The 259,412-nt window shown below is 57.2% G+C and overlaps 1 protein-coding gene and 1 long non-coding RNA gene across 2 annotated transcripts; one reads left to right on the top strand and one right to left on the bottom strand.

The window, feature by feature from the left end:
- Window positions 1-18,948: 18,948 nt before the first annotated feature.
- LOC117093413 (histone-lysine N-methyltransferase PRDM16-like) lies at window positions 18,949-192,616 on the top strand. Its single transcript, XM_033228631.1, has 3 exons — window positions 18,949-19,350; window positions 134,179-134,528; window positions 192,362-192,616. The coding sequence occupies exons 1-3, from the start codon at window positions 19,314-19,316 to the stop codon at window positions 192,500-192,502; spliced, it is 528 nt and encodes a 175-aa protein (XP_033084522.1). The 5' UTR covers window positions 18,949-19,313; the 3' UTR covers window positions 192,503-192,616.
- Window positions 110,921-112,189, bottom strand: LOC117093414. The gene is made up of 3 exons (XR_004441136.1): window positions 112,047-112,189; window positions 111,361-111,478; window positions 110,921-111,059 (listed from the first exon to the last, which is right to left on the bottom strand). It is a non-coding gene; the product is annotated as an uncharacterized LOC117093414 (long non-coding RNA).
- Window positions 192,617-259,412: the final 66,796 nt, after the last annotated feature.

Below are 259,412 nucleotides of genomic sequence, written 5' to 3'. Positions count from 1 at the left end.
ACCCACTCACCTATGATCCATCCACTCATCCATCCATCCACCCACCCATCAACTTGACACCCACCCACCCACCATCCATCCATCCATCCATTTACCCACCCACCCATCTATTCACCCAACACCCACCAACCCACACACCTACACATCCACCCACCCATCCATCCATCACCCATCTACCCACCCACCCACCTACACATTCACCCACTCATCCACCCATCCATCCATCCATCCATCCACCCACCCATCCAACCATTCATCCATCCACCCACTCACCCACCCATCCATCCACCATCCATCCATCCACTCATCCACCTATCCACACATACACCCATCATCCATCCATCCACCCACCCATCCACCCAACACCCACCCACTCATCCATCCATCCACCCACCCATCCACCCATTCATCCATCCATCCACCAACTCACCAATCCATCCATCCATCCTTCATCCACTCACCACCTATCCACCCACTCATCCACACACCCACCATCCACCCAACACCCACCCACTCATCCATCCATCCACTCGCCCATCCATTCATCCATCCATCCACCCACCCACCCATCCATCCACTCATCCATCTATTCACACACAACCCACCATCTATCCATTCTCCATCCACTCACCCACCCATCCATCCACCTAACACCACCCACCCATCCATCCATCCATCCATTTACCCACCCACCCATCTATTCACCCAACACCCACCAACCCACACACCTACACATCCACCCACCCATCCACCATTCACCCATCTACCCACCCACCCACCTACACATTCACCCACTCATCCACCCATCCATCCATCCATCCATCCACCCACCCATCCAACCATTCATCCATCCATCCACCAACTCACCCATCCATCCATCCTCCATCCACTCACTCACCTATCCACCCACTCATCCACACACCCACCCATCCACCCAACACCCACCCACTCATCCATCCATCCACCCACCCATCCACCCATTCATCCATCCATCCATCCAACTCACCAATCCATCCATCCATCCTTCATCCACTCACCCACCTATCCACCCACTCATCCACACACCCACCCATCCACCAACACCCACCCACTCATCCATCCATCCACTCGCCCATCCATTCATCCATCCATCCACCCACCCACCCATCCATCCACTCATCCATCTATTCACACACAAACCCACCATCTATCCATTCTCCATCCACTCACCCACCTATCCATCCACCTAACACCACCCACCCATCCATCCATCCATCCACTCATCCACCTATCCACACATACACCCATCATCCATCCATCCTCCATCCACTCACCCACCCACCCACCCATCCACACAACATCCACCCACCCATCCATCCATCCACCCACTCACCCACCCATCCATCCACCCATCCATCCATCCCTCCACCCACACACCCATCATCCATCCATCCATCCATCCATCCATCCATCCACCCATCCATCCATCATCCATCCACCCACCCATCCATCCATCCATCCATCCATCCACTCATCCATCCATCCATCCATCCACCCACCCATCCAACCATTCATCCATCCATCCACCCACTCACCTATGATCCATCCACTCATCCATCCATCCACTCATCCACCTATCCACACATACACCCATCATCCATCCATTCATTCATCCATGAATCCAGACTCCATTCTTCATCCATCAACCTCTATCCGTCCATCCATTATTCACTCATCTTCCATCCATCTGTCCAACAACCATTTGTTGGTCATCTCATGTGTGCCATGCTCTCCTCTATACACTGGGGAACAAAGAAAAACAAAACAGGCAAGAAGCCCCCCTGTCGTGACACCCTCAGAGTTGTGTTGGCGGGGGAGGTTTTGGGACAATTCAGGAAGCCTTTGAGGTGACAAGTGCGGGAAAAGGTGGTGGCAGTGGACACAGAAGGCAGCAACTGCCCTGGACGGAGGAGCTGCCGCTCCTGTGGGCGTTAAGGCCTGTGTTCTGGGCCCCTCCAGGCCACCCCTTGCAAGGAGGCAGAGGGGCATGGGGTGTGGGAGCAGAGCCAGCTCAGCCCAGGGTGTGTGGGAAGAGGAGTCTGTGCTGGCTGCCCTGACCTGAAAGGAATCAGGAAGCATTCAGGCCCTTGTGGATTCTGGGGACTGTGGAGCCGCCACACCCCTGCCCTGGAAAAGATTGGGAATCTGTGCGTCCAGGCCAGGAAAGACACCAAAGGTGCACCCCAGGCTGAGTCTGCAGGAGAGTGGTCAGAGTGCCCCGATCCTCGCCACAGATGGGGAAGGGCGTAGGAAACTGATTTAGCCCCTCAGGCCACCAGAACCCCCACCCCACCTCGAGGGAGGCTTAACTTCAGGACACCAAGAACTGCCTCAGTTTACTTCTCCGTGTGGGTCTCTTCCGAACACACAGCCCCACACGGGGCATCTGCTGGTGCTGGTGTCCCTTCTCTGTGCTGGGGGCAGGGGTGCCTGGGCTGTGATCCCCTCCTGTGGGAATCCAGCTGTGCCTGGGCCCATAACTGCTGTCCACATGGGTACTGTGGACACAGAGAGCAAGAGGCAAACCCCACTGGACTGGAGGGACAAGGGCTTTGGGAGAAGGTGGCTGAATTTGTCCATTCTCGCACTACTGTAAAGAAATACCTGAGACTGGGCAAAGTATAAAGCAAAAAGGTTTAATTGGCTCACAGTTCTGTCGGCTGTACAGGAAGCATGATGCTGGCATCTGCTCAGCTTCTAGGGAGGCCTCAGAACACTTACAATCATGGCAGAAGGCTAAGGGGGAGCATGAGGCATCTCACATGGTGGGATCAGGAGCAAGAGAGAGAGCAAGGAGGTGCCACATGCTTTTAGGCAACCAGATCTTAGGAGAACTCACTACGGTGATGACAACATCAAGAGGGGATGGTGTTAAACCACGGGAAACTGCTCCCATGATTCAATCACCTCCCACCATGAGAAACCATCCCTGCGATCCAATCACCTCCCATCAGGCCCCACCTCCAGCATCGGAGATTACATTTCAATAAGAGATTTGGGTAGGACACAGATCCAAAGCATGTCAATGGCCTTTCAGCTCTAGGAAACTGCCCCCTGCAGTACCTGAGGGGCCTCACTCTCCTTGTCCATGCACAGAGGGGCCCCCCTGGGCAGCAAGAGGGCTAGCCCTCTCTGGGTGGGTTGGTGCAGAGCCCACCCCAGCCTCAGACTCCCAGTGGCTAAGCAATGCCCCTGAAGCCTGGGCAGTTTCCGCACACAAGAGACCCTCATCCAGTGCCCTCCAGCCCAGTTTATGAAATCCGTCTTTATGGCATAGGGTGTGCGAGTGGCCCCATGGCTCTGTACATACAATTCCTGCACCGCAAATCTCAGATGGCTAGATCTCCCTAACAAGGGGCCTCTCATTTCTTTTCTTTTCTTTCTTTTTTTTTTTTTTTTTTGAGATAGAGTCTCGCTCTGTCGCCCAGGCTGGAGTGCAGTGGCCGGATCTCAGCTCACTGCAGGCTCCGCCTCCTGGGTTTACGCCATTCTCCTGCCTCAGCCTCCTGAGTAGCTGGGACTACAGGCGCCCGCCACCACGCCCGGTTAGTCTTTTTGTGTTTTTTTAGTAGAGACGGGGTTTCACCGTGTTAGCCAGGATATTCTCAATCTCCTGACCTCGTGATCCGCCCGTCTCAGCCTCCCAAAGTGCTGGGATTACAGGCTTGAGCCACTGCGCCCGGCCCATCCTCTCATTTCTAAACACTGCCACCATTTGTTTTGAGAAAGGGCCTTGTTTTGAGGATATTTCCAAGGATCCATTCTTTCTTGAGATCTGGGGTCCGGAGTGTAGCCATCCTCCCCTTGAAGCTGCCTGGAGGCTGAGGGTCAGGATCTAGTGGGGCTGGGGGCTAGGTTACTGCCCCTCCATGAGTCTCCGCAGGCTCTGCAGAAGCCATATCCCTGGCTCTCTGGGGGGACACACCCAATTTTAGGGGTGTGAGGCCAGTCACTGTCCTCAAGTACTCAGCAAAGAGCCCCCAATCCCTCTGGTGGAGTTCTCACCCCATCCCCTGCTTCCTCATCCAATCAGGGACAAGGTGGGGACAGTGACCTAGGAATTGCTGCAGCCCTGGAAATCCCTTGGGGCTTAAGCCTCAAATGAAAAGTGAGTAAAATCTCAACAAAAAGGCAGCATTGTCCATTACTGACTCGCTGGGGTCTTCTGAGAAGGGTCTTCTGAGAAGGCGCCCAGTGCACTCCTGCTGGGGAACAGGGAAAAAATCAAATCAGACCCCACATAGCCCCCGAGAGCCCCAAAGCAGGAGGGGACAGAGAGGGCAGGTCAAAGGGGATGCCTTGAACCCCCAAAGAGGCCCGTAGCCCCTGGGCAGATGAGTCAAGGGCAGCACAGAAGCAAGGCTCAGAGGGAGGGCACTGCTGGAGACAGCGTGGCAGAGGCAGAAGCAGCTGGGACTGTCCATGGAGGAACACACAAGGAAGACGTGGGCCAGCCATGTGAGGCAGGGTGACTCCGTCTTAAAAAGGAGGGAAATTCTGACATGTGTGACAACACGGCTGAACCTTGAGGACATGAGACAAGTGAGATCAGCCAGTCACAAAAGGACAAATCCTGTGGGACTGCACTTCTATGAGGTCCCTGGAGTGGCCACGTCCATAGAAGCAAAAAGAGGGGTGCCAGGGACTTGGGAGGGGCTACGGGAAACGACTGGAAATGAGGGTGATGATGGCTGCACAACTGTGTGAATGTGCCCAATGCCACTTAACTCTACACTTAAAAATGGTTACGACGTGAAATTGTATGTGGCTTGTATTTGACTTCATTTACAAAGACCTAACCTGGCAGCGGCTGGGCTCTGCACTCTGCATGGAGCATGGTCCTCAGCCCTACATGGAGTCAATGACCCTCTCCCTCAAACTGGTCACATCTACAGAAGGGAAGACTGAGGCCAAAACAGCTGTGACCAGCTCCAGCCCAGAGCGAGGGCATGATGGATCCAGAGTCACTCCAGAGCCTGCATACTTACCCGCCTGCTCATATCTCGGGGCTGGGAGCCTGGGGCCAGACGCCCGTGCCTCTCCCGTCCAAACATGTGACGTGCTCAGAGCACATCTCCAGCTGTCCACACCCCAGGAGAAGAGAGACAAACTCAGAAATCATATTGATATTTAGAAAATGCAGTTTATTTAATGTGATGCAGGAAGCATTCCCAACAGTGGGAATACGGGAGACTCCCAGGAGGTAGCAGTGGCTGAGCTGGTTATTGAAGGACAGATAGGATTTTCTTCTCATTTTTATTTTTATTTTTTGAGACAGGCTCTTACTCTGTCACTCAGATTGGGGTGCAGTGGTGAGATCTTGGCTCACTGCAACCTCCACCTCCTGCACTCAAGCCTCAGCCTCCTGAGGAGCTGGGACCACAGGAACATGCCACCACCACTCTGGGCTAATTTTTTGATGTTCTTGTTTTTAAACATTGTAACACTTCTACCACTAACATATAGTCAGTGGAGAAAAATTAAATGCAGAGAAACATAACAGAGAAAAAAGTTTTTATATTATCAGATCTCATCACCCGGGGAAAACCTCTGTTAATATTTCAGCTGACATTCTTAAAGGTCGCCCCCATGTCTCAGAGGCAAGTCAGCAAGGCGATAAGCACGCCCTCTTGTCCCTATGTTCACTGCCGATGCAATGCCCCATTGTAGGAAACTAACAAATTTCATTTATCTGCTGTTTCTGTGGCCAGAAGCAGGTCATAGGGGAGGCTCTAGAAAGATCACTGATCAGGACCCAAAGAACCCTGTGGGGTCAGAGCCCCTGTGTGTGGACACTGTGTATGGTATCAGGCCTGGACCTAAGAATGGGCATAGTCTTTCTAAAATAGCCACAAAAGCCTCTGGGTTAAGATGGCATGTTAAATACACACACATTCAATAGTGTCCCCTCTGTAAGCCCCACTTCAACCACAATAAAGAGATTTTAACAGACATCTGGGTCTCCCTTCTGAAAGCTGAATTGCTGATGGACCTGTGGCAACTGGGTCAGAGACGAGAGAAACTCCTGAATAGAGAGCAGGAAGGTGAGATTTTACCAGATTTATAACCAAGGGGAACCCCAACACTCAGGACTGAGTATAAGAGTACCTCTAGGGGCCGGGTACGGTGGCTCATGCCTGTAATCCCAGCACTTTGGGAGACCGAGGTGGGCGGATCACCTGAGGTCAGGAGTTCAAGACTAGCCTGACCAACATGGGGAAACCCCATCTCTATTAAAAACACAAAAAATTAGCCGGGCATGGTGGTGGGCACCTGTAATCCCAGCTACTCTAGAGGCTGAGGCAGGAGAATTGTTTGAACTCAGGAGGCAGAGGCTGCAGTGAGCCAAGATTGCACCATTGTAGTCAAGCCTGGGCAACAAGAGTGAAACTCTGTCAAGAAAAAGAAAGAAAGAGAGAGAGAGAGAGAGAGAGGAAGGAAGGAAGGAAGGAAGGAAGGAAGGAAGGAAGGAAGGAAGGAAGGAAGGGTACCTCTAAGACTTTGGGTGCAAGAGTGGCTATGATCAGGAAGGCTAGAGTGAAGGGGAACTGTGATCAAGTTAGATTCCAGTCCCCTCCTTATCCTCCCTGAGCAACCACCCCTCCCTGACACCAGCAAAAGTCCAGAGGTTTATTTCCCAGAATTCAGGCAGCTGACTGCAAAGACTCCTGCCTTTAACTCCAAGGTGACTCCAAGAAGACTGGCAGCCAGACCCCTCCCTTGCTCCCTTAGTAACTTCTCTGGGAATCAGGTCAGTTCCTAAAGATACTGACATCCAAGGACCAAGGATCACCCCCATCCATGAGTCTCAAGGGCAATGAACCCTCCTTACTGTCAGAACTTCCAGTCAGCTCCTCATCATGGGCAGAAAGCCAGTAATCAGCAGATGCCTCAGGAAAGACAAATTGAAGCAGATAGAACAAAGCCATTTGGAGGACACACAGATCATATGTGCAGAAGAAAGCTCATATAAATATCAAGTTCCAAAAATGAAGAAGAAACAAAACAGAGTGGAAATAACTAACAAAGTATTTCAAGAAAATTTCCCAGAGCTAATGGACACAAGTTTTCAGTATGAAAGAACTCACAGTGGATGAAAACAGACACATTCTAGGGCACATCATTGTGGAATATTGGACCACTTGAGACATAGAAGATTCTACAAAATTCCAAAAAGGAAAAATCACATTGCACACAAAATCTGAGGAGACAGAATCTTCCTAGACTTCTCAATAGCTGCCTTGTAGCAAGAAGACAACGGGGCAACATTATCTAAAATTCTGAACAAAAAACTCATCTCCAATCTAGAATTCCATACCCAGCTCAACTACCACTCTGGTACTGTGGAGGTCCTAAAATATTTATCTCCTACGCATCTTTTATCAGATGTTACTAGAAGATATGGTTCATGAAAATGAGAAAGTAATCCAACAAAATATGTAGGCTGTAAAGGTAGCAGGAGATGTAAGGGAATTTCCTTAGAGAATGGCCATGGACAGGACGTAGAAGGCAGTCAATCTATATTGGCATGGGTGGCTATGGAGCCAGATGTGAGGACGGCCATCACCACTATTCTGTGGTCATCATGCTCTCATTCTCATCTAGGTGAGATGGGCTCAGATTCTTACCACCCCCAGCATGTCTTGACCCCAGACAGATGAAATCCCTATTTCCTCCCCATATTAATTTCTGGTGGCTGCTCTAACAAATTACCACTAACAAATTACCACAAACTTAGCGGCTTCAAATAGCACAAACTTGCTAGATTTTGGTTTTGTGGGTCAGAAGTCAGAAATGGATCTCAGCGTCCTAAAGTCAAGGCATGGGCAGCGCTGCCTTCCTTGCTGGAGGCTCTAGAACCCATTTCCTTCCCTTTTCCAGCTTCTAGAGTCTGTTGGTATTCACATCCATTGGCTCATGGGCCCTTCCTCTGTCTTCGGAGCCAGGACAGCCAGGGGAATCTTCCTCATATTCTCACATGTCTCCTCTTCATCCTAATCCTGACTCTCCTGCCTCCCTCTTCCACTTTTAAGGATCCTTGTGATGACATTAAGGCCACCCAGATAATCCAGAATTATCTCCCTACTTTAAAATCTGCTGAGAGAGCAACTTTAATTCCATCTTCAGCCTCAATTTATCCTCTCACTGCCACTCTACAGAGCTTTCCCCTCCTTCCCTCCCCATCCTGCTATACCAGCCACACTGGTCACTGGAGCCTCAGGGCCTTTGCACTGGCTGTTCCCTCTGCCCCAGTGCTGTTCTCCCAGACTCTTGGGTGACTCCCTCATTCCTCCCTCATGTCTCTGCCCAAATGTCACTACTTCAGTGAGGCCTTTCTTGAACAACTGATTGAAGACTGTGCTTTCACCTCCTTTCTCCTTCAGGTCCATTGCACTAGAATCATCTAGCCTGGCACGCCAGACCCATATGTATTTGGCTTATTGCTGCCTTCCCCATCAAAACCTGACCTTGATGGAGCAGCATCTGTCTCCATCACTGCTGTAGCCTCAGGGTCTATGGCTGTCCCTGGCACATAGTAAGCACGCAGTGAATGTGTGTTGCTTGAACAAATGAAAACCTCACACTGCAGCCTCCTGGACACCTGTCCCTCTTAGTCAGCCCAACTTCCCACTGCAACCCACTGGCTTCCAGCTAATGGTCTCCTGTCAATGCCTGGAGGGCTGAAGCTGGACTCTGGTGTGGCCCATCTGTTCCCAGTGCCTTCATTGGCCCAGGGTACTACTGCCTCTACTTCTACAGCCAGGCAACCACCAATCTGTCTTCAGTCTGTAGGACTGGCCCATCCTGAACATCTCATATAAATGGAATCACACAATGTGTGACCTTTCATGACTGACTTCTTTCATGGAGCATCATGGTTTCCAGGTTCATTCACGTTGTAGCAAGTGTCAGCTCTTCATTTTTTTTCATGGCGACATAGTATTCCATTGCATGGATATGCCACATCTTATTTATCCACACGTGCCGATTTTAATGCTCCTCACTCATTTCAACTCGGTGAAGCGTCTGCAGATGTGTTACTCTGCAGCAAGATTCATTCTAGGCTCTAGGAGACCTGGGAGGACCATCAACTTCTGCTGTGTCCTGCAAACGTTCTTAGGGAAGGTTTAACAGTCTTTTCATCTCAGACTTACGGTTCAACAGCAAAGGCTTTAAAAGCAGTCTATGGAGTTAAAACCATTTTCACCATTTGGCTCTGTGGACTGGCCCAGGGAGAAACCTTTCTGATGTTCTGGGCCAAGCTGAGAAAAGACAAGCAGCAAGGATGACCGAATGGGTTTTTCCTATTTAGCAAAAAGCACACCCACCAAAGAAAAATCAGTAAACACGGCTTTGATTGGGAAGGCAGCCTTCAATGAATGACATCATTCCAAGAACATAAATCTTAGTTTGTATGATTTATTTATGTTAAAAAATCCACATATGATGCTGGGTTTTCAATGGCTTTGTTTAAGTGATAGTTTTTCCTTTTTAGTGAAAGTTGGAGCGATGATAAACAGCTCCAGCTGTAAAAATGAAAGGCGGAGGTGAAGCTGAGGTGATTATTACAGAAAAATGCTGAGTGGGGAGGGGTATTTGGCCCGTCCATCCTCTAAAATGAAAATTACCCTCTGCCACAATGTGCCATGAACAATTACCTGCCGTTTATTAATTAACCTCTTTTAAAAGCACCACATTTCTACAAGAAACTGCTATTTCTCTAACGTGAAAACTGGCTTATTCGTGTTTATTAGAACAACTATGTCCCATGTGGTCCAGGCTTAGCGCACACTTAACTGACACGCATTTTTTTTTTTTTTTTTTTTTGGAGACGGAGTCTCGCTCTGTCGCCCAGGCTGGAGTGCAGTGGCCGGATCTCAGCTCACTGCAAGCTCCGCCTCCCGGGTTCACGCCATTCTCCTGCCTCAGCCTCCCGAGTAGCTGGGACTACAGGCGCCCGCCACCTCGCCCGGCTAGTTTTTTTGTATTTTTTAGTAGAGACGGGGTTTCACTGTGTTAGTCAGGATGGTCTCGATCTCCTGACCTCATGATCCGCCCGTCTCGGCCTCCCAAAGTGCTGGGATTACAGGCTTGAGCCACCGCGCCCGGCCACATGCATTTTTTTTAATGGCACATTCGGTGATTGGAAATACCTTCCTAGAAGAAGCCCAGACACTCAGCACAACTTGCTTGGCGTGTTAGTCCCAAACTGAGCCCCTAAAGCCCCTGGCTGGAGCATGGGGCCCCTCCCTGACAGCAGCAGCCACAGTACAGCCCTGGATAGCTGCTCTAAGAGTGGGTGCTGGGAAGGAAGGGGGCTCAGGACTTACCAGTGAGAGGCGGACTCAGGAAATACAGACTCCAGTGCCTGAGTCTTCCTGGACCCTGGCAAATAAGTGTATTGGTCATTGTCAGAAGGACACGGGTGACCAATAGGCCAGAGCGCCCTCTGGGTGGCATCACTGTAGTGGGGCTCTTGTGGTGCTCACACTCCCAGCACCATAAGAGCCCCAGGAAAGGGTCCCAGGCAGAGATCTCTTCTCAGAGGCACCTCTGCCACCCTGCACCTCCCGGAGAGCTCTATCCCTGCAGTGTAAGTCACCTGGGGCTTTGTGGTCAGGGAGCTCTTCCTCTGAGTACTGCTTCTGCCTCTAAGCACAGGTCCTTGCCTAGGTTGCTCAAGTCTCTGAGCATCAGTCTTCCCATCTGTAAGGTGGGCACAATCACAGCACCCACCTCACAGAACTGGGAAAGCCACACAGCCCACAGTTGCAATCCAGGGGTGGGAAGTGAGCAGCACAATGCCTAGCACCCTGCCTGGCGCAGCACTCAGGCCAGGGAGCCTGTGGGTGGACCAGCTTCTCTCCTAGAACTCTCGCTCTGCCATGGTCCCCATCCCTGCTCCCCATCCTGCTGGGGGCCCCAGAACAAGCCAGCTTCCTTTTCCAAACACAGTGCAAGGGGCCTGGGCAGCTGCTCACTGCTGTGTCCTTGTCATATGGTGCTGGCATTGGCTAACTGAACACAGGACAGCCCTCTGAGACCTGACGGATTATGGAGGTTATAGAGGGGTGTCTCGGCCTCAGGCACTCAGCACAGTCCCTGCCCCAGGCTGCTGCCTCCACACCATGACGTCCTGCAAGGTCGCCCTCACCTCCCTGGGTCTTCCCCTGTGAAACCACCTGTGGAAAACCCAGGGAAACCTACTCGTTCAGCTCTCTCCAATCACTCAGTTGTGACTCATCCATTCTTTCACTGAGGATAGAGCACAGCCGAGCCTTGGGTCAGGTGCTGGAGCTTTGGGTAAAATGCCTTGGAAGTTCCAGGTCTGAAGGAGGAGACACCCTAACTCATATCATAGACTCGAAGCTCCAGGAGCACTAAGCCTTGCAGCGCCTCCTGCGTGAGGGAAAGAAGGAATGAGTGAATGGAAGGGAAGTGTGGGCTTCAGTTGCCAGGAGACCAGCTGGCCCTGAGATACCTCCACCCGATTGGCAGCACCAGGGCAGGACAAGGTCAGGAGGGCGGGGCTTGACTGAGAGCTCAGGGGCCCCTGAGCCAGTTAAGGCCTTTGTGGATGAGTGGAGCAGGTGGCTCCTGAGGCACCTGTCCTCACTCCTGGCCCCAACTTGCCCTCTCTGTGTCCAGCCAGGGGGTGGTTACCTTTTAGGGCTCCAGTTCAGAGCCTCTGGGAGTAGCCCTGGGTTGTGGGAGAGGAAGTGCAAGAGGGCAGGTGGGAGGAAGAAAGGCTCCCTGACTCTCCAACAACCTGCAGGGCTCCAGGAACTGCAAATCACGCACCCGGGTGCAGCCGCCCCACAACGGGGCCAGGCTCTGCCGCCACCTGTTGTACTTTGGGAAATTGGACTCCCAGGAAGCTGGAGGGGCTGCCCGAAGGTCCCAGGAGACAGGAGGCAGAAGTGAGCTTGAGTTTCTCTTGTCTCCCGGCTTCCCCAGCTGTCTATGGGCCCTGGGGTCCCAGCAATGAAGGGTGGAGAGGGGAGGGAGGCTGATGGTGTGGTAGGGGTGGATCACTCTGTCTCACCTCAGTAGAAGCCCTCCCCTCTTCCCTTCTGCAGCCTATGGGAGCTGCCCTGGGTGTTCCCCTTGTAATTCCACTGAAGTCATGGGGGAGGGGCTGCTGAAGGCTGGACCTGCCCTCTTCACCCAGGTGAAGGCTGCAGGGGGCATATTATGCACACAGGGGTGTCCCTGCCACTCAGGGCCCCTGCCTTGATGAGGAGGCCCAGGGACACAAAGTGTGGGGGTGAGGGCGCCCCACAGCCCAGTACCGGGTGAGGAGATCAGAGTTCCTGAGGTACCTGTGCCCGGCTACTCTCTCTAGCCCCGGGGGCATGGACGCCGGCGGCGTTCTGGCAGCGGGGGCAGGCAGCCCTTTCCCAGGAGGACGCCCAAGTGATTCCATCACCTTCGGGTCACTCTACAGAATTGGTCATTTTTTCCCTGCCTGGGGCGATCCTGGTGTCTGCTCTATTCTTGCTGGCTCTTTGAGCTGTGTCTCGACCGCCACTACCACTATAGTTACTGGTTTAGTAGAAAGCAAAGCTTGCAGGGGTAGACCCTTGGGTGTCCCCCCGGCCACCGCACTCTGCTCCCGTCCTTCCCCGTAGGTCCTGCCCCAGGAGGTGGGAGGCCCAGAGGCCAGAAGGTATGCTCAGACCACGGCCCCCTGCTTCCCGACCCCACCTCCTCCTTCTACACCCAGAAAGGTAGTTTGTGTCAGATCCAGAAGCCTCAGCTCCCCAGGCCATGCTGCGGGGCCCCGACCAGATGTGTGGGAACGAGGCTGCGGCAGGTACTAAAAGACCTACGTCCTTGGAAGTGGGTAAGGGCATGGCGTATTCCCTCCCGCGCAGTTCGTTGTATCTAGGGGGGCCTGGGTCTCCAGCCCTCCCCCACCCGCTTCCCCCGCAGGCCCTGTCCCCCACCCCCAGCAGCCAAAGCGCCCCTGGCAGCCCCTGCCTTCTCCCCAAATCCCCTCCGCCCTCCGCAGGATTTGGGGTGCTGGATGGTGCCATCTCAGGTTCGAGTCTGCGTGAAACCTCCGGGCTTCTGGAGACCCAAAGGGACCTGAGAGGAAAGCCCATGGCGGGCCAGATTCTGCGGTGGGGGTGGGAGGACAGCGACCCTGGGGACGGAGGAGCCGGCCCTCGCCCCTCCTCCACCCAGCGGTCCAAGAGAGTTCCGGAAAGGCCGGGGGAAGGGGAGCGAGGGGAGGAGACAGGGACGGGCAGGGCCGGCTCCAGAGCCTCCTTGGGGCGATCCCTGTCTCACAAGCCTTTGACCCCCACCCAGCAAACGAGGCCCACGGGGTGGGCGACCATGGGCCTCCACCTGGCGGCTTCCACCCAGCCTTCTCTCCAGCCAGCCCTGCAATAAACTCCTGGAGGAGCACAGGCGCGCCTGATCCCATTTCACAGACGCGGAAACTGAGGCGTAGAGAAGAAACCCACCGCAGCTCCGTCTCCACGGTTTCACCTGTGGAGTATTAATCTCTCAGGATCAAAGGCAAAATCTGGTTTTCAAGCTAAGAGGGCCGGCAGTGTGGGGCAGGGCGCTCTGCGGAGAGACGGCAGGAGGGGGCCTTGCAAGCCGAATATGGATTCCGGCGCTAGTCGATGCGGGGAATCGGCTTGGTGACCCGGCCGCCGGCCCGTGTCCCGGGCTCTGGGCTTTTGAGGACGCGGAAGACGGACTCCCACCTGGCGACTCCCGGAATGCGGCCATCAGGCCCGGAAGGCTACGAGACTCGCCATTTTCGTTGCTGCCAGGGCCCCGCCCGCGCGCGGCCGAACTGGGATCTGAAGGCAGAGGCAGCGTCTACGCGAGCAGCGTTCTGGAGCGGTCCCTCGGCCACCTTCCCGCGCGCAGTTCCGCGCGAGCCGCAGGACGCGGGCGCTGTGGGTAACGAAGTTGCTGCCGGTGTGCGCAGAGCGGCGGCCCCGGGGTTGCGGCGGCAGGAAGGGACCGCCACTCCACGGCTGCGGGTACGCGTGAACACACGGCTGAAGGTCACACGCAGCGCATCCAGGCAACGACATTCGTTGGCGGATTTTTAAAGGTTCCGAGATCAAGAGGGAAAGCGTGGGAAACCGATTCCGTTTATTGCCCCCAGCGGCGGGGGAGCTCCCGGTTGCAGACACCCAGCGGCTGGACCACTGCAGCCTCTCGGCTAGTATGGGCCGCACACGAGTAGGAGTCGTTGGGGGCTTCCTGCACCTTCTCAGTGAGCCCGGTTGGGCCTGGATTAGGCTCCCTCCTGGGCCCAACGGGAGGAGATCAAGGGAGTTCAGGTTCACAGTCTCAATCTCTTAAAACAAAACAAAACAAAAAACTCCGAATTGGGCCGTTGAAGTGCCCATGGGGCATCCAGATACTCCCGACATCTGTGCAGGAGAGCGGGGCACCCTGGTGGGGATGCCAGGACACAAAGCCAGGCAGAGGGGTTCCACCGGGATGGCCACAGCATCGTGCCTGCCGATGGCAAGCCCGTCCCCGGAAGCTGCCCGTCTGCAAGGGACAAGGATCCTTTTTCAATCAAAATAAGTCAGTTTCCACACATCTGGGGTTTGTTCGAAATCAGCGACACGGCTCACATTCCTGGGAAGTCCACTCCTCCCAGCTACCCACTCTGGGACCTGGAATCGGGTATCGGCTTTGGGAGGTCCCTACTTTTGAGCAGTGCAGGGAACGGAACCTTGCCACCACTGGGCCAGAACTGGGACATGTGTCCCGTCCTCTCCAAGTATTCTGTGGCACAGGAAGGCTTCCCAGGCCTTGGGTGAGAAGAAGGTTCAAAGGGACCCAGAAATGTTGACCCCAGGGTCTGGGGGGGATTCCTATGGCCCCAGTGTGCGGCTGAGGCATAATGCTGGAGGGAGCACCCACTTCGGGTCATTTCAGAGGCCTGAATAGGGAAGAAATGGCCTTTTCGATGACTTGTGTCTCCCACCCACCCCCACCATTCTAGACCAAATGCAGGCTCCTTCCAGTATTCAGTCCCCATCGAGTCCCTGCGAGGTATGGGGTCCAGGCAGCCCTCCTCCATGTTCCCCTCTGTCTAGTGGGAGCCAAGTCAGCCATCCCCAAGGGCCCCTGTGGTCTCCTGCCTCCTGCTGCTCAAGTCTGGGAGACATTCCCACCAAGTGTGGGGCAGGAGAACATGCCCAGAGAGTAAGAGCCTCATCCTGGCCTGACTCAGTGGGCCAGATATTGGGGGTGGAGTGAGTGCTGGCGGTCTGGATCCCACCTGGGGCATTTCCAATCTCCCAGGAAAGCCCGTTGGTAAACCAGAGGCTATGTGCTTCCTTGCTACCTGGAGGAACAAGGTGGGGGTGTGGAGTGAGTAAAACCTTGACTTGGAATTCAATAGAGCCTGAGGCCAAGTATCTGAAAACCCATGGCCAAGTTCAAACCCCACAGAGGAGCAGGAGGGAAAGGGGTGAGAACCTGGTGAGGTCAGTCCATCTTGCAAGGTGCCATGCCCACCTCCTGTCCTGCACACACAGCCCAAAGCAGGGCTCTCTGGGGCCTGAGGGGCTGGAGGTGGGGGCAGCTGGGGCAGCTATGATCCTGCCAGTTGGCATGGGGCACAAGACCTGGCCAAGCAAAGGGGCCCTCTAGCCCTAGAATGCATTTATAGATTCAGGGAGTGCAGGGTGGGCCGACATGGTAGTTCTGCTACTCAATGGGCTTCTGGGGAACCCCTGGGGCTTGGGGCTCTTCTACTTGCTGTCTAATAAGATGCTTCCTCCAGCGCAGCAGGACCAGCATTTCTGGCTCTCAAGCTTGGCCTTTTCTCTAAGGAATTAACCTGGTCATGGGTCTCCAGCCGCTAGAAACACTGGGAGCCTGCAGGGCTCATAGGGAAATCGAGTTTCCATGGACTCCCTCTCTGCCCAGACCCCAGCAGAAGTAGGTGGTTAGCTAACCTCCAAGACCCCAGCTATAAAATCGGTTGTGGAACTCGACAGCAGTGTGCAGTTGTCCAGTGTAGGAGCCTCTTTGTGGTCACCCCACACTCACTGTCCTTGGACAACTCAAGGAGGTCAGTGGGAATGAGTTCACAGCACTCACACTGCCAGCACAGGGGCCCCAGGGCCTGGCGTCAGCCCCAAGGCTCTGCAGAGCTAGACTTGGTTTGAAAATTGCCCTTAAAACTTTTAATACCAACCTTTTCCCCACTGGGCCTCCACTTGCCCTACCTTTTCCCCAAGCCCCCCAAAGCCCTTGCCAGGCAGGAACACAGAACTGGGACCCAGGGAGGACCTGCATGTCATCTTCCCTGCTTCACTCTTTTTCCTCACGGGACTCCTCAATCCTGACCTGCACTCCGCTTCTAAGTCTGGCCACGCGGGGGCAGGGCCTGGCCAGGCCAGGATGCAACCTCAGCCAGGGCCATGGCCTTGGGGACAGCCTGCCTGGGCTCCTCGAGCAGGCTGGGGAGACACTGACCCACTGGAGCCAGGGCTGCATCAGTGCCTTGCGGGTAGGCAGCCCAGCTGTCTCCCTGGCCAGGCTTGACCGGCAGCTACCCCTCCCCAGGCAGATCCGTGACCTCATCCCTACCCAACAGCCTGGAGGAGGGCAGGGGCCAGATGGCACAGACCAGCTTGCTCCCATACCTCCTGCCCTTCTTTCCTAGGTGCTGGCAACAGTGCCAGGGATGGCTGTCCTGTCCTAGCCTGGTCAGGGTTCTGAGAATCACCTCCTGAGCTGGAGGAGGAGGCATGGAAAGGACCCGAGAGAGCTGGGGCACCCCTAGAACAAGGCCAGGACTACACAACCTTGGCATCTGTTGGCTACCTCCAGGCCACAGGCAAAGGAGGCCTTTGCTGAGCTGCAGGGTAAGGGTGGGGAAGGGACCCTCTCTGTAGGTGGGAGTGCTTTGCAGGCACTATGGTAACTTCCCCAGGCCTCCTCCCAAACCTGCGGAGGCTTCAGGCAGGAGCAAGGGGAAACTGGGTGCAGAGATAAGGTAGTGACTTTGAGTCCTTTCTAGCCAGCAGCTCCAGCCAGGTTGGGCCCACCATCGGGAGCCTGCCCTTGGTAGGATTTAGGCAGGACAGCGCCTGTGTTCTTGGGCTCCAGCACCTCCCGCCCACTCGGGTGAGCAGGTTCAGAACCGGCCTTGGCCGTCCAGAGCTGCAGCAGTGCCCTAGTCTGCTATGCTGATCAAGACTTCCAGAGCTGGGCCTGTAAACTGAGCTGTTCTGCACCCCAGCCCTGTTGAAAGATGGTCAGGGTGTGGGGAGGGTGGGTAAAGGGGTCGATAGACCCTCAGAAGGATGGCAGGGAATGGGGCTGTGCCATTGCTCATGGCCCTTCCCTGGGCAACGCTCACCTGGTGCCAGAAACAGCAGAGGTAGCGGCTAGTGAGCGCTTCTTCCATCCTGGGTTCAGGCGGCGAGCTGGCTACAAGACTGGGCACCCTGGAGTCATGGGAGCCCTATCTGGGTTCGAATCTGAGCAGGGAAGTGGTGCCGACTGCGGAGGATCCAAGGCAGAAGGCCCAGCGCTCCGCCGCCGCCGGCTCCTGCCCAGCCCCGCTCCGCTGGGCTTTTCCTCTGGGGTAGCGCCGGCCGCACGCCCTTCCCCATCCGGGGCGCCTCTGCTAGGACACCGGGGTCTCGGGTTTCTCAGGGCTGCTGCGTTTCACCTCCTTTAACGCGGAGGCGCGGAGTTCCACGTGTGGGTCTCAGTGGAGCCGCCACAGGTCTCATTACACAACAAAGGGCAGGGAGGGCACGGCCAGGAGCCTCGCGGGGCGGCGGAGAGACCCCACATCGCGGGCGCGACCCCTGCCTTGGGCTCAGGCTGACTCTGCGGCAGCTCCAAGTCCCGTTGCCGGGCAGGACCTCGGTGCTCCAGAAGGGTGCGGGAGAGCAACCCGGCCAGGGCAGCGCCTCGGTTTCCTTCCAATTCATTCTCGATTCCCAGATATTCAGATGAGAAATCCGCACTCGGACCGTCAGGTTCCTGGGCCGGGGCCACCCTGCCTGCGCTTAGCCCGGCCCCTCCGCCGCAGCGCCTCGGCGTTTGGGGGCTGCAGGGGAAGAGGAAGCGTCTGGTCGGCTCTTGTCCGCGCTGCTCCACCTGCGCCGCCGGCCCTTCCGCCCCCTACGCACCTGGGCCCAGAGAGGCCAGAGGAGAGTGTCCCCAGAGGCCCAGGTCCCCGAAGGTGGCCCAGCTCAGGCGCTCGCGCAGCCGGGTACTCACCTGGGGGGCGCGGCGGCAGGAGCGCGCGGGCGGAGAGGTGCGGGCGCCCTGGGACAACTGGCTGAGGACGCCTGGTGTTTGGACGGCCGCCCCCGCGCTGTCCCCCCTTGCGAGGCGTGTTGGCCTCCGCGGCCTCGCGAGGGACCGAGGGCGGCGGGTCCGAGCGCCGCCCGCGGGCCTGGGCAGTGGCGGAGCGCAGAGCTGGCGGCGCCTCCGCTGTTGTTTTTGAGCCGCGAAGCCCGAAGCAGCAGCCGTTGGGTGGGGGCGAAGGAGAGGAGGCGGGGGCCGGGAGGCCCGAGGGGGGCGGCGGGGCCCGGAGGGGCTTCGGAGGAGCCGGGTTCTGGCGCGCGAGCCCCGACGCCCCCTCCAGCGCCCCGCGGGGCGGGGACGGGGCCCGAGGGGAGAGTGCAGGAGAAAAGCGGGCCGGGGCGACTGGGAACGCAAAGCTTTTTAATTAGTAATAAAACGCAGTAAAATGGAGCAAAACCAGCCCGGACCCGCGTCCGAACTATCGGCGCGTGTGCCTCGAGATCCAAGGAAGTCGTGTGGAAACCCGCAGCCGCCGCCCCACATTCGGCCCCGGCTGGGGCGGGAGCAGCAGCGCGACGCGCCGCGAGGCAGGGGCAGGGTGGGGGGATAGTCACCTCGCCTCCGGGGCCACCTGGGTCCTTTTAAAGTGTCCGGGGTGCGGGCCCCGGGCGGGAGCGCCGAGCACGGAATGTTTTCTTAAAGGGCCAGTTCCGAGCTGCGCTGCAAAGGAGGGGAGAGGGGGGAGAGAGAAGTGAGACGAAGACCGAGAAGGCCGAGGAGAGCCCCCCAATCCCGCGCCGAGGCGGCGGCGGCGGCGGCGGCGGCGCGACGATGAGGATGATGAATACATTGCAAAGTTTTTTTGGCCCCGGCGAGGGGCGTCAGATTGAGTGCTCTGTGCGCATGTGCGAAGGTGTCCAAACTGACAATGCTGGGGAGATGAAGATAGTGTGTGGCTGCTTCTGGACTCAAGGAGGAGGAGAGAGATTCCGCGAGCCGACACCATGCGATCCAAGGCGAGGGCGAGGAAGCTAGCCAAAAGTAAGTCTCCCGCGCTCGGCCGCGCCGCGCCGCCGGGGCCCGGGCCGCCGGGCCGGGGCGCCCGGGCCAGGGGTGCGCGTCGGGGCGCGGCCGGCGCGCCTGCGGCTCCGGGCCCCCGGCTCGGCCGCGCGGCCCGGGGGGCTGCTCCGCCTCTCGCGCTCCGGGGCGACCGGGCTCGGCGCGGAGGCTCGGGGCGCCCGGGCCGCGCGCTCCCCGAAGGCGCCGGCCCCCTCCCCGCCGAACCCCCTCCCCCCCACCAGTGTCAGGCGCTCGGGCCCGGGAACCCGAGGCGCGCGGTGGGGGCCGGGGAGGGGGGCGGAGGGGGAGGGCCGGGGGTGGAGGGGAGAGAAAAGTGAAAGTTAGCGAAAAGTTGACGAAAGGGGAGAGCAACTTTTTCCTCCCCGCTCGCTCTCTCCCTCTCTCTCTCCGAGTGGCTCTCAGTCCTGGTCAAATCATATTCCGGGCTTTTGAAATAGTGGGCGCTAGAGCACCGCCTTTGGCGTCCGCCAGCCGGGCGCAGAGGAGGGAGACCCCGAGCCGGGGAGGGGCGGAGGAGGGGGCGCGGGCCGGCGCCCACCCGGCTCCGCGGGCGCAGGGGCAGGGGTAGCAACGGCGGGACAGCCGCAGCCACTTGGGGAGCAAAATGGAGACTTTTGCCCGGGCTGGAACTGTGGTCGTGAAGTTTATCCCCCGGCGGTGCCCCGCGTGGTGGAGGGCGCTCCTCTGGGACGCCGGCAGCCTGCGCGGGCCGCCCGGGAGACCGTGCCTCCGACAGGAGGGTCCCCACCAGGCGACCTCCCGACCCACCGCTGCCGCCCTCGGGCCCGCGCGGACCCCTCTGTACCCGCTTGCCTGGCACAGCCGGGCCTGGCGGGGACAGAGCTGCCCCGGCCAGACTGCCTGGTCCTCGGTCTTACTTTCTCTTTCGCTCCGTCTCGGCCGAGCCCCAGGCTCCGCGCGCCCCGCCTGCAGCCAGCCGGTCCTTGCCGCGGGCCGGTTGCTCCAGCCACCCGCGCCCTCGCCCGCCACTGCGCCTCTGAGCAGCCCGCGCGCACCCCGCAGCCCCGGCCGCCGGCGCCATCCGCGGTGAGGCCGGCGGGCAGGTGAGGACGGGCGGCGCCGCGGCCCGACCAGCGCGGCTCCCGCAGCCCCGCCGAAGCCCCGGCTGTAGCGAAGCGGCCAGTGCCGCTCGGAGCGGAATCCGCGCCGCCTGCTCCCGCCGCCCCCTCCTCTGCAGGCCGCCCGCCCGCCCACCCGCGGAAGAGGCGCCCGGGCCGCTCCCCTCGAGGTCCCCGCCCGACCCACGCCGTTCCGTTCGCGCCTCTGGGGCCGGGTCCCGCCAGGCCGGCCTCGCAGCTCCCGGGGCCGAGTCCCCAAGCGTGAGCCGGGTGGGCGCGGGACTCGCGGCGCTTTTCCGAACTCCGCTCCCTCGGCTCGGGACCCGCCTGGCTCGTCCCAACAGCGGCCCGGCGGCCGTAGGCCCCGCGCTCTGTGCGCCAGGGAAAAGCAGCTCCCGAGTTAAGCCGGACGCCCCTGCGCCCCGCCGTCGGCCGTTCCCGGCCCCTGGGTGAGGCGCCCCCTTCCCGCCGCGCTCTGCTGCCGGGTGCCCTTGGCCTCGGCCTCTCGTGACCTCTGACCCCTCTTGGTGCGAACAAGGCCGGGCGTTTCGCCGCCGACGCGAAGGGGCTGTCTGTGCGCGGCGTTGCGGGCCCTCCGCGCGTGGGGCGTACGTATGCGTGTTCGGGTTCGGTTCTGTGTGTGCACCGCGGGCCTGCTCAGAGTCGGGACCACCGGGCTGCGTGTGGGCCACCAGGTCAGGCCCTAGCCCAGGATGGGCCCGAAGCTGGAGCGAGAAAGGGGAAAGCGGCCGCGCTGATGCCGGGGCCTTCGCTGCAAGCGAGAGGCGGACTCGGCGCACCCGCGCGGCCTCGGAAACTTCCAAGAGGCCCCGGCTCTCCGCTGGCTCCACCTCTGCCAGGTGGAGAAGATGGCCCGGGGCCGGGTCCGCTCAGGACCAGAACTGGTGCCTGGCAGCCGTCTGGTGGCCCGGGCCGGAGGCCCGGAGAGCCGGGCCCAGCGGGAGCGCCGAGTGCTGGCTTCCTTTTCCCGAGAGTCTTTAGTGAGGAAAAACCCCGTGAGAGGTATTGCCAGGCCTCAGCCCTCTGTTCACACTTGGCCGAGTGCTGGGAACCCCTCCTTCCGGGCTCCACAGCTGGGACCGCTTGTCCCCAGGCCCCCCAAGGTGGCTGAGGCAGGTTCGGGATCACACTGCCTGCCCTGAGCAAGGCAGGATCCGCTGAAGAATTTCATTTCATCAGACGATATTTTAAGCAGATGTGGACTTCCCCAGGGACCACAGTCCATTACCCGAATCAGAGGCGGTAGGGCCAGCACTGCAGCCTGCAGGTCCTCCCCTCCCCACAATGCTGACCAGGTCAGGGGACTGTGGGGTGGGGCAGGGGCAAGGTCATGGTTACCAGGCTGGTATTCAGGCTGGGCACAGAACTGGTATCCAGGCCAGTGAAGGCGACCCCATGACCCAGCGTTTCGGGGGCCACCGCTGAGTGTGCATCTGGAGGTGTAATCTCGTTTGTGTTTCCCTGGAGACGCCATTCCAAGCCTCCGTTCAGGTGGGTTGCTCCTCCCAGCTGGGTCTTGTGAAGGGCTGAATGGTGGCGGCTCTGGGGGTGACCTGGGCTCCCAGCTGAGTTTTCCAAGGACAGAGGTGGCCACTGGGGCACCCAAGCCGGGGCTGTGGCTGAGCTGACGGGAAACCTACAGCCTCCTCTACCTGAGCCTGGGGGCCAGGAGCAGAGTGAGGACAGTTCAGGGACAGGGTCCCCTACTGAAGCCAGGGCAGTAGGGCCGGTGGGGAAGGGGCCGCTGCGGCCCCACATCTACAAATTCAACACTTAACAAAAGCTCATTGTTTCCAGGGCTGTTGTGAGCCAGGTGGGCAGGTGGGGGTTTAGCACCACCAAGGTGCCCTCTGGACCACCATCCCCCTCACAGCACAGCTGGGGACCTCTGTGCAGGAGAAGGATGTGCCAGTTGGTGCCCCCATCAGAGCCGCTCCTTGAGGCCTGATCCCCACCTAGGTGGCAGACCCCATGTCCTAGACGCCACATACTCCAGGGCTGGGGGAGTGTCCTCTCCACAAGTGCCATCTAGTCCCTGGGGTATGGGAGCTGCGGCCCCCGCTAGATGGGGACTATGTGTGTCCTGCTTGTTTTTGAGGGTGATGTGTGTGGAAGGTGTGCTGGAGACAGGGTTGAGGTGAGCAGGGCTGGAGGCCCAACTCACAGCCTCCTTCCTTCTTCCTGCAGAAACAGGCCAGGCTGACTGGGCCCTCCCCTCTCCCACCCTCCCTGGGGAAGTTGGCCTCTTCCACCAGTCCTCTCCCCGGAGCCAGGACGGCAGCCTTCCGTCTGGAGGCCGGTTAGGGCAGCAGCGCCAGGACGTCCGGCGGGAGTCCAGCCTCTTGCCCCGCTTCGGACGAAAACATAGAGGCTGCGGTGGAGGGGTGGAGTGCAGGGCTGGCCGCCAGGGCCTGGTGCCCCACGGCTGTGGACTGTGTGTCGCCCACAGGCCCTCCCTGTGCCCCTGGCTTCGCAGGTGTGCCATGGCTCGGAAGCTGGCAGGAGGGGGCTTGCCAAGCTGACTTTGGAGCAACTGCTGGGTGGGCTCCTTGGGGACAGGCGCTGGCCATGCTTTAGGCTCGCCAACCACCAGCCACCCACTGGGGGCGTCCTGCTTGTCCTGTGAGCGGCTCTTCCAGAGCAGGTGCCGGCCAGACCTCCTGGCCCCTCCTGGCCCCAAGGCTTCCTCCGCTCCCAAGCCCTCCTCTGGGCAGTGTGCAGAGCAGGGGACCCAGCGTTTCTGCCGGGAGGCTGTGGGGGAAGGTGGCCCGGCAGCCAAGGGCTCCCCCCACCAGGCCCCCCTCAAGGGAGGCGAGGCTGGTGGCAGCTTGCTGGGACGCCGTGGGCCCGATTAGCCCCCTGTTTTATTCAATTAGGAGGCAATTAGGGATCCTTGGGGGCTGGGGCTGGTAATTAAGGTGATGTATAATTAGAGTTTCAACAAAAATTATCCAGGATTAAAAATCTTTTGAATAATTTCGTTTAAAATTTTCAAATAGCGTTAAATACAATTTATCAGGTTTTGAATCAAACCCGTGTAACAAGTCTTGGAAGCTGCAGCTCCCGTCGCCGGCGCGGGAGGACCAGGAGCAGCTCCGGCGACTCGCCCGTGCGGGAAAGAAACTTCGCGAGCGAAGCCAGCTGGCTGGGGCCTCGCCGCGGTGCAGCGGCGGCCGCGGGCTCAGAATCGGGCTGCCGAGGGCTGCAGACGGCGCGGGCCGGGTCGGGGAGCGGGGCCTGGGAGACCCCTGGCCGGCTGGTGGTCTAGGCAGACTTCCCGCTACCCGCGCACAAAGTCGCGGCCAACTACCGCGGAGCAGCGCCCGCGTCTACACAGCGCAGCCTGGCGCCCCGACCCAGGCCGGGCGGGAGCGGCTCTCTCCCCTTCTAGAGCCCCAGCTTGGACCCGAGGGCCCCTCCTCCTGGCCTCCCTTGCGGAGGAGGGCAGCCTCCGCGTCCCCAACCGCCGACCCTCGACCTCGTGCGGGACGCCATGGACGCCAGGCCCCCTTTTGCCTCGGTTCCCTGTGGCATCCCAGACCGGCGCCCCGAGAGACGCGGGAGCGCGCGCCGCCTGAGCTTAAGTGGGGGCTGTAGGGAGGGGGAAGTGCAGAGAAACCGAGGCAGAGGGTGGGGATCCGGCTTTCGAGGGTAGACCCGCCTGGCCAGTCTGATCCGCAGCCCGGGCCCCTGCTGGGCAACCGCGGGAGACTGGCAGGGCTTCCTAGTGTACTTGGGAGACAGGACAGCTCCTCCCTTCACTGACCCCAGGAAGACAGAGTGCAGAGGAGCAGGCACCACTTTTGGGAGTGAGAAATCCCAGGCGCAGAGAGGTGGAGTAACTCTTGGGAGGCCACACAGCAAATTGAGGGCTCCACTGAAATTCAGTGAAATGAAGACCTCCAGGGTTTCTTCTGTAGCATTCCCCTCCCCCACAGAGCACTGCAGGCTGCTGCTAATTCCACAGGGTGTGTGTGTGTGTGTGTGTGTGTGTGTGTGTGTGTGTCAGGGTTTAAGCATTTTCTCAAGGCCAATGCTCAACTTGTAGCAGGTCTGTTCTTAAAAAGCAGGCAGGACGTCACATGCGTCCAGCGTGTAAGTGACCTCACACCTGTAGGCTGGATTCCTGCTTCGCAGGGTCTGGACTCCCGCTGGGCTCCGTCCCCCACTGCTCCTGCCCCTGCTGTGGGTGTCCTGTCCCCAAAGGCAGGCACAGAGGAGCAGAAGCCTTGGTCAGGTGGCCTGGCCTGCACCCTCCACACCCCCTCGCTCACTGCCTTAGGAGAAATGCAGGAGGTTCAGGTTGGTCCGGAAGGTGTAGGACCTGCCCCTTGCCACCCCTCAGATCTGGAGGTGAATAACCACCCCCTACCCCCTACCCCCTCCCCACCCCCCATCTCAGCAATCAAGGGGAGGTGGAGCTGCTGCTGCCCTGTTGGTCTGAGCTACAGGGCAGAAGGAGATGGCAGCTGATGTCCCTGGTCCAACCTGGCATGGGCTGTGACTCCTCAAGTCTGGGTGTCTCCTAGGCTGCAGCAGGGCCACAGTGGCCATTCTGGGCCAGGAGTGCTCTCAAGCTTCGGTGGGCCCAGAGCAGGGGAGGGGTGGCCTCTTCCTGCTCTGACCACTTCACTCTTGGGCTTTTGCCATCAAATCCTCCACGGTCTGGAGGTGCCTGGGCTGGCCCGCCTGACGGGCCTAGCCTGAGAGGCAGGAACAATGCTCTGAGGCCTGAAGACAGGAGTGCCGGCCCCTCCAAGATCATATTTGTTTAATAGTTAACATTTTGGACAAAAAAGGAGGGAAGTCAGATTCTGGTGAAGGTTTTGCTTATTTTATATCCACTATAACTATTTCTGTCCATGAAAATTGGCTTAATTATATCAATGGAATGTTTCTTTTTCAATTCTGTATGCAATTAGTCCATCTTGCCGGCTGCAATTTATTTTAATAAAAAAATAAACCAGTGGTGTGTTCAGTTCCTCGTCCCCTGGGGACAAATGCGATTGGTGTGTTTAATTTCATTAACTACAATGCGGCCTACTGGAAAAATGTATAAAATCAGCTTTATACAGCTTAAACACTGGCATTTGAAACAAATCATTATTGCATTAGCTGTCACACTGGTAATTCTAGAATCTAAGGAAAAAAATATATTATGGCTGTTTTTATAACCCTTTGCAAATGCACTGTTAAAATAATTTATAATCATTTTAAAACATGGCTGGGTCCTAGTGACTATTTCATCTCCTCTGAATAAGGCTCTGTGCCATCCCATGCGCATTTTCCGTGCTCATGGCGGTGCTGTTTCCAAGCCTGCACACGCACCTCTCAGGGCGGAGGCCATGGAGCCTGTGTTGAAACGAACCCGGTGACAAGGAGTCACTTTTTCATTCTGGCCTGAACCCCACTCTTCAGGCAGCGTAGTGGGTGCGGTGACAGGCTCATCTGCGATCCACCTCGGGCCAGAGGGGACCCCAGAGGCCAGGGCTGCAGAACCCTCAGCAGCTGCTGCTCGCCATCCTCCTGGGGGAGGAGGAGTCACGCAACAGGCTTGACCGGGAGTGAACCAAGCCCCCCACGTGTGGGGTGCCCACTTCAAATGTATAGAACCAGGAGCAGCCTCTGCTCTGCCCACCTCGAGGCCCTGCTTGGCAAAGCGGCTTTCTGAGCCCGCTGTGAGGAAACCCACCAGATCGACGCTCCTCTCGGGATAACAGGCTTCCCAGCACACTGTGCCGCTCCAGCCCATGCTCCGTCAAGCGTGGGTGTGTGAAGGGGTGTGTCCAAGCACATGTGTGTGTGTGTGTCCAAGTGTGCGTGTATGTTGCGATCCGCGTCTTTGCTGCAGCCCTGGCCACATCTGCACTGACTCTGCTGGATGAAGGGAGGGTGCGGGATACGTGCTCCCTGTCCAACTGGGGTGGACCTGGGGCTCTCATGGGATCTGTTGGGGCCGGGGGGACGAGGGAAGGGTTTGCTTTTCCTGCTTCTGAGATGTGCTCTGAGGAGGCTGAGTTGTGCCACAGAAGCCCTTGCTAGTGGCCGCCGGCTGGTCTCCCGCGTGGAGTGGCTCAGGGAAGGTGTCTGGGTGTGCAGGAGCAGGGACACATGGGCTCAGCTTCTGTCTGCTCCCAGCATCTCTGGGCAGAAGCACTGGAGCCTGGGGCTTCTCCGAGGGTGTCTGTCTCCTTCCTCGCCCACAGGTAGTGCCAGGGGGGCATTAACAGGAAGGAAAGGGCTCAGGCGACTTAGCTGGAGGTCAGGGGCCAGGCTGCCTTCACTTGGGTGTGCGGAGGAGAGGTTTTCCAGGCTTTACGGGGGCTTCTTAGGTAATTCCCAGAAACCTGCTCGGCTTGCTTGGGCACATTAAGGACTATTCCCTGTCCCTCCTCCTTAGCCTTCCGAATTACGTTGATGGATTTACTTAGGTTTGGTTTTCTCCTCTGATACCAAATGTGTATTCTATAAGGGTGATGGTGGGTGTTTTGTGGGGGGACATAGGAAACTCCACAGAGCACACATCTCTGGGTGTGAAGCCCCTTCTTGCTTCTCAGAGGGGCTGGTCTGCATCTTGGCTGGCTCTCCCCAAACCTCTGGTTCTGGGGCCAGTTCCCGTTGAAGTGGCCCCCACAGGACAGGTCTCCAGGCCTGCAGTTTGCTTTTCGTGTGGTGTGCTGCAGAGTTGGTAAACCAGGAGCTTTGTCTCCTTTCCCACTTTAGAAGAACCACAAAGCGGAATGTGTAGGGCAAATATGAAGTCCGGCTCCATGGGCCTCCTGGAGGCTGCTGGCGAGGTCTCCCGTGGGCCCTGGCCTGTCCTATGACACAGGCTCAGGAGTATCCCACATCAGCCCCAGAAACCCAGGCTCTGTTCGCCCCAACTCTGCATCGTGTGCGTGCCCTGCTCTCCCAGGGTCCCCAGCCCCATGCTGGCCTGGGTTTGCCGCTGGCCTCCCTCCCTCATTGCTGCTGGACTCTCCCCTTTGTGAAACCAGATAAAGGTGAGGACACTTTGGACAATAAAAGTGAGCTTGAACTTGGTTGAAGAAGTGCGGCCGTGTCTGCACACGTGTGAACCGGTTCCTCCAGCAGGGGTGTCTGCACAGAAGGATCTGGAAGGTCCACCAGGGTATTTAGTGGGTGCTTTTTCCTGGACGTCGGGGTCCCAGAGCCAGGCTGGGGTGCTTCACAATGTCTCCTCCAATCAGCCAGGCGGCCAGCTGGGGAGTTTCGTTTTTGTCTCCTTGGTCTGTTTGGGAAGCCAACTGGTCAGTCCTCAGCCCCAGCCGCTGTGTGTGTTGTGAGGGGTGGGTGTGCAGGCTCCAGGTGCTCATAGGCCAGGCCCGGTGCGTGGACCACCAGTACTGCGGCATTGCTGTAGGCAGGGCCCGGACCACATCATAAAGCCAAACCACACGGAGGTCTACCCTAGGCTGCAGCAGAAGAACCACTTTGACTCCTGTCTTATAGCTCAGCCCTGAAATAAAACATGCAATGATTATTAGCTGCTCATTTCAAACTAGGAGGTGCAGGCGCCGGAATCTGTTCTGGCCCCTGCCACATGCAGTGGGTGCCTCCCCCGTCCCCGCCGCCTCCCCACAGTCGGCCTCTCTGGGTCTCCTCCATCCTTGCCTCTGTCCTGGGGTGGAAACAGCTGTTGGCACGTGCCACTTTTTTTCTTATCAGAGGCTTCCTAGTTCTTGCAGGGGGCTAGGGGCTTCTGTGAGTTCCATTCCCATCCGTCCGCTCATCGTTCCTGGTGCCAAGCATAGTGTGGTGGGATTCCTGTGTGCCGGGCTCTGAGACCTGCATGCCAGGGGGCAGAGGACCTCTCCAGCCGCAGGATGCATGCTCGGGGCCCACCTGGAGGGAGACAGGGTCCCCGAGCTCTGGGTGGTACAGGCTGCCTCCCGCTGTGGCAAGTCAGGGGCTCAGCAGCTCCACAGCAGGCTCTGTGTCCTCACTGGGGAGTGGTCCCTCGTCTGGGGGTCCGGACCATGGTGTTCTAAGATGGCAGGAAAGCCAGAATCTGACCAACAGCTCACCCCAATCCCCGCCGCTGGAGACACGAGGCTCAGGGCCTCCCCTCTGCAGTGGGGCGATGATGCCTGCTCCCAGTCCTGTTTCACATTTGAAAGGCCCAGAAGAGAAGGAGGGAGGCTGCCAGAGAGGAGGGTTATGTAATTTTCTTTGCTGCCGTGAGCCTCTGTCTCTCTCTCTTTAATTCGGTAGTTCAAATGAAATTCGTTTCTCTAGTACCTGTGGCAGGCAGGACGCCACCAAGGTTTTAGCGGAGGGAGGAAATGATGAGGTGCATGCGTGAGGAACGGGCTCTGATGTGACCGGGAGCTCTTGCCCGTGACATGGTTGAATCCTGTATCTGATCTAGACCTGGCGGCCGACAGTACAGCAGCTATGGATTTCCATAATAGACTCCGCCATGGCTCCTGTAGCTGGGTCTCCCAGGGAAAGGGGAACGCGTTGAAAAATGCCCAGACATTTCTCTCTGCCCAACGGGCTGTAACAGCCTCGTCAGAGAGGCTGGTCACATCAGTCCGTAAAACATGTAAACAAAGACCAAAAATGACTCTCACCGGAGGAACCCAAATGGTGACTGCAGGGTGGCCGCGGTGGTCCCCGGGCGAACAGGAAGTCGGCGTGACTGTCTCTGACGGCTCTGGGCATTAATCCTCATTTTACCCCCGCTGCCCACTGCCTCCCTGGTGGAGCCGCGTCCCGGAATCTCCGCAGCTGCCTGGGCCTGTTTGGCCTCAGACTATGCTCCCGAGTGAAGGCCGTGGCAGGGAGGAGAGGTCTTGGCTATGTCAGCATCTCTCGGCAGTGCTGGCCTGAGAGCCCCTTCCAGCCCCTTCCAGCCCCACATCAGAGGGTCTGCTGTCATCCCTGTCCCGCGTGCTGCCCTGCTGGCTCAGGGCCCCTTCGGGGTGCGGTTGCAGGGCTGTCAGGGGGATTGCCCCAAAGTCCCTGGGTCCCTTTCGGAGGGAAGCCTGTCACGCAGAGAGTATCCATTGACTTGGTGAAAATTCTGCTGCTTCAGGCCGCAGCAAGCCACATGGAGCGGCCTGGCCCACGGGACCTGCCGCAGGAGCTGGCTCCCTGGGAGATTTCTGGCCTTCCTTGCGGGTGACCCGCAGGCTCTTATTCCTGGAAAAGCCGATGTGTTTCTGAACTACTTGAAAACCAGAGGGCGTTTTCTTGGCCAGAGCTGACACTGCTTCAGGGAGAAATGGCCCCTCACATACCCCTTCATCTGGCTGGCATGTTGAGATTGTCTCCAGGGAGCGTGCGGACGTGTGTGTGCTCTGTGTCTGTCCACAACACGCACACATGCAGGCAAGCGTGCTTCTGAGGTCGGCCGGAGAGGGCCCGCCAATCTACTCTGTTTCTGTTGATCAGCGACATTGCACGGCTCCCTGCCCTCTTGCACCTTGAAAGAGCCACTTGCCTCGGCTGCACCTCGGTCCTTAGCCCTCCACGGCGCCAGAGTTGGTTGCCTCAGTAGCTCGTGCACACCCAGCCCAAAGCTGTTCTGCAGCTGGTCACTGTGGGAGAAGAGACCGGAAAAGTTCAAAGGTGGAGAGGCAGCAGCGATCTGGAGCACTTTTCCGCACGCTGTAACCCCTGAGAAGAAACAAAGAGGAAACGAGGCTGTTTAGATAATCCCGGGCCCTGGTGCTTGCATTTAGAAAAATTAGGCCCTCTTGAAAAATTACAGAATTATGCTGCCAGTGTCAGGTTCCCAGATAATGATGTGTCTGTGTGTGAAAATATTAAATTGCAATAACACGCCGTGCGAGTGCCTCTCTGAATGGGGTATTCAGTTCCCAGCCCAGGCTGAGCGTACAGCGAGTGACTGACAGAATACAAATGGTGCCACGGAGCACCGGGGATTTACGGCCGACCCGCGCTTTCTGATCGGTTGCTTTACCCCGGCCCATCCAGCCATCCTTTTCTTTAATGAAATAGCCCGACAATGTGGCTAATTATTTATTTATCACATGAGCAGGAGGAAAAGCTATCAGAGACAGATCAATTTTTCCCTGGAAGTGATTTGACATGACGTTAAAAATAAGATCTACTAAGATATGCTGAATGGTGTCCTCTGAAACCCCAAATTTTGTTTCATCAACTCGGCTGACAATCCGTTTTGCAAAAATGGGAGGCCCGGGCCCCTAAGCCTGCAGCCTGAGGAAAAGCAAACTTGAGCAAGGCCAGCTTGCTCTCCTCTCGGACCGGGCAACTGCTCCTGGATTTCTGTTCTGAGGAACATGTTGGGCGGCTTCTTCCGGGCCAGGGAAATCTGAGCAGCCGCAAGTGAATCTGGGACGATGGCAGATTGTTAATATCTCAGAGCCCCGGAGACTCGGCGTCTCTGACTGTGAGCCTGCATGAGCAGCGGAATCCCGGCCCGAGCACCCAGTGCTTCCTGGAGAGTGTGTGTGCCTGAGAGTGTGTGTGCGTGGAGGGGGTAGCCGGGGGGGTCTGCACATTCCGCCGAGTGTCCTCATGAACAAAAGGCCTAAAAAAAAAAGCAGAGTAAGGGAGCTCAGAGAATCGGGGGGCAGATAGCATGGTCACGAGGGGCTCTCTGGTTTCACGGCTGGGAATCGGAACCGCAGGGCAGAGGCCCCGGAGTCTTAACTTTCCCTCCGTCGGAGGTGTTAGTCTTACCTTCCCGAGGTTAGATAAAGCCGCTAAAAGCTGCTGTTTGTTATTGAATCTCATCTGCTAATTACGGCGGCGGAACTTGGGTTCGAGGCCCCTCACAGCTGCACCCCAAGTCCCCTGTGCTGGCACCTGATAAGGGGTCATTCTGTGCTCTTTCCAGAGGGTTTTAGGTTGCGTCCGCTCCTGACAGGTGACCCTTGTTCAAAGGGAACGAGGGGCTGGTGGCCACAGTGGGCGTGAGAGGCCCATTCCCACAGCCTGGCCCCGCCGGCCCCTGGAGAGACTCCTCCTTTTCCCACCAGACCGAGCGTGACCGTGTGAGGAGCAGGGCTGAGGTGGGGAGAGCGCCATCTTGCATTTTCTGACAGTCCCCAGCTCTCTCTGCTGGACCTCCTGGCCATACAGCTGCTTCCCACCCCCCGGGTGTCGGTCACTAGAGAGCAGGTAGAGCCTGGCCACAGGGCACATGGGAGACCCCCATGGAAGGCCCGTGTCGGGGGCCAGGGAGACCACCTCCCCGCCGCCCTGGCTAAACACCAGCTTTGCAAAAGCAAGACCCTGCCAGCCTTGCTCCCCTGACAGACCCAAAGCCAGAGGCCTTCAGCGCCAGCGACAGGATGGGCAGATGAAGCCACGGTGCGGCAAGGTAGCTGTGAAGCCCCCGTGAGCACTGCCCTAAGCCCTGCAACCCTGACATGTGGAGGCTTCTGAAATTCCCTTGATGCCTCAAAGTTGAGCGCCACCAGCCTCCAGCCTCAGAGACGGCGCCTGGCTTTCACTTCCCAAACTAACTGAGGCTCCACCACGTTCGATGACCTTGGACCCAACCACGGGAACTTGATGGGCAGGAGGCTGGCCCGGGGGCTCTGGTGTGACCAGGAAGGTGGGAGGCCTCCGCGGCCAGGCCCTCTGTGGTCAGGTCCTGTGCAGTCTGGCCCTGTGTGGTCTTCCTTGAGGGGAAGTTTTCTGTTCCTTGCGTTCTGCAGGAGCAGGCACGAGGCCCTGTGAGTCCAGGAGGGCACGTTGGGGCCTGCCTGGCCAGTGTCAGAGGGGTAATAGCCCACCTGCAGTTGGACCATTGTCCCCTGCTGTGGCCACAGGATGGGGACAGGAGAGTGGCCACTCGTAGGAAACCCAGGGTGAGGGACCTCGGCCTCCAGGGTCTGGGGACCATTCCCAAGGAAGCCCTGAGCTGGGCTGAGTGGGGTTCAGTTTTCAGAGACAGGGTTCCAGGGAAACCTCCCTCACCCCAGCCAGAGCTCTGAGGGTCACTCCTAGACTCCCTCGCTGGCGTCCATGCCTCGGCTGGGTCAGGACAGAGCCAGGGTCGGGGGCCCATGCCCAGCAACCCCCTCCCCCAGGACCTGGAGCTGAACCTGGGGAGCTGGAGGCACTCTCTTGCTGCAGCAAGGAGATGTAGGAGTGCGTTTCATCTCAGCTGCCCCAGGGTCAGGCTGGGGCACTGGCCTTTGCCCACTTTGTGCAGAGTCCAGCGAGGGGGCCTGGGGGAAGGGTGAGATTGGAGGGCAATGGAGCCGGTGCCTGGGCGCTGCGTGGGAGTGAGTGCTGTGGTCCCTGGGGCTGTGGCCGCTGCCTTCTCTTTCCCCCCATCTAGGGCAGGAGGCTTGGCCCCCCTCATGCTTCTGGACGGGGCAGATGAAGCACAGAGGAAGAGGTGGGGGCACTGGAGACCAAGCCCCCCTGCCGGGACAGTGCACCTGGAATGCTCGCCTGTGGCTGTGATTATTGCTATTATTGTCCTTAGGATCCAGGCAGTCAGGAGCTATTTTGGGGTTTCTGGAACTTTCACTGGCCAAAGACAGGCTTGTGTGTGTGAGAGCAGAGCTGGGCAGGCTCCTCTGGATGCGGTCTCCAGATTAAACATCTCGTCCAAGACCGTTGGATGAGCGGAGTGCCAATGGCTAGGAGACGCACGGGTCAGGTCTTCTGGCTACGCCCCACGGAGCAGCAACCTGGCGGCTGGGCCCCTGGAACAGCTCGTCCCTCCCCATCACAACCCTGTCCTGGAGTGGGTGGCACGCTCATTTTAAGGCAATGCGGCCGTCTGGGCTGGGCCTGGTGCTGGCAGGGCCTGCTGTGTGCCAGGCGGGCAGATCGTCCAGGGGCTGACCTGGAAGCTGTGCTGCATTTATGGCCCAGGGAGACACCGTTCTAGGATTGGGGGTTTCACTCATAGCCTGGCTTCTTCCTTGTTTCCTTGAAGAGGAGAACCAAGGAGTGTCACCAGCCTGCTGCTGAGGGGTACCCTGTGGGTCGGGACACACAGCGCCTGCTCAGGAGGGGAGGTGGGCATCAGCTCCGTGCTGGGTGCGGAGGGGCTTTTGAGCTGGATCCTGCTCTCGGGGGTTTCCTGTTAGTTTTGTTCCAGGGGGTTGGGGGGACTGTTTATCAGAGTGGCAGTTGCCACAGCTGAGAGGGGAAGAGCTGTTCCTCCCCACCCTGCCATTATTCACCTGACGTTCCGACTGCTGAGATTGTGTCTGTGATGTCATTGAGGGGACACCCTTTGGACAGGAGACAGGGGCTTCACGGTAATCAGCGCATCGTGCCCACACACGCATGCACATGCAAGCACACATACGTGGAGCACGTGGATGACACGTGGTTGACTCCATGAGCCGGACTGGTTTTACTGTGGAGACTTATGCAGAGATTAGATCGGGAGACCCTGTTCACGAGAGAAGAGAACAGGACCCTTGTTCGGAGAGATGTGCCTGGGTCTTGGCAGCCCCACAAACTTTTGTAGGGCGGGAGAGGAGAGATGGCTTGGGACGACCGAATCCCAGCGCCGCAGGCTCCCTGGAGGAGAAAGGGCCTTGGTGTCTGCTGGGCCAGAATGCAGGCCTTTCACTCCTCTCCTTGCCTGGGACTGAGGTCCTGGCGGGCCCTGAGGCATCTGGGGGCCTGTTCCCCTCGGGTGGGGCAGGTCAGGCTCGAGCCCCCTGGATCTGGTGTCAGGCAGACCCAGAGGCAGGGCACAGGGGCCGCCTCTGGCCCTTTCAAAGGGACATTCGATCTGAAGCGTGGGGCCCAGTAAGAAGATTCCAGGGAACACAGTGCTGACGGAGCCGAAAGCGCTCGGCGGCCATAGAGAGCCTCCCTACAGTCCTTGCTCTGGCACGAGGCCCTTTGTGGGATTATCTGCCCCCCTGGGAGGCATGGAATGCTGGGGGCGAGGGGCCACAGCAATATCGAGCTCGCATGGGCCCCTGATAAAGCGGCTGCTTGCTGCAATTGCTCTGTCGCCGAAATTCGAGGTGCGGCCCCAGAGTGGAGGCCGCTGTCCCCAGACATTTGAGCCAGGGAGGCACCGTCCATTCTGCACTTGCCCTTGAGAATTTGAGTTGAGGCCACATCTGCCAATGCTTATACCTAGGGCTCCCACCCGCTTCAAAAAACAAAGTGGGGCAGAAAAACATCCAGAGAGGCCCGGGCAGCGTCTTCCCTCCAGCCCCACTGTTCTCGGGTGTCACCCTTGGATCACAAATGCTGAGCCCTGCAGGCTGTCGGGGGGCAGGCCAGGGAAGGGATTCTTTAGGCCAGTAGCTCCCGGGTGCCCACCTGGGGCTGGAGTTGGGCCGCCTGTGGGTCCAGGGCAGCTGCCAGGGGGAGTGGAGCTCAGCTGCACACCATGCGGCAGGTGTTGCAGGCAGGTGGGTGCTTGGGGTTTGTTTCCAGCAGCTGGGATGGTTTCTGCCCAGCATCCAGCCCCTTTTCCTGCACCCCTTGGTCCCCAGTCGCACCCATCTGGGTCAGTGGGCAGGCTAGGCAGAGAGTGGGTACTTCCCACTGCCCCAGGCTGGTGCCCAGGACCTACCCTGACCTAGAACGTTTGTGCAGGTGGAGTCTGGACACCACCATGGGCAGGGGCAGCACAGCCGTGGGAAGACCTGCCTGGCCAAGGCCTGTGAAGCCTGGGTGTGTGCTGGGAGGGTCTCAGAGTCTCCTAGAGCCACGGCTATGGGGGCCTTCGCCTTGCTGGTCTAGGATCATCCCACAGCCAAGAACCAAGGTGTGGCTCGATATTCAGCAGGACCTGGGGACTATAGAGGCTCCGAGTTCCCTTACTGAACAAGCTGCAAACTGCTGGGACCTGACCCTGGGCAGCAGGGCCCCCCAGGGCTCCCCATTCTGGTGGCATCTGCCCTCTTGGTCTGGCTGGTAGTGGACGGGGCAGGCTTTGGCTCAGGCCGACTTGGATTGAATCCTGGCACCCAACTCTTCAAAAGTTGAGTGACCCCGGCTCCTCCCGGGCCTCTCTGAGTCCAGTGTGCTCATCTGCTGAGTGGGGTGATCCATCCTTGTGGGGCTGTGGTGTCATAAAGAACAGGTGGTCCCTTGAGGACCCCCAGCATCCTGCCCGTGTGTGTGTCCTCCTGGAGGCCACAGAAGGGCTGCACTCAGGGTGGCCATGCCAGGTCTCTTCCTGTGGCCTGGGTTGACCTTCTGGGACACAAGGCCAGCAGGCAGCAGGCGGCCCTCGGCCAGGACTGCCTCGCACCAAGCCTGCAGGGCTCCAGCTGGGCACAGCTGTGGGAGCCCCACCCAGGTCTTGTCTCCCCAGAGCTGCTTGGGGTCCAGCAGGGTGCACGGCCCTGAGAGTTGGTGCCCCTCTCATGTGGGTTCACATTGACAGAGGGGAGGGACAGGGTCTGCACCTGACCCCATGCCCTGGTCTGGGCCGTAGGCCGGGCACCTTCCTTTGGCCTAAGTCAGTCTCAGAATGCGTACACAGCTGCAGGCACACAGATCTCTATTGAAGGTCACCATGGCCTGGGGCGGCTGGATGCTGGTCTCCTGCAAGGCCCCAGTTTGTCTATACACTCCAGATCCCTCTTCTTAGGGTAGGACAGATGGGGAAACTGAGATTGCTTAGGGTGAACTCGTGAGTGCATGAGGCCTTAAAAACCATACGGCGCTTGCCTGGCTATGACAGCCAGGGTGGCTGGGCCTGGCTCTGCCCTGGGCACACCTGCTCCGACCCCCAGGCTCAGTCTCCCCTCGGCCTGCAGTTTCTGTTGCAGGTCAAGGTTCTCTGCCCCCGTCAAGTGATGCAGGGATGGGCTCTGAGTTTCTTGGTCAGGAAAGCTGCTGCGGGCTGCTGCCCACATGCCCACCCTCAGAGCCTGTGCTGGAAAACGCCTGAGGGGTGGGTGCAGTGTCCTCCCTCCACTCCCGGCCTCCTCCCGCCGGGCTGCCGTTTCATCGGGATGCCTCCTGGTCCTGTCTGGAAGCAGAAGGGCTGGGAAGGGAGGCCAGGGCTCCTCTCTCCCCGCTGCAGCGGCCAGACCCAGGCCCGGCCACTGACGTCCTCCCCACAGAGTTTTTGGGTGGAGATTTTCCCAAGTTACTCCGCTGCTTCCTTTCGGAGCTAACGAGTGGTTCTTGGCGTCGTCTGCCGGGCTTGCCGTCTTCATTTCTTTATTTTTTTTATGGAGCATGCCGTTAATTAGGCAAAAGATCTGCAGAAATGTGCTCGCGCCTGGAGATTTCAGTGAAAAATGAGAAGTCTCCTGAAATTTCCAGTAGTGAAGCAATTAAGCGATGGAATTCCGCAATCGAAGCATGGTGTCGCTCACCTCCAGTGAAAGTTAGAAAAAGAAAAAAAGGAAAGAGAAAGGCTGAAGTCCAAGTGACCAAATTTCTCAGGCCAACACCGACATGCTCGTAGTTCATGTGGAAACTCTGCAGGTGCTGCCGGAGACCGTCTGGGGAGCGCCTGTTCCTTTGGAGGTGAAGGGTTAACGCGAGGATTCTTTCAGAAGAGGAGGCCTCACCATGTGCTTGTCAGCGCCACCTGAGACCAGCCCCACCTGAGACCAGCCCCACCTGAGACCAGCCCCACCTGTGACCAGCCCCACCTGTGATCAACTCCACCTGTGACCAGCCCCACCTGAGACCAGCCCCACCTGAGACCAGCCCCACCTGAGACCAGCCCCACCTGAGACCAGCCCCACCTGAGACCAACTCCACCTGAGACCAGCCCCACCTGTGACCAGCCCCACCTGTGATCAACTCCACCTGTGACCAGCCCCACCTGAGACCAGCCCCACTGAGACCAGCCCCACTTGAGACCAGCCCCACCTGAGACCAACTCCACCTGAGACCAGCCCCACCTGTGACCAGCCCCACCTGTGATCAACTCCACTGTGACCAGCCCCACCTGAGACCAGCCCCACCTGAGACCAGCCCCACTTGAGACCAGCCCCACCTGAGACCAACTCCACCTGAGACCAGCCCCACCTGTGACCAGCCCCACCTGTGATCAACTCCACCTGTGACCAGCCCCACCTGAGACCAGCCCCACCTGAGACCAGCCCCACTTGAGACCAGCCCCACCTGAGACCAACTCCACCTGAGACCAGCCCCACCTGTGACCAGCCCCACCTGTGATCAACTCCACCTGTGACCAGCCCCACCTGAGACCAGCCCCACCTGAGACCAACTCCACCTGAGACCAGCCCCACCTGTGACCAACTCCACCTGTGACTAGCCCCACCTGTGACCAGCCCCACCTGAGACCAGCCCCACCTGAGACCAACTCCACCTGAGACCAGCCCCACCTGTGACCAACTCCACCTGTGACCAGCCCCACCTGAGACCAACTCCACCTGTGACTAGCCCCACCTGTGACCAGCCCCACCTGAGACCAGCCCCACCTGAGACCAACTCCACCTGAGACCAGCCCCACCTGTGACCAACTCCACCTGTGACCAGCCCCACCTGAGACCAGTCCCACCTGTGACCAGCCCCACCTGAGACCAGCCCCACCTGTGACCAACTCCACCTGTGACCAGCCCCACCTGAGACCAGCCCCACCTGAGACCAGCCCCACCTGTGACCAACTCCACCAGTGACCAGCCCCACCTGTGACCAACTCCACCTGTGACCAGCCCCACCTGTGACCAGCCCCACCTGAGACCAGCCCCACCTGTGACCAACTCCACCTGTGACCAGCCCCACCTGAGACCAGTCCCACCTGTGACCAGCCCCACCTGAGACCAGCCCCACCTGAGACCAGTCCCACCTATGACCAGCCCTACCTGAGACCAGCCCCACCTGAGACCAGCGCCACCTGTGACCAGCCCCACCTGTGTCCAGCGCCACCTGAGACCAGCCCCACCTGAGACCAGCCCCACCTGTGAGCCAGCCAGGGCCTCCCACCTTCACGTCCCTTCTACAGCAGCAAGAGACCTTGCGATCTCAGCACCCAGTGCACCCCAGAGCATGGGCCGAGGAATGTGAGAGCAGGTGGGCAGCAGTCCTGGACGGCCCCCTCTGGATCGGCTGGCAGATGGCTGCTCCTGCCTTGGGGCCAGGTTAGGTTAGGGGCCTTCCTTGCCTGTGGTGGGCTGCCCAGCCCCAAAAGAGGAAATTCACATTTTCTGGGTCTGTTGGGGGTAGTTTTTAGATCATAGGAGGAGATTGAAACCAACTTTGATTTCTTTATCTGCAGATGCATTCTTAGTCAAAAATGCCCAATGCACCCTGTTTCCTTGGACATGACCAAGGAATGCCGTGTCCAGATGATCAATCCAGGGATGGCCAGTGGCCCTTGTGATGGCTGGAATCACTCTTTTCAAAAATCCCATCTTGAGTGTCTCTGCCAGTACCACATCGTTTCCATTTTTACGCTTCTTTTTTTAACCACCTTGAGATGCCTTTGGACAATGAGTCTCTGGTTATTGACAAATCAGTTTTCCAGAGAGGCGCATTTCTGTTTGTGCTCTGGGGTCTGGCCTCCTGTTTGTGGTTGAGCAAAGATTTCACTGCATTTCTCAGTGAGCTGTTTCCCTCCGTCCCCTGAGACACCCCTGCTCTTTGGCCCTGGTGCTGCCCTTCTCGCCCTCCCTATTTCGCTGCTGTTTCTCTCACCTTCTAAAGTCAGCCAGCAGCCCGGTGGAGATTTATGAGGCCTAAACTTCCAACAGGATTGTCTATTTTCTACATTCTCCCTGTGCTGCTCTGTTGCCTGACCTCCGCCGCTGCTGCCAGTGCAGCTTGCACACACAGGAGTTTTGTTTGGCTGAGAAATCTCCTCGCCGAGGACGTGGGCAGGACTCTGGAGTTGCAGTTACATTCAATCAGGGAGCTGGGGGCCGAAGTCACTGGGCACAGTCTAGAAAGCAATAAAAAACAAAAACAAAAACAAAACCCTACCTTTCCCTTCTGTTGCATTCAACCAGAGAGCTGGGGGCTCAAGTCACTGAGAACAATCCAGAAACCGATAACCCCTTCCCCCCAGCAGGCTTTCCCACAGAGTGCTCTTATGTGTTTGAATAAACTTAAAGCTGGACCCTTGGCTGCGCTGGGTGGAGAGGAATGAGACACATTTCCAGAACTTTCTCCATGTTCTGGCCCCACCCCGACCCTTCCTCTGGATAAGGACGGACTAGGGGATGTTTTTGTCTGGAAGAGGCGGAGGACCTGCTCAGTGACACCTACACGCTGGTTCCCAGGTTCCCAAGCCCTGGGCCACTCACTAGGGCTGCGAGGCTGTGGCTGGACCTTCCCAACCCCTCCTATCTCCTGCCTTTCCCTGATTGGAATGAGACCAGTTTCTAGTTTAGACTCAGGCCCACCTCACAAGGACCCCTCCCCACACATGTGCTGGGAGATGCAGGGATTCTTTTATTATTATTATTTTATTTATTTTTTGGAGATGGGGTCTTGCTGTGTCACCCAGGCTGGAGTGCAATGGCGTGATCTCGGCTCACGGCAACCTCTGCCTCCTGGGTTCAAGCGATTCTCCTACCTCAGTCTCCTGAGAAGCTGGGACTACAGGCATGCACCACCACGCCCGGCTAATTTTTGTATTTTTAGTAGAGATGGGATTTCACCATGTTGGCCAGGCTGGTCTTGAACTCCTGACCTCAGGTGATCCACCCACCTTGGACTCCCAAAGTGCTGGGATTACAGGCGTGAGCCACCGTGTCAGTCCAAGATGCAGGGATTCTAAGAGCTGCCTGGTACCTGGTCCCTTGTCACCCCACCTATCCTCAGCAGTGAGGGTGTTTTGCAGGCCTGGGCCCCTCCCACTCGATGTTTGGATGGAGGTCGTGTCTGCACCAGCCCCGGCCCCTGCCTGGAGAAAGGGTGTGGATCCCGAAACTGCTTGCACCCAACTCCTGCACAATGGGGACAACTGGTAGCCCAGGCTGAACCTTGATTCTGAGGGGTGTGGGGACCCCTGGGACCCACCCCACACCGGGGCTGTGGCCACGTGCACCATAGGACCATAGCTGCTTCCACCTGGCTGCACCCTCTGTGGTCTGGGAACTCGGAGCTGAGGGAGGCAGTGAGAGCTGGTTCTCAGGAGGCGGAAGCGGGTGGAAATGTCTCAGAGCACAGTAGCCTGTCAGCCTTCCCATGTGGAGAAAATAAAACCCCCGCCAAGCATCTCCAGGCCAGAAAACCAATACTGTTAATTCTAGCCTTTCTACAACAGCGTTTCCTAATTTAAACAGAAATGCACCTACTGGCGAGGGGCTCCCCGCGTGGCTCGCTCTGGGACAGCGGTCACTGCCGAGGAAGTGCAGGGAGCCTCGGGTCTGGCGTTGTCGAATTCCCCTGGTCATTGTGTCTCCTCCAGGCTGAGCCTGATCCAGGATATTTGTCCCAAGGCCGGGTCTCCCACTCCCACCAGGGATGTTCCATTTGATTTCCTGAAAATAGGAACACCAAGCTGGTGACTTGCTCCAACTTCCTCCAGCTGACCGATGCCAGCTACAGGGAAAACTCCTTGGAACCACTGTGTCCCAGCGTCTAAAATCCACTCATTCATTCATTCATTCATTCCTGTCGCACTTCCATGGCTTTTTATGGGTGGCCCCTACTCTGCATCTCCCAAAGTTCTAAGGAGCTCTATTCCAACCTTGTACTTGCTCATAGCTTCACCTGACAAATAAGATATAACCTCCCCGCAAAGTAAACTGCCATTCAAAGGCAAACAAACCTCACAGCCAGGATGGCCCAGTGTGCTCATTCGTGACATGGGGACTGGAGAAGAGCATGCCAGCAAGCTCCCTGGCGCCCAGATGTGCCCTGAACGCTACCGGGGAGCTGGTCCCCCACAGATCATGCAGCGTCCAGACCTGGCCCGGGACTGCCCAGCAGACGGGGCTTGACACTGAGGGCTGTGACTGCCGCTTTCCTGAGGCGCTGCCGTCCACTTCCGAGGGAGTCCAGCTGGGAGACTCAGGCACCGGAGCTGGCCCAGTGAGAAGCAGCACATGCCGCCGAGGCTGGGTGGGGATTGGTGGCCGCCGTTGGGCAGGCCTGGTGGAGCTCCTCTGAGCCTGTGCACACCGGCCAGGCACCTGGCTCCCCTGAGGCCACCCACGAAACGTGGACATCCCTTAGGCAGCCAGTGGCTGTTTTCACCCAAATGGAGGCAAAGGCTGGGCTTCTTGTGCTCTCTCCAGGTGTGGGTCCCCACGAAGAGGCAGATTGCACACCCACGCCCAAGGGCTTCTCACCTGACTCTGTTCCTGGGCAGACTCGGACACACAGCCTGGATACTCCCCCGTCTGACACCAACAGGTCACGTCAGAACCCCAAAGCCTCTGACTTTGAACTTGGCTGCACCACTGCCTGAGCCCAGATTGAAAGGAGCCGGGTCTTTGCCTGGGCACCGGCCCCTGAAGGCCATACTGGACATCTACTTTAGGTTCCCAGAAGCAGCAGCTGACACTCCTGCAGGGCGGGAGACAGGACCCTCAGGCTCCGAGCCGAAAGCAGAATCTCCAGGACCTGCTTCAGAGGCGCACAGGCCTGGGTGTCCTTGCGTGTGATCTATGGGGAGCCACGAACGAGAAGCAGACAGCCCCCAGGGCTCCAGGGTCTGGCTCAGGAAAGTCACGTTTCTCCCCACCAGTCTGCCCAGAGACCTCACCTGCCGACTCTCCCTACAACCCCAAGCTCTGGCTCTGGACGGGGCTTATTCTCTAAATGCCAAGGCGCCATGAGGAGACACGAGGGGAAAGACAGGAATGACTGCTAACAGGGAGACCAAATCCAGTCCCAAGGAGCCACTGACCAATAGCAGCTTAAACCACACAGAGCATCAGACGTGACCTGGCCAAGCCAGACAGACTCTCTGAAACCCAGGGCGTCTGGATGGGGAAACTGAGGCCCAGGGAGAGGCTGGTTGGGAGTGGAGGTCACCTGGGACATTACCAGCACCGGACTTCACTCAGGTGGGTGCAGCCAGGCCCGCACGGAGATGACAGCTTCTCCTTCATCTTCCAAGGCCCATCTTCCTGGCAATGCTCAGCTTTTCAGCAGGACTCAGATCCAGGGGGAGTTCGTGAGAAGGGCCAGGGTTGGGTCAAATCCACTCCTCGTGCCAGCTCCTCTCCCCGCCTTCCCCCGTGCCATACTTCTCCGTGTACCCCTCATTCCTGTGGGAGAGTCTGAGAGAGGCTGGGGTCCCTGCTGCAGAGGGCACCTCTGCCAGGCAGGGCCGCAGCTGCCTGCGCTGAGCACCCACTCCACCAGCAGCTGTGCTGAGCTCCTTCCATGATCACCCCACAGCCCTGGGGGAGGGGATGGAGCTGTCCCTCCATAGACATAGGGGCCGCGAGCTCGGGGTGGAGCCGGCTGCCCCAAGTGGACTGAGGCTGATGGAGGGGCCCCACTCACCCTGACTCTGTGAACCCCAAGGCCCAGTGGGGACCCAGCCTGGAGAGAAAGGGCCTGTCCCTAGAGGGCCTCCCACTAATGGGGGCGATGGCTGGTTGGCAGGTGGTCAGATGCGAGATAACTCACATTGTAGAACCTGCCTGGAAAATCAGTGGGACCGCGAGAGATGCTGGCTTTGGGAGGGCCGCCTGAGCCCCAGGACGGCTTCCTGGGGAGGGGACGCAGGTCCCGATGTAAAGGATAAGATGGAGCCAGCCGTGGATAAGGGTGGACCACGCAGGACGCTCCCTGGACCCCCATGTCATGGCACTGCTGCATGGTGCTGGTGTCACCTGCTTGTAGGCACGGACGCCAGGCTCAGAGAGCACCGTGACTGTGCCCGGGGCCCCAGGTGGTGGGAGACGTGGTATGGCTCTGCAGCAGGGCCCGACCCCAGGGGCTCAGAGAGGCAGTCTTGCAGGGAGGTGCCAGGCACGAGGGCTGCTGTTCGTGAGCCCCGAGGCAGAGGCTACTGTGTGCTCCTGAGGGTGTTAGCCACCAGGGGCATAGGCACCCAGTCCTGCCCCACTGCTCATCCTTACACGTGCCCATACCCTGCAGGCACCGAGTGCCACCAGCACTTGGGTCCATGAATGGAGCAGGTCTCAGGATCAGGGCATCCTAAGACCTATCTGGGATAGGTCTGGACATGCTGGGAGCTATCTTTTTATTTCCTTGGCAAAATGTACTGTTTAGTTAGAAAACATCCAGCACTCACCATTTCTGATCAGCGAGTGGGAAATGTGTGGGAGGCACACACTACATCCCCCTCAGGCCGGCCGGGCATCCTCAGGGCTCTGTGCAGGGGTCTGCACAACCACGTGCTGGATGTATGCCTGGTGCAGGGAGCCTCCTCCCTCTGTCTGGGCACCCTTGGTCTGGGCTCTGACCCACGAGCTGGGGGCTGATGCACCTTGGGGTCTCCCGGCGGCTCCAGGGTGGCAACTTGGGCTGGGGTGGGGTCAGGGGCTGTCTCAGGGAGGACATGAAATCTTAAGGCAACATCTTAAACCCAGGGGCAGAGGGGAACATTTGCAGCTGCGGCCCCTTTCCACGACTTTGACATAGACAGAAGTGAGAGGCAGTCAGGGCCGCTACCTCGGACCCCTGGGGCCCCTCGGGCCAAGCGCTCCCTGCTGCAGGGACGGAGGCGGCGTCCCACCTCTGGAATCACTGTCTAACGCCTGTAAAGCCAGGAACATGGAGCCAACCCTGGCTGACTGCCCTCAGCAGTAACTTCCCTGAGCAGACCTCTTCTGACCTGGCTGAGAAGTGAGAAGTGGTGAGAAGAGGAATTCTCACCCCTTAATACTGTTTTCCTCACCCAGATCTCTTGAAGGGCCCAGGCTGGCCGATGTCAGGAGACCCCAGGCTACCCCTATTTCAGAGGCAAAGCCCAGGCTAGCCCAATGTCAGAGCAGAGCCTCAGACTAGCTCCATGCTGGAGGCTGAGCCTGGATACTGTCCAGCGTTGGGATGTTTGGAATCACCAGGACAGTCTGCCCTCCACATTTCTGTACAGCCAGGCTGCAACACAGTCAGACTGGGGTGCGGCTGGGGCTTGGTCAGAAACCATCTGCCCATGAAGAGTCCCCTTCCAGAATCAATTGATTGTTTCTCTAGACTTTGGGGGCCCTGGAATCAAGTGGGGAACGAGAGCCTGAATGCCACAGGTCATGTGCTCTCTGCCTCTGGGCGCCCTGGGACCCCCAGTGTCTCCACGGTGTGTCTGGTCCTGCAGGCTGAGGTCGCAGTGCCTGTGGGCGCCTTAGATTGTGGGGTTCACATGAGTTCTCGGAGGCTGCATGCTGTGATGGTGGTAAGGTAGAAAGGCGGGCCCTAGGAAAGAGATGAAAGCAGGGCAGGGAGGGAGAGTGGACAGCGTGAGGCTAGCCTGCCAGAACTCGGGGCAAACGCCCACTCCCACCTGGCTATGGCTGAGGAATGGCCAATTTGGCCCAGCCCCAAAGCGCAGGGAAGGAGGGGGAACGTGCGGGGGTCTGTGGGGCCAGGCCTGTGCACGCCAACCCACCCGAGCAGAGAGCAGGTGAGACAAGGAAGGAGTTCCTGGCAAATTTCCCTGAGCCCCGAGAATTTTTTAGAAGTTGCCACGAGTGTGTGGGCGTCTGCGATTCTGTGGTCAGGCTGTTGTGTTTCAGGAAGTGCCAGACAGAAGTGGTGACACCAGCCAGCAACTTGGTCTGGGGAAAGTGGTGGCTGCAGCCAGTGTGGTCTGTGGCTGCTGGTGACCCAGAAACGAACACCTGAGTGTGCAGGGCAAGAGGCGGGCCGGGGCACGCAGGGCAGAGCTGGGGAGGGAAAGGGGAACTCTCGCCGCCCAGGCCTGGATCCACAGAGGAGACAGGTGACTGGTGGCACGGGGGCGCACAGGCAGCAGGCACCCGCCATCCCCCCCTGCCTCCACAGCTCCCCGGTGGCTCCTAAGCACCCCTTGGGTGGCCACAGAATTGTCAGAGTGGAACGACTTAGAAGTAAATTTGAGTTGAGTACCAGCCACATTACCTTGCAGAGACATGGGCTCCCAAGGTCAATGCCGGCCCCCAGCCCCAGCCCGTCTCAGGCCTGTTCATGCCGGACTGGCAGCTGTTAGCTTGGCATCGTGATCCAGTCTGTCAGAGGGCAGTTTGGGCACAGGAGTGCAGACATGGCTGCCCTTCTCGGCCCCCGGCAGGTTCAGAGCCGGGTCTGGGACGCTATAAAGCATGGCCGTCACTTCCACCAAGCCCTGGTGAGCTGTGATGAGGAGGTGACTTTTATGCTGATGACCAGGAATATGTTTTGCTTATTGGTGTGAACAGACTCTTTTCACAGAACACGCAGGCATCCCCTGAGCACCGGCCCAGCAAGGAGTGTCAGTGGCTGCGCCGTTCCTGCTTAAATGAGCAAGTCCCCCCCGGGTGCTTCCCGGGCTCCCTGGACTCCCTGCAACCAGGGAGGCGGGGGCCTTGTCCCTGCTATGGTCGACGTGGGACTCCCGCTGGGAAGGAGGGGGTCTGCATGAGTGCCAGGTGGGTCTTCCTTCCTGGTCTTTTCTGATGTGGATGGAGCCACACAGCCTGGAACCCCTGGTGCTCGTGACTGAGACCTTCTCACAGCCGCATAGGGGAATTGCCCGTGCTGGGTGAGATGAAGCCAGCGAGAGGGGACGGCTCTGCTGCCCTGGCCTACTCCCCAGCTGGGGAGACTCTGAGCCAGGGTCCCATGGCTTGTCTTGATGGGGCACTGGCCCAGATGAGCGGCCGGGGTCTCCCAGGGCCCTGCCCACCTGCCTGTGATGAGAAGGCCCCTCTCCAGCTCAGTGCATGAAAAGCCAGGCTGGAGCCCCAACTTCCTGACCGCCAGCCCAAACCACGCTGGCACTTGGTGACCAGGCCTCATCCAGCAGCCCTGCAGCTGGGTTGAGGTGGCCCAGGGCTGTCCAGGGAGGCAACTGAGAAGAGGGCTGCAGAGGAAGGGGAGTAGCGAACTCAGTGTGTCTCCAGTGGTGCCAGGTGCCGCTGGGGTGCCAGATGTCCTGGGCTCAGACCTACCCTCACGGGTCATATAGACAGCGGTGTCCCCCTCCTGGGGTGGAGGGCACTCCTAAGGCAGAAAACACGTAGGACCTCAAGCACAGCCCTGTGCAGCTGTGTCCCAGGGGAGCCCAAGCACTGCGTGTGTGCCTTATGGGGGGCCGGGCTGGGTTGCTGGTCCTTTTAGTGCCCCCTGGACTCAGCTTCCACATCCACAGGATTGACAGGACGGTCCAGGGTCGGTGTGGGAGATGACTCTGTGGAGTCCGGGGTGACGTGTGGGGGTCCATCTTCCCCTTGGAATGCCCTGGGGGGCTGCTTGGGTGCCCCAGGGGAGCCTCATATCACAGCTCACTGTGTGGGTCCTCCTGCACAGTGGGTGGCCTCTGCCTGCAGTGTGGACTTGAGGTCCCCTCAGCATGTAACAGGGGTCTAGGGCCAGTGGAACGTCACACTCCCTGTCTCCCCTCCTCCAAACAGCTCAGTGGGCCCTGGCTGGGACACGCCACTTTCCCGCAAAGCCCTCGGGACCTGCCCCACAGCAGTCCTGGCTGCCTGTCATCCCCAGTGTCCTGGTGCCTGTCTATTTGGGGTGCAGGGTGTGCAACCCATGCTTAGAATATCTTGGACGCCAGGAAGGCCCCGGTGCTTTGAATCCCCACATGGGCAGGAACCTCTGCTTTCCTACTCCTCTTCTACCTTATCTGCCTTCTTTCCTGCCTCTCCCTGGGTTCTCAAACCTCCCTGCTCATGGCAGTTCCCCCCGAGGCAGCCTCCTCGCCGTCCTGTCCTCTCCAGCCCCAGAACCTCGCGGGCCGCTTCCTCAGGTCTCCTGCCCGCAGGACCCCCAGGAGTTTCTGTACACCATCCCTGGTCAAGTCGGAGCCGTAGGGGAAGGAATGAGGTCACGGGAAGAGAGGCGGCTGGGCCTGAGTGCAGAGGGTGAGGGCCTGTTTCGAATCCACACCTCGTGGCTGATGCTGGAAACCACTGGCAAAACCTGAGCTTCCCCTCTGCACCTGCGTCTTCCTCTTTTGCTGGCTGGGGCACCTTCCCTCCCTCAGTGCCTCACTGCCTGTGCATTGAAAGGTCATGAGGGAGGGATGCCAGGGACTCCCTCTCCTGTACCTGGACCAGCAAGGAAGACACAGCCCCGTCCTAGGGCTGCTGAGCCCTCCGAGGCTTCCAGAGCAGGGGCGGATGGTGAGTGGGCTGCCTCTCCCTGCGAGAGCCAGGCAGGGTGGGTGTGCTGTGGCCCTCATCTTCGTCAGTTTCCCCAGTGCCCATCTTTCCTTGTGCCAGCATGGGAGCCTGGGCGGCTTCTGCCCACCACCAGGTGAGACAGTGCCGTGGTTTCTAGCAAGAAGCCACCCATGGAGCCACGTGGGTTGATTTTGTGCCCATTTAAAACTACGCTGAGGCTGCTGTCTGCGCCCCTTCTCTCCCAGGCTTTCCAGTAGAGTCTCGAGGGAGCCACCTGCTGCAGCCATGGGTGCATGGGGTGCGTGTGCTCCCGGGGGACCCTTTGACTGGGGCTGGGGTCAGACAGCACATTACCCAGGTCAGAATTCTAGGGGTAGCGGTGCTGAGAAGCTGCCCTCGCAGCCAAGGTCACGGGCAGGGTTAAGGGTGGAGCTGAGGAGCCTCTCTCCGCACCCACAGCTGGATGAGGTTCAGCTGGGTCCAAAAAGCTTTGGTCTCTGATGGGGCATCTGTTGTCCACGTGACCTGCCTCAGACGAATTTCTCATTTTCTCTGAGTGTGGAAAGAACATGATGATGTCTGCCTGGCAGGGCTGCCGAGGGCCACGTCTCCAAAGGGCCTGGTGCCCAGTGAGCAGAGTGGTTGTGCGTAACAACAGCGGCCAGGCTGCCGCCCCTGTGCCCTGACTTGGCGTCTCCCCGCAGGTGAATGATGGTAGGTGCTGGTCAGGGTCCCCTCATTCCAGAGGCCAAAAACCAGCACCAGCTGATGTCACACAAGTGATGAACTTAAAAATGCATTCTTCTCCACTCGCACCTCTAAAAGCTCAGCCTCCAGTGACCCCTCCTGGCCCTGCCCTCCCATCTCCAGCCTGGAGATTCCTGCCCTACAGCCCCTCTGGGGGTCCTGGCCTCAGCAGCTGCTCTTCCTGTCATGGAGGGAGGCAGAGACAGCGGCAGTCACAGGGTCTCCCCGAGGCCTGGGAAGATTCCTCTGGGAAGCCAGGCATGAGGGGGCAGGAGGCAGCTCCTCCTGCTCAGCCTCTTGTAGAGAGACCCCAGGGTGGCCCAAGCCTGCAGGATGGGAGGCAGGCTCAGCAGATGCCCCTTGAGCTGCAGGAGGCACCAGGTGCAGGAAAGACCCAGGAGGCAGAATTCTCCCATGCCTGCTGTCCCCACCTGTCCCCTCTTCTCTGTCCTGTCCCTGTGACCTCAGGCACAGTCCCTGTCTGCAACAGGACAGGTGTCCAACCATGCTCCTCCAACAGGGCCGGAAACTGCCCCAGCCTCTCTTCCTCCTTGCCCGCCCTTGTGCGGGTCCTTCCCAGTCTGTAGAGGGCACTGAGGCCTCCTGTCTCCGTGCTGGGGGCTGGGCCTTCACTGAGCTGTGTGAAATCCTTTGCAGGTGAGCAGCTCCCAGCCGAGGGCCCCGTGAGTGCCCCAGGGTCATGGGGCTGGATTCGGTTCCCCACCCTGGGTCTGGAAAATCCTTCTCCTGGGCTGTACCCTGCCCCGGCCTCAGCCCAGCAGGTTTTCTCGGGGCCGGCTCCCTGCTGTCAGCTCCTGGAGCGTCAACTCTTGGGCGAGGTCACCCTCGCTGCCCACTGAGGGGCTGCGGAGCGGCAAGCTGGCAGGGGGCTCAATGGTCAGAAAGGCCAGCTGTGCCTGGCCCAGGGGCCCACTTTTCTCCCCCTCTAGCCGCTCTACCCAGGTGCCTCCCCCAGACTCCCATCCAGCTGGGGTGAGGGACGCCCCTGCAACCAGTGAGGTACCCCCATGGGCGAAGGTCCACCCCAGAGCCTGGCTTCCCCTGGCTTCAAGACCCCAGGCAGAGCCACAGAAGGGAGGCACCCCAGGGAACGTGGCCGCTGTGCTGGAACCCCGCTTTGTAAAATGCGTCAGTTTCTGCTTCTCGTGAGGTCTACAAGGGGGTGCTGTCAGTTTAAAGGAAGAAGGGGGTTTTCAGTCTCCTGGACAGGCCAGGGGGCTTCCCTCTGATGCCCCTTGCTGCTTCAGGCCTGCAGAGCTGGCTGCCTCCTTGGGCTTCTGGCTGCTGCCTACCCACTGTCCTTAGTCCTGCACGGTCCTGCAGGTGATCTGTGTCCCATCCATGATGCTGCCTCCACCTCCCCACCAAGGAGCCGGCAAATGCTGCTTCGCAGTGCCTGCTGAGTGGCTGAGCGGCCTCACTGAGGAGGGTGAGCGAAGGAACTGGTCCATCCCCGACTGAGTAGGAGGGTTGGGCCACCCACTCCGTCAAGTCCTGTCGAGGGGACCCAGAGTGGCAGGGGGCATGTGGGAGTGCTGAGAAGCAAGCTCCTCTGGGAATCCAGGCCACCTGCAATGAGGATTCTCAAATGGGCTTCCTCGGGGGCTCTGCACATGGCCCCTGGGGTGCTGGGCCCAGGTTGCGGGCACTTCGGTCAGCCCTTCAGCTGTGGACTGGGCATCTGACCAACCCAGTTCTAACCCTGGCTCCGCCGCCTCCCACTGAGGGACCCCGAATGACTCCCCAAACTGCTTAGAACTCACTGTAACATACAGATAGTGACACCCACCTGGCAGGGCTGCCAAGGGGCCGGGAGAAACACGCACCCACTGTGCGGCTTCAGTTACACCCGTAACCGGCCTCATGGAGGCCCCGGAGTTCCGGATGCTCGGCACGGGGTCCCCAGCACCATTGGTAAAGGACTAGCTGAGCATCAACCAAGGCCGGTGGGAGGCAAGGGTCCTGGCGCCCTGCAGGCAGCTCCTGGGGACTGGCTGGTGCTGGGCTGTGGATGTTTGGGGAGCTCAGAAACACTCCAGGCACATCACAGAGAGAAGTGCTCCCTGATCCCAGCCCCGCCAGCACACGCCGAGTGCAGTGGGTCACAGAGACAAGCATGAACTCATCAGGAACTTGGGGAGCAGGCTCACCCCTGCGGGCTGGGGCCACCCACCGGGCTTCCGTGGCAGGTGTGTCAGAAGACGTGCATCAGAGACCGTTTAAGAGAAAACGCTCCCAGCGTCCCTCTACATGGGCGGAAATGTAGGTGCTGGAGGGTGAACGGCCGTGGGAGTGGGTGAGATGGTGCCCCCTCCTTCTCCACCTCCTTCCAGTGCAGCTACAGAGGACCCGGAGGCTCTCATGGACAAAGATGGGCACAGGAATCGGGGATCAGGTGGCAAGCAAAGGCTGCCCCCAGGAGGCACCTATGAGATGGAGGCCACTGGGCTCGGCAACCCCAGGTAGGGGAGCCTTAGAGGGTGCCTGCTCCTCTTAGCCTTGTCCTCTGAGGGGCATGGAGCAGCCTGGCACTGCCCTGTGGGTCTCTGACAGGTGGCTGTCCCCTGGCATCCATGGGAAGGAAGGGCCCTGCCCTCCCCGGGGCCTCTGGTCTTCCTCCCTGGCTGGAGAGGTGGGGACTAGAGCAGGGCTTGCCCCCTGCCCGCTCTGTGACATAGCCCCTGCACCCACTCTCTGGGAGAGAGGCAGATGGATGCCTGTAGCAGCAACGCCACATCATGGACCCGTTCGGTCTTCATAAAATGCAGAGTGACTTTCGGCTGCTTTAGCTCCTGTCTTTAAGTCCTCTACTGGGTCCTGTCTTCCAGTGAGTCCCCAGGCTGAGCCACCTCCCCATCCCTGGCCGTGGATGGTGGCCTGGGACATGGATGAGTCTTTAGGACATGATGGCTGGGGTGTGGGGCAGCTGAGCTGTTCTCTGTGGCGCCGCTGTTGTACCTCCACCCCCTGCCCTCAGTGGACGGGGCCTCTGCGGGGGCTTCCTGAGGTGTTCCACAGGCCTGGAGAAGCGAGCTCCAGGCACAGCCCACAGTCTTCGCAAGCACCCCCAGTTCCCAAGGGACGTCTCTCGCCGCCTCCTGGAGTCCCCCATGTAACCCGTTTGTTTGCCCAGGGAGGAGCTTGCCCTGGGTGAGGTTCCCACGCGGAAGATAGATGTGCTTATACACGCCATATAGGGCTGGTGGATCCTGTGGGGTGGCACGCAGGACAGGAGGACCTGGGCTGACTCAGCACAGCCGGATCCAGCTGTGGGGCCGTGAGAGTGGAAGGTGAGAGATAAATGTGGCCCGGAAAGGGAGGTGCCACAAGTGCCCGCGACGGCTGTGCCGAAGCCCCTGGGGAGGAGCTTGTTGAAGCTGACGGGTGGCACTTGGTCATGTGGCTGCTGGCTGACATTCTGCCCGGGGAGCCTGAGGAAGGGGCATTGGAGGGGGCGGGTGTCCGGCTGAGGACAGGGGCTGCTCCCTCATGGGGGATGCCCTCGGCGGGAGTGGATGCTGCTGGGCCCCAGGTATGTCCCCATCTCGACCGGCTGGCACTGCAGGATGCGGCGGGAAGCCTCCTCGCCGTGCCCCTTCCGTCTGGGGAGCAGAGACTGTGCCACGATGAGCTAAGCTCTCCTCCTGCTCCTCCTCCCGCTGGCCCCAGTGGACGAGCAAACACTCTTCCCGAGAGATAGTGGCTCCCATCCAACGCACCTCGGCTAATCACCAGCCATCGTGGGAAAAGCCTGAGATGAGGCCGCGAGGCCGCGCATTGTCTAGGGGAGATTAAAGCCCCAGGGCCGTATTGTCTGGCCAGGGGATAAATCTTCGCGCTGTCACTCAGGCACTGAATTAAATTCCCCCTCGTTTTCTAAAGGGGCTTATCTGTCCTGAATGGGCGGCCGCACCACCAGCGTGAGCGGACATCCCAGCACCTTCGGGACAGGCTGGGGGAGCGGTGGCCGTTGGGGAAGGGGACACCGGACCTGGAGAGGCCACAGGATCCTGGCACAGGAGGGCAGGCTTGGCCTGAGCGCTGACTGCTCCCCCGACACTGTGCGTGGAGGAGCCGGAGCACCCGTGGGGGTCTCTGCTCTGGGCCTGGCAGAGCCAGAAGCCACCAAGCGAGGGAACGGAACTTGGCAAGGTCAGAGGGCCAGCCAGGGGTGGGGGAAAATGGCACATGTCCTCAAGGCAGCTTGAGACTGAGAAGGAATGCCGGTCCAGCTCAGCATGTGTGATCTGGAACTTTCTATGCATGGTGACATCTGTGTTAGAGCAAGACTGGGAAAACCACCCGTTCTTGTCCCCCCACCCTGAGACCCCCCGGTCCCAGCTGGACCTAGTGCTAGAGTCCTGGGCTGGGGCACAGTTTCTGCTGGCTGGAGGCCCTCCCAAAAGCACAGCCCCTCCAAGGAAGGAGAGTTTACACGGGGGGTTTTCAACATTCTCAGCAACAGGACTTCTTTCTAACCCCAACCTTGTATGGGGTCCTAATTTACAAAACCAATGAAGGCAGCGTTGGGGAGGACGTCCCAGCCACAGCAACGTCCGGGCTGAACAGCCTCGTTCGATGCTCCCAGGAGCTCCATTTCGCAGTGGAGAACCCAAAGCTCAGAGAGGGTGGGTAGCGAGTCCAGGCCACACAGGGAGCCAGGTAGAGGTGGCGCCACCATCCAGGCCTCCCCACCAGGGCTGGGAGGGCACTCAGGGTAAGGAGGACCTGCCAGCACCCGGCCACCTCCTAGCTGTCCCCTCTGGTTTCTCTGGGGCCTGTCGGCTCAGGTCAGCCTGCTACAGCAGTCTTCCAGGATGGAATCCTGGAATAAACACTGTCACGGGAAGCCACCTCTGGGGTCCTTGTGGGTTGGGGCCCACTGGTGGGATCTTAGCTAAAAGTTTCAGCTCCGAATCCTCAAAACCCCATCCCCAGCCCTGAGCAGCAGGTGGGACCCCCCGGCATCCCTGCCTAGACTGGACGGTTGGATCTGAAGTGTCCTGCATTTCCATCTCTCTCTGGGCATTTCCATCTCTGGGCATTTGGGGAAGTGCGCTCATGGGGTTTTCTGCACTGTGCACGGAGTTCGCCCCTGGGGACGGGCTTTAATATGCTTTTGTGGCCCTTTCTGGCTTTCCAGTTATCTCCAACTGCTCTGCTGAAGGACCCAAACCATTGCCTGAACAAGGAGACCTGTACCTGTTACCAGATTCTCAGTGAGCAAAGCAGCCTGCCCGCCGGGGCCCCTGCCGAAGGGACTCTGGATGGGCTGGGACCATCTGCTTCCTACCCCATGTGTGGCTCCTCCCCTTCCTCCTCCGGAGCAGATGCTCAGGTGGGAGGTAGACCCGCTGCTTTGGAGGTCAGAGGAGCCCAGCATCAGGGCCACCTAACATCCCAGGCGATGCGAGTCTGAATGTATTGTTTCCTTCAAATCTTCCTCTCCCTAAAGCTGGAAGGTGCGACCCTGTGTGCACAGAGGCGTTCACAGGAACTCAGGTTCCTCCCAGTCTGGGGTGCGAATAGGTTCAACAGGTCCTCCCCTAATACTACTGAACCTGGGGCCACCGCGGGAGCAATGTCAGGAGAGATGGAGATGGGCGACTCCGTCTCTGACCACCACGCCTGTCCTGGTCAGCTGGGGCGGCCATAACTGAGAACCGAGGACCACAGACTGGGCGGCTTAGACAGCAGGAGTTTGTTTTCTCAAAGCAAAGGGTCCCCGTGGTGCTGGCTGCTCCTGAGGCCCCTCCTGCGCCCTGTCTTCTGCCTGTGTCTCCTCATGGTCCTATTGGATTAGGGCCCGTCCTAATGACCTCCCTTTAGCTTAATCGTCTCTTTACAGACCCTCTCTCCAAATACATTCTGAGCTCCTGAGGTTAGGGCTTCGCCCTGTGAATTTGAGGGGACCCCATGCCCTTCCTTGCAATGCTGTGTTGACTAGCAGCGGCTCTTCGTTCCGGGTCTCTGAGTATCACTGTTAGTGATAACCTGCCATACCGCCAAAAACGCCAGCCCCCGAGGGGCGGTGCAGAAGAACCTGTGGGGGCTGCCCAGGCCACTGGACATTTCCTTGAGCAGGTGTGCAGGGCAGGAGGGGACGAGAGTTCTGTAATTGGCATGCATGCACCGTTCCGAGAAGCTACACGAGCTTAAAGACAGGCCTCAAACCTGAGAGGCGTCCCTGGAAATCAGGGCTGCTCTGAAGAGCACAATTTGTCCCGCTTTTGTGGGGTAGAGGCTTTTCAATAAGATTTCAAGAGAATAAAATCCACAGGCCCCAGGGAATTTGCATATGGCTACTTAACATCAATTCTGTATGTGTTTTAAAAAATAAAGAAATAAACACATCCACAAACTTCCCCATCCACAGGGCGGGACTACCCTGGGAGTTAACGGTTCAAACCTATACAATTTTTTAAAACCCAGCAGCTTTCCATAACAAAGGGCAAAATTCACAAACAAATTGCCTTCCTCCGCTGAAGTCACTGCTCCTTGGCCGGGTAAAGGCGTGTTGATAACACACAGCTCTTTGGGCCACCACTGAATGGCGGATTCCCACGGAGACAGGGTCCCCCGAGGTCTGATGAGAACAGCGTGGCTCAGGAGCCTGCATGCTTGCTCCCCGCTTCCAGCCTTTTCAGGACTCCAGCTCCCAGGCGGCCCTGTGGGGACCCGGGAGGCAGCCTCCCTGAGGGAAGTCCGGGCTGTGCAGAGGCAGCCCAAGACCGGCTGTCCTTGCTGGAAGGTGCTAGAAGGAGCTGGGAGGGGTGCAGCTGGAAGGTGCTGGAGGGATCTGGGAGGGGCTGGAAGGCAAGTACCTCCATGCACAGGGCCTTGCTGTTCTAGAAGCTTGAGTGAACAGGCAGAGGCTGCCCGAGGAAGGACAGCGCTGGAGAGGAGAGGGTGCTGAGTCAGCTGGCATCTCATGTGTGGGAGACCACAGCAGGTGTCTGTCCCGTTCACAAGGGTGGGCCCCCCAGCCAGCCCTCAAGAAGCCCTCAGTCCAGCCAGGGACAGGGGCTCAGAGATAAGTAAGGCCCCACCAAGTGAGACCAGTGGAGCTGTGGCCTCTAAGGTCTAGGGAGCTAGTGCTGCTGGCCCCGCCTACACATCCAGGAGCACATGCCAGCGGCCCTCTCCCCAGATCACTTCTTCCCCCTTCATTCAGAGCTGCAGCCTCCTCATTACCCTGGCTGGCCTCTCTGGGCCACAAACCCCTGGTGAAGTCTTCCTTGGAGCCCCCCGTTCCCCATGTCACCCGGCCCTCCCTGTGCATTCCTGGGCCATGGCCACCCTGCCCACAGACGTGGGCCCTGAAGGGCAGGGATGCTTCTCCTGCTCCTTCCGGCTCCTGGCAGCATCTGGTACCCAGTGGCCACTTCATGAACGCTCACTGAACACATGCATGAGAGGTGAACACCCACCTGGAGGTGGGGAGGCCTCCAAGGACAGGGCTCTTACAGGGTGTCCCTCAGTGCATGGGGAGGAGGCAGGACGGACTGTTCTGGAGCAGGTATCATGGGAGGATCTGCTGTCCCCTCTGGAAGGTGCTGGAAGGAGCTGTCAGGAGTGCCTGGGCAGGAGGAGAAGCAGGGCCATCTCCCAAAGTAGCGAGCCCTCTCCACAACGGCCACAGGCTCCTCACTAGGGAGCAGGAGCTTCCACTGCCCGCCTGGTGTCCTGCGGGCTTAGACCTGGAGATACCACTGTCCTGCCCGCCAGCCTCCCTGGGCCCAACCTTGAGGGCCCAGCCCGGCCTGGTCACAGCTCTGACACCCCACTTCCTGCAGGCACCTGGCCCAGAGTAGAGGCTCCGGTCTGCACTGCAGCACTCTCTCCCCTATGGGTCCAGAGACGGAAGGGTGCTGTGTGTGGACGCATGGTCTGGTCAGGGCCCTCTCCTGGCCAGGGGCCGGTCAGCAGGCTCTTCCGGAGCGCAGCTTTGCACCTGAGGCCTGGGCCCGCGAAAGGACCCCTTGGACGGTCACCGGTCTGGACCCCAAAGGGTTAAGGAGCAAGTGTGCGCTTTGTTCCCGGCATCCCCTCAGATGTGAGCCTAGCGCTGTCCCCAATCCCTTCCTCATGACTGTGATTAGTATTGCGGGATGAATAGGCCAGCGCAGATTCCTATGGTAACCTTCAAAATGCATTCCTGGGGCAGGCTCTGCCTCCCGCAGTAATTACATTCCTAACTCGGCCCACAAGCAGCATGCTAATTAGCGCTTCGCTGGCCTCGCCTCCCGCCCTGAGAACGGGGCTAGCAGAGGCCACCGCTGTGTGCAGCCCCTTCCCCCTGCGGCGCCCCAGACGGGACAGGAAACAGGCAAAAGGCCAGGGCAGCCAGGGCAGGCGGTCACAGAGTGTCTTCCAGGGAGGAGTAGCCCAGAGCCCCTCTGCCACAGCCATCCTCAGTGTGCCCCGGAGTCTACCTGTGCTCCTTAGTCAGGTGGGGGTGGGACGTGTCCTGAAAGCTCTGCCCTGTCCTCCAGCCCTAGCTTCCTGTCGAAGCATCCTGGGTGCAGGGCTCAGGACTGAGAAGGGGGCAGGCTAGGGCCCATCTCGCCCTCGGCCTCAAAGGATGCAAGCCCCGCTCCCCACCTAGTGCATGTGGATGGAGCCCTGGCAGGGTGTTGGGGTGCGGGGTGAAGCCCCTGAGGGGGCCTGTCTTCCAGGGGGAGCAGCCCCGGTCAGCACGTGGCCAGGTCCGCAGAGAACAACTGGCAGGCAGTTCTTTGGATGCGATGGGGGTATCCAACCTGGAAGCTGAAGGAGAGACACAGGCTGGGAGGGTGGGGAGCTGGCTAGGCAGAGGGGCCGGGGCGCTGGGCCTGAGGCTGTTGAGAGCCTGGTGCTTGGAGGAGGACGGGGTGGTGGCCCCACTGGGGCCTGAGGGGACTGAAGGGCCAGAAGCAGCTCAAGGGCCCATGGGCTGTTGCAAGATGGATAGCTTTGCCCGGCTTACACACAGCGAGTACCTGAGCAGAGGCAGGGAGGGGGATCCTGCCAGGGCCGGGGGAGTGGTCACAGGGCAAAGGCTGGGCAAAGTAGGGGCTGGAGAGTTGTGGTGTGGGTGCACTGGGCAATGGAGTTGGCAGCAACTGGCGATAGATTACAGGAGGGGTTTGGGAAAGGGAAGGCACCCCCAAGTTTCTGTCCAGAGCACTTGGGCCAGTGGTGGCATTTGGCCAGGCCAACATGGAGAGGAGCAGCTCCCGGTGGGCTGCCTGAGGGTCCATGTGGCATCAGTGAGGCAGTGCTGGCCATTGCGGGGCTGGCACTGGAAGGCAAGGGCAGAGAGCTGTGCCCAGAGGGCTGATAGGGCTGGCCCTGGTTACTGAATAGTGGGCATCTGTTCTCTAGTGGGCAGGTGTGGCTCCACAACAGTGCCTGGGGCCAACACAGCCCTGCCACCCAGATGACCAGAAGGAGGGGGGGCCAGGCTTTCTCTCCCCTGCCTCACCAGAGGCCAGGATGGCAGCGTGGCCAGGGGGCAGGCCCTAGGGCCAGGTGTCATGGGGTTAAGCCTGGCAGGGGCAGCTCACACCTCATCAGGGTGAGGCCAGTAGGTGCCCCAGGAATGTTGGTGTCTGCTGCTGTCCTGGCCTCAGGGAAGGAAGCTGAGGGCCCAGGAAGTAGGGCTGCCATTTCCCAGGGTCAAGTGTCTCCGAGAGCAAAGCTACTCACCTTGAACCTCACCCTGCCTGTGTCCCCACCCTGTTGGTCTTGGGGGACCAATCTGGTGGAATCTGGTGGATTCCAGATGGCTGTGGCTCCAGCTAGGCTTTCGGGCTTCGGCAAAGAGCTGGGAGCAGGTGGTTCCACAGTGCTGGCTGGGCCGGGGGAGCCACTGATTTTGTGCCCAGGTGGTGTAGAGTGTGAGGCTTAGGGAGGGATTACTGGGCTTGGGATTTGGAAGCCAGCAGTTCCTTGGTGTCAGTCTGCACAACTAATTCTAATGTAAATAGAGCAATCCTTTAAGTATATATCATTTAATGCCCGACAGGGAGCTTGCGGATCTCCTTACCGCCATCCTCATCTCAGAGTAGCTGCTGGTTAACTTCTCTGTCTCAGCCCATTTCTCTGTTTGTGGTAAACCCCCTGAAGGTGTCACAATCATCATGGAAGGCGTCCTGGATGGATTTCCATTCCCTTTTGTCCTCCCCACTGGACCAGTGCCTCGAAACCACCTTTCCTTGTGAGAGACACACACGATCCCTGGGAACTCTGCCAGCCAAACCCCAGCTGCCTCCTGGTGGTGCTGGCTCTGGCTCCAGGTCCCACTCTCTCCCTGCCCCAGACCTTGCTCAAGCAGCTACCAGCCAAGCTCTGACCCTCAGTGGCCATGCCATGTGTCTAGCCTGGGGCTGGGCTTTCCTAAGAGGTCCTAAGCTAAATGCTATGTGACCCCTGCCTGGGAGGGGGACTGGATTGTCAGGGAATAGCAAGGCAGCACTGGCACTGCCACAGTGGCTGGTGTCAGGGAGTTCAGCTCCACACCAGGCCATGCCAAACGGATTCCTTTCTCCAGACACACCTTGAGCTGGGAGCTCTTATTATCTCAGTCCCACAGCCTGGGAGATGCAGCTGCAGCACACAGAGTGTGAACCCTTCCATTCATAGGACTGGGACAGCGTGTCTAGCAAGGGGCCATGGGTCTTACCTTTGGTCCTGAGTGTTTTGCTTCCTTTAAAAATAAATCCTTCCCTATTCCCAATCCAAATTATCCTCTAATTCTTTTTTGAAGTTTTATTTTCCATCATGAAGTCCTTCAGCCCACCAATAGTGAATTTTTATGTATGGTATGAGGTAGGGATCTAACTTTTCTTTCATGCAGCTAGTGGGTAAGCAACATCCCAGCCTGGTCTATGTAGGGCAAGTATTCGCCTCTGGGATTTAAAATGTTACCAAGTAACCTAAAAAATCATCTCTGTGACAGTCAAAGTTCTGTCCCAGTGACGTTCTGTCTCTGGGTTTCTCATCTCTTTCTTCCCCATCATCAGTTGGTCTGTGCCCGGGCAATGCTACAATGCCTGACATAGCTATTGGAGTAATCGCCATACGCTAGGGATGGGCACCCTGCCAGGTGCTGACCTCTGCTTTTGGAGGAGTGAAGGAAACCAAGGCACAGAGAGATGGTGCCTCTTGGGCAGCTGCTCCAGGTCAAAGCACTGTTAAGAAGGCCGAGTGGCCCTGAGATGGGAGCTGGTGCCAGATATCTGTTCCCTTCCTATCCTGCCAGGAGGGGCAATTTGAGCAGGACCTTCAGAGGCAGTGCCCCCTTGGTGCTCAGGATGCCAACAGATTGTCCCAAAGGGTGCTGGCAAATTTTTAAAATAATGTGAAACAGCCTGGTCAACATGGTGAGAGCCTATCTCTACTAAAAAAAAAAAAAATACAAAACTTAGCTGGGCATAGTGGTGAACACCTATAATCCCAGCTACTGCAGGAGGCTGAGGTATGAAAATTGCTTGAACCTGGGAGGCGGAGGTTGCAGTGAGCCAAGACTGCACCACTGCACTCCGGCCTGGGTTATCGATAGAGCAAGGCTCCATCTCAAATTAATAATAATAATAATAATGTCAGCCGGGCAAGGTGGTTCATGCCTGTAATCCCAGCACTTTGGGAGGCCGAGGTGGGCAGATCACCGGAGGTCGGGAGTTCGAGACCAGCCTGACCAACATGGAGAAACTTCTGTCTCTACCAAAAATACAAAATTAGCCAGGCGTGGTGGCACATGCCTGTAATTCCAGCTGCTAGGGAGGCTGAGGCAGGAGAATCGCTTGAACCTGGGAGGCAGAGGTCATGGTTAGCCGAGATCACGCCATTGTACTCCAGCCTGGGCAACAAGAGCGAAACTCCGTCACAAAAAGATAAAAAATGTCAAACAAAATCACATATTTTGAAAAACAGGTGTGTCCCATGCAGCACCCTAAAAACGCTGGGGCATTTTACCTTCTTTCTGCGTCTCAGGTTTTCATCGTCTTGGGGCTAAGTGTGCTGATCTGGTCCACATTTTGCAGGTGGGTGGGCTGCCACCAGCTACTTCGAACGGACCGAACGCCGTGGATTCCAGCTTGTATTCGGTATTATTATCGTTATGATTAGTTCACCATTCACCAAGGGGCAGCACTGTCCTGGGGAGGCAGCTGCATCCCCATCTGCGGAGCCCCCAGGGTGCAGGCTGCGGCTCTCGCTCTCCCTCCTCCTGCAGATGTTCAGACTAGCTCCATAAACAGATGCTAAAGTGATTCCTCCCCACAGATCTCAGAAGTCAACTGCCTTTTAATAACTGTCTAATACTAAACGCTCCTGGGAGGCCCTAGTGAAGCATCGCAGACCATTAGACCAGGGCTTCCGCCGAGGACTAATTGAGCAGCGCTTAGGGCTTTTCATCTGGGTGAGAATCTGAACTCCTCCAGGAAAGCATCAAGTCCATCCCGGGGAGTGTGGCAGGGGAATTTCCATCCCATCTCTGTGCTTGAGCAAAGGACATGAAAGCAAACGAGTATGGGAGTTACTGCGGGGTCTCAAAGCCAAATTTCCCCCCAAATACCACCCGAGTGGCCCATGGAGAGATTGGATGAGTGGTCACTGTGTTTTTCAGGGAAGTGAAAACCCAGTGTTGGAGATGGGCTCAGTGGGCATTACTTCTTTCCAGCCACAGACACAGAGAGCAGCTCCTCCATGTCCTGGGTGTGGGGATACAGTGCCCGCGGCTCCTCCATGTCCTGGGTGCAGGGACACAGTGCCCGCGGCTCCTCCATGTCCTGGGTGCAGGGACACAGTGCCCGCGGCTCCTCCATGTCCTGGGTGCGGGGACACAGTGCCCGCGGCTCCTCCATGTCCTGGGTGCGGGGACACAGTGCCCGCGGCTCCTCCATGTCCTGGGTGCGGGGACACAGTGCCCGCGGCTCCTCCATGTCCTGGGTGCGGGGACACAGTGCCCGCGGCTCCTCCATGTCCTGGGTGTGGGGACACAGTGCCCGTGGCCCCCCCATGTCCTGGGTGTGGGGATACAGTGCCCGTGGCCCCCCCATGTCCTGGGTGTGGGGACACAGTGCCCATGGCCCCCCCATGTCCTGTGGAACATATTTTAGTGATTAAAGTTGGCCCTAATGTGGGTGTTTTCTCAAATATTCACGCAAATCATCCTCTAAAGAGAGAATGCATTTTTGTTAGGATGTCAAGGTCAGCTTGGTGTGAACTTCCCTTGTCCTCATGTGGCATCTCTAAGTTGTGGGCTTCCTGTGGTCCTGGAGAGAATGTTCCGGCTCAGCCTCTCTTTAACAGGAGCGAGGGAGGGATGGAGGCCGCGTGTGAGGGGCACATGCTTGGGGCCAGGATGAGGCGCCTCTCGTGTCGTGGGATGAGAAGAGCTGCCGAGTCCTTACCGCTCGAGGCCCCGGGTGGGGTGGGGGATGGGTCAGAATCAAAGGAGGCCAGAGATTGCCTGGCTCTGGGCAAGACAGCGAGGGAGCTAGTGCCAGCCTAGCTTGGTGGGCTGGTGTGGATGTGGCACAGATGTATGGAGGAATCCCTGGGCCCCAAGCCTGCCGAGTGTGAGATGGGGAGCCTGGAGGTGGGAGGCTCCACGCTGGCTCACTTGCAGGGGCTGAGGGATTCCCAGGGCAGGCCCCTAGGCCCCTGTCCACACCTGACTCTGGGCCCTGGTGGCCACTGCTGGGCCCCTGTGCCCACGTCACAGCCTGCCTGTGCCAAGGCCCCTGGGAGACGCAGAGAGAAGGGAAAGGGGCTTGCCCTCGGCCATCGCCTTAGTGGGGTGCGAGTAGCACCGGCCTCTGTGTGGTCCTGCGCTGGGTGGTGGGGGAGGCAGGATGGACAAGAGTCTCCCTTCTGAAGGCGGTGCTGGGGGGAAGTCCACACATGGAGGTAGGATTCTTGTCAAGGGGTGGAAAGCCAGGCCAGGCACCTGTGTGAACCCAGTCCCACGCGGACTCCCGTGGGGGGGAGGGGGAGGAGGACAGGCAAGGAGGCCTCGAAGAGGGAAGACCAGAGAAGGGGGGGAGGGGGAGAGTGGAGGGAAAGAGGTGGGATAAGGAAGAGAAGGAGGAGGAAGGGGAAGAGGGAGGAGGGCGCGGAGCAAGGTGGGGGGAGCCCAGCACACGGAAAGGAGGCGCGGGTCAGGGGCACACGCCCCCTGGGGCAGGGGCGCAGGCCGGCTTTCAGGTACCGGCCTTTTGTCTGCTGCCCTGAGCTCGCCTGTCAGCCCCGCTGTCAGAGGCCTAATCTTTTTTTCTTCGAGGCTGAAAAGGCCCAGCGCCACATCAGGCGACACACGGCTGCCTATTCTCCTTCCCCGCGGAACCCAATCACTGGACAGCGCCGCGATAATTCACTCCCCAGCCCGCCCTTTGAAAAGGTGGGCCGCCTCTGCGCTGCTCCCCAGCAAGATAAATCATGTACTCGAAATTAACTTCCATTGAGAGGGAGGGCAGGAAGAAAGGCTGATGGGCCGGCGTGGCGGCGAGGGAGGACCGGCCGTGACAAATGTCAGTGCGGATAATTGGGGGGCTGTGATTAAGATCTTGTCTAGGTGGGAAGTAAACAGAAAAGACTTTAATAAAACTCCTGCCCCATCCATGCTCACTAACTGAGAAGTTATCTGTCCCCCTTTATTTTTGGGGATGAAAATATTCAGAAGGGAATACCAGAAAGGTCTTAGCGAAGGAAAAGCTGGTTTCAGGGCATCACTTAAAAGGATTAAACAGACCTCGGAGGAGCCTCGGCGTTTCACTCCTGGTGACAAAAGGCAGAGGAAACAGAAGGGAGCACGGCTTTGTCCCCAGATTCCCACTCATACAAAATGTTGAAAACTCAGGACTGGGTGTCCATCGTGGGCCCCGGGCACTGGCCTCTCAGCCTCTCTTTTCGCTTCTCTCTAGTCATAAGCATTGTCTGGGTGCTGTAAACGTTTTTTTTTTTTTTTTTTCAAGTAAGAGGAGCCCCATGCTTGCACAGCCTGGGGTGCAGGAGGCAGTCTGCACGCAAACACTCAGGGCGAGCTCCCGGGCCAGCTTCACCATAGGGTCCCGCTCAGCGGCCTTCGCCTGGGAATTTATGTTTGCTGCCCTGACTCCAGCAACCTGCAGCTCCAACCCACACTGCTGGTGGAGGGAATGTCTGCAGAGCCTGTCCTCCATCGCTGGTGCCCTTGCCCAGCCACCTCCTGCAGACAGGGCCTTCCTGTGTGCGTGGACCACCCCCTGCAGCCGGGCAGCTGCTCCCCAGCGAGGGTTTCTGCCAGCTAAGGGGACAGTCACCCTTGCATTGGCAAATTCGTCTGAGGTCTGTACTCCCCTAATTGGAGTCGCTCAGGGAGGCCAAGGGTGGGCAGCCCCGAGGGCACGCCTGGGCTCCAGCCCCATCATCCTGCTGTGGAACAGGTCCCAGGCCATCCTTCTTGGGGGCAGAGCCTGTGGGGACTCGCTGAGGTCATGTGTGCAAAGGGCTCAGCTGGCAGTTACAAGGACTGGGGTGTGCTCTCTATGCCATGCAAGTCTTCCCGGACTGGTGCAGGGCCTGGCGTGGGGACCCACAGCCCCAGCAGGAAGCAGACTCAGGGAACAGCCAGCCTCTGTGATACTGGGGGGCCTCTTGTGGCGGGGGCTGTGGCCTGTGTGACTCCAGCGAGTCTGAGATATTACTGGGCCACAGAGACTCCAGAGAGGGGGATGGACACCTGTGTGTACACACTGCAACGTTTTCCCTCAAGCTCTGGTCAGCCCATCTGCGGTGGCCTTGCTATGGGCTGCTGGAGGGAGCATCAGGTGCAAGGGAGTGGGAGGGGAGGCAGGACAGGGGCCCGGAGGAGACGGGACAGCTAGGGGATTGCAAACCCGGAACACAGTGACTCCTTCACCCCAGGTTCCAGCCCAAGTGTGAGTCAGCTGGGCAGGGGAGGGCGTGGGGATGCCCAGGACTGGCACATATTAGGTGCTTAGCAAAGGTGCCTGGAGCGGAAGGCTCAGAGGAGGCAAGGAAGGAGGGAGGGGAGGGGACGAGACAGATGCATCATGACCAAGGCCAAGGCCTGAGCTGGCAGGGAGGGGCCTGTGTCCATGGCTGACCTCGGCGTCACTGACACTTTGCTCCGAATAATCCCTTGTCCTGCTGGTCGTCCCGGGCGCTGCAGGGTGTGGAGCAGTATTCCCATCCCCCACCCACCAGACGCGGGTGGCTCCCCTCAGAGCTGACCACCAAACGTGTCCCCAGACATGGCCACGTGCTGGGGGGCAGAACCCCTGGCCGGGGGCCCTGGGCCACAGGTAGAGGCTGCATCCTGGCGGGGAGGCCCAGACTCCCTCCAAGGTGCCCCTGCGTCTGCCTCCCTCAGGCCGGCTCTCGGCTCAGAAGCTCTGGAATCGAAGGAGTCAGATGCTTTTCCTTGAGAATATTTTCTGTTTCGTTTTGAGGAAGAATTTTTTTCTTCTTTTTCTCTCCCACTCGGGATGTGAAGGACAAACACTGGAGTGGTTCCTCTGTTTTCTTTGGTTTTGTTTTTAAACCCACTAGTCATGTGCGGAGGAGTTTCAGAGACAAAGTTGCCAAGTTTTGAAGCGCAGATTTGCATTTAGATGTTCATTTGTGACGGCGCAATGTTGCATTAAGACAGCAGCATGTACCCCTGCACACACGCGCACACGCACGTGCAAACACACGCACACACACGAACACACACACGAACACACACGCTCACACGCACACACACGTGCAAACACACGCACACACATGCACACACACGAACACACACGCACACACACGCTCACACATATATGCAAGCACACACACGTGCAGACACAAACACGCACACGCGTACACAGAAACACAGACGCTCACACGCACACGCACGTGCAGACACACGGACACACATGCACACACATGAACACACATGCTCACACATATGTGCAAGCACACACACGTGCAGACACAAACACACGCACACGCGTACACAGAAACACACGCTCACATGCACACACGTATGTACAAACACATGCACACGCACACACACGCGTACACAGAAACACAGACGCTCACACGCACACGCACGTGCAGACACACGCACACACATGCACACACACGAACACACATGCTCACACATATATGCAAGCACACACACGTGCAGACACAAACACACGCACACGCGTACACAGAAACACACGCTCACACGCACACACGTATGTACAAACATGCACACACACGCACGAATGCACATGCACACACATATGTGCAAGCACACACACGTGCACGGACACACAAACACACATGCACACATGAACCCGGGCACACACACACAGAGGCAAGTCACCCTCCTGCAGGCCCCTGACGGGGAGTTCCTGCACTTCACCAAACAGCTGCCACTCCCAGCCCTGCCCAGATCATCCCAGGCTGGCCCTGCAGGTGATTTCCAGAGTCCCGATGTCAGGGGGAGGGGAGGAAGAGGCCCTGGCTGGGATGTAGGATTCGCACTCAGCCCCCAGGGTGAGGGGAGGCGCCTCCCTGCACACCTGGCCAAGGCCTCCTGCTCCTCTGACCTCGGCCCTGGGCCCACCCCACCCCTGGCTGGTGACATCTGGGCGTAGCCTCTGGAGTCTGGCGCACAGGGTGACACATTCGGTTTTCCGCCACAGCGTGGGCCTGGCCAGCCTCTGAGCCTGAGTGCTGCAGCCTTCTGTGCCCTGCCCCATTCATCCCACATCATCACATTCCACGGTGAGTGGTTGAGGGGGCACTCGCTGTGGGATGGCACCCATCACCCTGTGGCCCCACCCCTCCTGGGTCCCCCACATGTTAGAGTTCACGAGACCCTCATGTGAAGGCTTCAGACCCCAGGCAGCCCCAGCTGTCCCACCAGTGGGGGCAGAGGGGCTGTGAGAATGTGGTGGCCCCATCAGCACCCGTCAGAAAGGGAGTGCAGGGGGCCTGGAAAGTGGCAGAGAGAGCAAATACACCAGCTCCTGAGCAAACCCAGCAGGACGGGAAGATGACAAATGATGAGATTGTGTCAGCTTGAAAGAGGCTGGACTAATGGCACGCGGACTTTGCACTCTGAGGATCAATATTCCATCAGGCAGGGGAGCGCCAGGCCTAGCAAGTGGCGTTTATGTGGACAAAGGCGAGATCCCGCGATAGTCTGTGCACACTGCCCCCGGCGCCGGCCTCCATCGTAAGCCTGAGTGAAGCCGAGAGGGGGCGGGGGCCACCGAGGGTCTTGGCATCCCCTGAGTGATGGGGGCAAAGGCCAGGCTGACCGAGGGTGCCGCTGGCCTGGGCGTCCAGCTCTTGGCCTGCAGTCCTGTCCACCGCATCTCCTATGGCAGCAGGTTGGCATCCTCAGGGTGCCCTCGGGCTGCTGGTGCCCAGTGCCAGGTGCTGTCTTCCCAAAAGCTGTTTTTGCTCTGCCTGGCTCTGCCCACTTCTTCTCTGGCCACCCCAGGGGCCCGTGCTGCAAAGTCTCGGGTGTCAGAAGGCCAGCACTGCAGCCTCCCACCCTGTGTCCAGCACCTGGGGGCTGCTATCTAGGCTATCCATGCCCCAGTCTCCCCGGAGGACTCCGAGGCAGCCCCTCCGGGCGTCTGCAGCGCCCCAGGGGATGGGGCTTGATGGCAGGTGCTAAATGCAGACAGATGTGACCAGAGCCCCTCATATGGCAGGTGTCAGGTTGAGTCCTTGGGGTTCAGGGAGGTCAAGGCCAGGCCTGGTGCAGGTGGTCATCTCAGGGGCAGCACTGGTGGCCGTTGAATTGTTCCTTACCAGGGAGAGCAGGTGACAGGGAGGGATGGTTCCAGACCCCACAGCACCCGTATCTCTGCAGCGTGTCCCTCTCGTGGGGGGAGAGCAGGCAGAGCTCCCTGGCTACCCTGTGCCGGCATCCTCACTCCTCGGTGCGAGTTTAATACCCACAGTGTGAGAACCGAGAGCCAGGGCCAACGATGGGGGTGACGCAGGTTCACGGGTGGCCTGAAGGAGACCTGGCGCCTACCTCTCTGGTCCCTTCCTGTGGGAATTTTGCCCTCAAGATGGCAGCCCAGCCTGAATGCCCGGACCCCATTCCCAAGCCACAGGTCCTGGTCTGGGCTCTGTCACTCGGGGACACGGTTGCTTGTCTTTCCCTGGCTGGGGCAGTGCTAAGTCTGCTCAGTCCTTCCTCTCTCCCTGCCCAGGACAGAGGCTGCCCAAGGGGCCCACAGCTCCGGCTCTGATGGCAGACACGGTGTGGCCTGTCACTGCGGGTCTACGCCCGAGCTCTGGCCAGACGATGGTTAGGCTGACCTCAGAGGTCAGAGGCCACTTCCCGCCACACCCTTGCTGTTGCAGCCCTGAAGTCCTTACCGCAGCAGGCCTAGCTGCTCCATGGCTCTGGCACCGCTGGTGCCTTGGTGGAGGGCTTGGAGCTCCGTGTGCCCCCACCTGCCTCCAGTCAGGCCCTCCACACATCCCCGTGACTGGGCACCCCCTGCAGCGCAGACTGGTCACCGTCCGAGCCCGACCACCCTCCCTCCACAGCACTCACACCTGGAGTGGATCAGGACTTCGGGTCCACATCCGTCCTGGAAGTATAGAAAGTGAGTTTGAATTCTGACCCTGAAAGTGAGGTGACAGGCGGGCACAGCTGCCCCCAGGACCCAGGGAAGGGCTAGAGTGAGGGGCTCCTATCGGGGGCTGCTTCCTCGGTGGGAGGAGACCCCTCCTGCGTGCTCTTCTGCTCCGGCTGTTTCAGCTCCCATCAGCCGGGGATCATTCATCCCCCCGTTTCTTGTCTCACACCGGCCTCTATGAGAGCCGCCCCAGGCTGACCCAGGCTTACAGGCATTTAAATACAAATATGGCAAGTGGGGACCGGGAGTGCTGGTCCCAGGGAGTGCTGGACTGGGAGTGCATGACCATCCCGGTGGTCATGGCCCTGGCCTTCCTTAGGAGTCGGAAACTGGATTAGACCGTGCAGGAACGGGGCCAATTGAAACCAGGGGTTGGGAGAGTTTCCGCAGAGGTGGCTAGGAGCTGGCGGGTGAGGACACGGAGGGAAGGCACACCCTTCCTGCCCCAGAGAGCCTGTGAGGTGCGTGTCTGGAGAGTGGTCTGGAGCCTGGGGGCCTCGCTATGCCACCTCACCTCTGGCTACCATGCAGGCCTTGCCTATGATGCCCCCACTCCCGGCTTCCTTCCACTTGATTTGCCAAGTTGTCCAGAACAGAAAAGGACTCTGCCTCCCCAGGTTCCATCTCCAGGGTGAGGAGCAGGGCCAGGCCCTACCTGTGGAGGGGGCCTGGCACCCTAGCCTAGTCCAGGCCCAGGTCCCGTCTGGCCTCCTACGGACCGCTGGCCTGAGCCACAGGCCCAGACCCGCCTTGTCCTTGTGCTCCAGCAATCAGGTGCTGGCTCTCCATGGGACCACAGACCCCAAGGCTCGCTGGTCTTAGGGAGGCCCCCGCACATTCATGTTTCCCCTTAGAATGCAGGACAAAGACTCCAGGTGGTGCCACAGATTCACTGGCTCCAAGAGGCAGGGCTTCCTGGTACCGGAAATCCATGAAAGTTCTGCGTGTGTGTGTGCATGCATGCTCATGCTGTGTGTGTGTGTTTGGAAAGACTGTGTGTGCATGCAAGCATGTACACACGCACACACACACTGTCAGAGCCTTTTCACCATCCCTGTGAAAACACATATCCCCAGAAGGCTGAGCCAGACCTGCTCAGAGTACAGAAAATGGAGCCATCCAGAAGGAAACAGCATGGAGCCCTGGTGGCCTGGACGGCAGTTCACACTCCTGCAGCCCCAGCCGTCCCCTCAGAAGCGTGATAGCCAAGGGGAGGGGCTCCTGGGTGTGCCTGGACATCCCCTACCCAGGGCCTGAGCTGGCAAGGGGGCAACTTTGGGAACTAGAAGTGGTTGGATTCAGGGTGGTATGGCTGGGGCCCTCCCCAGCTTGATGGCATTCGCCCCCAGCTCATGGCCCAGGTCTCCGTGGAGATGATCAAAGCACCACCAGGAGAGGGGGAGGCAAAGCCGGGAAAGAACCAGGGCATCTGTGTGGCTTTCACCACGTGCTTAGGTGCTCTGTGGCATGTGACCTGTCTCCAGACTGGCAGTCAGGGGTTGTCAGGGACCCCCAGAGTGAACTTGATCTCAGCCTGGGGGGACCATGTGGAGGGAGGGAGTCCAGGGAGACCCCAGCTGCTGGTGTGCTAGGGCATGCGTGTACACATTTGTGTGTAAGCGTGTGTGCACGTGCATGCTTCGTGTGTGCACTTGCAGGTGTATGGACACAGGGCCCGAGGCACCTCTGTGCCCAAGTGGGACTGAAGACTCCCATCAAAGAAAGACCTGGGAGAGCCCCTTGCCCGACCTTCTAAGTCACTTTGGCAAGAAGAGACCCTGGCTGAGGATTGCGAGCCTGGCCCACAGGGTTGCTTGATCCCAAAGCAGGCAGGGAGGGGCCTCCCTGCAGAGCTGAGGGTGGCCTGGGAGGTGGAAAACGATATGGCCGTCTCTGTATCCTGTGCCCTCCTTCAGGCCAAGGGCCTTTTTGGCGGGACTGGCTGCCCTAGTGACTTCCAGCTGCACAGCTATCAACCCAGGGCTGGATGGCCCCCGCCTGGCAGGGCCTGGCCATTTGCTCTCAGGAGCAGCCCGCTCCGGCGGCCGCAGTGGGGCTTCCTTTCCAGGCGCTGGTGGAGGGCCGGTGCCTCGGCTGGTGCCGTGGACATTCTTTGTGCGGCCAGGCGGGTGACCCACTGCAGGCTTGGCCCTCTGGGGTCTGGTTAATTACCTTTCTCCAGACACAGGTGTGGAAAGTCATTTCCTTGAGAGGATGTGGGGAGAAGGGCTACCCATCCAGCCCTGGCCTCCACGGTCGCCTGGGCCAGGTCAGGGGACAGAGTTTTCTAGTGTGGCCTTGGGTCACTCCAAAGCCTTGCCCCCAGGATGGGGACTCGGGTGCTGTCCCGTGCCTGGCATCCAGGGCAGGGGGTCGTGCTGTGTGTTTTCTCTCTGAATCAGGCTGCTGATGGTGACCTGGCTGGGGAGAGGGTTCTAGAAGCCTGGCCATGGTCCGGTGAGACAGATAGGAAACTGAGGGCCAAGGCTCGGGAACGTGGGAGAGTGGCTGGGGGTGCCATGTTTTGTACAAAGAGATTTTTATGACTGATCCTTTTTCTTCATGTAAGCTGTGGAGTTAAGTGTTTGGAATTGCTGCAGACGCTGAGAAAGGCCTGCCCCTGTCACGCCGGATTGTCCCTTGCTCAGCAGCTGACACGGCCCATCTGCAGTGCGCGGGGGAGAGGGAAGCCGGCAGAGGGGCAGCCCCTGGGATCCCTGCGGCCCCACAGCCCCTTCCCTGCCTGGAGGCTGTTTCTTGGAGGGGGAGAGAGGAAGGGGCACCCAGGCTGCAGCCCTGCCTGCCTGCCCTGGCTTGGGAGCCCTGCCTGGCGGCTGAGGCTGCAGGTCCCTCCCCCAGGGCTGAAGAAACCCAGTGAGAGGCTGGGGTGCTGGTGCCTCCTTACTCAGGGGCAGGTAGAAGTGGTCAGTCTGCCTGCCCCCAGCCCTTATCCCACAGGTGGCCCCTGAGCTTCCATGGGGGATGGCGGGGCCAGCCCTCGCTGCCGGCGGAGTTATCAGTTCGCAGCTTGAAATCCAAGTAATTAAGGCGATGGATTAAATCTGTGGGATGTCTCCACGCTGGCCCGTATCACATCGTTCCACAAAGATCGTGTGTCCGCCCTGCCCCCCTGTCTGGCAGCCTCCCCTCCCGGGGCACTGGAAGATTCCAGGGACGTGTCTGGTGCACTTCAGCCTGGTTAAGGTCGTCACCACAGAAGGGAGCTTTGGGGCTTGGCCCAAGGCCCGGTGACAAACAGGAGCCACAGAGTGGCTGGGAGGAGAGGAGGGGCTTTGCTCCTGAACTGGGGGGCCGTCATACACAAAAAGACCACTTCAAGTGTGCACCTGGTCATTTCTTTTTAGTGACCCCCAAAGTGTCTGCCACCATCCCCTCAAAGCTGGAGAAAGAGAAACCCAGGCAGCCAGAAAGGAACTCGGGAGACCCCCACTGCTCTGTCCCTGTCCCTGTCCCCGGCAGTCCCGGGAGCAGGAGGACGCCTGCCCTTGAGTCTCAGCACTGGAGCTTCTCACGCTGTTTGCGGTGAAAGGCAGGGTGGATAGTCGGTGAGGAGAGGGTCTGGAAGCGATGGGCCTCGTGGGAGTGACCCCAGCCAGGCGGAGTCTGGGGACCCGAATGGCAGGGCTGAGCCCCGGCCAAGAGTGCGAGGAGGCTGCTGGCCCCAGAAAGAGCTGTTAGAAGCCACTTCCCGCTTCTGCAGGGATTCGCAGAGACTTGCTTTTTCCGGGATCTGCCATTCTGGGGGTTCCTCACCCCCGGGAGCTGTGTTTGAATGTTTGAGGGACATTCAGATGTTTGGCTTTGGATTGGAAACGGGATATGATTGACTTGTGAGTGTGTTAGAATCTTGTGTTGGGACAAGATAAGCGTGTGGTTTCTCCTCCTTTCTTTCTGTGCAGGAAAATGCCTTAGTTAGTGCCCGGCTTGGAGGCAGCGGAGGCTGGGGCCAGAGGACAGCTTGCCTGTCACGGAGCCCGCAGGCCACAGGAACGGGCCTGGCCCCTGAGCTGCGTGAGATCAGCGGGCCTGGGCAGGACGGAGCCTGCCCCAGTAGCCCACCCTCCCAGCAGGGCCCAGGGCTGTGGAGCCTCCGGTCCTAGCATGTGCCCCTGAAAATGGCACTGGTTTGGGGACAGAACACAAGCAGGAGAATGACATTATTTGTTTTTAAAAACAGCTTTTCTTTTTTAAAAGCCTGTCCTGGAAGAGAGCAACCTGGAGCTGTTTTCAGGACCCGGCTCAGAAAAGATCAGCTCCTGATTAAAACAAAACGCAGTGAGAACAAGCCCCAGGTAGCTCAGAGGCCCCCAGCTGGAGCAAACTGTTTCTGTGGAGACTCCGCACATCGCTTGCCTCCTGCAAGGCCGCAAGTGTCTCCCGGCCTGGGCCCGGCCTGGAAGTGCAGGGCAAAGGGCGGCAGTGAAAAATGAATGGGCTTCCGAATGCCGAGAAACAGATGTGAGGCTGTGCCGAGGAAGGGAAGGACAGGGAGCCAGCTGATTAGGGGATCCGGGGCAGGGCCAAGTGCCGCCGGCAGCCTTGGGGGACAGCGGCCCTCCACCTCGCTGCCGGCTGCTGGCCCTCCTCGGCTGGGCCGGGTGGGCCTCCCTCCAGCCAGCACCCCCTCCCCAGGCGGCTGGGGACCCCGGAATGTGTGGCCCCGGGCGGGAAGTGGAGGAAGAAGGGCTGCAGCCCCGTCAGTACCCTGGGTGATGTAGTGAGTGAAACATCTTGAAAAATGAAAGCAAATCCCACTCTAATCTCCCCGAACAAAGGCCTTTCAGTTGGGCCAGAGTGGCAGGCGCGGGCGGTTGGTATCGCCAGATCTTTTCTATGAAATGCGCACCCGGCGGAGTATGGATCTGATTAGGGGAGCCGGCCTCACCGCGAGCCCCTTTCCTGCGCACGGTGTCTGTGGAGGTCAGGCGGACACGTCCAGCCATGGCCCGGACACAGGCAGCCGGGCCGTGCGGCACAGGACTGCCTGCTGGAATTCTGCCTGCACACCCTTCCCGGCCTCCCATGCAGTGCTGGGAAGAACCAAGCGCCCCTTCTAACAATTTCTAATCAAGCCCCGAGATGCTGGGCCCTTGACGCTCTCTGTAGATCCCGCCTCTGTCCGGTTGCTGCTCTGTCATGTCCCTCAAACATCCAAACACAGCTCCTGGGGGTGAGCAGCCCCCGGAATGGCAGATCCCAGAAAGAGCAAGTATCTGCGGATCCCATCAAAGGCTTTGAGTCCGTCACAAACCTGAAGCAACGTCTCTTCAAAACTCTGACCCTAGAAGCAAATGGACCCCTTGAAGCTGGTCGGTCTCCCCTGGGGCCCACCTGGTGGCTCCGAGTGGCCACGTGGAGGAGTTTAGGGTTAAGCAGAACAAACAAAACTCAAGTGCCTGCAAGGGGAAGAAAGGATCATTATACGAGTGAAAAAAATGAACCGTCTCGACTCAGCAAATACCACAGCCCTGCCCTCCTTCCAGACAACCCCCACCGCCCCCACAATAAAAACAGCCCAGGAAAGGAAATCAAATTTAGGTTTCACTAACTGGCCAGATGCTTAATTTAATAAGGGGTGGGAGATGCTGCTGTATTTTATTTTATTTTATTTCTACTTTGAACAGGTTGAATCTTCCTGTAGGGCTCTAGGGAGGCAGCGGTTGGGAATGAGAACCAGCCCCAGCTTTGCAAATTCAAACCAGGACTGGAGTGCGGGAAGGGCGAGAGGCGGAGCGCCTGCGCAGGAGCCCGAGGCCTGGGGGACAGTTCAGGGGGTCTTGGTGCTCAGGGCAGTGGTGTGCAAAGGGCCGAGGTGGGTGGGAAGAAACCCCCTTGATTTCACTGGGTCCTGAATGAGAAGTCAGTGTTCTTTGGTGTAAAGTGAGGAGCCCGAGGCTGGATGCCTGGTGGTTGTGCCGGCTGTGTGCCTGTACCTCATATACGGGATAGTAGGCCCAAGCCTTCGGCGCACCCCTCCTCTGCCATCATGGCAAAGCCAAACCCTTGCACAGGGGACAGGGGCTGCAGGATGCTTTGGTATCAGGTTCCCAGGAACGTGCCTGTCTCCATGGCAGAGAGGCCCTCAGGAAAACCGACAGGACCCTAACAGGTGACCGTCCTGGGCTGAGGGGTTCAAAGCAATGTATCTCCAGGCATCTGACAAATTCATCAACCCCCAAGTGTGGCACCCGTGCAGAGGGAGTTGTGGGCGGCTGAGATCAATGCCCAGGCACGGGTGGAGGGTGCCTGCCCGCAGCTGTATGGAGCCTGTGGCCTTCCGGAGGAGGGGGCGGCCGTTCGGTGACACAAACACCTGCCCCACCTGGTTTGCCCTTTCAGCACAGGTGGCCAGATCCCACTCCCAGTGAGGGGGCCAGGGTCTTCTCCAGTGCGGCAGGCGCTGCTGGGACTGGGAGGGGTGCAGCCCATCCCCTGCCTCCTTCCTTGGCATGCCGAAGGCCAAGCTGGGGCAAGGCTGGACTCAGGAGATGCGGCTATGAGGGCGGCAACGTCTTGTTCTTCTTATTTGCCTCTCGGTGGCCCGAGAAGCAGGGTGCTCACAGGGTGCCCCAGGGCTTTGCCCCAGTGACGAGACATTAAGTGGATGAGCTGTGGGGTCTGGGGCAAGGCAGTTGGCCTCTCCTCAACTGGGAACAAGACAGAGACTTGTGTCCTTGTCAAGGTTGAAAGAGGTCATGTCTCTGAGCACCTGGACTGGGGTGGCGCAGCTCAGCTGCAGTCAGCTGTCCTGGATCCCCCCCCATCCTGTATGGTGGGTGTCTGGGTCAGCCCCTCTCCCAGGCTCTGTGCGGAATGACTTCTGTCTCCAAGGCTGCCTTTGGGACCCCACGTTAGATGTGCCACCACCTGTGAGAACCGCCAAGAACTGCTGGGACCCGGGCACTTAGGGAAGGGCCAGCGGAGGTGGAGAGGGCCATGGAGCCGGCTGCAGTGGCTCCTGGAGTCCTGGGGGTCCTGTCCTCACACCCTGGCTCAGCCCAGCCTGGGCCCCGAGCTGGAGGCCGGCAGTGGGGACAAGACTCAGATGTTAGTTTTAAAATGAAAAGGGAAAGTCTAAGGAAAACAGGGAGAGAGAGGCCCAGACGGTCTCCTGTTTTGCAAAGAGCTCTTCTGAGCTCCGACTGGCTTCGCTGAGTGGCTCTTGGCCTGGCTGGGCTGATCTATGTCTTTCACCCAGGACCCTCTGCTCTCGTGACCTCTAAACGTGACCCACTGTCCAGTAACTGACCGTGGACAGGACAGAGGTGACAGCCCCAGCTTGGCCCTTTGGAAGGCAGCTAGGCTCACCACTATAGCACCAATGCTAGGATCAGCTTGGCCCTTTGGCCAACCCTCACCCTTCCATTTGGGAGACAGCCACCTGCCATGTCCCAGGCCTGGAGGGGAAGGAAGAATGAGAGCTGAGAGTCAGATGGATCTGGGCTTGCGTCCCTACTCAGCCTGGTGACAGCCCCTGGAAAACCCCCTCCACTTAAGGTGGGCCCTAGCAGGGTGGGGGTACCTCCGCGCCCTTAGTGGCTAATGTGAGGGGTCAGGGTGGGAACGTGCCAGCTCCAGGGCCCAGACCTTGATCCACAGCCTCCTCCCTGCTCCTACCTGGGCAGCCCTGTGGGAAGTAGGCTGGAGAAGGGGCTCCGGGTCTCGGGGGTACTGGAAGCGAGCAGCTGCAGTGTGGCCCCCGCGTGGTCCTGGGTACCAGCTCCCGCAATGCTCAGGTTCCTGTCAGCTCTGCAGTAGCCCCCGGGGGCTCTCTGGGCTCTTTGCATGTCTCTGGAAAAACCTGCTCAGCTGACCCAAACCAACCACAGTTCTGGTGAGTTTCTCTTTGCCTAAAGCTCTGGCATTTCTCTGCCTCTCTAAGGCACAGTCACCAGCCAAAGGCTGACAATGTGTGCACCCCGCAGCCGCACCTCCTTGAGAATGCTGGGCGTCCTCAGCCAGCACCCTTCCCGCATCCGTGAGTCACTCTGGCTGAGGCTGGCTTCTCAGCGAACAGCCCAGACCCTGAGCTCTGGGCTGGAGAAGCCTCAGAGCTGGCCAGAGGAGGCCGGCCCAGTGCCTGCCGATTGGATGGGCAAAGAGGACAGTCCTCCTGTCCTTTCCGGATGTGGGCCTCCATTCAGCCCAGATCTCCTCTGACCCCCCAGAGTAGCCACTGTCATTCCAGGGCACATGGGGAAACCGAGGCCCCCCACTCGGCGGCTGCCTGGCTGTTCAGAAGGGCAGAGTCGCCGGCTCAGTGGGACACACGCTCTGAAGCACAGGCCTCAGGAGGGGACTGGTGGAGCAATGAGTTAAGGGAGCGGCTATGCAGGTCCCTGGACCGGACTCCGCTTTTAATTTTTTAAAGAAAGAAAGGAAGACATCCTCCGGTGGCTCTCCCAGGAGCTCAGCCGTGTTTGCGTTGGTCACGGCAGGTTGGGCCATTTGTAACGAGTTTGGTCCGCTCGGGGGGCACTGACCCCGCTATGCCTGGCCCCTCGGAGCGGAGCGCGGCACAGGCGAGGCGCAGCCGAGGGTGCAGGTCCCTGCACTGGCCCGATTCATTAAGGACCAGCTCCTTTGTGGGCCCCAGCTCCAGGCCCATTGCTGTCACCGGGCTGTTACAGGCATAATGACAGGGGCATTAGAGGCCCGAGAGCAATTAACAGGCTGCTTAATTAGCAAGAGGAATTAGCGTTTGAGTGGCGGATCTTCCCGTAAAACCTTGTAGAGAGCCCGGGCAGTTATCTGATTATGCATTGATCGGGCTGGGCTCGTCCTTAGGTAATCCTCTCCCTCTTGCAATCTGTGAATATACAACTGTTTAAATATTCCAAACCGAACTGTCTCAATAAACGCGGGGAGAAAGGGGCCATTGTGGGCCCGGGCGCTGCTGGCCGCTCTTCCCGGCCCAGCTCCTCTGGGCTCGCAGAGGCACAGCCGGTCCCCGCACCCCTTGCTGCCGCCGCACGCGGCCAGCCTGGCTGTGCCTGGGAACAGTGTCGGCCAGTCTGGCTCCAGGCCAGCCCTGGCCACAGGTGCCAATGGCATCCTCCTCCCCAGGTCTCTCCCATGCCCCCGGGGACTCAGTCCACCGCTCAGGTGGACAGGGCAAGGCCGGAGAAGCTGGCTGCAGCTGCACAGGAAGGGGACAGGGCTGGCTACCTGCAGGCAGCACCCGGGGTCCAGACAGCCTTCAACGAGGGGCAGTCAGGTCAGATCAGGTGGACCCAGACCCTGCTGTGGTTCCTGGAGTCCCCAGATAAGCTTTGAAAACCCAGGAGCGTGTACCCAATCCCAAGCAGTGCCCTACCGTACTTGAGCTCTGTGGTGGGCAGAGGGCTGGGGACTGGACCAGGAGCCTCTAGCCTGGGGCTCTGTCAGGGGCCCTGCTCTGTAGGGCTGGTGCTTCTGGAGTGAGGGAGGAGTTGACAGGAACCAGTCCTGGAAGTGGGCTCCCCACTGGGCCTGGGACAGTGAGGTGCCCATCGCCAGTGATGGTCACAGCACCTCGAAAAGGCAGAGACAGGAAGGTTCCGGAAGGGCTTCTGATTCGGTGCACAAGCAGTGTAGGTGGGGCATGGTTGCTCTGGTGTCAGGCCCGGGCTCGCTGTCTGTTGCGGCAAACTTTAGGGGATCGGGAGCTTACTCTGGACTCAGCTTGGAGGCCCCTCGATTCTGGGAGCAGGGCAGGACCACCACTGGCCCTGGACACAGTTGTTGGGGTCCTGTCCTCACACTCTGGTTCAGCCCAGCCTGGGCCCCGAGCTGGAGGCTGGCAGTGGGGGCAAGACTTAGATGTTAGTTTTAAAATGAAAAGGGAAAGGCCAAGGAAAAAGAGAGACAGAGAGAGGCTCAGACGGTCTCTTGTTTTGCAAAACTCAAAATAGATTTCAGCACTGTGCTTTTTAAAGACAAATCTTTGCACTCTTCTGCGATCCTCGCTTGACCTCTCATGGTTTCTGGCAAGGAGAGCCTGCTATGATTTGGCATCGAGTTATTTAAAATGCATAACGGCGGTGCACAGGCTTTGCCAAAAGCTGATATATGTTGGTTTCTTGAACCTTGCTTTTCTTGTTTGCTACATCTGATATCATCTTACCCAGACGATGCCCTCGTGAGATAGATCCCCCACCCCTTCACTTTGTGGGTGCAGCCAGCGTATTTCATTTTATTGCTTGCACGATCTGTGTGTCTGGAGAGAAAGCAAACGAGTTACCAGCAAGCCACAGCCCAGCTTCCCTGGGCACTTGAGGAATCTTTATCGAGCTCAGATGATTAGACCTGGTTTCTGGTTTCGTTTTGGAAGACTGGCTGCTAAGCAGATCCATTCTGCCTGTAAACCGATACAGATGCTCAGGGCCACTGCACTCCCCAGTGCCCAGGACAGTAGGACGAGGGTCGAGAGGGACTGCCCTGGGCCACGTCCCCCGCGGCGGAAAGGCCCGGCCTGAATCTCTGAGCGAGAGGCCGGTTTGCCTAGGGTGAGTGTGAAGGCCTGAGGCCCACCCCATAAAGGCAGAGCATCCCCGTGGTGCGGGGGGACAGGGGGAGGTGGGCAGGCCACAAGCTCTGGGTTCGGGGAGGCTGCAGGCACTTGGCTGCCCGTCAAGAGGCCTGGCTTCCTGGAGCAGAAGGCTGGGTGCTGTGGCCATGGAGGAGGGGCTCCCGCCTCTGGTCAGCCTCCTGGCATCTGGGAACACGTCCTCCAGCTTTTTCCTTAGTGGCCAATTCCTGAGAAAAGGGCCAGCACGCTTCCATCCACTTCAGAGGGCGCCTGCATGAAAATGTCCTCACTCCCCCATCAGCCGCACTGTGGAGGGATCAACTCCGCCCCTCACTGGAGAGAGACAGTCCTTCTGAGTGTTTGGAAATTGAAGGCTAGGTCTGGGTCTGGTTCCATACCCATGCCCGGGGAAGACAGACCCGTGATCTCTCTTCTGAGAGGGAAACAAAGACCTCACGTTTGACGGGCCGGAGAGGCAGCCGTGGGAATCTGCTGCTCGCTTTCAACACTGGGTGTCTTGTCCTGGAAAGTCTAGGGGTCGTCAGATCAACTTGGATTTCCTATGTTATCCTACTTAAAGTGGAATTTATAGTATTCAGGGGTTGCTTCTGTCCTGCCTTTTTCTGATCACAACATTCCATGCACGGCTTTGGGACACGCAGGCCACAAGTAGCAGAGCATTGAACACCCTCCCTCCGCACACCTCTGCGCCCAGGACCCTGGGGTGGTTCCGTGGTGCCTACATTTTCTCCCACAACGGTGCCCTGTAGGCTCAGGGTACGAGGGCCAAGGACTCCCACTCGGGAACCCAGGGAGTGACTGGCCACGGTGACCGGCCGGTGAGCTGTGGAAGGAAGCGTCCAGCCCTCTGTGGACTGCCCTGTTCCTCCCACCATGCTATTGGAGACCATACCACCCAGGTCGGTGGCTGTTTTCCGGTGGTGGCAGCGCTCCACTGGCCCTGGTTCCCTTGCTGGAATCCTTGGGCACAGCCTGGAGAGTGGACAGCTGTTCACAGCCCAGTGAGTGCCCTGCTGGGAGCTGGATCTGTTCGGCCCTCACTGACACCAATCCTGGGGAGCCCGCCCTGGCCCCGGGTGGGGTGCACGGCCGCGGCCGGCAGCCTTGGTTTCTTCATCTGGGGAGTGGGAGCGCCTGTGCAGATGAGATGAGGAGGGGGGCCCAGGGGAGGCTGGGGATGTGGTCGCTGTTCCCCTAACAGGAAACCAGGAGGGAGCCTGGTGCACATGTGTGTGTGGGGGCGTGCGTGTGCACGTGTGTGCATTTCATGCCTGGTGTGTGTGCATGGGTGAGTGTGTATGTGTGTGCGTGTCCTGCCTGGTGTGCGTGTGTGGGTGTCCTGCCTAGTGTGTGTGTGTGGATGTGTGCACACGTGTGTGTGTGTCCTGCCTTTTGTGCCCACGTGGGTGTGTGTATCCTGCTTGGTGTGTGCATGTGCATGTGGGTGAGTGTGTGGGTGCATGTGCATGTGCGTGTGTGTCCTGCCTGGTGTGTGCGTGTGGGTGTGTGTCCTTCCTGGTGTGCGTGTGTGTGCGTGTGCATGTGTGTGTCCTGCCTGTGCATTTACAACACTAGCTGAACCGCAGGGGTGTTGTCCAGGGCTGCTGAGGGCACCTGGGAAAGGAGCCGGGGCAGACCCTCCCTGCTGGGTGCTTGAAGCTGAGGGCCAGGACGGGCCGGAGACCCAGGGCCCCTGAGGCAGGTTCTCCCAGGTCCTCCACAGTTGCGTGGGAGAGCCCAAGGGCCCTCAGTGCCACAGGTAGGGGCAAGGTCCTCCTCCAACACTGCCCAGACCCTGTACGGAGCAGAAATCCCTGGAAGACATAAGAGAATTGGGGTTTCAAAACCCCTTTTCCCAAGGAAATAATTTCTCTGCCCCAACAGGAGCTGCTGTCTGTCTGATTCTCTCCCCCTCTCAGTCTTTCTCTGTGTGATTCCCTCCCCGTCTCTCGATCTCTCTCTCTCCTACTTCCCACCTTTGCTTTCCCTCTTCCCTTGGTCCCGGGAGGGTCTCAGCCATTTGTATCCGCCAAGGGCATCCAAAAGGGTTGATGGGCCAAGGTGACCAGCTGGGCTGGGTGGGCAATGCAGGGGGGTTGCTCCGGGACAGGGGGCCCAAGCACCCCAGAGGGAGGCGGAGGCCCCCTGGGCAGCCTCCTGCTCCCCCAGCAGGTCCTGGGCTGCGTGCTTAGTTTCAGGTCGGGGGCTTGGGGACAGCTAGTGAGGAGGCCTTGGATCTTGGTGAGAAACCAGCCCTCTGTCCCTGTCCTGTGCAGGCCCAGCCAGTCCTGGAGGCCGAGTGTCAGAGGGGTTCCCGGGATCTCTGGGCAGGCGATGTGGACTGTGGGGTTCTGGGGAGAAGTTGGGGGCTCCAGGGCTGTGGTCTAAACCCACCACTGTGCCCCATATCCCAGTGTGTCCTTTGCAAACTACAAACGCAAACCAAACACAGCACCAGCCCTGGGGAGGCCAGGATAAGGAACAAACGCAGCTGAGAGGTGGGCCCTTCCTGCGCCTGTGGGGCTTTGGAAACACGCAGAGACCCGAGTTGGCCCCAGAGGCCGTCCCCAGGACCCGCCCAGCAGCCCAGCGCTGCTCCCTGTCTATGGGCTTTCTCACTGAAACATCAGTGCAGTTTTAATTCACGCTGCTGGGATTTCAGGGAAGGGCCGATGTGAGGCTTTGCGAGCCCCACGCACAGCTCTGCGCTTTCTGTAACTTGCCGCCTTCTCTTTGGGGATGTTTGTCTTCATTTTCTTAATTTCCAAGAGCCCATTACAGACGCATGTCACCTCCATTCCCTCAAATACTGTCGCCCTTTTCCCTGTGAGCCGCATGCCCTTTTCCTTGGTGGGGGGCGTTTTGTTGTTGTTGTTGTTGTTGTTGTTTTTATCTTTTCTGCTGCCGGCACATGGTTCCGGGTTTCACAGCGTCAGACCCGCCAGCCCTTGCTCTACACTCCGGTCTAGAACACTGCCGCTTCTTTCTGCAAGTTGTGCTGTATTCACGTTAGGTGTGTTCTGGCACCTTCTGAGTTTGTGGGGTGGAGGAGAACCTGACCCGCCCATGTGTATCCTGACGTGCAGACCGTTGGGGGGACGCTCAAACCGGGTCCTGCAGGGAGGCCCCTGCCCTCATCTTCTGGCCACGCCATGGTGTGTGGCTGACTCTGCCCTCGGCTTTCTCTGAGCCATGCCGCAGCCACAGTGTTTGGTTGTTTTCGTTGTTTTCGTCATCCTCGTGATCCATGTCAAATACTTAAACTCACAGAAAAGCAAGACTCCCTCTCTCTCTCAGACATTTCTCGTCATTGTCCAGTTTTGTGTATTTATTTTGCCTTTCAGAAAAACTTGGGAGCCATTTTCTTGAAGTTAGAAAGAGGTTTATTTTGTAAAGTTGTTATGTTTCTGTATTTGAGTTAGGGGGACTGGACGCTTTATAATCCTTAGCTCTTCCTATGAAGGAATGTGAGGTGGCTGTCCATTTCTCAAGGTTCCTAACAAAATGGCTTTCGCTCACATTTTGTAGTTCCGTTCACAGAGCTGCGACCTGTTTCTCGCTGGGTTTTACTTCAAAGGATTTTTTAGCCAGAAAGTTAAAAAAAATCAAATGGAAATAATTAAAACCCTTGTACTTCTTTAATTCCTCTACTGCAGAAAAAAAAAAAAAATGACAATAATGAGACAGTTCTAGCAACCGTGAGCAAAATTTCCATGCCATTAGAAAAGCGAAGGTTGGCCTCGCTCTGGTCTGTGCGCTGCATGGTGATAAGCTGGGGCACCCCCATTGGAGGCCGCAGGTGATGGTGCAGGCCGCTGGGTGCTGCTGTAGCTCCAGGTCCCGCAAACCTCACAGAGGAGGCCGTGGCCCCAGCTGCCTCCTGGTGATGCCGCCCTGGGGTCTCCCAGCAGCTTTCCTGGGACCCACCCTCCTCCCCTCCACCATGCCTTCCTCCTCCTCCCTCCTGGGCCTATGTCCTAGATAAGCCTGTTAAATGAGCCCCATAATACTTAAAATGCTAGTCTGTTTAATATGTAAACAATGACAATTTTTTTTCAAAGGGTTTAGGATTTAAATTAGTTTTTTTAAAAACCCAATTACTGCCATTTAATTCAGAGGACAGAGTTCTTTATGTGCTAATTATATAGCTGGGAAATGAGCGATCAGGGGCTCAATGGGGCATTAGGGGCACTTTTTAAAGGTTTAGAAGTATTTATCTGAGTTTGGGGTTTGCAGTCTGCATTCAGGGCCGTGCAGGCAAATTTGGAACCAGGATGAAGGGTTACACGGCAGCTCCGCGGAGAGGAAAACTCTGCCATTCCAGTGTATTATTATCTGGATGATGTTTACGAAGTGTCAGAACCTGGGTGTGGTCCCTGCCCAACTGATTCTGTGTCCGGTGGGCAGAGGAGCGGAGCCTGCTGGGTGGAGGGTAGATGAGATGGGGGACCTGGGCCTGGTCAGAGCACTACCTTGGGCCCTTGGGAGGCCTGAACCTTCCAGAACTTTCTAGAACCTTCTAGCGGGGCACACATGGCCAGCCAGGCAGATGGGCTGCAGGGAGTGGTCTTGCCATGGGCAGTTCCTCACCCTGAGTCCCTGGAATGCGGAGGGAGTTCTTCAACTGCTCCAAATGACTCTTCCCTCCGCACCCCATTGCCTTCCTTCCTCCCCACCGAGGGGTCTCTCTGGCAGATCTGGATGCCCATGAGGTCCAGAATGTTCTAGAGCCACCCTGTTCATGCTGTTGCCCGACAAGTCAACACCTCTGCCTCCTAAGAGAGAGTAGATGAGTCATTTAAAAGAGAAATTATGTTGGAAGTGAAGTGACCCTTATTTGGTTCAGCAGTTTTTGAACACATCTGATTAGGAATTCCCCGGGGACTGGGTGGGGCAGGGTTAGATAAAAAGCCCCCGTCAGCGTGGCTGGGCAGGGCCATGGAGCCGGTCCACTCGCCGGAACCCCAGCCTCCTGCAAACACAGATACTGTGACTCTGTCCCAGACTTACAGAAGATGGACCTGTAATTGACACTGTGCTGTATTTAACGGCCATGGAGGTAAATGTCTTCAGGAAACACTGCACCATGTTTCGAAGAAGTTCAAACAGCATCCCTGCAGCAGGTGTGCTCTCCGTGCCTCTGACTGGGTGGTGGTCACCGCCAGACGTCAGCGGTCTACACCAGCGCCGCACTCTCCAGGACAAGGCCCGAAGGACAGTGGCAACTGGCTTCTGGTGGTGGAGTACAGCTGGTCAGATGCCCAGGAGACTCAGGTTCCAGGGCAGGAGCTGTGGGAAGACCAGAGAGGTCTCTGTCCCTGTCCCTTCTGGAGGCTCCTACAGGAAAACCTAAGGGCTGCTTTTCCCACTGCAAACCACGTCAGACTCTCCCAGAGCAAGGGAGGCACCTCGGGGCTGTGGGCCTGGGGGAGGCTCCTGTAAGACTATTTTCAGAGGGGATCTTCTCAGCAGAGGACAGAGCGGTGGGGCTTAGGCCTTTCGAAGCCACAGCCCTGGAACCACCTGGAGAGGACACCCAGGCTCTTGTCTGTCCTGCACGATGGTGAGAAGAGGGCGAAGTCTGTCCAGAACTGCTCCCCAGTCGGCTGCCCCCGACGGAAACGACGGAAACGATACCCAGAGACCTTCCCTCCCCCTTACCAAGATCCACCTTGACAGGGGCCGTGCCATTGCATGAAGCCCCATCTGATTTCTACAGAAAGCCACGTGGAAGTTGTCCACTCCATTTTGCAGAGGTTAACGGCTCTCTGAAATGGTTCAGCTAGGGCTGGCAAGACTGGGCCAGAGCCAGCTCCCCCATCTCCCCTTCATGTGAGGGAGAAAGCCCAGTGAAGCGCCCAGTGCTGCCTGCTGGGCGCCAAGGCTGTGGAGGCAGCGGGCCTTTCGCTGGGGGAATTTGTGCACGATTATTTGACATAAGTCAGTCCCTCCCTTCCCCCAGGAGAAATGATCGGCCTCCAGGAAGTTGGACCTCGCCTTGTTCAAAACAAACACAGGGCCGTCTGAGAGCAGGCCCAAAGCACACACGTGTAAGAAGGAGGCTAGAGTTTTACTTTCCTCCCCCAAGACTGCAAAGCACTGGGGAAAAAAATGTTAGTTCAGGGAGCGCGTCCAGCTGGGTCACAAGTGGGAAACCTGGGTTCAGGACCGTCCAGCTGTGTCAGGAACGGGAGGCCTGCGCTCAAGACCGCCCCTGGGCTCCTGCTGGGACCTTGGAGATGGGCACCTCCCAGCGTCGTTGTCCGACGGGAACGGGGAGCCTCCACACAGAGGCTCCCACAGTGCGGGGGGAGTGTGGAGGAGGCCAGAGAGCCGTTCGGCTGAGGCTCGGAGCTTCCCTGAACATGGTGCCCAGCTTGATTCTTGAAGAGAGGACGTGGACAGCAGAGGAGATGCAGGCCTGGGGACGGACACTGGGGCAGCAGGCACAGCACGGGCATGGGCTGGGCGGGGGCCGATGCCCCCAAAGTCGGGAAGATGCCCCCAAAGTCAGGGCTGAGGGGCCACGCTCATGCCCATCACCCCCTCCTCCCCTCCCCTCCTGCACAGCCTCTGGCATCAGAACCCGCGCCCTTGCGCACTCCTGGGAAGCCCCGTCCTGCTTAGACCAACTCTGAAGGTGCGTGGAGCCTGCCTCCCCTGGAAGGGGGAATAGGAAAAAGAACCGTGAAAAGCTCCGGAGTCAACCGTGGCGGCTTGAAGGACCTTGACCTAATTGGTCCAGGAAAGTCAACATCGGCACCTAGAGTGTTCAAAAAAAGTGAAGATTAAACTTAAAGCGATTAGACAACTTATTTTTCTTTTTCAAGACATTAGCTGGTCAAAAATGACAAAAATGTCCTTAAGCCTAGATGAGGCAGAGGCGGCAAACAGGCGGCCTTTTGTTTGGCAGAGGAGCCTAACCACCCGAGCCCGCGTGGGACACCCAGGAACCCACCTCCCGAGAGCCCGGCGAGGGGATCGGGCCGGGTATTAGCCGGGGATTAGACGGCCGAGCTGCTGGCCTGGTAGGGGAGCTGCCGGCCACCCGCAGGCCAGGCCTGGGAGGCCCTCCTGGTCCGTGTGCTGCCGGCCCCGGGTCAGGGGCTGCTGGAAGGAAGGACACTTTCCTCGGGAGCTCGCTTTTTATTTTGGGGGGCTGTGTAGCACCCCAGGAAACAGCAAGGCAGCTCCAAGAGTCCAGCCTGGTCCGCACCGGCGAACCTGAGTCAGCCCGGTCGGCTCCAGGCTCCACCACCACCCCCTGGCTTTGGGATGGACTGGACATGGTGGCCCCATGGGCAGGGTGGGGGGCCTCAGGGAGGTCTGCAGTGGGGGCAGGGCGGGCCGCGTGAGGCCCTTCACCGTACCCAACTCTTCCTGCCTTGCAGACACCGACCACGGGCCCGACATTTTCTCAAGAAAAGAAAACACAAGAGCCCACATTTCTTATCTGAGTTAAACAATGAGCTCCGGGCGTCCTGGGAAGGGGTTTCGCAGTGAATTCAACATGCCAGGAGCTCTCAGCGGCTGCTGCCAAGGCCAGCCGTGGCTGCAGGCGAGCGCTGGTTCTGTGTCCTGGCCTGACCGAGCCCTCCCCCTCTGTGGCAAGCAGGTGACACACCAGCTGTGAGCCTGGGTAACCCGAGCCCACCTGATGCGGCAGCCCTGGCAATGACAATTGAAGGGTCTCCTCACCCAGCTTCCGGGCACTGGCATTGTGGGTCCCGCACACCCTGTTGGGGCTTAGGTGTAATTATAGGGTCGGGTTACCCGAGAAACAGGTATTCACATTGTTTAGGACTAACCTCCTTGGAGCTGGACCCCAGCCGTCCCCAGACCGTTGGCCCCTTCCCCAGGTCTCCCTGTGCCCTCCCCTGAGACTCCTCTTCGATGCTCCTTGTTGCCCCCAGAGCCTGGGGCTGCTGAGTAGGGCAGGGGCCTCTTGGTGGCCCGGGTGCCCAGCTGGGGAGAGCCTGGGCATCTCCCTTTGTTTTTCCAGCAGTTGAAAGCAGAGTCCAGGTGTGAGGAGATTGTTTGGCTGGCTTTGTCCAGGAGCCACAGGACACCAGGCCAGGGCGGGGCTGGGGGCAGAACACTCCTCCGGCAGCCTAGGAACCGCCCCTGGGAAGAAAGGGGGTCTTGGGCAGCCTCACTATGGGACCACCGGCTTTGGGCCTTCATTCCCGGGGCGATGCTGCCCTGCTGACGGGGTTGGGGGCCTGGGGCTGCAGCGCAGCTAAAGTGGAACCTGCCCAGCCCGCACTTCCCAGCTGGCCAGCGCTGCACGATGCTCCGGGGTCTCGGCAGGGCACGCCAGGCACTGAGTCCTCCGACCCGCTGTCTGGGGCAGCTCTGGTATCGTCCATTTTACAGACGAGGCAGTGGAGGCCCAGAAAGACGGACCGACAGTCCCCGCCTTAGAGTGGCTGAACTGGGGCTGGGACCTGGGCCTGACCCCTCCAGGCCTTCCCGTGTCACAGTGTCACTTTTCCTAAATTAGAGAGTGGCGAGAAGCCAGTTTCTAGTTTGGGGGTGGAATGATCCCCCAAGTCCCTGGGTCCACAGGGCTCTCGGCCAGCTCCAAGGACTCTGAGGGAGTGGGGCCTCCCTTGCTTTCTGGGGCCACAAAGGGCAGGACATTTCTCTTGCCCTCAGCTCTGGCTGCTGGGTGTGGACAGAGGAGTGGGCTTATCAGGCATCTCCTGGCCCCACCGCCCTCTGCTTCTCCCCTCCTGGTAAACACACACTTTGCTCTCTGATGGCTGCAGGCACCCCCCACTCCATACAAACCCCTCCTTCTGACAGCCGTAATCAATATTTCATCTCGTCCCATGCTGGGTGACTGGGTCACCTGGGGGTCCAGGATTCTGGGAACTGATGGATGCTGGGAACTGACCTAGTTTATGGCCCCCACTGGCCAAGATGCCCGCTGGAACTTGGAGTTACAAATAGTGGATGCTTCTCCTGCTGCCACTCCTTACCTGGGGAGGGGCTGGTGCAGGGAGAGGGCTTGGCCCTGGGGTTCTCACCCCCAGGGTCCCATCACCAGAGAGATGGGGTGGGTGGGAGGGCCTCGGAAGGGGTCATCCCATTTCACAGGTGAGGAAAGTAAGTCAGAGACACAGTGCAGGGGATGAGAGTCCAGGCCCAGCCTGGAGCCACTCCCACCAGAACAGGGTGACCCTGGCTACTCTGGCATCCCCTCCTCAGCCCAGGCTTCCAGAGACCAAGGGCAGGGCCATTCCTGCACCAGCAGCCTGGGCAACTGAGTTCTCCCCACGCTGACCTGGCTGCCACCAGCCCGGGTACAAGCATGTGAGGTGGGTCACACGGTACAGATTTAGACGCAAGCCTGTCACTCGGAGCAAGGAATGTGGCTTCTCCCTCCTTCCTGCAAAGCCTCATCATGTGTGTGTGAGAGGCTGGGGACAGTGGTGGCTGCCAGGGAACTCGACATCCTTTGCATGTTTCTTCCTATGGTTCCAGAATATTCCAGCAGCAGCACCCCTCCCTGGATACTCGGGGTCGGCTGCAGGGGAGGCACTGGGGGTCAGATTGGAAGTGGCAAGGTCCCGAAGGGCCATCCAGGAGGACCGCCTGGAGGAGGTGGCTTCATGTGGATGGAGGAGGGTGGTGGCTCCCAGAAGCAGCACTGGCAGGCTTCCTCCTCTGCGGGCAAACCCCGTCCCATGAAGGCGGGAGTCAGGTTGCCTACAAGCGTGTTGATGAAATATTCCTGATAGTGGAGGAGAATACCTGCTTTTTGCAGAGTGCCTTTCTAATCCTCCTGCACAGGAGGCAGTGCAAGCTGGAGGGGCCGCAGCACCTGCGGCTGGGACCTCGTTTGTCCAGAGGTCCCTGACCTCATAAGCCAGGCCCTGCCATCCTCCCTTGCCGACACTTGCCAGTTTCCAGGGCCAGGCACCCATTTGTGCCAAATGTCCCAGGATGCATTTGAGGCTGGTAATCCTTGGACTGTGGCTGGAGGGTCTTCCCCTGGCCCAAGGGGCTCAGAGGGACCTGTGTGCAGAGCTAGCCAGGCAGGGATGTCCTACTGGGAGGTGGAATCCTGTGTAAACTCCCCCAGTGAAGGGCTCCAGCCTGGAAAGCCCAACTTGTCATTCTTGGGACAAAAAAGCAGGGGGACCCCAGCCCTCTTCCAGAGAACTTCCTGCTTCCCTCACCTTTTCCCTCTGTCCCCTCCTGTATTCCTGGGGAGAGGCCGCATCCCTCCCAGCGGCAACCACCGGGTATGGCTTTGTGCAGAAAGGAAAGGATCTGCTTCAAGTTCAACAATGGTTGACACAAGCCTTTTTGCATCCACTGCTAAGAGGGCTGAAGGCAGCACCCACCCAGTAAATACAAAAGCTGAGGCTTGTGGGGCCCGCCAGCCGGGAGGCATCTGGGCTGTCCCCGAGCAACCCTGCACCCGCTATGGTGTAATGGCTGTGCCCCCACAGCCGGCACTGGGGTCTGCGTCCAGTCTCTGAGGTTTCACTTTCCTGTGCTGAGTGAAGTCTTCACGCCAGGGTGGCACCCTCACCTCCCACTGCCAGCGACACACCTGCCCTCACCTGGTACTTGGAAGTGTTTGGGAGAGGTGGGCAAAGTTTGACTGGAAGGCAACTGAGGGAGCCTGCCATCTTGTCAGAGCCCCTTCCTCTCTGAATATGGTGCCAGCACCTTGGGAGTGGGGCAAGACAGGGTTCCAGAAGGTTCCAGAAGGCTTTCTCGCTCAGACCAGTGGGTGCCAACACTCAGGTATTCCCGCCATGTTCAGGGTCACATTGATCATTGTGTGAGGAGGGGGCCGTGGAGGGAGCCAGGTACCCCTGCATGCTGGCACAGAGCCGGCTTTCCCTGGGCTTGGCGCAGCTGCCATCTTGCGATGTGCCGATGTGTTGCTGTTTTCTGGATACTTCAGTAAGAGGGAGGCAGGATGGGGCTGTTCCTTGCACTGGCCTCTCACCTCCCCCTTGGCCAGTTTTCCTGTGTGCTGTGGGCGTTCAACTTTGACCTTTGGGATAAGATAATGGGACTTCTGTTCTTGGGAGAGGCTTCAGTGGGGGCTCGGGGCCGGGTCTGCAGGGATCCATTTGGTCTCCATGACTTACCCTTGTTGATCAATCTAAACACAGACACATTTTGAGTTTGCAGGTTCTCGTTTCAGAGGGGACAGTAGCTGCATCGGGGAGAGGGGGACCCACTTTTTAGCTTCCCTTGGTGCGACCAGGCCTCCCCTATGTGGAACTGGGGGTGTTGGAACACGGCACGCAGAAATTCTTCCGCTGTCTCGCTGACACCGCGCCTTCCTTCCTTCTTCCTGGAGCCGAGCCGTGTGGATGGGACCCGTGGAAAGACAGGGCTGCGGCTGCCCTTTGGGACCCTGGGGTGCAGAGACTGAGGACTAATAGGGAATCACGTGCCCCTTGGCCCTGGATTGATAACAGGCGACTTGCTTTTGTGGGTCCCGCGGGAGAGCGAATGGGACAGAGCTGCTGGCAGGGGCGGGGTCCCTGGGGGGCTGCAGACCCAGGAGCTCAGCCCAGCAGTGCCTCGTCTGGGGGTGCTCGGGCACTGCCCACTCTCTGCCATCATGAATGCCATTGCAAATAATGCCAAGCATTGTTACAATATCTGTGGGTTGCCGTGGTTCCTGTTCTCCAGGCCCGGGCTGGGATTTTTTTTTCTCATCTCTGTGCAGAGAACTTTGTGAGAGCTGCGGCCTGCTGGCCAGGAGAATGTCACCTCGGAAGCCCGTGCACCTGACCCCTGCCCTGTTAGCAGGAAAGGGAGCTGCTCCCGTCAAAGGGAAGGAGCTCCGGGCTGAGAGTGGTTTGGTGGGGGCGGCGGTAGGTGAAAGACAGTCCTAAGACACCCCGCCGCCTCTTTTCCTCCTCCCTGGTTCAGAGCCGTCCCCTCGCTGGGCTCTGGCTGGGGGCCGTGCGCCGTGACCTTGAGCCCTGACAGCCCACTCTTAATTATGCCTGCCAGACAAGCATGGCAGCTTGGAGTTCCTGCAGTCAGCCCCTGCGATGCGTCTCCCTCGGAGAATGGACCGCGGGCTCTGGATTTTGACAAAGTCACGAGCGAGACTGGCATTTTAAAGCAGCATGTTAGAAAAGCGGCTTTGGGAGGCGATCATTTCTTTCACTTTCAATCCAGCATCGGCAGCACCCGAAGTGGTCCCCGCTTCCCAGGCGGATGCGGCCCCCGGATGGCCGTTGCCACGCATTTTTGTTTAGGAACCTGGTTTTTATTAAATGTAATTGCTTCCCTTTCTGGCCTTAAATCAAGGGTGGCCTCAGCCCAGGGACAGCATCAATTTGATTTAATTACTCTGCACTGTAGCCTTCTGAGCCGAGATGTGGCTACTGGGGTCTCACATAGGGCCCCCAACTCGGGATGAGCACAGAGGCCTTGATGGGGCTGTGAGGTATTTGCCTCCGAGAAGGGGCAGGTGAAGAGCCCAAGTTCTCTGACCCCCACCCCTCGCCTGTCTCTGCAGAGAACCGGCCCGACCATGGTTTCCACTCCCTCATTGATGTGTTTATTTTTCATTTGCCATTAAAACCACGTTGGCTCTCTAACTCAGGGGCAATTCATTAAGGGCTATTTATCTTTTGCAGCGATATTTTACCCGCAGAGCTGAGCTCAGGGCTGTAAAAACTGAGACAGCGTCGCCGCTCGGCAGCTCCTAGAAGGCGTATGGAGGTGCCTGGGCTGCCTGGCCTCCCAGGTGTGAGGGTGGGGCCACAGTCAGAGGGGATCTCTGCATCCCAGACCCCCACAGCCCATGAGGGGCCCCGCCTCCGTTTCCGCATCCTGCGTTCCACGGTACGATGGATCAGCTTCCCTCGGCAAAACCGTCATCCACATTGATCCCACAGAAGAAAAGCCAGAGCTGGTGCGGGTGTCCCTGGAGAAGCAGGCGGTCGGAGCAGGGGGCACGACACAGCTTTTACTCCCGATACGGATCCCTTTCCCCCAGCTTGGAAACCCAAAGCCAGAGGCAGCCCCCTGTCCCCAGGTTTTATCAACATCGCCAACGGCAACAGGGCACAGGCAAGGTCGGTCCTTGCTCCCTTGGCTCCCAGAACTCTGGGGGAAAACACTGGACATTACTAAGATGATTTGTTAAATAATAGAAAATGTTTTTCATTCCCCAATTTCCAGCTCTCAGTAAAACCATCCTCCGTCCGCCCGCTTCTCATCCCTGATATTTAGACTTATGGGCCAATTTGAGGGTATTTTCTCTTTCTGCCGTGATTAATGCTTCTATGAAGCAATGTCATCGCAAGTCACCTACCTGCCCTGTCAGCTCGGCATCAATCTCGCTGGGCTGGGCGGTAATTTATGACTGGTGCCTGCAATTTGCAAACCTAATGGGGAGGAGGGATGGGGGAGCCGGCTTGAGCGCTGTCTGCAGCCTCCTTGGTCTCCCCCCATTAGCAGAACAAATGGCGCAGAGATCAGACATCATCTCCAAGGCTCAATAAATATTTTATCAGCCATAATGGAAATTGTCAAATTGATCTAATTGTACAATACGTTATCAGTGAGATATCAAAGCCTGGCCTGGCCTCTGCCCGGACTCTCCAGGGCTGCCCCACCTGTGAGGATGGGAGTCAGAAAGCCCAGGGCGGACCCCGACATGCTGGTGTTAATCATACGTGGCCAAAGCGGCCGGTTAAGGAGATGATAAATTTTGTGGAAAGAAACGGCCTTCTTCTGTTGTGCTTTGCTAGTCTTGATATTTGAAGCAGAGAGGGAAACAGACATACACAGAGAAGGTGGGACAAATTCAGAACTTTCTGGAAGCACGGACACATTCTCACTGTCTGAGTTGGGGTGGGGGCAGCCTTCAGTCGGTCGGATGGACCCCAAGAGAAGACGCCACCTGACCCATTCTGCGCGGAAGCATGTGCCGCGCACAGGAGGAGATTTTACCTTTTCTGGCCCTCAGGCCTGCCTGGGACGAGGACACTCATGGTGCACGGCATTTCTGAAAACGTGGGGCCACACTGCATTCATCAGCCATGGAGTCACACTCTGGCCTGTGCCACGCACACCCATCCGCGCTGCAGGAGCTGGGAGCACTTCTGAAAACCAAGCTCGTGAGAAACGGAGCTGCTCCAGCCTCCACCTGCTCCCCCCAGTTCGGGACCATTTCCGGGGTCTGGTCCTCCAGGAAGAGGTTCGGGCTAGGGCTGGGGGCAGCTGTCAGTCAAGCGTCTTTCACAGCCAGCCAAGACCTTTTGATTTCTAGAACAAACAGCGATGTCTTAGACCTGGAGCAGATTTGCAAAATGGAGTGAAAACATCTGGCCATGCTAACAACCAGCAGCCTGGCTGAACACGGGGAGCCCTGTCCCGGGGGTGGGGCGGGGACTGGCCCTCCCCGGCTCCTGCCGGAGACCTGAGCTGGGCCCTCCTGCACGTGGCCCGACAGCGTGGTCCTCGGCTGCTCCGTCAAAGCCTTCGTTGACCTTTTGGCATTGCTCCTCGGTCTCAGGGCAGTCGCCGTCATAAGGGATGCGCAAAAGCACGGGGGATCTTCCCCACCTGCTGTGACATCCAAAGGCGCCGAGCAGCATCCGAGCCTTCAGGGAAGACAGCCTGCCACTGCCGTGTGTGTTCCCAGTGTACAGGCCCCGGGGTGCGCACAGGCGAGGGCGCATCTGGGATTCCCAAGCCTCGTGCTCCCCCGAGAGTGGGTAATAACCTGGATGTGGACCGTATATACTGGAAGCCCAGATGTTTATAGAATTCCCTACCTGCCAAGCTGTGAGGGGAGGTGTCTGGAAGGGGCGAAGGGGTCCAGGAGGGGAAATTGATGGATGGCCTTTGCCAGGGCCCTGGTGTTACAGGCTGCAGAGGGTAGCCCGGGCAAGGGACCTGCATGGCTGGCCGGACCCTAAGTTGCCACCACGTCACCTGCCCCCCCAAACCGGAGCCCTCAGATGGGATGCTGGTCTCTCAGCAGCAGCTTTTCCATGAGCGAATCCGACATGTTTGCTGGGATGCAGGATCCGGGCTGTGTTGCTGATGAGATCACACGGGGGCTGGAGAATTCGCACCCGCGGGCACCCGTGGAAGCCCGAGCTCTGTCTTTTCAGTTACCTGTCATTCAAAATGAAAGTAAGAAGGGAGACCGTGTGGCAACAGCGATGCTGGGCAGGGAGGAGTTGCTGGTTTGTAGCCCCTTGGGGGCCTAGTGTTCCGGGCTCTGATTTTTGCTGAGACACAGGGACCCCTGGGAGTGTGGAACCGTGCCGGACAGTGTGGACATGGGTCCGGGCTGAAGACTTTGTCGGGTGTCAGGACTCAGGACAGCTGGACCCTCAGGCAGCAGGGCTCCAAGCAGCAGCCCCTCGTCCCAGTCCCAGCAGGCCGCCTCCCCAACTTGAGCTGGATTCAGCTCCTCTCTCCACTTCTTTCTCTCTTTCTTCTTAGCAAAGCAAATGACGTTTGAAACTCTTTATTATTATTATTATTACTATTATTATTTGAGACGGAGTCTTGCTCTGTCACCCAGGCTGGAGTGCAGTGGCGCAATCTCTGCTCACTGCGGTCTCTGCCCCCTGGGTTCAAGGATTCTCCTGCCTCAGCCTCCTGAGTAGCTGGGATTACAGGTGTGCACCACCACGCCCGGCTAATTTTTGCATTTTTAGTAGAGACAGGGTTTCATCATGTTGGTCAGGCCAGTCTCGAACTCCTGACCTCAGGTGATTCTCCTGCCTCGGCCTCCCAAAGTGCTGGGATCACAGGCTTGAGTCACTGCACCCAGCCTATTCTTTTTTTCTGAATAGTGAGGCCCAGAGGGCAGGCATGTGTCACACACCTCTGGTCTGCAGCCCCTGGGGAGCTGAGGCCCTGTCTGTGGACGGAGGGGGAGGGACTGGTAAGCTTGTGGTTCCTGGGGCATCTCGTCCATGTGTGGGTCATAGGGAAGGCTGCACAGGGACATTCGAGGTTCGGGGGGAAAGAGGCTAAAGGATCCTCTTTGATGCCTGTGAAGACAGCTGCGTGGCCACTGGGCCTCTTGCCACCTACTTCATTTCTTTGATTTCTTCTCTGGCCCCTCCCGTGGCTCTACAGGCCTCTGCAGACCCCAGCCCGAGGCAGAGGGACTCATCTGCCACCTGGGCCCAGCACTATGGGAGGGAGAACTCATGATCAGCCCCGGCCACCACTGCCCTGAGGAAGGCTCTGAGCCTGTGGGCACCATTACTGCCCTGGATGGGGGCCCAGCCCCACAGGTACCCAGCCTAGGTCCATGGGTAACCTGAGTCCCTGGGAGGGAGACAGGTGCTGGCTGTCCCTCGGGTTGGATGCACACAGGCCTGTGTGGCTTTGGGAAAGGCTCCTCTCCATCCGGTCTGCCCTGTCTGCAGAGAGGGGCTGACAGTCCCTGACCCACAGATCCCACAGTTCCCTCCAAACGGTCAGGGTCATTCCCACTTAGCCAGGTCCCAGGCAGGGTGTGTCCAGGTTCCAGGGCTGACCCAGCCTCCACCTTCCCAGCTCCACTCTGAGGCGGACGACCTTGAGGTGGGTGGGGAAGGGAGTGGCTATGAGCTGTGTGAAGCCCTCGCTGTCTGTGCCTGGCAGTTGCAGACCCCACAGCGCCCTGCGAGATGGTGCTCTGTGTGCCCATGTTCAGGAGAGGAAACCAAGGCATGGAGGCTTTGCACCGTTGCTCAGGCTACAGATGGGCTGTGCACCCAGCCGCCCAGCTCAGGCCCTGCACGGGGTCACCCCAGTAAAGGGCTCTTCCTTTCCCCTAAATTTGGAGGCCTCGAGAATGTCCTGAGACCAGAAAGCAGAGATATGCACATGTCTCAATCGCCTTGGGTCAGGGGGCCCTCCTGCTCTTAGCCACCAGGTGAGGGGAGGGCTGGCAGTCAGGTAAACCCAGGCGTACTCACTCCCTCCTCCCACCTCCTAGTGAACCCCCAGGGCCTCAGGAACCCCTGTGTGGCTTCAGGTGAAGTCACCTGAGAGAGCAATGCCGGGAGCGGCCTTAGCCCCTCCTCCCGCTCATCTTGGAAGGTACACCCTAGATGTCCGTGCACTTGGATGTCTGTGCAGCCAACCCTAGTGGGTCCCACACAGGGGCTGACCTGGCGGGTGATCTTCCACGCCACCCAGCCAGGCTTCCCAGGAGCCGTGTGCCTGGTGTCAGCAGGAAACCACCCCCATCCCTCTTTGGGCTTGAGCTCCTGGTTGCTATCTAGGAATGTCCACATGCAGATGGAGAGGGTGCATGCGGCACAGTGTCAATTCCTCAAAGCACCTGTCAGCCCATAAACCATTGCCATGGTGGCTTTTCAGGGGCCTGGAGCTGGTGACCTGGGCCCTGAGCCCACTGGCCAGTGACCTCTGACGCTGCAGGGCCAGGTGGTGACACTGCAGGGCCAGGTGGTGACACTGTGCTTTTGGGTGTTCCCCGGCCCTGCCTCTGCAGCTCTGGACGGAGGAATGGGGCCTTGCACGGCAGCCTGGACTGGACAGTCCCCAGGGGAAGTTCCCAGGCCACCTCAGGGGGCTTCTCTCGAGAGTCCCCTGACCCAGCCACATCCAGGGCTCTGGTCCCTCTCCACGTGATGCGGCAGTGAAATTCCACAGCAGAACAGAGCCATGAGCCTCCCGCAGACGTGTGTCCTGCGTGGTCTGTACAGTCAGGAGGGGCTTCACCCGCCCACCCCACCCGCTCCCCGTCTCTCACCTCCACCCCTGCAGAAAGCACTCTGGCTGGGCTGTTGGCTATGCAGACGGTGAGGTCATTCCTGCCCACCGAGGCTCCCGATAACCTCATTAAGAAAGTGCAATTTATCTAGCTGGGGTCCATTTAATTATCTAATTTGTCTGAGTGAGGTCTGGCTCCCTATCACCCCTGCAGGTGGGCAGCCCAGTCAGCCGGGGATCAGGCTGCCATCCTGGAGGGGCCCCGGTGCCCCCCGGGGCCACAGAAATTCGCAAGGTGTGAGCGGCACCTCGGGACTCACACGCCTCACCACAGAGACTGGGCCTCCTGGGCCCTGTTAGGGACGCAATGAGGACCTGTTTTCTGCAGGACAGAGGGTTTGGCCGAGCAGGAAAACATTTAGACACACACCGCCCCCCACAACACACATGGGCATCAGGGCTCTGCTGCACTGCGGACTCTCCAGCCCCTGCACATGTGGGATATCCTGCTGCCTTCTGCACCGCCCACCCCAGCTCCTTACCCTCAGAGGGTGGAAACCGGGGTCCACTAACCAATGAACGTTCGCTGACTTCATCCGAGGGAGGGGGGCCTCTCTGCTAACAGCCACACTCTCACTCTCTTTGAAAAAGATAAACAACTGTGCATGGGGATAATCGTATAAATCGTTCACAAATCCAACCAGAAGTAATTCATAAAAATGATCGGCTTTAAAACCATCGTGCTGCCTTGCCGTCCTTTGTCAAAGGTTTGGGGTGTGTGTGTGCACGTGTGTGTGCTTGGTGTGGGGTGTGTGTGTGCTTGGTGTGGGGTGTGTGTGTGCACATGTGTGTGCTCGATATGGTAGATGTGTGTGTGCACGTGTGTGCTCGGTGTGGGGGATGTGTGTGGTGTGTGCACGCATGTGTGCTCAGTGGGGTGTGTGTGCACGTGTGTGCTTGGTGTGAGGTGTGTGTGCTCAGTGTGGGGTGTGTGTGCACAGGTGTGTATTCACTTCTAAGTTGGGGCGTGAGTAAGCATCATCAGTGCTGGATAATTCTGGACTTAGAAGGAAAAGAAAGCCTTGGGGTCTGGGGTGTGTGATGTGGGTGCACCCGGGCCTGTTTGCTGCCCTGTCTCTTTCATGGGCAAATCATCCTCAGGCAGAGCTCAGACATCCACAGGGAGACTGGGGCCTCCGACCAGGCACCCTGGGCCGTGTATCTGTGCAGTCCACCTATGCTGAGATGCCTGGCTGTGGGCTCCATTACCCTGAGGCTATTTCTGCTGTCTTCTCTTTGAGAAATGGGGTCTCCAGTTCCTGGAAACTGTCATCATTGCCCTGCATGGTCTTTGTGAAGAATAAGACCCCAAATCTTGACCTTGGGCTCTTTGGGGAGGCCCAGGCACATCTCGGTCCTACATCGCACAGAGCACCAGTCCCAAGCAAGGTTCTGGGCACCCAGGACTTGGCTCCTGTCCAACAGGCCTTCCATGCCCTGGGGGGCCTTAGTCAGGCCACCTCCCTCAGGGTTCTTTGGTCCTCATCCATTAGCCTGGGGCTTGGGCCAGGAGAGGAGGCAGCCAGAGGTGAATCTGAGGTTCCTCCAGGCCATGGGGCAGACTGAGAGGCTGATGCTGGACCCCCTTGACCCAGCAAGAGCAGGGTGGTTCAGATGCACTGGGCCAGGCTGCTTTGCCTGATTCTGCATTGACCTCAATCCCCATTCTCTGAACCCCGTCCTGCGGCCGACCCCATCCTGCAGCTCACCTTTTGAGGGCAACTTGGCAATACTGAGATGTGCTCAGATTCAAGTTCGGTCTTTGGCATCTTCTCTCGGGGGCTCTCTGTCCACCTCAGTTGCAGGTGGTGGGGCGCGGTTGGGCATCAGGACAGCTTTGTGGGAGGGGCCGGGCTGAGAGGTGGGAAGGAGTTGCCAGGGAAGTGAGGAAACTGGGTACAATCTCATGCCCTGGTGGCCCTGGTGGGAGCAGGCCTGGGCACCAGGACGGAGCAGCCACAGGTGGCCCCCCAGGAGTCTAGGGGTGTCTCTCACCAGGTGGCCCTGCGAACCCGGGAGCCAGGAGCTACAGGAGGGCTGGTGGCCAGAGGTGAGGAAGGAGCTGTCGGGCAGGGCGGGGCTGGGCTGGGCTGCACTGCGTGTCAGGCATTGGGCGTGTGCAGCCACTCCCCCCAGCAGGTGGAACCCTGCTTTACCTTCCCCACCCCTGAGGGGGCAGCTCCCCACGGTGGTGGCCCAGCCCAGGGGAGCAGTGTCGGAATTTTACAGTCCAGGAGATGTCACCTCCTTGCTGGGACCTCCTTGATGCTCACGGGGCTCAGATCCAATCTCAGGTGGGTGGTGACTTGTCCTGGCCGAGCCAGCCCAGTCCGTCTGGAAGTCCAGTTTGCATCAGAGTGGCGGTACAAAGCCGGAGGGTGGTGAATCTGGGCACTGCCTGGGACCATGGAGGGACAACATCTCTCTAAAATCCCCAAATCCATCCCCCCTTACTTAGCACATGTTGAAAGTCCTTCTAGAAAGCTAGGGTGTTTGTTAATACATTTTTGAGATTCAGTATGTTGTGGGGGTTTGTCGTTCCAAAAAAGGAGGATCCCAGTTGCGGAGGAAATGTTGGCGGAGGGGCAGTGGGGAAGGGCTGGAGCCCAGCTCTGCTGGCATCAGGGGGGTCATGGGAGCCCCCCCATCCCAGGGGCCCTCCGTCTTGGTCACCCTGGCTTCTGTCCCCTGCTCCGCCCGCCACTCCTCCGAGGTTCTCCGCCTCTGCAGATTCCTTATTGCAAGGGCACTGGGAAGCTGGGAGAGATGGAAACAGTAGGGGGTAGGGGTACAAGAGTCACAGCAAGCCTTGGGGTAGGGGAGCGTGATGCCTGGGCAAAGAGCCTGGATGAGATATTGTTAGCCTTGTGGTAGGGGCAGCCACTGGGGGACGGAGAACGTGGGTGAGGACAAAAGCCACAAACCCATAGCTCCTTCCTCCTGAAGAAGACGAAGCAGGCAGGTGTGGGGTGGCAGAATTGTTTCCAGTGGCTCCGAGATGCCCAAAACCAGGAGGGGGGAGGCCAGAGCCGGATGGGGAGAATAGAGACCCGGGTGGGGGCAGACAGCCTGGGGCCCCCACTGTGAGGTCTACCCGTACAGGTGTTGTGGGTGCCCTCAGGCCTGCCCTGCCGCTCCTGGCTAAGGACATGAGTCTACACAAGGGTGCATCGTGTGTATCCAGACTCCACCTGGGCCTCTGCAGGGAGGTGTGGGTGCTCCCAGCTGACGGAGGCCAGGAATCCACACTGTCTTCCTGGATTTACCACTCAATGAACCAGGCTGGCATTTGTGAAGCCTCAGGCAGCCCCTAGCCACAGGTAGGGAAAGCCCTCTATATGCAAGATGGTGCCGAATTTTATTTCATCAGGAAGGAGAACCAGCGAGTTCCCTTGTTAATTACTGTTTCCTCCATCCGCCTTCACTGCAGGGAGGGAGGCTCCTGGGCAGGCTGGGGACATAGCAATCCACCCGCCCTACTCATCCAAGCTCAAGGCCAGGGACATGGGTTTTCTGAGATGCGTGTACTCCCGCTGTCACTTTCGAAGCTGTGTAGTTCCTGTTGGGCCTGGACAGGGTTCAAGGAGGCAGGAGCCCCGGGGTTCTCCAGGCTCTGCTGCTGCCACTGATGGACAAAGAGGCCAGGACAAGTGGACACTGTGGCTGGGGCATGTCCATCTCCTGTCATGGTTCCTGCCCTGAGGAGAGGACACAGGTCACCCTGGACACCAGGATGGGGTGCGGACATCCCTCCCCGAATCTGCTGGAATCCACCAAAACACACGCGCCAGCTTCACAAGCCTTGCGCTCTGTGGGGGTGGCTTTGGGGGCCATGCAACCTTCCAGAGCTTGCTTCCTTGTCTGTAAATGGAAAGCTGTGGGTCTGACACTTGGCCCTTGGCTACCTAAAAATTGAGGTTCGGGGCCAGGAGTGGTGGGTCACGACTGTAATTCCAGCACTTCAGGAGGCTAAGTTGGGCAGGTCATTTGTGGTCAGGTGCTCAAGACCAGCCTGGCCAACATGGTGAAACCCCATCTGTAATTAAAAAAAACAATATATATAGCTGGGTGTGGTGGCCCAATGCCTGTAGTCCTAGCTAATCGGGGGGTAAGGTGGGAGGATCACTCGAACCTGGGAGGCGGAGGTTGCGTGAGCCAAGATTGCGCCGTAGCACTCCAGCCTGGGTAACAGAGGGAGACTCCATCTCAAAAATAAAGTAAAATAAAATAAAAAGATATAATAAAAATGGAGGTTTTCAGCCTCTATCCAAACACATACACAGTGCCGTCCACTGTGGACTCCCCTTTCCCTGGCATCTGTGGTGCCCACCTGCCCACCCTCCCAAGAATCTGGGCATTTCGACTCGAGCTTTAACACACGGGGAAACTCAGAGTTTTTCGAGTAGCCAGTTCGCCATGGTGGACGTTTGAGCTTCCTCCTTGCTTTTTGGTTTCCAAGGCCCATGGCAGAGCTGCGAGAGCTATGGAGCTTGGGAGGCTGGTTCTAGAGCTATGGAAACGGGTGGGGGTGGCTGGTCTTAGAGCTATGGAAATGGGGGCAATGGGTACTGGTCCTAGAGCTATGGAAGCGGGGGCGCTGGTCCTAGAGCTATGGAGGCCAGAGGGGCTGGTCCTAGAGCTATGGAAACGGGGATGGGGGGACTCATCTTAGAGCTATGGAAAGGGGGACAGCAGGGACTGGTCCTAGAGCTATGGAAGCAGGGGGCTGGTCCCACAGCTCCGGAAGCAGGTTGTGGGGGACTGGTCCTAGAGGTATAGAAGCTGGGGGTGGGGCGGCTCATTGCGGGCACCATGTCTGGCCTGCGCCCCCTGTCTCTGGAGCACCTTCCCGTCAACTGTGGCTTCGAAACCTCAGAAATGGGAACATGCCTTTGGGTCGAGACATCCCACTCTTGGAGAGAACAGGGGTCTGGTGGGTGGGAGTCTGCTCTGTCATCTGCGTGGTGCTTCCTGAAGCTGTGCTGGTTACCGCCTGGCCCCGTGGCACATTGCTCAGATTGGCCTCATCCTCACTGAGATTAGTACAGGATCCAAAACAGGACCAGACACAGTCTGAGCATGGATGCAGCTGGAGTCCCTGCTGCGGCTCTGAGGGCATCTTGCCATAGCTGCTGCTGTGATGGTGGAGGTGGGGAAGGCAGGGGTCTCTAAGAATTCCTGATTCAGAATCTGGGGCAATGCCAGGTTAGGCCCCATTAGGAACCTAGCAATGAAGACTCTTGAGCTTTGAGGCAGTTTTCCTTCATCCATCCATGTATTCCTCCTTTCATCCATCCATCCATCCATCCATCCATCTATCCATCCATCCATTTATCTATCCATCGATCCATCCATCCATCCATCCATCCATCCATCCATTTATCTATCCATCCATCCATCCATCCATCATCCATCCACCCACCCATCCATCCATCCATCCATTTATCTATCCATCCATCCATCCATCCACCCACCCATCCATACATCCATTTATCTGTCCATCCATCCATCCATCCATCCACCCACCCATCCATCCATCCATTTATCTATCCATTCATCCATTCACCCAGCCACCATCCATCCATCCATCTGTCCATGGAGATATACTGGGGGCCTCAACCTGCCAGGCAGTGGCTACGCTCTGGCTTCTGAATCCTCTGAGCAGACTCTCTAAATCAGATCCCATCTCCCAAAGAAGAAATGAAGGCTTGGAGGGGTTCTGACCTCTTTTCTAGAGATAGCACTGGTCCATGGTGCTGCCTGCTATGGCAGTGAGCACATTTCTCAGGGAGCTATGCTTCCCCCTGAGGTCTCTAAGCGCCAGGTCCAGTGGCCCTTGAGGACAAGGCTATGCTGCTGTCCATCTGGCTTCTGATGCGTGGTTGGGTCAGGCCCCCTGGGGAGGGCTGCAGGGACTCAGCCATAGCATGGGTCTTCGGCTTCGGAGATGCCCAAGGCCATAACCTGAGCCCCAGGAGGTCCCCGTCCTCGGGCAGGAGGGGCTTTGTCCAGAGGCTCTGGCCTGTCCTTGGTGCCTTCTTTCCTCCTGTGCCCTCTCTCCCCTTTGCCAAGCCCAGGCCAGAAGACAGGATCTGAGGACAGCTCCCAGGAGAGCAAACTAACAGGTCAATTTCTAAAGGGCCCCTAGTCAGGGAGGTGCCCAGGAATCACCAGACCAGAGGAGGGAACCAGTCGGCTCGAGGCCGGGGCCAGCCAGGCCAGAGCCAGCTCTAGCTCCAACGGTGCTCAGATCTCCTCCTCTTTTCTTCTGAGTGGGAACGGGGTCCACCCCCACCTGGCCTCCCTGTTTGGTGCAAGGTGATCCTCCCCTGCCACCTGAGGGGTCTGCAACCTTCCTCTCCCCTGCTGCTCCATGTCCTCAGGCAACAGCTCTGGAGAGGTGAGCTCTGGGCCAGGCAGGGTCTGGAAGGGGTGAGGAACGTGGGCCTGGGGAGCCACAGCAAGCCCCGGAGCCCTGGGCTAGGTGTGCACACGTGTGTGCTTGTGCGTGTCTATACGTGTGTCTGAAGCAGTGTTGAAGCCACGTGGTTTGCACTTTCCTGGCAAAGTGGCCCATGTGTGGCTAGACAGGACAGGCGGGCAGTTCCCTGGGGAGAGAAGCTCCTCACAGCGCAGTCCCCAGGCTGGACCAGAGTGGGGCTCTCCTGGAAACAACCCACCATTTGCTGCAGGAGAAACAAGGCAAGGAAAATTGCCGGGTGTCTTTTGGAGGCCGGTCCTCAATGCTGGCAACAGTTTCTCTCGCTATGAGTTGGTCCCGGAGAGCCCCGATTCACCCTTCCGGAAAAGGCAGTCCTGTTTGGATCAAAAAATAATTAGCTGGGCTTTAAGTGGGGGTTTCAAGTACACATTTAATTTACGCTGATTAACAGTCATATGCTAAGTAAACACCAGCTGAATATTAAACCCGCACCATTGAGAAGCGTGGAAAGCAAAGTAATATAGAAAGCGCAGTAAATACACAGTTTCTATAACCAGTAATTATATTAATAACATGCAGCACTTGTCTTACAAAATTCAAATTAATATGTGCATATCTGCGTAGAGATCCAACTTTTGACTTCACATGTTACCAGGGAGGCTTCCTTTGCGAGCTCCACGTTAAAGAAAGCCACAGCTTCTGAAGCAATTAGGCTGACGCACGGCAAATACAGTAGAATCAGCAGAGGGACGGCTCTCCCCTTCCTGTGCGCTCTTCCAATCTGGGGTCCTTTGTCTGTGAGTTTCTGATCTTAGAGCTGCCGGGTCCTACCGGGCCCTGCTGCTGTTTTCCGTGTGTGCCGCGGTGGCTGTCGCGGGGACCTGCCACGGCCGTGCCTGTGACAAGTCGTTAGGATCTGCCATGGTGATCCACCACCGTGTCCCTAAGTGGACGGACCGGCACTGTCACCACAGGCTGGCGCACTCTCCCTGGGTGGCGGGAGGCGGGGGGTGGGCCGGGGGACGGATGCTTTTGAGGGGGCACTCCCATCCCCACGGGGTGGGCGGTGACAGGAGGGGATGGAGCTGCCTGTCGCTGTGGCAGCCTTAGCCTTGCACATTCTCTGGGAATGACTTGAAACTTCACGGAGTAGGATGCCAGGTGGAGGCATTGTCAGAACGGGCAAGGGCTGCCCTGGGGCCGCAGCACGGAGCTGTGGGCAGCACACCCCTCCCGGCTCCAGGAATGGCCTTCCTGCCTCATCCCCTAGACCTCCTACCTCCATGGCCCTTCCCACTTTCCCTTGGCCGCCATGGCCCAAGCTGGATTCCCTGGTACTCTTGAGGCCCCGGCATGGGCACCATTCCAGCTTCACGCTGTCGGCCGGGCATCCTGCGCTGGCCGGGAGACCTTGGTGCTGGTCGCGGTGGAGGAAGGCATGGAACCTTGGCTGAGATGTATGCTGACCCCCAGGCCGTTCTCACCCCTCCACCAGGAGCCCCGGGTCAGGGGGCAGTGGGTAGCAAGTATAAAAACCGCTAGAAGAATCCCTTTGCTTCATAAGGAGGGGGATCATCAGTCTAAGCAAATGAAAAAGAAACTCAAATTCTGTCTTAAAAAACAAAGCAAGACACCAAAGCCAGCCTTTGGTTCATGTGGGTGAATGGAGGTTTTGTGTGAACCGACCCCCGCCATCCCTGGCAGAAACAAACTAAACGTTTCTTCCCAGACCCCGAAGGCCGCCTGTGGGCCCTGGGGCCTCACATCAAACTCCAGGGGCGGGCTCCATGCGGGTGCCAAGCTCTAGGGGCCGACCTGGCATCCCCCCGACCTCTCAGGGGCTCCGGAGTCTTCCTTAGGGACCCCAGATTGGAGGGAGGCTGCCATCCTGCTGACCTCTCCAGGAAGGGCCCCGGGAGAGGCGTCTCTCCGGAGGCGTCCGGAGCTGACTCCATCACCAGCCAAGGCAGGGGATGGGACCCGGGGCCCATGGCTCCTTTCTTGGAGGGTTTTGAAAGGAAATAAAACAGGGGAAAGAAAATCCAGGCTGCAGGGCTTGGCTGCGGCTGCCGCGTGGCTTCGCCCGATTAGCATGGTCTCCGCGAGGACTTTGGTTCGGGTCCGCGATGTTATTGCCCTGTTATCTGCGTGGTTGGTGGTATCGCTGTACACAGATTTGCACTGTGGCGCTCTCTGAGGGAGCAGAAAAGGGGCTCCTCCATTGTTCCCGATGCACTTGCTCCCGCGACCAGCACCTTCCATCTGTTTTCCTTTTTCCTTCCTCCTGATACAGCAGCATTGCAGCGTCTCACCCGGGGAGGAGGGAGGGCCGCAGGCTCCCGGCACAGCCGCCGGCCTCGCCTTCCCCGCTCCTGAAAAATGAGATCATTTCAAACAGTGCCATTTTCCACTTTGCAAAATGTGCTTGCGTTTGGGGGAGCAAATGTTTCACCTTTTATTTAAATAAAATCTAGGTGGTTGCAAGGCTTCGGGGATTCGGTGAGAGACCAGCCCGGCCTCAGCTCAGGGCCGCAGCTGATTTTGCTTTTCCTTTCCCTGACCCTCCGGAGCAGCAGGCACCCCTGCGTTACCCTTGTCTTCCTCTTCAGAGCTGCTTGGTGTAATGGATTTCTTTAAATTAATAATGCGTAGAAGGAGATTTACAACACATTGCTAAAATATTGTCTTTGCCTTTTATTCATGCATTTGTCACTGTGGTCTCTAATCGAGGTGCTCAGAGAAGGGATAAATAATGAAGAGAGAAAACAGCTCTGTCATAATCCAGGACCATTTGCAAATTCATCACCGATATTCTTGGGGAAGGAAAGACAGAGGAGATGACAAATATCCCACCGCGCTAATATATCTCGTTGATTTCCTCTCCCATTTATTTGGATAACCCACTTTGAGCCATGATAGAATGAGGGCCCCGGGCTGCCCCGAGCAACAGATGAGGCTGTCTGCAGGGCTCCCGGGCGGCAGGACGGTGTCCACGCGTTGGATTGTGGTCACTTTGAATTTTAATTGTGATCGGTTTGATTTTAGGTGACTTTGGGGGAAATGATTCTTGGAGGGAAATGGGCAGAGATGATTTCTGCAGCAAATCCTCTCTCTGTCTACAGAGTAAAAAGTAGCCATTGCTTCCAGTTTTACGGCTGGATTTAAGTCAATGCCTATCTTTAAGAAGAAGGATGGACCCAAAGCCATATCTATGCCTGCAAAAGAAGAATAAAATGGTTTTCTAGTTTGGAGGGATCTTGCTTGCTGTCACCCCTCCTCCTGGTAGAGGCAGGAGCTATGCATTTGGAGGTCTCCCTCTCTCTCGATGATTTTTAACTGACAGGAACTGGGAAGGAGGAGGAAAACAAATCTGCTTTGGGAATTTTTTCTCCAGACCAGAGAGGGTTAGACCCGTTCGGAGAAGCCTCCGTCCTTCCGCTCCAGGGCAGGGCTCACCACGCAGCCCCTGCCCAGCTCGAGCAGCGGCCTCAGCTCAAAGTCAGAGCCCCAGGGCCCATGTGGGCTTTTAGCTCCTTGGGGGAAGCAGAGGAAGTGGCTTCTGTCTGAGCCTCTGCAGCAACCGTGTGGCCTGAGAGAAGCAGGTGGGGGCGTCAGCTCCGGGGTGGCCTCCAGCTGCCTCAGTGGGGACACGGGGTCTCCCAGCACGTCAGGACAGAGGGTGCTGTAGGACTATGGAGTTTGCGTGTGGTGCAAGTCATATGCCAGTGAGTGTCTGTTTAGAGGCTGGGCTGGGGCTAAGCACAAGGGCCAAGAGGTGACCGCCGGCCAGAACCAGCCACGGCTGCCCAGTTGCCCAGATGGTGGGTCCCGGAGGAGGGAGTGTTAGCACCTGCCAGGCTCAGCCTGGGCGGCTCACAGGACGGGACCTGGAAGAGGAGGGCCACGCAGCAACCGGCAACCGCTGAGCCGGCGCAAGAGCTCAGGCCCTCAGGGAGCGTGGCCAGATCCGGCAGATGAAATCCAGGACACCCAGATCAATTTGAATTTCAGATACACAGCACACAAGTACGTCCCAAACACAGCCTGCATTTTGTTGTGTTTACTGCATTTATTCTATTGATCGATTGAATTTACAGCGTTTGATCTGGGGACCTGCCCCCAGGCTCCTAGCCCTTTTGCGACCCCATTTGAAAAAAAACAAAACAAAAAACCGCCTTTGTGGGGGGGCTGGGGGCTGATTGTCTCTTGAAAACAGACGTAGGCCAGATCCAGTTGTTTGATAGGATAAGGTCTTTATAGACAGAAAAGAGATGAGAAAGAAAAGAGACCGTAGGTTACAGAGAAGTCACGGATGGGGAATTACAAGGAAAGTGGACCTGTTGGGTCTGTTCATGGATGGGATGGTGGGGCCTGAACACACTTCTCCGGAAAGTTCCCAGATTCACACCTGCTGGACAGGGAGACGTCTCAGGATACCCATAGCAGCCTGTGTTTGGCCACTAGCGGAGATAGCCCCAGAGACAACACGCAGACGGGCAGAGCGTGTCGGTTGGCTGAGGCTGGGGATGTGTCCAGGGTCATCGAGGCCATCTGGCCTCCCCCAGCACCCCCGGGGTGAACGCCTCCGTCCCAGCACCAAGAATGCCATCTTCCTCCCACTTAAATCTCTCTTTTGACCTAGGACAGATATATTATGAAAATTACAAAATTACAAAGGATGAAAACAATGACTGCTCACTGCAGAACATACAGAAAGAGATTTTGAAATGGAAACCTTGCCTCTCCTCCTCTCGAGATAATATCTGGAATACTTTTTCAGTCTTGCACATGCATGGTATAGAGAGACACCCATAAATGATTTCTGGTGTGGAATGCCTGATACAAGGCTGTGCCCGTTCCGTATTGGCAAACACACCTGCTTGCCACCATCTCCGTAACGGGACAGTGATCCTCTCTCATTTGACCGAGTCACATTCTCCATCAACAGACCTCCGGGCATTCTAGAGGCACACTGCAAAGGGGGAAAGGGCCTGACCTCAAGGCAGTTACTTTCCCAAAGGGGAAGCTGGGCTCAGCTGAATTTTAAAACTTGTCTTCTGCTGAAAATGTACTGTGAGCATTTACCTTTAAGTTTTAATTTAAAATGTAAATGTAATTAAATTTAAAATAATTTTAAAACAAAATAATTTTAAAACAAAATCAAAATCTAATTAAAACATTCTTAAAACCTATCTTTCTCACCTATACCTGCGTCACTGATATTTCCATATTTTTGCTGAGTCATTTGAATCTTAAAATTCAATTTTGTTGGCATGGCAAGAAGGCACGATGACTTTACAATCTCATTGCCATGGGCTCGACCAGCTGTTATGGGGGGAAAAGAGGAGACTGAGCTGACGGGTTTGTTGTAGATTTTTCTTTTTGTTTTTTCTTTTCTTTTCTTTTCTTTTCTTTCTTTCTTTCTTTCTTTTTTTTTTTTTTTTTGAGACAGACTCTTGCTCTGTTGCCCAGGCTGGAGTACAGTGGCCCAATCTCGGCTCATTGCAACCTCCACCTCCTGGGTTCAAGCAATTCTCCTTGCCCTAGCCTCCCGAGTTGCTAAGACTACAGGTGCCTGCCAACACATCCAGCTAAGTTTTGTCATTTTTAACAGAGACAGGGTTTCCCCATGTTGGCCAGGCTGGTCTCGAACTCCTGGCCTCAGGTGATCCGCCTGCTTCGGCCTCCCAAATGCTGGGATTGCAGATGTGGCCACCGTGCCAGGCTGAGATTTTTCTTTAGGAAGTATGGAAAGTGACCCCCTGATTGGTATCCCGCCAGGGGTACCAGAGACCTTGGGCTGGGGGACCCCAAAGCAGACAGGGAGGCCGGAGGTACACGGGGTGGCATGAGAACTGAAGCTGGATGCCTGTCCTGGCACTTGAGCCATGTGCTACCGGTGCAGCACCAGGCCACGTGCAGAAGCACTGCTGCATTCACCAGCAAGGGCCACCATCACGACGCACCTCACAGGCCACAGGGCTTAAGCAACAGGAACTTACCTCCATTGTCTGGAGGCGGGAGGCCCAAAGACACCGTGTCGGCAGGCTGGCTCCTCCCGAGGCCTCTCTCCTTGGCTCATAGTTGGCATCTCCTTCTGGTGTCCTCACAGGACCTTCCTCTGTGTGTCTGTGTCCTCATCTCCTCTTTGTACAAGGACACCAGTCAGATTGGATCAGGGCCCACCCTAGTGACCTCACTTTTCCTTAATGACCCCTTTAAAGACCTCTTCTCCAAATATGGTCCCATTCTGATATCCTGGGGATTGAGACTTCAAGGTGTGAATCTGGGGGGACACAGTCAGCCCACAGGGGTGGGTGGTGGGCCGGTGTGTGGGAGGAAGAAGTCGAGTGGGAGTCCAGGTGGCCTGATCCGGACACTGTCCTGGGACCGGTTTTGTCAAGGTCTAACACTTGTCAAGAGCTCAGTAGGGGTTCCTGGTACCGCCCAGAGGGACCGCAAGAGGCACCTACCCCATCGAAGTGGGCTCGGGTGAAAGGAGTGTCTGGACTCAGAGTGCCAGAAAAAATACAGGACACCCAGTGAACTTTACATTTCATATCAACCACAAATACTTCTATAGTGTAAGCATATCACAGTATTTCACGGGACATACTTATACTAAAAAACCATCCACCACTTCTATAGTGTAAGCATACCACAGTGTTTCACGGGACATACTCATACTAAAAAACCATCCACCACTTCTATAGTGTAAGCATACCACAGTGTTTCACGGGACATACTCATACTAAAAAACCATCCACCACTTCTATAGTGTAAGCATACCACAGTGTTTCACGGGACATACTTATACTAAAAAAACCATCCACCATGTATCTGAAATGCAAGAGTAACTTGGTGTTCTGTGTGTTTATTTCCTAACCCAGCTGTGCTGGGCTGAGATTCACATACCCAGTGTCAGGCACGAGTTCACGGGAGGCACCAGCTGTGGGCAGCCGGACGTTTCTGAGCTCCTGCAGCCAAAGGCCTTGCCCTTGGCACACAGAGCTGGGTGGGCCCTGCGGGGACCAGCCCCTGGGGACCCCCGGCGAGGCTGCGGTTCCTTCCCTGGTGCCGTTTGCATGGGCTGGGCAGGCAGGACGTGTTGGAGGGAGGATGTGCCGTTGGCTGGCGCGGGAGCCTTTGCGCGGTCAGTATGGCCACCTCGGACCCCACACCTGGTGTGCTTGGCCCCTGGTGCACCGCAAGTCTCAGCCCCTGGCTGGGGGAGGTGGTGTTAGCCTGAGTTGCCACGTCATCCTCATTGATGAACTCACCAGGCATTCGTGGGTGCCACCGTGACATTGTGGAACACAGGAAGGACAAGGACCCACACGGAGTGTCCTCCCGCCTCTTTCAGGGTAAGGGCGACACAAGAGGACAGGACAGGAAATGGCCTGGGCTGCAGAGAATAAAACAGGCTCCTCTTTCCTGCCCACGAAGTGCAGCGGAGGCCTCTGGACATGGCCTGGGTGAGAAGTGCCATCTCACTCCCTGCCCTAGAGCCTCGCCCGGGGCTGACATCAAGACCCTAACGGTGACGGTGACCCTTGGCTCAAGACAGCTTTGCCTCAGGTGCTGTGCGGTGGGGACTGCAGGAATGGGCCTGTTTACTTCTCCCGGCTTCGTGGGCGGGGCATTGTTCCTACTTACACTTCCAGATCGGGTAGCTGGGCTCAGAGAGGTCAAGCACCTTGTCCAAGGCCACACAGCCAGCAAGAGGCTGAGCCTGGGTATGAGCCCTGAGCTGTTTTTTGGGCAGGATGCAGCCTGTGGCTTTCATTTCTTTATTTCCCGCTACTTCCTTGACAATACTGTCCGTCTATTCGGAAACCCTGAAAGGGGGAGAAAAGGCAGAGAGTGGTAACCCCCACCCCCACCAAGCCTGCAGGCAGGAACCGGGCGGGGACGTTTTGCTGCCCCCACTCCCTGCCCCAGCCCTTTCCTCTCCCAAGGAAGACAGGGCTCGGCCGAGGACAGCTGACAGGTGAGGGAGGCGAGCAGGAAGAAGCCAGCGCGGAAAGTTCCGGCAGAACAGGCAGTTTTCAAAGTTTCTCAAAAGAGGCGTAGGAGCGCTTCGGCTCTCACCAGCAAACACACACACACCACGCTCGAAAGTGCTCAGGGAAAAGTTTATTGGCAACTTGGCCCCAGAGCCGGGGAGGGTTCTTTGTTTGCTGGTCACAGCCACACCAAGTACAAACCGAGGTGGTTTCCCACATCTTGTCAAAGGACGGCATTTCCTCTCTCCTTTCTCCTCGAGCTGATTAGCGGGTCGGGCAATGGCGTGAGGAGATGCTGGGGGTAGGAAAATGGGGGTCATTTTGGAAAACCTCTTTGTGGATGGGTCGGGAATGGGGAGAAAATGAATAGTTATAAGCTCATTTCCATAGAAACTGTCTCATTATCATGCTGGCTGCCCGCTGGACCAGGCAGGGCTTTTTGCCAGCACCAGCTCCACAATTAAATGTCCCCTGCCCGCCCGGCGCGGAGAGGCCGGTCAGCAGAGAGGGCTCCAGCCCCAGCAGGCCCGGCCGCGGGAGCCTTGAGATTCTTTTTCTTGAAATATCAGAGGTTGCTGGAGGGATTTTTGCGGCACCTGAACATCCTAAGCAGGCCGGTGCCGGCGGTGTCCCAGCTCCTGGGAGCAGGATCGGGCGTGCCTGTCTCCACAAGGATTTGGACCACGTTCGGCAGAGCAGGTCTCCCAGGCTTCCCTAAAGATGTTTAACAAAAGCAATGGAGACGATTCGGTTTGGAATCGCTTCCTGGGCAGAGCTGCTTGTGTTCAGGCTGCGCTCAGGGCACTTGGTCGGACATCGTCAGGGCGGCTCGGCCCCTCCACACGGGACCTCCACACAGCCTCTCAGGGGCTGCCACCCCTTCCTGTCCCCCCAGACTCCAAGACCCCAAAACCACACACAGGCTAATTGTGGTAAAATATACAAATGTAATCTTTGTCATTTTAACCACCTGTGAGTGTGGTATTAGGTGGCATTCAATACGCCTGGGCTGCTGCAGAACCATCACCCCTCTCTGCCCAGGAACTTCTCATCACCCACCATGAAAACCCCATGCCCGGTAAACAGTGACTCTGCCTTCCTCCTCCCGCTGTCCCAGGACTTTCTCATCACCCGCCACAAAAACTCCGTGCCCGGTAAACAGTGACTCTGCCTCCCTCCTCCCGCAGCCCCGAAGCCTCGGTTCCACTTTCCTTCCCTGTAGATAGGCCGGCTCGTGTGTTGAAGATGGAAAAGCTCATCCCAGGGAAGCAAGCATACTCACAACTCCAGAGAGAGTTGCAGCAACCCCAGCAGAGCCCGCTCCTGCCCCTTCCCCCCGGCCGAGGTCGCAGGCCCACGAAGGTCGTCATTACGGATTTATTAACCGCCTTTCCCTGGCTTTGTGAGAGGCCTGGTCTGGAAAATGACCATGCTCCCAGGAAGTGAATAATTTAGGATTGACAGCGGCAAGCCCGCGCAAGGAAGGCTGTGCGGACGGCAGATGAGTGGTGTGGAAAACGCGGAGTCAGGCTCAGTCAGCAGCTGCACCCGCTCCTTCACCCTTCAGTCCTCCTGTGTGGCAGGGACCTGATAATCCCTGTGTGACCATCAAAGCCACACAGGCAGCCAGAGAGGTCAAGGGTCCAGAGTCAAAGCAGCACCGCTGCGGGAGTGGTGTCCGGGCCCCTGGGTCTAGAAGGCTTTGGGAGAGGGGATGCGTGCAGCCCCTGGCATGGCCTCCTTCTGGTGGGTCACTCAGCACCACCATCCGGTTCCAAGCTCAGATTCAAGTGGAGGACACAGATCTCCAAGGTGTGCATAGCCCATGGCCTGAGTGAGCACCTCTGACTGTCCAGCCTGGAGTAGGTGTTGAGTAAGGGCGGTCGAGCAGTGCCGGTCAGTAAAACTCACACGGCCTTAGCTTCCTGGGGGGTCCTAACCAGGTACCCCAGTCTGAGTAGCTGAAACAACAGATACTTCTCCTTCCACGGTCCTCAGGGCCAGAAGTCCGGGATCACGTTGTGGGCGGGGAGGTCCTTTGGAGGCTCTGCGGACCCTTGTCGCGGCCTCCCTCTGGCTCACTGGGGCTGCTGGCATCTTTGGCGTTCCCTAGTTTGTAGGAGCATCACCCAGCCTCTGCCTCTGTGTGTTCGTTGTATTCTACCCCGTGCGTGCTCACGTCCAGAGCTGTGTTTTATAAGGGCATGGTCATTTGGGTGGGGGAGCCACCCCCAACAAGGTGAGCTATCTTAACCCGTCGCATCTGCAATGACCCTTCTTCCAAATAATGGCCGCTAGGACTGCAGCCTACGAATATGGATAATCCCACTTCATCTCCCACCGCCCCCTCTTCCCAAGGGAGCCCTGAGGCCCAGGGGACGCAGCTGCCACCAAGGCCCTGCTGGGATGTTCCCGACTCTCGTCCAGCCAGCTGCCCCTTCCCTCTAAAGCAGGTTGTTCTGAGTCTGGGCCACTGGCCCGCCGCGCCCTGAAGCCTGTGTCATCCACCAGCTTCCAGAGGCCACTGCCTCGTGAATTACACACCATGCAAACGTCCGGCCAGCGGCTTAAGTATAAAGCGTGAGAAACAGAGGAGATCGTTCCGTGTTTGTGGTTTTGTAAGGTTTGAAAAGCGATTTAAAATAATTTTAGGTTGTCCTGGGGTTGGCGAACAGTGTAATAGGCAATTTGAGAAGGCAAAGTTTTTAAACTGAAAGGTTTTGCCTCCTTGTTTCTAATTTTTAGAAACATGATGGATGTCAGCCGTGAGGCTGGGCCGACAGCTTCTGGGAACGATTTCTCAGCCTGCTCGGACCCAGGCGGGGGACCCTGCGGGGAGGGCATCGAGGGCCATGGCCACATGCAGAGTGAGGGCGGCTTCCAGCCTTCAAATGGGAAACCTGCACCCGGCCTCGCTTGGCTAACCTCAATCCCATAAGCAATCCCAAGGCATTGCTGAGCGGACAGAAAACTCTCCCGGTGTGTAGCCCACTCGGTGTCTCTGGAAACCGTGGTTGGAGGCGTGAGGGATTGTTCACTAAACGCTGACGGCAGGCGAGGGGCTACGAGGCGGCGTGGTCGAGCGAGGTGACCTGCGAGGGAAATGAGGTCGCGGTCCTGCGTGATCACGGGGTCAGGCGTCCTGGCAGCAGTGCAGGGGAGGGACTGTGTTTGTTGGGGGAGGCTGTTGGGAAACGGGGGTCGCAGTGCTCCGCCCACCACCCAGCCTGCCTCCATCCTCTGCCCGCCCCGGCTCCTCGGGAGATGCAGGTGGGAGGGCCGTCGCCACCATGGGGAGCCAGATGGGCCCTGTGGCTGTTCCCCAGAGGTACAAGCCGTGACCTCCACCCTGCACTGGCCTCTTGCCACCCTGAGGATCAGCCAGGTTCCAATGGTAGGCTGGCGCCTCTCTGTGCCAAGTGATGCGGCGCTTGGGGAGATGGCTGGGCGTGGCCTGTCGGCTGGGCGTGGCCTGTCGGGGCAGTCACAGGAGCTCCAGGCCCCCCCTGCCTGGCCCTTCGTGCAGGGACTCAGCAGGCAGGCAGTCGTCCGGCATGAGTGCCCCCGGGCTCAGGAGGGGGACTCACGTGGGCTCAGGGACATGGACTCAGCTGGGCTCAGGGACAGTGACTCACCTGGGCTCAGAGACAGGGATGCACCTGGCCTCAGGGGCATGGACTCACCTGGGCTCAGGGACAGTGACTCACCTGGGCTCAGGGACAGTGACTCACCTGGGCTCAGGGACATGGACTCAGCTGGGCTCAGAGAGTGACTCACCTGGGCTCAGGAGCGGAGGCCTAGCTTTTCTCTCCCAGTGACCACACCATTCTGTTGTGGACACCCAGCAAGGTGCACAGTGAGGAAGTGCTTGGGAGGGGCTCCCTGCGGCGTGTCGGGGCCGAGATGGCAGGCGGGCCCCTCCTAGCCCCTGGTCTTTTCTGTTCCTGTGTCTGAGTGACACATGGGAACCTCACCTTGCTTTCCGTTTGGCTGAAATTCATTAACTGCCAGGAAATCATGGATTTCCAAGCCCCGCTTTTTCCATAGCCTTTTGCTTAGCAGAGAAAATCAAATGGATGCAAGCAAATAATGAGAAACAGCTCCCAATGAGCTTTGCTCAAATGCGGGGCTGTCTGGCAGTGGGTGTTCTGCGGAGGCGACTCCGATGCCCATGAGGGGTCCCTGCCAGGTGCCACAGGCCAGGTGTCTGACCGTGGAGAACGCTTAGAGGTTCTCCACGGTGCGTGCGGACAATTCTAGCAAGAAGAGCCAAATGCCGAGGTGCGTCTGGGCGAGGCTCACACGTGCTGCCGGGTGACAAACTGCTTTTGCTAAGCCCACTTGGTTTGGTGGCTCCCTTTCAATGAGGCCTTCTCAGGAACACAGCCCCAGGGAGCACATTTCACTGGCCTTGAAAGAGAAAGTGCTCACGAAGGGCACAGTCCCTCGCATCACCAGTAACCGTGGCCTCCTCTCATCTGCACACTGGCCCTGGCTCCCTGACCCACAAGGTTGAACCAAATGCCCACCTCCCATCACCCAGGGATGGCGGCTGGAAAGGGAACTGCAGTGCGGCCTGGGGCCTGGCACCTGGTGGGGAGAAGCGAGAGGACTGACCCGGGCGAGCTTCTTTGCCTCCATTAGTGGCCCCATGGTTCTCACCGGTAGACTGGAGTTGCCATGAAGCTCACTGTGTCAGGTGCTGGCTGTGCACCCCGGTTCAATTGCTGTGTCCTCAGACAGCGGCCTACGAAGCAGGTGCTGTTGTTCTCCTGCTGCATAGACGCTGCCACAAGGCCCAGAGACCTCAAGGCACTTGTGCGAATATGCACAGTGGACACCGTCCAGAAAGGTTGAACACACACCCTCCAACCCCCCTCCATCCCCAGAAGGACTCCCAGGGAGATGCAGGGAACAAACACAGGGACGATCCGGATTGCACTTGGCCGAGAAGGCTCAGCTGGTGCTGGTCTACACGGCTGCTACTACCACCAGGCAGACTGCACTTGGCAGGGAAGGCTCAGCTGGTGCTGGTCTATACTGCTGCTACTACCACCAGGGAGCCCGAGAAAGCGATTGTTTCAACAATATGATCAAGAGAAAAATAGAGGAGGAGGAGCCAGGGTGAAGGCCCCTGTCCCTCCCGGGCCTCCAGCCTATACACAAAGCCCAGCGGTTGCCCTTTACGTGAGAGGAATTTCTGAACACTACCCCGTTAAAAGCCAGTCCTGAAATCGTCTTTCGCAGAACTCAAAGCTGCTCCCAGTTTTCTGGGAATTCAGGCCTGCGTGGGAGAGCCTCAGGGTTAGGGAAAAGGGGCTGGTGGCTGGTGCTGGAGGAGGTCCCTGTGCCTGTCACCAGGGGGTCACATTCAGGCTCACGTGCGGCTGGGGTGAAGGGCCTCCCAGTCATGAATCCTGCCACGGGTGAAGAAGGTGCCAACCCGGAGCCTCCTCCCAGCACCTCTGTGGCATCGCCCCTGCTCCCATCGTCCTCCTGTCTCTACTCCCGCCATCCTCCCACCCCACCCCTGCCTCCCAGTGCCTCTGTGGCATTGTGCCTGCTCCCGCCATCCTCCCGCCTCCACTCCTGCCATCCTCCTGCCCCACCCCTGCCTCCCAGCACCTCTGTGGCATCTCCCCCGCTCCCTCCATCCTCCCACCCCATCCCTGCTTCCCAGCGCCTCTGTGGCATTGCCCCTGCTCCCGCGCAGCCATCCTCCCACCCCACCCCTGCCTGGTTTTCTGGAACCCCTGGAACCAGCATCACACAAGTGAGCAAGTGGCTCTTTCCAATCTTACAACACCCGCGGTGGAAGGAACAGGTGGAAAGATTGTTGAGACTTGTAAATTAGTTGCTAATGAGGAAAATTAGGAAATTTGCTGAGGCATAAAAAATGAGAAGTCCGGAGAAAGAAGACAAATGGACCTGCAGCTATTCCCGCCCCACCCCCACCCCTCGCCCTTTCACACCCTGGTTTAGACCAGACCGAAACACAGATCTGATGCCTGGGTTAACGCAAAGAAATTGCTTTAAAATGTAAAGGTGATTAATTGGATTAATGTGCAAAAAATGGTTAAAGTATGTCAGGGAATGAGGAGGGAGTGGGGGCCCGTGTTCCGGGGACCACCTGCCGCCTGCCGGCCCATGGAAAGTGTTCTGCCAACGGCATTTCCCAGAACACTCAGAAGGACCCTGCCAGGTGACCACTGTCATTCTGCTTCTGCAGAGGAGAAGCCCTGGCCTGCCGAGCCTACTCCTGGAGCCCGGTGGTGGCTGCCCACACCCCCTCCTGCCTGCGCGGACCCCTGTGGCCACGCCCAGGGCGCAGGGTCAGGACCAGTGCAGAGCAACACGGGACTGTAGCCTGTAGGCTGATGAGTCCAACAGAAGCACCCCACCCCTGTAAGGGGGACACCCGAGACCCTGTGGTGGCCGCTGCTGGGGTCTCCAGCCTCTCCTTGGAAGGCGTGTGACAAGTGTGGTGTGTGGCCCCGGACACTTTCTGAGCCTCAGCTGGCCCTGATGCTAAAGGGACCCATGGAGGTATTGTGTGGGATTCCTACTGTGTCTTTTCAATAAAACCCATGGTTTGGAACCTCGGGAAGACACACACTTCGTACAAATTTGATTCCTAAGGCCCTTCCATTCTGCACCCTAGGGTTAGAAAACACGCTGGGGCTGACCCGGAGCTCAGGGAAACACTCCCCACGGTTGCCACGGGAGCCCCGTCCCCAGCGGCTCTCCTCAGGGCCTGGGGTGGGGAGACACCACACAGGGGTGGGCGTGCAGGCCAAGGAGCTCCTTCCCGGTGTTTGAGTCCCAGTGCTGCCCCTCTCCGGTGCAGCCGCGGGAGTGCAGGCCAAGGAACTCCTTGGCCCGGGGCTTGAGTCCCACCCCTCTCCCGTGCACAGCCTGGGGCAGGTCCTGGCTTCTCTGTGCCTCAGTTTCCTGATCCATAAAATGGAGATAAGAACAGGCCAGGCCCCGGGGCGGTTGCTGAGGGGTAGATTATCCCTGACAGAGGAAAACAAGTGATTAAAGAAAAAAAAACAGAGCCTGTCCCCCACCCAGGCCACCAACACCTGCAAGGGCCTGCACACCATCAGGATCTTGAGGGGGCAGGCAGGGAAGGGCCGGGCGCCCCCGCAGCCCCTGGTTCCCCCGCGAGCCTCAGGCCCTCTTCTCTGGCTGCCATGTCCACGGGCCGCGCTCGGGTCAGTGGCAAGCTAACGCCTTTGTCAGGGTGATTAATAGCGGGGGACTGTCGTTAATTCACTGCCTAATGACTGCGGCCCGCGCGCTCCGAGTAATCGGGTGATGTATGTGGACCGCGCACACCTCGTGGCAGAGGTGAAAATCATTTCGACAAGTCAAATATTGTCACAGGGAACAAATGGCTCTCCCTGTTAATAAAAATTAATGAATTTTTTTCTTTCTTTCTTTCTTTCTTTCCTCACCGCTGGCCTGCTAAATGAATCTGAGGGCGGCTGAGTGTGGACGGGCTGGGAAGGGTTAAGTTCCTGATTCCATGGTTAAAACCATGAACGTCTTCATCAGGGCGAGTGTGGCCAGAAGGCCAGGGTGGTCTCACACCTGCAGCCTGGCCGCTTCCCCCAGGAGTGGCTGCAGGCCCTTCCGGGATGGGGGTGCAGAGGCCCCCCAGGCCTGAAGGGGTGAGGCTTCCAGAGAGGGGCTGCAGCTGCCCCGAGCTCTCTGGCCCCGAGGGTGATGGGGGCACCTTCAGGCTGTTCTCCCCACCCCTCCACTGCAGCCCCATCACCATGTGGGAGGGAATTAGGGAGCAGAGCTGAGTGGATTAGGACCAGGGGCTGGGCAATGTGTTTATCCAGGGAGGGTCCTCCTGGCCCCTACAGCTGGAGCCCAAGGTGGTACCAGTTTCCCTAGGAGCATCTGGGTGGCCCCCAGCCCCTACCCTGGCTGTGAGGGGCAGGGAGTCAGGCCTCAAAGGCCTCAGCCTCTGTGGATCCCCACCCCCACTCTGGTGGGAGGCCAGGCCAGGGCAGTGAGCCAGCCCGCCTCTGTGCCCAGAGGAGGCGGGGCTGGGGGAGCAGGGGAAGGGAGGGCCTGCACCCACCATTGGCAACAAAGCTGTCCTGGCCGCTCCTGTCACCAGGGCTGGAGGCACACGGACATGGACGCTGCCCTCCCCACCCCATGATGCAAACCCCCAGTTTTCATCCCAGCAGCTAGGTCTGTCAGGAGCCCATGGCCTGCTCTGTCTGCAGCGGCCATGGTGGAGGCAGGCCACCGGGAAAACGTGTGTTTCAGCTCCCAGAGCTCAGGTTGATGATGCCAGCCCAAGCGAGGCTGTGCTCCCCAGTCCACCTTGGCTAGAGAGCCCACACAGCCTCGCTGCAGCCCTTAAGAGAAGCCTGGGGCAGGAGCACCCCTGTCCCAGAGGGACCCCGCACCCTCAGTGCCCCAGGGAGACCTGCGCCGTCCAGACTGACAGGCAGCGCTCAGGGCCCTCTCTCCCTCTTGCAATTTTTATTTCGGGGCCACGTTTGCTTATTTGCGGCGTGACTTGCTCTGGCCTATGCACGGCAGCCACAGGCCCAGTTGGTAGGAACTAAAGAGATAAATAAGTCTATAAATAGTTTGGTGGCGGTCGGCTGTTACGGCGCTTGCTCAGCATTTAACCCCTTGTTCCTCCTCCCCGCTGTCTGGGCAGAGCCAGGGAAAGGGAAGCAGAGAACAGAAATCTCCAAGTGTGTTTTCTTTTCTGAACGAGCCCTGGCTGAGTGCACTTTGTCCTCAGGTGGCCTGGCCTGCAGAGCCTCCTGCAAGGACCCCGGCCTTGATTGCAACCCCCTCCAAACCCTCAGTGGCCCAGGTGACCTGGCAGCAGGCAGATGTGGCCATCTTGGGGTAGCTGCCCATCCCTTCCTCAGCCCTTGATATCCCACTTACAGCCTCCGAGTTTGCAGAAACACAGCTGTCTGTGTATGTTGGGGGACCCTTCCCCAAATCTGCTCTGGCCACGAGCTGAGCTGGCTCCTGTCCTGCCCTCCTCGGGCTGGCAAGCCCAGGCCCCTTCTGGGTTCTGGTTGGCTCCGTGGAACCTGAAGGGCCCCAGGACTCCAGAATGCCTAAGCACCTGGCTGACCCTCCAGCAGAAGCCTGAGGAAGCCTCCAGATGAGAGGTGACCCTCTTCTCTGTGGCCACCTAGGCCCTCCACCAGCCAGAACCTCTAGTAGTCCTGCTTGGATCAGGGGCCTCCTGAGCACAATGTCCTGGGGCAGCGACCCCAGCCCCAGGTGCACCCCCGGCCTCCGCCCCAACGGGGGAGCTGCGATCCAGTAGAATGGGGTCCCCGGTGCCGGAGGAGCATCCCTGGGCCCAGCGGGAGACTGTGAGGTGCTCAATGGCCCCACGATGTCCTTACGCTGCTATGGGCCTTGCCGGCTGCTGTGTCAGCTGCCTTAGGTGTGGGGGCCGCCTAGCAATCAGGGTGGAGAAGGAGTTGAGAACAGCATCACCCACTCACATGCAGGTGAGGGGCAGGGCATTACAGCTTTGAACGTCCCCCAGAGTCTTCCAGGTTAGATCTGTGTCTGTTTTACAGAGGAGGCGGCTGAGGTCCAGAAGGTGTAAGTGGCTTTACCCCAGTCCCAAGGTACACAGGCTGGAAGGAGACCTGCCCTTGCTTATAGGACCAAGAGTCAACTAGGGTGGTAGGGGAAGTCAACCTTACCTGCTTTCCAGAGACCCTGAGATCTGGGCAGTGGGGCTGCTGACGGGAACCTCGTTTCACTTGGGTGGGTTTTGTGGACGCTTAGGGTACACCGTCGATTCAGGTGTTCACTGGTGTGTGCTTCACTGTAGCTAAAATGTGGAGACACGCAAGTGTCCATCCACAAATGAAGAGATAAGCTGGAGGCGGCATGTACATGCCTGGACCATTCCTCAGCCCTCAAAACGAAGGAAATTGCGACACATGCCACCACCTGGAGGAAACTCGAGGACATTGTGCTAAGCTAAGTAAGCCAGTTGGAAAAGGCCAATATTGTAGGATCCCACTTACGGGAGGTCCCTAGAGTCATCGCATGCGTAGAGACGGAAAGTAGAATGGTGGGTGCCAGGGGCTGGGGGAGGGGATGGAGAGTGTCTGACGGGGTAGACTTTCTCTCTGGGGAGATGCAGGCGTTCTGGAGATAGGTGGTGGTGACTGAAGGCAGCACACAGCGTGAATGTGCTTAATGCCAGGGAGCTGTGCACTGAAAAACGACTAAAATGATACATTTTATGTTATACGTATTTGCCCACAGTCTTTTTAGAAGCACACTGTCAGGTTGCCAGATCTCAGGTCGTGGAGATAGTGCTTGGAGCCAACACCCCCTGGTATTTGAGGGGTCCAGTGCATGCACAGTGAAGGGTTAAGGAGAAGCACCCCACTCTGCTGCCGCCCAGATGCTGCTTAGCGCAGGGCCGGGGAGCCTCGGCTGTGATTCAGGAGGGAAACAGTGAGATTTGAGCAATCCGTGGGCTACCTTGCTGCCCCCGGGGCTCGGGGAAGAGGTATATTAACCAAGGAATAAAGGAGAGGAAGAAAAAAGGCCAAATCACATCTCTCTGAAACAAAGAGGCTTTTTACCAGGAACAAGGCTTGATAAAAATTACAGTGGCATCGCGAGTCATTCAGTGCCTGCCCGGGGCGATGGAGGCGGCGAGGAAATACAGGATGCGGGGTCTGAAATGGGAACGCTGCTGTCCCTGGAGCATTGCACGGATAAATAATCGTCTTAGAATAATGCTTCGGCTTTAAGTAGGGCCAGGTGGCCTGAGCTGTCCAACCGAGGCCTCTGTGGCCCTGCGTGAGGGCCAGATTCAGCTTGGCTGGTCTGGGGAGATTCCAGGGGCTGGGAGGGGCGTTCGTGGGCAGTGGCTTCATGGACCCCAGTGGGACTTTGTGGTGGTCTGTGCAGCGCACCCAGGCCCACCCGCCTGCCCCAGAGGCGTGGGCCGCACAGAGGTTGGGGCTGCTCGCCCTTCCCCTTGGCAGCGGATGTGCTCCTCTCTGAGCGGCCAGCCCTGGGGGCGTGAATGGCAGCCATGCATCCTCCAGGCTGTGATGGGGCCGAGGCTCCCTGCTCAGCAACATGGCTCATCTGGGTGGTTTATCCTCCTGGTGCAAGTCTTTGTTTCTTCCTCTGGGAGATGGGGGACCAGCAACCTGCTTCAGGGCACCAGGAGCAGGTTATGGCCAGAGGGGTTGGCAGGGAGCGTCGTGTGTTCTCGGCCAGGCCCATGCTGTGGTCGCTTTGGTCTTTGTGTGAGTGTCTTGGGTCTGCTTTAACAAAAGAGCACAAACTGGGTGGACTAAAACAATCGAAGGACGCTCTCCTACTCCGGAGGCCAGAGACACAAAGTCAGGCTGCGGACAGGGTCTTGCTGCCTCTGGAGGCTCTAGGGGAAGAGTCCCTGCTCACCTCTCCCAGCTTCTGGTGGCTCCAGGCATTCCTTGGCTCAGGGCAAATCCCTGCCTCTGTCATCATATGGGTGTCACCTGGGCATGTCTCTGTGTCCACCTCCTTGTCCTATAAGGACACCAGTCCCATTGCATTAGGACCCTCCCCAGTGACCTCACCTGAACTCGATTACCGCTATAAAGACCTTATTTCCAAACCAGGTCACATTCTGAGGCCCGGGGGTTAGGGCTTGAACGCACCTTTTGGGGTGACATCATTCAACTGGTTACAGTCTTGGGAGCCACCGGCCAGCCCGGGTGACAGTGGGGGCTGGTGGAGATTCCCCAAGTCAGAAGGGCTGGGTCTGCGCTTCCCCGCGCTGTGCCCTGGACAAGGCCTGGAGTGGGTTTCCATCCACTTCCTTCATCTCTAAAGTGGAGGCAGTGCTGTGGACCGTCCCTGCCTCCCTCCCTGTCTGCGACAAAGGCGAGTGTGTGTGAAGGTAGCCAGGCCAGGGGGTTGCATCTGGTCAGGACTGGGGAGACAAGGCAGGAAGCCCCACTTCTTTGCTGGGGAAGTTTCTGTACCTCAGTGGCTCCGAGAGGGCTGGGAGCCTGTCTCTGAGGTCAGGGCCCCGCCTTCCCAGGCTCTCCCGGGCCGTAATGACAATTCAGCTTCATCAGCCCTGCAGCTGGGGTTCAACGTTCCCCAGTCCCTGTGGGCCAGGTCCCGGGTGCAGGTTTGGGATAGAAACAGCGATTGATCATTATTAATATTTAGCACGTTTGCAGAAACAGCTTTCTCAGTGCTATTAATCTGCTGTGTTAATAGCGGCCCCTTGGTTCTGGGCGCAGATGCTCAGGAGGGGAATGCCAATGAGTCCCAGTGCTGCAGGGCAGCCGCGGCCCGGGGCAGGTCAGAAGGTGGGACCAGCGGCCAAGGCTCCTCCCAGCACCGTTTCCTGGAGTTACGACAGCTTTGTTTTTGTCTCGAAGCCAAGATCCAGGGTGAGGGGAGAAGCTTTTGCCTTTACCGCACAGTTTTAAAGACAGAAAAGAAGAACAAGATAGAACTCCATCAGTTCCCAAGTTTCTCTTTCTAGCAAACAGTTTTTGGGAAGGGGGCCTTCAGGATGACCCCTGCCCCTCCAGGCGCCCTCCTGAAGAGGGGCCTTCTGCTCCCCGGCATACACTCTACAAGGATATGTAGGTGTACAGAATCCTCTGTGAGGAAAGGGAACACCCTATTTTTTCTCTAGAAGTTGCCTCTGTGCGTGCCTGCTCTCCCTGATCAGCTCCCACAGCCGCAGCCTGCCTGATGTGCCTGCCTCTCCCTCTCCCTGTTTTGTTCAGGGGGCAGGATGGCCCTTCACAGCTCATGGGGACTTGTAGGCACCCAGATGGGGGCGTATTCTCCAGGTCTCTGACCCACTACACAACGCTCCTCCCAGCTTGGTTCTGAGAAGGAAAATTGAAGCCAGAAGATGGGGTCCCCACAAGGCTCAGGTGGAACCTGCAGTCACTGTGGGAGCCAGGCACATCCCCCACCGAGTCCCGGAACTCACACCTGCCCACCCCCGACATGGGTGCAGGGAGGGTGACAGCCAGTCAGCCCTGAAGAAGCAGCAGAGAAACCAGCCCTTTCTCAGAGGTGGGGCCTGGCTGAGAAAGCCCAGATGTTCCTCTCAGGTGAGTTGATCAGGGTCAAGGGCAGAGAGGAGCCAGAGTTGTTAATGGTGCTTCACTGCTAGGGAAGGAAAGTCAGAAATGGGAGTGAGTGTACTGCCTTCTACCTTTTCTGTTAAGAACTGCCCTCGAAGGTTGCTCTCACCTCTATCCATCCATCCACTCACTCCCTCACTCATCCATTCATCCATCCATCCATCCATCCAGCCACCCATTGATTCACCCACCCATCCATTCATCCATTCATTCATTAACCCATCCATGCACTCCTTCATCTATCCATCCATCCATCCATTCATCTATCCATCCATCTATTTATGCATCTATCCCCTCATCTATCCACCCAGCCATTCTTCATCCACCTATCTATACATTCATCCACCATCTGTCCATCCATCCATCCATCCATCCATCTGCCCATCCATCTGTCCATCCATCTATTCTTTCATCCATACCTCCTTCCATCCATCCCCTTATAAATCCATCCATCCATCCACGCATTGATTCACCCACCCATCCATTCATCCATTCATTCATTAACCCATCCATGCACTCATTCATCTATCCATTCTTCCTTCCTTCCTTCCATCCATCCATCCACCCATCCATTCATCTATCCATCCATCTGTGTACCCATCTATCCCCTCATCTATCCACCCAGCCATTCATCCACCTATCTATGCATTCATCCACCATCTGTCCATTCATCCATCTATCCATCCATCCATCCATCTGCCCATCTATCCATCCATCCATCCGTCCATCTATTCTTCCATCCATACCTCCTTCCATCCATCCCCTTATAAATCCATCCATCCATCCACCCATTGATTCACCCACCCATCCATTCATCCATTCATTCATTAACCCATCCATGCACTCATTCACCTATCCATTCTTCCTTCCCTCCATCCATGTATCCACTCATCTATCCACTCATGCATTCATCCATTCATTTACACACCCATTCATTCATCCATCCATCCATTAACCCATCCCAGTACTCATCCATCCATTTTTCCTTCTACCCACTCATCCATCCATCCATTAACTCATCCATCTACTCATGTATCTATCCACTTATCCATTCATCCACTTATCTATATATTCATCCACCATCTGTCCATTCATTCACCCATCCATCAACCCATCCATTTACTCATCCATTCATTCATCTATTCACCCGTCTTGTCAATCTTTCCATCCATTCATAAATTCATCCACCCACCCACTTACCCATTCAGCTATTTATCTCTCCATCCATCTGTCAAACATTTATTCACACACCCACCCATACCTCTTCTGCTGGACATGACGAAGTTCATTACTGACTGCCAGGAAACTGTTTCGGGTGTTTTGTCATTGTAGGGAGAACATGGGATTGTTAGAATGGTGTTTGAGAGCTTCGAAATCAAGACAGTTTGAACAACTCCCAGCTTGTTCCTGACTAGCTGTATGGCATTTAGGAAGTTGCTCACTCTCTGAGCTTCGCTTCTTTGATGTATAAACTGGGTGAGGTCACAACTCTGCCTTCCCTCCAGGACTGCTGCAAGAATGAACTGGACCACGGTGCCAGCTGCATGCTCCGCGGCCCAGTCAATATCAGCAGCCGGCCAGTCCCCAGGAGAGCGAGCCAATGTCAGTGCTCTATTGTCTGATTAGAGGCTGATTGCTCCAAAGTCTTTCCTGGCATCACTCTGGAATCGAACAGCTGTGTGGTCAACCAGGGACCATGTTTCCTCACAGTCTTGGTGTTGTGATATAGGCGTTCTCTGTCCTGAAGTTTTGCCTCCCTTTGTAATCGCATTTATATGTTGGCCTGAACTGATTAGTAAGTTTAGATACTGTTTTGGACAGGCCAGGTGAGACTGAATGCAACCTGAGGCATGCACACCTTGATGTGGCCTTTGGGGAGGAGCTGCCTCGTGCTGGGTCCTGCCTGTTTCAGAGCAGGGCAGCACAGCTCCTCAGAGCAGAAGACCCTTCCGGCAGACACCAGGCCACAGCGTCTGGCTGCCTCTGGCCAGAAGACTGCAGTTAAAAACAGACTTGCGAGGCTTGGCTAAGGCTGGGTTTTACAGGAGCTACAGCCTGGCGTTTGGTGGGCTGGGGAGTGGATCCTCCTCCTGCCAGCGATGTTAAGGGAGAAGATCGAGGAGCATGTGGCGATATGACAGCAAAGCTTTGGTCCCCTCACACCCAATATAAAATGCCGTGCACGAGAGAAAGCAGTTGTGGGGGCAGTTTTAGACTTGAAGCTGTTGGAGGCCAGATCTACATAGACAGGCGAGGGGTGTCTTGAACACAGCCCTTCTGAAATTCTTGGCTAATCTCCCCTCCCTCCCACAGGCCTCCGTCTGCCTCCCTCACGTCTGCACAGCCTCAGACCCAGAACCGAGCTCTGCGGAGAGGTGGTTCTTTAACAGCCACGTCTTCCTGGGAATGCTTTGGATGGGAAAAGTGCTTTGCAGCTCAGCTGCTGTTCTCCCGGAGGCCGGGGCTCCTGGAGGCTGCTGCTTGCTTTTCTCCGACTGGGTGGCAAATGTGTGTACTTAATTGAAAAACCTCAGGGTCAATAAGGGTTTCAGTTCAGATTTTCAGGGTGATCTCGACATTTTAGAAAGGCCTGGTTCCCTCTGTGTTAAACCCTGTTCCCCCAGGATGCACCCTCTTGTCACTCCGCACTTCCTCATCTGTCCCCAACCCCCTCTTCCCAAACTGGAGGGGCCTGCTCCTCGAGGGCCTCCCTCCCAGAGGCTTTGCTGCCGCACAGATTGCCTACACACGCCAGCCCCGCCCTGGTCAGTGGGCCTGGGTGGACCTGGGAATTACAGCTCTAGCAAGTCCCCAGGGGATGCAGAGGCTGTCGTCGGGGACTCCACTCAGACTCCTGAGCCACGGGGGCTGCAACCCACAGTGGGGTCCACTTGACCTCTAAAACCTTCTGGTCCCACCTCACTCCACACACCTTCCCCTGGGCTGGCCCTGGCCCTGGCCCTGTGGGTTTAGAGAAGGAGGTGACCCGACGCTGGGCCTTTCACGGCCTTGAGGCCTGATGTTACTGTCAGGGTCTTGGAGGAACTCAGACAAACCCCATCCAGGGCTCTTCCCAGTTTTGAAAGTTTCCATATGGCGCCCACCACACGCATTCTCTCTGCTCTGGACTTCTCTGACTGATGGTCGTGGGGGACGTGTAGCGGATCCCAATCAAAATAAGAGGGCTCTGCCCGTACTAGGGTGAGGCAGAGGGGCCACCTGGCAGGGCCAGGACTGGGGTCAGAGCCCTTGTGCCCCAGGGCATGACTGGGCTGGGTGCCAGGGGCAGGGAGCGTGGACTCAGAAATGGGTGTGCTCCAGCCCTCAGCCCCTCACTAGGGGATGACAGGCTCCTTCACCCCCTTGTGCCTCTGTTTCCCCAGCTGTACAGTGGGCAGCTCCCCTGAGGGAGGAGCAGACCCCCCTCCCGGAGCCACTCACTGCTTCGTCCACATGGCTGGGTGCAGGCAACAGAGAGACTGTGATGTCACGTCTGTCCCAACAGCTGGAAACAGGCTGAGACACCTGCTGTGGGGTGGCACATCCATCGGGTAGCATGAGGGAGAGCAAAGGGCCCCCGAGCGCCCACCCAGCTGCCAACCTGGACTCAGGGCAGGCCGGCACGGCACTGCGGAGCACATTGAAGAGGCTGCCTGCTCTCAAGGCCGGGCGCCTGTGTCCTGGCACCTCGCTGGCCTCCGCCTTGCCCCGCTCACCAGGCACTAGCCTCCTTGGAGAGTGTGGACGATTCCAAGGTGAACCGGCCCCGAGTGATCTCGTACAAGCTTTCCTGGTTACAGAGACGGCTCCCAAAGCCCAGAGATCTATGGCCTGAGCGGACCCGCAGGAATTCAGGACGGGTGGGGGGCCACCCCTGCTTTCCCGGGTCCCTGTTCCTATCACGGTGGACCCTCCCCAGGCTGCCACCTGGTTTCTTTGCTCGACAATGACAAAGAAATTAACGAATGACAAGGTTCTTGGTGATTTGCTGCCCAGAATCATTACCCTGGACTTTTCCTGTCCCTTCCCTGTCAGACTTTTGACCTTAGGTTTTCTGAAATATGACATTTCAGGGAGCTGCACAGCAAAGGGCTCCCTCGTGCTTCTCGGGTTGATTAGGAGCACTCACTGCCACCTCCACAGTTGTTTTTGTTGTTTCCATTTGTTTTTTCAGCTCCTCCCACCCCCCAGGCCCAGACGAGGTATCTCTGAGCTGGGCAGGAATCATTAAGTATGTTCTGCTGTAAACTCATAGGCCCAAAGTCATCACACATCCATGTGCACACAGGTGGTGTAAGGAACCGTGGATTTGTGGAGCGGGTGTTCCTTTCACTGAAATGTTCCTTGAAATCACGTGGCTGCGTATGCCGTTGTGAGAAACGCCGCGCAGAGCCCCAGCCTGCTTTTGGTGCAGTTCTCCCGGTGGGTCCTATTTTGGGCATCTCCAGGACCGCATCTTGGCCCCACAGAGAGGTGTGCAGCTGGGCGGGACCGCGTCCCCACAGGGCCCGTGGGCCGCAGAAGTGAAGACCCAGGCCAGCATCAGGAGGCCCCCAGGGAGCCCGCATGGGGCCTGGACGATGGTAGCCCGGGGCAGCCAAGCGCCATTCGCTGCCTCGCCCTTGAGGGAGGGAGGCAGGGGGGCCCGAACTTCAGCCCCTCACCCAGCAGACGGGAGACCCTTCCTCCTGAGGGGTCTCCAGACGGAAGAGAACAGGTTTCCCAACCCAGAGGTAGCATAGAGGCTGGGGTCAGCTGAGGTTGCCCTGGACACCTTTTCAGGTTCCTGACCAAGCCCTCTGCTTACACACGCAGTCTTACATATGCCCTCACACGCAGTCTTACACACGGTCTTACACATGCAGTCTTACACACGGTCTTACACATGCTTACACACGGTCTTACACACAGTCACATGCTTACACATGCAGTCTTACGGTCTTACACATGCTTACACACGATCTTACACATGCAGTCACATGCTTACACATGCAGTCTTACACACGGTCTTATGTAGTCTTATGGTCTTACACAAGCAGTCTTACACACGGTCTTACACATGCTTACACATGCTCTTACACACGCAATAACATGGTTACACATGCAGTCTTACACACACTCTTATGCACACAGTAACGTTTGCACACGCAGTCTTACAGTCTTACACATGCTTACACATGCAGTCTTATGGTCTTACACACACAGTCTTACACACTCTTACACATGCAGTAACATGTTTACACACAGTCTTACACACACTCGTACACACGCAGTAACGTTTATACTCGCAGTCTTACACACGGTCTTACACATGCAATCACATGCTTACACACAGTCTTACACACGGTCTTACACATACAGTCTTACACACGGTCTTACACACAGTCTTACACACGATCTTACACACACAATCTTACACATGCAGTCTTACACACGGTCTTACACACGCTGTCTTACACACGGTCTTACACATTCCGTCTTACGCAGTCTTACACACAGTCTTACACACGATCTTACACACACAATCTTGCACACGCAGTCTTACACACGCATTCTTACACACGGCCTTACACACACAGTCTTACACACGGTCTTACACAGGCAGTCTTACACACGGTCTTACACATTCAGTCTTACGCAGTCACACACAGTCTTACACACGATCTTACACACACAATCTTACACATGCAGTCTTACACACGCATTCTTACACACAGTCTTATGCACACAGTCTTACACACGGTCTTACACACGCAGTCTTACACATGGTCTTACACATTCAGTCTTACGCAGTCTTACACACGGTCTTACACACGCAGTCTTACACATGGTCTTACACAATCTTACACATGCAGTCTTACACATGCAGTCTTACACACGGTCTTACACACACAGTCTTAGACACGGTCTTACATACGCAGTCTTACACATGGTCTTACATATGCAGTCTTACACACACAGTCTTACACACGGTCTTACACACACAGTCTTACACACGGTCTTACACACGCAGTCTTACACATGGTCTTATACATGCAGTTTACACATGCAGTCTTACACATGGTCTTACACATGCTTACACACAGATGCGCACGGGATGCTCACCCTTACATGCACCCCGGGGGCCACCCTTCCCTGCCAGCTGCCACACGGTGCCTCTTTCCTGCCCAGTGGGGCCTGCAGGCCTCATGGCTTCTCCTTAAAACCACATGATGAAGGAGGAAGCACAGCCAGGCAGATATAGACTCCGAAAAACCCACGTGTACTCCCTCTGGCCAAGAATCTAGGCTGAAATCTGCCCATCCCTGCCACAGAGCCGCCCAGCACTCAGGCTTCAGGGAATGGATCGTCGTGTTGATAATCCCCCTGTGAGGGCACTGCTCGTGTGGCCCTGGCAGGGCCAGCCCCAGGTGGACGGCGATGAGGGACCCCCTGTTGGCTGTTGGGCTCCTGTCTTGGCCGGTTTAGCACAGTGGTGCTGATCTGTGGCCTCTTCTCTCTCTCTCTCTCCAGACCCCAAAACCCTGGCCATAGCTTTGCTTTCTAGACATGGCTCTCTTGGGAGATGGTGGGGGTGGCCTCTGTTCCGGGATGATTTCCTACAGCCGGGGTGAGGGGTGCAGAAGAAGAAATCCACTGTGAGGCTGAGAGAGACTCAGCCCTAAACCGAGGGTTGTGGTGGAGCCCAGGGGCAGTGTGAGGGGCTGAGGTTACCGTGGGCTCCCGGCCAGCTCGGTCTCTGTCCCAGCCCGGGGCAGAAGCAGGATTTCTTCACCTCCCTGACTTGTATTATGTGATCAAATGACTATCGCTCATACATGTGTGTGACAAGACTCAAAGCGGGGCCTCTCCGTGAAGATCGCTGAGAACACAGACTCGGCTGGAACTGGCAACTTGGCAGATTCTTCACAGGCAGAAAGGGGTGGCCTTGGTCCCGACTCGGGGTCACTCAGCTCCCTGCTGGCCAAGTCTGCCTCTTCCCTCCTGAGCTCCCTGTATCCCCACTCCCCTCCTTGCTTTTATCATTCCGTAGGTCTCCCCATAGAAATTCTAGAAGTGATGGCCTCAGTACCCTGGAATGAGATCACAGCAATCCCAAATAAAGGATGTCAGGTCTCCTGACAAGTCAATTGCATGTTGTTACACAGCCTACATCTCCAAAGTCATACATGATCCTGGCCCTGCACGCTGACCTGCGAGAGAGTGCCTGCCGGAAATGCACCCCAGTGTCATGGACGCCTGGGTAGTAGGGTCTGGGAACCTCAGTGAAAAGATGCCCACGTCCAGACTAAGCCTGTCCAGCAGGGTAGAGGACTGGGCAGCCTCCTGACCTTGCTGACCCTCTCAGGGGCATCCTGGCTGGAGCTCAGGGCAGAGGAGAGCTGAGCCTGATTTCCCGGCTCTGGTTGCCCCAGGGACCCCAGAGAGCGAGCGATTTGTGCCTGGCCCTGCTGGAGCCTCTGTGCAGGGCAGCGAGCGATTTGCGGGCCCAGGCCCTGCCGAAGCCTCCATGCAGGCTTCCTGCTTTCTCCGGGCTTTAGGGCTATTCTCTGCACCTCATTTTCTCACAGTGTTTTCTGCACACTAATTAGCCCTCCTCTCACCCACCCTTGAAAGAAGAGCTCCCTCTCCCCCAGCAACGGGGACAGCAAAATGAGACGGGTTTTTCCTGGAGGCTGTGGGCAATCGCTTAACCCCTGTGACCGCCGGGGAAGGGAGGCCGGGGCCCGATGCACAGACCTCCCTTTAATCAGCAGGAAACACTACCTTTCTCTCCTAAGCTGTTTGCTTGGCCAGTAAATTAAACATGTCCTTAAAGCGTTGATTTTCCTCCAGCGGGTCAGGGGTTTTGGGAAGTAGAATTCAAACAGAAAAAAGCCATGTTTTAAATGGAGCCCTGCAACGGATATGCACTTGATAGGGACACTGCCCCACGTCGGGCTCCAGCGGAACTCCCAGAAACACCTGGGGTTCTAATTCCTACTTGGCCTTCAGGCGGAGGCGCCCACGCCCGAAAGGAGTTAAGGAGTGCATGGGGGAGCTTTGGCTTCCAACCCGACTTTGTTTGCGAGCTCCGTGCAGTTACCAGTTCCAAATAATAAGATGCCATGTTAATTACCCCCCCCCTCTAATTTACCTTTATGCTGCACACAGTCAGTGGGGCGGGGGTTATGGGGTGTTCTTTCAAACCTAAACAACTTCAGGTCTTTAGGGCGGAGGAACAACAGCGGCAGTTCTGTGACTGCGTCTCTGAAAGGATCCGCCGCGTCAATTAGAAAGGACCCGTTGGCCACTTAAAACATAATAATTACTTCTCTGAATGCTGATAAATTAAATAAGTGTTTTCCTTGCGACTTTTCCCCCCAAGACTTTGGTTTCTTTTGAAAGAAAGCATTTTGCTCTTTCTTATGCTGATCTGTTTGCAACCAGTGTGAGGAATCTGAAGTCATTTTTCCCGTACTTAAAAGTTCTGGTCTCCTTGGAGGCTTCTGTTTCCCCAGCCAACGTCAGGGTGCGGGGCGGGGGCTGGGAGGCGAGGGCCGGCAGGACCGAGTCTTCAAGGCAGCCACAGAAGGAGGCGCTTGCATGGAAAGATCTAGATCAGGTCAGGGTGACGGAGCTCACCCCACCTCCTGCCCATTCCCGCCGCTCCCCACCTAACTAATACTCACATCTGCCTTTTTTATGTTATCGAGGCAGAATTCAACCACTGTAAACGGGGCGATTCAGCAGCACTGAGCCATTCACCCAGCGGTGCGACCACTCCCTCTCTAGTTCCCAGACACTTCATCACCCCGAAAGGAGACCTGGGCTTCTCGCTGTCACCCCCACCCCAGTCCCCGAAGCCTCCCACCTGCGTCTGTCTCTGGGGGCCTGTGCTGGATGAGTCATCTAAACGCCGCCAGGCAGGTGTGACCCTCTACATCGGCTTCCTATGCGGAGTGGCGCATGTCCAGGGCTGGTCCAGGCTGTGCGTGCCAGGGCCGCCCTCCTCCTTGGGGAGGGATGGTGCCACAGGTGTGACCCTCTGTATTGGCTTCCTACGCCGAGTGCCACGTGTCCAGGGCTGGTCCAGGCCGTGCTCCTCCTTGGAGAGGGTGGTACCATCCACTACTCATCCACTCCCTCATTCCCTCGCAGACAGATGTTTGGGCTGTTTCTGCCTTCTGGCGATGGTGAATCTGCCACGGTGAACATTCGCCTGCCTGAGTCCTGGTTTGGCTGCACTCGGTGGAGGGCTTTGCTTTTCTTCCTGTCCGGACTCCTCCTCACCCTGCCCATCTCCCCCAGTGCCTCGGGCTACTCTCTGGTATAGTTTCAGCTGCACGTACACACTCTCTTGGCACCCACCCTCTGTTAGGACGGACCCCAAAGGTCTATCCCAGACAGACAAACTGGGCACCCTCTTCTTGCTCAGCTCGGTGACCTGGGGCCTCATGACTCCGACATCCATGACCTCAGCAGGCCTATTCCTAGCCTGTGTCGAGATCATCAGGAACTTCCACGAGCCTCCCCAAGACCCAGCCGGCCCTACCCCAGTGCATGTCCAGGCTGCAGCCTAAGTGCGGGGATGTCCAGGCTGTGGCCTAAGTGCGGGGATGTCCAGGCTGTGGCCTAAGTGCGGGGATGTCCAGGCTGTGGCCTAAGTGCGGGGATGTCCGGGCTGCAGCCTCAGTGTGGGGATGTCCAGGCTGCGGCCTAAGTGCAGGGAAGCAGCACTGAGCACATTTCACAGTCACTCAAATTCTGAGTCCTCCCAGGCACTTAGGACTTCCGCCGTCCCTGATTTCCAAGGCTACAGAGGACATTTGGAATATTCTGGTGCAAATATTTCACCATCAGCCAGCCCTGGGTCAGCTGCCACGCATGACGGCTTCACCGGCTGTCGCCAAGCTTGCCAGGCACCGGCAGCTCCTTTCCTAGTTCCCCTAGGGCAGGACCAGCCGGCGCATCCTCAGGTGGCTGTGGGAGCCAGGGTAGGGGAGCCAGTGTGTGCTGGGCTGTGCCACTCCATCAGAAATGTTGGCCCCAGTGGAGCCTGGCGGGATCCCATCCTCTGGAGCCTCTGACGTGGAGTGATGGCAGCTTGGCTCAGGGCGGAGCGGAGGTGGCATATCCCAGGCAGGAGTGGCAGCCGGGCCTTCTGGGTCCCTGAGCACCCTCGGTCCCCGTTGACGCCCGAGTCCCTGGCACTCCCTAAGCCGTACACCCTGGGAGGGGCACGTGCTGCAAAGGCTGACGCTGCGTTGTCTCCTTTAGGTGACGGTGACATTGTAAATAATATGTATGAACCCGACCGGGACCTGCTGGCCGGCCACAGCGCGGAGGACGAGGCCGAGGACAGTGCCATGTCACCCATCCCCGTGGGTCCACCGTCCCCCTTCCCCACCAGCGAGGACTTCACCCCCAAGGAGGGCTCGCCGTACGAGGCCCCCGTCTACATTCCTGAAGACATTCCCATCCCACCGGACTTCGAGCTCCGAGAGTCCTCCATCCCGGGGGCCGGCCTGGGGGTCTGGGCCAAGAGGAAGATGGAAGCCGGGGAGAGGCTGGGCCCCTGCGTTGTGGTGCCCCGGGCAGCGGCGAAGGAGACGGACTTCGGATGGGAGGTGAGCAATCACACCTGAGCATGATTGATCACGGCCATTTATCTTGTGTTCCATCTATTTATAAAGCCAGGCTGAGCAGCCACTGCCCGAGGCGGGAGGCGCGGCCAGAGAGAGCGTTCAAATGTCACATTTCCCAGCCTATTTTATCCTGCAGCTCGCCTGATGGAAAGCCTCAGAGGTCCTCGTGGGCGCCTGTCAGCCCTGTAGGGCACGCCTACTCTCTCCCGGAAATGTGTCTTCCATGAGCTCATGTCTTAAAACATCCCGTGCTTCCCGCCGGATCCCAGGCGTGAACGCAGCCTTCGTGGCAGGGCAGGGAGATTAATAGAAAGTCCCAGAACAGGCAGCTGCACTCCAGGGCTTCATTCCAGGCCACGGCAGCGTGGAGCAGCTCACAAATCACACCTGGTGGCCACACTGCCCCGGCTGCCGCCTTCCCCGCCTGCCCCAGTCAGCCAGTGGCCTGAGAGTAGCCCGAACTTCTCCAGCTCCAGGGGCACAGGCCCTGTCCTGCCAGGAAGGGATGGCTAACTGTTTAAATTTTCCCACCATGACGTGACCGGCCTTGAGGGCCTGGAGCTGGCCTGGTGAACCTGCTGCAGGGGTCAGGAGACAGGGCGTCCCTGGGACGGCTCTGAGCGGGGAGCACCCAGAGCATCCTGCCCAGGCTGTGAGGGATGCGAGGCACCGGTGTTGGGGGCCCTTGAGTGGTCCTATGGGGACTAAGAGCCCCACCCCCCTACATAAAGTGCACTTCCTGGTGGGCCCTGGCCTTTCTGCCAGCCCCACACAGCCAGTTGTTGGTGGTCTTTCTGTCAGGGCTGCTGCTTGGGTGGAAAATGGGAACACCGGGTGGATTCCCCTATGCCTCCCAGCCTCTGAAGTGCCCAGATGGAGGTAGGCTCCTCATAGGCAAATGGCCTGAGCAGGGAAGAGGACCCCCAGATGGATGGAGGCAGGATCCTGTGTCTTGCCCACCTCCTCTCCTGGCCACTCGTGACTCTGGAGAAGTCCCCAGCCAGTTCCATGCTCACTATCAGGCCTGTCCCAACTCAGATGGGCCCTGGGGAGGCCCCTGTGGCCTCCAGCAGCCCTTGAGCACCTCCCTGGGCTGAAGGCATTAAGAGCCCTTTGTAAGAACACTGACAGCCTGGGGACCAGAGGCTGCCCGCACCCTGCAGAGCTAAGTGCATCCTCCCTGGGCAAGACCAGGCCACCTCAGCAGCTCCCAGCAGGCAGGTGTGGTCCTTGGTAGCTCACAGAGTCCTGTGTGGCTCCTCGTCAAGGATATAGGGGGACTCAGAAGCTGTTCCCTGAGTGTCAGCTTAAAGCTCCCCCCTCCGCCAATTACAGAGCTATGGGGGTCCCGGCAGCATGTGGCAGAGTCCGCGCCATCCAGCAGGGTGGGAGCCGCAGTTCTACGGGCAGCACCTGTGGGCCGGGCGCACCACTCCCCTCCATCGAGAGGCAGAGGACAGTGTGTGTAGGTCCAAGGTCGGGTTACCTTCAGGAGGGACTGGCCAGGAGCCAGGGGCACCAGTGAGACCGGACAGGGAGAGAGTTTGGAGTAGAAGACCTCGGTGGAGACACTGCCCAGCTTCATGGCCCTACAGGCCCCTCATGGGACCAAGGAGAGCATTTTGGTAGCAACATTCGTCTTTGGCTGTGCAGTGGAAGTGACTTTGGCAGAAGCGCCCTGTCCCGCCCTCCCTGGTGTGTGGGAGAGGAATTCAAGGGTGTGTGTTCCTCACACTTAGAAAGGTCTGGACTGTTTAATTAGGAGGTGGCTTGTGGATGTGAGAGGTCCAGGGGCCCTGCAGGTAGCACTTTGGATGACCTTCAGGTGACTTTGTTCTTGGCTACTCTGATACAAGTTTCTATTTGCTTTTTTTTTCAAAAGAAATGGCCCATATCACGATGTCCGCATGGTGCCAGGCCCGGTGCAGGCTGCGCCGCTGCCTGCCGCTGCCTGTTGACTTTGCGGTGTGTTTATCCCTGGTGTGTGTGTACGTGAGGGAACGCGCTCTCCCCACGGCGCACCTCCCGTTTCTGCGGAGGGCTTTGTTCCACGATGGCCACCTGACAGATACCCCTCCTGCTGGTGCTTAGAAATATTTACTCTCCCCCCGACGCCCTCAAACGGTGCTCCCCGCACACCCGGCAGGATCTCGCCCGACCTGGTTTTCCTTGTGACTTCGGGCACCGATTCCCTGGCTTTGGTAGCAACATTCGTCTTTGGCTGTGCAGTGGAAGTGACTTTGGCAGAAGTGCCCTGTCCCGCCCTCCCTGGTGTGTGGGAGAGGAATTCAAGGGTGTGTGTTCCTCACACTTAGAAAGGTCTGGACTGTTTAATTAGGAGGTGGCTTGTGGATGTGAGAGCAGACACCTTTGGGTTTTGTTGCTTCCATGAGATGGGGCAGGGGCCAGCCATGTGTGTCGGTGCCTTCGGGAGCTGACATTGGAACTGGGCAGGAGGCCACCACCTCCTCTGTGAAGGACAGAGAGAAGGAAGCAGGGGGTGGAAATTAGGTGGCAGCCACAACTGCCTGAAATGAGCGATGTCTGTCAGTCAAGGAGGTTTCTCCCCACCTCCAGCCACCTCAGCTGGGGCCTTTGGGCAGAAAAAGTGACATCTTCCCCTAAGCAACCTTCCCAGAATTTTCCACGTGTCCCGAAAGAGCTGATTGCCGTTTCCCTTTGGTTTTTGCCTTCCCCGAGGTGGCCCTGGAGGGAGAAGTGACTTGCGGGTGCCCCTTTCTCTGAGGACTTCTTCCTCTTGCCGACTGCCTGGCCTGTCTTCCGAGTGCCGTGAACAGGGGCCTGAGACAGGACAGGAGCACCAGGCTTCAGGTCTGGGATCCCTCTGTAGTTCCAGACACGAGAAGGACCTTCTGCTGAGTCCCCTTCCCAAGCCACTCACACCAACCAGGCGGCCCTGCTAGCCCTTTTCCCTCCACGCCCCTGCAGTGAGCGCGGCCAGAGAAGGCCTGGGTCAGAGAAAAACAGGAGTGCCAGCGTCATGCCAGTGGGATCCCAGGTCAGGCCTGGGTCAGAGAAAAACAGGGATGCCAGCGTCACGCCAGTGGGATCCCAGGTCAGGCCTGGGACGGCCCATGCGTGTGTGTTATCTCTGATGGTCCTGAATTTCGTGTGTATAATTGTTCACTTTCACACTGGTAATTAAGTGTTATGAATCAGAGTGATTTGATTTTACTGTCATGTCCACAGTATTTATTTACTGAAAAAGAACAAGTAGTGACATTTTAGCAAAGATAACAAACAAAATCCGAGGAGGATCGGTGTCATTTTGGCCTCCCTACGTGGTGGCCAGGAGCGTGGTGTTGTGGCCACTCTGAGCTCAGAAGCGGGGTTCCCCTGGAGGAGAGGGGATCTGGGAGTGGAGTGAGCAAAGGGATCTCGCCAGGTAGCAGCCCCTGCAGGAACAGGGTGTGCGTCTCTCGAAGGACGGGTTTGAAATAACAGTCACGTGGATTATTCTTACTGTCATTTTGGGGCACCATGGAAACCATTTTCTTTCTACTCTGAGAACAAAGTTCTTGTTCTGGACAATTCAGTTGAAACAAAAGAAAATGAGAAAGTCGAATTTCCTTTCTCTTTTTATCACAAGAGACAAGCTGCCAGGCAACACTGGGCTTTGGGGTGACTGGGGAGGGTCGGGGGCCCTTCTCTGCCTGACGTGGGGCTGACGTAGATGACAGCACGACTCTTTGGGGACGAGGGACGGGGCAGGGAGCACGTGAGGCACCCACGTGCTTTGGGTTCAAGGTTGTGGGGCAGCCTGGCTTCAAGCGGGAGCTTTCCGTTAGCAAAGCAGGAATGAGGGTGGGGGTCGGGAGCTGACTTTCCTCCAGCCTCAGTCGCTGGTTCGAAGCCTGCACTCCTTCCACAGGGAGGCTGACGCTGTTTGGGGAGAGCTGCCCCCTCCTCTCTCCCTCCTGTGTATTAGGAATAGTCACTGACTAAACCCACTTTGTTCCCGGGTGCTGTGGGGCACCCTGAGATGTGCCCTGAGTCCGATGCCCCACTTCCGACCTGGTTCAGCCTGTGCGTGGCTGTGTGTGTGCCCCAGGTGTGTGGAAAGGCTCCCCTGGGCTTCATCTCAGGAAGGGTGTTTGTCAGGAAGGGCACCTGAAATTCCTGGCCTCCTCTATCTGGACACAGCCGGGTTCAGTCTCTTCCCAAATATCACACCCCGCCTGCCGCCACCGAAGCCCACCTGCCAGGAAGAAATCACCCGTGAGGGCATTTGATCGCCCTGGGGTCTGCAAAAACAGTGGTTTTGATCATTTGTTGAGTAAATCTGACATTTATCATCGTGCTGTTTGTTTTGCTAATTAAGAGGTGGCTGCCCAGAGGGAGGAGGCAGTGGGTGAGGCGCTGGGTGAGGCCACCTGCCCCCAGCTGGGCCTTCAACTGTGTGCCCAGGGCCCTGAGGCTCAGGACCTGCTGGGGCGGGATCCTGCAGGACCCCCAGGGGAGGCACTGGAGGCACTTTCCTCAGTGCATCGGCCACTGTCTCCCACCCAAGGTCTGCTTGTTTCTTTGTTGACTGTGTCTCCCCAGAAAGGCTCTCGACCGCATCACTGGCCCCGCCTGTAATCAGAATGCTGATGAGTAAGTGCCTCTGCCTCTGCTTAAGAGGCCAGGTGAAAAATGTGAATGTGAAATGATGGGGTTTCAATTATTTGAAGAATGTACTGAAGTGGACGACCTCACCCCCGGCGTTATTTACTGAATATTAATGTGTGTTTATTTGTTCAATCAACAAATGCTCTGTGTCTGGGCCAAGGCCTGTGGGAAGCTCCGGGGTCACAGGGGAACCAGCCCAGAAGCCTTGGGCCACACCAGTTATCTGGTACTACCATCATGGGACCCCCAAGCTGGTGCCTCGAGGGTCCCCAGAGCCCACTGAGAGTCTTTGGCAGGGCCAGGACCTGCCAATCTCCCCTGTGGACCGGGAGCTACACAGCAGCCAGGGCCAGGACCTGCAGTCTCCCCTGTGGACCAGGAGCTACACAGCAGCCAGGGATGGGTGAGAGTAAGCCCAGCCTGCACCCTCAGAAGATGAGAAATGGGCACACATGTAATATGGAATTTCATCCAAAACGCCCAGCCTTGAAGAAAGGCAGGATTTGCGAGGAAGTAAAGTCCCCCTGTATGTGTTTGCAATACTGATGCTCTTCTGTTCCTGAGTGGGAGGAATGAGAAACACATTTGCAGGTCCATTTTGGTCCCAAGTGAAAGGATAACAATGGAGTGGGGTGGGGGCAGCCCAGCCAGGCATCCTGGGACAGCAGGAAGGGCAGTGCTATGGGGCTTTAGTCTCCGACATCACAGCACAAATGTCCATGATGGGCTTTTAAAGGCACCACGAGGCAGGCATAAGCATGCAGCACCCAGAACCAGCTTCCCCACGTACCGGGGAGCACTGGAGGGCCCCATGTGCTGAGATCTAGTTCAGTCCGATGGCAGGAGGGGCAAGGGCAAATTTGCTCCAGGGTTTTTGCGATATGGCCAGATCCACAGGGCAGGGTAGGGAATCACCCAGGCCACCCCTTCCCACATACGAACCCCAGCCCCTTCTCCCTTCCTCCTGAACGTCCCCTCACCAGTAAATATTAACATGACTTGCTGCAGGAGATTGTGTGTGAGCTTTGCACACACAAATGCCCCCTACAGCTTAGTTTTTGCCTGAAGTCCTAGACAGGGCCTTGGCCTCTAAGGATGGGGGGCATCTGTGTGGCCAGCCCATCTGGGCTCAGCAGCTTTTGGAGCGGGCTGGGTGCCTGCGGAGCTTTGCTTCTCTGGGAGTTCTGGCTGGATTTTGAGCCAGAAGATCCTGGACAGACACTTCCAGGCTCTGGATTAATGACCAGGCTCAGGGTGTTAGGAGGAGACCCTAAGGAGTCAGTCCCTTCATCCAGACTTCACGCTCTGGCCCACTCGTGTTCCGATTGGGCAATCTCTTCATGATGGATGTGGGTTTCGGGACTGGGTTTGGGGAAGTAGGAGGTCCCATTGGAGGCTCCACCTTCCTACAGTTTTCACGGCAGCGGGTGGGGCTTGGTGCTGGTGCAGGAGCTGGAGTGAGACCCCTCCGTGGGTCCTGGGCTGGGAAACCAAGGTGAGCTTGGCCATAGGTCTGAGCCCAGGCAGAAGTGACCCCGTTTTAACCAAGCCCCAGTTCCTGCCCCGGATGGATTGTCGAGGCTCCTGGGACTCTGCTTCAGTCCCTTTCAGTCTCTGTGGCCTCACGAGCAAACAGGAAATCAAGGTCAACCCAGAGACAGACACACATAGCTGCCTTGTTTCCATCAAGACCTCGGTGCTCAAAGTGTGGTCCCTGCGCCAGCAGTAATGGCCTCCCTGCAGGTTTGTTGGAAATGCAGAACCTTGGCCCCCCTCCCGGACTCACTGAGTCACCACGTGCACTTGAGTGAGATCCCTGGTGATTCATGTGCACAGCAGAGTTTAGGAAGGATCCGGCCAGGCGGCGAGCACCCAGCAGACGCAGCGGCCAGACGGCGAGCACCCAGCAGACGCAGCGGCCAGACGGCAAGCACCCAGCAGACGCAGCGGCCAGACGGCGAGCACCCAGCAGACGCAGCGGCTTACGAGGGGACAGTTCTGGGTGTGTTGCAGGCATTGGGAGAGTCACCAATGTTCCCTGCAGCTGTGGAAGGATGTGCTGCCTTCCTGCCCGCCCCACCTCCAGGGTTGACCTCCTGAGGCTTTGGGCTCCTGCTCGGCCACCAAAGGGATGGAGCAGCAGCTCCCACCAGTGCCAGGTCTAGCCATTCCTAGGAGATCCTCAGGCTGCCTCGTGGTTCTGGGATTCAGGAAGAAGGGGCACCTGCCAGCCACTGGAGGCTGGTTTGAACCCAGAAGTGTTTGACATAGCCCTCCTCTGTAGAAGCAGAACTCATGTGTCCAGCACCCACTGCTCAGTGGGCTGGGTGCTCCCTTTGCACCCCGGAGCTGTCCACAGTCATGGACCTCCACACTCTCCATCCCATCCGGCTCTGGGGGACCCCAGGATGGCAGGCAAGGAAGACTCAACCCAGAGAGCTCCCGTGGCTCAGGCATATTCTGGGAAGTGCGCCCACTCAGCCTGGGAGGAGGTGCAAGCCCCCGCCCCCAACAATGTCTGCTGAGTGCATAGAAAAATGTGAAAGTGAGTGCCCCTCCCACATGTCAGTCTGTACTCAGGGAGGGGGTGGTCAGGAAAGCTCTCAAGTCTTTCCTGGGTGCCTGAGACCCAAGGGCAGAGGCCGGGGGCTGTGGGCTCCCCTAACTGCATGTTGGTGTTGCCTGGGGAGCATGGGAAATACAGGTGCCAGGCCTGCCTCGGAGATGCTGGGCTGGGGCCAGGGAGGACGACCAACCTGCCTGTTTGCCCAGGAGCATCCCAGTGTCGGACCCAAAGTCCTGGCAAACCCCTCTGGCATCAGGCATGTGGAAGCTCCCAGGAGATCCTAATTTACAGCCTGGGCCCAGAACAGCTGACCTAGAAAGGAGGAGTGGAGAGCCCACCTGGATGTCCTGTCCCACACCTGCACCAGACTGCCGGGCAAGGGACAGGTGGGAGGGCTGAGGAACAAGGGCTCCCAAAGCACTCGTCCGGCCTTCCGCAATGCTCAGTGCACCCTGAGGGGCTATTTAGGATGATCGTTGAGGGCATTTGGTCACTCAGCAGACGACTGGCACATCTTGGGCCCTGCAGAGGTGTTCACTGGTACCTCCCGGCGCAGCATGCTTCCTTCTGTCTGTCCCGTGCCCCTTTCACCCTGGAGCTGAGTCCCACCATGAGCCCTCCTCACTGGCCTGCCGTAGGGGCAGCTGGCACTCAGTGGTTGAGCTCTTAGATCACCCTATTATTCCTTATCCTTTAAATTCCAACAGAGGGGAAGGGGCAGACCACAGCAGGTGTCGGGGGCCTCGGCACCGGTTCTAGTTTCAGGGAGGGAGGCTGGGGCAGGTCTGATAATATCAAGGCTGGACTCTGCAGCGTCCGGCCACCCTCTTCCTGCCACACACCACCGTCTCCCCGCCACACGCCACCATCTGCTCGCCACACATCAGGGCTTGATATTCTCAGTCCCGCGTTTTATCATCTAGATGCCAAAACTTGTTCCTGGCCTGCCCTTTCACTCCAAGGTTCCCAGATGCATGTTCCACTGCCCACGCCACCTCCACGGTTGGGTGGGCTCGACCCGGGCACCTGGCCTGGCTCTGGGCGCCTCTTCTGCTCCATTCTGCATGGAGAGTTCTGCATGAGGCCAGGAAGCTTTGCCGCGCTTCCCCACTCAGGAGCTTCTGGATATTTCTATGGAGGCCGAACATGGCACGTCTAAAACCGCGAGCGCGCCAGTCAGCGGATGCTCTGAGGAGTATTCCCGTGCAGCCAGCAGCACCCGGCACCTCGGCGGGGCACACAGCAGCGGGATTTGGAGAGAGACGGGGCCCTGTGGGATGGTGCAGAGCCTGAGGCCACCATGGGGACAGGGATGCAGAGAAACCCACCGGCCTCGGCTCCAGGAGCAGCCGGCAGTGCCATGCAGGAGTCACAGCACAGACCTCCCATTTCCCCCAGCACCGTGACATCAGCCCTAGACGTTTTTAGCCCAAGAATGCCATGAAATCCTGCACTATCTTCGGCCCGGCTCGGAGGCACGGGTATATAAGGAATTTTAGAAAAAAGGAGAGAGAATGACTAAGAATACCTCCCTGATGGCTCTCCTTTACTTCCTTAAGGGGTAATAACTCCACTGCAGCCCAGCAGAGGGGACTTTCTTTAAATAGAGCATTCTGATTCACAAGCGAAAAAGGAAATAAATATTTTCTTTTCATATTCGAGAGACATCTGTGAATACCAACTTCTTAAATAGCATTTTGCCAATCACATCCCACACGCCCCCCGTCCCAGTGACACCGAGAGCCCACCCTTACTCAGGAACCGACCGCTGGTACCAAGAGACCTGAAAACATCATCAGGGTTGCCAGAAGCAGGAGGGAGAAGGGCTTCTGCGTGGGGGCGTGGCCCAGCCTCCCTCTGGGCTCCTCAAGGCTCCCTGTGAGAACAGGGTGCTCCAGAGCCTCCTGCCCTTTTCCCTCCTCCCTTCCTTCCTTAGGGAGGAGTGGACATGAAAATAAGGAGTGGACATGAAGGGAGTATGACAGAGGCATGTGGCCTCTGTGTCGGCCTGGCAGGCACCTGCTGTGCGCCCTGGTCTCTGTGAGGCTCTGTCTACACTGGGACCCTCCCAGCTGTACTGTGATTAGGACATGGCCACCCTGGCTCTGACAGGGGAACCGGGGGGTGAGAAGGAAGGAATAGCTCCCGGCCCCCAGGTTTGTCCATGCAGGGACCCGAGGTGGTTGGGGTCCCGCTCAGTGACCCCAGCAGGAGCTCACTGGGGGTAGCCAGGCTCCTGCCAGATGGGAGAGATACAGGTGAGCTCCAGCAGGGGCGGGAGCTGGGCCCAACCCGGTTCCCTCCCGCACTAACAGCATGTAGGTGGGCAGTCTCAACTCTGTGCCTTGCAGACCGATTGCCTAGGCCCAGCGCCTCGTGCTTCTGCCTGAACATGGCTCTGTCCTCTGCAGGTCCCTGACCCAGCCAGGCCCTGGAACTTGACTTCAGGACAGTCGATGGCCTTCTCTAGGCTCGGGGGAATTCTGTGTCATAAACATGACCTCAGCCCCACTTTTACTTAGGAGCTGCTGTCCTCTTCTTTGAAAGCAGGTCCCAAACCCAGCCCCATGGGCCCTTGTAGGGCCTGAGAATGCTGGGGGCACCCGGCAGGGAGTGAGGCTCACCACCCGATACCTCTTCCTGAAGCTGGGGTTCTTCAGTGGCCCCAGGGTGCGCGTGGCACCAGAGATGGGTTCAGCCAGGAACCCCATGGGTTCCTGACCCAGATGGTCAGCCTGTGAGACCCCCACCCAATTCCAGCCCCATTCTCTACCTCCTGGCTTAGAATTCCTGCGGTAGGTCCCAGGAATCTGCATTCTAAGAAGCAATCATTGTGGATTCCAGCCCAGGAGGAGGCCCTGGGAAAGGGGCCCACCCTGAACTTCCTTCCTCTCGTACCCATGGGAGCCCAGAGAGGCTGTTCCTGAAGGTGCAGCGGCCGACGGGTAGCAGCAGAGCCTTTCCTGACCACAGGCCTCAGCAGGGCAGGTGGAAGGAGCAGAAGCTGGGGCTTCGAAGAGGAGGGCACCGGGGGCCACTGGGGGACCCCACTGTTGCCCAGGGGCTCTAGGCAGTAGCTGAGGCTGGGGGTGGGCTTCCCACCACTGGTTCATCGTCATGGCTGCTGTCCCGGCCACAGCTACACAGGGTGGCCCGAGGCTGACCAACCACGCGCCCCCCAGGCATGGGGTGATGGCTGGGATAGGAGGGGCTCCTTGTCGTACCTGAGTCCCACTTGGGGCATCACTGTCTCCTCCCCCTCCCAGTGCAGTTATGAACTGGGCTCCAGGGAGGGAGTCACGTGGGACCACGGGCTGGGTGGACCCAGGACAAGAGCCCAGAGTCCTGACCCCAGGTGGGCCCTTTCTGCCCCTGCAGCTCCTGGATATCAGCTGTGAGCAGGACAGGCCCCTCCCTCCTGTGTGCCCCCAGCCATCAGAGAGGCCCCAGGCCGTTGTAGGCACTCAGTCCGATTGTCCCTTGGGTGATCCTACAGCCTTGGCATCCTGGAGGAGCCAGGCAGGGCTGGCACAGGCCTGAGAAGTAGCTCATTCGCCTCTGGTACCTGCACCCACAGTGCGGTCCCTGCAACGCTGTGCTGGGGTTAGCTTTGTGCCACCAGGTGGTGGCCTCTGAGGGTGGCAGAAAGCAACTGGACCCACTAAGACTGAAGAATCTACGGTACAGGTCATTTGTGCTTGAGATCTTTTAATTTCGAGTAATTTCCCAGCAGCAGGCTTCGCAGGGAACAGAATGGGTGGGGAGGGCAGCCCCTCCTGAGGGTGGGTGGCTGTGACCTGGTGGCTCCCTGGGGAGGCCCCCTGAGGCCTGTGGGCCAGGTCCTGGGTGGCCCTCCCTCCCCTGGGTCAGACGCAGGTCCCACGTGTTCCAGGCCACAGAGGTTTCCCCGGGTCAGGGACAAGGGTCAGGGGACGTGCGCGTGAACCTCACACTCCTCAGGAGGCAGCAGCAGGTCCCACTGCCCTCCCGCCAGGCCTGGCTGCTGGTCAGAGCTTCTCCTGTGGCAGGAATTCTCAAGGGCCAGGTCATCAGCTGGGGTAGGAATGTGTTCTCAGGGTGGTACGGGCCACCTTGGCCTCAGTCAGAGATGAGGGAGATGCAACTGCTCACGGACCCGCTGAGAGGCAGCGACCTGAGGAGCCCCCCCGCGGGCCGCCTGTCTCTGCTGCCTCCTGCACGCGGGGAGACTCTGCTCGGGACAGGGCCGGGAAACTCCATGCATTCTCTGGACCCCCGAGCTGCAGTGTGGTTGGGTTGTTGTGATTAGGCACCCGCCTTGAGGGACCTGGTCAACCCAGGGTAGCGTCTCTCTGGGGTGAGGAGTTTATCTGAGTGCCTGAGAAGGCCCTTTGGAGAATGGCTGCAAGACGGCACCCTTGCCTGCCTGGAGGGTTCGTTCTGCACGCGCCTGGCTGGGCCTTTCCTGTCGTGTAGAACATATGTAAGTAGAATGGCCTCAAAGTGGCTATTCTCACTCAGCTGCCAGGATGCCACGAGCGTGTCTGCTGTGCAGGGGAGCGTGGTCTCTTCTTGCTTTTGCAGCTCCGGGCCCACCTGGAGTGCTTGGCGTGGCACTGGAACATGGCCTCCTGGGATGCGTGGGCAGCACCGCCGTGCTTTCCAGGGAGCTGGCTTGGTGAGTGGGCCCCACTCTCCCCTGCCGCATGAAGAATGGCACCAGCCTCCGGCAGCAGCCGCCCAGGAGCTGTCGTGAGCCCACTCTGGTCCCCCGGTCCCGGCTGCGCCTCTTGCCACGGGCTGGGGCAGGGATTACCAGCTGCACGCAGGCTGCGGGAACTCCCTTTGTCTGGCTTTCGGCAGAGTCGGCAGAGTTCCTTCCTTCTGGGCTAATGCCCAGTTTAATTGTACATCCCATTGTGTCGTCTCTGTTCAATCATGTTCAAAAATACCTACGTCCACTCCGTTCCCATTTAGATCTCTCTAAAGTCCATTCCGGCTTATCAGCACTGTAATTTCACGAGCAGAGCTAAGATTTCTGCCATTTAGGCCCCAGGCATTGTCTGTCGCGGCAGCAGCTGAGATAAACCCTCACCCAGAACAAAGTCGAAATGACCTTTTACAAGTGGAAGCGGCCTTGTTTCCCTCTAGACTAATTTATCAGCCTTCGTTTCAGCCCTGGCGCTCGGCGGAGGCTGGAGAGAGTGCTGTGCAGGGTGGAGGCGGAGGGGGATTGGGATGCTTGGTTGCTCTGCAGTTTCAACAGGCACCTCTGGATCCGCCGGGACAGAAGTTGCCAACGGCCGTGGGGTGCCGCTGAGCAGCTTGCCCGTGGGTGGGGAGCCACAGCCAGGTGTCCCCCAAAGAGCGTGGGGGGTCTCAGGGCCTGGGGCAGGGGCACAAAAATAAAACCTAGTGTGAAAACAACAAGCCAGGCTGGAAATACGTGAACATAAGCAACATGAAATGGCCGGGCCCCCAGAGCCCCTTGCCAGTGGGGCTCCGCTGAGCTTCTCGGTAACAGCTCACGTGTTCCACCTGCAGAGGCTGGCCAGCTCGGTCCTCCCCTTCCTGCCCACCCCAGCAACAAGGGTCTCTAGGCAGGAACAAGAAGGGAGGAGAGGCTGCTCAGGCTCCTGGGTCAGCCAAAGTCCCATTTCCGGGAGGTTCCAGTTGTCCTGGCTCCTGGAGCTACGTTTGCACAGAAGCTGCCGGGTCCCCTTGAAGCAGCCTCGTCCCATGGGGCGGGCCTCTGATGAGCCTCTCTAGCGCATGAAGAATCGCTGGGGGCTGAGAAGCACAAGTCTTGCTCGGCCAGGAGCCCTAGCTGCACTCGAGCCCCTCTGCTGGCCTTTGGCGCCTGCCCACGTGGACATGTACGCCATGCAGTCTTCACGTGGACATGTGCGCCCTGCGGTCTTCACGTGGACATGTGCGCCCTGCGGTCTTCACGTGGACATGTGCGCCCTGCGGTCTTCACGTGGACATGTGCGCCCTGCTGTCTTCACGTGGACATGTGTGCCCTGCTGTCTTCACGTGGACATGTGCGCTCTGCTGTCTTCACGTGGACATGTGCGCCATGCTGTCTTCACGTGGACATGTGCACCATGCGGTCTTCCTGGAGAGACCACGGTGGACCCTGTCTTAAGTCTGAGCTCTCAGAGGTGACCCTGCCCCTCGAGGGCTCCAGAACAGCTGTGCGGTGATCCCGGGGTAGGGATGTCCTTGTGTTCCGTCTCTCTCCCCCGACCAGGGGAATGCAGAGGCTCCAGGCATCCCAGGGTCTTGCTGGGGAAGGGACCTCACTTACCCCTGCTGCACACGGGTGAGCACTGAGATATCAGACTGGAAGTCAAACATGGGACCTTCTTCATTGTATCCCACCACAGAGGCTGAGGCTCACCTGCCTTTCCAGTAGAGGGAACAATCCCCGTGATGACTGCCCAGGACCTGAGGGGCAGAGGCTCTCCTCACAGCCACTGAGTCAAGGGCCTGGGGAGAGGGGCCTGGGGGACTGGCCGGCCGGCCGCGGCTGTGATGGACGTGGGCTGGAGCCTGCACACCCGCAGAAAACCACGGGCTCCACTGAGGCCCTTAGCCAGGGCCCTCCTTTAGGCTTAAGGTGGATTTTTAAACAGCTTGGAAGTCCTGCGTGGGATCTGAAGAACAACTCAAGTATCCCCGGCACCCGTGGCCCTCCTGGAAATGCAGAGAGTGGTGCTTGTCCTACCTCCCACTGAGTGGACAGGGCTGGGGAGTCACAGGGCGAGTGTCTCCTGCACCTGACCTTGGCCTCCACCCTGATGGTGCTGCCTGTGGACTCAGCACAGAGCTTCAGACCTGACCACGGGAGAAGACGAGAACAAGAGCCAAACCAGGGGCAGAGGAGGAAGAGGAGCAGGAAGGAGGAAGCAGGGAGAGGAGGAGGAGGAAGAGGAGGGGAAGGAAGGGGAGGAGAAGGTGGAAAGCTGAAAGCTGAGTCCAGGGTCACCCCTTAGCTGGAGTGGGGACTCCGGGGAAGGCCAGCTGCCCAAATGACTGAAGTCTCGGGTGGCAGACGGACGTCACAACCCCTGCGTTTTGCTAGTATAGACCACGTTGCCTTCTTTTGAGGAGGACAGGGATGGAAAAAGGGGTCTGGGCTTCATTTTTATAAAAGCCTTCAAACTCCATTCATAGGATCATAGGAGCTGCTGGGCTGAAGAAAAATGTATTTCCCTTTCCTCTAAAATTCGCTTTGTCATGGGGATTACTTCAGTTGCACTGACTTGAAGCTCACACAGAGATGAACAAGATGCAGCCTCAGCGCTCAGAGGCAGGTGTCCAGTCCACAGAGAGGTGGCCTTGAAGTCCAGTAGTCCAAGCCACAGGAGCTAGCCTCATCCTGGCCCCACACCAGAGCTCCCACCGCAGGGCCCAGCCTCCTGCTCACTGCGATATTCCCTCGTGAGACCTGGGCCCTTGCAGTCATCAGGAATGATGTCAGCTGTGGGGAGGACGAGAGGGCCGCCCGGGGCAGCTGCCCTCTGAGGGACTTACTCCTTCTGAGCATGGCCTTGGGGGCTGGGAGCCCCGGCTCTGATGTTTCTCCAGTGACCCCTGGCAGGTTGGGGACCCCAGCCACATCCAGCACCTGCAGGGCAGGACCTCCCACTTAGATGCTGGTGACACATTCTTCAGCTGGAGCCGAGTAGGGTCATGTCTGTCCTGCTTCCACGCAGGCCCTCTCCCGCCTGGCCTCTGTTTCTACCTCGGGTTGGCGCCTCCCACCCTCTTCTGTGTCCACTGTTGAGCCCGCGGCTTCCTGGATCCCACATGAGCTTAGGCGCTGACTCAGAGGCCTCCGCCTCTCAGTGGGACCTCCAAGTGGAGCCCTCGAGCAAGGGGTCCAGTTCCTGTAGTGTTCTCACTTCACAGGTGCCTGTACATAATAGTGAGTCCCACACGTCCACAAGGCAGGGATGCCCTCACAGTGGAGAGGTCCCCACTGTCTTCTGGGGTTAGGAGGGCTTTCCATCTGCCTCAGGGAGGGAAAGCACATCCAGGAAACGCACCAATGTCCTTGGAGATGCCCCCTGAAGGTGTGCAAAGGGCAGCCTGGCCTTGCCCCTTCACCCATGTGACCTTATGGTAGACTTTCACCCTCTTGGTGTTACATGAGGGGAAACTGAGCCAGAGAAAGAGCACACGATGCTGCTGATGGAGCAGCTGTGACCAGGACATCAGGTGTCAGCTGCAGACTGGATGGCCTCCCGCTTCCCCCATCTTCAGGGAGCAGGTGCATCCTTCATGCTGGGGGATCCTGGGGGAGGCTGGGAGAACTTGGCTGCCCTGCAGGGCCCCTGTGCACTGGGCTTCACCGAGAGGCAGAGGTGGGTCAGGGCTCAGTTCCCTTGGTCACAGGTGACTTCAGAACCCTAGAAGAGCAGACACCTGCTTGAGCCTAAGTGGGCCTTTTGCATTTTTGCTGTCTGGCTGTGCTGCCCATGTCCCTTTAAGGTCTGCAGGTGAGGAGAATGTGTACCGTCTAAAGGTGAGGGACAGTGTGTGCCTTCTGCACACTCCTGCTTCCTCCTTTTCAACCTCAGTAGCTTTGTGAAGTTTTCGAAAAGCAATATGCAGGTTTTTGAGGTGCCTGCATCATCGGGCTGGGGCCCTGGCACCACAGAAAGAGGAGGACTGCTCAGACTCAGGCTCACAGATGCTGCTGAGACCTTGAGCAAGCTGTCGTGGCCTCTGGGCCTCAGTTTTCCCACCTGCTAAATGAGGAACTAAGAGGAGCATCTTGCTGGCCCCACCCAATTCCAGCCTGTGGTCTGAGTACTCTGATAGCCAAGAGGTGCAGAGATGAAGAACGGGGCTGTTGGTGCGCGGAAGGAATTTTCTTTGACGGAATCTGAAGAAAAGTGGAAAATTTTCTACTGGGCGTACCCTCGCCCCCAGCCTGGAAGCTGTGTTCTCCCAGACTGGCATTCTTCATCCCTGATGAATTTGCTGTCACGTGGGGTCACCAAGATAAAGCAGGGTAGTTGCACGCCATCCGCTCCCTCGCCCCGGGCTGAGTGGGAAAGCCACTCTCTGAGAACCTCGTCGTCTGTTGCTTTGATGATTTTCTCAAAGAAGTTAAGCCATGGGTGGTGGGGGGCCAGGGCTTTGGTGGTCATCCTCGAGACGGTTGCGTCCCATGCCACAGGTGGATTTAGTGAATGATGAGGCAGTCTGAGAAAGGTACGTTGCCACCCACACAACCGTTGAGTTCTCATTCTATGTTTGCGTTCCAATAGACTAGCTTAGGTGAACAAAGAGTGAGAAGTGCCTGGCACACTGCTGTGACCGAGAGGCAGGTGCTTATGAGCCCATATTACGGCCGTAGGGGTGCTGCCGCAAGGTGCCACATGCGTATGGCCTGCCCATGAGATGGCAGGTCCGGAGGCCAGAAGCCCCTGGTGGAGGTGTCAGCCTCGCTCCTGCAGAATCCTCTGGGGCGGGGTCCGTCCATTTCTCTCCCCGGGGGCCAGGGTGTGCTGCTAATCTTCCCCATGCTTTGGCTTGCAGACACAGCTCCCTCAAGGTCTCTGGCTTTATCTTTATGTGGCCTCCTTCCTGCATGTGTCTGTGTCCACACGTCCCCTTTGGGTAAAGATATTAGTCATGCTGGATTCGGACCACCCTACCTGTGTTAACTCGTCACATCTGCCAAGACCCCGTTTCCAACTCAGGCCGTGTTCTCAGGTCCTGGAGATGAAGGCTTCAGCAGGTGAATTCAGGGGGGCACAATTTACATAGACCCCTTAGATGTCAACTATCTGGGCCTGGGCATTTCCAGGTAGAGCAGGTGACAGAAGGTGGTGCCCCAGTGCACACCTGATCCCTACGTCCCTGCAGCAAACGCTGGCGCCTGAGACCTCCCAGACAGACCCCCTTGAAGGAGACCGCACTGGGATTAGGAAGGGAGGCGTGTAGGCCCAGAAGTGATTAGAACTCAGGGCCAGTGACATATGAATGGTGGTGCCAACTCACGTCTTAACAGTAAGATGCCTTTTTAAGGCTGGCATTTTTAGCCAATTCCAGTATTTTCCATTTGGAGATAATGTTAGTGAAATAAACATCAGAGCAGACTTGGCCGCTCACAGATACCCGTGTCCCTGTGGTGTGTGTGGGTGGTGACTGCCACAGATGAAACATCTGTGTGGGGAAGGGCAGTGGAAATTGGGGTGACTGTGGATCCCGCCTGCTCCCCGGAGGGCTCCTACAACTTTCAGACAGAAAAAAGTTGGTTTGGAGGTAAAATGATGTCATGTGAACATTGCAAAGCACAGGAAGGAATCCCACACTGATCCCTACGGTTCCTGGAGAGGGAACCTTACCGTCCCAGACACACACACCCTCCTGGAAGAGTAGCGGCCACCAGAGAAGTCTCCAAATTCCTTCTAGCCCTCCCCTGTCCCAGGGGAGCCCGTGGCTCCGTTTCCGAACCAGCATGTGGGTGAGGTTTTGGGAATGCTGACAGCTCGGCTGCTCCTTTATTTGTAATTTTAAAAGTCTTCTTTGAGGACGGTGCAGGCTTTCAGAGGCCTGACTTGGCGTTTAAGTAGACGCATGATCTTGTATTCTGCCTTCGGCCCAGCTGGCCCTGGGTTCGCGAACCTGCGGCTGTGGGACGCTCGCCCTGATCCGTCCCGGTTTTGTGGACCTGCGGCTGTGGGTCGCTCGCCCTGACCGGACCCGGGTTTGTGGAGCTGTGGCTGTGGGTCGCTCGCCCTTGAAGGCCCTTGGGACTGCAATTCAAAAACGAAATGGTTAAAAAATGGGCGGGCAGGCAGGAAAGGAGTGGAGGGGATAGGAGCCCAGCGGTTGGCTAATTGGAGAGTGGGACCCCCGTTGCGGGGGGGCCCTCGCCGGGACAATGTGCTCGGAACCAGGAGCTGGGAAGGCCCCGCGGGATTGTTATCGAATTAGTTGAAGTCAGAAGTCCCCTGAATGGGGTAAAGAAGGGAAGGGGAAACGCAGGCCCGGGTATAATGCGGCCTAAATGAGGGCCCCATTCACTGCCCGTGAAAGGCTCCCGTCCTCTTCCCTGGGAGGGTGGGCAAGTTCACTTTTGTTTGCTGGGGGCGGGGCTGCTCTCAGAGTATGTTCTTACCTAGAGCCAGGGGCCGGGGGCAGAAGGGGAAGGGGGCACTGGAAATAATCCCCTGACGGGCAGTGGGAACGGTGCAGTCACAGGGCACCCACCCGAGCCCCCAAGGCGCCTTCTGAGCTCCCTCGGCCCCAAGTTCACCAGAGCACCCGCCGGAGAGACTGCCCCTCAGCAGCCGTCAGGTCCCTCCACTGACATCCGGAAAGATGCTGAGATGTAAGATGGGCCTGTGTGGCCAGTTGCATAGGAAAGAAATGTATCCTAATGGCTGAATTAGAAAAGAATGTTGTTGGAAGGAGGAGAGAAACCCATGAAATACAGAAATGGACCAGCCAGAAACCCAAAAGGCCAGAAAAGCAGAGGTGGGGGGCGGGCACAGCAGGTTACATAGGAAAATAAATAATGAACAAAGTGCTGTGCTCAGTAAATATTTGGTGAATTCGTACATTAATTAATTTTCCAGATGAGATTTTCCTAATCCATTTTTTAAAGAAAATAAGGATTGAGAAGGAAGTGGAATCGGGTTATGAGGGCGGGCTCGGTGGAGGTAAAGGGGACGTGGTATGTGTGGAGCTGGCGGCTGGACACTCCAGGGGCAAGGCTGGAACCGGCTTCCTGGCCAGGCCTCAGTAATTGCCCACGGAGCCGCTGATCTGACGTTCCAGTTTCGTCCCCTGCCCCTTCACCCACCTCCCAACCCTGAAGCCGGTGCAGCAGCATGGACTGGATGGAACCACCTGAATCTCCGAATCCCACACAATGAACCCTCTCCCAGGGGTCTGAACACCGAAGGAGCCCCCAGCCCCCTGCCCTGACTCAGGGGCTTTGCAGAAAACAGCAGTGTGGCCCGGCTCTGCCCTCCCAGCTGTGTGTGACCGGGACCGGGGCTAACAGCCCCACACCTGCGTTCCCCTTTCCCAGTGCTCACAACAGAGGTGCCTCCACTAGTACTGATGCTCCCATTTTCTCCGCAAGGCCCCTCATCGGAGGCCACAGAGATGGGGCGAACCTACTCTGGGAGAACCAACACCTCAAACTGAGCCAGTGGCCCATGCTGACCTGGGCCAGGTCACACCTCTGGAGATCCTCCCTGTGAACCACCACACGGGGCCCTTTCCCAGACAGACCACCAGTGGGCCTGGACCCATGCGTGCCCTTGGGGATAAGCAAGCCCGCGTGTATTTGCTGTTTGTGCAACACGGAGTTCCTCTCGGGGGACTGGGGGTCCTGAGGGCGTGTCTAGGTCAGAAGGCGTGCCCTCCAGGCAGCTCCGAGACAGGAAGTGATTGGAGTGTAGGGGTGAGGTCCCGATCGAGACAGGAATTCATTGGAGTGTAGGGGTGAGGTCCCGATGCCGGGTAGATGCACACGCCTTCGCGCATCCTCAGAAAGTGCCTTCCTGAGTCTGCTCACCCCCCTGGACATGCATGCATGCCTTCCCACGCTCCTGTGCACACACCCCCACCCCGGCCCCTCCACAGAGGACCTGTAGGGAACCCGTGGCCTAGGGTGAGCTGCGTCTGAGGCTTTGGAACCCATGCCTGGATCAGCAGCTTCCCAGATGTGGCATCTGAGCAGGAGGGGCAGAGCGAGGCTGGCATGGCAAAGAGCGAGCCATCCCATGAAATGGGCCAGACAAGGTCACAAGGCACCGGCTGGCTCAAGGCTGGTCAAGAATTCGAGTTTTCTGCAGAGGGAGACACAGCTTGACATCTGGGACCTGTGCAGCTGGGTGGAGTAGAAAGGGATGAGAGGAGGAGGGGCGGTCAGCCCAGGAAGCAGGGTAGGCAGACGGCGACCCAGAGGACCTGTCCGAGAGGTGACATAGAGGACAGCAATGCCGCCTGCGTGTCCCCGCATGGACCTGCTTCCAGGAAGGTGGAAAAGGCCCATGGGATGCAGAGCAGAGGAGACACAGCTGTGGCTCAGCCAGGAAAGGATGGTGTCCTGGTGCAGGGACCTTTGGGGGACGCCTTCTCACGGTGCCAACCCACCAGCCCCGCCCTTTGCCATCTCCGAAAGAGCTACCCGGAAAACGGCCTAGCCCAGCGCCATTGATCCTCTTTTTATGACTTGGAAAGAAATTCACAGCTACAAAATGCAAGGTCATTTGGTTAAGGCCACTGCCGAGCTCGCCATGGTGCATACTCCCGGATGCTTCGGCCCCGCCGGGTTCCTCGCTAAGGGCAAGTTTTATGACCTCGGGAACGTTGGCATTTGTTTATGGCAGATGAGTGAAGTTTTGCTTCCCCCAGAGGCCAGAGTGTTTCCACGGACGGTTTTAAAGGGGAAGCAGGCACGTTTGTGATTAAGTCACCGGGCAGGCATGATGTGGGAGACGATGCCCTTTGGAGCTGCCCACGTGGCGGCAGCAGCCGGAGGTCCCTTTGCCCACTTCTCTGGCCTCTTGTTGGTTTCTTCTTGCCCTGTGCACGCCTGTCACCTGAGACACTGGCACTTGGCATTCGCTCATCCACCAGTGCTCCTCAAACAGGTGTTCTGTGAAGGTGACGGTCCCTATGTGCTGGGGATGCTGGCCTTGGCCACGTGCTGCCTGTGGTCTCCCGGGAGCTGAGGAAAGGAGTTCTGCCTCGCAGAATGAGGCAGGATTCTCCTCTTCCATCCCCCTCTCTAGAGTCAGAATTACCCTGATCATTGCACTCATCTGACTCCAAGGCCGTCTCCAGGGTTTTGAGTGTGAAATAGAGTTGCTGTCTCTCACTAAGGCTGTCAAAATTCTCAGGAACCAGAGGAGAAGGCGGGAAGTCCCTGACCCTTGGAGCAAACGCCTGGGTCTTCATAAAGAAGCTGCTGGCACAGTGGCTGAGAAACCCAGGCGTGGACGCTAACTCTGCCGCCTGTCCGCGTGGCCTCCCGAAGAAGTCACTGCACCGCCTGTGCCTTGGTTTGCTCATCTGAGAGTCCTGGCCTCCCTGGGCCGTTCTAGGGATGATGGGGGTCTCTGCGTGGGAAAGCCCAAGCCAGCACCTGCCCCGGCACCTCTGCACCCACATGGCAGCTCCGTCTACAGCCCGAGAGCCCCGTAACCAGCCAGAGCAGCCGCGCTCGGAGCCTCACGGGGCTCCAGATGGAGCCTCCCTGACAAGGGCACCTCTTCGTCCCAGAATCTTTTGTTCCGACCTTTGTTTAAAGCAGTTTCCCCCCAGCTCTGTTCACATGTGGGCAGCGATTCTCTGGCCCTGTACTGTGGGATGTTTAGCGTGCCCGAGGCCACCCCAAGTGGTGACAACGATTGAGTGTCTCCAGAGGCCAGGCACGGTGGCTCACGCCTGTAATCCCAGCACTTTGGGAGGCCAAGGAAGGTGGATCACAAGGTTAGGAGTTCGAGATCAGCCTGACCAACATGATGAAACCTTGTCTCTACTAAAAATACAAAAGTTAGCTGGATGTGGTGGTGGGCGCCTGTAATCCCAGCTACTCGGGAAGCTGAGGCAGAAGAATCTCTTCAACCCGGGAGGCAGAGGTTGCAGTGAGCCGAGATCGCGCCACTGCCCTCCAGCCTGGTGACAGAGCGAGACTCCGTCTCAAAAAAAGAAAAGAAAAGAAAAGAAAATGTCTCCAGATATCACCAGGTGTCTGCCTGGGCAGCAGAGTTGCCCTAATGGAGAGCCACTGGTCAAAGGTGTGGGCGACCATCTCCTTTGTAGGGTTTGCCTTTGGAACATCTCTGCTCCCTGAAGCCATCTCCTCTTGCTCCCGGAGTGCCTGTCCAGAGGCCCCCCCAGACCCCCACGAGTGGGTGGAAAGTCTTGGGAACAGAAGAAACCTGGCTTTTCCCATGAACGGGTGTCCCCTCCCCCACATCAAGGGAGTGACTTGTTCCGTCCGTCACGCAGCAACCACCTGCTTCTTCGCGAGTGGCTGGGACTTAACTCTTAAGGTTATTTAGGAAGAAAGAGCAGTGGGAATTCAGAAGGAGCTCAGAAGGGAATGCTCTCAACCAACCTAAACCTGGGGCAGGGTGGACAGCAGGCGGCTTTGAATATCCTAGTCAAAAATATGGGAATGTTTTGGTTCCAGGGGCAAGAAAAAATTAATCATTTATCTGGTAAAGGCCCATGACTGACTAGGAAAGGAACGAGAAGAGAAGGACGGGAACTAAATCTCAGAGTGGGATTTACTAAGCACAGTCACGCTGAGCAATAACTAGGGGCACACAGTGCCGCACGTTTGACATCGGGGCATGCAGCTCTGACGTGGCCGGTCCTGACCAGCACACCTGCCCCAAGTCACCTGGGACAGACTGCAGCCAGCCTGTGCTCCTTTCTTCCTGGGGAGGCCTGTGAAGGTCACATGCATGCCTGCGTCCCCAGGGACAGCCAGGGAGGCAGGAGGACTGGCCTGCGTGTGGAGTAGGCCTCGCTGGGAGGCCGTGGTTCTGCTCGTGCACATTTCCAAAGGAAGGTCCCTGCGGTTGTGCGTGGAAGCAGAGCGCCTCAGTGGAATGTCCTGGAGCCTCACTTTGGGATCCTTTGTCGAGACCGATTGGCCACAAATGCCACCTCCTGCTTCTGGAGAGGTTTGAGTTGTCACGGCCCTCCCACCCCCCACAGATCCCCTTCCCTGAGTTTTGGGCCAGGAGCGTGTCTTGTAGTTCCCTGAGCACTACAGCCAGGACTGTGTCCCGCGTTTTCCAAACTGGCAGAACACGGGGATCTAAGACGGGTGTGCTAGAAAAGTGGTGACAGTCATTTGCCTCCTGATCTAAGGTTAATGGGGACTTCCAAAAGGTGCACCCGTGTTAGCCCTTTCTCAGAACTCTTATTTAGCATGGAAAATATCGTAGCATTTTCTAGAAACATTTGCAGGAAGGTATTTGTCACATTAAAGCCAATTTTCTTTCTCAGCTACAGAAAATCTGTGACTACTATTATCATCTTATTATTAACTGACATCCACACCATAACCCAGGTATGGATGTCTAGAACAGAAATCTATTCAATAAATATTGGATAACTGCAGCACCAGAAACCAGCTCTTTATGTGCCAATGTGTTCCTGCAGCTGCCTCGTGTCACTGTGGGCTTTTAGGGCAGCCAACCTGCACTCACAGGCAGATGGGCTCTCCTCTGGCTCCTGAAGCTTTGCAGGATCCTTGCACCAGGATTCAACATGAAGGCAGATCGAGGCATCACTCCTGATCCAGCTCTGAGCGTGGGGATGGGAACATGCTCCCTGGGATCCATGGGGAAACCGAGGCCCTAGAAGGCTTGCCCCCCTCAGATTCAGGAAGGAGCTGTGCAGGCTCAGAACCCAGGCTCCCAGCTGGAACCACAGCTGCAGACAGCCCTGCCCGGAGCCTGTGGGCATCATGGAAGAGTGTGCATGCACGCGTGTGTGTGCACGCGTGTGACTTTCAACGTCTTGAGTCCACTTACTCAGGCCACATGCAAAGGCTGATAAAGTATTTCCAAGACATGCTCTAAAGAACAGGCACCTGTTCTAAGTTGAGGGGATCAGAATTCAAGAAAACCTGTGGTTGAATGTATGTCACAGGGTTCACAGAGCTGGAAGGGGCTGCCCTTAGCCTCGAGATACACATTTGTTTATCCATTCACCAGCTCTACATCCACTGGTTTATTCACTTATGAGATGTGTATTTCTTTTCCATTCATGGATATGCCTTTGTTCATTCCTTCATTAGATATCAGTTTGTCTATGCATTCATGCGATATTAGTTTATTCACTCACTAGGCATATATCTGTTCATACATTTATTAGGTTTTGATTCATTCATTTATGAGATGTTTATTTCTTTAGCCATTCATAGACATGCATTTGTTCATCCATTAATTGGATATCTATCTGTCCATGTATTCATGAGATATTTGTTTATTCACTCATTAGGAATATGTCTGTTCATCCATTTATTAGGTATTTATTCATTTATTGATTAGATATTTATTTGTTTATCCATTCATAGATATGCATTTGTTCGTCCATTCATTAGATATCAATTTGTCCATGCATTCATTAGATATTTGTTTTTTCACTCATTAGGCATTATTTGTTCATACATTTATTAATTTAGATATTCGATATTGATCTGTTTATGCACACATGTATACATTTGCTGATCCATTCACTCACTAGGCATCTATTTCTTGTTCATTTGTTCAATGCTGGTTGTCTCCTCCTTCATTAGACATCTGCTTGTCTGTCTGCGCTCCCAGACCCGTGCTTGCCCGCCCATCATACACAGGTCTGTTGAGAGCCTGCGGTCAGCAGCCACCCTGCCCATCTTCCCTAAGCTGTCTTGGTCTAAGCGCTGTCAATGCCGATTTTCTTTTGCTAAGTAGACTGATTGAAAATAAGTAAAAGTCATTTCCGGGAAGCAGCGTCCACCTGAAAGTTGAGATATACACAATGTTGACTGAACGTCTCTCGCGGTGTCTAGTCCAGCAGTGTGAAAAGCCATGGGCTTGATCTAGTTGGAGATGCAGCAGTGGGTGGGCTCCTAAGAAAAGACTCAAAACAGGGTCTCTTGGGGTGCGTTGGGGGCTGCAGCAGATTCGTTGGGTCCAGCTCCCTCTGCTGTGAGGTCCCTGCCTCATTGCTGGGACTTTGTTCCCAAGGCCCGGGCCTCGTCCTTGGTCGTCCAGGCCCCTGGCCACAGCAGTGAGGGCCAGCACTGGCGGCCTGTGCTCACTAACCCTGCCCTGCACAGCCCCTAACGTTGGCACTTCACAGACAAGCTGGCCTGGGTCCTCAGAGAAGGATAAATGTGCACAGAACAGCACACAGTGCCCCATGGCCTTGCAGCATGCGCGTGTCCGCGTGTGCACGTGTGCATCCACCCCTGGCGGCCCAGGCCCGGCGTGAGTGTGTGGGCGGGAGCGGGTGTGTATCCACCGCTGCTCCATTCTCCTGGAAAGGCTCGCTGCAGTGGGCAACATGGAGGAGACATGAAAGGGGGGACAATAAATAGCTTCCTACCTTGCCTGGATAATGGGCGAGTTCTCCGGGTGGATTAATCCTGGCGTCGTCTTTGGGCCGTCAGTTTGGGAGTGACAGTAACAAGGCTCCCGGGGACCCTGCTAATTTGCACTCCATTCACCGGCTCGTGAAACCATCAGGGCTGCGGAAGGACTGCGCGGCGCGGGCCTCCATTCACTGGGAGCCTGATATACTGGGAAAGGGGCCAGTGCGCACAAAGCCCAAAAGAGCGCATGGGTGAGGCTTTGTCCCTCCTCTCCCGTTCCCTTTCATGCGGCCTTGTGCTAGTTAAGCTCCTCATTTGTCCCCGCTGGGGCTCGGGGCTCCGGTCACCCTCAGGGGCTGCCTTTTCAGGTGATCTTGACACCCCTCTGGCCCTGGCCTGAGTGGGCAGTGGGGGCAGGGCTGCCTGAGCGGGGGCACCTCAGAATTCTGGGAGTCCGGGCCCGGAGCTGGCCGGACACTGGCCTGCAGTAGGGACCGCAGAGGCGGCCAAGGCCCCTCTCTCCTCACAGCCTCGTGCCTCCATCCTCATGTTCTGGGTGCCTCGCAGAGGTCCTGGCTGGATGCCTGCATCCCAGAGGCTTTGAAGGTGGAGTGGAGGCCCCCGCTCATCCTCCTGGCCCCCTCACTGCGGTCCTCTCTGCCACTGTGGACGGGCTTCACATAAACTGAGATAGGGAGGTCCTATCATCTTGGCTCCCACCAGCACCTGCATTTCCGCTGCTACCTTCGCCTGGCTCTGCCTGCTCTCTCCCTGACCCCAGCTCTGCCCCCTCCCTCCAGCTCAGCCTCAGATTTTAAGTACCCACCTGGCGAGGGGCCCTCTTCCCTGCTCCTGGCACAGAGGCCTCGAGCCTTTCCTTTTTCACCTTGCTGGGGACCCCTCCCCAGGTACTCGTTTAAGACCTCCCTGGCAGCAGAGCTGGACACAGGGAAGTTAGCGGGACCTTCGTGGCCACGAAACAGGCCTCACCCAGACAGGAAAGCAGGGTCGGCTCGCCCGCCGGCCGCACGCTTCCCCGGGAGGCTGAGCTCGGGAAGACGCGGCAAATCCCATCCTATGTGCTTGCAGCTCCTCCGCTGCCAAAAAAGGAAATGCCACCGCCAACAGCAACAGAAACACAGATTTGGAGATCCCCAGATGAGCCAATAAACACCACCCATTCCGTGGTGAGGAGGGATATGGAGAAGAAACCACCTTCCCAAATCTTTATGCATTAAACATGGCACGTCCATCAAGTCATAGAGACAACCATTTCTGCTTAATTTGCTGACACAAATCCCCCTAACTATTTTGCTGGGGAGAGGGGTGTGGGGGCGGGATGGCGGGTCCTGGGCGTCTCGGCTCTGCCGTTGTCATTAATTATAAAATTGAGACGACTGTAATTTTCCACTCAGGCTTGTCACTGGCCAGGCAGTCACCCCAGCTGTGCGGGTGCCGCCCTGGGTTTGGTTGTGCCCGTGCGGTTCACTGGAGAGTCCTTTGTCGCCCCCCTGGGGGCACAGACACCTGGAACTCACTCTTTCTCTGAGGAACAGGAGCAAGTGCGGCATTCTGGAGGGAGGTGGCACTTGTTTCCACGAGATGCTCCAAGCTCCTCCTGTTCTAACCCAGCGTTTCCCCAGGATTCCGGGAGACTCTGCCTGGCCCAGGAGGTTCTGCTCTCCCCAGGCGAGGAAGCAGGTCTTCCGGGACACCATGTCCACCCCAGGTCACCTGCAAACAAGGTCAGCCAGGGCTGTAGACCAAGGACTCCCGAGGCCAAGCCAGTGCCTTCCCAGGAGGCCTTGCCACCCCCCATTAATCCTGCAATTCCAGATCATTATCAAGGTCACTCTACCTGGTACATTAACTCAGAAGCACGCGGGTGACAGGGTGTGGCCAGTGCAGCAAGCAGAACGGCCAGGCAAGCTGCGCCCAGACACATGTCCGAGTCTCGTGTGGCCACTGGGTCCGCCTCAGCTGTAATCTGCCGTCCTTCTCCCACCACGGCCCCCGCCCCTTGTCTGCAGGACGCAGCACTGCCCGGGAGGCTCCACTTGGCCAGCAAAAAGTGTGTTTCCCTGCAAAAAGTTTACTAGGAAAGAGGAGAAAATAGTTAACGGGGAAAATGGTTTTCCTTTTCAGACAGGCGTCTTTTCATTCCATTCCCCTATTGGACATAAACCAGAAACTTCTAGATCTGAGGAGGGTCTGACACGCTGGGCAATTGCCAACCCTACCTCTCTCTTTCTACACAAAAATAATGCCTTTCTCAGTTCAAACGCTGCTAGGTGACCCAGGGCGATGGCGGCTTTTAAGAGCTGATGTCCAACCAATAGCACCATCAGACTCACAGGCCTCAGACCTCCAAGCCCTTGGCCAGGCGCAGTGGCTCACATCTGTCATCCCATCACTTTGGGAGGCCGAGGCGGGCAGATCACCTGAGGCCGGGAGTTCAAGACCAGCCTGGCCAACATGGCAAAACCCCATCTCTACTAAAAATACAGAAACTAGCTGGGCATGGTGGTACACACCTATAATCCCAGCTACTTGGGAGGCTGAGGCAGGAGAAATGCTTGCGCTCAGGAGGTGGAGGTTGCAGTGAGCCAAGATACATTACCACAATAGCTAGCATCTTGCAGGGGCAAGAATGGCTTCAGCTAAATTAGTATCATCCAGAGAGACAGATTCTTCTTATTCTGAATAGCGTGTTGAGCTCCTGTTGGGTGCCTGGCCCTGTGCTAACATATTCCACATCAAACAAGAGATACCAACACAGGGGGAGATGGTTACAATGAGTTTGACCTTGAGCGTTGGAGCTGTGGCCCCAGGATGCTTCTGTGGTGAACACAGACCGTTTGGCTGGGCAGGGCCTCAGACCCCGGTGCGATATCCTGGGCATCGTCCCGCAAACCTTCCTTTCAGGGCTGCTGATCTATGAGGTCAATGCAGCAGACCTGACGGTGGGGGCCTGTGTATGGAGACTGTGTGGTCAGCTGACCAAGGTGTTTTTTCAGCCAATGGGACTATATCGAAGCGTCATCAAAGACACCGTCCCGTCTGCTTCCCCATCGCTGCCGCGGGCCTCATGTCAGTGCTGGGCTCCCGGATTCTGCTTCCCCATCGCTGCCGCGGTCTGATGTCCGTGCTGGGCTCCCGGATTCTGCTTCCCCATCGCTGCCGCGGGCCTCATGTCAGTGCTGGGCTCCCGGATTCTGCTTCCCCATCGCTGCCGCGGGTCTGATGTCCGTGCTGGGCTCCCCGATTCTGCTTCCCCATCGCTGCCGCGGGCCTCATGTCAGTGCTGGGCTCCTGGATAGCCTGGGTTGAGGATTCTGTCAGAACCAAAAGGACATCCCCAAGAAGTCCATTCCTCCCGTTAATGAATCTGTCATTCAGTAAATAGGATCAGATGGCACAGAGCAGAACGGAACCCGACTTCTATGTGGCTGATCCACAGGTGCCACTGGGACCATGTCAGGAAGAAAGATCCACATCATGGAAGTGCAGCCAGGCCCCGGGGACAGGCAAGGCCCACGGAGTCCAGGAGAACAGGGCCTCCAGGAGGGTCACGGGTCCCGGGGACAGGCAAGGCCATGACATCCAGGAGAACAGGGCCTCCAGGAGGGTCATGGGCCCCGGGGACAGGCAAGGCCTACTGGGGTCCAGGAGAACAGGACCTCCAGGAGGGTCATGGGTGGAGGCGAGAGAGAGTGGTTTGTGTGGGGTGGAAATGAGTGGGAGGGGAAGAAAGGTGGGGGCCCTGCCTAGAGCCCCAGCAACCTGGCTGCAGCCCTGCCCTCCCTCCACCGAGCAGACCAACCCGGACCCCCACCTGGGGCCCTGTCCTCCGGGGACCTGTCGAGTCAGCGCTCCTCTGCACGGTGGCTTCAGGCCATCCCTCCCTCGGCCCTTTCCCACTGGGCGTGGAGGGACAGCCGTGGCCTTCCCCTGCCAGCCCCTGCCCTCCTCCTCGGGTGCCCCCACGTCCTCTGGTTTCCCCTCAGCTCTCACAAATTCTGCCCGTGTCCGCACCCTCATTAATCAATGTCAAGGCGCGGCGTCGGCAACAAGGGGCGCATTCTTCCCCAGCCCCTCAGCCTCATACATCCCATTGTTCCCGGGGCCGATTCAGATGGCAAGAAAACAGCCTATGCAGCACATAAAAGAGATGAGGCAAAAATGAAAAGAATCGAGGGAGAAAAAAGAGGAGGCATTTTTCCCCCTGAAACACTCGAATAAATACTCGGCAATGATAATTTAAATTATTCATACATTTATGAAAACATCCATTGAAACCCCAAGTGTATGATGCTCTTTGTCTCTGTCTCTTGTCTCTTGTTTGGGATTAATCTTTACTGTAATTTGGGCCGGCCGTGGCCCCCTGACAAAGGCCACACTCTCTTTCCATGGGAAAAATGTTTCCACATATCCCAGCGAGGAACTGGGGAGAGATTTGTGCTGACGAGGCAGTGTCCAGGCCCCCGAGATGCTGAACCAGCCATGTCCAAGGAGCGTCCAGACCGCAGAAAGTACAGTGGTTGTCACAGTGCTGTCACTCCAGTGACATCCATGCCAGGGGGCTGGGAAGCCAGAGGAGCCTCCGCAGAGAGGAGTCCCACAGAGCATGCGTGCTCCTGCAGCCCCCCAGACCCACCAGGGAAGGAGAATCCAGGGGCCTTCCCCAAGGCGGCCTGCCTGGGGAGACACACCCAGACATATCCCCACCCAGGTCTGGTGGGTTGGTGGGTTTCAGAGGCCCTGATGCTGTCCCCTGCTGAACCAGGCCTAGTTGTCACATCACAGCCGGGCACACTCAATGACCTGCCATAGAAGGCATAGGTGGGCATCCCAGCAGGCCGGAGCTGGGCATCCCAGAGTGTCCCCAAACCTGGGGCAGGAGTCAGGAGCCACACTGTCTGGAGGCTGTGGTTGACCTCATGAAATCAGAGGGTCTAGGCCCATGCCTGAGGCTGGAGATGCTGAAACCATTCTTGATAGTGCAGAGGGCGGGTCTGTGGCTGTGACCATCAGCACGGAACTGGAGGGGACAGGTTCCTGTGGCCAGTCATCCGTGGCCGCCATAGAGATCAGGTGCCCGCTGTCCTCACCTCCGTCTTCCTCAGCCTCCCAGGCTCCTGGTCCCTCCCTGGGCCACCATTGTCTCTGACAGCCCAAAGCCCCCCTCTGGGATGGCGGCAGGTCCTCTGTGAATTAACTCGTAGCCTAGCACTGTTCCCTGTCCAAATGTTGCAGGGCAGCAGGGGAAACAGCACCCACTGTGTGGATAGAAGCACGCTTTCTGTGTGGTGTTTTCTTCAGGGTCCTGTGACCAAAGCTCATTCCCAAACAGGATAAAAAGCCCCGCGTGGCCTTCTCCTCACACACCTTCCACTGGGAAGCAGGCTTTCGCCCGCGTATGAGTTGATCGGCAGTGATTTCTTTTCCCTGGAAGCGACCCAGAATCCCTTCCTGGGCGGCTGGCAGCCAGCTCCTTAGCCTGGGTTACCGCTGGGGATGGGGCAGCCACAGCAGTGGGCGCATGGCGGCCTGGAGGCTGTCAGTTCAGAAGACGCTGCAGCAGCTGCTGGGCTGCCCCCCAGCTCTTCCCGGCTTATTTGGTCTGGAATGGGAGCAGGAATCTCATGGGAACAGCCCTCCTGGTTGGATTTATGACTCCTCTGGTTCGGGCCAGGTCAGAACCCAAGAGGAAAACCACTCCTTTCTGCTCCTCATTCCAGATGAAAGTGGATCTCAAGAGTGCCTGGGAGTATAAACTGGCCTCTGTGGAGCTTGGCAGCCATGCTGAGCACGCTGGCCTAAGTCTAGGGCGAGGGTGAAGGGTTCTCCCAGCCACGGCAGCTGAGTGCACGCTGTCCAGAAGCGGCATTGCCACCCATGGCCCTGCTCTTCCCGGGACCAGGTCCCCGTGCAATGCATCCTGGTAGATCTTTTTTTTTTTCAACACGGGAAAGCTCTTGAGAAACTCAGCCCGGTTTTCCTTGAGGCCCTGCGCATTTCATTTTGGGCTGGCTGGGATGCGCGCTCTTCTGCCTAGACGTATTCGGGATGCCACCCGCATGCTACCTCGCTCACTCCCCACTCTGCTCCCCACGGAAGGTTTTGGGGTGCCCCCTTGGCCCGCTGCCACCGACCTCTTCCCCCTCTTGCCGGCCCTCCCTCCTCTGTCGCCAATGTTGGGGTCTGGGAAGGTAGCCAAATGCAGGAGGACACTGGAGTAATAAATCACCCCTCATCCAACATCTGCAGGCCCCGGGGCGAGCCCCTCGCTGCCGCCCCACCCCATCCCTCGCCACAAAACACTTTTGTCGTGGCCAAGTGAAGAAGAGTCGCCTGCACTTACAAAGGGCCTCTGCAGCCTGGCGTGACGGCCAGGGGAGGTGCCTGGCTCTCGGTAGGGAGCACAGCGCTCTTTCTTCCTCTCTGGTTCATGCTTTTCCCCTCTCATGGGGGTCTCCCAAAGCCTTTCATTCAGGCTTCATATTCACATAAAGACATCAAGAAAAAAACTCAGCAGAAAGAATTATTAGGCATGGCTGTCAAATGCTTTATCAGAGAAGGGGGGAGCACAGTAACCCGTTAGGTGCTGGCCAGCAGCCCCAGCTTCCCCAGAGACCCCAGTTATCCCCAGGGGGCAGCCAGGGCCACCTCGGTGTGCAGGAACAGGCCACGACACACTTGGGCACACCCACCCACTCCAATGCACACGTGTGCACACATGCACACAGATGTGCCCACACAGGTGGGTATAGATGGGGCCCGTCTCTTCGCCAAGTTTCGAATGGTGACACCTGATCTCAAGGCCCTTCCTTAGAAAGGGATGTTCTCTGCCTTCCTTCTGGCTTTTTCTTTCTTTGTTCCAATTAGCAGAAGATGCTTCCTCCCCTTATCCACGCTGGCAGGTGCCTCTGCCACCTTCTACCCATAAGCTGGGGTCTCTTCTACTCTTGGCAGCGAGGGGTGGCTGAAGTCAGATGTGCCCTGGAGGCCAGGCCTTGGGACACTCCCCCCCCAGGTGCATGCTCAGGGGACGAAGTGGACAACCCCAAACATGCTCGCTCAGAAATCCCCTAACGCAGCTGGCATTTTTGGAGACATGTTCTCCCCCTTCCCTGCAAAGAGCTTTCTCACAGCTCACCCTAGACAGTTTTGCCACCTGCCAATCCCAACGGCTTTCCGAAAGTGCGTAGCCTGGGGCCCAGCTCTCCCAGAGGAGGCGTCCTCGTGTCCAGTGCCGAGCTGAGCAGAGAGCTGCAGGGGAGAGGCGTGTCTGCACACTGCCGCGAGGAAGGCCTTTAGGATTTGTGGTGAGGGGCACCCCAGGGTGGGCAGTACCTCGGGATGCATTTTCAACACAGCCTCACCGTGCACAGAAACCAAAAACCGCATGCCGACAAACGGCTCCCTCGGCAAACATTTTTATTTCCAATTAGCAAAAGAAAAATTGCTAATTTGCTGCAGTTGGACCAGGCTGACGTCTCAATCTGCGGAGTGTCAGCGCAGTGAAAGAAAATGTTTCACACTGTGTCGGCGAGAGCAAGCAGCTCTAAAGAGGGTCAGGGCAGCGGGCCCAGAAACCAGATTGACTGGCCACAGCGCTAAATTACTCACACAAGACACACATTGTCTGCCGTGCCAGCTCCCGGAGGACCTGCCTTCCCATTCTTTCCCCTCGGAGCTGGGGCGGGGGAAGGAGTCCAGCGTGGGAGGAGAGCGCAGGGGGCTGGCAGGCCCTCGGTAGGGCAGTATCATCTTTGGGAACTGAGGGAGTCAGAAGCCGGGTTAATAATTACCCAGGTCTGTCTGCAGTGTTCGGGAACAGGACGATAAAATTCTCCCAGATCCCAGCCACAGCTCTGCACCCGGGAGATTCTGTGCAGATAATGTCCCGCAGGCGTGAGGGCTGAACACGGCAGGAGCGGCCATCTCTCGCGCTGCATTTCCAGGCTGTGTAACCGTCCGCCTGCCCTGCCTCACCGACTTCGGGAGGAACCCCCATACCTCCCGGGCGCGGTCTCCCCACCTCTGGCAAGCCAGAGGAGGGTATCTCAGCAAAGCCAGCTCCCCCGCAGGCATGAGGTCCCCCGGATCCACGGAGCTAGCACAGACTACGCCCAGACCGGTGGAGTCTCCCTGGGGAAATGGCGAGGCAGCGGTGCTGGCCACAGATGTTTGGCGCTGAAGTAATAATGAGCCTCTCCTGAAAACCATTGACCACGTAACCTCAGACAGTAAAAGCCCCCGGGTGGACTCTCAGAAGATCTAAACAGGTTTGCCTGCAGCTCCAGACACAGCCCTCATTTTGAAGAGGCGTTCATTCCGTGCCCACACGCGCTGGGAGGAAAGCATCTTGTCCTCGCCGTGCCCACGCCGTCGCTCCGTCTGCAACACCTTCCTCCATGCGTCTCTACAGCCCCGCAGCCCGCCCAATCTCCTGACCGATGTACACAAAACCTGTCCCCAGCACTGTGGAGCCACGTCACGGGCATCATAGCAGCCGGCCAGGGCAGCCCGAGGACCTGTGGTCTGTCCCGGCTCAGACTCATGCCCAGGGCCAATCCAGGAGCTACCTGCAGCCTCCCTGTGTCTGCCACCTCCCACAGCTCTGTGGGCCTGGGACCTGGTCACACAGGACCAGCACAGGTGGGGGCAACACTGGGTCGGCAGGGCTGAGAAAGCCAAGACCTGCTCGCAGGTGCAGGGGCCCCAGGCCCCAGGAGCAGCCGGCCCACCTGGCCTAGAGTCCCGCCCTGCCCCCAGGCTGCTGTGGTTCTCCTTGCCCTGAAAGGCAAGGGAAGGCTGACTTTGGGGATGGTCTAGAGGAGCCCTTCCTTGAAAGGACACCACTTGCTCCCTCCCCCAATTCTCTGGCAGTTCCTGGGTGTCACTGGAAGAAGCTTCCTGGTACCCATGATAGGTGTGCAAGGGCCTGGCAAACAGGAACCCAAAGAGGGAGGCAGACTGGGGTGCAGGGCTCGTGCGGCTGCTCACCTCCTCGAAGGGTGCGGCTACAGTCTGCACGGGGAAGCTCCTTGCCTTGGTCTTTTTGAGATAAGCTACCCAGGGAGGAAAGGGCCAGCCTAGCCCAGCCTTGGAAGAAAGCGCACCACAGTGGCAGAGCCAGCCTCTTCCAGCCCTTTGTCACAGGGTGATTTCAGAATCCATCCCATCAGGCCACTTGATGCTCAGACTCAAGACAGGGAGACACTGTCTGGGAGCAGGAGTCATGTTTACAACCAAGGATGGTCAGTGAGGTGGAGAAGAGGGGACAGGTTGCCAGTGGCTGGGCCCTGGAATTCCAACTGGCCATGATGACACTGGCTTAGGGCCTTGGGACGTGTGCAGCCTCACCGTGTGCAACTCAGCCTCAGCGTTCGGTCTCTGGCAAAGACGGGCAGTGCCCCCCAGCCTCTGCCTTGCTCTGCTCTGCAGGGAAACAGTCTCCAGACTAAGAGAGCAGAAGACTGGACTCTGGGCCTCCCGGTTCCAGTGCACAGTTGCCTGCTGTGTGTCCTTAGAGTCGTGAGCCTCTCTGGGCCTCCAGTGCAGTGTAACAGAGAAAATCAAACCGGATCACGTCCATGGGACTTTTCTCCAGAAGATGCAAGAGCTGCTTGGATGTGCTGTGTCTGCACAAATGTCAGGCTCTTGCAGCTGGCCTCAATGGGGAGACCCTTTGTCCGGCCTGCACCCACTCTATAAGCACTGTGTGTTCTTTAGTCAAAATAAAGCGTTGCTGGTCAGGCCATCGATCATAGAGAAGTCTGGCTCCAGATGAGCGCTGTGCACTGCTCTTGCCCGGAGAGTAGAGGCAGCGGCGGCCTCTTGCATTTCCCCCTTCTCCCCCTCGTGCCTGCCTGGCCCTGAAGTGTCCAGAACCTGGGCATGTAGGACACACATGGATGCCCCCATGTACACGCATGCACACACATATACATGCACAGATGCACATGTGTGCAAACAGGGATGTGCATGTGTGTCTATGCACACGTACACACAAACACAGGTCATGCATGCAAAACACATGTGCACACAGATGTGCACACACATACACAATTTCCTCATGGAGAATTCATTCCCATCCTGAGGCCCAGAATCTTGGAGCCACCCTCAGGGTTTGCAGGGTGTGGAGAAATCTGGGCAAGAAAAGCCACAAATGTAGATGGGGATACAGTCAACTTCATGAAGTTGTCTCATGTCTTATCTGCTCCCTAGTCCCTGGAGGGCGTCCACTGCTCCTCAGCAGAGGTCTGCAGGCCCCGTGCTGGCAGGAAATGAGATGAGGGAGGCCCAAGGGGAAGGAGGGACTGTTACAGGTGCGTTTGCAGGGCCAGCCTCCGCTGCAGGTGCCGTGACCTTGAGCTCAGGTCCCACCCCCTGACAAAGCAAATAACCAGCCAGAGGGCTGCCACGTGGGTTCCCTTTCACCCACCCAGCCCAGCCTCCCCCGGTGAAGAGCTGGTGACGACAGATGTAATTCCCCCGGGAGGGAGCGGTCCCCCAGCTGCTGGCCCTGAGATGCATTTTCCAGCATTCTGAGCTGGAAGAACAAGCTGAGACTCCAGCAGGCCTGGGTGCTGGGGCTTCCTCTTCTTCGCCGGGAAAGGTCTCTCTCCTGCCCTCCACGATGAGGGATGGGGGCTCGCAGCCTGTTGCCAGCTACCCCGCCTTTTTTCCCTCCAGGAAGCCTTTCCTTCAGCCTGTGGTTGGCTTCAGGAGGTGGAACCCGCAGGGCCCCTGCCACCCAATGGTGCTGGTGCTGGGTGTGCTTCATGGCCCTGCTCAGCAGGCCTCACGCACGAGCCACCATGCAGGCGACGGCCTGCTCCCCACCCCAGGGCACGTAGGCCCGGCCCACACCGCAACATGAGACTCTGGGGCGGACTGGGCATGGGTGCTCTGCAGGGCCCCTGTCTCCAGCGTGCGGTGGGTCAAGGAGCAGCGCCCCCATTCCTAGTGCTGCAGCAGATGCAGGCTCAGTTCTGGGTCTTTCCGCACATCCATCTGTGATTCCCAGGGTTGTGGTTTCCAAAACTGAAGCCTGATGTGAGGGCACTTTGCATCCAAAGGGGCCTGGAGAAAGTGTGCGGTTTGCCCTCGAGGCCGGGGTAGAGCCCTGGTGGGTGGGGGGCGGGGAGCAAGACCAGCTTGAGGGGCATTTGGATCAGTCAAGGCATCCCCAGCTCCAGAGACTCCCAGACATGAGTGTGCGTGGGGCAGCGTTTGCTGATGGACGCTCCAGTTCATAGACGCACCCTTGGGGCAGCCAAGGTGGCCCTGCCTCCACCACGGCCAAAATTAAGGCTTCGATTGATTGATTGATTGATTGATTGAGACAGAGTCTTGCTCCGTTGCCAGGCTGGAGTGCAGGGACGCGATCTCGGCTCACTGCAACCTCCGAAAATCAAGGCTTCCTTCTGGAGTTTGGGAATGAGCAAATCAACACAGCCTGGGCCGGTCTTCACCAGGGCGCGGCTCCTCCCAGTGTTGATTGCGGGGTTGCTATCGATTTTCATATGGAGCAAACGTTTCTGGAGTTTACGATGCCTGTTATCGTTTGGCTGATAGAAGCGCTGCTGATGAGCCGAAGTTCATCTTTTGTCTGGAATGTTCCTGGGTTCAGGCGTCTTCCCCAGCTCAGGAGTGTCACGACTCACACAGGTGCTGACCTCACACTCACCCCTGGCATGCAGGCACTTTTCTCTTAATTGTGACAAGAGGGAGAAAGACTGGCCATCCAAGTATGTGATGGTCAATCTACAATAACATTGCTTGGATTTTCTTTTTCTTGAGCTCAAACTAAACTCATCCAAAGCCTGCTTTACCTCTCAGGGCTGCCAGGGAATGCACCATCAGTTTGAGTATTGGGTCTGCATACTGATGTCAACCGTAGGAATAAACTTCTCAGTAAATCACAGACCAGGTGCGAGAGGTCATGTGGTACCAGGGCTGGTGAGCAGTCCCCGGAATGGAGGGGGTCGGCGGAATGGGCAGCGAGAATCGGGGATAACCAGAGCGGGACCAGCACAGGGGCACAGCCTCCTGTCTCATCACCCACCTTGTCCACCGCCTTTTCCAACTTTAAATGCCTTGAGCAGATGAACAAGGAAGCCAGTTTTCCAACCCCATCCGAGGCATCTCCTCCTTTTACAAATATTAAGATAAACGGGTATCACTTTTGGAAATTTTACATATAATAGAAAATCTATGGCACTGATCAGGGATTTCTCTTCCAGGGAAGCTATTGTGTCAGGTAAAGAGGCCGCCATACATCAGCCGGCTCTGCCCCTCAAATAGATAATCAATTTCCCTGAAAGCATCAATAACCGGAGTGGACATTTATTGCCCCGCGGATGGTTTATCTTTGGGGCTGGGGACAGCAGGGCCGTGATGAATACCAAATCTGCCAGGGAACACAATTAAATGCTGCGAAGATAAAGGATTTTATATTGTGCACAAAAAAGCAATCAAATTCATAATTGAACGTCATTGCATGAAATCGGCCAGAGATAAATATCACACCCAAAAGCATATAACCCGAGTTCATCTGGTGTTATGGGTCAGGCGACAGTGTTGCCAATACCCAGTTGTGTCTCCCTCTGGAGGCCCCGGTGTGCCCCTCTCGCTGGGGTACCAGCTTCCAAGTGCCACTCTCTCCTCCTCTCCCCTTCTGCACGTGCCCAGGGCCACTCTCTCCCTCTCCCCTTCCCCACTCACCCCGGGCTTTGGCCAGTGCTTCCCTTTTTCTTTCCTTAGAGAAGAGAAAATGTGCTCCGGTCTGACTTGGCTTAAACCTGCAGGAGAACTGTGTTCCCCTCTGGCCACCTGCATTAGGTGGCCCCAAGGGGAACAATGAAGTGGAGAAATGAGGGCCATGGCCTGGATAAAAGATACTGTGGGCTCCACAGGATGAGAAGGGGAACCCCTACTGTGAAGCCAGGCGGGAGGATGCCTGCTCCGGTGCCGCCCTGGTCCTGAGGTGACCCTGAGCTGCTCCAGGCAAGAGCTCTGGGAAGGACTATGCAATCTCATCTCTGAGGATTTTCGTTTCCAGAGAAGTTGCTCCTTCCTGTTGGACGCAGCGTCTCAGGGACTCTGGTGGGGCCACAGGGACAGATACGGTGCTTGGGTCAGAGACAAAGAGCAAGAAAAGGCCAAGGGCATCACCTTCCCATTCAGTGCGCTCCTCCTGGGGTGGGGGTGAGGGGCGCCTTTGGTTACGGTTCAGGTCTGCTTGGACTTCATGAACTTGACTATCAAAAGAACCTTGAAAATGTTAGAGTTGAAGGTCATATATGCTTGGCAAAATATGACTTTTAGCTTGGAAGGAAAAAAAAGGATAGAGGGCATTTTGGACACAAAATAGCTCTTTAAAACAGCATTTTGATGAGTTAAGTATAAATAAATCAGAAACACACGGATCTCATTTCCTTTAAAATACCCGCGGGCTCAAACACTAGCGGGAAAAGTGCCTGGCAAACGGCGGTTTGGGATTTTGACAAACCCAAATATTTTGAAGAGGTTTCTGAAATGTTTGCACCCAGGTCTCCTCTCTGCCTTACCTTTAGTGAGTGCCTGTGTGTGCTGGTCCCTGTCTGCCTCTGAAGGGCAGGTCCAGCCTGCGTGGCGCGTGGACACTGCTCTTTTCGTCCTGGGTGCAGGATTTCCACAGCCTGACCTGATGACGTGCAGCTTGCCTGTGTGTGTGTGTGTATGTGTGTGTGCATGTGTGTATGTGTGTGTATGTGTGTGTGCATGTGTGTATGTGTGTGTGCGTGCGTGTGCGTGTGTGCGTGCGCATGTGTGCACACGTGTGTGTGTGTGTGCGCGCATGTGTATGTGTGTGTGCGTGGATGTGTGTATTGTGTGTGCGTGTGTGTATGTGTGTGCGCGTGGGGGGGTGTTTGTGTATGTGTGTGTGTGTACGTGTGTGGGGGCGTGTGTGTGTGTGCGCGCGCGTGCAGAGGGAAAGAAAGGCAAAGAAGATCAGTTAAGGGATGAGGCTTTGGGACTTCAAGAATTCTAACTTTATTTTGGCGTGGAATGGGAAAAAAAACACATGAGAATCCTGCTTGAAGGAGTTGAAATAAGGCTCTGAAACCGGCACTGGAATGAAGTCAGCAGTGTCTGCTCCCAGCCCAAACATCTGGGCTCCAAGTGGGCAATCGGCCCCCCCCCCAGAAGTGTCAGATCACAGGACACAGCTCCTGGGGACGGAGCCGCCGGGGCAGCCACATGTGTGGGCAACTCATAGGAAAGGCCAGTGGCATGCTCCAACGCAGGGCCATCTTCTTTACCTCTGCAGGAACAAATCGGATCAGGTGAGGCTGATTCTCCTGCATCCGTGCCTCAGCCCTTAGTGGACCCAGATTATTGTGGCAGCCACTTTTAGGACAGGGCCAGAGCCTTGGCCTCACCTCGTCCGGCAGGCAGGCAGCCCTCCCAGGACCCTTGGGTGGAATGCCAGCTTCCTCCTCCAGGTAGCTCAGGTGCCAGCAGGTAAGGCTGGGGGCGGCTACCCAGCTACCCCTGAAGCCAACCCACTTCCTTCCCGTTCAGAGCCAAAAGCCGCCAAGAAGCACGGGGCTGGTTGCTGAAATTCATGAGGTCTTCTCTGCACTTTTACAATCTAACAAAATTTGGGGGCATCTGAGAGGAACACCGAGGGGCACATGGGGACGTTGACATGTTGTGGCTGGGTCATTCCGACCGGGCCTGAGCGCCGCTCTTCATTCGGTCCCGTATTTCAGATGTGCGGTGAGTCTGCGCCTGGCACCCCGGATCCCTCCGCAGCTTCCCCCTTATCTAGAGCATCTGGCCCCATCTTGGCCGTCTCTGCTCGCTCAGAGACATAAACAGAAATGCTGTTTGGCAAAGGCGGCCCTGAAACATCTTTCCCTGAAATGTTCCTTTTGGCATCTGATTAGGAAAAAAAAACCTTGCAATTAATACTCAGAGTTGGATTGTGAGATTTTCTGCAGAATTAGCCTTGGAGCATTAAACAACAAGGTTCCTTATTGCTCAGCCTCTACATTTATCATAAAAATAAATATTTCCCCTTCCTGACATTGGAGGCCATGCCAACTGCAGAGAGGAGCTTGGATACAAGAGGAAGCAATTGGATTCACTTAAATGCCGCAGACATAAACCCCTGCACGTCTTCACGGGACTGAGTCCCCGCACGGGGACTCCGGGAAATGAGAACGTTGTCGGTTAATCTCCGACCACTTCTCCTAATTGTACAGTGCGCCGCGCTAATCAACATCCAATGCCTGTTCTCTTTAAGACCAAGACAGAACAAAGCCTCAAATTACTAATTACACAAATACAGTGTCTTTTGCTAATTGGATTGGTTAATGTCAGTTAATAAAGCACTTTAAGGATAGGCAATGTGGTATGAAAGAGGCAATTCATACGTTTAATAATAGGCTAATAACTGTCAGCAATGAATAATCAGCCGTTGTCACGTGCAACGAACATCCACGCTCTTTCCAGCTCTTTGGGCGTCTGTTACAAATGAATGCCTTCGCGGGAGGCAGCCTGTGCTCCAGGCCCCTTATCCCCGGGCTGCTGGAGCTCCGACCTTGCCTTCTCGCCCGGCGAGGACCTGCAGCTCGCGGACCACAGCCCCGGTGGCCGTTTGGGGAGTTTATCCTCTAAAGAAAAATGAAGCCCTGTTATTTCTATTATTTATGAAAGAGCCTTTGGCCAAGCGATTAGGGACAGGAACCAGAGTCCTGCATCCTTGTCCCGAGGCCAGAGGCTTCGCTGTTTTACTCAGTGACCCCGGGCAAGCTCCTTGACCTCCACGGGCCTCCGTCAACTCAGCTGGAAAATTGGGTAAAAAGATTGTGGTGTCTCTCAGGCATGGAGCTGCGGAGTGGAGGTGCGTAAAGCCGGCGGGACCGTGACAGTCCAGCATGGGGCCGCAGCTGTGGCTGGGCTCTGCGACACACTCTTAACAGCCAGTGCTAAAAGGAAATCAGAACCTGTGGGCCCAAATTAGCCCCCAGGACCTGAGATGTAGGGCTTAGCTCCGGGACCTGGTTTGGTAAAATGCAAAGACCCAAATCCCCAGCTGGCTGTCCAGGCTGCCCGTCTCTGCCGGCGCTAACCCTTTAGTTCCTCTTAAGATACTGGAAGAAAGAGATGGCTGTGAAGAGTTTCTTGCAGGGGGTGGCTGGATCTCCTGAGCAGGACCTGTTCCTGGGCAAGAGTTCCTGTGGGGACAGGTGCTGGGAAGCAGGGGGTTTGGAGCTGGCGTTCTCTCTCTCTCTCTCTTTCTCCATCACGACAAGCGCCAATACTGTGACCCGCACCTGAGTGGGTCGAGTTCGCTCTTTCTCCAAATCTCTGTTTCGAACCATGGGTTCTTTGCAGTATCCCAGGCTTCACGGTCACATCCAAGTAAACGTTGTTCCGCTCGGGGAAAGCGAGATCTTGAAGACAAAACGGAAGTGCCGGTGGCGCGGCTGTCCCTGCCAGTTGGCAACACGGATTGAATGTGCGGAGGTCTCCCTCTTCTGAAGAGAGTCCCCGGGGGGATGTGTCCAGTGTGTGTCCTTCCCGGGATTGAAGCCTGGAAAAGCACAAAGCGTTTTCCAGAAAAGAGACGCAAACCGAGGATGGGACGCGCCTGCGTTCACTCGCAATAAACAAGACGCCTTAAAAGTGGGCTGAGAGAGGAAGAGGATCCCACCGTTTTCTGCCTGAACGTGCGCAGGCGAATCTGCACACCCCGAGATTGCGCAGGCAATCTGCACACCCCGAGAAAATTCTGTTTGTTAAGGGTAGGAATGCACCCGAATTAATTACTTGAGGCCATACAAAGCTAACAGGAATGGAGGTCAAGAGAAAGCGGTTTTTGTGTGCCTCTCAGAGTAGCGCTGTTGCTCTCCTGTGGCCCAAAGGGAGCTCTGGACCAGCCCCGGGAAGGAAGGCCTGTGCCAGGCTCAGAGGACTCCAAGATGGGCATAAAGTTGAATGAAGGCTGTGTCGTCTCCCTGCCCTGTCCCCACTGCCTCGACAATGTTGCAGCTGCCCCAGCTGTGGAACGCAGGGCTTCGGCCTGTGCGTATCGTCCCTTATGAGCTGGGGGCTCCTCACCATGACCTGTCCCTCCAGAAGTAGTACCACCTAGTTCTGCATGTGAGACCCTCTGCCTATCCACCTGCGCTGTCCACCCAGCTCCCCAGGCCTCCTGCCATGGGGTTCTCCTTTCTCTCCCTCCATCTCTCTCTGAACAGGATGCCCTGGGCCATCACCCCCACAGGCAGTGCTTTCCCACAGGCCTGCCAGGTTCACAGCTGCACAACCTCACCCTTCTTTTCAGTCCTTGGGAAGGGCAAATAAATCACACTTTGGAACAGCTCTCTCAGCCCTAAGAATACAGTTTCAGTAACTGTGTCTGAGACTATTTCTGTAGCTCTTCAAGATGAGCCTTCCTGGGCCAATGCCTTTGCAGGCGGGGAGGTGCCCGTTTCTAAAGCCCCTTGGGCAGAGTGCCTCCCCAGGCACCGTAAACGCAACCCTTCTGCGTTCTGCATTCTGCAACCACGCAGCAAGCCGGCCAGTGAGGAGCCCAGGGTCATGGCGAGAGGAAGGCACCTCTTCCACCACTGACTGGTGGATATTCCCCCAGGGCCATTGTTACCCACACACGGGCTGGGTGGACAGGTGTCCCTGGGAGCACTGATCACTCACAGTCCAGCAGAGAAGCAGTCAGGGAGGACTGTGAGATCGGGCAAGAGGTGCCCACACCTGCAGGTGCCCCGTGGGCCCTCCCTGGCCTCCCCAGATGGCCTGGGAAGCACGTTCACCCCGTGCTCCTGTCTTTCTCCTGCTCTAATAAGGAACATTTTTCTCAGTCCATCCTGCAGACGGATGGTGACCTTGTCATGTTTGTTGACAGCATAGCTAGGCATCAAAGCGCCACCTCCCACCTTCCCCGTCAGGGCTTCCAAGCCATGGGATGGGCATTCCAAGCCTCACAGGCAGGATGGCAGAGTCGGATCGGAACCCAGTCCCAGACCAGCCACTCGCAGCCCATGAGCCTGGTCACTGAACCTGCTGTCCATGCTGACCTCCTGCAGCTGCAGACAAACCAGGGAGGCCTTAAGGGTGTCTTTCTTCTTCTCTTGGGGCTAAAAAGAGAAAGGAGGCCAGCAAGTGTGTGTATTTTTCTGAGGCTCATGGGCAGCGGGCAGGAGCAGTCCCCAGAGGAGCCCCTGGCCCAGGCTCCGTTCTCAGACACCGGCAGGAGGGAGAGTGGTTTGCTTTCCTCCTTAGAGCAAGGTCTCTGCTCTCGTTTCAGTGACTTGTTAGAAAGCAAGGAAAGATGGTGCAAAATAAAACTGCAGCTCCATGCAGATGTCAGGACCAAAAGCAGCTGCCCTGGCGCCCATGTTTTGTTTGCACGAACACTCCGTGTGCTTCCGATGCGTTGCTGTGGCCCAAGGAGGAACGCGCATCCACCTGCAGCTATCTGGGGTCCCTGGACCCCCACAGGGTCACTGTGGGATGAAATCACTAGAGGATGCTTTCGGGCACCCAGCGTGCTGTCTAGCCAAGGACCTCAAGGGAGACAGACTGGCCTCCACTGGCAACCCTGACCTGCCCCACGTCTCTCCACAAGGCCAGGCAAGGGTGCCAACTAGATAGCCATTCTGGATTCCTGGATGTTGCCAGGCCTCATGGATGCCTTTCCACACTAGGACTCCACTCCCAGCCTCCTGGGATGAGCCCTTGGTGTGGGCATGGAGTGAATCTCCACTGCCCTCCACAGTCATCCAGGCGAGCTCAGTTAGCACTGGACTCATGGCCACAAGACCTGCCCCAGGGAAGAGACCCTTCACCATCCCAGAGGAGGTCGAATTTCCAGGGAAGTTGTGCAGATGGAAATTGACATTCTGAGGGTTTGGGGATCTCCCTTGTGGCAAGTTCGTGTGCTTCGTGTGCTTCTCTTTGTTGGAAAACAAACAGGAGGAAAATAAGAAAAACGTAAATGAACAGAGCCGTTTCGGGCTGCTTCCAATCTCACACCACCTTTCCCCATGGGAGGCTCCCGCTGAGAAGGCAGCTCCAGTGAGCCCCGGTTGGGGTGAGGTGGGACAGCTGTCCCCAGGATTGGGTGTTCCCAGCAGCCCTGCCTGCCTGTCTTGCTGGCTATGTGGTACCTGTGCACATTCCTTCCCCACACCTGCCCGGTGGGACCGCACTGCAGCCTCGGGCACCGTGAGGCATTGGAAGTGACGACCTATTGTATTTCCTCTGCTTGGGGTTTTGCCTTGGCCTTTTGGTGTTGGGAGCAGGTGTGAGCAAAGGGAGGCAGGGACAGATGAGCCGCCTCTGCTCATGGAAGCCACTCAGTCCTGGAGAGAGGCAGGGGACCTCACCTTTCTGCTGGCAGCTGGACTGGCTACTCAAGGACATGAGTGCCCTCTTATCTCCATCCTCCTTGGAGCTGCAATGTCTCTGCCATGGGCCAGGGTCAATGTGCCTCCAATGTAAAAGGCCAGATCATGTATAATTTTGGCTCTCTGTGTCCCGTGTGATCTCCCTCCCATACATGTTTTTGTTTACTTTTACAACCCTTCATACATGTAAAAGCTGCCCATCCTTCCATCACCCTTACTAGGTTAATCGCCACAAGAGGCTTTTGGTTCCCGAGTCGTGGCAGTCTTGAAAACGGGTGGTTATGTCTTGAGTGCCATCATTATTTGTGTGCTCATGCTGCAAAATAAGGGATTGGCCAGGCAGGGTTGCTGTTTGCATCTTCTCTGTTGTCACGGACAGCGGTCAAGGCCGTCTCCCTGGGGCGTCTGCCTCCCGCTTCACAGATGAGGGCATCAAGACTGCTCAACTCAGGGGATGTGGGGGCCGAGAAGTGTTTCTAGGACTCAGAATGGGAAGCGCTGGCTTGGAGCCCAGGATTCTTTGCCTGGTTTCTGCAGCCCCTCCCAGCTCTGTGAAAGGCACCAGAAGGAAGGAAGGTCGGAGGAACATTCTGTGTTGGTCAGGAGGCCCCTGAAGGCGTCCTCCAGGGCAGGCAGCCTTGGCCGTATGTCTGCCCGCGTCTCAGCAAGGCTGGGCAGTCCTGTGAATTCTCTGCCCCTCACCTTCAGTGTGCTTGGCCCTGGACTCAGGATGGCCTGGAAATGCAGACGTGGGACCCCGGGAGGTTACGTGGAAATCCGGGGCAGAGTGGGCAGCCTTTCACCTGCCAAGCCTTCCTGGTTCAGCTTCTCCACTATCCCCACCCCAAGAGAGTAAAGCTGGCCCTGAGGGGTCCCAGCTGCAGCCACGGTTGTATGGACGCTGCAAGACTCCAGAGGCGGCCAGTTTTTCACGGCAGATCAGCCCGGAATTCCTCGCTGCAGCCGTTCCTGTCACTGTGTCCCATTAGGGAAGTGTGCAGTCTTGTTTGGTGGCGCTCTGCCTCCTGCTGCCCTCACGCACGGTGGTCTTGAGTTCGCAGGCAGCTGTGACCGAAACCCAGGCACTCAGGCCTCTGCGTGTTGTCCCTACAACAGATTCGAAACATTCCTCATGTGAGAGAAAGCAGAGCTCCTCATCTCCCCCTCCCTTCCCGCCGATCCACCTCCCCCACTTCTTCAAATGGAACCTGTTCAAGGGAGGCCAGATAAGTGAAAGGCTGGGATAACGCCCTGGGGAACTGCACGGCCCGAGTTCGAATCCCAGTTCTGCCACTTCCTGGCCCTGTGACACTGGCCAACTTCACCCACCCTCTCTGAGCCTCAGCATTTTCAGGTGTAAATGGGGATTCTCGTAGGATTATTTCAAGCATTAAACAGGATAAGGCAATGACACCTGTCGCAGAGCTAGCATATTCGCTGTTATGATTATCACTGTTATCTTATTTCAGTCAAGAATAAAATACAACTGGAAACACTTGTTCTTCTGGCCTCCTTGGCTTGCAAGTTTGTGGAACCCAGAAATGCGAGTCCACAAATGCTTGCTTCATGAGTAAGTGGCATGCATGACAAGTGAGAATGAGAGAAAGACTGAATTTGATCGGGGAAGGGCGAAGGGGGGTAGGACACTGCTGGCTGCTTCTGCTTCCTCCATCCCCAGAAAGTGCCGCCTACCATTTTTAAGGGAATTAAAATTCCATGTTCTGCTCTGATATGGATCCACTTCCAGATCCTGAAGGGTTTCCCAAACCTCAGTTAGTGGTGTCATAAGTCATAGCCAGAGAAGAGCCCAGATTTGGGGAGGTCAGATTCCTCCGCCCAGTCCTGGGTCTTGGGGTTTTCAAACATGTGTGTGACCCAGGTGCCATGACCAGGAGATCTACGACCCTTCTTATTCACTTATGATTATTAAGAATCACCTTAATAAACGAGGGATCAATCAGCAGAGTCAAGTGGAAGTGCATTAATATGATTCTGTCAATTTCCAGGTCATTTCTATAGCTAAAAAGGGTTGAGATAAAAGATAAATGTTTGTATAGAACCAATCATTGATCCTGTGATTTATTTTCCCCGTGGAAAGAGAAGCTCCCTGGGGAGATGCTGGCACAGAACCCACCGGGCTGCCTTGGAGGACAGCCAGTGGGGGAACCTCCAGCAACTGCCCCCTCCCCAGGATGGGGGTGGCCGGTGGCCGTGCAGCGCCTAGCACCTCCTGCATCGTTGGTGTGGGGAAGGGACCATCAGCATTTTCAGAAGCAGGGTGGAAAATGGCCAGCGGTGGACCTGGGAAGGCACACCTTTCAGATATGAGTCGGGACAGCCACTTCGGGGTTTGCAATGCCAGAGCTTGGTGTTGGTTTAAGTGAATGGGGGAAGGTACAGAGCACCTGCCAGAGCTAAGGTCCCTTCCTGCTGCTGCCACTCGTGGTGAGCAGAATCTATCCTGGGGCGCAAAGGGCTCAGGCTGAGCATGGATCATCCCCTGCTCACAGACACTGGCCTTTGGGAGATGGAAAAACATTCCGCCAGCATCCTTCTCCCTGCACCTGTGGGTGCGGCCGGCCTGGTCTGGTCCTGTCTGCCCAGTGGGCCTGGAGTAGTCTCCTTCAGCAGCCTCCGTGTGGCCTCCGTAACTTTACTAAGACAGGAGAGCCGACGCTAGATTGTCCCCTCACAAAATAAACTAATGATGAATGAGGAGGGCAGGGCAAGCTTTTGGAGGTGATGGATGGGTTTATTGCATGGATTGTGGCGATGGTTTCTCGGTGCATTCTTACGTCTCCAGGCTCATAAAGTTGTCTACATTAAATATCAATAGCTTTTTATATGCCAATCATACTGCAATAAAGTGTTGGGGTTTTTTTTTTTAAGTGGGGGGAAATTCTATAAACTCTGGGAGACTGTTGAGATGGCCTCTCGCAGGTGGGAGTGGCTGCTGAAGGATGGGCACAGGGCCCACAGATCTCCTTTCGTTTGTCCTGGCTGAGCCTGCAGACCTTGGCTCCTTGACACTCCCACCAGGTGGGATGTGACTTTCAGGTTTGCGATTGGGTTGGTCCTGGTGTCCTGGGGGTGTGCTCAGGGTTTGGGCACTTGGCACCCGGGCATAGGACAGCTGTGTTGATTTTGTCTTCAGGGCTGTCACCCCTGGCTCATCGCCTCTTCTGGAGGTGCCTTCCTCTGGGGTAGCTTTGATGCTTCCAGTAGGGTCACCAATGGAGGGGCTTCCCGGGACAGGGGCTTTCAGTGCTCAAATCCAGACAGTCCTGGCCACAGGTTGCTCCCTTTGTCCCTAGGGCACTGACATGGAGCCTGCAGTCCCCGCTCCAGCAGTTCAGGTCCATCCTCAGCTCCCCAGGCTGCCCCCACCAGGCCACTTCCAGGCCAAGCAGCAGCAAGATAGGCGGGAGCCAGACCCTGTGCATTGAGGCCCGGGTATCTGATTTCCAGACGCCTGCCCAAGACGCCTGGTCCAGCAAGAGGCCCTGAGCCTGTCAGGGTGGCCAGGGCAGCTTCCCTAAGCCCCATAGTCAGAGAGGCACCCCAAGCACAGAGCTCCTGCAGGCTGGATGGCCGGACCCCACAGTGACTGTGCCAGTCCCCACCCCCTACCCACAGGCCAGAGCCTGGTTCCCAGGAGCCCGGCCCAGGTGAACATGATCATGTAGCAGCTCTGTACATCCTGCAAGGAGAGCTCCCATTTTCCATTCAGTAGCTCACGATTTATCATTCGGTAAATGCCACGTGGGGTCTCTGCTGTGTTCCTGCTCGGAGGGGCCGTGATGGTGCCTGACACCCTGCCTTTGGCCTAAAGGGGTGTCTAATCCAGGAGGGAGGACGAGCCTGCCTGTAACAACTGGGCAGCTTTGAAGTGAGTGCCGGCCATCCTTTTCTAGGCTGCAGGGCTCTAATGAAAGTTGGTGGAGAAATGCAGTGTGAGTGGGTTGGGTCAAGGTCACCTGCCGTCCACCTAGAACCATCAGCCTCAACACCACCTTCCTAGCACAGCAGCTACAGAATGTGGAGGGCATCCCTGGGATCGGCCCCCCGGCGTCCGAGCCAGAGCCCCCTACCGAGCCCTGTCTACAGGGCCTTGGGCCCCTCGAGGCCACCCAGCTGCTCCAAGTCTTGGCGTTCCTGTTCTAGAACCCAGGCCCTCAGAAGGAAGCTCTGAGACCAGCTCCAGGAACAAACAGCCTCGCAGAACTTTCTCCTCATTTCCAGGGCATGCATGTCCCGTTCCTGAGCTGGCTACAGGAGGCTCTTGGACCGGCCACTGCTTCCCTTTCTCATGCTGGAAGTCATGACTCGTCATGAGCCATTGATCGCAAGGGCCACACGTCACCTGCTTTGATGATTTACATTCCCTTCCCCCGGGGACATCAATCTTCGGGAAGCAGAAGGAGGAAGGCATCCACAGAGGGCCAGAAGCAAGGCTGGACACCCCTGTGCTTGGGGACAGGGGCCTGCAGAGATCCTTCCTGCTCGCCCTGCTGCCCAGCAGAGAAAGGGCTCTGGAGCCTGCACCCCAGGGGCTGATAGCCTCCTGCCAGTCCCCGCACCAGCTGACCCTCACCCGCTCTCACCTTGCTCCAACAGCAGGTGCTCCCAGGTGGAGCCCAGGAACAATAGGCCTTCCCCAACTCAGCCTGACATGGGGGAAAGAGCACCCCTGAGTCCAGGATGGGGGTGGGTCTCAGCCACGTAGACCCCCGGAAGGCTGCCATGCTGCAGGGCATCTCCAGGCTGGGCCCGATCTCCCCAAGGCCCCTCCTTTGGAAAGGGCTGACCTGCATGTGTGGGGCGGGGCTCTGAGATCTGGAGCAGCCCATGGAGCACAGGGAGGGGTGATGTGTGGTGGAGGAGCTGTGTCTTTGGCTTGGTGGAGAATTCAAAGCTGTGGCTGGAATGGCCCAAGCATTCCAGAAGCTTGGGAAGCTCTGAGTGCCGTAACCTGCACTCTCTGCTCTCTGGAAAGGGATGGCATGGCGGGGGCAGTATCCAGAGAGCAGGCGTCCCTGCAGGCACCACTCCCCCCTCAGACAGCTGCAGCCCCAGTGCAGGTGGTCAGTTATATCCCTACCCCAAACTCTACCTTGTGCCCCGAGGTGCTAGAGGCAGAGGGCAGAGCAAGGTCACAGCCAGGGCAGGCCAGGGGGACCCCACAGTGACTCCTTGTCTCCCGCAGCCCCAGAGGCTGGGAAGGAGGCCTGGAAAGGCCTGGCGGGGGGCGGCTTCCCAGGCCAGGAGCGGTTGGAGTGAGAGACAGGCCCCCCACCCTAGGGCTCCCAGCAGCCTCGGCCTCTGAGAGGCTCCCATGACTTCCAGATCAAGGACCACAAACTTGCTAATGGCCTGGGGGGCACTTGTCTGACCACTGCATTGGTGATGAGGCCTGACAGGGCAGCTTGCAGGCTGGAAGGGAGCGGGGGCCTCCTAGGTGCTTCAGCAGCAAACTGTGTGGTGGCCATGGGTCCCACGCTGATGGGTGCCTCCGTGACCTGGGCTGGGGGCCAGGGCTGGTCAACACCTGCGTGCCTTTAGGCTTCCCTGGGAAAAGGGGCTGTCCAGGCTTGCCCTCGGTATGCACTACCTCCTCGGGGCCCACTTACCTCGATCTTGGCAGGGCTCATGTGAATCCAGGCTGAGCCTGGGTTAACACTCCCCTGCTGTGCAAATTCGGAAGGCTGCTTTACCTCTCTGAGCCCCTTCCTCTTCTACAAAGATCAGGAAGCCATAGCCTTCCTCATGGGAGTGTTCTGGGATTTAGATGCATTAATATGGGCCAAGTACCTACTGCGGAGCCCGGCCTGTCTAGCCCTTGGCCCTCCACCTCACTATGGAGGCCTCTTGTCCTGGACAGCCTCCTTCTCTGTGTGAGGAGAGCTAGACAGGTCCTAGCAGATGGGGGAAGCTGGGGGCAACAGGCCAGATGGAGCCCACTGCGGGGTCCCACACTTGGGTCAGCAGGGAAGACCCCCACATACTCCTCCGAGCAGACACGAAGAGGGAGACCCTTTGGGGACCCGTGCACACAGGAAGCCATCCTCCCTGCAAACTGTCCCTCCTCCACGCCCCACGCCCCCATCGTCCGTTTCTTGCCTCCATCCAAGAGCCCCTGCCCAAGTGAAATCCCTCAGCCTGGTCCTCAAAGGGCCACAGCAGCGCCACCCCAGGCCCTCCCAAACCCGGCGCTCCTCCATCTCTGGGGCGCTTATTTGCCCCCTGCTAACACCTTTGTGCGTGCTGCCTCACTCCCAGCCCCCATCACCTCCTGGGCCCCCCACCCACACTTCGGGACCCCACCCGCACTTCAGGACCCCACCCGCAAGAGGACCTCAGCTCCCAGACTTGGAGGTCTTTCCTCTTGCTCGTGTTGATGTTGCCGTGGAAGGCAGGGTGGGTCCTATCCATTATCTCCGCCCCAGAGTAGCAAATTCTGGACTAAACACTGTTTCCGTATTTTTTAAATATGTCCAAGGCACCCTCCATGGGGCAGTATAGACCAAAGGTGCTCAATACCGCTTATGAAACGAGGACATGAAGGGGTGTGGAACCTGCTCTTGGGGGCCAGGGAGAGGAGGAGCAGTGCTCGTTCAATCTTCACCCCACAGGAAGGGAGATGCACGCGGGGCCAGCCTCACCCGGGCGGCGTGTCCAGGCCAAGGGGCAGCGCTCACAGGCCGGGCTGCCAGCGAACAGAGTGTTCTTGGAACATCAGAAACAGAGCAGGCCATGCCCAGATTTCAAACCTTCGAGGCCTTGCTGGCCAGGCGGGGCAGGGCCAGGCAGCGGCAGCCCTGCAGGTTGAGAGAAAATCACTGGGCGTGCATTGAAGTCTGCTGGCCCCCACAGTCGTTCTCGTGGCCAGAGCAAAGCAGAAGGCCCATCCCACCATCGGCGGAGACGCTGCCTGCCTGGAGCTCGGGTCCCATGGGGTTGGGGGCGAAGATGCTGCATCCTAGTGCTGTTCCTGCTGGGGGCCCTGGAAGCAGAGCAGCCTGGCTTCTCTCGTTGGCCAAAACAAAGAGGGTTTGGAAAGTAGGGCTTAGGGGCCGTCCCTGTGTGTCGCACAGCCCCGTGGGGTTCTCATGAGGAACCCAGGCCACCGCTGATGACAGGGCCCAACGCGGGAGGCTTGGGAAGGCGTTGGTGGTTGGGGTCGGGGGATGTAGAGGGCAGGAGTGAGGGAGGTGGCAGCTGGGAGTGTAAACAGCGGCGTAGAAACCTCTGTGCGTTTCGGGACGGGCTCTCCAGAGCTCAGGGTCCTTTTCTGCACCGTACTTGACTATGTAAATATTTTTCTTAGGAGTAAAGAGAGAGCCTCCATTCATTGGATAGATCTCACTTGAAGGAACTGAGAAGTATCTGTTTAGGCATAAAAGCTAAAAACAGTGTCCAAGGAGCTTTAAAAAAATCATTTCTGTAGCTCAAACACGGCCAAGCTGATTTTTTTTAATGCAAAAAATAAATAAATATTACCCGACTCCCGGTTGAGAGCTCAAGGGTTTGTGTCAACACCAGTGCAGTCTTTGCTCTGGGAGCCAGAGCCGGGGCGGCTGGTGACTAACCGCCTTTCACGGTTCTTGCGGGAGCTGCCAACGGGAAGCCACCCAGCTCGGCTGGAGCCCACACGGCCAGAGGGAGCTTGGCCACGGAGAGAGGCCTGGCCGGGGTTCAGGTGCAAGTCCCGGGTGGAAGGGCCTGGCATGTGGCTTCTTCCTGCTGAGGCATCCACCCGGAGGCCTCTGTCCCGCCGGCGCACGCTCCGGGAGTCAGGAGGCCCGCATTCGAGTGCGGGCGCCACCTGAGCAGCTCCTCATCAACTGCCCAGTCACTTCAACTCTGCAGCCCCTGTTTCCCGTCTACACAGCAGGGGCATTGCTGGTTCCTGCTTCCCACATGTGGTTGTGAGGAGGAGGTCTGCATCCGCAGTGCCTGAGACAGGCCCCCCACATGCAGCAGGGCCCCAGAAGATGACCTGCTGCTGTTATGATTGACCTCACCATTGCCATCACCTTGAGGCAACATTTACACCAGGGAAATTGGCAGTACTCAGGGCTTCCATTTGGAAAAGAAATGAAGAATAAGATTTGTTCTTTAAAAACTCCATCTCTCAGAAAAGGAGGATGTGTGGGTGGCTCTCCAAGAGTTAAATGATCCTGAGATGTGGAGGCTCAGTGTGGCCTGGTCATCAGCTTCCAGCCCTGCCGGGGGCACTGTTTAGTTGAGTGTAAAACCCTGCTGAACGTGTAGGCTGCAGGGAAGCTGAAGCTGCTGACCACCAAGACCTCTGCTCAGGCTGTGTCTCCAGCAGAACCCTGAGCCCCTCGACCCCACAACCTCCCAGCAGTGAGCAGAGCGAGGTTTGGAGCCTAGATGGGATGTGGGGGTTGTGGAGAGCTCCATCAGCTCTGCCATTTAGACACCCTTGGGTGCCCTGCACAGACAACCCTGACCCCCCGACTCCACCCATAGGGGCTTCTTCAAGGAGAGGAGGCCTTGGAATCAGCTTTTAGTAGGTTCTAGACTCAGACCCACATCTTTGGGTCCAATGAAGCTACTTCAGAAATGGGCAAGAAAGAAAAGTAGGTTAGAACCAGGCACCGTGGCTCACACCTGTTGTCCCAGCACTTTGGGAGGCCGAGGCAGGAGAATTGCTTGAGTCCAGGAGTCAGAAATCAGCCTGGGCAACACAGTGAGACCCTGTCTCTACAAAAAGTACAAAAAGGTAGCCAGACATGGTGGAGCATGCCTCTAATCCCAGCTACTTGGGAGGCAGAGGTAGGAAGATCACCTGAGCCCAGGAGGTCAAGGTTGCAGTGAGCTGATCGAGCCACTGCACTCTAGCCTGCAGGTGTGGGGTGGGGAGAGAGAGAGAGAAGAAAGGAAAGAATTAAGAAAGAAAAGGAAGGAAGGAAGGAGGAAGGTAGGAAGGAAGGAAGGAAGGTTGGTTTAGAGCCGAGCTGGGCATGGTGGCTCACACCTATAATCCCAGAACTTTGGGAGGATTGCTGGAGTCCAGGAGTCCCAGCCTGGGCAACAGAGTGAGACCCCATCTCTACAAAAAATAAAACAAGTTAGCCAGGGTGGTGATGTGCCTGTTGTCCCAGCTACTCAGGAGGCTGAGTTGAGAGGATTGCTTGAGCTCAGGAGGCTGAGGCTGCAGTGAGCCATGATTGTACCACTGCACTCCAGCCTGGGCGAGACACCCTGTTTCAAAAAAAAGAAAAGAAGAAGAAGAAGAAAGAAAAGAGAAGTCAGTTAGAGAGAGGAGGTTTGCTCTCAATGCCAAGAGCAAGGGGTGCATAAACTGGAGTGTTGGGGGCCCTCATGGGCCTCAGCCTCCAATGCGCCAGGCTCCGTTCACCTCCCGCCAGTTTGGAAGCAGCTCCGTGGCCGGGGCTCACTCTGGGCTTCCTCCTTTGTTAGGTTCTTGGATACTTTAATAACAGATACTTTTGACAGGAGGGAAACCTTCTGGGATCCATTTGTGACACCAAACAGCAAGCTGAGCCCCCCTGGGGCCGCGCCAGAACTCCAGAGCCGTAAGCGCCTCTGCGTACGTGGCCTCTTTGCTGACTTTTTGGAGAACAGAGGGTATTTATTTTAAGAGTCAAAAAAGAGGTTCTGACCAACCCCACTTAGCTAAATCCTGGCACTAGTACCCGCGAGAGAAGCTAAATGCCAGAGGTCAGACCTCGCTTTTTTGGCTAAAACGCTTAATCAAACACACCTAACACTTCTGCGGGGTGCGGAGAGGTGGAGAGCGCGGTGGCCATTGCCAGCAATCCAGGGGCCAGCGGTGCGTGTGCTGAGGGCTCAGCTAGCAAAATAAAGAGGGTTTTCAGCAGAACAGCGGCTCAGGCAAGGGAGGGGGCCGGGGCTGGGGAAGCCGGGGAGCGCGTCCGGCCATTTTTCCACCTGAGCTCAGCAGCGAGTGAAGGGGCAGAATTAATGGTCTTCATACCTGCCAAGGTGGGCTGTGAGATGGGGCAGGCAGTTCCGGAACGCGGCTCAGGACCCAGTGCCCCTCCTGTAGGAGGCCGCTTCTCTCTCTGTTGCCATCGGGCGCTGGCTTCCTCTTCAGGGGGTGCAGGGCAGCTGGGGAGGGCTCTATATCTGTGCAGCTCTTCCGTGGTTCCACACTGGGCTCCGTTGTGACCACAGTCCTCAGCAGCCCACACCCTCAGCCCGAAGGGGGCCCAGGCATCGTGCTCAGAGGATCCAGAGAGACAGCCGGGAGCCCAGCAGCTGTAGCACCTGCCCCCACCACCACCCCGGGGCTGGCCATGTCCCACCTCCTGATGCCACACCATATGACCCGGCCCTCCTGGTCAGTGCGTCGCATGTAACGCCTTCAACTATTGGGGCCAGTGTTGGAGGTCCATCCCTGCGTACCCACCTGATGACAAGCTCCAGGGAGCAGGAGTGCTGGCCAAGCCCACGCACAGATCCTGTCAGACTCTGCCAGAAAGGCAAAAAGCGCCTCCTCATGGCTTGACAGATGGGTTTACGGGGGTGTTCCATCCCACCCGGCCACTCGGAGGGCAGGAAGACAGGAAGATCAGGCCACCAAAAGTGCAAGTGAAAATGCAGCTGGCCACAGCAGGAACGGAGCACACCCAGCAGAGAGCAGCGTGGACAGAGGGAGGGGGAGGGCGGCCCCCACCTGAAAGGCTTTGCATCTGAGGCCACAGCAGGCCCAGGGTGGCATCGGTGGGTGGCTGGAGGGCTCTCACACTAGCCCTCTCTGAATGTGAGGATGCGGTGTTAACGGGGGCTCCTGGACTGACCTGGCTGGGGGGTGATGGTGGGGGTGTCACTTGCTTTGGGAATGGCTTGAATGGGCTGTGGCACGCACTTTCCCACTGGGAACAGGAGGGAGCCTCCAGGAAAGTGCCCAACCAGAGGCCACCAAATGCTCCCAGACCAGCGCCAGGCCTCTGTGGGCTCTGGGCAGGTGTGTGGGTTTGTGAGCAGGCACTGGCAGGGCAGGGTGAGGAGGACAGGGCCCTCTCACTGGTGGTGTCTGCGCAGGTGCCTGTGACTTGGCCGCGAATGCCAGAGAGACGCAACCAGCATCTCACTCCTCGATGCGCCTCATGAAGCAGGCAGGACTGGGGAGGCCCTGGTTCTGGTTTCAGCCCAGCCTTTAACTGGCAACGAGATCCACAGTTTCTCTGCTCGGGGCGGCTCACTGTGGTGGGATCTGTCCTTCTACTCTCAAGAGCTCCAGGGCCACCAGTGGGATGGGCATCCCTTTCACCAGACCTGGGATGGCCGAACGGTCCTCCAGCATCCAGAGCGAGGGCAGATTCCACCTGAGCACTGCCTTGAGCTCTGCCTCCAGGGGGGCACCGTGGGGGCTGCTGGCACAGAGGAGCCAGCACTGAGTCAGTGCCTACCGAGTGCTGTTACAATTCTGTCAGAATTACAACTGGATTCCGTGACGCAGAATATGGGCTTGAGGGGTACTGGCAGCCTTGTGGTTAGGAAGGCCTGACCCCCCAACCCGAGCTGAGTATTCAAGTCATCAATACGCCCCAAGCTCTGCCTCCAGCCTCGGCCCCACGGGCAGGTCACACCCCTCCTAAGGCTTTCTCCTCTTCCAAACGCAGCCCATCTAGGTACCTGAATCTAGCAGCCATCACTGCCATTCACATTAGCGCGGGGTGACCCAGAAGGCGATCAGGCTGGGCCCCGCTGTGGCTGGGAACGCCAGCTTGTCAATTGCGCCTTGGCAGGCACGCTGTGCTCCGTCCTTATGATGTGTAAAGTCATCATGTAATATTGAGGGGAGGGGAAGGAAAACCTTTGGCTTGAGCATCATTTCTCCTTTTATTTTTCAAGTATCAGTTTCAATCTTGGTTCTATTCTTATGGAAACAACGTTGCGGTTTCCGTATACTCATCCGTGCGCGGCCACTTTGGGTCCAGAAGGGAAAAATCCAATTTCTAGAGTTCGTTTGTCAGTTTGCTTAGCACAGACAGCACTCTGGGATGGGTCACTGAGACGCCGCCCCTCTGGAGTGCAGCCTGGTGGCTTTTAAGAGGAGACACCCGGCAAAATGCTCTCCAGAGCCAAAGAACGCTCCAGCCGGAGCAACCTGGGAGGAAGAACAAGCTGACTGCTGGCCCACTCCAGCCTCCCTGTCTCGGCCTCTGTCACACGTGGGTGAGGGGGCGGGAGCTCCTATGAGGCCCACAGCGAACTGCTGGAGGGTCCTCAGTGGCCATCCCAGGCCCCTGCATGACACTAGGCACAGCGGCTTTTCTGCCTTAGCTTGATTTCCTATGAGAAGTTTCCTCCAAAAGCCGTGGGAGGCATCCCCCTCCCAGGGACATGGATGGGAGTGAAGAGCCAGTTAAAACGCTCACACCTCTGATTTGCCAAAAAAGAGGAAGCAGAGACATGGCACGAACTCCCTCTCTCTCCAGCACCCACCAAGCCGTCCTACTGCAGGGCGCTGGCCAACCTCTGCCCCTCGCTCTGGCCACCCACCTCTGTCTCCTAGTACCGCTGGGCAGAGTTCAGCTCCCCCCAACCTCCACCTCCCGAGCTGGACTGTAAGCCCCCAGAGGGCAGGGACCGCATCTTGCTGTCCCTCACCCGTCCAGGGCCAGGCACAACACAGGCCAAGTTATGTCTAAATACACACGGTGTGATTTGTCCATGGAACTCGGAGGAAATACAAATAGAGTCTGTTCAGCATCCGGGGTGTCCGTGCGCTCTGCCCAGATGCTTCTCATAAATAATACGAATGGCTCACCTTAAGATGCCTTGACCTGGGTCCCCACCCAACCACTAAAGGACCAGAGTGAGTGACACACTGTGTCCCCATCCCCGGAGTGTGGTGTTTCCAGGGAGGTGAAGTCCCTGGAGGGGGGGTGCTTGGGGTCCTCGGTGATTGGGGAGCCTCTGCTGGAAGAAGGGGTACCTGCGATCAATGGAGCCTTCATTTCCTGCTGTGGAGAAGCCGCTAGGTCCCACCCTGTGACTTTTGGGGACAGTGGATCTGCCCCCACCGTTTAGAACCCAGTGTAGCTTGAGAACGACGTTTTATCAGAAACTAACAACCCCTCTCAAAATTGTTTTGCAGCAAATACTGACGGATGCGGAAGTGTCGCCCCAGGAAGGCTGCATCAAAAAGGTAGGAGAGCTCGCCCCGCGCCGTCTCGGCTCCCCAGAGTTCCTGGAGCTCCTGGCGGGGCAACCGCCATCCCAGCTGTCCCTGAGTTAACAAGCGTGCAGTCGGAATGTTGCTGGCGGGCCCTGAGCAATGTGTTATCCGTGGACTGACGTGTGCACAGGACGGTGGCTTTGCTGGCATTAGCAGGGATGCTTCTTTTTATTGTGTGGGGAGGTGGGGATAATGTCGCTGTAGGGTCACAGGTACAGGGCCAGCCGCCACTCTCCTAACTCCCAAGAGCGGAGGAGAGCCCTGTACCTGTGGGAAAGCTTCAGGCCACGCAGACAGGAAAATTAAATAAACGCAGGTTGTGTTTATTTAACTGTCTTCGCTGGATACTCTCATGAAAAGAATACGGGGAAAAATTGGCTGCAGATTCAACAAAGCCTTTTGCTGCACTCGTAGCTTCCAAAGAAGCATCGCTTTAAATAAGCAAACCACGAGGCGAAAGAAAAAGTGTCCACGTGGCATTATCCACAGCTTTGCTGACTGGTGGTGGGTAACGGCTGGTGGACAAACATTAGCTCTAACAGATTCAGAGGGAGAATGATATGCAGAGAAACACACCGGCCCTGGGGAGACACACACAGTCACACGTGTCGCTGGGTGTGCACACTGCAGTCTAGACGGCCAGGAGGAGGAACGGCCTGGAAAGCAGCTCCAAAACCTAGAACCCATTCAGCAGCCAGAACTCGGCTTCCAGGGGCTATGCATTGTCTGCACGCACGCACAGACGTCCACAGACACAGGCACGCTCCCACGTGGTGGCTGATCTCCTACTTTCTTGGGTTTTCTAGTAAAATTAAAGTAACAGTCCCTCACTTGGCATCTTTGCTTTAAAGCAAGATAAAATTTAGAGAGTCACATTGACATATCTCCACCCAGACAGCATCACGGGGGACGGGGGGCACCGTGGGGGCTGCTGGCACAGAGGAGCCAGCGCTGAGTCAGTGCCTACCGAGTGCTGTTACAATTCTGTCAGAATTACAACTGGTTTCCGTGACGCAGAATATGGGCTTGAGGGGTACTGGCGCCTTGTGGTTAGGAAGGCCTGACCCCACGACCTGAGCTGAGTATTTAAGTCATTGATATGCCATTTTTCTCCCAAAGTCAAAGGAAAGCCCTGTGCTAGTTCCACCAAACTCCCAGTCTCTGAGCTGAGGCATTTGGGCGGAGCTGCCTATGAGGGACAGGGACCCACCATCTGGGCAGAGCTATCCGCAAAGCACAGGGGAACCTGACCCTTCTTTCCAGGTTCAACCCCAGAGACATTGATTTTAGAGAAACCATGGCAATGGAGACTTCTTCTGAGCCCGCAGTGACCCACGGAGGGGTCTCTGGAAATTGGGTGAATGGTTCCCATGTGCCTCCCCATCACTCGTGTGGCTGTGTCTGGCCTGCTGGGGTCCTTCTGTCTGAGGACAAGGTGTTAGTTCTCAGTCCCCGCTGTCCACAGGACGCCTGAGGTCTTCCTGCGTCCATGTTTGACTGCGCCATGGAGCAAATTCCAGGGCTGGTCTTTTCCACTTTCCCTCTTTCTTCTTTCCTGCCTCTTTAAGTGATTTCACATTTTCTTAAAGGACGTAGAGGAGCAGGAAACAGTAAGCAGCGCTGCTGATTTCCGAGAACTGCAGTATTTTCACTTCCCGCGAAAAGTGACCTGCAGTCAGTGCGAATCCCTCAAGCTCTCGAGTGAGCCTGAAAGCATTGAGTCTTCCACCCCATGCGTCCCTGGACCCTCTGACGTTTTCAAGACGCTCTCCTTGGCCGCACCTCTCCTAAATGCGTCGTGGAGGTGGCCTGGCAGGAGGTTAGAAGGGGATCCGTTTATGCTGGGAGGGATTGCTTGGTCTAGGAACAGGGGTCAAGGCAGAAGGTTAAAAGGTCAAGTCTAGATTTAAAGGGCACGGAGGAGGCAAGTGCTGGCTGCTTCTGAACCAGACTGAAATAGGACAGAAGGAGGGTGAAGTGGGCACCACCTTCTGTGTCTCTGGGCCACAGTGGGTTTGTCTTTTTGTCTTATATATGGGGCCATCAGTTCTTGCCCAGTGTGGCCCAAGATCATTCTTGAGAGTGGCTCCCGGGGTGGGTATGAGGTGCTGTCCAGCCAGGGGCCTACTTCCAAGTGCCCAGGGCAGCAGGCATCCCTCTGACGCAGGCGCTTGGAAAGCTGGTTGAGAGCCTTGGGTTGGGCTGAGCAGTTCCAGGTTCCGCCATCCCACAGAATCAGAGCAGACGTGATGCACGAGACCCCCCACAACACCACTGCAGCTGCAGGGAGCTCCGTGCAGGGTACGAGAGCCAGCATCAAGGGCATTGGTGGGCGGTCCTGTCTAAGCAGGCCTCCTGACCCCAGCCCAGGGCTCCTCCCTGCCGCTGCCCTGCAAGCCCGGTCCGAGGGGCTGGGGGCTGCCTGGAGGAGGCATCCTCACCCAAGTCCTCAGGCGCAGCTCCACCAGAGGGGGAGGCTGCCACACAGCACTGCCTGGGCCATCAACTCACAGTTTTTTCAGCCTCTACACTAAACGCCGTCAGGTCTGGGGGATTCGAGTGTTTGCCAAGGCCACGCTGGTGGGAGAATCAGATCCCTAACCCCAGGGCTCTGACTGGACCCGTTCAGTTACATTTCCAGGCACTCTTGGGGGGCCAGGGGGAGTTGGGGCTGAGAGACTGAGAAATGTGAGCTAAAATTCAAAGGCAAAGGCTTCAGACTCGGGGGCCAGGAAGACCAGGACAGACAGCCCTCGAGAGGCATCAGTCCAGAGGCCCCACCCTGCAAACAGAGTCGCCACTTAGAGCTATCGGTATAGGTGCAATGTGTGGATTGCTACGGTAACTGTGCACACCGTGGTGCTGTTTTCAGGATGAATTCAGTGCAATCCTTACTTATAGGACGAGGACTCTGGTTTCGGGGTTTTGTAGTTTGCGTCACCCAAAGGCGCACTTGGGAGCATTAAAAACCTCATAGGGGAACATCACGGTGTGTGGGGGGTTGCGCAACTCCTGTCTCTGACTTCAGTTCATCCACCGCTGGGAGGGTTAAACTTCCTGTTCTTTATCTGCCTCAGTGAAATGTGACGAAGTTAATTAATTCAATCAGCATCTTGGCACATGAGCTGCAGAAAAGGTGATATTTTGTGGGGAAGCCACGGTTAGGAATTTTAAGTATCAGAGAGCGAGGTTTCTGAAGGGGCTGGACACAGGATGACTCTGCTCAATGTACAGGCGAGGGTGGCCGGGTCCGGGGATGTATGGAGGCCTGGGATTCGAACCCGGGACTGTGGCGCGGGGCGGGTCTCCTGTGGGAGCTACAGAGGTGCCTCCCGTCAGCCCTGCCCCCGCCCCAGGAGGGCGGAGCCACCAGCAGCCGCAGGGGAGGGTCCTCTTTCATCCCTCCTGTGCCCCTTCAGCCTCACCCTGGCCTCCCGTGTCCCCTCTGTCTCCCACCTGGGCCTCCGCGCCTTCGTTCACTCCGCAGCCGGTGCAACCGCGCAGCCCAGAGCTTTGGCCTCGTCCCCGCGCCCGCCCTGGTGCGCCCTGGGCGCGCGTTACCGGCGTTTCCCAAAAGTCACATTGGCTGTGGGTCGGGCTGCGTCGCGCCTTTGCTGGCCGCGGTGCGGGGACCTCTGGGACCGCTCCCTCCAGCGGACTCTCTATTTAGTCTCTGTTTACTTAGAGGGAAAGCCCGGGGGCTCCTGGAGAGCAAACATCTGCGGGAGATAATCTAGCGAGTTGTCCATCCATCACTCGGGGCGCGCGGCTCCCTGGAGAGCCCGCCAGAGCCGGTAATAAAAAGGCCGGGCGAAGAGGCTTTGGGGACGAATCAAGAGCCGTGTTAAGGGCTCGCTGAAAATGGATGGAAGACATTATTAAGGCTCAATGGCCATCTTATCAAAATCCAATAGGATAGACATTTGGCAAAAGGCTTAAATTTATTCTTTGACTTTCTGGAGGGCTTGAATTTATCCGTTAACAAGAGTGTAGTCCACCCGGGAGATGCTATCAGCTGAAAGAATTTTGATTCAATCTCTGGCGATATGAAAGGGGAAACATGGCCCGGCAGCCTTTCCCTTTGTCCACTTTATCGTGTTTTCCTTCCCCCTCTTGAAAAGGAAGGACGTGTTAATACAGAACGGGAAAACACAAACAAAAGGAAGTGACCTTTTCTCTTATTTTTATTTTCTCTTCCCCTCCGCTTCTTTATCCCCCTCCTCCCAAAAATAAATACATCGTGAATTCGCTTGGGACGGCTAGGCCTGGGGACCTGAAAAAAACCCTTCAGAATCTTCGGAAAAATGCGTCCACCCCAGCCAGCCCCCAGGGCGAGGGGCGGGAGTGCAGAGGCTTAGAGGAGGGTCAAAAATAAATCGAGCTAATAAAGTCATTCCGCTGGAAGAGGGGCCCGTGATGGGTCCATAAATCTCTCCCGGTTATTATTATTACATACAAAATGCTACAGGTCATAAAAGTCATCTGATAGCCCAGCCTCGCATTGTCCAAACAGGGTGATTGATTGATAATGATGATAATTTGTGAAATGATTATTTGGATGTTAGAACCATGGCCTGTCCCACTGGGCTGTGGTGCGGTCATTTTCTATAGCTCGGCCCGGGCAAAAGGCCTCCGGTAATGAGGAAGCCAGAGGTTTTCTGTGTCCGTCCCGTGGGGACTGGGGGCTAATGAAGGATGACTCCTGAGCCCAGGAAGATGGGAGCGAGACAGGCAACTGCTAAGTGTCTTTTGTGCAGCAGTTACTGGAGGAGGCCACACACCCTGAGGTCTAAACGCGGCTGGGACCTTGCTGGGACTCCGGGCAGTTTGCGAGCGGGATAACACCGAGTTCCTGGCCATGCCGGGCTTTGAGCCCAGCACAGCACCACGCAGCCAGAGACTGCTGTTCGGTGTCCAGGCCTGTGGCTTACTGTATTCTGTTTGTATTGTTTTCCTCCTCAAGGAGGCTGGAGGGATGGGGAGAAAAGGAGTGGGGGGCGGGGGTAGGGAGGGGAGGGGATGGGATTGGAGAGATGCAGGTACCCTGAAAAACAGAGCTGCAGAAGGAGGTGCTGCTGTGCATGCGTCGGGCTCAGCTGGTGCGTATGGGAACTAGAAGGCTCTGTGGTGTGTACCAGATCTAGAAGGCTTTTTGCGGCCTCCCTAAGCTTGGTTTTGCTGAGGTCTATGCCAGCGAGGTGAGTGAAATTCAGACCGCCTTTCCCCCTGTTCCCTTACCAGCCAGCCAGCAACACAGATCCCGCCGCAGTGCCGTCGCTAAACTGCATTTACCTACCCATGTGCTTTATTACCAAAAAAGAAAAAAAAAAATACACACCCAAGTCCCTAACCCTAAGAACCCTGCTATCCAAATTATTAATTTGCATGTTGGATCAGTTATGTCTTTATGAAATCCAAGTGTGTTTAGCTGCCCCGGAGACAGCCCCGAGTTGATTTTGATAATCTCAGCCTGAATAGACTTGCTTCGTTGCAGTAAGCCGCGGACAAAAGGCTGGACAGTGGCTGAAAGCCCTTTGACGACATGTCTCTCTTTCCATTGTCCCGGGGTTGCTGATAAAAGAACTGGGAGTCCATTAATTCAGTGAATGAACATATAGTAAAGTCAGTCCCCTCTTGAGAACAATAATGTTGAGGTCAGCTACGGTTACCATGGAAACTAAGTATTCCTAAGAAGTTTGCATCCTTCATTTTGCTGAATCAAAGGCTGCAGGCGGAGAGGTGTAAGGCAGCCCAGGCAGCAGAAAGTCGGAAAGCACCGCCCGCGCCATCCCCTTCCCAAGGCAGCGCTGGGCCATGGCCCTGGGGACCCTTAGCTGCCCCGGGGACCAGCCCAGGTGCCTGGCTTCCGCCCTCTCCGCCTTCTCTCCCCACTCCCCTGACCTCACTCCCAGGATCCTGTTTTCACAACTGTTGCGGCTTGTCTGGAGAGGCTGCTTTGCTCCCGAGGCTCCAGTCCGCAGGGCAGAAATCAGGCCCGAGGGAGGGGCCACAGCCACAGCTCCCGTGGCCTCCAAGGTGGCAGCCGGCCCTGGGTGGACTCTGACCTCTCGCCACCTCGCCACACCTGAACTTGCCCCCTGGGGTAGGGCGGTCCCGCAGGGGCCCCTTCACAGGCTGATAAGGGTGATTAATGGCCCCTTAGCGTGGCCCAAGGTGAGTTATGGGCAGCTCCAGGCTGAGTGACGACTTTATCAATGTAACCTTTTTGCCGCCTCCCCTCCCCCCATTCTAAATTGAGTTGATTCCACTTACCCCACCCCACCTCAGCCAAAGGATCCCTTGAATCAGCGGAAACCGTCAGATTCGGCTGGGAGAGGTGTAGCTACTTACCGTCCCACGCAGTGGCTTATTACCTGCTGTGGTTGTGCCGTGGGCTCCGCCCTGCGTGTCTGAGGTGGCTTCCTTTCTGCTCTGCAAGGCCCCAGGGCCTGAGGGTGCCGGGGGCTCAGGGCAGCCTGGGGAGGGCCGTTGTTCACACAGATCCAGCCCAAGTCCTAGAGTGCATGGGGGGACATGAGAGTTTCACTTATCCTTTTTCTGTGTGACTGAAAGAAGAGCCTGGGTTTCTTTCTCACCCTGAAGCATCCCTGGGAAGCTTCTGAAAGGCCTACAAGGGTACAGCCTGGCATAGAGGCCCCGCAGAAGTGGGGTGGTGTGGACAGAGCCTGGAAGGCAGGGCAGGGAGCTGTGTCCCCCATCTCGGGGTCCCTGGCTCGGCATGAGAACAGGTGGCTCTGGGGACTCTGCTGTCATCAGGAATGACCTCTATCGTGCTAAGCCTTTATGCTGAAACTTAAATTCCAGTAGCAGACAAAACATCACAAATTTTAGGACACACTGAGACGTTGCCTTAACCCCAAGTTAAACAGAGGGGTCTTCTTACCTTGGACACCCAGAGGAGCCAGACCAAGCCAGGGCCCCTTCCCCGCCCACCCCTGCCCTTTGGACCTGGTTCTGCCCGGGACAGTGCGGCCCTCAGCCTTGAGCTCCAGGCCTTGCCGTTTGGTTTCCTCCTTTGCAATGGGAGATAATGAGTCTCACATGCTGTGTGGTTCAGGGGTGAGGTGGGGTGAGCGCGTGTCAGTCAGGCAAGCTCTGGGCACCCGGGGTGAGGTGGGGTGACAGCTCGGCAGTCAGGCACAGCTCTGGGCACCCGGGGTGAACTAGGGTGAGAGCTCGGCAGTCAGGCACAGTTCTGGGCACCCGGGGTGAACTGGGGTGAGAGCTCGGCAGTCAGGCACAGCTCTGGGCACCCGGGGTGAGGTGGGGTGAGAGCTGGGCAGTCAGGCACGGCTCTGGGCACCCGGGGTGAGGTGGGGTGAGAGCTCGGCAGTCAGGCACGGCTCTGGGCACCCGGGGTGAGGTGGGGTGAGAGCTGGGCAGTCAGGCACGGCTCTGGGCACCCGGGGTGAGGTGGGGTGAGAGCTGGGCAGTCAGGCACGGCTCTGGGCACCCGGGGTGAGGTGGGGTGAGAGCTCGGCAGTCAGGCACGGCTCTGGGCACCCGGGGTGAGGTGGGGTGAGAGCTCGGCAGTCAGGCACAGCTCTGGGCACCCGGGGTGAACTGGGGTGAGAGCTCGGCAGTCAGGCACGGCTCTGGGCATCTGAGAATCCATGTCTAGGTCTTGGCTGCTCTTTACTGGGTGTGGGAACGAGGGGACCAGTCAGGGTAGTGGGAACCCAGCGACCAGGGTAGGGGCCCCCTGGGCAGACACCTGCCTCTGAAGTGGCACCATGGCCCCTGCGGGGGTCAGGGTACACGGGTACTGCCCTGGAACCGGCACCCTTTCTCCACAACCGAACCGACGCCACAGGGTGCCCAGGGCAGCCCCTCCATCGTGGCCACCCAAGCAGCTCCCGCAGCAGGGCGCACGGGTAGACCCTGCAGGCGGGATGCCTCTTGCAGGCACAAGGGGAGGCCCCGCAGGCGGGACACCTCTCACAGGCGCCTGGTTCTGAAGCAGGATTTATTGGCTACATTACCAGCTTTATAGGAGCCAGATGGTGGCGTCAATAAACCCCATCCGTAATCTTCAGGTGGGTGCAATATTGAGTTAATTAAATTGTGCCGCACTATTAGGAGAGAAAAATAGATCAGCTCTGAGCCGCGCTTAGCCTCTTCTGCTTTAAACACGAACACACACCTCAGCAAAGTCTGCGGTAATTGGTTTGGGCGGGGAGTTCCCTCTTCCACGCAGCCACACCGCCTCCCTTCTAAGACACCTGCCAATCCTCGTTACCACGATTCTCATCACCTGGGCTTCTGTGCACTAGTGAGCCGGGGGGCCGGTTCCCCTCCAGGGTAAAAGAGGGCAGCTCTCCTGGGTGCTGGGACTACTTGGGTCCCTTCCCAAGGCCCGGCTCCTCACTATCCGTGATGTTACACTGTGCCACCCCGCTTCCCGAACCCTGTCTCCCCCTAGGTGAGGTACCCAATGGCCTGAGGACACTTCCCTCTCGTGGTGCAGGTTGAGTGCTCCCGGCTCTGAGGGCCGAGCTCTGAGGTCCTGCCATGCCCAGTGGTGTCCCTGTGCGGGCACTGGGGGCCGCGCTCTGCAGCTGCTCCTCTGCATAGCGGTGTCCAGGCCGGGCCCCAGGCGGGCCCTGAATCCCTCAAATAGAGGGAGGATCTTCCCAGGCTTGTTGGGGTCCAGTCCTGCTCTAGAGCCAGAATAAGGCTCTGGGGAGAGTGAGGGCCTCATGTGACCAGTTGGGGCTGCGGTGGGGGTCCGTGAGGCCTATCTGGCTGGTGGAAATTTTCCGCAGGAGGTGGGCCCCTCGTGGAAGGTGGTATCTCCCCACCTTATCTAAGAAGCCACCTGCTGTTACAGAAAGCACCTGCCCCGGGGGTGGGGCTGGTGGGCGGCAGGGTGGGGCAGCCAGGCCCCGGGAGAAGGTTGCAGATCCACAAGCATCCCAGGCTTGTGCTCCATGAGCTTACTTCTCTGGTGGGGGCACTGGCTTCCTGGGGCCGACCATGATCCCACAGGGGCATGGACCATGGGGGTCCCAGCTGGGGCCACTGAGCAGCAGTGCCAAGCCTCCCCCTCCTGTCTCACTGCCACTGCAGGTTCCAGGCTGGCCATGAGACGATGTGTGTTCAGCCTTGTGTTGAGGGGTAGGGGCGGGAAGGAGGGTCATGCAGGAAAGAAGGAGAAAGGCAGGGTGTGTGCTCATGGAGATGTGACATTCCCCCTCCCTGGTTCCGACACCGGGCTGTCCTCTACCAAACAGCAGCCGCGTGTGCAGGGACCCCTCCAGCCTGCTTGCTGCTGCTGTGCTTGTCACCTTCACTTACAGAATGCTCTCCAGGCGCCACACGCTCTATAGCCTCCACGATTCTCCTGAATGTATCCCCACACTAGCCATCCAGGTAGTATCACCCCCACCAGGCCATGTCAGAAAAGAATGCACGACAGTCTTAATTGCAGGAGACAGTTTCCAAACGCCAGCCTACAGACCTCACAGTGGGGTCCTGAGGGTCGCGTGCAGCACGTGGCCTCCCAGACAGGTCTCAGCACGAAGTCAGGGCTGCCCCCAACTCTTCAGGAGCCCAGCCCAGGATGGCACTGAGCTGTCAACATAGTTGGGCTCGGAGAGAGGCAGGACAGACAGGGTGGAGTTCTGGGAGGAGGTACGGTGTTCATCTGTGGCCACGGTGGCAAGGAGGCGGGGGGGGGCGGGAGACACAAGCCATCCTCCAACTCGGTGGCTCGAAACCACACATGGTGCCTCTCCTTATCGCATTCGACTTAGCAGCTGTGGACACGCAGCAGGGCTTGGTCCACACTGGCGGTTGGGCCCAGTTTGTCCTGACTGCCTGCCGTCCTTGGACGCTGGAGCTATCGGGGCGCATGAAATATTCCTGGTGGCAGCAAAAGAAGACGGCAGACACACGTAGTCCTCATCCTCCTTAGGCCCTGGCTTAGAACAAGCCCATCGTCACTTGTGCCCGAAGCCAACCCCACGGCCACACCAACACCCGAAGCCAACCCCACGGCCTCACCGACACCCGAAGCCAACCCCGGGGCCACACCAACAGCACAGGGGTGGAATGAGCTCCACCTCTCAGGGGAGGGACATGGTTACATGGCAGAGAGCAGGTATGTGGCACAGTGACAGCACCTCACCTGGCAGTGGGACTGGAGAACAGCTCAGGCTGCCCCTTGCTTTCGCTGATGCTGAGTAACTGGTAGTGAGGTTAACCAGGAGGGAAGAGGAGAGGAGACATCGGGATAAGAGAAGATAAACTGTCCTAATCCAACCAGTCTGAGAAGGCCGCATGCTCCATGCCTCCAACCCCACGGCACTCGGGACAAAGCAACGCTGTAGAAGAACCAAACCCATCAGGGGCTGCCCCGGGCTGGGGGGCAGGATGAGTGGGCAGGGCAGGGTCAGGGCTCTGTGGGACACTCCCAGAGTGGGTCCAGGTGCCATTCTACATTCACGCGTGACCATGACCCCTGAGGTCAACTGTGGACGTCCGTTAATAATAATGGGCTGATACTCGTTCATCCATTGTAACAAGAGTATCACACCAACGTAGGTGTTCATCACGGGGGAATTGCGGGGAGACAGGGAGAGAGTGAGTCAAAGGGAGCAATGTACTGTCCATCCTTTTTTTCCTGTGCGCCTGACATTGCTCTAAAAAATAAAGTCTTCGTTAAAAAAGAGTTTTCTAGAAGATGCATGTTGTATGCAAACAACATGCACATGCATAAGTACACGTGTCTGAAAAGTCCGGTTGGAAATAGTTTTAAATGATAATATCCCTTATTGGTGAGATAATGATTTTTTTAAATGAACACCGATGGGGGTGTTTTACTTGTTAATATGTTAAGTGAAGCACGTAGGGTTGTGCCACCTGCAGCAAACACTCAGGAAGTGGTAAAGGTAGTCAGTGAACACTGGCAGTACCTGGCAGGCCGTGGAGGGCTCTTCTAGTTGGCTGGATTCTAAAATCCTTGTGGCCCAGGGTTGTGGGTCATCCCTTCATGTGTGTGGGTGCCATTGGCACAGCTGGCCCCAGTTTATGGCTCTCTGCCTTCCAGGAACGAGGTAGGATGAGACTTTCTGCCCACCTGGGGTTGGGTGGAGCATCAGGCCGGTGAGTATGAGGGTAGGCACTGCCGCTCTAGGCCGGGCACCAGCTGCTGGTGTGGTCCCTCCAGAGTTCTTTGCTCTCCAACACTGCAACCAGAGAGTCCCAGAGAGCTCCTCAAGTCTTTACCATAAGCAGAGCTGCCCTGCCAAGTCACACTGGGCTTAGAAAAAAAATAGAAGTCACACGTTTATTTAGGAAACATAAGACTGTTGTTTGGTTAAGACAGAGTTTTAGAGGCTGTTTGTTACGTTGGCATAACCTTCCTCACCCTGACCGATCTGCTTAGCGAGTTCCTTGTGTCTGATTCAGTTCTACATTTTCAAAACGTCCCTCATTCATTCATTCACTCACTCATTCATTCAACAAATATGCCTGCCTTGGGGTCCTGTAGGCTGGTGTTTGAAGACCCTTCTCCATTTAATAGTGTTGCCGGGATACAACCAACCATACATTGAAACCCACAGAGTCGGAGGGCTAGTTCACTGTTATGCCATTTTCTATTAGAGACTTGAGCATCCTAGGATTTGAGTACCTGCAGCGGGAGGAGGTCTGGCTGTGTCTAGGAAGCACCTACTGTGGGTGGGGAGCTGTCCTGGGTGCTGGAGACATGAGGTTAGATTCCACCAAGCTCACCAGACTCCTCCTGGAGTCTGAATTCTTCTGGGACCTCAGTTCCCTGCAACAAGGACCTCTTAGGCCTTTGCTTTTGGTGCCCCAGGTCCCTGGGGACCTTCAGCCATGAGGGTCCAAATCAGATCATCACAGACCTTGGAGGGTGGGAAAGGCAAGTATCTACTGTCCTGCTGTGGTGGGCTTGGCTGCATCCCTGTACTGTCCTGCTGTGGTGGGCTTGGCTGCATCCCTGTACTTCGCAGATTCCGAGGGGTCACCTTCTTGGGGCTATTCCTCTTATCTGTTATCTACGGGGGGAAATTGTGAGGATAACAAATTGAGTTTGGCCAGAAAGAGTGGGATTCTTAATGTAACAGATTCCGTGCGAGTGTACCGATTTCTTATTTAGTAATATTTCCTCTTTGGATAATACCCTCTTTCAGCGTTGGCCTCTTTTTATGCTAACGGGATTCATGACTCCACCTGACACCCACTTCCATCAGCCAGGGCCGCATTGGGAAACTGTTTCTTCTTGCCCAGTTAACAAGATGTTTCTCCAGTATAGTGTTGATGAATTAAGTAATAAAAAGCAAGACGTATTATTTTATGTTGGAACCTCGCCTCTGTTATTTCTGAGCAATGGCCAAGACTCAGATTATTAGCCACAGAAATGTTTGAATTGCCTGGGATGGAAAATTATCACATAAAAAGAGTCTGGTCTGGTGTTCATCACGGATCAGCTGAGAGGAAGTGGAGATATTCAGAGACAAAAAGCATCCACTGTAGCCGGCTCACACACACCGGGTTAGAGGGGCAGGGGCCAGCGCGCAGCGGTGTCTGCTGCGGAACAGGCTCCCTGCTCGAGCCAGGCCAGGGCTTGCTTCTTGCCTCCCAAACCTGAGGCTCTGGGTTACCAAGGCCCCGAAAGGGCAGATAATTATCGGAAGAGAATCTGAAGCCTGGGCACCCCAGCGAGCTGCAAAAATAAAATGAGGAGGAGGACTTTTGAATAGATTTCCTCCCTTTGTATTTCTGTTTTGGACGAGAAATGTGGAGGTGGGAGCGAAAGGGAACTGGCAAAGTGGAGAAAGCAGCAAATTAGACCGGAAGGAAGGCCTGGATTAGTGGGCACCCTGGGCCGGGGGAGGAGCTCCAGGGACGAGCAGCACCTCCGTCCTGTATCTGCCCACGCACAGCCCTTCGGCAGGTCACACCAGCCTGAGGGGAGGCCCAAGTCGCCTTCAGCTTGCCCACGAGGAGGGTCCAGGCCAAGTCACCCTCAGCTTACCCACAAGGAGGGTCCAGGCCAAGTCGCCCTCAGCTGACCCATGAGGAGGGTCCAGGCAGGCTCTGGACGCAGAAGGTCCCGGGGATTCCTTCCAGGGGCTGTAGCTGGGGCTGGGGAGACATCTCTGGGCCTCGTTCACCATGATGATCATGCCTGGGCATGGCAGCACCCTCCCTGTGCAAAGTCTGGCCATGCTGGGCTCAGGCCTGGGTGGTAGAGGCTGCCCCTGCAGCTCGCCAAGGGATGATCTTAGGGCACAGCCAGTGAGTGCTGGGGCCACACAGCGGCCCTGTGAGGCAGCTGCCTTTCTTTCCCTCCACATAATCATGAGAAAACTGCATTCAGACAGGTAAACTCACCACCCAAGGCCACATAGGCAGTAAGTGGCAAATCGGGCCCCCCAAGAAAGCCCTGAAACCCAGACCAACTAGTGAACAGGAGGCTGGGGCAAGAGGGGACCCAGTGAAGTGTTTTGCAGTGCAGCCCACAGCCCGGCATGCTCTGAGCTGTCCAGGTTTCTGAGATTGGAAACAGTGTGGTCCCCACAACCAGCCCCAAGCGAGGGATTTCTGCACGAGCCGCCTCCATGGGCCTGGTTTGCGCCTCCCTGCTCCATGATGGGACCGTGTCCTGGGCCTGGGATATGCCTCCCCTCTCCATGGTCAGGCCTGGTCCCAGCTGTCACTCCCTCGTTAGTGCTGCAGGTGCCGTCTGCGTGCCCCTCATCCAGGCTTCCTTACAGGGCGCCCAGGATCTTCCATTACTAAGTTGTGGCCTCAAACTCTCCCCATAGTGTCCTCTGAGCCCCTTGCCCTTCTTTGGGCCCCTGGTTTTCCAGCGTCCTATGCCCTTCACACCTCCCCACACAACTCCAGAGAAGACTTGCATCTCCCTTGCGGTGTACCCCTCAGGGAACCCCTTCTGAAACCCCGCTCTCAAAGAGAAGCTCTTGCTCTTCAAACAGCTTTGGTTATGTGAACCCAAGCAAGTACCCCAGCCCTGGCCCAGCAGGGAACACTTCCTGATTGTCTGGATTCCTGTGGTTCTGGGGGCCAGGCCCCAAGCACAGCTCCACAGGCCTTTGGGGTTTTACTCAGCTCTAATCCCACAGGCTGCCTCTCTGCTAAGCCTCTTCTGAGCTGCTCCAGAGTCCCCATGAAGGTCTGTCCACAAGCACTTTCTGTGGACCTGGGAGACTTAGTGGTGAAAAGAACTTCCTGGAAGGCAAAGGGCTCTGTAAGAAAACTCCTTTATGCTACTGACACCTTAATTTCTCCATCTGTAAAGTGGAAATAATAACTTCTGCTTCAGAGTTATGGTGGTGACTATACAAGTTGTGGGGTGTAAAGTAAACTTAAAATAGCACCTGGCACATGTCTGAGACTCAGAGTGAGATCAAGATTTGTGTGATGATGGTGGTGGTGAAGTTGATAATGAAGATGAAGATGATGGTGACCGTGGTGGTAGTGATGATGTCAGTGATGAAGGCAATGATGATCGTAGCTTTGATGATGATGATGATGATGATGATGATGATAATGATGATGGTGATGGTGGTGATGACGGTGATGGTGTTGGTGGTGATGGTGGTGATGATGTGATGATGGTGATGATGGTGATGGTGATGATGGTGATGGTGATGATAGTGATGGTGATGATGGTGATGGTGGTGGTGGTGGTGATGATGGTCATGGTGGTGATGGTGGTGGTGGTGATGATGATAGTGGTGGTGATGATGGTGATGATGTGATGATGGTAATGGTGATGATAGTGGTGGTGATGATGGTGATGGTGATGAGGATGATGATGGTGGTGGTGGTGATGATGGTGATGGTCTGATGATGATGATGGTCATGATGGTGATAGTGGTGATGGCGATGATGGTGATGGTGGTGATAATGATAGTGGTGGTGATGGTGATGATGGTGATGGTGGCGATGATGATGGTGATGATGATGGTGATGGTTGTGATGATAGTGATGATGTTGGTGATGGTGGTGATTCAGATGATGAGGAGGAGGATAATTTAGGTGATGAGGGAGATGATGATGATGGCAATGATAGTGATGATGATGTTGATACTGCTGATGATGACAATGATGATGATGAGCCTCAAGGTCCCATCTAGACACAGTCATTACATGGGAGAGCCAAAGAGCCCAGGAGAGGGCAGACATCAAGGGACTGGAGACCCCAGGAGCTTCAGTGCTGGCTCCATCGTCAATCAGCATGACCTGGGGCAAGTCACTTAACCTGTTAGGGCCTTGTTTTCTGACTTGGCAACGGAGGGTAGACACTCTGTACCCCACTCAAGTTCCTGGGGTGGGGAGGACCCCAGGAGATAAGGCATAGAACAGGGCTCAGGAGAGTACTTCACAAACATGAGGCATTAACAAGAAAAAAAAAAACAGGAAAAGGCGGAAAGAAAACTCTTGAATGTCCCTCATACCCTGGTCCTCTTAGGTGACCTCTCACACAGAGAAGCAGGCCTTGGGGAGTGAATAAGAAATGCAGGACTTCCTGTGAGATAGCAAGTGAATTGTGAGCCGCGAATTACTTTTTTCCTTTGAAAAATGATGTAGTCGGGTCAAAATATTTTTGCATTTCAAACACTTGAGTTCCTTTGTCCTTGGGGCGAGATGACTTGGTTTCCATGCAGCCTCACAATGCATGGAAACATCTTTTAACTGCCAGACGGGGTTTGATAAGCCCGCCAATTCATAGCGTGAGTTTGGAGAGCTGGAGACGGGGTGAGAAAGCCGAGGCCTTTGCAAAGTCTATTTACACAGTGGCGAGAGTCCCTTTCACCCTCTCCAGCAAACAGGCCCTGGAGCGCAGGCACTGAACCCAGGGGGGCCGGGTAGATGACCTGTACACACGGCATTGCCCACCAGCCCACCCACACACACACCAGACCCACCTAACTGGGTTCCTGGGGGAGACCTGCCCAGACACCCCTGGAGCCAGACTCTCAGGAACCTCCTCCACTCCTCCTGTGGCAGCCCAGCCTGCCTCCTGAAAGAGGCTGGAAGAACTGGCGTTCCGCCTGCCCCACCCTCCATCCTGGTCCCCACCCTCCATCCTGGCTCCGTTCAGAAACGTGCCCTGGGGACCAGGTTTGCTCAGTTGATGGGGGGTCTGGCCTGCAGCCTGCTCAGCTCCTGCTCCCATGGGCCATGAGGCGACAGGAAGAGAAAGAAAAGAGCTGCCATCCTACCCCCAACCCTGTCTGCTTTCCTTTTCTAAGCCGTCTGCTCTGCTGCCCTTGGAGCTGCATGGAAGCTTCCAGTACAGGGCACTTTCAGAGGGAAGGACTGAAAACTCAGTCTGCTTGTTTATTTGGCTAATGTGCCCTCAGGCACTTGTGCTTTGAGCGAGCGGTACCCATTCTACAGGTGAAGAAATGGGCACAGAGAGGTTCAGTAACCTGCCCAAGATCACACAGCTGCGAGGGGCATTGAACGCAGGCGCTCTGGCTTTGTGTGCTAAGCGCAGACATGAGGCTCCTATTTGACCCATTAAAGTGCATTTGTGACCCAGTTGCATTCCCGGACTCTGAAGACCGAGGGCTCCCTCCTTCCCCCAGGGACTCCACATTATTCTGGGAACATGGGAATCGGAGAGACAGCCCCACACTTGTGAGTCACACATGGGTCTCAAGCACCAGCAGCCTCTTCCGTTTCTGTCCTCAGTTGCTCTGAGTGCCCGGGGGTGGGAAAGGCTGGTCAGAGAACACGGTGAGCTGAGGCTGAGCACCGGGACACTGACTGTGTCTAAGGCTCTTCCGGCCCCACCCGGCTTTGTCGAAAGCCTCACCCCCAGGTGCAGAAACATCAGGTCTAGACCAGATTTCTGGGACCATCCCAAGTAGACAGGGCGTGCTGCTCTCCCGCAGGGCCCCCCGCAGGCCCGCTCTAGATGGGACCACCTGTTGGTGGTGGGAATCCTGGGGGGCCTAACCTGGCCTAGTGGTCCCTGGGCATCTGTCCTGGCCACTCACCCAGATCTCACTCACAGAGACCCCAGAAGAGCCCAGCCTGAATGCAGCCAAGAGTGGCACAGGCTACAGCCAGGAGTGGCACAGGGGAATGGCACAGGGGAATGGCACAGGGGAGTGGCACAGGGGAGTGGCACAGGGGAGTGGCACAGGCTGCCAGAGTCCCTGAGCTCTTCCATCCCGTGGGGGAACTTGCCCCAAGGGACATGGCCCATATGTCTGGGCCATAGTTCTCTGCTGGCTCCTGCCCATGCTGCCCTGCAGATGCCAGACCTGACTGGGCTCCTCCAGGCCCTCACAGCCCTGACCACGGCTCCAGGGAGGCTGCCTGGATGGCAAGATGGATACCAAAGGAGGTGTCTCATCTAATAATTGGAACATGAAACCAGGAGAAGGCTTTGCCCCCCGTTAGAAAAGCCACCCGCAGGCAGATGGTGCAGGTGGGGGGGGCGGCACCATCCACTCATTCCTTTGTTTCTGTGGTTGTTGGTTCCTTCATTCAGTTGACGCCTCTCGGAGCCTCCTGCACAAGCACTCGCCCTCTCTCTTTGTGACCCCCACTTCATCGGGGGTTCCAGGGCTCAGGGAGGGGCAGGACTTTGCCTGAAGCTATGAGCAGCAGAGCAGACACCTGGCTGTCTCCTCCCGCAAGCTTAGGGAGCGTAGGTTTCCGAGGCCAAGGCTGTGAGTAGTCAGGCCCTTCCCCAGAGCCCACTACCCCCTCAAAGAAGGGAATGAAAACAAAAAGAAACAACAACGTCGTGAGCAGTGCTATGGAGGCCGAAAATGGGGTGCTGTGTGACCCGGGGCCTCTCTGCGGAGGGTCCTTGAGGCTGAGCTGGAGCAGGATATGGAGCAGAGCTGAGCCTTCCAGGTGGAGGGAGCAGCACATCTAAGGACCCCGGGCCAGAAGGGGAGGCAAAGGGAGGGGCGTGGAGGGGCGTCTGAGGATCCCAGGCCAGGAGAGACGCAGGGGAGGGGTGTGGAGGGAGCTTGCAGGTCCCATGCGCGTGAGTCCCTGGGGTGCTGACGGGAGGGGGCTGCAGAGAGCCAAGGGCAGAGGGGCTTGGACAAGGATGGAACAGAAGATGACAGACATATTTGGGACATCTCAGAGAAGGATCAGTCTATGGAAATAGGGACCGAAGACAGTGGGGATGGGCTCATTGGCAGGGATGGGAAGCCCTGAAGCCCAGGGTAGGGGACTGGGTGGCGGGGAGATGGAAATGGAGATGATGGATATCAGAGAAGGCGTCAGGCAGACAGATGCAGATTTCTGGGCACAGAGAAACCTGGGCTGAGCCACTGAGTCCCCCAGCCCTTCCCTGACCCAGGGCCCAGGAGGGAGCTGAGACCAGCAGGGAGGCGGGAAGCAGCCCTGTAATCCCTGGAGCCACCTACTGAGGCCAAGGGGAGTGGGCTGCTGGGACTGGGACTGAGAGTGGTGGACAGGGATGAGACAGGAGCCGGGCTCTGGGTCCAGAGAAATTGTGACCATGGCTTGACAAAAGCATGTCCCTTAGGGTTGGGACAGAAGCCCAGGGTGCAGGGGGAGGGGACAGGAATGCAGGTGTGGGTGGGAAGGGGCTGAAAATGGACAGGAGCTAGAGGGCTAAGCTGCTGGGGCACAGCTCATAGGGAGGCCTGACGGGCCTGAGACTGATGATGTGAAGGGCCTAGTGGGGGCTGAGATCCTGTCCCAGTAGGGGGTTGGGGAGGGGCTTGGAGGCTTCCCGGTGGGAAGGTGAGTTGCCCTGCCTGATTTTCGCTGCCAGGAGGAGGCAGATGCAGAGGTGTATGACTCAAGGGACCCATCCGAGGTTCATGGGAAGAGAAGGGTTTGTCCTGGTGGAAGAGGGAGAAGCAGACCGAGGAGGCCCCTCTTGGGATTGGGAGCTCCTGAAATTACAGCCAAGGCCAGACCTCTTGCCCCGGGGCTGCCTGGGTTTGTCCTGGGAAGGTGAGGATGGGAGCTGACCATGGTTAACGAGGAGGTCACGGTGAGCCCCAGCCAGACAGGCGTTATCCAACTGGCACCTCATGCTCTGTCCTCACTGCCCAGGGAGCCCCCAGATCCTGCCTCGGTGGGTCATGCCCAGGTCCTTCGCTCTCTGTGATCTCTTTACGGTCGTGTAGTGCTCCCCAAGGCTCTGCAGTGCTCCCCAGGGTTCCTTAGTGCGAGCCTCATAAAGCCCAGGAGGGCGAGGCCAGGCCCAGCCCCCACCTCGAGGGGCGCCCTCCAGCCTGGCGAGGCCACCTGGCCCCTCTTTCCATTAAGTCCCCGTCATCTCGAGTCCATCCAGGGCGGTGTGCGGCCCGTCGCTTAGTCAGCAAGAACCCGTGAGCTGCAGTCATCATAAATGCATATTTAATAACTATTTTCTTCCTGGGGAAAATGCGCTGCTTCAGAAGTTCAGAAATGGGCTTCGCTCTTCAGCTGGTAATGAGAAGTTAATAAAAGTGGGATTTTGTGCAACGCTGGCCCTCTGACATCTTAATCTTTATTAAAGAGACGTAAACTTCCACGGAACCAGCGGGCCTGCCTGGCACAGCCGGACGCCAGGAGAGCCGGGCAGGGGTGGCCCAAGGACGGCCGAGCACCCCTAATCCACCGGAGAACAATGCGCGCTGCAACCTTTTCTCCCCGAGAGCCCCTTGCGCTTACCTCAGCAGACACGAGTTAATTCGCTCCCCTGAGAGCCCCAGAGAGGCCGGCGAGGACAGAGCGGTTTGCATTTGCAAAGAGTTAATCCGTGAGCTGCGTTGGAGGCATTGCTGCCCTGCTCCTCCAACGAGGAGAGGGCCCCAGGAGCGGGAGCCACTCGCTGGATCTCAGACCCGCTTGTCTCACAGGCGGGAGGCGTGGTCCTGCACCCTCTGCCGCTCCCACGCTCCAGCCAGACTACGTACGGTGGGACATGCGTTTTGTTTGTTTGTTTGTTTGTTTGTTTGTTTTTTTTGAGATGGAGTCTTGCTCTTGTCACCCAGGCTGGAGTGCAACAGCATGATCTCAGCTCACTGCAACCTCTGCCTCCCAGGTTCAAACAATTCTCTTGTCTCAGTCTCCTGAGTAGCTGGGATTACAGGCACCCGCCACCAGGCCCCACTACATTTTTTTGCATTTTTTGTAGAGACCGGGTTTTGCCATGTTGTCCAGGCTGGTCTCGAACTCCTGACCTCAGGTGATCCACCTGCCTCAACCTCCCAAAGTGCTGGGAGTACAGGTGTGAGCCACCGTGTCCAGCCACATGCATTTTAGAGCCGTCTCCTTTTCTTTCTTTTCTTAAATCAATGTGAAATGTACAAGACATACAATGAATTATTCTAAAATGGACAGGCAGCAGCACCTAGTACATTTGGTATTTTGCAGCCACCTCTGTCTAGTTCTGCAGCATCTTTGTTAGCCCCGAGGGAGACCCTGTACCCGTGGACAGCCACTGCCATCCCCTCTCTTCCAGCCCCAGGCAACCACAAGTCTGCCCTCTCTTTCTGGATCTGCTGTTCTGGACATTTCATCTCATGGAATCACGCAGTGTGTGGCCTTTATGGCTAAAATGTTCACTGAACATAATGTTGTCAAGGTTTGTCCACGTTGTAGCTCATGTCGGAGCTCCATGCCTTTTTCTGACTTAGTAATGTTCCCTGTGTGGAGGGGCCACACCTCTTCTATCCACTCCTCCCTGACCGGAGGATGTGAGGCTTGTTTGCATCTGCGGGTGTTGTGAATCGTGTTGCTCTGTGTACGTGTGTACAAGGATCGATTCTCGTGGGGAGCGGCCTAGGTCTGGGATGGCTGGGTCACAATAATGCTATGTCTGACTTTTTGGGGAACCGCCAGACTATTTACCACAGTGTTTATACCATTTCATATCCCGGGCTGCCTGTGTTTTTTTGACTCAGAGCTGCTCAGAAACGAGGAGCGGCCTCACAGAGCGGCTGAAGGGGTGTCCCCTCCGGCACCAGGGTGATTCCAGCCCCTGCCCCTCCTTCTGAAAGTTGAGTGGAGCGCCAGCCCTTCCATCCGTGAACCGCTTCTCCATCCCCAGCCGCTGTGGGTCCACAGTGGGTGTCAGTGGCGGCATTGGCTCCCCAGCCCACAACGAGCCTCCCTGGTTCATGGGACACAGGTCCATGACGTGGATCCTAAGCCAAGTCAGAAGTGGATTCCAAGCCAGGACGGAGGTGGGAACCCTGAGGAGTCCACACTGTTGTTTTGGTTTTGTTCTGACGGGGTGGATCTGCCTGCCATTCGCAACCAACGTGGGTGCAAACCAGCCGACCCAGCTGCTGACCTCAGGGGCCTGTGGACCATGGCTCCCCGGCCCTCAAGCCAAGACCCCCCAATCTAACGGGGCGCCTGTTTGCACACGCGTGGGAGCGTATGGTGAGCAGGCCCTAGACTCTGGCTGGCCCACTGGCCCCAAGGGAAGGGCCCGAGGCTCCTGCCGCGGTTGCAGGCTCCCACCACGGCGCGCGTCAGACCGGCTGTACGTGGAAGTGTGTTTGTCATCCGCTAATCCACGGGGGAAGGAGAAGGGCAGAGTCTTTGTCAGTCTCCGAGCAATTAGGATAATTAAAAAAGAAGGCTTATTGGGTAAACATGCTCTGGGATTGTGACCCCTTAATTAATGGACTACGGGGAGAAATTACAGCAGTGGCAGGATAATTAACACGTGCACTTCGCAGAGCCGCTAGACCAGGGTGTTGGAGGACAGGATGGCCAGGCTGGTGCAGGGCGGCTGGGGAGGGCAGACGGGCCCTGCGAGGGGTGAGGCTCATGAGTAACAGTGGGCAGCCTGGCAGGCCATAGCAACCTGGGGCAGGTCACAGGAAGCCTTCACCCTCATTCCTATAGCCAGCTTTAAAAAATCCATCACTCTCAGCAGAAAGCACAGCTGCCCCTGCAGCACCCCTTCCCCAGCTGTCTGCCTTAGCAGGGGCACAAGGGTGTGGTAACCCCAGAGTTTCCTAAAGAAGGGCGTCTCACCCCTAACCGGAGCCTCAGAGTCCATTGGGGTCACTAGAATATTCTAATATTCCTGGTATATACAAGGAGGGCAGTCGTGAGCCATGACCCGGTCCAGGGGCTCCCAGCCTGCCCCACCGAATGCCTCAGGGCAAGGGGCAGCGTCAGAAGCTTCCACGTGCTGTGCCAGGCCAACCTCAGCTGCTGCATTTTCATTTTGCTTTACCTGAGGAGACCCAATTACCTGGGGGTCCTTCCAAAGCTTCCCACCCCAGGGAGCCTGTCCGGGCCCCACATCCTGAATAGGCACTGCAGAGGCAGCAGGTCTTGGAGACAGGCATCTCGGGCTTGTTTCTTGCTCCCAAGTGGGGAAGAGAAGACAGGTGGATGGGCTCTGGGGTGGGCTTTAAAAGGAGGCTCCAGGCCAGAGAGCAGTGGCCATGGCCACGGGGGTTCTCAGGGTCGAGCCAGGTTCAGTCCCAAGGAGCAGGCAGTGGCTGGGGTCCCAGATGGACAGATGGAGGAGGAGGACAGTCCCAGAGGAGCACAGTCTCGGAGGAGGACAGTCGGGGAGGAGCACAGTCCCGGAGGAGCACAGTCAGGAGGAGGATAGTCCCAGAGGAGCACAGTCCAGGAGGAGCGCAGTACGGGAGGAGGACAGTCGGGGAGGATGACAGTTGGGAGGAGCATAGTCCTGGAGGAGGACAGTTGGGGAGGACAGTCCTGGAGGAGGACAGATGGGAGGAGGACAGTCCAGGAGGAGGACAGTCAGGAGCAGGACAGTCCCGCAGGAGGACAGTCAGGAGGAGGTCAGTTCTGGAGGAGGACAGTCCTGGAGGAGGAGAGTCCTGGAGGAGGACAGTCAGGAGGAGGACAGTCCCAGAGGAGCACAGTCCCAGAGGATGACAGTTGGGAGGAGGACAGTTGGGAGGAAGACAGTCCCAGAGGAGGACAGTCCCAGAGGAGGACAGTCCCAGAGGAGGGTAGTCGGGGGGAAGACAGTCCCAGAGGAGGACAGTCGGGAGGAGGACAATCAGGGAGGATGGTCCTGGAGGAGGGCCGTCCAGAGGAGGACAGTAGGGGAGGATGGCAGTTCCAGAGGAGCAGTCCCAGAGGAGGACAGTGTGGTCCCTGCTCCCTGAGTCCTCCAGGGTCTCTCAGAGGCGGGCCTTGGTGTCTGCCACGCTCCTCCCAGCCCTGGCTGCGGCTCTGCCTGCCCCACCACGTGCATGCAGGGGATATGGGGTGGCAGGAAGTGTGGAAATTTTCAAGGTCAGAGACTAGAGATTCACGCCAATGTGGGGCCCTGGACGTCTCCAGGTCAGAATGAAAGCCCCAGTCCTCTCATACAGATATCCCTTGAGGAAGAAACGAAGCATTTCCGCCAGGCGAGGAGGCTGCTTCCCACAGCTACACGGAGCCTGGCTCTGCGAGGCGTCTAAGAGCCGTGGAGTCAGAGTGAGGCTTCCTGAAAGACTCGTTTCTTCCTAGCAGAGCTCTCCCCCCACAGGTCTCCTCTTCCTAGCAGAGCTCTCCCCCCACAGGTCTCCCGCAGCGGGGAACAGTGACGAAGGGAAGTGTGGGGTGAAGAATTCACTCTTAAGCCACTCCCAGCCAAATCTAAAATATAAAGAAAATGGTAGCCCTTAGGAGCTCAACCCAGCGAGAGCCCAAGGCCATTGTCCTGCAGCAGGTGTGGAAATTCTGGCCCTGCGAGCTGCCCGTGGGAGTGAGCCCATCTAGAACCTGCTGCATGAGCTGGAGCCTGAGGCCAGACAGGGGGACTGGCCGGGTAGTCCAGGGGGCCTGGCAGAGAACCAAAGGCTTGGATTTCTCAGCTTTGGCTCGGGGCAAGCCCAGGCTGCCTAGTGATGTCAGCTGGAGGGGGCACCTGGTGGCAGGAAAAGCTCCTACCTCAGAGGCCGGGGACGATCCTGGCATCACCTTGGCTGGCACGGGCCCATCTCTGACCCCCAGCACAGAAAGCAGTGGCAGGCCGCAGAGTCCTGGGCACAGGGCTTCCTTCTCTCTTCTGCTCCCATCTGGGGATGTCTCCCTGTTACCACCTGCACACACCACCGTCACCGCCTGTCTTGCGGGTAGGATAAGGTGCCTGATGGCAAGACCGTACATTGCCCTGGGACACACAGAATGAGATAGCTTCTTCCAGCCCTGAAAGCACCTGTCAGCTATCTACCAGGGGCTGCCTGGGTTGGGACATGGTGCCCACATGAATGGCAGGAGGACAAGAACTTCCGGTGCTTGCAGACACTTCCAGAGATGGCTGGTGGCCAGGCAGTGCTCACACCCCAGGGAATCTGGGCTCACAGTTTCCTCCAGGGCAAATTGGCGAGGCCCATGGGCTCTCAGACCGGATCCTGCTCATCCTGCATCTGCAGCACTCTGCGGGGGCAGGTGCGTGGTGGGAAGGTGGCAAGAGAGTGGGCTGTAGTCGGGCACTTTACAGCCCATCTAGAGAGGTGGGGGATCTGTAGGAGGCGTCCGTGGGGGCTCTGTAGGTTCCCATGGTCTCTGAGGCCAAGGCTGGCTGTGTTTTTCATTTGCAGCTCTCGGGGCACAGAGAAATCTATACCCCGGTGCACAGGCACGCGCTGGACTCTACCCTGGGCATGACGGCCAGAGTTGTACAGCGTCTGCTGTGGGGCTCCTTCTAGGACCTCGGGGAGGCTCACACTGGGGGCTCAGGAAGCATCCGCCTCCTGGGGCTCTGCTCCCCAAAGGGACGTCCCGCCCGTGAGCCTGCGGACACTCATGCTCCACCCCAGCTCCCGTGTGCGGGTCCCAGGGTAACCTGTGTGTTGGCTGCATTGCGTCAGTTCCACATTCGTTCGGGAAGATTCGAAAGTTCCCTATGGGATGCCTGTGAGCCCCACTGCCACTGGGAGCTCTGCCTGAATGTGGGGTTGGGGGCCAGCCTTCCAGGCCTGGAGCAAGGTAGGCGAGGCCGAGCCCGTCTCTGGAGCTGCCCTGTGTCCCCACAGTGAGGGCTGGCTCCCCTGCTCCCCGTGCCAGTGAAGGGGACACAGAGGTGACTTCACGGCTCTGCCAGTCCCCAGCCTGGGCTCTGGGGGCCGGGCCACTCTGAGTCTCGAGTCTTGTGTCTGCCAAATGGTGGGGACCTGGTTGTGGGACTGTCCTGGGGGTCTTACCTGAGGCTGCAGTTACGCTGGTGCTGCGGCCGAGAGGGCAGCCAGAGTCTGCACAGGAGAGGATGTGCGTTCAGAACCAGAAGCTGGTGCAGAAAGGAGAGAGAGGCAGAAAGGCCCAGAAACGGAGGAGTCCGGGGCAGTGGGGAGCAGGGGCAGGGATGAGGTGGGCAACATGGCAGAGCAGGTTTTTACCCAGCTCTTAACCATCCCCCAACGCTGGCTTCTTTGTTGGGTATGGGGAGGCTGCCTCCCAGGGCACCAACCTTGGATCACCACCCCAGTGCCCAGAAGAAAGTCTGTTCTGCCATTCGAGGTGCCTTCTGGGCAGGAGTGGGGAGCAGCAGCGACACTTCCACATCTCTTATGATCCCACCTGTGGTGCCCTTGGCATACTCTGATCTGTATGTGGAAGAGATGCACATATGAGGGTGCACACACACGTGTGCTTGCATGTGGGTAGGTGCGAGTGAATGTGTGTGTGTGGATGCATGTGTGTATGAGCTGCATATATGAGGGTATATGCACATGTGTGGGTGCATGGGGGCTGCATATATAAGGGTACACGCCCGTGTGTGCACATGTGTGGGTAGGTGTGTGTGCATGTGTGGGCATGTAAGCATGTGTGTGTGCATGCATATGTGTGTATGGCCTGCATCTATGAGGGTACATTCCTGTGTGTGTGTGTGTGTGTGTGGCAGGTGCGTGTGCATGGATGAGCATGTAAGCTCATGTGTGTGTGTGGGTGGGTGCTTGGGGGTTGCATACATAAGGGTACATGCCCATGTGTGCACATGTGTGGGTAGGTGTGTGTGCATGTAAGTGTGAGTGTGTGTGTATATGGGCTGCTTATATGGGGGTTCCAGCCTACATGTGGGTAGGTGCATGTGCACGTGTGGCATACAAGTGTTGTGTGCGTGTGTCCCAGGCACCACTCTCTCACCGTGGACTTGGCATGGGGAGGTAAAAAAAAAAAAAAACAGCTGCTGAAAGGGAACCAGCCACATCCATCTCTGATCAGTGAATTAGGATCCAAATTTTTAACTAATTGAGTACATTAAATAGAAAGTCCCTAAGAAAGAAGGGAGGAAAAGATGAATACAAGACACTTTTCAAAGCTTCTTTAATAAAAAGTGTATTTGGGATTTGACCATAATGGCTATCCTCGCTTGCCAAAACCTGACGCCCTGGCAGGTAACTTTCATCAGGCATCTCTGAAATGGTACCTAAATGAATTAGCAATAAAATGGACTTAGACCGAGCAGTGGGGGCCTCCATTAATCTCGGGTTAATCACTAAAGAGGTGCCATTCACTTTTCTTAAGAAGTCACATTTCTCTCCCCTTGCTGGCTACCAGATTTCATAAAGTAACATATTTCTAATGAAAGGTCTCTGCTTGAATTAAACCCTGAAGGTTTATGCAGATTTTGCGTTTGATTACTGCTGGCATGGGCTCTTAGCCGGCTGCGGAAGGAAGGTCCGTTCTGAAAGGGCCCCAGCGTGCAGTTCATAATATTCTTTGAAATAAAATAGTGCACTTGTGCTTAGTGGCTTTAATCAGCCCTGACTTTTGATAGTCAAACAATAGCTAATTACAGTAGCACCTGCCTTCCAAGCTCTGTCACGTTGGCTCCTGCCGGAGCGAGGCCTTGTCTGCGAGCTGCGTGATTATTACAGACTCTGTCTGCACAAAGTCGCTGGAGCTGACACCCAGCAAGTTTGGTAGCCATTAGGGAAGGTTTATTTTGCTGCTGCATGGCTGGCTTTTCCATTACATTCTTCTCCTTTGTATGTTTGGGGGCAGTGGTGTCGACGGCATGGAGGCACGAGGAGGCATGTCAGGGTGTGGGTCCCGGGTCCTGAGACAGCCAGCTTTGGACACACGGCGTCTGCTAAAGCGGTTCTTGCTCTGGGGACGCAGGATGCACAGCTACGCTGGGAATTCGCTGGTTTTGCTTGAGATTTGAGATGGGTGTTGTGAATGCTTGTCATGTACAGACAACATGGTTGGACTCTGAGCATCCCTCAGCTCAGCAGGAGCACGGATCTGGCTGGCTCCCAGGTGCGCCTGGCAGAGCCGCTCTGGACGCTTAGGTGGCTGCTGTTTCAGATGAAATGTGCCGCCATGCACCGGGAGCAGGAGACAGGCCCAGTGAAAGTCATAAATTACTATCTCATCATCTAAGTCTTTCTTTTCTCATTAATTTTGCCTGGCAAATGAACCTGAGCTTGCCAGAATCCAGCCAAGTGAGTAACATCGGCCTGTCAGCCATGGGCTTGACAGACCCTGTAACAAGTTCCTGGAGATGATCAACCAGCTGTCGGGAACGAAAAAGTGAGGGCACCCCGTCCCACAGGCACAGGCAAACCCCAGCCTTCGCTCCTTCCTGGTTGCCTGTCTCTCGCTGGCCCCTCTGCCCACCCCTACCCCTCTGCAGGGCACCCCCAAGAAAGGGCAAGGAGAAGGAGGGCCTGGGGGTCCTGGCTACTGGGACTTCCCGACAAACAGCTGTCAGGCACTCGGCGTGCCCCGAGGTGAGCGGGTCACCCTGTCCTGGTGCAGGCAGCACCACTCGGTGGGGGCAGTTTTGGGCACAGTGCTCCAACCAAATGCCAGAGCTGGCCTTATCCAGTGCTCCAGTTCCCTCAAGAACTCCATCCGGTCCCTCCAGGAGAGACCAGGCAGGGCTCAAAGGGACCTTCCTCCTGGACTTTAGGTGACCTTTTGCTGAGGGTGACGTGAGAACCACCAGTGAGAGGCAGGGGGGCCAGAGTGGAGTCGTTCCAAACCGGGGAGAGCCGTGCACACCCGGCGTGGAAGTTGGCGGCACCCAGCCAGGCCCTAGTCTCCTCTCATGGGGTCAGAGTCTTAAGATGCCCTCCCGAGCCATTCGCACTGCGGCCAAGACCATGTTTCCCTTTCTCTGTGACCCAGCTGCGCCCTGTGGGTCCGTGCACGCCAGCACACGCGCGCCTGCCGCAGCCTCCCGGGTCTCTCTCACGCTGTGGGTGCCATTTCCGCTCTGCCGGCTTTGGTCTCCGGACACCACGTCGTGTTGACAATTACCCACAGCCAGGACTTGCCAAAACCTGGAGTTGAAAAGCCTTCAAGGGGGAAAAAGCAACTGGAAAGCTGTTTTCTGTTAAGGCAGGTTTATTTTTCCTTGCAATTATGTCTGACTAAAATGTCCTTGTGCGGGAGTCACTTCCCAAGAGAGGTCTGATTCATCCTGCCCTGAGCAGCGCCCCCCCCGCCCCCGCCATCCTCGCCAGGCCTGCTGTTGGGCCCTTGGTGGGAGCCCTGGTCTCAGCACCGCGGCCTCCAGCAGCAACCAGGCCTCGTGGAGGGCTCCGTGGTTCCATCTCAGGAAGGAAAGCAGCCCCTGAACCTCTGGAAGCTCAGGAGGGGAGAGTGGACTCTTCTCATGCCCAGCCCTGAGCTGCCTCTGCTGTGGGAGCCTCTCGCACCATCAGCTGCATGAAGTCAGCTGCATGAAGACTGGCCAGTAACCCAGACCCACCCGCAGGAAAAGCCCCATGGCCCTAACTCCGCCGATGTCTGTCCTCGAGCTGTCCCAGCCCATGGCCTACAGGAAGCCCCGGGCTCACATCCCAGGGAAGCTGCAGGGCCTTGGCAGTGTGTTCAGTTCGTCAGCCCCAGCCAGCTCAAGGTGCCATGAACAAAGCCAGCGAGGGGTGCCTGTTTCCCCACAGTTTCCCCTTTCTCCGTGGAGAACAGAGCCAGCCGCCCCGTAAATCACCCCTCTGCCCCATCTGACATCTCCTGTTGCCTGGACCGCCTCAGCCTGGACCCCCAAGCCAGCCTGATGATGGAAAGAGAGCGAGCCCAAAAGGGGGCTGGGCTTGGTCAGGTTCAGCACTTCCTCCACCATCTTCTCCCCATCCCCCATCACGACCCCTGGCAGCATCCACCTCTCGTCCCCGTGGTGTTTGCCATCACCGATCAGTTTGATTGATCATCTCGGTGGCCACAGGTTGGTAATAAAGCTGGTTTCAGAGCCTCTTGCATTTCCCCCAGGACCCCGTTGGCATGACAGGACTTGACACAAGCCATTCATCACCTGCCGCCTGTGGTCACTGCACAATGACCAGCAGACAGACAAGAACCAGGCCAGGAGGAGGCTTCGGGAGAGGCCAGGCCTGTGCTCAGGGCGGAGTGGGACTAATGGATGTGACCCACCCCATGCCCCTCTGCGCACGGCTGGATCTTCCAAACAGTCGAGTCCTGGCTGCTGCGCCACCCGGGGATGGCGTCATCTGCCACACGCTTCACTCTCCCTGTGGGTGCACTAGTATCCACCGTGCCCACCTCAGAGGCCAGCAGGTACATCAGCCAGGAAAGCTGTGAGGACCCTCAAGCCCAGGCCACTAGGGCCCTTCCCTGCCATGTGGCGCGCTTGCTCAGGCCTCTCCTCACTGCAGGGTCTCTGGGTGCCTCCGTCAAGACAGGATCCCAGTAAAGGGAAGCCCCAGCCTGGCCCCGACCCTCTCCTTCTCTGGGAGGAAAACTGGGTTTGTGTTGTGAATGTGCTGAAGCCCCTGGATGTTGTCTGGGACCAGGGTCAGTGAAAGTGTCTCAAAGGTTGGGGCCTGGGCACAACGAGGCATTGACCCCAGATGAATCCACAGGGCTCCCAAAGCAGGGGAAGAAGCCCTTGTTCACTCCACATGCACACACATGCACATGCACACGTGCGCACACACACGCACACATGAACACACACGTGCACGCATGCACACGCAAACGCATGCACAATTGTGAACACAGGCATACGCACATGCACAGACGTGCACAGGCACATGTGCACAACCCGTGTATAAACACACACAGGCACAAACATGAATGCAGACCCATACACTCGTGCACGTGAGCACACGCACTTTTCCAACACCTCAAAGTCCGTGCATCTGGGAGCTCTAGGTCAGCAATCATTGCTAGCAGGCCATGGGACCCTCTCTTCTGAAAAGGAGGCAGGGCAGGGCAGGGCCTGGGACAGACTCTTGTGACTCCGGGAACTGTGTCTGGAATCATTCCTAATTCAAGTTCGAGACAGTGTGAAGGCTTCTCCTCATCCTCATGGCTCTTTCTCCAACCCCACCCAGGTCCCTAGAGCCCTATCATAGCCCGGCCTTACCATCCTCACCTGGTTCTCCAGCCTCCCACCCTGCCTGAGGTAGAGAAGACCCCCTCAGGGCCATGCTGCATCACCTCCAACACCTCAAACCCTCCCCATAGGCCATCTCCCACATTGTGTGGATAAAGGGGCGTCTTTCCCAGGGACAGCCTGGCTGCACCCCTGCAGCCACACCTAGGCCTAATGCTGTCCGGGTGGCAAACAGGGAACCAAATGAACCCCACTGCACAGGCAGGACCCCGGGGCAGCCTGCAGAGTGTGCGAGGGGCCTTTGCGGAGTTCACGTTCATGCAGGGTATTTCAGCAGCAGCACATTTCCTCACATCAGCAACCCCCTCTTCTAAGCACCCACCTAAAGCGTGATCTAGCAAATGGACCATGCCTGTGCTGGGCACAAAACACGCCCTGGAACCTCAGCCGCACCCACAACTTCCCTGCTGCCCGGCAGGGCCCGCAGTCAGCCAGGACACCCGGCAGCCACAGGGCCACCCTCTCTGGAGTCTGCGGTCTGGTTCCACCAGGGTATTGTGATCTGAGGACCCTTAGAAAACTGGCCACCTGAGAACTTCTCCATGTGACTGCTGGCCTCTCTGGCAGACGTGTCGAAACTCAGAAAAACTCTGCTGTTCGGACCGCAGGGAACATCGGAGCAGGGACGGGGCAGTGGAACAGAGCACAAAGCGTCCCTGCGTCCTCTCAACGTGGCCCAGCTCCTGCAGACACTCAGTGAGCTGTGGCCTCTCCCACCCCCCCACGCTTCCCTCCGGCCGGCTCTGGAGAGACGTGGAGCCACACAGTGCCGAGCGCGGCGCTGGCCGTGTGCTCCGTGTCTGTCATCGTCAGCCCTGTCCACCTTTGGGGTGGGGGCAGCTGGGCTGGCTCCAGTTTCTCTCCATGTCAACTTTGCGAAAGAGGTGGACGTGGAAGCTGCCACCAAGGGCCACTTGGGCAGCTGTGACCCCGAGTCCGGGGGTGCAGGTGGTCACCAGGAGCCTCAAAGCATCCCTCACCATTCCCAGAAAGACCGGCGGCCGCTCGTGCCCAGGCGCCGGCCCTCGGCTGAGCAGAAGGCCAGCAGAAGCTGCAGCATGAGTCATCCCTGGGTCCTGCACAGCCTGCGGTCAGGCCACCGCCACAGCGGGACGGGGTAGATGTGCTCCCCTAAGATCTGAAGCACAGGGAGGAAGAGCAGGCCCTCACGGTGCCACAGAGCAGCTGTGGTGAGCAGCGTCGGCCGCTCCGGGTGAGGGACCAAGTGGCCATAGTGGCTGCAGAGCTGCCCTGCCCAGTGGCCTCAACCCGGGACGCCCTGCACGCCCGCCCCTGCCACCAGGCTGGCTTCCTTCTGAGCTGCCTCGGCCAGAGCCCCCTTGCGACTGGGCTCTGTCTGTGGATGATGAAGGGAAAGACTTGAGCAAGAGGCTCTGAGGAAGGTGCCGGCCCCTCTCCAGTCTCCTGTGCCCCGTGCTGGGAATGGGCAGCCATCAGGGAGGATTGGTGCTGCAGGAGGGCAGAGTGTCAGGGGAATGGAGCTGAACGGGATGGTGGAGGAAGGAAGGCGGGACAAAGGGGTCTCCACCACCTCCTGCCCCTTCCCCTGCTGCCTAAGGAGCAGGGCCTGCAGAGGGGGTGGGGACAGGGAAGTGGCCTCTGGGGCCAGCACATCCCTGAGGCAGTATGGAGTGGACAGGCAGCCCCTCCTCCCACCCCTGGGCACCCACGACCAACGCGGGTCCACACCACTCCCCATTAGCAGAGAAGCATGAGCTCTCAGGACAAAACCTCATGGAATCCCGAGTCTTTTAAAAGAAATATTGATTTATTTTCCAATCATGATAATGCCATACGGTTTTTGTAAAACAAGCAAGGTGAAAATAAAAAAACAAAAAAAAACCAAGAACATTTAAATGAGAACGTCAGAATTAACCGTGAGTCCTCTGTTGCTGTGTGGAAGCCAGTTATGGCTAGAGAGAGACATTCAGCACCCACTGCGTGGGTAGGGGTGGCTGCCCCGAGCTAGTCACCAGCTTAGTGCCAAGTCTGTGGCTTGTTGAAGCTGACTCTGTGTGTTCACGTGTTGGCGTCTGCACGTGGCATGTGCACATGAATGTGCTCATGACCTGATGTGTGTGCACATGTGTGTTCATGCTGGGCTGTCTCAGGGGACATGTCTTCAAGTGTGTGGCTGCCTGTCTCACCTGCGGCAGGTGTATCTGGGAGGGCGCAGAGTTCTCTGTTTGCACACAGAGGAAGTGGTTTTCTGCCCGAGTCCCCCGACCCTTACTGCCAGTGTCCAACCCTACACTAGAGGAAAGCCAGAGAGTTTCATGTGTGGAGGGAAGGCGTACATTCCAACAAGGTTCATCCTTCCCACCTCAGACTTTCCGTTGCCTCCCTCGACCCCCACCTGGAGCCTGGAAGCTGCTGGAAGAACCCACCTCTCACCCCAGCAAGTCTGTGGCATTAAGGTCACACTGGCACCAACCAAGAACTAAGACCTTCTCTGAGGCATGAAGGCTGTTGCTTAGCTTTGAAAACAGTAAATGCGAATGAAAGGGAACCTTGAGAAAGACCCGTTCCTGGGTGAAGTGGGAAGCAGGATAGACTGGCCGTCCAGGGCCATACCCACCCTGTCTCCAAGGGGTCTCTTCCCAGGAGAAATCAAGGGAGGTTCTCACAGCACCTGGGGCAGGGGCAGGGAAATTTGGTCAGAAACAATGCGGAACTCCCAGGGCCTCTCCATTCATGGGTTTTGTTTTCTCCCCAATTCTGAATCTGGGAGGCCAAGGGGCCGCCCAGCGAGGTTGGCTCTGGGCTGAGGACAGCACTGCCCGGGCCGCCTTCCCTGGGTTGTTGTTCAACACCAGGCAAGTCCCTGCACCTGTCCGGCCTCAGCCTGCTGTCTCTAAAGTGGGGCCATCGGCCTCCCGGACTGTCAAGAAGCCTGAGAAATTGGGCCCTAGGAGGACACTGCAAGATGCCCAGACATCCTCTTCAACTCGAAATGTTGCCATCTGCCTTGCTGGCTCACACCCAGCCCCTACCTGAGAAAGCAGCTGGTGGGCACTGTCGCCCACGAGGGGGCCTGGCTGCTGAGACACTCCCTTCCTACAGCTGCTGATGGTCAGAACCCTCCACTTGTGCTCCAGACCAGGCTGGCACCAAGATGCCCATCCCAGCCATGGTTGTTTAGAAATAAGTACATGTCCACTACATGAAATTGAAATAAGGACGACTTCTGTGCCTCCCAATAAAACACCAATCTCCTTGAGAGAAGCAGACTTGAACTTTATCAGTTATTCACAACTTGGCATGATCAGATTGATGAGTTATGACCAGATTGATTGATTAGCTATGATCAGACTGATGTGCTATGATCGGCTTCATTGATGAGCTACGTTTGGATTCATTGATGAGCTATGACCAACTTGATTAATTAGCTATGATCGGATTGATGTGCTGTGATCAGGTTCATTGATGAGCTGTGGTTGGATTCATTGATGAGTTATGACCTGCTTGATTGATTAGCTATGATCAGATTGATGTGCTGTGATCAGGTTCATTGATGAGCTATGGTTGGATTCATTGATGAGCTATGACCAGCTTGATTGATTAGCTATGATCGGATTGGTGTGCTCTGATAGGGTTCATTGATGAGCTATGGTTGGATTCACAGATTAGCTATGGCCAGATTGATTGATGAGCGATGGTCAGATCGATGAGCTGCTTTCAGGAAGAGAAACCAGGGATAAGGAGCAGGCAGACGCCATCCCTGTACCAGGGAGTGCAGGGTGCTCAGGGAGACTGGAGCCCCGGTCTGCCTGGGGCTGGCGTGAGGCTGGGGTGTGCGCCCACAGCCCTGGGTGTGGAGGGGTGTTCTAGAAGGAGTGCTGGCCTGCAGGAGAGGCCTTGGGGTGCAGTCAGGTCAGCCATGAACCCTTCAGTCAAACATGTGACCTGAACAGAGAACTCCAGGTCCAGCCTCTGGGTATGGGACACCAGCTCTCTCCTTACCACCGAAGCAGCTTTTGGCTTGCACATGAAAAGCTTCTGAACCTTGGCTGCCTTCACAGGCCTGAGCAGTGAGTTCCCAGAATGTTCTAGAAGAGGCATGTGCTTGGGGAGGTCACGCTTCAGCGTGCAGACATTTCCCTGGAGAGGTCAGTGAGTGCCAGGCACTGGCCCTTTCCCAGACACAGGCTGGCCCTACCAGCTGGCTTAGTAGGGGGCTGCGTGTGCGTGGAGGGGGCTCTAGGCTCCTTGCTTGGTTCCCACAGGTCCCCGACCCAGAGACCTTGTCCCCCCACTGTCGGACTTAGAACAGGCCAGGGTCACCCTCAGCAGAACCTGGGGTGCTTTGTGCCCTGGAGCCAGCACCACAGGGCCCCCTGGTTTGGAAAGCCTGTTCCTCAGCCCTGCCCCAGCGGGCACTTAGCCAAGGATTCCCCTGATGCTGCCCCATGCACACCTCTCACCACGATTCAACCCACTTGAGGATGGTCAGCTTCTCAGGGAGATGGGGAAAGGCTTATTGCCAAGGTCACTGAAGCCTCCCTGGTCTTGGTGTCTGGAAAAAACTCACCAAGAGAGCAGGCATCTCCTGGGATCTGGGAATCAGCATGGCCACCAGAGCTGGTCTCCGCCACTGCAAAGCTCCTCATGCAGCTTCCTTTCTGCCTGGGGAGGAGACACTGTTGTCCATGCGAAGCCTGGCAAACGTGGGGCATAGGAGGCAGCCGCAGCCAGGGGGCACAAGGGTGGTGGGCAGCCAGCGCCAGCCCTAGCTTCCAGGGTCACTCCAAGGAGCAGTGAGGGCTCCCCTGCATGTACAGTGAGAGGTGTGGTCATATAAAGGCGGCTTGAGGACGGGCGTCTCCCTTCCCTTCCTTCTGAGTTTTGAGAGGTGGGGTTGTATCAGGGAAGTTTGAGGAAGGTGTCTCCTTTCCCTTCCTTCTGACTTTTCTTTGACACTGTCATCTTTCAGTGCAGAGTCAATGCTGCAGAAGGCTCCCTGTGGGATAGGCGATGCTGTGAGGCTGGGCGGGAGGCAGTGCTTCTCAGCAGGTGCGTCTTCACTCTGCCCCTCCCGACACTTGGTTTTGGAGGGGTCTGACCCAGTGGCTGGGCTCGTGGGTGGGAACTGGCCAGCCAGCCCCTGGTCACCTTCCCTCCTGCCCAGGCTCCACAGCCCATCCTAGGCACAGCTGCCCATTAGAGGCGGAGCTGCCCCTGCAAGGCGGGTGCCAGGAAATGTCTGTCCAGTCTTTGGCCAGGGCCTGGGGTGGCTGCAAATGACCTTGGGCCAATGGAGGACACAACTGCCCCGCAAACCTTGTTCATTCTCCAATGCCCCTCCCTCTGTCCCTCTCTCCCTCCCTCCCTCCTGCAGCAGACCCTGGATGTGGGCTGTATGGCACAGGACAGCCCCAGGCAGACCCAACTCGCCCACTCCCCACAGTGGAGAGAACGGCCTCTGCCCCATGCTGTACGGTGCCCCTAAGTCCACAGCAGAGACAGACACACAGAAGAAAGGGGGCGGGCAGCAAAGGGGACCAGACCTCAAGGTCAGAGGAAGAGTACATTTCCCGCCTGCTTCCCCCAGCATCTTCTAGCAAAGCCGGCTGGTGGTGTTGCGGCCACACAGCCTCCCCGACCCACATCCAAGCCTGCAAAGCTAAGAGGTTAGGATCTGCAGAAGCCCAAGTGCCTCAGCGGGAGGAATGCGGCTCAGATTTGGGGGCCGGGCCCGCGTCGTGTCCCGGAGACGCAGGCACATCACAGGGTTGGAAGTGCGCTGGGGGCCTGGCCTGTGGTCCTGGCTGGGATGCCGGCCTCCTAGGGTAGCCGGCCTGGAGGGGCCTGGAGCTGGGGGCTCTCCTCCCATGGCCTGGGCCTGGGGCAGGGGCTGCCGCCCGCCCACCGCCTGCCACCCGCTGCCCGCGCAGGAAGCTGGGGTGGAGGCGCCCTCTATCGCCTGCCTGGGGGACATCTCGCCAAAGGACACCAGTTTGCCTTTGCAAACCGACATTAAGCGTCCCAGGTTCCCCAGACATTATCAGCCTTTTGGGAACCTTTAAAATAAAGAGTCAAGCGTTTTCAGCCCCCGTCTGGCTTTTTATGTAAACCGAGTGGTTCCTGGAGTGTGTTTTTTAAAGTGTTAAGATGGCAGTGTTTATCTGGAGAGGGAGGGAGGAAGAACCAGGTGGCCTTTCTCCTGTTAGTCCAGAATTTTCGGAGAAAACCAGCACAAGGCGTGGCCAAAATGATGAGCTTGTTTCCCTGCGGCCTAGGAGTCTGTAGAGAGCAAAGCAACCGCGAGGCGGGGCTGGCTTGCCAGGGCGGGCTTCTCTTGGCACAGTCGGCATGAAGCCTTCGGGAGCTGGGCCCTGCCAGCAGGCCGAGTTCAGCCCTGCAGGGAAAGGGGCGGCCAGGGGGTGCCCCGCACCCTGAGAACGTGGGAGTGTGGTCTTGATACAGATCGTCTTTAGATAGACTCTGTGGCCTTATGACGGGGAATCTGAGGGCTCATTCTCAGCCAGAGAGGAGGATCAGGGGTGTTGCTCCTAGAAATGGCCTTGCCTCTCGAGGGTTTCAGGGAGCACCTGTGAACCTGGGGTGGCAGAGCCTGGGAAAGCCAGCATGGTCCTGCCCAGGCCAGGGCAGAGCTGAGAGGGGTCAGAGCTGGAGGCCGGGCTGCGGAGCCTGCAGCCGCCAGGGAAGCTTTCTGAGCTTGGTGCGCCTGCTCACCACACTGGCCCTTCCTGGGCTGTAAGCCCCGAGTGACCTGCTCCCCTCTGGGCCTGGGGCTTTCGGAGGCAAATGTTGGTAGGTTTCTCTGGCCAGTACAGCCCTTGACCATGGAACGCTTCATCTGGTGCCCTGGACGGGGTGCAAGGGAGGCAGGCTGGCACTCTGGCCCCCCAAGTTCTGGGTCAGTCCTCAGCATTTCCTGCTGAGATTCCCGAGGTCCTTGGTGAGGTTTTCAGAGCCCACTGGGCAAACCTGGGGTGAGGTGGGCTGCGTGGACTGCAGCCGGGAGCAAAGTCTGGCCTGGGGCACCCCGGCCCTCCGGCCCCAGCCCCGTGGAGGGCAATGCCTCTCCCCTCCAGCTGGCCACCTGGGCGTTCTGATTACCTCTCCAGGTGTGGCTGAGAAAGCAGCTCTGCCCCCCTGCCCTCACGCCATTGTTCCCCAGGCTGCCTTTCAGGTCATTTTACATTTTCACCTGATCCCTGTGATTCTGCAAAGCATTCCCAGGCCACTGAGCAGCCCTGCTGCAGCTGCTGTGTCGCCCCCACTCACAAAGCTCGGGACGGACATGTCCCCTGCCTTCGTGCGCGCAGGTGGGAGTCTGGTCTGTGAAACACTTGCTCAGGCTTCTTCACCCACACCCGGGACGTCTACATCGGCCATGGTCACAACCAGCCTGAGCCCAGGGTGTGTCTGAGCCCCTCCGTCTCTGGTCCCTGGCTGGCCAAGGTCGGTTTCCTCCCCCTGGAAATGGCTGGATGAAGGTCTGCTTGTCCAGACGCCAGCCTTGCTCCCAGGCCCCGGCAGAGGAAAGCCTCCCCTGGATACATGGCACGTCCACCTGGGGAAGCAGCGCTGGCCTCTCCGGCAAGAGCTTCTCAGACCCCGGGGCAGGTGGACTTTGCGGTTTTCGTCTGTGCCGAGCGTGGAGCCTAATCACAGATCCGTGCTCCGCCAACAAGAAAACCTAGAAAGCCCCTGCGGCATGACACAAGGAAAAATAAATATCAAAAGAACATTTGACGAGCTCAATAAATTGATCATATTGTGCTGAACCTTCACCCCCATAACTACGGGACCATTTAAATGCTAATGCTGTTTTCTAAAAAGTCAATTACAGGAGTTTGCAAGGAATGGAGTCAGCATTCCCCACGACAGCCTCTGCTCCTCCGGCTCCCTCTCCTCGTCCACAGGCACTGGGGCGTTTGCTCCCCTGAAGGAAATGCTCCCTCACAGCGGTCCCAGTAATTGAATCAAGTTGATACAGACACCAGGAATATTGCAAGTTGTGTGGGTCATGGGAAGCACGTGTTGATAAAGTGGGTGTTTGTGGACCGAGGGGGACCGCAACTGCAGTTAACCCTTCAGAGAGCATGACGTCCCCCCAGCCCGAAAGGCCATCCCCCCCCCAGCAGAGCCCTGGGTGGGTGGCATGCAAGCCTTCCGGAATCTTCCAGCCCTGGATTCCTGTTTCCCATCAGCCCCTGCTCTGCTCTGCAGATGGTAACATGGCCACGATTCTCCCTCTTCTTGGTGGCACCTCCTCACCAACTGGACCCAGCCGAGCCTGGAGCCTCCTGAATTGACAGGCAGAAGAGGAGAAAGAAGAGGACATGGACCCCCCAGAGAAAGCTGGATGCTCAGGGACCCCGTGTCCTCTGTGAGGGCCTGAGGGCCTGGGGGTTCAGCCTTCTGCACCCCCAAGTTCCTCCCACACCAACTGTGCTGGTGGCAATTCTAGTCACCATTTTCATACTGATAGCCTCTACCTGCTGGGCACTTAACTCACAGGAGGCCTGCAAGCCTCACTCGGGGAAACAGAGGCACAGAGGGCGGAGGGGCCACCCAGCTCAGATGGGAGAGGAAGGAAAGTGTGGGACTCAAAGCTGGGTCTGCTCACCCTTCCTGGGTGCTGGGGTCCTGTTCCCCTCACACTCATTTTCCCACCCTTGGTCTGGCCCATGAGGTCCTGCGGGCCTGGAGTCCCCCTGGGGTCAACAGGAGGCCTGCCCCACTGGGGCGGCAATATGGACACTTGGAAGTTGAAACCATGGCACCTCCAGGATGCCCTGAGCGCCGTAAGAGAGCTCCACTTCCCAGCCACACAGACATTTCCAGGCCCCAGGCATCCAGGATTGCATTTACTGGGACTGGAGCTGTGCCCTGCACGGAGCCTCGCACACCCTAGGGTTTCTCACCCCGGTCAGGGTTTCTCACCCTGGTCAGGGCAGCTGCATCACCGCGTTTCACAGGGAGAGAATAAACTGCTGAGTCATAGAGGCAGAGCCCTGGGCCCAGGGGTGGGTGGTGGCCCTGACCAAGCCTAGGGCCGTGGGGGCCACAAAGAGGCAAGGCCCCCGAAGCCAGGCAGGGCCAGCCAGCTGCTCAGCCATAGGAGTCTGTCCACACACGCTTGACAAATGGAGTCCTCGAGGAGCCAGCTGGTCTTAGCCTGGAAGAGGTGCCAGATATTCCAGCATTGGAGGCTGTGGCTGTGGAGGGCTGGCCTCTGACCCTCATGCCTCCAGGCCCAGCACGTGGGCCAAGCAGCTGAGACCTGGGGGCCCACCGTGAGCAGGTCCCTGGTCGTCCTGTGTGGACCCAGGCTCAGGGGCAAGGCCAGACAGCCGGGACCCTTCCCACTCCCCGCTCTGCCTCTCTCCACCTCGGTTTCTAGACGAAGGCCTTCTCTGGGCTCTACGTCCCACAGCTGGAAGGGAACACCCTCACCTTGAGGGCTCCAGCCGGCTTTTTCTGAAGCCCAGGGTCCTGGCTGGGAATGACCAGATGTTGAGACCCGAACCTGTGGCCAGGAGTGGTGGCAAAAGGGTCCTGTGGGCCCCCAGCCCAGCTCCAGCCCAAACGGGGGTCTGATGTGCCTGTGCTCGCCTAGGGGTCCTGGTGGGACCGAGGCCACCACCACTCATAACCCCTCCCCCACCACCCCAGGGGCTCTAAAGATGGGAACCTCCAAGGTGTAGATAAGAAAGACCCAAGTCCTGCAGCCAGGAGGGGCAGCCTTTCCATTCAGGGGCCAAAGAAGGGCAGAGGGTCAGCCAGCCCTCCCCACCTCACAGCAGGGAGCAGACATCCCTGGAAGGGGCAGGGGCCAAATGTCATGTGCAGGGTCCAGGCTTCCCCTTCTGGGGAAGAAAGTGGGGCCTCCTGGGTGTTCTCCTCCCGCATTGACCAGTGCCTGCTGCCCCTCGGTCTCTGAAGCTTCCGAAGTCTCCTAGAGAAGAAGAGCAGGCAGGGGCCTGCCGTCCTGGGTGCTCACCACCTCCTCACAGGGCCCGGGGGCAGGGGAACTTGACTGGCTACCCATGAGCCCCGGACCAAAGACCCCAAGCCCTGCAGAAGAGGAAGTTGATGCTGCATCTGGGACCCGGGTGACCACTGCCTTTTCCCTCCTGTGCTTTTCACCCGGCCCCTGCTGCAGGGCTCCAGTGGGAACACCTCCATAGGGAGGGAGACCCACCTGTGTGGCCACAGACAAGGCCCCGGATAAGGTCACAGGTGGGGAGAAGCAGGGCTGCTGAGACTGAGGCCCAAGCCCCCTGCCTAGGCCCCCCGAGGAATGCATTAAACATTCCTGGGTGCACTGGCAGGGAGGGCGTCAGCTTGGAAATCTGCAGGCGGGCAAGCTCCCTGGTGTCCCGATGCCCACTGGAGTCCGAATGCAGCCCCTGCAGCTGCCAGATGGGTATCCGTTGACAAATTCACAAGTACCTGCCTGCAGTGAGTTCCCACCTGCTGCTTCCCTGCGCTGTTTTTGTTTGGTGCTTCCAGAAATCATTTCACCCTCCTCACCCACACCTGTGCCCACCCTGTGTCAGGGCTGGGGGCTTAGGGTGAGGGAAACCCGGTCCCGGTGCCCACAGCCCAGCAGGAGGAGGCAGACACGTTAACAAGGGCTGCGGGCAGGTCAGGAGCTGGGCAGGTCCACGGTGAGTCCCAGAGCTGCTGGCAGAAGCAAGGACAGCCTTCCAGGGAAGGGGACGGCACAGGCAAAGGCCCCGGGACAGGACAGCAGGGGACGTGTCCAGGGAGCATGGGACAGTCACGGCCTTCACAGCTGCTGTGCCTGTGGTGTCAGCTCTAGTTCCAGGGCAAAGGATGAAAAGAAGGCCGGGGTCCTGCTCCCACCTGAGAGTCAGGACCCCACTCCCTGCAGGGCGCCGAGACCCCACTCCTGCCCGGTCACTGGACCCCACTCCCTGCAGGGCGCCGAGACCCCACTCCTGCCCGGTCACTGAACCCCACTCCCTCCAGGGTGCCAGGATCTCACTCAATCCTAGTCACCAGACCTCAATCCCTCCAGGATACTGAGATCCCACTCCCACCCACGTGCCGGGACCCCACTCCCGCCCGGGGCTGCCCCTGCGGCTGTGCCTGCCCTTGTGGAGCAGTTTCTGGCATTAAAGTGTGCTCGTGAGCACAGAGTTATTTTCCTGAATGAAAACTCACAGAGTGCATGTGTCACACTGATGTGACCAACCTGGGCGCTGTTCTCCTGGGCATCACGCCCTGCGACTCCAAGGCTGGCCAGTGCAGGGGCTCCCATGAGGTGGGCAGGTTTCCAGGCATTTGGAAGTAGACATGGGAAGGAAGGAGCAACGGGGTGGGAGAGATCTGCCTGCCAGCCCACAGGGCTCGGGGGTCCTCGGAGGTGTCAGCCCCTTCCATGCTCAAAATGGCTCGGAGAGGAGGGCCTCTCAGTATCTCCACGTTACAGATGAGGAGGCACAGAGAGGGGGAGATTCACCGGTTCCCCAAAGAGCCCGCTGCCCCCACCTGCTATGTTCGAAATGGTGATTTTTCTCTTGCGGCCCTTGTGCCCTCACATTTCTGAGCTCAAAGGAGCCTGTGTCTGGCCAGCCCCTCCCGTGCTGAGGACAGAGGTGAATGCTTGGCACAGCGAGAGGTGGCATCACCGAAGAAGCCCCGTGGCTCTGGCTCCGTCTGCAGGATCCCTCCAGGACGCAGTGGTGGGCCACGCGCAGGGCGTGGAAGAAACTCAAGCTGGGAGCTGTGGATCCAAACATATTGCAGTTTCCCGAGGCAGGCCCTATGAGATCCCTGAAACGGGATACGCCGAGCTGAACTTGGCCACATAATGCCGCTCTGTTTGGGAACAGCCCGGAGCGCCGGGGCCCTGAGGTATCTTTCAAAGAGTGATGGTTACGGAAATTAGTGGTGCAGAAATCCATACTCATCATTCATCGGGGGCCTTATTAACCCTCTTACGATGTGATAGGAGCGGCTTGGCCTCCTGACTCCAGGGGCCTGGGAGAGGCCATCCTTGTCTCCGGCTTCGAGGAGAGGTGCGGGAGGATCGCCCAGGCAGGACCGGCCCCACCCGCTTCCGGAGTCCTTGGAGACACGAGTAGCAGTTTCCTGATGGATGCTTAGGTCATGAGGCAGGGCGTGACCAGGACGATGCACAGCTGAGTGTAGCCCACACGGCCTCTCTCAGAGGTGGCACTAACGCCGCCCCAGACACTGGAGAGAGCCAGGCCCAGGAGACCACAGTCAGGGCATTCCCAGGAACAGGGAGCCCGGAGAGGCCTGGGCATCTCACACACCTGCGCTCACAGTGGCCCCACCTGGTCCCCTGGGGGACCAACCCCTTCTGCCCCTCCGTTGCTTCCTCTGCACCGCAGGGATCCCGATAGCTGTCGTGGGGTTGTCTGCAGGTTAAGGGAGGCCAAGGAAAGGCATCTGACCTTTGGAAGATACCCCAGTAAACACCATTCGCTCTCATCACTGTTCTAGCAGCTGGAACATGGGAGGGCCAGCTCCAGGGGCCCACAGGCCTCGCAGACCTCAGAGCCCCACACTCCTCCCACCCCTGCCCATCCCCTCTTGACGAGGTCTCACCAGGCCATGGGCTGCCTATTAAGTAATCACATCAGTGTCCATTTTAAATAAGGTCTGAATGTTACGAAGCACCCGTGTTGAGTCAAGGCAGCTCTTGGCAGTGCCTGGGAGCTTGTTAGAAATGCAAGTCCCCTGAGCCCCAGCACTGGGGGAGACGGGGGTTCCGTGTCAAAGCCCGGTGAGACAGCTGCATTCCAGTTTGAGACTCACTGGGTTGGACATAGCAGGTGAACTCTGGTTCCAACTGCTTCTCTCCTCAAAGGTAACAGAGTACCTGCCACTGCTCGAGACCAATCTGGGAGGCTCCCAGGGCCCCTCCTGGGCCTGTCTCCCCACACACAGCAGGTGCTTTCTCCTGCGGCTCCTTTGGGGCCTATCCGGTGCCTGGCACCCTCAAGATGCCTCTACGTCTTGTGTGTGCTGGGCTTGGCCACGGGACCCGGCAGGAAGGTGCATGGCCCCTTCAGCAAGGCTGGTGGAGAGGGCAGAGTTTCTGGGCCCACAGGCCTTGGCAGGATGCTGGCCTCTCAAGGTTGCGCTGACAACCTGGGGCGCATGACGGATTTATTGAGGGGAGAGCGGGTTGAGCTGTTCTGTCCAGTGCCATCGCCAAGAGGAACCTGCCGTGGCCCAGCCTCAAGTCCTGTTACTCAACACTTGGCTTATTATGCCAAAAAGCCAGAGCAGAGCCGAGGTGATAACGCGGGCGCAGCGGGCCTGGGCTTTCCAAACCTGCTCATTTTTAGCTCCTAGGAATCAAAGTGGTGTCCGGCTCTGTCCCGCAGCCTTTGATCCTCCGCCCAGTGTCTCCAGCGAGAGAGAAGCAAAGAACACAGAGATAAACCACACTTGAGCCGTCGCTCTCCGCCCGGCTGCGCCTCTATCTGGGGCCGCAGCATTCCCCGAGTGCTGAAGAGAGTTATCCTGGCGAGCGGCACCGTGACCTTCACTCTTGACCGCGCTGTCCGGATGAGAGTGGCTTGTCCAGACGGAAGGGGAAAGGAGAGTCTGTCCTTCCCTTCCCTGAAGGGAAGGCAGGGCCAGATAGCGAAGGAACCCGCCTCCCTTCCTGTGGGTGGAGGTTTGGGGGTGGGGGTGGCCCCAGGAGACCGGGGTCACAGAATTGGCATGAAGGGAAGAATGGGGAGCCCAGGCTGAATGTCCTCCACCAGCACGTCGCTGGGGGCTCAGGACAGTCCCATTGCCAAGCGACGAAACTCTTGTATCTTTGAATGGCCTGGGTGGGTTTCTGGCAGCCGAGAGGGGCGAGTGGACCCGTGGGAGGAGGGAGGAGGCACTGGCCTTTTCCTGTTCATCTTCTGTGGATTGGCCCTCATGGAGGCACTCCGCTCCGGGCATGAACTTGGACTCTTGAGGGAGCCTCAGTTCGGCTGTCTTTCTGCAGTTAATTACTAGGACAAGGGAACATCCAGGTGCCTTTCATAGGGACGTCACCTATGAGGAGAGGGACGGCATCCTATTGACCCCGTATTCCACCCCAGCTCCTGGCACGTGGCCGGGGCTCAGACATGTGTTGAGTGAAAAACTGCACATTTGGGCAGAGTTACCAGCAGTGAACCTGCTTCTGTAGAGGGCCCTAAGTCAGGGGGCGAGGGGGCTTCAGTGAAGCCTGTGGAAAGCCAAGAAGCCCAGGGGCTCCCTCTCCACCTGAGAAGCCGCGAGTCCCCGTCCAACTCAGCGGGACCAGCACCGCATCCCAGGCCCATCAGCTGTGTCAGCACGCAACCTTTGAAAACACCGTGAACGCCGGCTTTGATAATAATATGTGGGTAAAGGTTGTATTGCTATCTGGGTGATGATTCATCTGTCTGTGAACCAGGACAAGGAGGTAATAGGAAGGCGCGATGGCTAGGGGCAAAGTTGGAATGCAAACTTATCAGAGGCAGTGAACTCCGCGCCGCGCCGCTAAATAGGATTCCATTATTGTTTCATAAATAGAGAGATTGAAGTACCCAGGCCAGGAGCCGATGATCAGAGGGGAATGCGTTTGAGCTCCGCTCTGAATAGTATTTGTTTTGAGTAAGTGGTTGTCTCGGCTAATAGTAGGGTATTTCATTGTTAAGAGCTTGTTGAGCAGGATTTATGGGCGAGTCCTGCACGGCTGTTTGTGCAGGATGCTCAGTGGTCGCCAGGGATCCGGGAGTTGGCGGCGATGTTGTTCCATCCCTCGCTGGCTTCTCCATCTCCTGGTGAGCATTGCCCCTCGGAGAGGCGATGGCACGACCCAGCCCCTGCAGGTGTCTGAGGGCCTGGAGATGCCCCCATAATCCCAGCACACTCATGGGTGCCTGAAGTGTGTGAGTGCATGCGTGTTGTGTGTGTGCATCTGTGAACACATGACAGGATGTTGTATGTGCATCTGTGATGTGTGTTGTGTGTGCGTCTGTGGACACATGACAGGATGTTGTATGTGCATCTGTGAACACATGACAGGATGTTGTATGTGCATCTGTGATGCGTGTTGTGTGTGCGTCTGTGGACACATGACAGGATGTTGTATGTGCATCTGTGAACACATGACAGGATGTTGTATGTGCATCTGTGATGCATGTTGTGTGTGCATCTGTGAACACATGACAGGATGTTGTATGTGTATCTGTGATGCGTGTTGTGTGTGCATCTGTGAACACATGACAGGATGTTGTATGTGCATCTGTGAACACATGACAGGATTTGGGTTTCTGGCTTCTCTAGAAGCGTGGGCTAGGCTATTCCCCTGTCCCACTGTGGTGACTCCTTACTCCCCTGGGACCAGGCATTCCTGCCATGTGCCCACCTGAGCCTTGGCAGTCAGAAATGATGGCACCTACCTAGAACCTGTCTACCAGGTAAACACTTGAAACCTTGTCAGGTGTAAAGAGCTTCTCTTGGGGGCAGAGTCTGCTGGCTAGGAATCGCTGTGGAGTGGGGGTGTATCCAGGCTGGAGGGCATCCTCGGACTTCTCCCCAGGGAAGAAAACAGATTGAGCCCTTCTCTTCATCTTCTCACCAGCTGTGGTTTCAGAGGCTCTTCTGGCAGTCCTGACCCCCCCTCAGGGTTTTCTCTTCCAAAGGAGCTACAGGACTGAGGTAGGCAGGGGCCTCAGGAGCCCCTGACTTCCCAGATCACCAGGTAAACCCATGGGTCAGTGTCTAGCCCCTGTGTCCCGACATCAGCAACACAGCCCTCCATTCCAGGCCCCCCATGTGTCCCCTTCCTCCTCCCCCAAGGAACGTCCCCAGAGCAGCCCCCATTAGAACAGTATCCCGAGGGACTTGGGGGAAAAGGCACCTCCCGTGCTGCCTCCCCTCAGCCAGTGCTGTCCTCTGTCCCCCGGGCCTCGCGGACTGAGCTGCGTTTGGTTGAGCCCCCTCGGCCAGCACCATCCTCTGTCTCCCGGGCCTTGTGGACTGGGCTGCGTTTGGTTGAGCATTGACAAAGTCACCTCCATTCTCCTCCAAGAAAAGCCCACGAGAGACTCAGAGCCAAGAGCTCATAAAGAATCAAACACAAACCAAGCCCAGGTCCTGATCACAGGCATGGCCAATGTTTTTGTTCTTATTTTCTCTTTTCTCTGATCACATGCACAAACTGGAACCAACCCCACGTGCCTTAAGAACTGCAGAGCCAGCGGAGAGTGGTGGACCCCACGGAAGCAGCCATCAGCATCAGGCCCCTTCTCAGGGACACCTTCCCCTGCCTGGTCACTGCGGGCAGGCTGTGGCAGGTTCTGGGGTGGTTCACCCCCGCACCCTCAGCCCCACTGGGCATTCCTTGAGGTGCTCTTCTGCCTGTGGTCTGAAATTGTTCTTTAAAAGCCACCTCTGCCTCCCAGGGGACCCAGGTTGTGGCGGGCCCATCTGTACACTCATGGCACTGCTGAGGTGAGATGCATGAGGTCCCTGCTCACAGCACGAGAAGCCAGGCCATTACAGCTCCAGGGTATCCAGGAAAGGCATCAGGTGGTGGGCAGGACAGCTGGTTTGCAGGGTGAGCCCCTCCTGGCCTCAGTTTCCCCTCTTTAAATGAGGGTGCAGCTCAGCTGAGAATTGATAGGAAGGTGTCAGTGCTGAGGGGGGACTGGACAGCTCTCCAGGCTCCTCACCTCGGCTGGTCCCTCTGGACTTCCATGATGAGCTCACAGAGCTGCGACTTCCTCCCAGATCCCTCGAGGATCCCCTGCAACTCAAACCTCCAGGAGCACCAGCGTATGGGGGCTGGGAAGAGGCTGTCCTGCGATGCAGGTGTGCAGGTAGCCGTGCACATGTGCGGAGTGAACACAGGGCCCCATTCACTGTCACCAGCCCGGGGGACGTAACTCAGGAGCTGAGTGTCCTCCTCTCCCTCCCACTGGTGGCAGCAGACTTGACCACCAGGCTCCGAGGCCTGCGCAACACGCTCCCCCACGGTGGGCTTTGTTTAGTCTGGGGGAAGCTCCGTTGACAGGGTTTCTGGGTGTTGGGCTCTTTTTTCCTCCAAATTCTTCCAGAATTCTGTAGGCTGAAGACACCACGTGTGCAGCCTGAGGGGAGAATGAATAACCCTGTGAAGTGGGGAAGTTCCTGCCTCTCCGGAGGGCTGCCGTGGGTCAAGCTGTGCATGGTGAGAACTGGGGTAACTGGGGCGTGACGCCCCTGCCCCCACAAGAAGCCCACTGAGACAAGGCCTGCCCTCCCTGATCAGAAGAGCTTATGCAGTGGAATGTTCCAGAAGGCCTGGGTGGGGCTGGGCAGGAGGAAGAGCTTCAACAGCCCCACTTCCATCCTAACCTGGGGACTTCCCCGAAAGGACAGCTGGAGCCATTTTCAAGCCTCAGCCTGGGCGGTCATCTGCTCAGACCCACCCAAGGGTCTCACTTCCTTACATCCCGTGACCGCACGGGTCATGGCAGAGCATCCCGGGCAAGCGGCTGTCGGCTTGATTGATGAGTCCTTGCTGACTGTGAGACACACGTCCAGTGCCCCCTGGAGCTACCGTCCAGCCCCATTTCCCATCTGCAGGGACCCGGGGCCACATTCTCCTCCTAGAGATGTGCTCAAAGTCGTTATGGTCCGAAAGGCAGTCAGGGAGCTGGAGACATGGAGAGAAACCCACCCATTCTCCCACAAATGCTTATCCTTCTTCCACTCCGTACAGAACTGGAGCCGGGGGCAGAGGTAGAAATGGGCACAGCCTGGCCTTCCAGAGCCTGTCACTGAGTGGAGGAGGCGAGAGGCTCCACCGGCCCTAACCCGGTGCCTCATGCTGCTGTTTGATGTGTGGGAGAGGAGAGGGGCCAAGAGGGAGCCAGTAGTGGCTTCCAACAGGGGGACCAAAGCCAGAGGAGGCCACGGGTGCCTGTGAGGGCAGGGTGGGCACATGCCAGAGGCAGCTATGGGGGTCGGGTGTGGACCAGGATGGGCAGCCTGGATGCAGAGAGGGGCTGAGTAGGAAGGATATGGCCGGGAAGGAGGGCCGATTTGTTTTCAGAAGAATCTTTTTGTGGAATGCTTGTGTGCCATTGTTAAGTGCAGATGCTCCTGAACTTAGAATGGGAGCAAGTCCCAATAAACCCACTGCGAGTGGAAAATATCCTAACTCAAAAACGCAGTTCACACACCAAACCCACTGAGCGGCACAGCTTAGCCTCACCCACCTTAAACATGCTCAGACAGTCATATCAGCCTACAGTTGGGCAAACTCATCTAACACAAAGCCTATTTCAGGGTAAAGTGTTGGCTGTCTCACATAATCTATTGAATACTGTACTGAAAGTAAAATCAGAATGGCCGTGTGGGCCCTGAGCGCGGTTTCCACTGAATGCGTGCAGAGCTCAGACCTCGTGGGGTGTACGAACCATAAGGGGAGCCGTCAGCCCTTGTCGTCTGTCTGCTCTCTGCCCAGTGGCCTCTCCAAGTCCCAGCCTCTCCTCGAGCTCGCATCACCAGCATTTCTGTCCATTTCAGGTGAGCCCCGAAGCAGTGAGATCCCGTCCAGGTCAACGTCTGATGAGAGGATTTTTTTTTTTTTTTTTTTTTTTTGAGACAGAATCTCTCTCTGTCACCCAGGTTGGAGTGCAATGGCATGATCTTGGCTCACTGCAACCTCCACCTCCTGGGTTTAAGTGATTCTCCTGCCTTAGCCTCCTGAGTAGCTGGGACCTCAGGCACCTGCCACCACGCCAGGCTAATTTTTGTACTTTTAGTAGAGACAGGATTTTGCCATGTTGGCTAGGCTGGTTTCAAACTCCTGACCTCAGGTGATCCACCCACCTCAGCCTCCCAAAATGGTGGGATTACAGGTGTGAACCACTGCGCCCGGCCTGATGAGAGGATTTTTGAGGACCAAGGGTGACTTTATAGCAGGCAGGTAGGGAGCTGGTGGCGGCAGAAGGGATAAGAGAAGGGGATGAGGCTCCTGGCATCAAATTGAAGCTGGCAGCAGGCCGACTCCTGCTCACAACACCGCAGTCTGGAGCGGGAGGAAACGGGGGACAGGAACGGAGTCAGGGAAGGGCTGCCCAAAGGCAGTAAGGTACCAAGAGAAGAAAAAAGTACAGAGTCCCACACTCCAGGAGGAAAAAGGGAATAGAAACCCCAAAGGGAGACACGGCCAGACTGCACTGCAAGCTCTGCAGGGGCCAGCATGTCACCCAAGGTACACTAAGGAAGCTGCCGAGAGTTCTGCAGCACCAGGCGATGGACATTCTGAGTGTGGGCCACGCACCAGAGAAGGCTTCTGACAGCTCAACTTCTGGGGCTTGGGGGTACGTGTACATGACAGCATCTTCTGCTCCTTAAATCAGTGGATTCCTATCAGGCATGAATCAGAGACCCTGAGTGTGCAGGGGACACCTTCCTCCACAAATGCGCCTCGTGTTCGAGTCCTGCACCCCCTTCTTCCCTGTCCTACTCTCGTGTTCGGAGCACTCAGAGCCTGTCTGCCTCCTTGAAGGCCTGAATGCACCAGTCGAGGCTCAAAACAGCCTTTGCTGTCGGGAGGACGGAAGCACTGCAGGGCTGGGTGCCCCGACGGCCGACCCCAGCCTGGAAATGAGCTTGGTTGCTTGATGGAGGCACGGAAGCTTTCATTTTACTTAGTTTTAATTAAGTGACATCGAACCCCTGCCCCACTGCCGCTGGCCAGGGCAGCCCCGGATGATACGCCTTTATGTGCCCACAGCACGTTGTGGATCCTCACCAAATATCAGACACGCTCCTTCCAGTCTTAGCTAAAGAGACTCTCCTGCTTGTTCAATGCCAACATTCTGGTGGCTGAGGTCTGAGGAGGCTGCCTGGACCCCTGCCCCTTGGTTCCTGGGGGCTGGTGAAGAAATAGGCAAAGAAATCTCCTAGAAATGCCAGTTCTGGAGCTGTAGGGGTCATAGACCAAGGGGCCGTCTCATGCTTCTCCAACCACGTTTGGCCAAAAAGTGCTTTTGTCTTTGGACTTTTGCTTTGCCGTAAGTCTCTTCCGCATCTCCGATGAGCCTGGCCCCAGCAGAGTGCTCTGGCCTTCAGGCTGGGTCTCCTCCCATCCAGCCAGGGCTGTCTGGATGTGAAGGGTCTGACCTGCAGGATCCGTAAATGGGCTTCCTGGAATTTTGTGCTCGGACCGCCACTACCACCAAAACGCACACAGTATCTCTCTCCTCTCCCTCAAGACGCTGACTCGGCCCTTGTTGAAGATGCTGTGCTGTGGCCGTGATGTGTCAGATCCCAGCTGCGGTTTTCCAGCCTTATGAGTACATTTCCTCCTCCAGCAATTCTTCATTCCCTGGAGCCTCGGAACTACGGTGCAACTGGGGCTCACTTGTGCCGGGGAAAATGGATTCTGCCGGTGTCTGACTCTGCCAAGATCCACATGTGATCGTTAAGAGTTTCCTCTCATTTCTCTTTGTTATTATTTGTCTTTTCCACCTTGTACGATCCCCACACCCCCATTTATGCATGTGAAGCCAATTTCTCTACTCACTGAGCAAGAGATGGTATCATCTGTTTGCTTTTGGCACTTATCACCCAGAGGGCAGTCCCCATTTTCTTGTCTCCACCAAAGGAACTTGTCAAGTGCAAGTCTGCACTGGTTACCCCCTACCAAGCCTGACATGGAGTGAGGTTCAAGAAATGTTTGGGCCGGGCACAGTGGCTCATGCCCATAACCCCAACACTTCGGGAGGACAAGGAGGGCAGATTGCTTGAGTCCAGGAGTTTCAGACCAGCCTGGGAAACCTAACGAGGCCTTGTCTCTACCAAAAAAATTAAAAATTAGCTGGATGTGATGGCATGTACCTGTAGTCCCAGCTACTTGGGAGGCTGAGGTTGGAGGATCACCTGGAGGTAAAGGCTGCAGAGAGCTGTGATATTGCACCACTGCACTCCAGCCTGGGCAACAGAGCAAGACCCTATCTTACAAAAAAAAAAAGAGGGAAGGAAGAAAAGAATGCTTGCCAAACAAATGAATACATGAAAAGCCAATAAATGCATTTGTAGTTGGGGATATGTGCTTTAAAGAAAAGGGGATGTTAGATTTGGTCATTTTAAGTGACCCCTTTATTAAACCCTTAGTTGTCTTTGTATTTTTAAGAGAAGATGTCTCAGCGACCCTGTGCTGAGGCTGAACCCTCTAGAGGAGCCCAGCTCCCTTTAGCAAGGACTCTGTAAGACCCAACTACAGACTGTATCTGGGACTTGAATAATGTCAGGTGGGCAGGACAGGGGGTAGAGGAGGCCTGGCCAGAAAACTGGGTTCTGCTGTCCGATGGCTTGTTACTAACCCCAAGCAAAGCCACTCTCCCAAGCTGGCCCAGACATCCAGGGTGTTCCCAGGCACACAGGGGCACACACCACACCTGAGCCACATTCTGTGTTTTCCTGTGTGCTCCAGGCCTGCAGAGGAGCTCCCAGTCGTGGGATTCTGTGGAAATATCTCCTGATGCCCACCCCCGGTTTGGGGCCCTTCCTGTGGAAATCCATCTGGCGCCTGCTGGTCACTGGGGGACTGCTGACTTAGCTCCGGCCGAATTTGGAGAGCCTTGTGGCTAAATGAGAGTGCGGTTTGTTCTGCTGATATGAGTAAACAGTTCATTCTCACTATTCTCAGCTGCAATTCTGTTCTGTAGAGTTGCCAGGAACACCGAATTAGCAGGTGCTAAACTGTTGCTCCTAGGAGAAATGCTGGGTTAGGTTCCTGCAAGCCTCTGGTCACATTTTCATCAACTGGTCAATAAACAACCTTGTCCTACGTGTGGTTCTGCTTAAAAACAGCTTATCTAACACAGGCATACTCAGAGATTTCCTGGGGTTGGTTCCAGATCATCGCAGTAAATATTGCAATAAAGCCAGTGACACAAATGTCTTGGTCTACGCTATACCATAGTATGTGCAGTGTGCAATGCATTGTGTCTAAAAACAATGTACATACCTTAATTTAAAAATACCTTATTGCCCAAAAAAGGGGACAGTGACATGAAGTAAGCACCTGCTGTTAGAAGAATGGCACCAGTAGAGTTGTTGGATTCAGGGTTGCCATAAAGTGTCCGTTTGTACCACAAAGTATCCATTTGTTAAAAAAAAAAAAAAAAAAAAGCAATATTGCAAAGCACAGTAAAGAGAAGCTCAATGAAATGAAGTGTGCCTGGATACATTGTCGAGCCATCCTCACTGTAACTCCCCCTGAACCAAGCTGCCCTAAGATGTGTAATTCTACATCAGGCTCCTTGCAGCCTCCCTGTGCCTGGGAACTGCAGAGAGCACTTTAGCACTGTGCGTGAGGCCATTTTAAACAGTGAAATCAGCCACGAAAAACCAAACGTGGAAAACATAGCGCTAAGTAGACTGGAAAGAACACCTGGTCACAGTGTAAGGGCTGAGACAAGAGGGCAGGGAAGACTCCAGCTGGGAGCACACATGCTGGACAACCTGGTCCTCCGCACCTCAGTGCAAGTACAGGAATGGCCTTGGGTGCACTTCATGTATGGATTGGGGGTCGTTTTAGCAAGTAGGCGAATTCAGGAATATAAACTCTGGGTATAATCAGGCTCAACTGTCTAAATAAAAACCTATATAATATACGTATATATCCGTTTTATTGATATAGATACGTATATATCAGCTTTATAATATATATGTCAGCTTTATTGAGACATAATTCACATACCATATAATTTTGCCTTTAGAAGTGTTAGATTTTAGTATAGTCACAGAGTGGCACGCCCTCGCCACTGTCTAATCTTAGAGCAATTCAACCCCCCAAAAAAGAAACCTCTGACCACTAGCAGCTCCTCCCAGTTTCTCCTCTCCCCACAGCCCCTGGTGATCACGAATGTCCTCTCTGTCTCTGTGGATTTGCCTCTTCCAGACGTTTCCTGTAAGTGGACTATACAATGTGCCATCCTTAGGGCCTGACTTCTCTACTCAGCATAGGGCTCCTGAGGTTTCGCCATGGTGAGCACATGTCAGTCTCCCATTCCTTTTTATGGCCCAATAATACTCCATTGCATGAAAGCCACATTTTACGTCTGCGTCCATCCACGAGTGGACATTTGGTTGCCTTTCGCTGTTGTGAAGAGTGCCGTAGTCACCATCCTGGGACACACGTCTGTGTCGAGAGACATCTTCATTACTCTTGGGCGTAGCCTTAGGAATGGCACTGCTGGGTCGTCAGATGGCTTTGTTTAACTTTTGAGGAACTGTCAGACTGCTCTCCAGGGCGGCTGCACCGGTTCACATTCCCACCAGGAGTGGGAGGGTCCTAACTTCCCCACGTCCGGGCAGACACTGGCCTGTCTTTGGGACTGCAGCCCTCCTGTGGGGTGCTGTGCATCTCACTGGGACTCTGTGTGCCTTCTGAGGGATGCGCTGGGGAGCTCTGAGACTCTGTCTTCTGAGGAAGGTGCTGGGGAGCACTGAGACTCTGTCTTCTGCGGGATGCGCTGGGAGCACTGAGACTCTGTCTTCTGAGGAAGGCGCTGGGGAGCGCAGGGACTGTGTGCCTTCTGAGGGATGCGCTGGGGAGCACTGAGACTCTCTTCTGAGGAATGTGCTGGGGAGCACTGAGACTCTGTCTTCTGAGGAAGGCGCTGGGGAGCGCAGGGACTGTATGCCTTCTGAGGGATGCACTGGGGAGCACTGAGACTGTCTTCTGCGGGATGTGCTGGGGAGCACTGAGACTCTGTCTTCTGAGGAAGGCACTGGGGAGCGCAGGGACTGTGTGCCTTCTGAGGGATGCGCTGGGGAGCACTGAGACTCTGTCTTCTGTGGGATGCGCTGGGGAGCACTGAGACTCTGTCTTCTGAGGGATGCACTGGGGAGTGCAGGAGGCCATGGGCTATTTAAACCTTGGGGACAGTGACGCAGGACCCCAGTCAAGCCCTGCAGTCCCAGTTGGTCATATCTGTGTGAGCAACACTGCCTCTGAGAGAGTGGGGAGAATAGAAGGCAGTCTTCCAGCTGGCTTTCCCTTGACAGGTGATCTCCATCCGTTGAAATCATATTTGCAGCCTCAGACAAATGCCTGCCCCGTTTTATACGAACAATGAAATCCTGCATTGCATCCTTGGTGTCAGAGAGCCACTGTCCTCAACTGCTCATCCACACGAGGGGCACGGCCTGGAGCGCATTGCTTAATGTCCCCACGTAGGTCTTTTGTGTGCATTGATGACAGTGAAAATAAGGGAGGGCAGTGTCAGTGTCTCTGTGAGTACGTCTGATGGCTCCTAACAGACACTCACCATCCCCTTCCCTCCCTGCAGGGATCCAATGCTCTGGAATTCTCTAGATGCAGTAGGAAGTGACCTCAGGGCACCCTGTTGCCCCTGTGGCCTTCTCCTCCTCAGCCCTAGCACCACAGTTGTGGAGGAGCCCAGGGAGGTGGCCACCCAGGTGGACTCCATTCCTCCATGGCCTGCCTTCCGCTGCCACCCAAGACTGGGGGCCCATCTCCCTGGCACCCGGTGTCTGTGTCCCCAGCTGAAGCAGGACAGTGCTCTGCCTTCCTGTGCACTTCTGACCAATCGAGTGAACCGCGTGGAGAAACGGATGATGGGGTGGTGAATAAACCCACATGTGTGGTGCTCCAGGCCGGAAAGCCTGCAGATGCAGGGAGGCTGGCACCTGTCTTCCAAGCAGCAGTGAAATGATGTGGTCCTGCTGTTCAAGAACATTTCCATGAAGATTTATGAAGGACCTGTCCCAGAAGAGGTTCCCACAGACACTGAAATAACAAAATATCAGCCGCATCACCGCAGGCCCAGGAACCGCACGTGCAGAGCCCGGCGCAGGCAGGGACCTGATGGGACCCATGCAGGGGGCCCAGGTGCCCAGGCCCCGCCTGGCTGTGCTGCCTCCAGCTGGTGTTTGTTTTTGGACACCCAGGGTCCGATCCGTGGTTACTGCCCAGCTCCCTATTAGGTGTAAGCAGATGCTCCTTTGGTGACCATCTCCCATCTGTTTGCCCACTCGTCCGCAGCCTCCCACATGCAGCTCACAATGTTGGCTGAAACTCGCTGTTTGAATGGAAGTTGATCAGTTAATAATATCCTTCGTGGAGTCAACATAGTTGAATGCTTCAGGTGTCAGAGGCCCCCAGCAGGGCAGAAAGCACCCCATGGAAAACGGTGGGGAATTGTGAAGCAGGCAGGACTGCCAGGCCCAGCTCTGTGACTTTCGCGAGATTGGGATCCACATCACATGCCTCATCTCTGCAGACGACTGGCAGCTTCCCCTATCGGAACGGGACTGAGATCCAGGATGCTAGAAGGGAACCCTTCCGGGCTGCTTTTCTGCCCATTTATTTGCTGATTCACTTGTTGACTTAACACTTTGCCACTAGCCACCTATGCCAGGCACAGGACTGGGCCCTAGTGACACTCTCTGCATCCTCCTCAAGGTCACGTACTGGGTATGGTCCCAAGCTCGAGGCATCCTTGGCACAGCACTCCTTCTCTGCTAGGATGAGACAGCCCTTCTCAGACACCACGTCCTTCCAGGTTGTGAACGGTTCTACCCATCCAGCTCTCTGATCTCTGCAGCTCTAGCACATCCCAAGCAAGGGGGAAGTACTCGCTGGGGGAGTTAGCCGAGGGCTATCAGTGCTGGGCTCTGCACGTGCGGTTCCTGGGGGCCTGCGGTGATGCGGCTGACATTTTGTTATTTCAGTGTCTGTGGGAACCTCTTCTGGGACAGGTCCTTCAGAAATCTGCATGGCAATGTTCTTGAACAAAAGACCACATGGTTTCATTGCCGCTTGGAAGGCAGGTGCCATCAGGTGTCCTGACAGCAGAGAGATGGGACCTGCCACACAAGCCAGCTCCAAAGACCGCTGGGCCATCTGCAGTGGGCAGTTCAGTGCTGGGGACACCACAGTGTCACTGCACAAAATCAGTGACAATGACACCCACATTGCTGATATTTCTCTTATTTAAGGAGGCCAAGACACAGGGTGCACATGTTAGAGGTTTTCCATATAAAAAAGCAAGGGGCTGAAAGGAGGGCACCCCTCTCACCAGGAAGACTTGAATGTCTGGAAGAACTCAGGCGCTGACAGGTTCTGGAAGGACGAACTTCATTTACACCTGGACACAACCACGTGGACACAGACAGACTTTTGTCTTATAGATGGAAGTTGTCCCTCAAAATCTACCTCATAGCTCCTCCTGCAGACAGATTTGGGCCATTTGGGGGAAATTTTAAGTATTCCAGAGAAATAGAAACCCTGAAAAATGTTTGCATTGTGCAATAATTGTGTTTTAAAAACAGCTTTATTGAGATATGATTCACACAGCAAACAATGCACCCCATTAAAATGTATAATTCAGTGGTTTTCAGCCACAGAGTTGTGCAACCATCACAATAAATTTTAGTACATTTTTATCACTGAGAAAAGAAACCACACACCTATTAGTATTCACTCTGCATTCTCCCCCTGTCCCCCTGCCCCCAGCCACTGCAACCACCAGCCCACTTTCTAACTCTAGGATTTGCCTAGTCTGGAAATTCAGATGAATAGAATCAGACAGCACATGACCTTTTGTGACTAGCTCCTTCCACTCAGTGCCATGGTTCCCAGGTTCACCCACTTGGTGGCCTGTGCCGGTGCTTCACTCCTCCTTATGGCCGAGTAATATTGTGTCGTATGGAGGGGCCACGTTGTGCTTATCCAACCATCCACTGATGGGCATTTAGGCTGTTTCTGCTTTTTGATGTTTATGAATCATGCTGCTATGAACATGCATTTTCAAGCTTTTGTGAAGATGTACGTTTCTATTTCTCTTGGGGACTTCCCTGAAAGTGGAACTGCTGGGTCATGGGACTCCTGCTTTCCATTTCAAGCAACTCCTGCTTTCCATTTCTCCACATCATCACTGACGCTTGGCATGGTCCTAGGTGCGTTTTGGTCTCCTTGGCCTGCCTATGTTTGTGATGGATGCTTGATCCTTCAAATGTGTCATCTTCTGGTTTCAGATAAATCTGGGTGTCCTCTTAGGTGTCTCAGTTTCAGTAATAATGAGGGAGAAAATTCAAAATTAAACAACCAAAGGACATTGGAAATTGTATTCCTGTTCCCAGACACCTCCCAGCAGGCTTTAGGGATGAGAGGTCGATCAGGGTGCAGGTGACTAAGGTTGCCGGTCATGGAAGAGCCCACAGTGTGTGAGACTGAACGTGCCCTCCCTCCACAATATTTGTGTCTATAAGTCGACATTTGCAATGCAATCCTATTTTTTAAGGGCTCCATGAGCTTACCCCTTAAAGCTCAAGGATTTTACCTCCATCTCTGCCTGTGTCCCATTTCTGCAGGGATCCTGGTGGTAACCCTCCTTGATCTGAGCCTCGCTTCCCAGCCGACTCCATCCTCCACTTATAAACTTGCTGGAGGACATACCAAGGCCACATACATTCATAGCAAGAGCGGCTCAGCCTGAGAGAGTTGGGAAAGGAAAGGGGTCCCTGCCGCGTGGCCCCCAAGACTGCCTTTGCCAGGTGTGTTCTCACAGAGCTGTGTTTCAAAGGCGGCATGCTGTCAACTGAGGACAGGTGTTTTTTTAGTCCCAAGGTAGACACCTCACAAAGGCCCAAGGGCTCCTGAGCACCGCGAACACTGTCTTTGGTGGGTGCCGCTCAGCTTTAGATCATGGTCCAGGCTTTGTGATCTGACTGGGTGACCCTTTCCAAGGACGGGGCAGTGAAGAAACCTCCCCCAAGGGGAAATCAGACACCAGCGTCTCACAGGTGACCTCCCTATGATGCTGGCAGCATCCTCCCTCCTCCAGCCCAGTGCTGCCCGGCTGGAGACTCCACGTCGTGGTGCGAGGCCGTGCGGGGTGACCCACTGTCCCGGATTGCCAGGGCTGCCCGGTGGGCTCTTTTTGTTGCCCCTGAAAGCCCTGCATCCCAGAAAGAATCTCAGTCCCCTGCAAACTGGGCTGGTCACGGGTCACCTACAGACTTGGCAGCACCCACAGTCCAGGCCCCTCTGGTGGTCTTTGGTTCCTCCTGCTCCTTCCCCTAGGAGGTCAGGAACGTGGGGAATGGAGCATCTCAGGGAGTCAGGTGGGGGAGGGGATTCTTCCCATCCTGTTGAGGAGGCCATTTCTGTGTTGCCGAAAATCACCACTCACCTTCTCAGGATTGCAAATGTGTTTCCTCATGCCTGGTTTGCTTAGAGAGTGGTGCACCTCCGACGTGCAAGCCTCCAGCCTGGGGGCAGCTCTGCTGTGTCTTCCTGCTCCTCCGAAAAGAAGCGAGCACTGGGTTCTAGGTCTCTTCCGGGGAGGGGGCAGCTCCGTTCTGGGCTCCAGACAGACAGAGCTGCTTTTTGCCTTCCGGCGCTGTGAGCTGTGTGACTTTGGCAACTTCATGCCTCAGTTTCCTCTCCCAACATGGTCATGATAACGGTCCCTGGGTAATGCAATGTAATGTAATTCGCCGTGATGGTGCCCGGCTCTCGGGGGCCTGGTGCGTGCCAGTGAGAGATGTGTGGGTGCCCTGCCTCTGGGATCTGGAGTCCATGGGGCCCAGTGAACCTGACATTCCTTAGGCGCTTAATTTTTCCCCGGCCTCTCCTGGGGAAAGAATGAGCAATCCCAGCCCTGAGAATCCCCCAGATCCTGTCCCTGTGGACCTCACTCATTCCATCCCAGGTTTCCGACCCCAGGATGGAGAGAAACTGAGGGCAGCAGACTTTCTGCCCTCCCGCCCTTGTCCCTCATCTGTTCCTAGTTTCTGTTCTGAGGAGGCTCTGCTTCCCCTCCTGCAGACGGGTCTCCCAGAGTGCACCTCCTCTGCGCACAGCAGCCCCCGGCTTTCTGGGAACACTAATGGTGGAGGGGTCATGGGGAAAAAACCTGATTCCGTCATCAGGCGATATTCCCTGCTGCACTGAGGAGAAATTCTTCCCGGGATGCGAGACCCAAGCCTACCCTTCCCTTCTGCCCCCGGCAGCCATGGTGCAGGTGGGGCCTGACCACGCCGCTCCGTATGCAGGAAGCATTTCTAAGGCTTCATAGAGCTCTCAGCCCAGACAAGCACATGCCAGTTCTGTGGCACTGGACAATGTTCGTAACCTCTCTGTGCTCATTTCTCATCTGTAAAACACCACAGAGATGGAACAAGGAGGCAGCAACAGGGCTGGCCAAGAGCTGGACCTGGAGAAGGTGCTGGATGGGGGTAAGCTGAGCTGTCCTTGTCCTGGTTGTTTTTATATTCCGACACTTTCCACATCCCTGCAGGACCAGCTCACCTTGTGAAAGGGGCCGGCCCTTGAACACGTGACTGTGACTCTAGCAGCCAGGGCTGCCCTGGGCTAGAAGCAGAGGGCTTCAGCTGCTGTCAGAGGGAGGACCTGAGAGAGAGAGTGGTGGGGTCCGGGGAGGGGACCCAGGGAGGAGGAGCGTGGCTCCCTTGAAGGGGTGGCGCCCAGCGCCAGGTTCAACCACAGATTCTCTGAGAAGCCCGAGAGCAGTCTCTCCCCATGGCCAGCTCCAGGTTCACACAGGGTCCAGGCACAACCACCCGGAGCGAGCCTGACCCTCAGCGAGAGGCCCCTTGGTGCCGAGCCTCACCCAGTGGGCATGCCTTCCTGTGTGCAGCACACACACTTCATTGTCATCTTTGTCCCCAGTAGCATCCAAATTTTGAAACAAAAAGTCCACTTGTGGTCACATACACACATCCCTGTCAGGTTGAGACAGGCCACGCCCCTCCTATCTCTGCCTCCTCCTCTGTACAATGGGTATCATGGTGGCAGCCAACTCCACAGCGGCTGCAGCCGTTAATGGAGATAACACCTGCCCGGCGCTGTGGGGTCCAAAGGCCGGATGCCTGCGGTGAGCACACACCTTTCTCCTCCCTCAGCCTTGGGAGTCAAGTGCCCCCCACCTATCTTCCTAAAGCCACCTGGTCACCGCCCCTGACAGCCCTCCCTCTGCTGAGCCCAGGGACCCTGAGCCATCTTTCGAGGGGAGCCGTAGTCCCTGTACTGCCTCTGAGTCTGGCCGTTTCTGGCATCAGTTCACAGGGGTCTTCTGGGATGCTGAGGCTGAGGAGTCCCAGCCAAGCTCCAGTTGGGGAGGTCAGGCTCCCCAAGGACACAGCATCAGTGCCTCGGAGGAGAACGTTTGACTGAGCTGGGTTACTTGGTCCCCAAGTCCCTCCACCTGCCAAGCCAGCAAGCACTTCTCGCCCAGGGGCCTCCTCTGGCCTCCACACCACCTCTCCAGGCCTTCCACCTCTGCCCACTCTTCATTTGGCCTCAGAAGACATGGCTCCGGAGTGGTGTGTTCCTGTGTAGGAACATGTGTTTGCATGTATGGGTGTGTATGTGTATGCATGTCTGTATATGTACGTGTGTGTGTATGTGCATGTGTGTGTGTGCATATGTGTGTGTGTCCATGTGTGTGCTGGTGTGGACGTGAGCACGTGTGCAAGTATAAGTGTGTGTGCATATGTGGGCATGCATATGTGTGTGGATGTGTGGGCGTGTGTGGGCACACATGTGCATATATGCGTGCATGTGAGTGTGCATGTGTGTTTGTGAGCGCCAGTGTGGTTGGTGGTGGTGGCAGGATGCAGGGAGTCCTCAGCTGAACCTGGCCCCAGGACTCCCCAGCTTCAGGGGTGCCCGTTGCCTGTGGTGAGGGCAGTGAGGTGGGGAAGGGTTAACCCGCCGAGGGCTGAAGGCCCAAGCTCTGACCTGAGACCAAGCGGTCGCTTCCCACTAATGGAAACCAGAGCTCTCCCGCAGCAGAGGCCGCGGCACTGCCTCCGAAGCCGGGTCTTCGTTGTTGTTCCCGGTGGGCCTCGGCTCACTATTTTGCCTTCTTTCACTTTTGGAAGCAAACAGGAGGAGCCAAGGCCACAGTTGGGGAGAGGTTCTTGGGTGGAATTTTATTTCTTCCCAAAGTGCCTGGAAACCTGCCCACACACTGGTGCCCGCTCTGTCCTGTGCCCTCTGCTCCGAGGCACCAACCTGGCCCCGCCAAGAAGCCCAGGCCCGGCAGGCAAATCTCAGGGTAGTCTGGAGCTGCAGCAGGAGAAAGAGAAGAAACGATCAAGAATCCCCACAGGCCCCAAACCGGCCAGCGTGGTCCAGCTTTGCCATCATTTAATCCTTGGCCTGATCTCATCAACAAGGAAACCGAGGCACAGAGAGACTCAGGAGCTCATCAAGTGACGCAGCTGGAAAAGGCAAGCGTTGGGTGAGTCCAGGTCTGCCCGACCCCGAAGGCACCCCCAGAGCTGGTTTCCCACCCGGGAGAGTGATCTGGACTCCATCTGCCTCCTTCTCCAAAGAAGCCTGGGTTCGACATCTTTCTCAGAAGGCCCCAGATCTGAGACAGCCCTGCCTCCTAGATAGGCCCAGAAGGCCAGATGCTCAGCCCGCCCCACCCTGGGTCCAGAGGGGCTGCGAAGCTGCCAGTGCCTCACAGTGGCTCTACACCTTCGCAGGGCAGCTCCCAGGGCCCCCGTCCAGAGTTCCAGACCAGCAGCGTCCAGCCAGGTGCTCATGGAGCCCCAAGAAAGCTGCTTGAGAAGGCTCTGGAGCATCCGGCCCAGGAGGGCGGCTCATGGGCAGACCGTAGGGTTCACATCGCAGCCCAGCTGCTCCCCGATGCAATGCCCTGCTCTCTGATCCCGACTCCCCCACCTTCCCACATGTGAAATGGGAGGTGCTGCTGGGGTTACATGAGATCTGACTCCAAAGCACAGAGCTCAGTCTGGCCCATCTCGGACCCTCAGTGGGCGGCCGTGGCGCCGTCAGCATTGTCTCCCCATTGGGTTATTCCCACGCTCATCCTCCGAGGAGGAGCAGCCCAGCACTCAGCAGCCTGCAGGATGGCTGGGTTGGGAGCAGCAGCCTCTCACTGGGCCGGCAACATGAGGATCACTGGGACAGGCACGGGTGTGGTGGGACCACAAGGCCCCAAGGGCAGCAGGCAGCCCCCACCCTCCTCCGAGGCCTGTCCTGGAGGCTGGCCTCCCACCCGGCGGCTACACCTCACAGCCGCTCTTCCCCAGCCTGCTGATGTCTGACATCAGCATCCTCCCTGCGGGATGCATCAGGAGCCCATCCGGATCCGAGGCTGGCAGGCTGGGCTCCTGGGATGGGTTCCGGGTTCCCAGAAGTCTGGTGAGGGGCTTTCGGAAAGGGACCGGGTACCCTCCTGTGCAGAGCCCGGCCTCGGCCAAGCTGCCGGTCTGAGGCTGGAATTGAAACTTACACAAATATTCCACCGCTTTTCAGGCTTGTTCCAAAGAGACATTTATGTTGGCTGAGGTGGTATTTTCCTTCTATTGCTGTTACGAGATTCAACATTTTTTCCAGAAATAACTTCTGAAAAGTGTGCCTAGATTTTGAACACGTGTGATCCTAACATGTGGCGAGAAAGGCTTTTCAAAACACACACGTGTGGACAGAGGTCCACACACAGATATGTACGCACACACGGGTGCCTTGGGCGTGCGTCTTCAAAAGGGGCGGTTACCGCTATCAACTTGTGACTTCCAGGAGGCCTGAGTTTGCCTGCGAAGGGGCCACGTTCCCAGCTGGTGTTCCCACGTGGTGTGCACCACCACGCAGGCACAGGCACCGCGTCCCACGCCATCTCCCAAGGACACCCGCCGGCACTGGGCAGCCCTGTCCGAAGTTGTCAGTGTCCTTCCTCATGAGAGGATGATGAAGAGGATGTGGTTTCCACCGCCTCATCCACAGGCCCGCTGCCCACGGAGCCTTAGACATCAAGGCCAGAGCGATTGTTGGAAAGGAATGCGACCGTGCTGTCTATGAAACGCCGCGGAGCTGGAGCCCCACTCGCTGTCACGATGAGTCAGCGCTGAGCAGTGAGTCAGAAGGGGAGAGTTCAGCTCCCAGACGGGAGGGCGGCACTTACCAGAAGCCCGTGTGCTGACCAGCCTGGCCTCCTCTGACATCTTGAGCAGCTTGCAGGGCAGGAAAAGGAGCCCACGAGTGATCTCCGGGCAGTGTCTGAGGCTTTGCTGCCCCCACCCCCATAGGCATCCAGGGGAGAAAAACAACCTGGAAAGAAGAATTCAGATGTGAATGGAAAGTTGTACCCAAAATTTGAAATAGTCCCTTTGGGCCTGCTCAAGAGTCCTTCCCTCAAAGCCCCTCACCTGCGCCTGCTAGGCCGCGTGGACCCCACTCCACTCACCCGCCTGGGGGCCAGAACCACCTCCCAGGGGCTGCCGCCAGTGCCGCAATGACTGACCCCAGGCAAACCTCGCAGCCTCCTGCCCCGGCGGGCCTGGGATTTGCGAATGTGTGAAGGCATTAGCTGCCAGTTGTAACTGGAACACAGCCTAGAGGCCTCGCTCCTCCAGCAGGAAGCCTTGTAGTGCAGCGAATCTGGCCCCGGCCCAGCGTCCAGAGACAGGAAGCATTAATAGGAGCAAATGTGAACACTGTTCGCGCTCCGGCTGCGATTTATTGCCGATTGTGGGGAAAACATGGGTTGCTCGCAGAGTTCGTCTGAATATGAAATGTAATTAGTGAGTCACCCAGTGTCAGACCTCGAGAAATAAGGTCCAGGCATGGGACCCTCGCCCAGGAATGCCGTCCCTCCCCACCGAGGGGGCGGGAGCGTAAAATGGACCCAAGCCACTGTTCCTTAAGGAGCAGACCACCTGATCCCCAGAGTGGCCCAGGGAGTCTGGAGTGCAGGGTTTCCAGGACCGTAACAAGGATGTCCCACGTGGTGGGAGAAGACGGACCTTTAGGGACAGGACCAGTGTGTCTGGGTGGCGGTTTAGAGAGCTGGAACAGTCTGCATCACTCCGGGTGGCTCCTTTCAACCCTGGTGTGCCCTGAACTGTTTCTAAAATCGGTCTTAGAAAGGAGAGGGAGAGAGAGATGGTGTCTCTGTACTAAATCGGAAGGATTTGTTTTTGTGTAGCTAATGAGGTAGCAGAGACAGTCTGCAGGTCAGAGGAAGGCCACAGTGAGGATGGGGACAAGGAGAGCTCCTGCAACCCTCCCACCTTACAAAGTCCCCCAACCTCCCCACACAGTTATCCTGCTCTATCCAGGAGCAAACTTCATCTGCCAAGTGTGTGTGAGTGTTTTCTCTCTCTCTCTTTCTCTCTCTCTCTCCCTCTCTCTGTCAATGAAGGAAGGCTGGGGGTTTTTGTATGTTGTTGTTTTTTCCCCTAATCGCCTTCGCCCCCGTAGCCAGTTTGTTCTCAGAAAAGTTCCTCCCCCTCCTCCTCATCTCCTGAGCTCTTTGATCTTCTAGTTCGGGTTCAGTTGCTTCGTTTTTTGCAATTACCAGCCTGGAGGGAGGATGCCTCTGACCTGCAGCCGCAGTCTGGCAGACAGATGGGACAGGAAACGGGGAGTTTATTTCAGCCTTCGCCCTATTCATCTTGGATAGATTACAACAGTAGCAGCTCCAAATGTCTTCATAGCCCATTTATGATAAAGTGATGGGAACATCACACAGGAAGAGAAATGTGCGGATTAGCCATATCCGGGGAAAGATGGATTGACTGAGAGCATGGCATCGCTCTGAACAAAGCCCCACCCTCCCTCCCCAGCCCCTGGGAAAGCCCCCTCCTCCAAGGCCAGTGGGACCGGGAACCCCAACTGGGAGAGCCCTGAGACGCTTGGTACCGCCTCTCTCTCTTTCTCCTCTCTCTGCCCCGCTTCGCTCTGCGTCGCCCCTGCTTCCCTCCCTCCCTCCCGCTCCCTACATTCTTTGCCTTTTCCAAGTGTTTGAAACTCTACAGGGCAGTTCCACAGCAGCCCAAATAAATCAAGCTGCCATGGTGACTTTGCAGAAGGCTGGGGGATTTATATTTGAATTTCAGGAAGAGGGGCAAATCCATCACCCTGGAATGCCGCATCTATAGATTTTAAAGTTTAGCTGAATTATTATTGGGAGGGGTGGGGGCTGGCGGAGGAAGGAGAGTTTGGAATCAAACCAAGGAGGGCTGGGTAGGAAGAGCTTCTTGCTGAAGGACATGGGCACATTTATAAGCCATCAATAAGAACCATTAAGACCTGCGGCTTTCTCTTTGTTCTTTCTGAGAGGAAACACTTAACAAGTTGTTGTTCTTTGTTGTACTTTTTTAATGAGCCAAGAGAACATGGCACAGCCTGGAGAGGAGGGGCCTGAGTGCTTTTGTCTTTTACATTTTTCATCCTTTTCCTTTACATGAAAACTGACAAGAACCCCTCCATGAGGGAAAGCCGATCTGGCCAGGCTGGTTTCAAAGAGCTCCAATTTAGGGCATCCCTGGCGACTTCATTTCTAATCATGTTTTTACTTTCCTGGCCACCAATCGGAGACTCCCACAGGTCACTCTGGTTTGTATTGATTAGAGCCGGGCTCCGAGGTGAGGGGCCCGGGATGAATGAGGTGGGGGTGGCAAAGAGATGCGTTGCCCGAGTGGTGGTGGCCCTGCCTGCAGAAGGTATCTCAGGATTTGAATGACATCTCAGGGGACAGTATCAGGCTTCCAAATGCCTTTCATCCATCAGATGAGAGAACAAGCTGTGGCTTTCAGTCGGACAGGGGCTGGGCCTTTCTCTTGGAGTAAATGGGCTCAGGCCACACAGATAAAGAGCTTCTCCTGTTCCTTTTTAAACGTTTCAGGCAGGAATCGTCTGTCACTGACTGAGGGCGGGTGGGGGTGGGAGGAACCTTTCAGCTCTGATTAAAGTAGCAAGTCCAGGGCCACAGCGGAGCTCTGGAAAGTCTTCCCCATCCTTCTCTCCTGAGTCACTTACCAGGTTTACCCACACTGTGGGGGTGGGGATGGGGTTGCCTTGCCTTCTGGAGGAAACCTGCCTTTTCATTTCTTAAGGCAGGGTCTGGTCTAACCTGCAAAAGCTGCGGGATCCCCAGTTTCAGTTGCACACCCATCCAGCTTCCAGGGAAGAATGGGCACTTATGAAGTGCCAATGGTATACAGTAAGTAACTGGGAGGGATTCAGGACAGGGAGGACCTGGGATGGGAACCTGAGTGGAAAACATAGCAGAGAAGACGGGAACTGTGTAGCCAAGAATCAGTGACACAATGTAGCCAGGAAACATTGATACAGGGTAGACAGGAAACAGTGACACAGGATAGACAGGAAACAGTGACACAGGATAGACAGGAAACAGTGACACAGGATAGACAGGAAACAGTGACACAGGGTAGACAGGAAACAGTGACACAGGATAGACAGGAAACAGTGACACAGGGTAGACAGGAAACAGTGACACAGGATAGACAGGAAACAGTGACACAGGATAGACAGGAAACAGTGACACAGTGTAGACAGGAAACAGTGACACCGGGTGGACAGGAAACAGTGACACAGGATAGCCAGGAAACAGTGACACAGGATAGACAGGAAACAGTGACACAGGATAGACAGGAAACAGTGACACAGGGTGGACAGGAAACAGTGACACAGGATAGCCAGGAAACAGTGACACAGGATAGACAGGAAACAGTGACACAGGATAGCCAGGAAACAGTGACACAGGATAGACAGGAAACAGTGACACAGGATAGACAGGAAACAGTGACACAGGGTGGACAGGA

The sequence above is a fragment of the Trachypithecus francoisi genome, unplaced genomic scaffold (genome assembly GCF_009764315.1).
Source record: "Trachypithecus francoisi isolate TF-2019V2 unplaced genomic scaffold, Tfra_2.0 Lachesis_group12, whole genome shotgun sequence".
In the NCBI taxonomy this organism is placed as follows: domain Eukaryota; kingdom Metazoa; phylum Chordata; class Mammalia; order Primates; family Cercopithecidae; genus Trachypithecus; species Trachypithecus francoisi.
The sequence above is the reverse complement of the archived record's forward strand: the minus strand, read 5'-3'. Positions and strand labels throughout refer to the sequence as shown.

Bases quoted from the DNA above. Each gene is read 5' to 3' on its own strand.
- LOC117093413 (XM_033228631.1), top strand. From the start codon at position 19,314: ATGCGATCCAAGGCGAGGGCGAGGAAGCTAGCCAAAA. The intron at 19,351-134,178 runs GTAAGTCTCCCG...TGTCTCCTTTAG, and splicing joins GGCGAGGAAGCTAGCCAAAA to GTGACGGTGACATTGTAAAT. The intron at 134,529-192,361 runs GTGAGCAATCAC...ATTGTTTTGCAG, and splicing joins AGACGGACTTCGGATGGGAG to CAAATACTGACGGATGCGGA.